A 234,382-nucleotide genomic window follows, 5' to 3' on the forward strand; every position below is an offset into this window, starting at 1 on the left:
GAGTATACTGTTGCTGGGCAGCTACTTTCCCATATATCATAAAGTCTGTATTTCTGAGGGAAAGTGGGAACCATCCTTAAGAATGTGTTTCATTGTTTCCGGGTTTCGTAGGACCAGGAAAACTTGTGGTTGTGTCCTGCAAATGGCTTCCTCTGCATGTGGGAGTCATTCCTGGCTGAACACCAAGTGCTAGAGACCCCCATGGCTCTGATAGTTGGCACATCTCCAGCACTTGCCTCCCGGGATCGTGGTGTGGTTGTTCCCGGTTAATGGCTGTAGCCCATTTCCATGCAGCGTTGCTTACGTGGGTGGAGGATCAGGCCATTCTGGGCCATGGAGGGATTGGTTAAGTTACTTGTCACTGAACACTACAATTGTGCACTAGCAGGCAGTCTAGAGACGGGGACAGTCACAAGAATATCTGTGTTTTAATAAGTGATCCACCCATTATGAAAAAGATTTGAGAGCCATTGCTTTAAAATACACACCTTTGCTAATCAGGCTAGTAGGCACTTCAGGCTGTAGTTCATGGGGCAACATGATTTACCCACGTTCTATACATTTCCTGACTAGCTGTGGGGGTTACAGGTTGTTCTCAGTAGAGGTAAAAGGTAGGAGGTCAACATGTGCAGCTCTCCTTGTGCTCTTCTTTAAAGAGCAACAGACACCAAGTCCGGTGTCTGAGCCTGATCCTCAAAGTGAATGCAAGAGTTGTGATCTCTATGCCCATTTGAGACAAGGTGATGTCCCACAAGCCCAAACTGGTGCACTCCCCTTGAGTGGCCGGCAAACTACATCAAGGGCCAAACCCAGAAACTCGTGTAAGTGGGTGCAAAGACATACAAATGGTTTTGATGCGCTGTACATAAGGATATCAGGCCTGATTCTCCTCTGATACAGGTGTAAATCAGAAGTAGTGCCAATGAAGTCAACAGCGTTACACTAGAGTAAAACTGGAGTCAGATCAGAATCAAGCCCATTGAGCTGAAAGTATGATAATGATATTTCCACCCTCTTACGTGTTTCTGAGGAAAGTTCCAGTGCAAGTTAAAATAGTACCAGGGGAGAAAGAGCTTATGATGAATAGTCTGGAGGGTCCTGACGACTCCTGTCATGTTTCTTTTGAGTAGGTTTCCACTCTTTTTGTTAGACAGAATGGAAAGTGATTTGCAACATTCCTCTTTTCCCCCCTTGCATATTATTTTGTGGACTGTTACTTTACCGTCACATTTTTCCTTTCCAATACATTCAACGGGGTATTAATCAGGCTCTCCTTTTATGTTCTCTGATTTTATTAACTGCCAACTGCACAAAGCCAGTTTGGCATCTTCTCTTACAAATCCAGCTTTAAATGGCTTTCCCATTTGTATTTAGGACTTCATTATTGCATGTCGCTTTGGTAGAATTAAACTGGAGGAAAACAAAAAAAAATTTTGTATTTATATTGCACAGCAAATACCTCTATGCTGAGAGTAATTTCTTCAAGCAGACAGATGTCTGTAACAAAAATGTATAGCCCGGAATAATACTTCTGTGGCGCAAGAGATAAAATAATATTCAATAACACAGTGTACATTTTTCCTACAATGGAAACAGTTCCTAGGGGAAAGATTCTGTTTTTATGGGTGTAGTGTTTAATTTCTTTTTTGTAAATTAAAAGTGTATGATCCGTTCAATGGGGTGTAATGATTTCCATTGTCAGTACTTCCAGGTAACTGTAATATCTTTACGTTTCTGGCATAACTGTACCTTCAGCGGAAGGAGAAATCTGGTTTTCATGTGCTTGCGTTTCTGGTTCTCCTGTGTTCCTCTACAGTTACTTGCTCTCAGAACAGCAGGGTTTGAAGTTCGAAAACGTTGTGGTGAGTCTGGTAAAGTTTTGGAAAAGAGGAAGTTTTGGAGGCGTGGAAACCAAACTTGCAAGGTGCTTCAGTGCCTCTTGAGGGAAGCTGTCCTTGAATTCAGCAGCCTCAGTACCTGGCAGGATCAGATGCTAAAGCACAAGAGTAGGAGACAGAAGATCCGGGTGCTAGATTAACTGCTGGCTGACCGTGGGCAGGTCATATGCAGAGTTCTTTTCAAAGGGCCTTTTCTGGGTGCTCAGCAGAGGATCTGGCTGCTCAGTTTGGGGTGCTCAGTATACGGGATCAAAGTGCAATGCAGAAAATGGGTACTGCACGTTCTGTGAACAAGCTGCTTTTAAATTACTTTCCCAAAGTTCCACACCACATCTGTGGCAGAGATGGGAATGGAATTTGGATCTTCTGACTTCTCGGTTAGTGCTTTATTGGCTAGATATGGTTCCTAGCTGATTCTAAACTCTTGACCTGCTATTGAAATGACTCCTGCAGGCCAAGAAATGGAATTCATATTTCAGTAACCCAGAACTAGCACTTTCCCAAGGGAATTGTTAATAACCTGTTTATTAGCAAGGCAGCGCAGATGACTGTTGACTCAAAGGAAAAAATAAATGAAAAGAGAGACTAAATAAATAAGAAAAAATGTTGGTTAAGTAAACAAGGAGAAATTCCTCAGTAGCAAACACTTATTTTAAGGTTAACTGTGTAAACATGGCGTTTGGAAAGATGCTTTCATAGTGAGGCAACTTCTTGTCTAACATCAAAGGAAGTGCATAAATGATCTTGCTTTAATAGCGGATTAGCAGCTGTTTTGCGCATTGGACAAAACAGCTGTGCATGAGCAGTAAATGTCACTTCCTACCAGTGCTCACAGCAGAGGTTGGGACCACCTGCAAAGCTGCGATTTGGAGCTGAATCTGAATTCAAACAGCCACAAAGCTCCAGGAGGTTTGGATCCAGGATTGCTCTAGTTAATAGCTGGCCTTGAAGTTTTGAGTCTTAAAGCATGTCTACACTGCAATTAAAAATCCACAGCTGGCCCGTGTTAGCTGACCCAGGCTAGCTGGGCTTGCGCTAAGGGTTGTTTAATTGCAGTGTAGATGTTCAGGTCCAGGCTGGAGCCTGCATTCTGGGGCCCTGTGACCGAGGAAGGTCCCAGCTGCTTAGCCTGCGCCCCATGAGCCCAAGTCATCTGATACAGGCCAGCGGGGGGTGCAATTGCAGCGTAGACATACTCTTAGTGAAAACATCAGGAGGGGGCGTCCAATCCCTTTCTAATGTCTCTCTATCCTTTTACACGCCTTCAAATCCACTGCAGTCCCACACAGTCCTGAGGTCATTACTGCTTTCCGATCACCTGAACCAATTACTCTTTTGGGAGGCAGCATTGCAAAATGCTTCCATGTCAGACAGTCAGAGCTGAGGAAATGAGGTACAGTGGTCACATTTCCAAAGCTGCTTCCATTTGGAAAGAACCTGCCACTTTAATAGCTCCACCCCCTAATTAAAATGCAGAATACCCGTACAACTTGTAATCTCTCAAACAGGTAGAAACTTTGTCAGTGCATCCACTATACAGTGCGGTAAAGTAGGAATTATTACATAAACTGTCAGAATTAGGCAGAAAATGGTTTTCCCATTCTATGAATATTTCTGAGCATTCCAAAATGTTTATTGTCACAAGCCAATATGTTATTTCCCTCCCCTTCCCCCTCCTCCCCCCGTTTTGGTCAATCAAAATGTTTCATTTGAATAATTATGAAATGTTTCAATTGGATTTTGACCTTTTTTCTTACCTCTGTTTCAGTCTGCTTAGCTTAAATGTCTAAACAAAAGGTCATTTTGAACTGGAAGTCTGGAATTCTTTTGTTTCAAAGATGTCATACACACAACTTTTTGACAGTTTTGAAACTTTTCAATACATTTTTTGAGGCCGATTTGTCGAAACCAGTTCTGTTTCCCAAACACTTTCAGTTTCAATGAATTGGCATTTTTTCAACAACAACAATTTTTTGTTGAAAAACTCCTGACCAGCTCTCATTAGTGTAGGAGGGAGTGTCCTTCACCGACTACAGCAAGAGACAGCGACTTGGATTCTATTCCCACCTCTTTCATAGGCTTAGGCAAATTTCTTAACTTCTCTGTGCCTCACTTTATCCACCTGTAAAATGGGTATGATGATAATACCTTAGTCGTTGAAATGAAAATGGAAAAGACTTATCAGGTGGTCTAATCAATTTTCTTGTCAGGGCGGGCTTATTCTAGACTATGCAGTCCCTTATGGCTGGCTGTGTCAGAGCTTTATTAATTCATGGTGTGAGAAACTTTTAAGTTCCTTAAAGAAAAGTTGCTTTTCTGAGTGCAAAGTCGCTTTATCAGCAATGGATGTTTGTGTCTGGAGATTATGGCTGCCTTTATTGCCAAGGCAACTTAAATTTGCTAGAGCACATTTCTCAGAGCTGTTGGAACTTTGTTCTTCCGTAAGAATTAAGACTTTCTTTCAGTTATCAGCAGGGACTTCCTAGCTTTGGCCCCATGCGTATTTCAGCAGGAGGCCTTCTGAAATAGGGACGTCACATGCCTGTTGATGAATAGTGGTGATGCTTTCCTACCTGTTATAAAAAGCGGGACTGTTCCAATTGATGCAAAAAGCAGAGAGCTTCCTGTTAGGAAAGAAGTGTTTTGACTAAGAGGCTAATAAACAAAGCTGCCGCTAATTGAGTGCTGGGAGGCCGGTGCCAGAGGAGTTCCGAAGAGAGCAGGTTTCAAATCTCCGTTTTCTGGAGGTTAAGTTGCTTTCCTCTTTTTTAAAGAAATATTGAAAAAGCCAATGAGCCTGAACAGCAGTGCTACACGGGTGCAGCAGTGTTCTCCGTGTTCCTTCCCGCGTTAAAATTAGGGTAGGGATAGGATACAGAGTGACCTAAACAAACTGGAAGATTGGGCCAAAAGAAATCTAATGAGGTTCAACAAGGACAAGTGCAGAGTCCTGCACTTAGGAAGGAAGAATCCCATGCACAGCTACAGACTGGGGACCGACGAGCTGGGCAGCAGCTCTGCAGAAAAGGACCTGGGGGTAACGGTGGATAAAAAGCTGGATATGAGTCAGCAGTGTGCCCTGGTTGTCAAGAAGGCTAATGGCATATTGGGCTGCATTAGGAGGGGCATTGCCAGCAGGTCACGGGAAGTGATTATTCCCCTCTATTCGACATTGGTGAGGCCGCATTTGGAGTATTGTGTCCAGATTTGGGCCCCCCACTACAAAAAGGATGTGGACAAGTTAGAGAGAGTGCAGCGGAGGGCAACCAAAATGATTAGGGGGCTGGAGCACAGGACTTATGAGGAGAGGCTGAGGGAACTGGGCTTGTTTAGTCTGCAAAAGAGAAGAGTGAGGGGGGATTTGATAGCGGCCTTTAACTACCTGAAAGGGGGTTCCAGGGAGGATGGGGCTAGGCTGTTCTCAGTGGTGGCAGATGACAGAACAAGGAGCAACGGTCTCATGTTGCAGGGGGGGAGGTCTAGGTTGGACATTAGGAAAAAGTTTTTCCCTAGGAGGGTGGTGAAGCACTGGAATGGGTTACCTAGGGAGGTGGTGGAATCTCCATCCTTAGAGGTTTTTAAGCTGAGGCTTGACAAAGCCTGGCTGGGATGATATAGCTGAGGTTAGTCCTGCTTTGAGCAGGGGGTTGGACTAGATACCTCCTGAGGTCCCTTCCAACTCTAATATTCTATGATTCTATGATTCTACACACGTAGAGTAGATTTTCTGTCCTCCAAGCCTCCCTCGGGAACTGGGCGCTGGCAGAGAGTGTGTCTAGGAGACTTACAGGCCCGAGACTCCTATCCTAATGGTCAGCTTGTTTGCAGGTAGGCCATAACTTTTACTCCGGTGGCACCGTGATACCATTGCTCAGAGAGGGATTCGGGGCCTCAGCCAGCCACAAAAGCAGCACTTGAGGGATGCTCTTATACAAGATCGCCATGCTAATCTGTCCTCTGAGGCACACCAGCTCCAGTGCTAGGATCACAGCCTTTGCCTTGCTCTCCATGGTGGTTCTGCTGGAGGATCACGGCCCTCTGTGTTGCTATTTTCTATTCAACACCATAGTTTTGCAGACAAATTTCCTGCCTCTACAATCTGAGCGTCTACATTAGACTTGACATGGGCAGAGACACCAATAAACAGAGAGAGGGAGGGGATAAGGGAGCAAGGACTACAGCAGCTGAAGGTCAGGTGCTTAATATTCTGCATGCATCAGGCTTAGACCCTCTTTGGAGGTTTAAAATGAATGAATGTAACGAATTGGGATTTGGGACCCAGAATGGTCATGGTGGGAGTGGGGAGCAAGGGGCAAAGCAGCGGCTCTTTATTTGCAGGTGGAGACATAGGTCCTCAGTTCTGGAGCCGCTTTATTTGCTTTGAAATTGGACAACAGAGTTTCCACTGAGACTGTGCACGTAGAAGTAAAGGGGGCCCGGTTCTGAGGAGAGAGAGTGGAGGTCGGTGTCCTCTTGAACAGAAGCAGTGGATGGGAGTGTGAGTGTGGTCTCCCACAAGAGCAGAGGCTGTGTTAGGGAATACCCACGCCCCTGCACCATTAGCGTGAGCAAAGTCACAGGGAGAGGCCATGGATCTAGCACTAAGGTGATGGGAAAGACCCACACAAAATCATAAATCATAGAATCATAGAAGATTAGGGTTGGAAGGGACCTCAGGAGGTATCTAGTCCAACCCCTGCACAAAGCAGGACTAGCCTCAGCTAAATCATCCCAGCCAGGGCTTTGTCAAGCCACACCTTAAAAACCTCTAAGGATGGAGATTCCTAATATCCAGCCTAGACCTCCCTCACTGCAACTTGAGACCATTGGTCCTAGTTCTGTCATCTGCCACCACTGAGAACAGCCTAGCTCTATCCTCCCTGGAACCCCCCATCGAGTACTTAAAGACTGCTATCAAATCCCCCCTCATTCTTCTCTTCTGCAGACTGAACAAGCCTACTTCTCTCAGCCTCTCCTCATAAGTCTTGTGCTCCAGCCCTCTCATCATTTTTGTTGCCCTCCGCTGGACTTTCTCCAATTTGTCCACACCCTTTCTGTAGTGGGGGCCCCAAAACTGGACACAATACTCCAAATGCGGCGTCACCAATGCCGAATGGAGGGGAATAATCACTGCCCTCGATCTGCTGGCAATGCTCCTACTAATGCAGCCCAAGATGCCATTAGCCTTTTTGGCAATGAGGGCACGCTGTTGAGTCATACCCAGTTTCTTATCCACTGTAACCCCCAGGTCCTTTTCTGCAGAACTGCTGCCTAGCTCATCGGTCCCCAGTCTGTAGCAGTGCATGGGACTCTTCCCTCCTATCCCTACCCTCCAACGTATCTACCAGCCCCCCAGCTTAGTGTCATCTGCAAACTTGCTGAGGGTGCATCCACCCCATCCTCCAGATCATTAATGAAGATGTTGAACAAAACCGGCCCCAGCACCGACCCCTGGGGCACTCCACTTGTGACTGGCTGCCAGCTAGACATGGAGCCATTGATCACTACTCATTGAGCCCTATGCTCTAGCCAGTTCTCTATCCATTTTATAGTCCATTCATCCAACCCATACTTCTTTAACTTGCTGATAAGAATATTGTGAGAGACCATATCCAAAGCTTTGCTAAGTCAAGGTCCACCGCTTTCCCCACATTCACAGAGCCAGTCACCTCATCATAAAAGATAATCAGGTTGGCCAGGCATGACTTGCCCTTGGTGAATCCATGCTGACTGTTCCTGATCACCTTCCTCTCTTCTGAGTGCCTCAAAATGTACTCCTTGAGGACCTGCTCCATGATTTTTCTGGGGATAGAGGTGAGGCTGACCGGTCTGTAGTTCCTCGGATCCTCTTTCTTCCCTTTCTTGAAGAGGGGCACTACGTGCCTTTTCCCAATTATCCAGGACCTCCCCCAGTCACCACGGTTTTTCAAAGATAATGGCCAATGGCTCTGCAATCACATCAGCCAACTCCCTCGGCACCCTAGGATGCATTGCATCTGGCTCCATGGACTTGTGCATGTCCAGCCTTTCTAAATAGTCCTGAACCTGTTCTTTCAGCACTGAGAGCTGCTCACCTCCTCCCCATTCTTCGCTGCCCAGTGCAGTAATCTGGGAGCCCTCTCTGTGAAGACAGAGGCAAAAAAAGCATTGGATACTTCAGCTTTTTCCACATCATCTGTCACATGCACCCAAAGGCTACAGGAATATGCTGCCTGACCTGGCAATACCAGCGTTCATTGGTGCTGTGACAGCTGACTGAGAAGCATGGGAGTTTAGCACGGAGTTCCAGCATCGTGGTGATACTGTGGAAATAAACACAACTTTTTACCCACTTCAATAAAATACAGAATTCCTTAAGGATGAGCATATGTTGACTGTACGCATGGGATTTGTTTTCAGTTTGAATCCCTGTAATGTTCCTGCTGTGGAAGTTTGGTTCCCTGTTTTAATACTAGACTTGCACTGCTAAAAATCCAACCATTCCTGGCTTTGTATTGTCTTTCTCCAAACACAGGGTGGCTTTTTAAAGAGTAATTCAATTGTGTTTCATTTTAATTAGCGTGGAGCTGCATCCAAACTGTCACAAAGTTCAGGGGGTGAATTCAATGGCAGTTCTTCATGACTGACTCCAGCAAGATTTGGGCTGGAAAGTGATATTTTGTTGGCTGGTGAGCGGTAGGAACTCCCTTTTGTTAGAATTGCTAGCGTGCAGTATAAATTAGTCAGCAGAGCTGACAGCTACTCTACTGTTGCAGCTTTCTTCTTTGATTACTATGGAGATACAGTGCTCCTAATACCTGGCCATGAACTAACGCTGTCTGTGGCAAATGACTTTGACAAATAAGTTGATGTGAACAGAATTTATCCCGTGCACTCTTCAGAGTGAGAATGTATTCAGTTATTCAGTATCCACAATTTGCAATCCAGGCTGTGAGATACTGCAGCTGGGTCGCATGGTATTCTTTTTGCTCCCTGATTGGATGATCCGATCTATATAAATGGCTATCCTAAAGGACTTTCATTTAGCCACACCACCTATTTTATTTCTTGATTTTAAACAAATTCATTCTCTTTCCATTCATCTCAGTGAAGCTGCTTGCATATGGATGTTCATGAAGAATGAGCAAAAAAGCATGGCGTGGATGTCACCAAATCAAAATAATATTCAGAATTCGCAAACCTGCTTGGGAATGCTTTCCCCCGCTGTTCACCCAGATTTTCATGGAGTGGGTAATTGGTTTGCATTTTTCCATTGAAGGGCCGGTTTTGGCTTCAAAACTTCATCCCAAGTGTGGCTGGCATCTGCCAGGCTCCACTTTACCTGGGTCACCAGATGTTTTAGGGTAACGTAACCCTTCTGCCAGGTGTAGCCAGCGACAAGAAGCGCCCCTAGATATGAAACCCGGTTCTTAACAATACAAAGCAGAACCAACTTGAACCACTGCCCAGCAATCTTGGAAAACTAGCCCCTCCATCCCCCCCCGGGCACCTCTAAAAGGCAATGCTTCCCTACTCGCAAGCACGGAGACTGTGTACGACAAAAGAAAACTTGTATTAAAAGGGAAAGGGAATCCTGCATTGATTTGGGCAAACACCACAACCCCAATCTGAAAGCTTGTCCCCATAAACAAACACCCCCCCCCCGTATGTTGGGCAGCGTCCTGTGCCTCAGTTTCCCGCTTTGCGGTGGGAAAGTCTGCCAAGAGAATGTCCCTTTCATACACATCATTCCCCTCTCCCTCCGCTGCGCCCCATGTGCAGTTGGCCACCCCGGGTCAGCAAAGACGCGAGTTCAGCGGTGCATTCAGGTGGGTTCACTCCCACCTCCGAAAGGAGGGCCTGGGGCACGCATTTAGCAATGCCTCTGCTGCTGCTGCCGCCGGCTCGCTGCTCTGTTCTTGCTGCTGCTGCAGCCGCTGTCCTCTGCCACTGCAGCTACCGTGCTTACCTCTACCGCCGCTGTGCACATTGAGTTCTGCCGCTGTTACCGCTGCTCCTGCTGGCCGCTCGCTCGCTGCCACTTCTGCCGGGCAGCACTCTGAGGGGCTGCCATTTTGCCCAGCTCTCAGTGATTTCTCTGGGGACTGAGGTACCCTCTCATTTTCACTGTGCTTAGCAAGTGAGATTCAGCTTGGGGTGACCCCTTCAGTCAGGACAAGCTAAGTACAGTTCGGCTGCCCTTTCCTCATACAATAAGAATAACAACATTTCATTCCCCTGGCCTTCGATGCTAACATGAATTGTAACCCAGACCCAGCCAGAATGGGTCACTTGGGCAAAGCAGCTGTGTCTGCCGAACACCGAGGTAGAGTAGGTGTGTTTATGCAAATGTGGGGTGGTGAACCAGCACAGTCACAGGATCAGTGTCTGCCATCTCAATACACACGACAACATGCAGAGGCAAACAGCAGGAGACCATTGTCCCGGGATGTACCAAATCTAGTCCATTGCAGGTGTATTTTGGGTGATGTTTCTGTTTTTCCTCTCCTGGTTCCAGGGGTTGCTTTCCTGACCGTCGGGCTTACCCTATACCTAATAGCTGAATTGCATTCAGCACTAGTAACCTACACGGATTGCATGTTCTGAACATGATGCTTTGTGTAGCCTCTTCTAAAATTGTCATTAAATCACTGTTGATGCTAAGTCCATAAGAAACATCTATGCGGTAACCTGCATCACTGATTTCCCATTGTCTCCTGATTACTATGTGATCTGTTTGTTATTTTAGAAAGCGGTCCTTATAGTTAAGGATGATGGTATGTTTCTGATGCAGCTGATGGTTAAAATACCTCATAGAATATCCCCACAATAAATCCCAGTTCTCCTGCCATCTATATTAATTTCTTAGATTTATATTTTAGAAAGGGCCAGTGTGACTTCCCCAACCAGAAGGAAGGGTGGAATAAACTTGTTTGTTGGGCTAAACTCATTTTTCTGCTGCCTCCATGCTTTTTGGCCACTTGCTGTGGATTTTTTAAGGCTCTGGTATTTCCTAACAGAAATGTAGTGGATTCAGTGTTTGAACACTGGGAAGTTTGGGGTTTTTTTTTAGCCTGTTAAAGGGCAAAAGGTCAGTTGAATTTAGGGTTCAAACTCTAAACCCCTCCAAAGCTCAGGGAAAAGGCTGGCTGAAAACTTTTCATCAAACCTTTTTCCAACGGAAAATTGGGTTTCTGACCAAACCAAATTGTTCTCAAAAACTTTCGGCTTTCTGCAGAAAATTTTGAGTTTTTTGACAAATTTTGTCAAGACCAAAAAAGTTTCAGGGTTTGGCTGAAAATTTTGGGTCTTGTTGCAAAAACAAGAAAACAACAAAAACAACCCAAAAAAATCCCCCCAAAAACACAAGTTAAATTTTCCACAGGAGGAAAAAAACCCATTTTCCCATTCAGAGGCGGTTTAGAGCCAGGGTTTTATTTCTGGCACGTCTCTGGAAGAGCCTCCAAAAGAGTGTCCAAGGGCACTAGGCTCATGATTAACTTGGGGGAGAGACTCCAAAAAGCACCTGTAATATGCACAGAGACTCGTTCTTGTCATCTGGGAGCCTGCTGAGCGCCAGGAGTGGGCACCCTCCCCCCCCCGCCCCCCCGTGGGGCTGGTAAAAACAAAGGGCATGAGAGTAACAATTGCAGGAGGACAGGAAGTCATCAGCTATACAGGGAAGGAGGGAAAAAGGAGCATTGGCAGCAGCTCAGACGCTATGGTCAAGAGGCTGGCATTGGATGCTAGTACCACAGAACTAGTGTGCAGGTATTACTGATTGTATTGTCGTAGCGCATAGTAGCCCTACCCAACGACCAGGACCTCCTTGTGCTAGGTCCTGTACAAACACAGAACAAAAAAGAAAGTCCCTGCCCCTTACAGTCTGTAAGACAAGAGTCAACAGATGGATATAGACAGTTGCACTCTGAATGAAATCAGCGTAATAGATGAGTTTGGAAATGTAGCAGCAGCATAAATCAGAAGCACAATCTCTGTTTTTCAAAGCTGAAAACCTCTACCAGCTGCAACAGTCCAGTATGGAACGGAGGAAAGGTACCCAAGCCTCACAGGAAGTATAGGATAGTGCATTTGTATTCTGACACCAATAACACTGGCTTTTGTTGCTGGCAAACCTTCCCCCGTCTTTTTCTATCGCTTGTTTAAAAAACAAAATGTTGTACTCTCACTGTAATGGCTTTTACAAAGCCAAATAAAATAAAATAAAATAAAACATGACAAACGTTTCCCTATTCTAGTTCCAAACAGCTGACATTTTTTGCGTTGGGATCAATTGTTTCTTTCTACAATCAGTTGTTTCTGTTGAAGACACACAGAGTCTAAAAATCTCCATTTCCCACAAGGAAATATTGCTATCAGCTCACAGATTTTTCTCCAAAATGTATAAAAGCTTTGAGACGCTCCAGCGTTGGCTCTGCTGTTTTCACTAAGAATCATAATCAACTGCTGCGATTTAAAAAGAAAAGTCAGCTCTTTGTGCTTAAAGAATAAACTGTTTGGCAGAGAGAGTGTCTCCCTTTGATGGCTGCACCCTCTTTTCCTTGCTCTAATACAAACATTTCTAAGTCTAACCCCAGTCACTGGGGAGATGCAGTCCACTCAAATTTGGCTCCATTGTAGTGAAATTTTTTTGGAAATTACTTTCTGGCCTGGATTAACTAGAGCACAGGACAACGGTCCAAATATAAAATGGGAAATGGTTCTTAATTTGCACCACTCTTTTCTCCTACAGGATTAATCACATATGATAAATAGCAATGAAAACCTTCTTTTACAGATTTTTTGTCCCATGATAACCTATGCTGTTCAATTTTCCAGAAACTACAGTGAAATGTCCCCATAACAACTCAGCTTTTCTGAAGTGATTTTGTTTCCAAGTCTCTCCTTTTGCCATTATTTCTTTCCTTCATTTCCCAATAAATCATTTCAGTTGACAGCTGTTTACATTTTGAAAGTATTACATCAATATTATCACATTGAAACTTTATTTTCCTTTGAGCTTCTGGCGTTTTGAGCTCATACAAAGAAGATCAGCTATATTAAGTTGTCTGAGCATGATCTCTAATAACACAGCAAAAAAGAATCCTCATAACGATATAGCCATATGAATCACTGTACAGTGCAGGCTGTGCAAACACTGGCTTTCTAGAAGATCTATCAAGTAAAACCACATCCTGCATTAACTGCTGAATCATTCTGAATTGTGGTACATCTCGCAGGTTTACCAAACTCCTTACAGCCAATTCACAAGCAGAAAAAGAGGCAATGTTTATCTAAGTAAATTATTCACCGCAAATTCTTCACCCAGCTCTACCTAAACAATTTGAGAAAAAAGATTCTCTTTGTCTTCAGAGTTGATTTTAAACTCAAAACCTATGAGGATCAACAGAATCATCTCCCATCCTTTCCCTGTCGTTGGGGTAAACATGAGGTAATGTGGTGTCCTTAGATGTTGAAACAGTCTCTGTGATAAGAGAGAAGGCTTACAGAATTGCTCATCTGCAATAACTTTTGCTGATGGATTAGAGAATGGCATGATCAGGCCTGATTGTATGGTACTTAAATTCCCATTCAAGTCAAGGGGAGTTTGGCCCCCATGAGAGCTGCAAAACTGGGGGCGGAGAGGAATTATGAAAAATGTCAATTCATTTGTTTCATAGCATTCATCATGGAATAATTATTTTCTTTTAAAAAAGGTGAACTGTCTTTTTAAAATGTTCCCCCCTTTTCTCCTATTTCCCTTTTTGCTCTGGGGTCCAATACAATAAAGAGTGTCTGATGACCAGGGGCTTCTTTACTTTTTCCTTTTTTCCACTCTGTAACTTTTCAAACCTTCCTCAGCTTGTGAAAAGTTCACGTGTGGTCGAGTGACAGAATTCCAGTGTTCCCTTTGTCACTGTGTCACTTTTCCAAGGAGGGAGACATTTTAAAAAGTTACAGAACATACTGCTGAGAGGGAGGAGCTGGTGCCTTTATGAGAAGACTGGGGGTGTAGCAAGGACATTCCTACCAGATGGGACTCCAGAACATCTGCGGATCTAGACCCCAGTTAGTACTGCTTGTGAAACACTGACTCGTGTGAGTTAGGAATTGTCGCACCAAGAACAGAATGATCTGCAGCAACCTTTGAGCCATTTATACTGAGCCGAAGCGAAACCCTTTTTTCAGTGCCTTTGCTCAGCTCTTCTGTATTGGGAATTCCCTGCAACTGCACCACTTTAAACAATAGGAGACGCTGGACGTTTTTGCTTCCACTGATCACTTTCTGGATGCAATTATCCTAAAGCTTAGCTATTACCTGAGTTTTCCATTAAGAGTGTTAACATCATTAATGAGTATGATGTGAACTCTGGGACAGTGCTGGATTTTTCCTCTGTCCTGGAAGCAATGAATGTTGCACCCTTGGCACCAATGGATAGTTAAGCAAACTCTAGGAACTGCAATACGGTCCATTCTGTCAATAGGCATGTCATATGGGATGCCAGGTGCAGAATTACTGATGTAGTTGCCAAATTTTCAGGGTTATGTCATGATTTACTGCATTTATTGAACTCCTAGGCATTGTCGACTTTGTTTGAGAGGTTCCAGAAATACAGAGGATGGTTGTTTAATAATCTTGGCACCTTCCATATGCTAATACACATGGAAAATATTATATTGATTATTCCTCTCTTTTTTTTCCACTGGAAACGATTCACTGTGAACAAGTGGCTAGAAAAGTCAGTGCCTGCTGCAGAAGTTCATTATGAAAAAACAAATAAAATCGTTAATGGAGTCCTACCCAGATTGCTTAGCAAACAGCAAATAGGATTCCTGTTTCTCAGTAGAGTCTGGTAACGTATTTGTAATGGAACCATAGAAATGGAGGGCTGGAAAAGACTTTGGGAGATCATCAAATCCAGGCCCTTGTACTGAGGCAGGGCCAAGTCATCTTTGAAAGTTTCCCTTTGAAAGCTTTCAAGACCGTGCTTCCATGTTGCATATTGGACAGAGTTGTTATGCTGGTTTTGCTGGCCAGAGAGCTCACATTAATAAGCTCGCTGTTTGACGCCATTAAACAGACAGTGAGCATTGGCAGTCTGCCGTCCCAAGCCAGGAAGCCTGACTTTCCCCACACAAAAATGTCTGTAGTAGAACGTACCACCTCAGCTTCTTTCTGTGTGTGTCCCCTTGATCCCCCAGTGAGTACCGGAGAGCGACTGTGAAGACATTTTTATAGTACAGCTAGTTTTTCCACAAGAAAATCAGAATTTGGCTGGAAAATTTTTATGAGATTTGGAAGAAGCTGGTTGACAAGGAGGATTGACTAGTGATTCACGTAGGGGACTGAGAGGTGTTGGTTTTCTTCCCGGCTCAGCTTTAGACTAGCTTTGGGACCATGGGCAAGTCATTTTGGCCTAGATTGTATATTTTAGCAACACATGAATGAGGGGCTCTTTACTTAGACCTCCCCCAGATGGGACAGTCACAAGAGCTGGGCAGTGCTAGGATAGCTTAGGATTGCTTTCAGGAGACTTTAGTTAGACGTCATAGCTTCTCCTTTTGAACTGATAATATTCACCACTCTCCGTGGCAGAAACTCTCTTGGCACCGGAGGCAGGAGCAGCATCTTACAATGAAAACCCTTCCCGATAACCTCTGAACTGTCAATCGCGGACTTGGCCCTCAGTTCATAACAACATTCACTGAAAACACACTTTGTATAAGCACTAACAGCAAACCACATCTGCTCGGGTCGAGGCAGGTCACATTTGTGAACAAAGCACTCAAAGAAACGTCTCCATACTTGTCATGGTTGGCTCTCATGTAGCGCGCAGACGCTCACCGTACAAGACGCTGGCAGGGTGGAGCCACCTTTTCTGGAGAATTGAGATGACGACAGCAATTACTTCTCAACTCAAAGGCATAGTTTACAGCAAGTACATTACAGCCCCATTTATCCGGTAGTCTCAAGCAAATTCCAGATCTCTCAAACAGCTGTTTAGTTTTGAAAAGACCTAATCCCCCATAGGAGCTGGAGAAATGCTGGCTGGCCATACTGCCGAATGGCTGGCTAGCTTAGTACCCTGGAGGGGATCAGAACTGAGCTTCATGTAGCTGGAAGGGTAAGTTAAAACAGGTTCAGTTAAGGGGTGGTGCGGGGAAGTCCTAGGAGGAGGGTAGGGTTCATTGAGATGAGTGCCCACTCATTGGGGTTCTGCCGCCCTTGCAGTGAGGAATACACTACTCTGCAAGGAACCCTACTGATTTCAGCGGGGCTGTTCCTGGAGCAAAGTGTTACTCAGTGGGAGTAAGGGCTTTGCAACCTGGCCCATTCTCATCAGACTGCATTTACATTAGTTGAACATTTGCTGCGCCACTCCGAGGTTTAAGGCGACAAACACAAAAATGACTAGGGGTATGGAACAGGAGAGAGAAATAAGACTGGGACTTTGCAGCTTGGAAAAGAGATGACTAAGGGGGGGATATGACAGAGGTCTGTAAAATCATGACTGGTGTGGAGAAACTAAATAAGATGGTGTCATTCTCAAAACCCAAGAACTAGGGGGTCACCCAATGAAATTAATAGGTAGCAGGTTTAAAACAAACAAAAGGAAGTACTGCTTCATCCAGCTCACGGTCAACCTGTGGAACTCTTTGCCAGAGGATGTTGTGAAGGCCAAGACTATAACTGGGTTCAGAAAAGAACTAGATAAGTCCCTGAAGGATAGGTCCATCAACGGTTATTAGCTGGGATTGGCAGGGATGTAAAACTATGCTCTGAACCATCCCTAGTCTCCGCTTGCCTGAAGCTGGGAGTGGGCGACAGGATGGGTCACTTGATGATTGTCTGTTCTATTCATTCCCTCTGAAGCACCTGGCATTGGCCAGAAGACAGGGCACTGGGCTAGATGGACCATTGGTCCGACCGTTCGTATGTTCACACATAGCATTTCTCAAATGTGGCCACCAGCAGATCTTTTTGCGGCAAAGCATGGGCGGAGATTGGGGGGGTGCAAAGAAGTGGCCCCTCCGTGCACTGCTCAATGGTTGCTCCTGAATAGCTGTTGCCAAGGTCAGTGAGATACACTGCCTTAGTCTTTGCGCTGGCGCCGCTGGCAGGGATCGGTGGCCTGCACCACGCAGCCTGCTCGGGGCCTGCGGGTGTGTGACACCAGAGGCGGCTCTTGTCAATGAAGGCGGTGGTGGTGTTCGGTTGTCTCCTGGGCAGCTCCCCGACTCCCGGCCGGCCAGGGCATGGGGAGCCTGGGACGTCACAGGCAGCTAGTGAGTTCCCGACCCACCTTCCCCAGGGTGGGCTCTCGCTGAAGGGCTGCAGGAGGCAGGGACAGAGAGACAGACGGGTTTGTCAGAGCGGCCACCAGCAAGAGTCGGTGGCCGCATTCTGAGGCCACCAAAACATATGTTGTGAGAACCCCTGTGGCACTGAAACTGAAGCATGACCGTTGCCTCTTGGACACCTTGTAAACAGGTCGATATCCGTATGCTGACGAGCCCAATTGCTCTGTGACAAGGAAGTTCCTCTCAATGAATTGTGCTATTCTAGTCACTAACGCACAGTCCAGGGGCATAGTTGTGGGATTTCTTTAAATCCTTCGTGTTTATCCAACCATTTTGGGAAATGGTCAGGATACAAAGCAGAGAGACAAGGTGGGTGAGGCGATATCTTCTATTGGACCAGCTCCTGTGGATGAGAGAGAGAAGAACTGTCAAGCTCACACAACATTCTTCTTCAGGCCATGTGTGGCTTGAAAGCTTCTCTCTCTCACCAGCAGGAGTTGACCCAATAAAAGGTATTACCTCACCCCCCTTGTCCCTCTGATATTCTGGGACCGACATGGCTACAACAATGCTGCCGGACGTAGAGCAGTGAGAGAAGGTTTGTGGGTTTTCCTTACAACTGGCTACGTCCATAGGTTGGCAACGGTGAAGCTCCCAACGGGCTTTTTGTTGCTGCTGAATGGTAACTCGTCTTCCTTCTCTGAGCACTGTGTTCAGTAAAGTATGGGACTCAGTGCTGCAAAGACTTATGCACATACTTGACTTTGCTAGCGGTGTGTAATCCTGCCGAATTCACAGTGCATGAAGTTAAGCATGTGTATGTCTTTGCAAAACGGGGGTTTGCTCTGCAGCATTTTACTATCCTGAGTCAAACAGACATGCCTCTAAACCACAAAGTCTGCTGTTCTTAGACCCTGACTGGTTGTAATGTTACATGTTTTTGTTTAAATTGAATAGTTCTTATCTTCCATTGTCTTTTGTATTTCAGTTATTCTGTGATTCAATTTCCTATGCTTGGGTATAATTGTGTATTTTAATACTCTCCTCTTTTTACTATCTCCCAAAAATAATAATTAAAACAGCATATACCATAGAAAGAAAAACATGGTCCCCCCTCAGCTGTTGATCTCCCTTGAAATTCTGGTTTTTGATCTAGAAATGAGATGGGGAGTGACAGGTGGGAAACTCAGGAAGAAAACTGAAAATGTTTAATTTTATCAAAAAGCATTTAGCTCCTGGAAAGAATCGTACGCAAACAAATTGGAAGCGCATGCATACATTGGAAATGTTTTGGATTCTTCTGCTGTTTTGATCTCTGTTCAAGACATTCATTCTCCCCAATCTGGAGTCCCAAAACATACATTTTCTGTGGAAAAAGTGGAAAGAAATCAACTTTCCCGAATGTTCTGCTTCATCCAAGAGTGTCTGGAGCAGAGCTTAGCTTCTTTCTTCAGTCCTGAACCCAGTTTGACAAATATCCAACAGACAGAGATAAGATTCTGGAATTTGGACTAATTTCAAAAGGTTATTAGTAGTAAATTGTGGGGCGGGGGGGATGGAGGAGAGGGAAGGAGGGAATTATTTAGGCCCTGTCCTCTCCATCTTGTGCTTCTAAGGGCTAACTTGATATGGGTGGAACGTCCCTTTCACAATCTCATTTATCAGCAGCAAGCCCCGTTTTTCTGGCTGCCCTTGTGTTTTAACAGAGATCCGACAATGCAGATGTAATGCTGGTAGCTAGATTCTGCAGGGCTCCCTTTTGCAGACTGAGTGTTGGGTTCCAAAGAGATTTGAGGAGAAGGGCTCTGGGATCAAATCTATCTTAAAATATATCCTTTGATTTTATTTATGTGGGGTTTTTTGTTTGTTCATTTATGCGGAAAGGGGAAAAGTGCACTGCAGCCACAACCGCTGGCATGATCTTATCGCGCTGGTGCTGTATTCATTTCTAATCTGAATGCAAGGCCAGATCCAAAGCTGCTCTAAATCAGAGCTACACTGATTTACACTGGCTGAGGATCTGGCACTCAAAATCTGGGTCTTAATAGAAAGCCCCTTATTGAGTTGGGACTTGGCTCCCTGTGACTGTTACCTGGAGTGGTTCTCAAACAGAGGCATGGGAAATCTTGGGGGGGTACTTCTAGGGGGTACTCAGCTCATCCAGATCAATGTTTCTCAAGCTGGGGGTTGCAACTCCCGGGTGGGGGGGGTCACAGGATGGGTTGGGGGGGGGGCCACAAGTGTGGAGGTGGCAAGCAGAGAAATTGCCTGGGGCTTCATGCCCCAGGGGACCCCATGAAGTTAAGTTACATGCTTCAGCCCCGAGCGGCAGGAATCGGGCTTCAGACAAGGCTCAGGAGTGACAGACGGGCTCAAGTAGCACAGTGAAATGGAAGTACAACATCTATATTCCAGTCGATTTGTTTTATAATTCTGGGGTAAAAACGAGAGTGCCAGCCATTTTCCAGTCAGAGTGTGCTGTGACACTTCTGTACTTTTCTGTCTGGTTTTGTAAGCAGGTGGCTTTAAACTTGGGGTACGCAGGACAAATCAGACTCCTGAAAGGGGTGAAGTAGTCTGGAAGGGTTGAGAATCGCTTCTTTATAGGGACAATGTCATTAAAGAGAGCCAAGATAATACTCTCCGGTGGTGGGACCCAACGAGGGAACTCCATGTCAAGGGAGCTTAGCGTTTAGCTGTGTTCAGATTAAATAGTGAGGTCGATTGTCTCAATAAAGCCTCCTCCAGTCGTCACGACTCTTTCCATCCCAAAACAACTGGCTGAGGGGACAATCAAGTCTTGAGGGATTCATCTTGGAGAGGAGGGGGACTATAATTGCCGCTGGATAACTGGGAAGCCTTTCTCTCTCCTTGGTCTCCTCTTAGCTTCCTGGCTATGTTTTTCTAGGTGCTTGGCTGGGCGGTGAGCACCTACTTCATGCTGTAGCGGAAGTGCTACATAACCATGAGACAACTTAGCCTGATCGCTCCCCAGGCAGCCATCTTCAGTAGAGACCTGCACTAATCCAGGTACATCCAGGTGAGCTCCCTCCGGAAGAATTCCTTGCTCAGGCCTGGCACCAAGCGGACTGTTCTTCCCTCCTTGGAAGCAGAATTAGAGAAGGTCTTAACAGAAGCTAAATGCAACGGCTCAGACCACACCCTGGTGTGGCTCTCCAGGGGCCAGCACTGATCTCGGCTTCGACGATATTATTTTGTGGTCAGGAATGATTCCTCCGCATAGGAACAGCTCATCTTTCTTTTCCATGGAATGCGTAAGTGCCCTCCCACTGACAACATCTTGACTGGGGCATCTGCGCTGGAAGGGCAGGCAGGCAGGGTGGACTCTCTGCAAACCCGTGGCCTCTCTTCAGTCCTCTCACGCTGTACCTCCTACAAGTTTAGCTTGTCCCTCCCACTCCTTCCCAATGAACAGCTTCTGGCAGGGAGCTGGGAAAGGCAGAGGATATGTGTGAGCTTTTTCCAGAGTAAGGCTACCACTCTGGCTCAGTGCCTCAAGCGGATGGTAGGGGTAGGGTACCAGGAGCCTTTAGCACTCACATGGACTTCTACAGAGGGCTCTTTGTCGCCTGGGCTCTCAGCTTCTTACCAGGTAAGCTCCCTCTCCTCTCTACCATCTGCTGAACTCTGGAAAGCTTCTCTGAGGGCTGAAGGCACCGAAGGCAGCAGGCAGCTTTAAAAAGCGTGGGGGGGGGGGGGGGGGATTAGCTTTTGCTTATGTTGGCAACCAAAGGAAAAATAGCCTGAGAAAGCCACAGTTTAATAAGGCCATTGGTCAATTAGTAAAAAGTTCTACAGTCAATGCAGAGGGGTAAAGCTGGGGATTTTTCTCAGAAAAGTTGAAAGGGATAAAATCTTTTGCTTGGTTCCTGAGGGATGACTGGGAATGAAGGAGAGAGAATGCTGTCCTCTGTAAAGCATTCACAGCTCCTCATCTGGTTTACAGTTGTGTGTGGGATTAGTTTGTATCTTTTTTTTTAAAAAAGGAGAAAATGGAAAAAATACGTTAAGACAAAAGTGAAATACCTGAGACAGTGGTATATTTGGGGTGCTAGTGGCAGCTTGTTCTTCATCAGCACAAACGGGTCTGAGCATGGAGAAGGTGTCGGGGGCTAATTAACCTCAGGGTGTCGAGATTTTAGGTGCTCAGCTCATTTTAAGATGTGAGTGTGCAGCCTTCCCTCACATATGGTTCAGTGCGTGGCTGCATAAGCCGTGTTGGGTTACAAGAGGGGGGAAGTTGTGCTTATTGTTGGCCACTTGCCTGTGAGTTTAAGTTCAGTTGTTACGGAAAGCGAGAGCCCGCGGTAGTCATTTTTGCTGAAATGATACTTTCCAGCTTTCCATGCACAGTCCTACCTCAGAAGCAAAGGAGACTGTGACTCTGCTTTGAGCTTTAGAACAAAAGGAAATTGTTTGACCAGCTAATAAAACGTTGCTGCTGTTGCTAACTAAATTACACAGACCAATATGATGCTAAGAACCAGATTGGGATCTCTTGTGCCACTGTAAATACTTCTAAACATCCTGAGGGAAAGTATATCTATTTTTTCTAATTGCACGATTACTTGGATAATCTAAGCAAAGCCCCTATGAAGCTGCCTTTCTTCGCCTAATAGAGACCATGTGTATATGGACACATGGACAAAATGCTTTGCACAGAACTCTAAGTGAGATCTGAGAGGTTTTCACTTCGGACATTATTCTGTGGTTACTTGGTGCATTTTGGAGAGATTATTTCTTACTGGTTTTTTTTCAGACTATGGCAGACTAGCCTTTGAAAATAGGTGTATCAAGTTGCTCTGGCATTTGGACAATAGGCACTATACTTAAAACTATGCTTACGTGTGCTTTAAAGTCTGCAGCTTAACCTCTTTCAGGACATCAAGTTGTAGACTTGGTTTTATTTTATGTTTTTAGATTTTACGTATGGAATACTAAATTTTTGGGTCTTTGCCTGCATGCCAAACAAATAAACTTGAACCTGACTATTCAGTTATTCATGGACTCCCGAAACCATAGTGACATCTGCTGGTGATGACAGAACTCCTTAAGCACAGACATCTGTGATGAACAGTTTGATGTTTGTGCAGCCAAGCGTCGAGAAGAAGAATTGAAATGGCAGGGGTCAATATTTAACTCTGTCTATAAAGCATCTACCGCTATTCTAGGTCTGGCATTCCTGTACGTCTTGTCTTGCAGTCACCTGCGGGACAGGGAACTAATTATATTTTGTAATGGCATTTTGATATTTTGTATGAAAGCACATTTGCTTTTGTATGTTTGAGGCACAAAGGCATGACCAACCTTAAATCAGAGCTGTGGAGTAGGGTCCAATAGGCAGCTGTGGGACAGAGCCAAATCTAAGTATGCATATGTGGAAATAACCCTTTTATCCTCACAGGAAGCCATCACACGTTCACAACTGGATATTTGTGTCAGGATTTATGGCCTAGCATGTAAATTGCTGTCATGTGGTGCCTTCGTAGAGCAGAAAGAAAGCTGGGACCTAAAAAATAAAGCTGCCGCATAAGACCTACTTTGTCTCTTTCCCCTATTACATTAACAGTTTTCAGACGTAACTGGTTTGTGTAAACTCAAGATATCTACACTCCAGTTATAAAGACATCATAAAATGCAACGGCAGCCAATTCATCCCTGGAGTATCGCCACTGACTTCAGTGAAGTTACCCCTGGGATGAATTTGGCCTAGTGCGTCTCTGTTTAACAGACCTTATAACAACTTAAAAATATAACAACTTATTGTCCATATCAGTGTGTGTTCCTTTAAGTCAGTTCAGAGTTTTTCAGTGGAGGCATGTGTCATGTTATAAAGGAGTTGCTATGGTGATTAGCTAACATTAATAAATAGCATTGATCCAACTATTACATACATGACCCGAAGAGGCAAGCAACTTTCTCTTTTCAGCTGACAGCCACTCTTCCTGAAAATATACCTTCCAGGGAACTCCATGCAGCATAATATCTTGGGCACAGCCAAACAGAGTTTTTGGTGAACAGTGATGATCCATCGGGGACCATTACTTCATATCTAGATCTATGGAGAGCTAGTCTGAGGCCATACAAACAGTGACACCCCCGTCTCAGATGTTTAGAAGCAACAAACAGGGCTGGATCCTGTTTCTAATGAATTCAATGGGACAGGGATTGGGCCCTTATCGCTTACTAGCATTATGGGTTAATTGCTGCAGATAGGCTTAATAGACATGGCTTCTTCAATGAGAGGACCTGTCAATATCGGTTGGCTCTGGGGGTGCAGAGTCAATAGATCATATTGTTGTGCACTGATGATGCCACTCGCTCTGACAGGGAGAAGTTGTGTGACTTGGCAGCACTTCCAATTCCAGAAATCGAAGACCCGTTTGACAAAAACACAGAAGGCTTTCCCTTGTTAAAGAATTTAGAAAATACCCAAAGCGTTGCCACAGCTCCATCTAGCATGATTGCATCTGGTTGGTTTTATCTGTGTGAAATGTTCTGATGCAGTGAGTCACTGGAACTTTAATAAGTGGGAAAGAAGTCAATACACCTCCATTCTCATCTGCAAAACCCCTGTTGTTCCAGTCCAGGGAGTCTCTAGCAAATATGCCTTGCCAGCTTCAGCAAATTAAGCACTGATTTTGTAATGCAGACAGACGCCCATGTGATGATAGGATGAAGCTCCCAAACTCATTTTGCCTTGTGTCCTAAGCTGAGTTTGAACCTAAGACATTAGAAGCGATAGACTGGTGTATCTGGCACATGTCCTACCATATTGCATCACCCAGCCTCCAAACTGATTTATTTCACTATGAAAGATTTAGTCAAACTTTCTTTTTTGTTTTCCACTTCTCCCTCTACCCCAGCTTTCTATTAATCTGTGTGGCTAGGATGTCCACCTCTAGCTGGCCCGCACTTTGGTCAGGAAGGCCCTGACCACACTGGGATAGGAACTGGCCTCTCTATATCATTTTAAAGCATCGTTGCCTTAGCGAGGTTCCAGTGTGCACAGGGATTATTATTAATCTGAGAAATGTGCAGGGGCTTTTACAAAAGTTTGCTGTGGAGTAGCTAGGGTGTTGTCTCCATTAGGTAACCTAAATGGGTTTGAATAAGGTTGTGAGGAGTTCTGTTAGCTGATACAAGGCTGACTACAGGTTTGTAGTTAGGACAGATCACATGCAGTCTCATTCCATGGTGTTTCCAGCAGATTTTAACCTGCCATGGTGGGTAACACAATTTTCTTTGGTCTATCGTGCCCACAAGGTCATGGTCAGAATCATGTCATTTAACTCGAATGCTCCCAGCTGTGATCAAACACTCCAAGGTTATTGATGTTGATAAGACTTTGGGAGTTAGTCTATTATTTGGCTTATGTGGTTACAGGAAAATTATCTTCGAACCCTGAACGGCACGGATATGCAGTTGGGATGGTCTTGGATCCCAAATGCAATATTTAGATTATCAATAAGGTTGTAAGAATGGGGTATCTTGCGTGTTCTTCCTCTGTCTCGGCTAGTGTAGCAGCAGTTAACCGGAGAGCTAGAATTATTATTTTTTAATGAATATGTAGTCCCTGAGTTATAAAGATTGGTATTTTTAAATAAAACTACTTCTCCTCTGCTGCTTTTTGAAGACCAATAAGCTGTAACTGGAAGGTGCTTTCACGGTTAATGACCTGTGCCTGGTTCCTAATGATCTTGTGGCTTACCATGAACATTACAGAACATGAATTTGTAATTAGAGATTTTACATCGGTCCTTCTTATTACCCTGTTTTCGATCTACAGTCTTATCCGCATCCACAAAGAAAACTTGTTTTGGTCCCTAATCCCACATAATGGACAAAGGCTTTTAAAGAGCTGGATTTTTCTGAGTTTTAGCCTCTCTTGCCTGTAGTATTGTAAGTAATTTAGGGGCTTGTTTCGCTCTCAGCTGGCAAGATCTAGGATGTTTTCCTACTTTCAGCGTTTTTTTTCACTTGTCGCATGTAATGGCTGGGTGTACTGCAAGGTGATAAACGGTAGTCATGTAAGTTTCTATATGTCATTTTAGCTGTCGTGGTGGTATTCACTGTCACAGCTTTCTAAGCTTTCTCCCGAGTTTAGGATTTCGTGGCAGCATCTGCACGTGTACTTTGTTACAAGGGACGCTGCATCTCAGATGTGGGCGTTAGTGACTGGGAAGGACCCAGAAGTGAAAATAGTCAGCCGAGTTTAGAGTCCCAGATCAGGAGGTTTGACCTTGGAATTCACCAGGTTTTGTGGCACCAACTCCCCGCCTGCCACATGCACAATCCCAGTCTCCACGTCTCAGGAAAGGGTCGACCCTTGACTCGCTGAAGCCACGTTGGGATCTAGCCCAGCTCGTGTTGTTCCCATTCTCATCTTCATAACAGTTTCCTTAATTCCTTTTAATTTGTCACTATCCAGAATCCTCCTGCCTCTGAATCATGCATCTGCTTCCACAGCAAACCTGTGGGATCCCTCTCCCAGTCAAAAATCCACAGCAAAAAATCCAGGAGGGGGGGGAGAAAATACCAGCAGGTTCCCCTCTACAAATTACTGTCAGAGGGTGGCTCCCTCCTTCCCGCATGGAGTGGGCAATGGTTCAGCCCCCAAACTGATGTGCCTGCTAGACGCACCAGTCCTTGCTTCACTTTCCCCCCGGTACAGGGTATGTTTTCAGGGGTAGGAGGGCTTCCCTCCCCATTGGCTAACCCCTGTCTGCTGCAAGCCTTCTAGGTGTCATGGCAACCAGAGCATGAGCTAAGGTAGCCTGGGGGGCTGAAAGCAGCCTGGGGCTAGAGCAGACCCAAACTCCTCGCCATGCCTGAGCTAGGCTCTGCACTGGCTTCCAGGCCCCTGCTCTTCCCCTTCTGTCTTGTTGGCTGTCTCCTTGGAGCCACACAGCTCCTTCCTGCACCACTGCTACCCGGCTGTGCCCTACCCGGCTCCGGCCTTGCTCCCAGCCCCGGCTCCTGGAGGTGTGTGGATCTCCTGGAGGTGTGTGGATCTCCTGGAGGTGTGTGGATAGATGCGGGTGGGGGGGGCATGACAGAAAAAGTTTGGGGACCACTGCTGTAATGGAATCTGTCCGCACCCTCCCGGGAGCTGTGGTGTGGGGCCGGAGCGCAGCCAGGGCCGAACTTGCAGCTGGAGCTGGGACCAGGAGTGGGGCCAGAGCAGAGCTGGGGGCAGAGCCGGGCTGGGTGGCGCTCCTTCCCCGCCCCTGGTGAAGGTTGGCCCGAGCCCTTCTCACACTTCCCTGAACGTTCCTCCATGCCTCCCTGGGGCGCACGCTGACAGTTTGGAGACCACTGGCTTAAGTTAATCACATAGAACTATTCTCACCGACGCAGTAACCTCAAGCCATTGCCACACGCAACGTTTTCAATAACATCCAACACATTCTATTCTACAGCACTGTCTAGAGACTGCAAGATCTATGTTCGAACCAGCCTGGCAGCCTGTGACAACTGCTGTGGTGTAAAGACCAGCTACTCGCACTAACGGGACACAATTTGAGAGTCAAAGGCTCAAAAGCTGACCTTCGTTAAGAAAAATATAGTTTGAATATTATCCTGATTCTAGAAAACGCAGCCCCTAAAACTGGCCAAATCTGACCTTCATGGTGTGTGAATCACTGAAACCAAGACTCTGGTTTCTTTCCATTCATAGGTACAGGTAGGACGGTCCAGTGACTAGGGTGATTGACGGGGACTTGGAAGATGTGGATTCAGTTCCCTGCTCTGCCTCAGGCTTCCTGTGTGACCTTGGACAAGTCACTTAGTCTCTCTGTGCCTCAGTTCCCCTCTGCAGAATGGAGATAGCAGCACTTCTCCTCCACCTTCAAGGGGTTTTGTGAGGATTAAATGCATAGTAAACGGCGCCGCAAAAGCACTTTAGATACATATGCACATTGCATTTCTCCTCTCCTGTCTGTTGTGTTCGTATGAATTCTGCTGCGTGAAGCACTCAGAGACATGGGGGGAATAGAGCTAGAGAGGACAGACATTTCAGTATTGTGTCTTCCTTTAGAAGGAAGTCCCTTTACCTAACCTGACAGACTGAAGGCTGATGAGGCAAAGCTCCAGTTAGAGGTCAATGGAAATGGAGACTGGGAGAGAGATTTGTGCAGGAGAACTTTTCCTTCCAGAGAAAATGGTTGCTTTTCTTCCCAGCGTTGTATCCCAAATGTATTTTTCTTTTTGCATGCCTGAGCTAACGAGCATCAAGAGTTTGTACTGAGCAAAAACTCCAGTACAGACAGGCGATATTTGAGGCTTCCTGTTTTGGCAGCATTGCAAGCTAAACATGTGGGATTTGGTCACTTATTTATGCCTGTGATGTCACTTCTGACAAGAAAATAAGACCTGGTTCTTCAGATTGTTGTCTCCTTGACAACCTTTCACAAAACTTGTTTTAGTAATTTAATCCAGTTTGAATAGTCTTGGATTTTTCACTTGGCCTTAAATGCTCTGCTCAACCTCTGCCTACATTTTTGAACTGCTTTTTTTCCAATATATGATGAATTACACCGACTTTGCCATCTTTTTGTAAATCTTTCCTCCAAATCATTTTCTGGTTTTCGCCCCAGATTGTCTCTCCAGAATCTCACTAAAACTACACATTTATATGGGGTCTATGAACCTGAAAGAGCCCCAAACTATATTCATGGAGTGTACCACCGTTGAAATGCAGCTCCCCCAGGTTTGCAGGGAAGAGCCAAATGACCTGACAGTGCGGGGAGGGGAGGTTTGTTGGCCTAGGGTACTAGATCATGCCTCTGCTCCTACAGAAGTGTCATTTGCAGTGCCCATCTCACACCATTGAAGTCAATGGGATTTTTGCCCTTGACATCAGAATCCCAAAAGCCACTCAGGGCCTCTGTACGAAAGACTCCCTCACACAGAGAAAAACCCCTGGTGCTCGCTTTGTCTGCCAGGGGAGGATGAAGAGCTGAGCTGACCCACTCAGCCAGTGTTTGAACCTGAGACTCCAATGTACCCTGTTGTTCCCAACGTGCTGGTCCTGCTGCTAAAGATCTCCTCTGGCATTCGCTCTTGTCCTGCCATTTTTAATGCCTGACGCGTTTCCAGCTGTTATTTGCACCAGTTTTTGAAGCTGGCTTTTGTTGAGCAGCCTGAGAGCAATGGAGTCCTTTATGAATCTAATTTCTAACAGGCCAGGATGAGTTTACATCGAAAAACCCTCCACTCCTGAATGTGGAAAACTTGAAAACATTCCAAAATCCATCTACCACCCTTCCTCCTTAATACCGCCCCCCCCCCCCCCCCCCCCCCATTGATTGTGTTAACTGACTAACATGCCTTGGCAGTGAAACAGGCGCACAATGAAATATAAATGACTCATCTCCAAAACTGAAGAGACTTTCCACCTGCTGCCAAAGAGTCAGCAGTGCTATAGCTATGTTGTCAGCAACGGTGGGTGTGGCTGAAATAAGCAGCAGTTGGGACAGGAAACTTGGTGAGATTTAGGGAGGCAAGCAATACAAATTCTGAACTCATCGGCTGGGTGTAGTTCTTGGAGATCAGAGCTAAAATCCTATCTGATATTATGGGGTTGATTCTGCACCACTCAAATCCTATGAGAGTTTTGCAATGACTCATATGGGAACAGAATCAAGTCCCTCAGGGCACGCCTGTACTGCAGAGTTAGCCTGCACTCTTCCTCGAGTGTTGCCCTTAACCGCCCTCCTGTCCACACGCAAACCCTCTCACCTGAGTGCAGGGGTGCTTTCAATCCAGGTGAGCTAGCCCAGTGGGGGGTATAGGCTAGAGCTTGGGTTCTGGTTCTGCTTTCCCTGGGACCAATAACCAGTGAGGACACAGGTGAAATCTCTTGAATGCCAATAGTCCTCCAAAGCCTTCCCACAATTCCCCTTGTGGGCCCAGAAGGACAGACAAGTTTTCCAACAACTCACCAGGAAGGATTCATTGAATGGCTCTTCGTATCACAGCGCAAAGAACCAGATGGTGTACCCCAGGAGTCCCAGCAACGTGAACAGGGGACCCAGTAACATGCCTCTGACTTTGCAGTCCGGCTGCTCACACCTGAGTGAGGCTAACCCAGGTGCTGATCAGCCAAGTTAACGCTTGTTGATAAATTGTATAGTCAGCTGGTTGACCACACTTTGGCTCATTATGGAATATATTAACAGAGAGCGAATATCTAATGTCAGTCAGGTTTTTTGCTCTAAGCCAATAATGCTATAGTACAGGAGAAAGGGTCTAAACTAGACCAGTCTCTGGGGAGCCGACTCATGCAGCGATGTTACATCCATCTTAGGCAGAAGGTGTGCTCCCAAAGTTACACCCCTAAAGCCATCTTTTTATATCCTGCCTGTCTGCAAGTAAAAGGTATTGTGTATATCATCCGAAACTAGATTGACTCCGTCAGCTTTTTACTTTGTTTTTCTGGTGCCATTGTGTACCCATTATCTCTCTGTTCTGAACACGTGCATTTCAAGCACCAGAGGGCATGACGGCACCTCCTAGATTTGTACTACTAGGATTAACAGTGAGGGGGCATGTAGTAAGGCGCAGTGGCCTTCCTCCGAGACTGGGCCTGAGGAAGGGCTGCAAGGACCAGATCAGGCCCTGAATAGGCTGGAAGCTCAGTCTGCCCGGCAACCAGGGAGCCGGCCACCGATAGGTTCCGCCGGCCGGCCAACCCGGCAGCAGGGGGGCGGAGCCTCAGTAAGGGCTGTAACTACAAAAAGCAGGCCCTGTTGCTCAGTAGGAAGAGAGCTGCCACCAGAGGCAGATGTGCTGTCCTGTCCTGTCCTGTCCTGTCCTGTCCTGTCAGCTGCAGCGAAGGGCTGAACTGGGCCAGGCCTCTGCCCCAGGTGAATGCCTCCCAGCACAGAGGCCCCAGGAGCGACCCCAGCGGCCCGCCTCTAAGGGCTGGATAGGGCCTCCAGGCCCTCTAGACTGGCCTAGGCCTAGGCCTAGGCCTACAGGCCCGAAGGACTGGGCCAGGCCTCGGGGCCCAAGCAATTGGACCAAGCCCCCTGAGACTGAGGGCTGGGAGTTCCCCCCTAAAGCCGGCCCCAACTTGGAAGAGCTGCCGGACGCCGAGCCCCCAGAGGCGGGACCAGACGTGGAGGAGCTGCCTGAGGCTGAGCACAACCCCGATCCCTGGGACCTGGAGGAGCTGCCCCTCGCCAAGGAGCTCCCCGCCTTGCCGCCCGTGGATGAGGAGGGGCTGGCTGATCTGCCCCGGGCGGTGTACCCCAGCGACCCTGAGGAACCAGAGGACGCAGGTACCAGGGGATACGGGGAGGAAGTGGCCCAGGGACAGCCATAGGCGTGGCTGTACAAGGGGCAAGCCCATTGGCGTGTTGCGGTGGAGCCCCGCCGACTGAATGGCAACGCCTTTGCCAATGCTAGGGCCCTGGGCTGGGACGCAGTGAAGTTGGGTGGACCTGCTTCCCCCTCCCCACCCCTCCTGTCTTCGCTGCTCAGAGAGTGAACACTGGCCCCTGCTCTCCTGACTAGAGGACACTGCTGCTCGCCCGCCCTGCCGAGGGCCAGGGCGATAGACTGCTTTCTTGCCCACCCAGCCAAGGGCCGGGGAGGTAGATGGCTTGCTCACCTGCCCTGCCTGAGGGCTGGGGCGATAGCCTATTGGGCTGCCCGGGGGCCTGGACTACGGCCCCTACGGACGCTAATATCCCCTTTTTGTTGGAAGGTGCACTGGCCTTCCTCTGAGCCTGGGCCTGAGGAAGGGCCGCAAGGACCAGACCAGGCAGGAGCCCGTCCCACATGGCAAAATTTGCAGATGATACAAAACTACTCAGGATAGTTAAGTCCAAAGCAGACCGCGAAGAGTTACAAAGGGATCTCACAAACCTGGGTGTCAGGGCAACAAAATGGCAGATGAAATTCAGTGTTGATAAATGCAAAGTAATGCACCTTGGAAAACATAATGCCCACTATACATATGAAATGATGGGGTCTAAATTAGCTGTTACCACTCAAGAAAGAGCTCTTGGAGTCATTGTGGATAGTTCTCTGAGAACATTGACTCAATGTGCAGGTGCAGTCAAAGAAGTTACCAGAATGCTGGGAATCATTAGGAAGGGAATAGATAATAAGAAAGAAAATATTGTATTGCCTCTTTATCAATTCATGGTATGCCCATGTCTTGAATGCTGCGTGCAGATCTGGTCACCCCATCTCAAAAAAGATATATTGGATTTGGAAAAGATAAAGAAAAGGGCAACAAAAATGAGTAGGAGTATGGAACAGCTTTCATATGAGGCGAGATTAATAAGACTGGGACTTTTCAGCTTGGAAAAGAGATGACTAAGGGTGGATATGATAGAGATCTATAAAATCATGACTGGTGTGGTGAAAGTAAGTGTTGTTTACTCCTTCTCAAAACGCAAGAACTAGGGGGTCACCCAATGAAATTAATAGGCAGCAGGTTTAAAATGAACGAAAGGAAGTACTACTTCACGCAACGCACAGCCAACCTGTGGAACTCCTTGCCAGAGGATGTTGTGAAGGCCAAGACTATAACAGGATTCAGAAAAGAACTAGATAAGTTCTTGAAGGATAGGTCCATCAATGGCTATTAGCTAGGATGGGCAGGGATCCAAACCATGCTCTGAAGTGTCCCTAGCTTCTGTTTGCCAGAAGCTGGGAATAGGCAACAGAGGATGGATCACCTGTTCTTTTCATTCCTTCTGAAGCACCTTGCATTGGCCACTGTTGGAAGACAGGATACTGGGCTACAGGACCCCTCGATCTGACCCAGTATAGCTGTTCTTATGCAGTAGGGTAGAGCAATCATGTAACTTGTCCTCTTCCTTTGGGGCATTTCAGTAGAGGCCTGTGAATGTAGTTCCCTTTCTGTTGCTATGATAAAACACTCACCTGTCCTGATCTTAACAGCTTCCCTATTTGCTCAAGCCAAAACTTACTTCAGTGAATGCAAGGGGTCATGGGATACTTAGCATAAGTGAGCAGGGTTATTTAAAATTCATAGGCCAACTTAAGCTTTGTAGCTGCTATACTATTATTGGTGCTTAATTCTATTTGTGCTTACTGCATACTAATATCTACGTGGTGTGGATAATCCATATCATTAATAATATGGATATCTGCTACTCGCATACAGTCGTCAACATTCTGCAGTGAAGATGCACCCTCAATGTCTCCCTAGCACTTTTCACAAGAGCAAGGAGTTGAACCCAGAGACCCTGATTCAATATTTCCTCTGCTGGGCAGCATGCTGTCTGTGGCTTGGACACTGCCATTCACCCCAGAAGTGGGTGCAGTTCAGTGGTGTGGGACTTGAAGCCCCCTGGGGTTGAAAGGAGCTGTATAAAGACCAAGTAGTGTTTTTTCCTGTGACCGTGAAACAAGGAGACGGCATACAATCCTCTAGGAAATATGGCTGTGATTGTTTGTTTGTTTTTGAACAGTGTTGATATTTGGGAACAGAATGTAGATAAGGCTTTCCAAGACCTAATGAAAAAGAATTAACTCCTCATTGTGTTTAATTTTGCACTGAATATTGGCTCCAACCTAGCACCACTTTACAGTAAAACAGATTTTATACAATCTCTTTTTCTTTGAGATCCTGCCAAGACTGTCTTGCTCTGACAAAGACCAGACACCATCTTGGTCTTTTTCTTTCTTTCTTTTTTTTTTTTTGGATAAGGATGTTCTATAGGGTACCAATTACATATGGCACAGGTAACAACTAATCACAACGTTCGTTGTCATTTCTTCCTCCCCCATTCACCCACTGCTGCAAAGGCAATTAACAATCACAGGGACTTTTTCTGGTTTCCTAACTTCAGTGCCCTACTTTTTCACAGTCTTGTTCTAAAGACGTATCCTCAAGAACATGTGTTGGCTACCACAGTGCGAGGTGGTGACTGTGTAATGGCGTGTTTTCCCCCACACAGGTTGTGAAAGAGTTATTAGCGGCCTGAGAGTCCAGTTACCCACTGGCTTACACGTGGAGGTTGGGCCAGCCCTAATTAGAGAGAAAGTGCAGCTGGGGGAGAGCTGGTGCATTTCTTTCTTTCTCGTGCCCCAAAGAAAGAACTCTGTGAGCCTAGTTAAAGAGAGGGGACCCCAGAGGAGAGGCGGCAAGGAGTTTATACTCTCTGGGAAACAGCTTGAAAGCAGGCTGAGATGGAGGAAGCGGAGCAGGCTGGTGGGTTGGCTGGCCGGCCTTCTCCAGGGGAGAGCTGACTGGAGATGGGCTCTACGCTGTAGCAAGGGGATCAATGTGCCAGTCCCTGAGCTTGGGGTGACTGAGGCACCGAAGCCTGTGGTTAGACAGGATGACAGCCTAGAGCAGCAGGGGCTGAAGGTTCAGTTGTTTTTATGCTTCTGCTGGGTTTTGGTAAAGGATCGTGTGGCCAGGGGGAGCAATGGTCTGGTTGGAGGGCCAGGACTCTCCTGCAGCGAGAGTAGGCCAAAGGATGGTGGGCGGACACGAAGGCAAAGGTATTGCCATGCCACATCTAGCCAGGAGGAGACGGGGGTGTTGTGGTGGCTACGTTTTCTCAGCAGACTATCATTGACGACTGTTGAGAAAATGATTATGCCTCCCGGTGGAGAAAGGGCAAAAAAAAAAAAAAAGGTTTTTCTCAGAGCATGGGACAGGCAGATAGAGCCACTGTTCACGCAAAGCCCTCTGCCCTGAAAAACAGCCCTGCTAGTCTACAGATGTTCTCACACACCTTGTGAAATAGTTATCACTTGTTCTCGCAGACCCTAAGGAGCGCAGAGGCCCCGATCCTGGGCTCTGGCTGAGCAGTGTGTGGTGCAGGGCCAGAGAGGGGAGGTGTCTCATGCTCTCTTTGGGCTCCCCTATCTCCCGGAGCCAGCTTTCCCCCTGGAGTAAGTTAGTGGCCTCAGGCTGCTCTAAACTTACAGACACTTGCACGTGCTTCCAAGGAAGCATTACAGCAGCCTGGGACTCCCAAAGTACGACATGCTCTGACCTCATGCTGGATCCACCCTGAACTTTTAGCTGGGGTGGAAAAAAAGTTCCACTCCGATGTCTTAGGGGTGAGGTGAGAATGCAGCAGCCCACATCACCTCTTCTGGCCTCCTGTCAGCATGGCCCTGAATCGAGTTTGATTTTTAAGACTAATTGCAGAAGCGGAAGCTCATGCTTCATGGGATGAGCGTGGCTTAGTGTTCATTTCACACAGAGAGGGCCTTTTGCAGGTTTCATCTGACCAGTGTTGCCAAGTCTCATGGATTATTATCAGGAGCTTTCTGATATTTTAGGCTTTTTTTAAGCTCCTGATTTTGGAGTGTAGGGATTATATAAGAATCTCAGCTTTCCTGTTTTAAAAAAAAAAAAGGAGAAAAAGGTCATTTTTGAGCCCTTATGATTGTGGAGAAAAGCTTGAAAACGTGACCCTGAGAAGCTCAAGCATCAGAACACCAATACAAAGAATCCCATATTGATTATTTTTAATGTTATGATTTTGGGGACCCTGACTCATGATTTGTGAACACTGGGGGCTGGCACTGTTACGTCCTATGCAGAGGTTTTTCCAAGAGATCATTTGCAATGTGAGGGGTTTTTTTTCCAACGCTACCAGTAAAATGCAACCAAATGGCATCAGTTTCCAAGTTGGTCTCATTGAATATAATTTGTGCCAGTCTTTTGGGGGGCTGGCTGGCTGGATCCTGCCCATTTATTTGACTGGGGAGACAGCCAAGCCAAAGTGTGTTTTTTACAGTTTGCACGTGTGCTAAATTGTCCATTTTACACTTCTCCTTAACAGCTTTGATTTATGCACCTTACTGCTTAATGAAGCATTAATGCTATTTAGAAAAATAAATTGCCTTTTATGAATAGTCACCATGGATTACCTTTTTAGTGCCACGTTTCTTGGAGAGGCTACACAAGTGGTGATTGGGACCAGATGTAGAATATTTAGGTTGGTAGGGGGTATGTCTCCACTGGAATAAAAGACCTGCATGTGGGCTGGGTCAGCTGGCTTGGGTTCGCGGCACTAAAAACTGCTCTGTAGCCATTTGGGCTTAGGCTGAAGACTGGGCTTTGTGACTCTACTCCCTCACGGGGTCCCAGAGCCTGGTCTCCAGCCTGAGCGCACATGTCTACACAATAGTTAAACTGCCCCATAGCCCAAGCCCTGTGAGCCTGAGTCAATTGACACGGGCCAGCCGTGGGTATTTAATTACAGTGTTGGCGTATCTTACGCACAAAGAGTATTGTCTTCTAGTTGTTCTTTGGAATAACATAAAGCAGCAGTGTAAGAGCATTTTCCTACAGGTGGATACCTAGGGACTGATTTTGTGCCCAATGATCTACAAGGTTAAAGGCCCTACATGCAATGCAATTGTATCATAAAGTCCTAAAGCAAGGAAGGATGGTGCTGCAGTTGTCTTATGTTGTAAGAAAAAATAAAATTGGAAAAAATAGAAAATGAAGGACCCAGCATTGCAGTTTTCAAAGGACAAAACTCCTCTCTCTCTACAATGAGACTTTTATTTGTGTAAGAGTTTCTCTGGTGTAAAACTAGAGAAACTCTGTTGAAATTCAGGCATCCAACCTGTGCAAAGACAGAAGGGAGCTCAGCTGTGTGTTACATCCCATCTAGCACTTACTTGGTTTACTGCAAACATACGATAACCTGGGTAACTAACCTCCTTGAGAATGCAGGTTAGTTACTGACACACGTTTTACGTGGAGGTAGATCTAGCTATTTTGCAGGTTTGAAACTAGGGATGGCTGAACATTTTCCATCTCAACTGTTTATCAGCTGAAAATTTTGAGTTTTCATCAAAAAAAATTCTGAAACGTTTTTGGCTGAAAAACTGAAAGCTTTGGGATTTCGGCTGAAAATTTTTGAGTTTTGGTGTTTAGAAGAAAAGCTGAAATTGTCCTCTGGCAAACAGCCCCATTTTCCAACCAGCTCTAATTTAAACCTCATCAATTAATATTGTACCTGATTCTCCACAATCTTACACAGGTAGTGATCAGCAGAAACTCGAGTGAAGCCAGCAGACTTGCACCGATGTAAGCCAGTGAGAGGAAAATGAGCCATTAACTGAGACTTAAAATAGCCAAGGAGATTTGGTTGCCTCATTGAATACCCCAGGCAGCTTTGAAAATCCCAATAATTTTTTCTGTTACTTTTTGACAGAATTCTCAATTAAACATACAGGAGCCGATTCTTCTCTTGCTTATGTCTCTGTAAATCAGGAGTAACTGCACTATGCACTGAAAACAGTGAAGTTACACCATGTAAATGGATCAGAGTCAGGCCCACTGTGCTAGATCTTCTCTCTCGTTTTTTTTTCTTCATGATATCTTTTGATTATATTGCTGTTGGTAATGTTGCCCTAATTGCACCTATCAGGTATTGGATAAGTTGCAGCAGTTTTTAATTAAACTGGATAATTGTTTTTAGCCTTTAAAAAAAGATCAGTCTAGCCACATGATGTTGGATACGATCTCCACGTCTCATCTTCTCTGCTTTCTGGAATTTTTTCTTACAGGTTTTTAAAGGTTCTTGCCTCAGTTTTCTTTGGCTAGACTCTCTGGAGTGTCTCTGCTTATGAAGCTAGTGTTGCACATCAGTTACTATGGTTACAAAGAAAGCAGATTTTCGCCTAACATTCTTACCTGTACAAATGCTTTCCATCCTGCATTTTCATCCAAGAGACTCTAGTCTCAACCTCTTGAAAAGCCCTTTTTTTCCCTAAAAAAGATTGGTCCCACGGAACCTCCTGTTTCCAAGTGGTCGCCTTTAAAATAGTCCTTTACCAGCCATTACCAATTGCAGAATGTGAGAACTTGCAGTTATTTCCTGCTCTAAGGGGGACAGAAACACTATGGCATCCTGGACACCTCACTGTAGTAATGGTCACTTCTTTTAATTGTGCCCACTGCGCCTGCTTTTCCGATTCAGCTCTCAGGTCATATGCATCTAATGTAAAGAGAGGTGGGGTCTCTTTGCAGGTGTGTGGGGGCCTGCAATGCCTACAGATGTTTGACATGAGAGGTCTTTCAGCAATAAAAGGAGTCCCACAATGGAACAGATCTCAAAATGACAGTATTAGGGTGGAAGTCAAAGTGTGTGATGTGGCTGACAAAATGCAGGAACCGTGACTTTGCTGGTTTGAGGATGAATGAAAGGAACCTGGTAAAGATAGCACGGCAGGAGAGGGTGGTAGGAAAACAGAGGAAGCAGTGGATGGACTGCATCAAAGAAGGTTGTAACAGGTGGACCTTGGTGCTACCTGGGACAGATAAAGATGGCAGACGCTTGGGATAGGGGGAAGAAGAAGTAGAGATCCATGGTGAGGGTTACATTTTAAACAAAATCTCCTCTAGCGGGTGAGCAGTCTGTGTACATGTGGCAGGCTGACACTGTGTTCATACCCAACTCAGGGTGTATCTGTATTTGAACACAGATGTGCAGCATAATACTCTTAGCAATGGATAAACAGGTTCTGGGCAAGAAACATTAAGCTGAGTGTCATCCATAACTGGAAGGGGCCCCAGCCCCATACCTCCAGACAAATGCTCCTAACAGCCTCAGATAGGTGTTGAATGAGAAAGGTCAAGATGAAAGTTCCCACCAGGAAGAAGAACAATTGCTAAGCACAACACTTTGGATCTTGGCAAGAGACAGAAATGAGTCCATTTGCAAGCAACTCCGCCCAATCCCCCCATGGTCCACAGACAGGTCAGCAGCATCTCACGATCACCGTTATCAGAGGCAACTAATAGCTCTGTTAATATTAGCATGGATGCTTGATTTTTTTCATCCATTGCTAGAAGGTCATCAGCCCTCACCGCTCAGGCCATCTGTTTACCCAGCTCCATGCCCAGACTGGCGAAAGGCCAAGAAGATCTGAGAGAATACTGTGAGAATTGTCTTGGCATCGGTAATCTTTGCCTTACAAGGGAGATAAGAAACAGGAATGGTTAGATTGTCAGTCAAGTTTCATGAGCATACGTAGAGCCAGGGCTGCTTTAAGAGAGGCCAGCAGCTTGCCTTCCTAATGGGTGGTGGTGCCAAACTGCATTAACTCTGGGCCAGCACTTCCTTCCTGGCCGTCGCCAGACAGAACGTAAATCTGGAGCACAGGTTATGGCCCAAAGTTCCCCCAGCACCTCCAGTAACCCAGAGAATACTCCTGGCCAAAGCTCAAATAGAGGTGATGTCACGCTCATCCCTCCAAAGCATTGTTCTGCCCCCTAGAACATAGACAGAGGGATCTGAATCTCCTCAATGAGAGGAACCCAGATTAGCTAATAGGGACATGACATCGCTACTAACCAAGCTGTCTATCATTTGAAACAGATCTACTGATTGGGATTTGTTGGAGGCAAGAAAACTGCTCTTGCACTATTATCCAACCAAGTTTCAGTGGCACAGCCATAGGTGGGGCCTCAGCTTTAAGTCATAAACAATGGCACGCGTGAGGACCAGTGACGTTGGTATATTCAGCATAAGTCATTGATCCTTGGTATTCCAGCCTCCGGGGAGAGAGGTGCAGGCAAAACCTATAGAACTGACTTCAAACGTTTCAAACTTGGCTCATATTTCTTTTATTCTTTTGGCAAGCATCATTGTCCTCCTGGTCTGCCCACCTCAGAACAAAAAGACAAGTACATGTGAAGGGGGAGAGGAAAGACTTGATATGATTCTGTCACATTTTATGCACTATTGTTAATGTTTTCCCTGTACCACCCCCTCTGCTTTTGTGTCCCTGTTAAACGCACGCTGGGTTAGAGTTGTTAGGGAAGCTGTATGGGAAGGGCTGAATCTGATCTGAAAGTCTTTCTGCCAGTTAAGCATTTATCTTATTAAAAAAAAAAACCCATTCTTCATTGTAGTTAAGCATTGCTGATGATATGTCTTTACAAATGATAAAACCAAGATTTTTTTTTTTTTTTAAACAGACTTTAATTTCCCAGAGGAAAATAATAATGGATGCACTCAGCTAAGAGAGATTCAGGAGAAGTCAGGAATCCGATTTATCTTCAATTTTTATAGACTCCGCTATGGATTTACACAGAAAAGAAATAGCCATTTACATTTATATCTGTGCCTGGCCCCAATGCCCGTTAGCTTAGCAGTGCTATCCAGAAATATAATCACATTTTCTGTACAGAGGGAAACTCTGTGGATACCATAATACAGCACAAGTAGAAACCAGATTCATTCATTTCATTTAGAGCAATTAAAATTCTTGAACTCACTCAAGATGCAGCTCCATCATTCCTTTTCGCAGTCTGGACACTGTAAGAGAGGGAGAAATCTTCACATCCCATTGGCAGTCAGTTTTCTTTCTGTTTACATTCAAGCTCTCTTTTGAGCTCGTATGCAGTAACAAAATATATCCCTAAAGAAAACCCCATAGCACACACAGAATTCAGTGTTTTGGTTTATTTTAGTGACCACAAAATACCACCCATACAAAAATGTGTGTGCCTCCATCTTTTGACCTTGCCTTTCTTAGACCGTCAAAGTTCTGATGGGGAATTCATAGAATCATAGAATATTAGAGTTGGAAGGGACCTCAGGAGGTATCTAGTCCAACCCCCTGCTCAAAGCAGGACTAATTCCAGCTATATCATCCCAGCCAGGGCTTTGTCAAGCCTCAGCTTAAAAACCTCTAAAGATGGAGATTCCACCACCTCCCTAGGTAACCCATTCCAGTGCTTCACCACCCTCCTAGTGAAAAACTTTTTCCTAATGTCCAACCTAGACCTCCCCCCCTGCAACTTGAGACAGTTGTTCTGTCATCTGCCACCACCTTGTTCTGTCATCTGCCACCACCGAGAATAGCCTAGCCCCATTCTCCCTGGAACTCCCTTTCAGGTAGTTAAAGGCCGCTATCAAATCCCCCCTCATTCTTCTCTTCTGCAGACTAAACAAGCCCAGTTCCCTCAGCCTCTCCTCATAAGTCCTGTGCTCGGTTATCATTACAAACTAACTATTTTTCTTCTCTTTGGTTGAGTTAGTTACACACTTTGTGGGACAGCTGCAGTGTATTATAGTAGTTCTTTGCAATGTTAACAGTGGGTTAGATGGGCACTTGGATCAAATGCCTATATAGGGGAATAAAGGGGAGGAGGAAATTATCTTACACCTTGGCTACCTGGTTCTTGGGTCTGGGTGCAAAGGAGGAAAAGGGCATCATGCATCTACTTATCATGTCCCCCAGAGCAGGTGACTCGGATGGGGGCAAGGAAGGGTTGGAGCCTTCGGTTGCGCCCAGTGTGCTAGCCTGGGGAGCTGAGCCACTGCAAGGGCTAGTACAGGGCAGCAACAAGTTACTGATTCTTCCCCAGAGCCTGGGGAGACAGGGGAGGGAATTGAGCCTCCGAGGGCGTCTCTGAAGCACGATGTCTTCTGGGGTGACGCAGTTTTCCCATCATCCCTTGCTCGGGCCTGTACCTAAAGGCACAGCTAACTCGATAAGCAAAAATGCAGGTGAAGGTGAGGGTCTGGTCTGAGGCGCAGAGCAGGGCTGGGCATGGAGATCAGATCTCGTCGCGAACATCTCCAGACTCTGCTGATGGTCACCGCAGGGGGGATGTGATTCAGGGCCAGCTCCGTGGCAGAAGGGTGCCTCTCAGTGAAGACCGCCCCGAATGCAGGCTGAGGTGTATATTTAATAGACATACTTTTAAAACAAAGGTTGGAGCCGCGTAGATCACACGTATTCAGTGCCTTCAGTCTCCCTGTCAGAGCATCCGTCCGCCTGGGAGAGATCTCAAGTTAGAGTCCTTCCAGATGGCTTCCCGCTCAGCTGGAGAGCTCCCTAGACATTGGCTTTCTTTCCCCCTGGAGTTGCAACAGCCTCCACTCTCAGAGTAAGAGTGAATTCGCCCCACCGATCTGCCTCTCCCGGCAAAAGCAGCCCACCCCTACTAAACCTTCTGGGAGGTGTAGGAAGGGTTGTCTAGGGGAGAGCTTTGATTTGGGATTCAGGCACCTGGCTTAGCAACCAACTATATATAAGGCCTTGGGCAGCTCAAATCCATCCCATCTCTGTTCCCCGTCTGTAAAATGGGGCTAATATTTCTACTTGACAGGGGTGTTGTGAGGATAAAACCCATTAATGACTTTGTGGAATTCAGAGGTTATTGTAAGGAGGGCCGTATCAACACCCGGACAGATAGGAATCCCGTCTGTCGGAATAGTGACACTGTGTTTGCAGGGAAGTGTTTTGAGAGGTGCGGGTGTTCAAGGAGGAGGTTTGGAAGATCTTTCTTTTGTTGCTCCTGATCCCTGTCCTGTCAGCTGTGGTTTTCCAGGGTGACTTGCTCTTGCCTGGCCTAGGGTAAAAAAGGGGTTGTCTCCTCCATGCCTTTGCTTAGTGACGACAGAGAGCGGCTGACTCTGCAGCTAAGTAATTCCTTAAAATGATTTTGGCACCCGAATGGGTTAAACCTCTTTGCTGGCCGTGGACAGGCTGCAGAGCCGAAACAGGCGTCTTCCGCCAGACTGCTGCAGCTGTGACCTCTAAACCCTCAACAACCGTTTTTAAAAATAGTTCCGATCCAGGTCGGCCAGCAGTCTACCGACATGCCCCCCTGCTGGGGAACCGGGGGTCAAGGCTTGAACCTGGGCCCTTGCGCCTGACAAAGGCTCAGCCCATGTGTCAGAGGATAGTTTGCCCTTCTGCATCAAGGGAGTTTACAGGTAACAGGGGGAGCTGGGCTGTAAAAAGCTCTGGAAATGTGAAGCGTCCTCCTCTTTCGCTGACTTCAAAGGGAGTTGGCATGCTCAGAATCTCCCAGGATCAGACTCGGCGAGCTGGGCTCTGTGTCCTTCCCTGATGTGTGATTTGGGAGATGCTGATGGTCCCGGTAAGCAGTAGGAGAATGGAAGGAGCAGATCCCCTACAAACAGTGCGGGGGAGGGCAGGGGAATTCCGTATAACTATGGGGGTACACAGCATTCCCGCTGGGAGGCCAGAAAAGGGCTGTGTTAGGCAGAAATAAGGCTCAGCAGATGGATGAATGAAAACCTGTGCCTTCCCCCTATCACCTCCTTCCCAATATCTGATGTTCTCCTGCGGGTTAGCAGCCTGGCACACCCAAGCAGAGAGCTGGGAGTCTGGGGAATCCCTAAAATGGAGGTGGGGTGGACAGCAAGAAAAATGAGTTCTTAGCAGTGTGCTGCACAGGGGGTATCGTCAGACTAAAAACACCTTGAAGCTGTTTTCCTGGCCCGTTTCTTCACTCGTAAGAAGAAACAACAGGTACAGTCTCACAATAGAGACACTTGAGAATGAGATTTCTCCTTTCAAACCTTGCAAGGAGTAGTATGCCTTAACGGTATCTATTATTAACTACATGTGCTGGCTAATAATTAGATTTCGCAGCGCTGTACACAGCAGGTCAGTGTCATGAAGATAAAGGTGTCCTCCCCCCCACCCTTGACCTGAACTGATTAGATCTGTTTTTTGTCTACACCAGGGTTCTGTGACACCTTCAATATCGACACCAAAAGGCCCAAAATCATACCAGGCTCGAAAGCGGCCTACTTCGGCTACACAGTGCAGCAGCATGAGGTTGCTGGGAAGAAATGGTAAGTGAGCACCTTTGATCACTGTGGTCTATCAAGAGGAAGGGGCTCCGTTCCCTTAAACCAGTCTATGCAAAACACTTACGTTCACTCCATCTCACTAAAGTCCTGGCCTCAGGGAAGACAACTGTGAAGCATTCTGTTCCCAGGGGAACTAGGAGGCAAATTCTGCTCTCCTTTATCTCAAAAAGATGTATAGGAATTGGAAAAGGTAGGGAAAAGGGCAACTAAAATGATTAGGGGTATGGAAAAGCTTCCATAGGAAGAGAGATGAATAAAACTGGGACTTTTCAGCTTGGAAAAGAGACAACTCGGGGGGTGGTGGGGGGGTGGGGATGGGATATGACAGTTCTATAAAATCATGACTGGTGTGGAGAAAGTGAATAAGGAGGTATTGTTTACTCCTTCTCATAACACAAGAACTAGGGGGTCACCCAATGAATTGAATAGGCAACGGGTTTAAATGAACAAAAGGACGTATTACTTCACACAACGCACAGTCAACCTGTGGAACTCCTTGCCAGAGGCTATAAGGAGGTTCAAAAAAGAACTAGATAAGTTCATGGAGGATCGGTCATAGGTGCAGCAATGGCTATTAGCCAGATGGGCAGGGATTGCTGTGTGCCAGCAGTGGGGAATGGGCGATGGGACGGATCACTGGATGATGCCCTGTTCTAGTCATTCCCTCTGAAGCACCTGGCACTGGCCACTGTCGGAAGACAGGACACTGGGCTAGATGGACCATTGGTCTGACGCAGGGTGGCTGTTCTTATACTGATGTAAATCCGTAGGAAGTCCATTTAAATCAGCGGAGCGCCTCCAGATTTACGCTGCCGCAGCGGAAAACAAAAACTGTCCCTAAATCTGTGGCTTTTCAATCGAAGGCATTCACTCAGGTTAATGGTATGTTTCGTCTCCGTGTGTTACAAAGGTGCGTATGGGGGAGCAGGCTGGGCTCAAACACGGGGCCAGGAGCTGACGGAGCTATTCCCAGCTCTGTACAGTCGCACTCTGTGCCCTCGTTGAGTTCTTCTAAGCGACAGTTTCCACCTCTGCGAAATGGGGTTGATGATAAGACCACGCACCCAGGACAGAAAGCCGGTGGGAGACTTCGTTCTGTAATGCTTGGGAAGAGCTTTGACTCTCCAGTGCGCCTTCCATCTGTGGAGCTCAAAGTGTGGTTGCCAGGAGAGCTTCTGTCAGAGAGAGATCCTGTTTCCCGTCCATAGAAGCTGCTCTGCTGGGTGTAGCGTTTCCAGGTCCTGTGGTGGTTGCCTGTCAGTTGTGCCTGGCTGGCACTGATGGCTGCGCACTGCCCGGCTGCGCCCGTTCCCAGGAACATTCCCTTCGATCTCACTTCACGCCTCCTGGGGTTCACTTTGCATTTTGGAGCAAAACTCAGTTGAAAACTGCCTGGCGTTTGGGTCAGCACCATTACGTGTTAGCTGGTTTGCACTCCAGGGCGCAACGTAGGCCAGGTTACTTTGCGTTGGTTATGAAAGACGATGCGTGGGTGAATTTTTATCTGGATGAAAGTTTCACTCCTAGCCAGTAAGTTACCTGAGGCTGGAAAACATGAGCACTGCCTAGGATAATGTGATTGATTGTTCACCAGAGCTTAGAGACATCACTTACTGCACTGTTGGAAGGCAGTCAGAGGGTGGTATGAGAACCTACGAAATGCCCCACAACTTCATTAACATGGAGTTAAATCTGCCCAGAGGTGCCTCGTGCTCTCCCAGAGTGGCGGACCTTAAATCTCTGAAAACCAGGAAATGAAGCGTTTATGGTACAGGCCTCCTCCGTTTTCCCTACCCCTAACCCCCAACTCCCTCTGCCATGTCCCCCCTGCTCCGCCCTAACATTTCCCTTAACCCCCTTTCCTACCCATCTTTATTTATCCCTCTCCCCTCGCCATGGCCCCAAACCATTCTTTCCCTTTCCCTCCCTGCAATCTTCCAAACGTCACACCCCTGTATTGCCCCAACACGTCCCCGTCAGTGCTCTGACACCTCCACCCCACCGATTCCCTTGGTTTGCCCCAAAACTGATAAGACTCTGGCCATGTTAAGAGTAGCTCATGTTGGCGGGGAAGGGAGGACTTGCTTTCCTTTGGTCGCACTGTCCCATTGCCCAGGAAACATGCTTACATTGTCCTAAGTGCTTACTGGAGTTTTTCTGCTTATCTATGCTGCATTTAATGTTAATTTCCTTGACACTGTTTCTAAAGTAAAATCCGGGTCTGCGCGTGGATTTTACAATATTGCTCTTACCATACGTCACCTTGAGCAGCTGGATACAGTGACAACAGGCTGCCTCGAAACGCTTGCTTCAACAGAGCCCTAGTCGCTTTTTCAACAAACTGGAGAGGGGCTGTGCCCTAGCTGAGATAAGACCCGAGCAACTGAAATCGGTTGAGGGAGGATCCGAGCCATCGTTTGTGCAAGAGAACCCCCCAACATTAATAAAAGGAAGAGATGATGATTTTGTAGAAGGCTGGCTCTTGGGAGGCGGGGACTGTATCTTAAGAGCCCCTTGTTCAAATGACACCGGATTCGGATCACTATCCGTCACTACCGTGAGACACACACATTTCAAGACAGCCCAGGTCGGCAGGTGAATTTTAGAACATTTATAATAGGCCACATCCAAACAGAATATGACTCTCAACCTTCACCAAAGCAGAGCTAGTGTTTTGCTGTTCTATAGAAAGCCTATCATCCTCCTGCTGCTGTCTGGGTCTTGTCATCCAGCTATGCTCTGTGCGCCTGTCCCAGACACTGCGCTCTCTTCCGCATTTTGAAGACGCTCACGCCCAAGAAGATAACAGGCGATGTGCACGTATGAGCTGGGGCAGCCAGCGGTTTGTGCGGGAAGTTTGCAGTGGGGAGGTGTCTAATGACTTGATAAAGATCCAAGACTTTGGATCTAAGTGCTCGGTCATTTCATTGTGTGGCTTTGAGCACACTTTTGCCATGGCAATGTTGGTTTTTGCTGCCTTTGTCTTGGGGGATTGGTCTGATTATTCAGGATGAAATCTACCAGAAGAAAAAAGTCCTTCCAGTGGCCCCCAGATCTTCGGATAATCTGGGGGAATTATCTGCCTAATATCTTTAAAGGCACCCACACGTTCTCCCCTACAGTGTGGCCTCACATGACGTAGAATTGGTGTAGTGGCTTTTATGCCTCCCCCCACTGCCATTCCCTCGCTCTGCTGCAATCTGGCTTGGTGGCTTCTTTTACTTGTGAGTTAATGAGAGGTTCTGATTTAACCTTGGATTCCCCAACTTTTGTCATCACAGCCTGAACATATTTAGATGCCGTTTCTTTTCTGTTTAATTTAAGGTTAGTGATCTGCCCAGACATGCTGTACTGTGGTGAATGACGGGTTTACGGCTGGATCTGTGCCCTGATTGCCCTCAGGCCAAAGGGATGGCGTGTTTTTCCCAAATTGTCTCATATACTGCTTTAGTGACAGACTTGACTGCTGGGGGATGGGAACTTGTTAGAAACAGCAAAGGGAGTAACCACATGGTCATGAAAGACCAGCCATAGGAACACAGTGCTAGAGCAGAGCTCAGGGAAGCCGTTCATGACTCCAGAACACCTAGCTTGATTCTTCGGAGGGGTGTGCAGTAAAATAAAGCATTGGTGTTTCCACACTCTGGCCCATGGTCTCCCTCGCCCTACCGGAGAGGATTGAATTAAGAGATCCATAAAATGTAGATTAACAGAATAACGTTCAACGTTACGGCGAGAGCCTGCCTTTAGAGACAGGTTTGAAAGGAGAATGGTAGTACTATTATACGTTCACTGTCACCGATTGAAAAGGAAAGTTCAGGTATTTAAAGGTGCCCTGTCAACTTAAAACTCTTGGCTGAGACTTTCAAAACCGAACACCTGTATTTAAGACCATGGGGTTTTCCCACTGCTTACAGGTGACCTTCAGTATTCCCCAAATCACAATTGGCCCTAGGCCTACATTTTCAAAAATGACTAGTGATTTTTTTGTGTGCGCCCTACGGGAGACGCCTGATGGGGATGTGGTTTTCAGAGAGTGGGTGCTCAGCATTCTCTGAAAACCAGACCCTTTTACAGTATCTCAAGGCGGGCATCCAAAATCACTTTTGAAGGTGTAAGCACCAAGTCCTAATTGAGGCCTGACTTTTCAGCAGGTCCTTGTACCCCCCAGCTCCCATTGATTTTAATGTGGATTTGTGAGCACCTCTGTCGATGAGAGCCTACATCCTTCCCAGGAGGCCTGTCTTCCTCCTTCTTTCGACCACTTTATCTATTTTGAAAAGAAGAAGGAAATCCTCTTGCATAGTGGAGTCGATGTTGGGAGACTTGTGGTTTTCCATCGGAGGTGGGCAGGTATTTCTATTACAAACATTCCAAGTGCCACGTCTAGCCAGCCCATCCACAACATCTATCTGCCAGCGAAAGCCCAGGCAAACAAACGAACAAAGAAATGAGAATTGCCATCTATTTCTGCGTACTAAGAATTGATGAGTGAAATGTTAAACTCCTTGTGGCTTGGGAAACAACAGTTTATAGGAAGAACCGGCTAAATCAACCCCAACTGTTTTTCGGCACGACTATTAATCATTAAAATCATTTTAAAATTAAACACATGGGAAAAGAATAAACTGCATTCCCCAAATTGCATTCTGTTGGGCATTTCACTGACATTTGCAATTGTTTGGATGATTTCTTCCTCCTTAGGAGCAACCAGCAATATTTCTCACAGTTACCAGCCCTTTTCTGAAGCTGGCATTGTACTTAGAGCTATCATAATTTCAACCTGTGGATTATCTGTGAATTGATTTCTATGCTTATTCATTAGTTGCTGTGTGATTGGATGTTGAAGTCACATGATATTGTTTCTCATTCCTGACTGGATGGCAGAAATGTTATAAACAGGCAGCTAGCAACTTCCAGGGCAAAGAGTGGATACTTATATCCAGACACAGATCTTCTCATTTGGATGTCTGCATTGGTATTTGCCCCCAAGATAGGCTTTCTCTTCTTCTTTGAGAAGAAAAGGTCCTCTGCATGAATGCTCACAGGAAAGCCGATAAAATGAGGAGCAAGCATGACTCAGTCAAATAATTATTAATAATTTCCTGACTATTCGTCTTGCTCAGATAGAGGGACAGGCAGGAATTGGCCATGTTATAGTAACATTTTCTTTGCACAGCACCTTCCTGTAGAAGAGCTTCTTTTCTGTCTTGATTCAAAATGCCACCAGCATGTGGCTGTGCGTTAGATCATACAGTTAAGCTTGGATCACAGTTTCCTGATGATTGGAGTGTCCCAAATCCAAATCTTTCTCCTTCTGCCAATCTCTAATCTAGCTGAAATTGAGTATGAATCTCAGTGCATGGTATGTATATCCCATCTCATCTCCTATAGGTGGGCCTGAAATTCTAATAAAACTTACAACCCTAATCAATCTCTGGCAGGCTAAAGCAGTAATTTCTGCCTGCTAATACAGTCTATCTCTGGCAATGCTGATCTTTAATCATGATTAAAGTCTTCAATCCGATTTACATCCACATGATGCACTGCTAGCAATTTCAGCTCTTGACTGGTCATGATTACAGTACTCAGTCACCGTTGAGTATACCACTAATACCTTTGCAACAGATAGAGCAGGCGCTCTTGTATATAAAACAGATAGAAATCTGATTTATAATGGCCTGAAGAAAGATATTTTATGTATTGGAGTTTCTCTGCCATTTGCTGGTAAACTAGCCTAAGTCATGCCAGCCGCTTTGTGGGGTACGTGGCGGGCGAGAGCGAGAATGAAGTATCTGTTTTCTGTATCACGATCATCCTCAGTGGAGATAGTCACAGATTCCTAGATTTTTTTTTTTTTTTTTTAAGCCAGAAGGACCCATTGCGATCATGTAGTCCCACCTCCGGCAAAACACAGCCCACAAAACTTCACTCCCTAACGTCTGTTGAAGCCAGCCAAAGTGTATCAATTTAGAAGAACGACCGGTCTCTATTTAAAGATTTCAAGGGATGGAGAATTGGCTGTATCCCTCGGTCCGTCCCTGGACCATTTGCCTAGCCAACTCACTTCTCATCCCCAAAGGGTTGTAGCCAGCTGAATGGCAGGTGGTGCCAGGGCCCTGTCACTTCCTGAGCACCTGCCTGCACACCTAGCAGGGGCCCAGAGCTGAGTATATGCCATGCTTATCTGTTCCAGGCATAAGTGTTGCTTCTCAGCATATTCTCTGCAGTGCCCCACGGTCTGCACCTGCCCTGAACAGATGGAATGCATCAGCAGGTGCTACATCTGTTTTCCTGCTCTCCAACCCCTCCCCTGTCAGCTCACCAAAGGGCAGGATTGGTGTTTAGCTGAAGGTGTTAGCCGCTATTTGGTGGGAACAGTTCAATGTACAGTATAGATGCTGCTCTCCCTGGAAGAAAGTGCATTATTTCGCTTTGCTTCTAAAACAAATGGCAGTGATTAGATGATCGCAATGTGCTTTACATTGGTATGTACCGTTACACCATTGGGAGACTGCACCTGGGGTAGAACACAACAAGTCTTGGGATTAGATAAGGAAGAGGAAATAAGATGTTTTTCCTTTAACTTTCTTCCCTTTTTGCTTTGGAAGCTAGCCTTTTTTTTTTTTTAAATCTTCAATTTTGATCTTAAAAATACCTGCCACAAATGTCCCCCTAGACTAGTGTATTGTGCTGCAACAGACTGCACAAGGCAGGCAAGTGTGTGGAAATCCAGATGTTAGTTAGATACACGGCATATTGCTCCAAGCCGCTGTGCCGCACTGCTCCTCAAACAATGTTCTCCTCAGACTGTAGACGGGAAAGACCACAAAGACTACTGGAAAAACCCACCATTGGTGGCAACAGCATGCTTCTACAGTGAAAATTATTTAACTTTAAAATCTCTTCTGCAAGGGAGATCCTGGTGTGGTGTTCCCCCCTGCAATCTGGACTGGTGTGTAGCTGTGTCACCCCCATCCCTCACTCCTGGGCCCCGACTTACTCTGCTTTGCTGTATGAACCACCCACTCCTAGGTTGGCGCAGGCCGAGCCTTCTGCGAGTAACCGGTCCCTGACCCTAGTGAAGGAGCACCTCTGGCCAGCCACTCGGGATAGACACCCAGCAAACACCCTCAGTCCCAGATGCAACCCTGGGAACTGCACACTGCGCCCTGCAAGCTCATGTCATTAGTCCGTCAATTTGTCAAAGATATTGATGTGCACCAGCTCTGTCACTCTAAGTGAAGTCTCTCTACACACACACACACACACACACACACACACACACACTCAACCCACACGCACTGCTTTAGATAAGCCAAACACACAATTACAGCAAGATTTAAAATGATTATAAGCCAGAAAAATAGGACTCAAGGTTTGTTCACAATGAATTAAAAGACCAATCGCATTCTGAACTAAACTCAACACTTTAGTAGCCTTATAGGCCCAGATAATGGTCACCACAGGCTGGTTGACACCCCCTGCGGGCAGTCTGTCAGTTGCTTGATGTTGCTTTGTAGGTGGATTCCAAGGGCGAGCGCCAGAGACAAAGACGCCTCTGCCTTATAACATGTTTCCTCATCACCCCCTGGGGTCAGGTGAGCGGCCACGTCCCGGCACGATTTCCTCCTCTTGAGCCAAACGAGCGTCGCCTTATCAGGTGCTCAGGCCAGTCCGTTGTTCCTCTATGCCTGCCTCTGCAAAGGCAAGGGGCAAGCTGGAGGTCAGGAACTGGAGCGTGTCGCAAAGCAGGCAAGGAGCGGTCCGAGGCAGGGGCAGCAGGAACGAGGTAACGCAGGAGCAGGCGCAGTGATGGGCTGCTGCCGCTGGCCTCTGCAGCTGATCAGGAGTGGGGTGGCCAACTTTCTAATTTGTGAAAATCAGACGCTGGAATCCCTGCTCTGCTTCGTCCCCCTCGAGGCCCCACCCCCTGCCCCGCCTCTTCTCCCTCAGGCCCCACCCCTTGCTCCGCCTCTTCCCTCCCCCCCACCATCGCTCTATGCTCTCTCCACTTCCCTCCCCCTGCCTGCTGAGCAGAGTTCTAGAGGACGGGGTGACTGAGGCAGGGTGGGGGAGGGAGAGCTGTGCTCCGGGGATGGGGGAGTGACTGGGGCAGGATGGGGGAACCACCGGTACCTCTCTCTGCTAGACCCGTTCCCAAGGCCCTTCTAGGCTCTAATAGCAGCTGCTCTTCTTCCCGCACCCCTCGCCCCCAGTGGTGGAGGCCAGTTACTGCAAGTAACTGCAACCAGGCACTGCCAGGTCCCCTTTTCGACCGGACTTTCCAGTTGAAAACCAGATACGTGGCAATCCTAAGAGGCATGGTCTCTGCAGGCACCTGTACGGGTGAGGATCCCTGGAGATTAGCTCTGCTGTAGGCCCTGAGTCCTGACCACCGACTCCTGAGAAAATTTAGTTGCTGGTTCAGTCTGGGCCTACAACATTTGTACCTGTTCTTGATGAATGAACTGTTGGTTATGTACTTATGTGGTTCTTAATTAATTAATAAACTGTCGATGGGCTATGAATACCCACCTGTCTCGATGTGAGGAATACTGTCCGAAGCAAAAGTAGACCTGGAAAGAAATGAGCACTAAAATTAGTAAGGTAGGGCGCTCTGGACTCAATACGTCCTGTCCAGTATTGGCAACCACACTTACCAAACTGTTAAATGTAGTTGGTTCAATTTCAGCTTTAAAATCTAACTGAGGCAGTGGCAAAGTCATTAAATTGGTCCCCATTCATGCTTATATAATGGTTGCATGATTTCTCCATACTTACCTACCTCTCAGGAGCGATAGTTACCAGCCTCACACCTCATTTAGCTACTTCCCAGCGTGTGGTGGTGACTGCGGCATTCTGGAGATATAAAGTGCCATATACCGCCAATTGAAATGTATTTTTACTTATGCTTCCAGGCCCTCACCTATAGTGTTGTGATGGAATTTTCAGCCCATGTCTGCTATGGTTCAGTAAGGCTACTCCATGTTTCTCAAGCCAACATCCAGTTTGTGCTTCTTTCTATGTCTTTGCATGAATACAAATGGATATTCTGAGGCAAGATAAATATGCTAAGGTATTTATACTAAAAAAAACCCAAAACCCACCATGAGTCACTCTGGTTAAAATATAAATCCTGACAAAACAAAATGGCTGTAGTATAAAACTGACAGACGTACACTGCAGAGGAACTCTGTTATGTGATTGATAATAATGGTGTAGAACCTCAGCCGGTTCCACTGAATCAGAAACTGGTAGGAGGCAGATGAAATGGAAATGATCAAATGAAACCACAGCTTGCTGGTGAGGCTGAAACCAGACAGTCATTCCTGAAAGACGACCTCCAAAAAGTTCCATGAGAACTGTTGAAAGGCAAAGGAGTGCCAGGAAACAAAATGACAACCTCAGAATTGCAAGACTATCTAGGAGCAATTGTTCTAACAACACTCAAAAAACGTTGCTGCCAAATACCAAATGTGGAATCCGAGGACTTTGGCACCTCTGCTGGTTTCGAAATATTTTAATGCTGCTTTTGGCTAGTTAGATGACTTTTTGGAGAATTTCAAACCTTATTATATCCATTGATATGTATGAATAGTTATATATGCACATCTATGTGTGTGTTTGTGTAAATATATAAAATACACTATGTATATTTTTGGTCAGGACTATTTTCTTGAGGCAGGGAGCCAGATATTACACACTTTTTGGGTTATAACCATAACCCCCCATCGTGGAAAGTTGGAGAGGAAAGGCTCCAGAATACTAAACGTGTGGGGGGGAAATAGTCTGATTTGTAATACTTGAAAAGATGGCCAGTTTGTGGGATCATTTGTTCATTGTCCATTGTCCACCCATATCAGTGAATTAACATCAAGTGTTTCTCCTTCTAAGCTTGGCTCCTTTTTAAGAAATTCAATATATTTTCATTGACCATGTGAATGGAATTAATAGCAGTCCACTATCAAAACCAATAGAATCATGTCATATAATTTTGCACAGTAGCAATGGCTGAACTACTGCCACACTGTGGAAAGGCCCAGCACGCAAGCGGTGCTCATAGTTGGTTGTGCTGGCTCAACAGAAACAACACACCCTCACTTGCACCTAGGAAGTCATTGCGGGGGGGCACGGGTGTAGCGGAAGGCACAGCACAGCTCCGTATGTTCTTTGCACTTGTGGTAAAGTCGCTTTAGCTAGGTTTCAGTTGAATGAAGCAGAATTTCATTAACAAGGTATTGTGAAGGACATGTCTAACGATGAGGTCCTCAAGTTGCATGTAGGCTTGGTGGTGGCCTCGTGCCTGGAGGTGAATTGCACCTCGTGGGACAGGTCCTTCGCTAGTGTGCGTCGCTGTAGCATCACATGGCGGATCTGACCACTGCGACTGGGTGCATAAAAGTCCCATCACTTGGCATGGATGCATCTAGTTGGGTAAAGGAAGAATGCTCAGATGTGCACAGCTCCCCTGCCACCAACACACACACACATGGAGATTCACACACCTCACCTTGCCCCCAGCACACACGCAGATGAACCTCTCCCCGCCAGAGATTCACACATCCCCTCCTGCCCCTAATACACACAGAGACACACACGTCCCCGCCACCAACACACAGAGAGACACATCTCTGTACCTCCCTCCCCCCAGGCGCACACACAGTTTTGAGTCAAATGCAAACTCAGCCTTTTTGAGTTTCAGAAAAAAAGTTCCTAAAAGTCCACCTGGAAGGGAAAGAAAACGGGGGAATTCTTGTTAAGCCACAGCTCTGGCCTGAAGCCAAGGGGCGCACTGCGAAGTGTGAGTGCAGAATCTCTTGTTGAACTGCATTGTCTTCAGTGTAGTTACACCTGATTTACATAAGCAGGAATCTCATCCAGCAGGTGAAATTTACTACTGGGGGGAGCCCCCATGTGAGCTAGCCCCTATTTCAAACCCCTCCCCCCACACTACATCTGGTTCTGAAGGCTTAAGCGGGGAATCTTCGTTGTGGGTAGAACCAAATCCTAATGTTTTTTGAAATTTTCAGTGACTCAGAAAGTAAAATATAAAATTATTGCGGGCTGAAGGAAATGTTTCGTGGATGCCAATAGGAAACACTTGTTTTGATTTCAAGCATTTGTTTACATTTAATTTTTTTATACAAAATTAAAGGGAAGGTTTGAAATGAAAATCAGTTTCAAAATGAAAAGATTACATTCAAAATGTCACAAGGAAAGGCTTTGATTTTTGTAGGGTTTTTTTTCCCCCGACCCAAACAATCTGGCAAAATCAACACAAATTAGCAAAATGTTTTGGTGTTGCTGAATCTGCATTTTTTCATTTAAAAAAGAAAATCAGCTTTCAGAATTTCACCCACTTTTAACGTAGAGGCCCCACCATGATCCAAACTCTATTGTGCCAGGTGCTGTACAAATGCATTTTCCCTGCCCCAGAGCGCTTGCAACCTAAACAGACAAGGGTGAGGAAAGGAAACAGGCACAGGAAAGCAAAGTGGCATTCCCACATCACAAAGTAGGGTAGGACTGGGACTTGAACACCAGTTTTCAGGGCCCAGATCTGCCTTCTTCACTACACCATGCTTCTTATACTGCCCCATTGCCTGATGCTCAATGTCACCTGGAGTAAGCATTGCATAGCAGGTCTGCGACAGCCTATGAATTAACTGTTTTATTTCTTTCCTGTCTGTCTTCTCTTCCTCTCCCCCCATTCCTTCAGGTTTTTTCTCCTTTCATCCTCTGTCAATCTTCACCTTCTTTGGTTTCCGTGCAAAGGAGGCACAGGAGACGTGCTGCTTCTTATGCCTGGGCTTATTGGCGTCATCTTTCCTGCGAGCGCCTCCCAACCCCTTCTTCAATGCAGGTGTGTTGTCAATGCTGAGCCAAGGATTCAAAAGTTCTCCCCAGATTGTAAAAACAACCAAAAAAGGGCCCCCAAACCTAGAGACTTTGCTGTCAGATGTTTCAAATAAACCCATTTGTCTTTCATATCTCATCTCAAAAAATGACACCTCTTCGCAATGGCAAGGCAGATGCTAAAAAGAAAAGCAGCCTTTCAGCCAGACAGGTTATACGGTGAAGGGATCGCTCGTCAAATGTGTTTCTTTAATTTAAGGCAAGCCAGGGCTGATTAGATTACCATGGCTTCATAGAGCTGCTGCATGTCTCAGTCCAAGGGAATTCCAGACAGAACTTTCCGCTTCGACACCCCAAACATATTTCTAGTCAAAATTGAAAGACAGGTGTTTTTTTCCACAACTTCCCTTACACAAACACACACACACACACACACACTTGTGTTTAAACCAAAAGTGTGCATGCTGATGAGATATTTTAGGTACTCCACACAGCAGGTCAATTAACTGGTGTTAAGGGTTTGCTTTATCCAGCTTTACACCATCTATCCTTCCCCCCACAATTGCAGGAAGATGCTTCTGCACGTGTCAGGCTGATGAACAAAGTGTGCTGCCTTCCAGCCATCCCAGCAATGCAGTCCCCGGGGGGCTTTTCTAACTGGCGAAACTGAGTGCAGCCCGTAAAGAAGCTGAAGTTAGGGGTTGGTTCAGGCCTATGTCAGCTCCAGGGTCAGGGGTGGGGGAAGTGTCTGAAGTCTGCCTTAGATGGCTCCAGCTTTTCAGTTGCACGTCAGAGCAGCTAGGTCCCTTTGACAGTGAATTGCAACAACGCTGCACATCACCCACTCTTGCTCCGGTGCTGTTTTGGTGCGCTGTAGAGGGCGGCATTGTGATGGCAGGTTTCTATTCCCATGGATAAATGTCAGTAACTCTTGATTTTTCCCTTTACCCAAAAATCAACAATTTCCCCCCGCTTCTTTTCAATCAAAATGGACAGCAACGGGAAGTTTAAAACGTCTACATTGCACTTGTGACAAACTGGTGCCGTGTTTTGCTGTCCTTTCAGTCTGGCACTCGCTAAGAAATGAGTATGCAATAGTCTGTTTGTGAAATAAGGGGGGGGGGGCTTCCGACTCTGAAATTAGTCTTGACTTGTCGAGTCATGTAACTTTTGAAAGCATAGCGAGTAGTGTCGGGTTATTTAATGTTTTTCACGAGTGTAAAAACAAAATTTGATAACGTCTTGTGGGTGGGAGAGTGGGTTAAAGCCCCTTTGGAAGTGAGCCTCAATCAATATCCATAAAGAACACAAAATCAAACCCTTCTAACCAGCCCATAAGAGCGAGTTGTACTGATAATGTGTTTCTGGCACGGTGGCAATGTTCCTGATAAAACATGGAGCATTAGCAGCCTCAATCAATTACAGCAGAGGAGAGCCAGCGGCCCAGCTTTCCCGTGCCAGCTAGGAATTAGCTAATTGAATTGCTTTAGCAGCAGTGTTGCTTGCCCCAGGCCCCAGCCCTCTTTCCTTGTTATGTATTTCACTGCTTATGGACCAGATTTCACTTAGCCTTTGCGCCCGTCTCCCTTGTTCCAAGTGAAGGGGAGCAAGGAATCTCCTCCCTTGTGCAGGGGCTAGGTACAGTTAAAACCCTGCTGTCTCCTGCCTGCTGCTTGCTTGTGCCCATCTCCCGTCCCTCTTTGCGCCAGCCAGTAGCACTGGGGAACACATGAAGGGGTGGGGCAGTGGGGCCATTACCCTAGAGTGCCAGGGAGCTGTGGTTGTGCCTCCCCAGAAAGAGGTGAAGCCAGCGGCCCCGGCGACCGCTCCAGGAGCAGACATGAAGTTTTCAGTCTGACTGTAGCCGAAAAGCAGGGGGGAGAAGAGAGAAAATCTGCTCTGAAGATTTAGAGCCCTAATTGTGCTGATCTGGAAAAACAGCTAGAAGGCTCGCTCTTTCCCTGCTGCTGCGTGAGGCTGCCTTGGCGGCCGGCCTCTTGTGGTCTGGTTAGTCCATGAGCGCTCTGATTAGGTTGGCGAAAGGGTACATAACTGCACAGCATTCTTGAAATGGGGGCAAAACGTCTGCCCTCATCTCTACCCATCCCAGGCTCCGAGCCCTGGCTGGAATTGCAGGGCAGAAGCTGGCCAATGCTGTTCTGCCCTGTTTCCCGTCTGTCCATATATATTTTTCCCTCTCCTCTTTAGCATTTCAGAATTGGCTCTGTCCCGAGGGGTGTATCATTTTATCGTTTTCAGCAGCAGAGGGGACATCAATCTCAGCTGCCTTTCGGAGAGTTCCTGATAAGTGTTTCTTCCATTTACCACACCGATTGCTTCTAGCAGCGCTTCTTTACACTTGGACTGCCAACTGTTGGAAACGTACTCGGTGGCTATTCTCATCCAGGAAAACACAGCCCTTGTCTTAGTTCAGATCGATTGATGAGCATTGTTCCTTCTCAGCTGAGCATTCAACGCACAGTTGATTAACAGAGGAAAGCCAGCATCCTTCTGGATCCGATCACCTGCTGTTACTCTGCAAAGGGTGTAGGTCAGCACCTCCTGGAGGTCCGCCTATAACATGCGGAGTTTGAAATTCATGCGCCACATCCTCAACTGGGGTAAATCAATGTGTCTCCCTTGCAGACAGTGAAGCATTGAAAACGATGAGATCCGACCCTCGTTTTTGCGAATGATTTAAGTTTTTCCAAAGCTCTCATCTGAAGGATGGGTGTGGTCCCATGATACTCAGCGTCGTAAGAGACCGATTTGTCACAGCACCTAGTTACTTGGGGTCTGATTCTCCTCTCACTAAGATACCGGTTTTATACCAGTAGAACCCCATTGAGTCCTGGGCCGTCACTCCTGATTCACAGCCACCGCAGTGAGCAGAAAAGCAGGTCCTTGGTGGAGCTACTGACTACAGCAGACTGGCATGGGGGTGGAAGGAGAGCAGCCGGGCCTATGTCCCATAGCACAGAAAGCAAAAAGTAAATGCCTTTTGTGTGGCATTGTGTCACTGCAAAGGAAGAGTGCCCTAGATCGCCTCTCTAAAGAGAGATCGTATTGTGGGTAATGAGACGGCCGGCTACTCAGGGAGTGGATGAGCAAACTACATCTCTGCCTGCATCCCACAGCTGTATCGTGTTAGTTCATGCAGAAGCCCAAAGAATCCATGGATCAGGGGATATTGTCACTGATCCCTGTTACTGACCAGGGAACTTGGACAAGGCAACCCCTCCGTCTCTGCCCAGGCCTCCCCAAATTTGCTGTGGGCTTAAGGAGCAGTTGACTGCGAGAGAAAAAGGCTATAGCAAATTGTAAGCATCCAGCAAAAGGAAACGCGGGTTCTGGATTTTTCCCCAGTGAAACCAGCGGAGGCTCACGTGCAAATGGATGTTCAGAATATACAAAGACCCCTGGCTCCCTGCCTTCCATTTGTCTTCTGCTTTTTGCTGCTGGATCTACAGTGTTTGCTGGGCAAGCCTGACTCCTCATTTGTATCACGCCTGCAGTCAGTTACAGGCCCTGTAATCTCCGGTGTCCTGGAAAGGCTTTGCATGTTCCAGTTCAAGCGAGAAGCTGATTTAACATTAGCAGCCCGATGCAGCTGAATCCGAGTGTCGCAGGCCTGCTGTCCCTCCTCCTGCATGATACCAGGCTGCCCAAAGCCCTTCATTCTTCCTTAGACTCCTGACACAAAACCAAGTCAGCTTTTCCCAAGGAAGGTGGTAAATGAGCACTTACTGACTTTAAGGTTATAAACTCCCCTGCTGACATATGGATACTCCAGGAAAGATTTGTCCTGGTGCCTCGAATTCCATTCGACTTGGCTGACATGACCCCCAGCGGGAATGTAATCTCATCTTTACTGCGGCTGTGGGTTTGAGACCCGGCCCCTGCATACACGAATATCCTGGTGTTTCTTTTCAACTCCAGTTCTGAGGTCCCAGCCCCACCAGCAGAACATCAATGAGGGAGTGTGATATTCTGTCAGGCGGTGCGCGAAAGACACCCCCTAGTCCGATGGCTGTGAGGTTGTTAATTTACAGGCCCGACATGGTGACTATTCCAGACCTGTGCATGTAAACTAGGGGAGTAGGACAATATCTGAGGGTCTGTTTTTGTGCCCAGCAGTGGTGGATTAATGCATGGGCCCATGTCCAGGGGCCCCAGCCAATTTGTAGAAGTTGGGGAGGCCACCAGTGCTGAAAAGGTGTCCCTGCCCCCTGCTCCTCCTCTTCCCCTGAGGCCCCGTCCCCTGCTCAGGCCGGAGGCTGGAACCCAGAGCTGGGCCATGGGAAGAGCTACCCAGGGAGCCTGGGCTGCTGGGGGGATCCCTGGACCTGGCAGGGGGCTCGGGTACCCGAGAGCAGCCCCTGGCCTCTGTTCCCACCCCCTGGGGCGCGACACCCAGAGCAGGTGGAGAGTGAAGGCAGGGCCACTGAGAGGGACTGGACCCCATGGTGGGGGGCTAAGGCCCCCCCAAGCCCCACCACTGGGAAGAGGCAGGCACTGCCAGCAGGGGCTGCACTTTACCCAGGGGGGGGGAGAGAGGAACCTGATTGCTTTCTATGATGAGGTGACTGGCTCTGTGGATGTAGGGAAGGCGGTGGACGTGATATACCTTGACTTTAGCAAAGCTTTGGATACAGTCTCTCACAGTATTCTTATCAGCAAGTTAAAGAAGTATGGGTTGGATGAATGGTCTGTAAAATGGATAGACAGCTGGCTAGATCATCGGGCTCAATGAGTAGTGATCAATGGCTCCATGTCTAGCTGGCAGCTGGTCACAAGCGGAGTTCCCCAGGGGTCGGTGCTGGGGCCAGTTTTGTTCAACATCTTCATTAATGATCTGGAGGATGGGGTAGATTGCACCCTCAGCAAGTTTGCGGATGACACTAAGCTGGGGAGAGTGGTAGATACCCTGGAAGGTAGGGATAGGATACAGAAGGACCTAAACAAATGGGAGATTGGGCCAAAAGAAATCTGATGAGGTTCAACAAGGACAAGTGCAGAGTCCTGCACTTAGGATGGAAGAATCCCATGCACAGCTACAGACTGGGGACCGACGAGCTAGGCAGCAGTTCTGCAGAAAAGGACCTGGGGGTTACAGTGGATAAGAAGCTGGATATGAGTCAGCAGTGTGCCCTGGTTGCCAAGAAGGCTAATAGCATATTGGGCTGCATTAGGAGGAGCATTGCCAGCAGGTCGCGGGAAGTGATTATTCCCCTCTATTCGGCATTGGTGAGGCCACATTTGGAGTATTGTGTCCAGTTTTGGGGCCCCCACTACAAAAAGGGTGTGGACAAGTTGGAGAGAGTCCAGCGGAGGGCAACAAAAATGATGAGAGGGCTGGAGCACAAGACTTATGAGGAGAGGCTGAGGGAACTAGGCTTGTTTAGTCTGCAGAAGAGAAGAATGAGGGGGGATTTGATAGCAGCCTTTAACTACTCAACGGGGGGTTCCAGGGAGGATGGAGCTAGGCTGTTCTTGGTGGTGGCAGATGACAGAACAAGGAGCAACGGTCTCAAGTTGCAGTGGGGGAGGTCTAGGTTGGACATTAGGAAAAAGTTTTTCACTAGGAGGGTGGTGAAGCACTGGAATGGGTTACCTAGGGAGGTGGTGGAATCTCCATCTTTAGAGGTTTTTAAGCTGCGGCTTGACAAAGCCCTGGCTGGGATGATTTAGCTGAGGTTAGTCCTGCTCTGAGCAGGGGGTTGGACTAGATACCTCCTGAGGTCCCTTCCAACTCTGTGATTCTATGATTCTGTGATTCTACCTCATCAGCTCCTCCGCCACGTAATACAGCCCCTGCCCCAGGCTCCTAGGCCCGTGTTGAAAAGTGGGTGGGCACAGCTCTCCTGACCCCCTGGGTTCTTGTGCTGCTGGGCCCCTAGAGCGTGGGGGGTGCAAATGTCCTTTGTGCCCAGGGTCCCACTAAATCTTACTCCACCTCCGGTGCCCGGACCTAGAATCTTGAGTGTGCACCCGGAGCGCGTTCCTTTGAAAAGTGCACGTTTGCCACGTGAAGGGACGGTCCGTTCTCAGCCTTTTCCCAACGCTGCCCCGTGAGGTCGCGATGGCCCTAAACCTCTTCCGTGACCCTGCTGCCATGGCAACCTGGTGGGCCGGGCAGCAAGGATGTGCTGCTGCAGTAACACCGCATCCTGCCACCACCCTTCACTCTGCAGCGTCTGCCAAGCAACTAAACCCACAGGGTCCCGAAGCATCACCATGGAAGGAAAGGAGGCCCCAGCCCCTTCCAGCACTCACACAGCGTAGCGGAGGGAAGCCCATGATGTGTTCATAAGGTTCCTATCTGGATCACTTAGTGCTTGGGGCACAATGCCGAGAATACAGTGCCAGGGGCTTGGAACATTCAGAGGTCGCTGGGTGAAATTCTGTATCTTGCTTATACAGGAGGGGAAACTCGATGACTGGATAGTCCCTTCTGGCCTGTAAAATGTATGAATCTGCGAACCCGGCAGAATATTAGCCACTGATAACAAGTCATGTGGAAAACCAGGTGGCAGGCCTCGCCAAAGAGGAGCTGGAGTCCGAGATTAAGGTGTTGTTTCAAATCCCAGAAAGCAGGTGTATTTAGTTTCCGGTCAGAAATCTCAGGAGCCTTCCTGTACATGCTGTGCAATGCCGTATAATAACTACAAAACTGTGGCAACCAGCAGGCCCTTCGGCTATAAACTCTCCAACAGAACACCGATGGTCCAGCCAAGAACCTTTGAACTTGCTCGACTGTAAACACCTCTTTATTAGAATCTATTTAAGCAAAAGAGGAAAAATGACACCCACAAGTTTGGAAAGTGTCATTACTGATGGCCATAATGTTCAGAGAACTCCTGAGACACGTTTTGCCACCTGCTCGTCGTGCTACTTTAGGAAGCGCTACAGTTGTTGTGTGAACTGCAATAGCTGTTTAATCACCACAGTAGAACATGTGGCTTGTTGGAAAGGGGGTGCAGAAATGTAGCAAGTCCCTTCTCGCAGGTTACCTGCCTAATCTCCAGGCCAAAGCGGCTCAGATAAGCTTTGCAGTAGCATCCAAACCAAACTCTGAACTTTTATGGCTCTGCCCATCATTAATTTGCAAAGGCTGTGACATATAGTGTTCAGATTGTACAGTGCAACACTACACCTTGTGACTGTAATAGACAGGGATTTCCCTCAACATGCTTATCAGCACTTTGTCTTCTTATAGAGTGTCACCCTCCCGTGTGACCTTTGTGTGCTTAGAGCAGAGAATATGAATCAGAATTGCTGGGTTCTGTTGCCAGATTTTCCACTGAGATAGTGTGTCACTTAAGCTTCCTGAGCCTCATCTGTAAAATGGGTATAATAATTCTTTTCTACTTTCCAGACACATTCTGTGCCTTAATTCCATGTGTGAAATCCTTTCAAGTAAGAGTAAAACACTGTCAAATCAGATTTGCACAGGTGCAAATGACTACACCAGGCACAAGGCCTAATCGCCGTTGTAGCAAAGATGCCAGAAGCTACCAGAGCCTTGTCAGTACCAGGAAACCCACAAGTGTTTGCACTAGAGCCATTTAGCCAGTGAAACAAGCAGGGGAATTAATTTTCTTTTAATTCCTTAATATAGACATGGCCCTCAATTCAGTGGGCCTCATTCTGATGTCACTGCCAGCATTTTAAGTCAGGACTAACTCTGTAGTAGTTAAGAGAGTTAAACTAGTGTAAAGGAACTGGTATAACCATTCACTGCCATTTTCAGAACTCCCATCACCTGAATACTCTGTTCGTATCTTACCCCATTATGGATGGCTCCCTTTTGTAATAGCTAACATTTCCAATTGTGTACATGCGTGTGTCCGTGTATGTGTGTGTCCATTTAAAAAGGAAAGGGTGGAGGGACTGCTAAAACAAGTCTGAATTAGGAGATGCACTGCAGGAATGTACTATATAATTAGAACTAAACATTCTAGTCTCAAACCCACGGTCACTAAGAACATCTGTTTAAATTTCAATCGTGTTTCTGTTTCATTTTTGGATGAGAGGGTTTATTATAAAACAGGAGAAACCCTGATCGTTACTTAGAAAAACAAACTTAGGTCGCCTGGTGGTTGTAAAAGATTAAAGGAAATATTCCTGTGCGTGTCTTCCATTAAAATGACAATCTTCTCACACCATTGGTAATGGGCTTCTCCAAAGAACAAGAATTGTTCATCGGGAAGGTAATGCGAGACTGTGACAGAATGCAGTGAGTATGTCAGAGATGGTCCTGATCCAAAACCCAGGGCCTGAGCTCTCCTGAATTGTGGTCACGTTCAGACAGGCTGCCCACGGAGCTCAGTACATGTCTCTAATTGTTACAGCACGTATGTTGCTTAGGATCCGATGGACGAGAATTAAGCTCAGCCTATCACAGTATGACTTTCCTTCATTCTTTCATTCTCAGGCCAGAAGAGCTCAGCCCCAATGACCGCATTTTCAGCTGCCCTACAACCAACTTCCAGTTTCATGCACCTGCTTTTGCACGTGCACCTTCTGCAGAGTCACCATAAGTAGGCATGCCACCATCGGACAGTTAGGTGCCCAGCTGCCCAATCAGCACGTCTGTAAGAAACGTGTCTCCATTTTTGTGGGCACGATCAGCTGAAATGGAGGCTCGAGCAGAACAGAGTCCCTTGCTACTCCCGTCTGCGTACCGAATTCCCCCTACCTCGCTGCCACACGGAGATGGCAATGGGAAAGCAGCACAGCAAAATGTAGAGGTACAGAAGGATACAGCGCTGACATTTGTAAAAAAAACTCGGATGGCTCTTTTCTCCCACTGACACGTGTGTAACTGCCACTGGCTTTGCTGAGAGTTATAGGGGCGCGTTAAGGGGAATCTATGGACCCAGGTTTTTGATGTTCTGGGCTAGATTAATCCTCCACCCCCTAAAATATAGAGGAACAAAGGTTTGCTATGCTATGCTCTGCTTTTGGCTGTGCTGTGCTGTGCTTTTCTGAAACGACTACCTAGATATAGCCAATTAACATGATTTAAGACATGGGCAATACACACAAGAGTGTTCAGTACAGTCCTACATGTTTGCCAGACCTAGATTATGGGATAGCCACAAATAGTGATGGTGGAAATGCCAAGGCACTCTAAATTGTGATCTTCAGTCTGCACAAGCTGGATTTCTGCTTTCTAACTGTCCGAGTCCCGCTCTCGACAGATTATTCAATGCCAAAGGGTTTCCCTGTTGTTCTGTGTTTCTGACACAATGTCTGTGTTTAGGTTTCACATGGACACGTTCCCTTGGGCATTTGTTTTTTCAGATTGTGAGATCATGTCCCTGCTAGGCTTCCTGGTGAAGTGTTGAACCAGGATTACTTAGCAAAGGCTTTTCTGCAATACTTCTGCGGTCACAAGCACTCCACGGCCCTGCGTTGGTGCTCATGACCTCCCATACTCTCTCCGGGAGCCAGTTTGTGCTGGCAAGAAGTAACCCCTTGAGTGCCTGAATATAGGGTGTATGGTGTGAAATTCAGCACTTACAGCAAGGGGCATTCCAAAACTGCACCAGCCAAGTGAATGCTTGGGGCTCCCTCTCCTTGGGCAGGGCAGAAGAGGAGTACCCCAAACACCAGCAGGCACACACAGGGAAGAACCCCACCCCACCCCACCGGAGGCTGATTCGTGTCACCGTGCATTTAGCCAGCGCTACGTCCTAGTGCTGTGGGGAGTGCTAGGGCTTGCTTCTGCTTGGCTTCTGCAAGGTGTGACGGGGGCCAGGAGGGAAAAAAAGGCTCCTTCCGCCCTCTTTCCTCCCAGCACCGGGCACAGGAGCATCCAGACAGAAGCCTATAGTACGCAGGGTCGCTGTAGTGTCCCAGGACTCACTCAGCTATTGGCCGGTACCAACTGAAAATGCGTTCAGGTAAAGTGCTAGCCAAGCACAGGGGAGGAGGTGCTACACAATGAACTGTAAGCGTCAGTGTTTTGCCACAAAAGGATCTCTAGGGGCCTGAGCCTGAGCTGGAGACATGGTAGTTCAAAAAGGAGGGCTTTTCCAGCTGCCTTTGAGGCCCCTGAGCTGATGCCATCCAATCTGTAGGCGACCCCAGCGAATGCCAGCTGCCTGTGGTGCTGGGGGCTGTTCCTCCAGCCTGAGCCTGCTGGGCCACAGGGATTCCCCAGCTCTGCAGGAGACGTAGGGTTTTAATGGCAGCCATTGTCTCTAACAAACCAATCCCCCTGTCTCTGTGTTCTAAAAGAAACAGACAAGACCTGCTGAATTTACGGTGACATGGGGTGGAGAAGCTCAAACTGCCCATTACCTGGTCTGCTTGCCCTGGACAGGTTTTTTTGCAAGCCCTTTTGCCCTGTGCCACATACACCCCTTTCTCCCAGTGGCAAAGCGAGCTGGCCAGGAGCAAAGATATGGAACATTTGTGAACGTGTGGGACCTTATCATAGTTCATTGTAGCACTGCTCACAGGAACTGATCCTCACTATGCACAGTTAGGCACAGGATACTACTGAGGCCAACAACTTAGCAGTCCTGACAGGAACTTTTTATACAGACAAGAAGTCCATCCAGAGTTACAGTAGTAAGGATTTTAAAATATAAGCATTTAAGGGATCGAAATGCTCCTGGCTTCAGTGCATCAGCCAATCTCTAGCTATGGGGGTGAGGAAGATTCTTTCCCTGGGGGTGGGTTATCTGCATCCTGCACTGCAGGGTATCTTGCACTTTCCTTGGAAGCAGCTAGTGAAACTAAGGCACAGGACTAAATGGACCATTGGTCTGATCTAATCTGCCAGTTCGTCTGGTCCTGCGAGGCCAAGGCCAGTAGATTACATGACTGGCCTGGGACCACACAGAGAACTGCTGTCAGATCTAGGATTAGATTTTCTGATCCCCTAGACCTGTGCTCTGCCCTTGTTCCCATATAAAGTGATGGACACCTTTGTTAAAGTTCTGACCTGTTTCTCTCCGATTGAATTTCCTGTAGCTTCTGGAGTTTGTTTGTTTTTTTACCACTGCTAGTGTACAGCCGGCATTTCAAGTCCATTCCCTCCCCACTTTCTAACCAGAGAGCCTCAAGCCAATTTAAAGTTTTCCGTCGCTACGCTACGCTCTCCCTCTCCTGACTCCGGCTCCATCTTGAATAAATTAGCTGCAACTGAATTTGTACTGCAAGAGATTAAGTGTTCCACTGATTGAAAACCCCCGTGAAAAGAATAGTTGCTTCTTTGTTCATTCTTAATTCTTGCCTTCCAAAATCACCAGCTAGACATACCTTCTGTTCCTGATTTTTTTCAGTTTAATCAAAAAATTTTAGAAAATCAAAATATATGGAGTTTGGTAATTTCGTCACTACTTACCAAAGGACTTTGTTATTCCAACACACTGTTCCCATAGGAGGTGGCCAGCTGATTGGATGCAGAATTCAAAACCAATAAACTTAGTTACACAGCAACGTGGGGCCGGATTTTAGAGGATTCTAAAACGTTGTTAGCTTTAGCGTTGGTTTCATGATACTAAAGCAGCCGGACTGTACAGATGGAGGGATATAAAAAGTGTCCCAATAAAAACTGTAAAACTCTCTCGTACATTGCAGAAAATCTCTTTGAGACGATGTATGAGGCAGATACATAATACATGACAAGGCGCGGGGCGGCTTCAGATTTGATTAGCACTCTTTTAAGGTCACCAGCATAACCGATGTGCCCATCTGAAGCTCAAGTCAATAAAACCTTTGGATCACAACGTTGTCATGTATAATCTATGGAAGCCAATATTTCAGATGAGCCTTAATACAGCCTCCATTTTTGCATCTGCAGTTTAGGTCACCTAGACAGCTAAAACCTGTAGTTATCTGGCCATTACCATCAGGGCGTTAGATATCTGACGGCCCAGTCCCATACTGTTAAAGTGAATGGACAAGCTCTTGCTGACTTCAACAGCAGTTGGTTCAAACCCTTAGTCCATTATATTGTAGGGGGTCAAATTGCCCCCATAATAATTTGTATTCACAGTTTGTAGGAGCAGAACTGGAGAGCAACCTTTCACAATTAGATCTGTACACACACCATATGTATAATTAATTCCCACACAAAGCCTTATGTTCAGGGTTTGGGGGTTAGGGATAAAAATATAGGCTGAGGCAGAAGGTTGCCAGCAGTACTGTCAGTCAGGAGAGTGACTTTTTTTTCTTTGCGCAACTGAAAAACAAACCCTCAAATGAGCACTTCTGAGTTTATCTTCTAAAGCCACCTCTACTGGCCAAACAATGACGCAAGGCCCAATCCCGCAGCCTTCACTGGTAGCTTCGCCCATCTAGCATCAGTCCCGAAGTAGGGATGTGATCAATATCCGCAAGGAGCAAGAGGAATTATTGAGGGTGATCCCAGGGTGCATAACTAGGATTAAAGAATGAGATGAAGCCAAGGGGAATGTAGCTGGAACAGCAGGAGCTGGCTGCAGAATACTCTGAGGGAAGTGGTGAAGGGTCTGCTGGGAAAAACGTTGATGACTGGACTGCAGGGACCCGTTCTGCACTGACAGACGATAGCCTAGTTAATCAAGGTTTGAACATGTCCCACATCTCAAAGGAAAGCTGAGGTGGAACCTACCCCTTTGGGCTGGTTTCCCACTGAAATCATCTGCCATTTACATTTCCTGGTGGTTGAGACACAACTGGCAAAACTGTAACTCAGCCCAGCTTCAGAAACCTGCCCAGAGTTTCAAACTCAGACCGTGGAAACAGGTGAGTGTCTGTGGTACTGAGTACGTGGGTGAGGGCCATCACCATCAGAGCTGGGCCACCAGGGATCAGGCATGGGCCATGTGGGCTATTGGATCCCTCCCCAGAAGAACATCAGAATGGCCATACTGGGACAGACCAATGGTCCACCTAGCCCAGTATCCTGTCTTCTGACACTGGCCGGTGCCAGGTGCATCAGGGAATGAACAGAACATGCAATCATTGAGTGATCCACCCCTGTCATCCACTCCCAGCTTCTGGCAAACAGACTAGGGACACTCAGAGCATGGGGTTGCATCGCTGCCCATCCTGGCCAATAAGCACTGGTGGACCTATCCTCCAGGAACCTATCTAGGTTTTTTTCTTAACCCTGTTATAGTTTTGGCCTTCACAACATTCCCCTGGCAAGGAGTTCCACAGGTTGACTGTGCGTTGTGTGAAGTAGTACTTCCTTTTGTTTTTGTTTTTGAAACCTGCTGCCTATTAATTTCATTGGGTGACCCCTGGTTCTTGTGTGATGTGAAGGAGTAAATAACACTTCCTTATTCACTTTCTCCACACCAGTCAAGATTGTATAGATCTCTGTCCTCATCCCCGCTCCCTCCCCCCCAGTCGTCTCTTTTCCAGTTTTTTTAATCTCTCCTCATATGGAATCTGTTCCATACCCCTAATCATTTTGTTGCCTTTCTCTGTACCTTTTCCAGTTCCAATATATCTTTTTTGAGACGAGGCGACCAGATCTGCATGCAGTATTCCAGATGTGGGCGTACCATGGATTTATACAGTGGAATAATGATATTTTCTGTTTCATTATCTAGTCCTTTCCTAATGGTTTCTAATATTCTGTTAGCTTGTTTGATTGCGGCTGCACACTGAATGGATATTTTCCTCTGCTTATCCAGAGGACTCTCCTCCTTCCCCCCACTCCAGATCACATGGGTGGGATTTTTCAATTAGGAGCCCAGATCCTACTGAAAGCCAATGGGGCTTGTGCTGCTCAGTGACTTAGGGGCTTTAAAAAATCCCAGCCAATGAAACCATCCAGGTCTGTTGTGTCAGCTCCCAGACAGCAATTTACTCAGTTTCCTGGAGCTTCACCTCCTCCAGAGCTCCCCCTCCCTAACCCGCTTGTGTCTCTTTCTGCCTCTTCAGTGGCCCCCTCTCCCTTCCACCATGATCATTATTCTGCATAGATTTGAATGTTGGCAAAGGCTGCCCTTCCATCTCTGCCCATTGTGTGTAGCTGCTGGGAATCAGGGCCTGCAGTCAAGCTGGTCTGGAAGCAGCACCTCCAGCAGAGCCTAACCTAACGAGCAATCTAACGAGCGCAGCTGGCTTGTGGTTAGGCTGCCTGATTGGTTGGAAGAATCAGCAGACGGGTCTGAAGCCCAGCTGTAGGTCAGCGGCTGCTCCAAGCATTCGCGGCACAGCTGTGATAGCTGCTTGTTCCTAGCCCTTCTCCCACCTTGTTCCAGCCCGGATCCTGCCTTGGTCCCAGCCTTGCTCCTGCTTTGCCTTACTCCAGGTAACCCGGTTCTGACCCTCTGCTCCCATTCCCGCTCTCAGGCTTTGGCTTTGACCTTTGACTCTGGTGTCTGGCCTCTGACTCTGGTTCTGACCCCGAGCTCTCATTCCTGGTGACTGACTCCTGTTCTGACCACTAGGCATGACCACCCATGCCCCAGTCACATGACAGTAACGTTGTTCATAGGGACCGAGGTAGCCCCTTCTTACCAGCTGAAGACTCGGACAGGCCCGTTCTGATCACTGCTCTAGTCTCCCCAATGCATTTGACCGTTTGCAGCTGGCGAGAAGTGCCATACGCCAGCCGACTGTTCAGGACACTGCACTCGGCACAGGAGGGGCAGGTGTCTTTTCAGGACTTGTGCCATGTGCCTGCCGCCTGAAGCGGTGCGTTGATACGGGGCTGCCATCACACAACTGCTGATCACTTCTCCTTCCCAAGCCACTAAAACATGATCTGAAGGCTCTTGGAATCAGGATTTGAACAAGAGCTGACATGTGGCATTACTTTGTACGCCGGAGCTGGTCTCCAGAAACACGAAATACCGTCTTTCTCTAAAAGAGAGTCTAGTAGCTTTAACTGGAAACGAACAGAAAGAATTTCATGCATGGAGTTTTGCCTCCATGGAACAATTTACAGGGATGACAAATACATTTGCTGACTTCTGTTGAGGGAAGTACCCTCTCATTAGCCCATTTGTTGTTATTTATTGGTTTCCTTTCACAGATGTTTTTTCATGCTGATTTGGAACTGGATCTTATTTTTAGAAAAGCATCTAGAGCATGACTTCATACACCACAATAATATAAGCAGGCTTCTAACCGACCTGAGAATGAAGGACTACATGATTACCACATCCTAATAACTGCTCTTGTGAACATTAGCCTATATTCATATGTCTCCTGTAACTAAAACTCCGTCCACCTTTTAAATAGCTGGGAAAGCATTTCTTTAGCTGCCAAGTTTCCATGTATGTCTGATGACAATTTAAAATTAATCCAAAGTGAAAAACATCATTGTATTTCAGAGACAAAAAATGCTATTTTCATTAGCTTCAGATTTTCTTTACCTTTCTTGCTGTGTCTGTAAATATTTTTGGTTTCCTCTAGCGTCAAGCTGTGAAATCGATTGGGGGGGGCCGGGGAGGGGGCGTGGAATGTATTGCTTTAGAACTATGACATTTTTGTGCTTGTGTGAGAGACATTTAGGCCTGATAGATAGTAATGTCAAAGTGTTGGACTGTGATCTGTTGATATGTATTAGTTTCGTTGAGCCTTGAAGTGGAAGATCCTTCCAGTAGGAAAGCATTTGAAGACGTAATGAGCGGGCACTTCAGGAACTGGTTTTATTTGGTGTGACTATAGCTTTAGGAGAATGAAGTTGTGTAAATGATGGACTCTGGGAGGTGCTAATATAGCTTGTCATGAACTCTGTAACTACTAAAAGAAGAATGCCTTATATTTATATGTGGAAGTAGAATAATCTTTAAAGTCTCCAAGCTCTGAGGCACTCTAGGGAACCTTTCATAAAGTTCTGTTTCCTCTTGGGAAGCAAAACGATCTAAAATGAAAATATCTGCTCTAGTTCATGGGGAATTGATTGGAGTATGATTAAAAGTAGAAATGGGCCCAACGCAGTTTTTGAACCTCTTCCTTTTTGCATGCGAGGCCTTGCCCAGCTTTCCCGTCTTTTGAGGTTCATCTCTTTGCTACCAAGACCCCTGCTCTTTCACCCCCAAGAACATGGCTCCTCTGTCCCCCTCTCTAGCTAGATAGAAGTTTAGCGATGCCTGGAAGTTCCCAGTCCTGGTGGTGTGTGGAGAGTCATCCAGATTTTATTTAACTTCTGAAAAGCATGCTTTGGGTTGAATGGGAGGCCAGGTCTACACTACAAAATTTTGCCAGCATAGCTGTGTTGGTCAGGCATGTGAAAAAACCCCACCTACTAGACAACATAGCTATACCAGCAAAAATCGAGAATAGAGGCAGCTAATGTCATTCAGTGAGGTGGTGCCGACAAAAAAACTCCCTCTGTTGATGTAAGTTGTGTCCACACCTGGGGGCTCTGTCAGTTCAGCTGTACTGTTAAAGCAGTTATAGCGTAGATGATGCCTGAGTTATTGATGGTGGTTTTACATGGTTATTATTTTCTCCTAATTAATCGCCTTGTTAGCAAAGTGGCATAACAAGGAACGTGTCAGTTAAAAACCTAAAATGCTAATTAGACCTTTGGAATGTCTGATTTGCTGAGCAACCCTGTTTTACTGTCAGGGAACTCAAGAATTAGTTCTTAATGCCTTTTTGGAACCAACGTTGTTAAAAAAAGATAATCATTCCTAGCCTAACACAAAACAGCTGTGCTGAGACGAGTTGTTTTTCCAGCTGTTGTATAGCACCATGCAGAACAAAAGAATTTCTGTTCATTTGGCTCTGGACATGGAGACAAGCATGTACATATTTAAGCAAGTTACAGATGCTCGCTGAAACCACCTAAAGAGTTTCTAACCCAAAGCTCTCCATATTTCCATAGCCAATACTCAATGCTGAATATTTATTTAGGGTTTACAGATTGGGATTGAAAAGTGCCACTTACCCAAGGTTGAGTGTATTTTTGAACCAGCATGGGAGGAATGGCCAAGTTTCATACCTCTCAGTGTTATCGTCCATGTGTTTGCAATTTTTGTACCATTCTCGTCCATTTCACACCAAAAAGTGATCACCTGGGATATAGGAACGTACCTCCTGCAACAGCAGGAGACAGGACTCCGAGACTTAGGATGTCCCTGGGGACATCCTAGGAAGTGACATCCTAGGTCTTGGAGTTCTGTCTCCTGCTGTCGCAGGTAACCCCATTGGCAATCCCATTCACAAATTCACCAGTCTCCATCTTACCACTAGTTAGGTTGTTAGCTCCCACATCTCCTACTGGGCGGTTGTTTCAGAACTTCAGTCCTCTTATGTCTAAACCTTCTTCTGATTTCCAGCCTAAATTTATTCATGGGCAATTATACCCATTTATTCTTATTCCAGCAAAAACCAGCCTGAAAATGGTCTGAAAAAGTCTGATTAATTTCATGAATATTTATTTTTCAGCAAAGCAACCTCTGTCTGACTCAAGAGATGGGTGGATGCCAAATGTCTTCAACTTCCTCTCATGTTTATCTTCCCATGGTACCATTCTGTATCTTTGATGAATGATCAAGTCGAGCATATAGAGTCATTGTGACTCCTGAGTAAAGTTGTGTGAAATTCACCTTTAGCTTTTTCATGGAAAACCCCCACAGATCTTTGTATACATTATTTTTAATCATTTCATATTTGTTTTGCGATAGCATCTAGTTAGGGACTGGATCCTCCTTATGCTAGGCGCTGTGCAGATATGTAACTTAAAAACTATCCCTGCAGCAAAGAGTTTATAATCTAATTAACTAAAAATAGTGACATTTTTCTTTTTGATCCCTCCCTCCTGAAAATCTGGTATCAGTCCTGGGCTTAGTAGCCATGAGCTCAAAGAAAATCATGTTTAAAAATTCCCTTTGGGTCTTGTGAACTGTGATGGGTCTCCATGCTGCTAAGGGCTTTTAGCCATTTTGAAAGCATTGTGCATTAACTAGAGATGGTTGGAATAGTTTTCCATTGGAAAATGCTGTTTCATCCAAACCGAAACTTTCAACAGGAAGTGTCGGTGTTGATAAAGTTTTGTTTTGGAAAAAACAAAATGGGGGGAAAAAGCTTTGATGGGGTCCAAGCATTCTGCTGTGACATTTTCAGAATGGAACATTTTGATGTTTGGTTTTGAAATTACTTAGAGAGAGAAAGTGGGCGAGGTGACATCTTTTAATGGACCAACTTCTGTTGGTGAGAGAGACAAACCTGCGAGCCACACAGAGCTCTTCGACCCATCTGGGAAAGATACTCCGAGTGTCACAGTTGAATACAAGTTCAAACAGTTTAGCATAAGGAGTTAGCATATATTCATGGGGACAATGCAAGGGGAACGGGCCGCTTCACTTTGAGGAAGAGCTCTGTGTAGCTCGAAACTTGTCTCTGTCACCAACAGAAGTGAATCCAATAAAAGATATTCCCTCCCCCGCCTCATAGCTTTGTTTTTTTTAAATGTATTTAAATTTAAAAGTGAAAATGAAAAATATCGAAATTGAAACTAAGCATTTCAATTGACTCAAATATATATATATATATATTTTAAATTTCATTTCATGGGACATTTTTGAAATGTTTTGGTTTTGTTCCAAATGTCGACACATTGGAATTTCCTGCGGAATGGAAATTCTGAGTTTCAACCGCCTCTGACATGACGGCTGCAGATTGCACTGCTGTCTACTAGGCTGCGGACAGTCCAGTCAGGCCACTAGCTGGGAGGATGCCCCAGGACTTCCCGGTATCTCAGCATACATCATCTGGCAGGACTGGCTGCATAAGTCCCATGGATCTTTCCGCTGAGGACCTCAGCCCTACCCATCTCCTGTGTCTGACGGTGTGACTGGAGAATGGAACTACTGCTTCATGCTGGCACTATTCAAAGAGAGGGAGAAGGGAAGTGGTGAGGGCAGCTGTGGTCCCATCTGACTACTGTGTGCTAGCCAATGGAAATGGCTGGGAACAGGGGGAGGGTATGCTTCACCATAAAAGGGTGACAGTGCTGCTATTGCTGCAGCCTGTGCCAAGGTGGTGCCTGCCAATTACATAAGGTAATGCAAAGTGAACATAGGAACAGCCACACTAGGTCAGACCAATGGTCCATCTAGCCGGGTGTCCTGTCTTCCGACAGTGGCCAATGCCAGGTGCTTCAGAGGGAATGAATAGAACGGGTCATCATCAAGTGACCCATCCCCTGTCACCCATTCCCAGCTTCTAGCAAACAGCAATCTCTGCTTATCCTATCCCTGTAATCCCAGTGGCTAATCGCCATTGATGGACCTATCTTCCATGAGCTTATCTAGTTCTTTTTTGAACCCTCTTATAGTCTTGGCCTTCACAACATCCTCTGCAAGGAGTTCCACAGGTTGACTGTGTGTTGTGTGAAGAAATACGTCCTTTTGTTCGTTTTAAACCTGCTGCCTATTAATTTCATTGGGTGACCCCTATTGTTTGTGTTATGAGAAGGAGTAAATAACACTTCCTTATTCACTTTCTCCACGCCAGTCATGATGTAGAGACCTCTATCAAATCCCTCTCCTCCTTTCATCTCTTTTCCAAGCTGAAAGTCCCAGTCATATTAATCTCTCCGCCTATGGAAGCTTTTCCATACCCCTGATGATTTTAGTTGTCCTTCACTTATGTTTGCGCTGGTGCAATCTGCTGATCAGGGTGGTATAACCAACTCAGGCAGAGTCGCCCCAGGGTAAGGGTAATCCTCCAGTCGCCTAGAGGAACCTGGGGGCTCCCACACCATTCCCCACCCTGCTGCTGGTGTAGTAAATTATGGGGGCATGGCTGAAGAAAAATAGATGTGGCCATGACTGCCCAGTGCCATACAAACCCTTGGTAGTGGTTTTGGCCTCTTGTAACCATATGCGGCTGTGATAAGTTGGAGCAGTCTCAGGGAAGCTCTAACTTAGGGCAGACAGACCCGACCAGCACTGGGCTGCACCAGGACCAGGGGAGTGCAAAGGGAAGCATTACACCACATTTGCACACTGCTACCCGATTCTTCAGTGGTTATTGATTATTGACTTCCAGTGAAGTACTAATACAAGCGCTGAGGGATTGTAGGGTTCTAGTCCCAGAATCAGGCACAACAAAATCAAGGTTATTAAGTTCAGTAGCTGGTGGGGAGCCCTGGTGTGCACAGCGATGACACTCACACTGAGGGCAAACGAGGCTTTAGTCACTTCTATTAGCACAATGAGCAAAGATTCAAAAGCTCAAATCACAGAGAGGTTCAGCCGTAGTGCAAAGATAATGTTCTCTCGTGTGCTGTTCCTCGCATCTATACTCACACTCTTTCTTGGGGGTCTGGTGGTAAGAGACAAAGGTCCTGTGCTGTCCCTGGCGTGCCAAACAAGTCCGGTGGTCCAGATCCTGATACAGATCCCTCTTACGTGGTTGTCTGGCCTATTACAGGGCCTCGGGGCTGTCATGAACCTTCATACAGATGCCCAGCCTCTCTTGTCTATATCTAACTTCTTCACCCTAATAATGTTGGGGTGTCCTGATCCTATAGGTCAGTATATTAATGAATTTAACATATTTCCATATATGTTAATTTGTTGCCAAGGCAAGTTCATGGTTAAGCATTTGCCAAATATTTGTGAACTATCTGAACCTAGTATCAGTTCCGTGTCCCTGCGGTTCCTTGGTATCATTTTGTGCGGACTCTTTCCTTAAGCACACTATTCCCAGTTCCCCAAAACGCAGGGTCACTGCTGGCTACTGATCTGTGCCAAAGTTCATAAAACTCAAAGCCTTACGCTGACAGCTTAAGCTACTGCCATACAGGATACAGGCCGGAAGGTTCCTTGTGTTACTGCTAGGGAAAGTGAAATGCTAAAGTGACTCTACCGCACATACCTCTGACCAGAGCCTTGAGCAGATCAGAGGCACGCCCCGAATCTGGCCCACCCAGTTTCAGCTCATTAGTGCACTTTAAAATGGGCTGCGATATTTAGACCCAAACTTTTATTTGACTCCTTCTGGCATTTTCTTCTGCTTAGTTGCAAAGATCTTAGTTCTTTTTCTTCGAGTCTTAGACCCTGTTCTTCTTCCCCATTCCGATCTGTCTTGAAGCAGTTCCTCAGAAACTATGCAGCTAATCATATCCTTTGGTATGATATCCACCCATCTAGTTTTGGGTCTTTCAACCCTTCTCTTCCCCTCTACTTCTTTGTTTAACACCCTTTTTCCTAGATATACTTCCAGTTTTCTTTTCACGTGGCCCAACCATCTAAGCCGGATTTCCTCGCCTTTTCTAATTCATTCGTTCTGAACATGGTCCAGCCTTGTCTCTACAAGCATCCCTCTCAGCATTTTCATTTCCACTGTATGGAAGATCTGCTCTTGTCTATTCCTCAGTATCTAGCATTTGGAACCATACAAAAGTGCAGGATCTTGTAGATGCAGATCTTGTAGATCTTGCTTTTCAACTCGATAGGCATTCTCCCATCGCAGATCATTCCGCTCACCTCTCTCCATTTCACTCATGTCTTTCCTGTTCTGCTTAGAAGTTTGTCGTTGAGTTCACCATTATCCTGTACTATTAAACCTAGGTACCTGAACTTCTGTATCTTTGGTGTGGCTGGCCCCCCAAACTTACAGTCCTCTTGTCTTGCTGCAAGGTATCATCCAATCTACAGACCATATCCTCTATTTTATTTCTTCTGATTTTCATGCCATTTCTTTTAAGTACACAAGTACACACCTCCATCTCTCTTAGATCTTATTTCCAAACCAAAATTATTCATATTTATAATATTTTATTGTTCCCTGCTGTTGTAGAGAAATTAGGTCAAATTACTTGTTTTGCTATTTGGTTGGAATCAGAGAATGACCACATCTCCTCTCTGGCTATTCAGAGGTGGAGAAAGCTTCCCCTGACATGCCATGACAATGTTGGAAATTACATAGTTTAAGTGGTATGAGTGTTCTTTTCCCCAAAGGTTATTAGCCTGCCAGGTTTTCTGGGTGTTTGAACTACAAACTTCAGGCTGAAATGGACTGCGAATAATTTCACAGATGGTAGTGAAAAATGGCGAGTTATGAAGTCATTTATTGTGTCAATAACACAAGTATGTTAGGAAAGAGCCTTTGAAATGTCAATATTTGCCAGCTTTTGATGCAGCTTGCTCGCTCTGAAAATCTCACCCTGTATATAAAAGCTACCTAGGGGATTAGGGATCCAACTTCCATCACAAGTGATGGGAACTGGGCATCCATATCCCTTAGGCAGCTTTGAAAATTGAAGCTTCAATGCATATACACCACTGGGTCAAATTCTACCCTCCTTTATATCCATCGGCTTCATTTCACAGAGGAGGAAAATGTGTTCCTGAATACACCGTGTCCATTGAAATGGTTTTTTTTCACATAACAAAAAGTATTTCATTTAAATCCAGCTTTAATCATATAAATCTTAGCAATATTTCCTTCAAACAAATGCCATGCGTGTTTCTTTTCCTTCTGCGTTAATTCACTAGCGCTGTATGTCGTTTCTTTCTGACTCTCAAGAAATGATAATTTAAACCATTCCTGGGCATCTCTTTGATGTGGCGGCTCTCGGTTTGGTGCTGAAATGTGTGTTGTTCGCAAGTTGCCCTCTCATGTCCTGACAGAACATTCTTTTGTCCAGGCTGGTGGTGGGAGCCCCCTATGAAACCAATGGACAGCTGAAGACTGGAGATGTCTACAAGTGTCCGGTGAACGGCGAGACCGACAGCAACTGCACCAAACTCAACCTAGGTACTACATGCCCGGCCACTTACAATGTACAGCTAACCCCAGTGCTAGGAAATTATCAGTTAGGCGCACACAAATCATGAGATAATATATCTAAAATCTTGTGATGTTAAAGCTATACATAGAATTGTGTATGTGTGTTTCTTTTTATGTTTCTCCCGTCTTTTGCGCCTTTAAAGGTGCACTCTGGTCATGTTTTCAAGCTTTTCTCCACAAGCGTGAGGGCTAGTAACTTTTTGTTTTGTTTTGGTAATGGCGGCTGAGATAATCACATAGTCACGTGATGGCTGGAGCTGGGGCTTTACGAAACACTAAATATCATTGGACTAACATGCTTGTGGGGTCTCTAGTAGCAGCAGACTCACAAGCCGCCAGACTGGTTATAGAAGTGGCGTCTGTTCATAGTTGACGTGAAATTTTGCTTTTTTACTCAAGAGCAAAGGTCCAGTGCTTAATTTGTAATGCAAGAAGAGCTGGGCCTCAAGCAAACTTTTTACTTTCACAGCTGACGCGTCAAGCTCAGAGGTGCTGGGGCTATGAACTGCCTGGGACGCAACTGCCTGCACAAATGAAGCACCGCAAAGGTCCTCAGCTGCTGTAAATCACTGTCACTCCCTGACGGCACTGATTTGTGCCAGCTGAAGACCCAACCCCATAAAAGGAAAGGGAAAGTTTCCATCTTTGTGAAAGCATAGGGACAGCTTCCCATCTGGTGTGAATTGTCCTGGATCTAGATGGAACTCCTACAGTTTACACCAGCTCTGGATCTTCCCCAGGGATTTTGGTTTGGATTTAAAACCTCCTCTGCCCTGTGTGCAGCCGAAACGGTATGTTCTTGGGACAGACCGTCAGAGATGTTACCTATAACACAGTCAGGGGCATTTGTTTATAAAATATAAGGAGCCTGGTCATACCCCTAAGCTTACACACACAGAGGGGACCCTCCATGTTCAGAGATTCCCCACATCTCCGGGGAAGTCACCTCACCTTATTTATCATAGAATCATAGGTCATAGAATCATAGAAGATTAGGATTGGAAGGGACCTCAGGAGGTCATCTAATCCAACCCCCTGCTCAAAGCAGGACTAGCCTCAGCTATATCATCCCAGCCAGGGCTTTGTCAAGCCGCAGCTTAAAAACCTCAAAGGATGGAGATTCCGCCACCTCCCTAGGTAACCCATTCCAGTTCTTCACCACCCTCCTAGTAGAAAAGTTTTTCCTAATGTCCAACCTAGACCTCCCCCTCTTGAGACCGTTGCTCCTTGTTCTGTCATTTACTACCACTGAGAACAGCCTAGCTCCATCCTCCCAGGAACCCCCTTTCAGGTAGTTAAAGGCTGCTATCAAATCCCCCCTCATTCTTCTCTTCTGCAGACTAAACAACCCAGTTGCCTCAGCCTCTCCTCATAAGTCATGTGCTCCAGCCCCCTAATCATTTTTATTGCCCTCTGCTTGATTCTCTCCAACTTGTCCACATCCTTTCTGAAGTGGGGGCCCCAAAACTGGACACAGTACTCCAAATGTGGCCGCACCAGTTCTGAATAGAGGGGAATAATCACTTCCCTCAATCTGCTGGCAATGCTCCTACTGATGCAGCCCAACATGCTATTAGCTTCTTGGAAACAAGGGCACACTGCTGACTCATATCCAGCTTCTTATCCACTGTTATCCCCAGGTCCTTTTCTGCAGAACTGCTGCCTAGCCAGTCAGTTCCCAGTCTGTAGATGTGCATGGGATTCTTGTATCCTAAGTGCAGGACTCTTCCTGTGACCTTGTTGAACCTCATCAGATTATTTTTGGCCCTATCCTCCCATTTGTCTTAGGTCCAGTAGAACCTCAGCATTACGAACACCTCGGGAATGGAGGCAGTTTATAACTCTGAAATGTTCGTCACTTTGAACAAACCATCATGGTTGTTCTTTCAAAAGTTTACATCTGAACAGTGACTTAGCACAGCCTTGAAACACTTCTATGCAGAAGAAAAATTATGCTTTCCCTTTACTTTTTACGTAGTTTCCATTTAACACAATACTGTACTGCATTTGCTTCCATTTTTTTCCCCTCGGTGGCTGCCTGATTGTGTCCTTCTGGTTCCAAACGAGGTGTATGGTTGACCAGTCAGTTCGTAACTATGAGGTTCTACTGTACTTAAATGGCCCCCATCGCCAGAGTGTCTGAGCACTTCAGTCTTCAGTGTATTTATCCTCACAAAGCCCCTGTTATCCCCATTGATAGAGGGGGAACTGAAGCATAGAGAGACTGAGTGACTTGCCCAAGGTCCCACAGGAGGCCTGTGGTGGAGCAGGGAATTGAATCCGGCTCTCCCAAGTGGCTAGTGTCCTGACCTGAGCTTTCTGTCTAGAGCTGGTTGGAAAATGGGGGGATGGGTCTGCCGAAAATTCCCAATTTTTGTCAAAAACCAATCCCTCCCCCGCTTCCCTTCCCCCGCCCCCCAACCAAAATATGTTAAAAGTTTGGTTTTCGGCTGACAAGATTTAGTGTGGGATTTTTCTGACCAAAATCGAAAGTTTTTGTGACAATCGTTTTCCCTAGCCGGTTATGGCCCCACGAGGAGCCGGGGGCGTGACTCCCAGCTCGGGCAGACATCCTCGTGCCAGCTCTCATCAAGCCAGTGGACTGAAAATAGAAGTGTAGCCGGGGTAGCCTGGGTGGCAGCGAGCCACCACACGGGTGAGCCACCCCAAGTGTGTACCCCTGGGTTCAGGCGGCTTTGCACTCAGCCTGGGGAGCTAGCCCGTGTGCTAGCCCACTAGTTTTAGCCTACGTGAGCTGGAATCACATCCCTCGCTCCTAGCACAGACACACCCACACAGCGGATCTTTAACTGACGATCAGAGCCGGGCTGGGGACTTTGGGTCTGCTTTAAAGCACGTCGCTAATGCTCTGAACCCCCAGGATGAGAGTAAATCAGACTCCGAGTAGAGAGAGGGGAGACCCAGGTGCATTTTGTCTTTCTTTCATGGCCTGGGCATAGTGGGGGCTGCAGGCAGGTTTGGAGGCTCTGGGGAGGAGGTAACACCAAGCATAAGCTTTATGATATTGCCAGCATGTTCTCTGCTGGCGTCTTGGGGATTGAAGTGCATACCTCACCCCTCCCCCTGCCTTGCCTTATCTGGCCCCAGCTAGCCTGCACTGCTCCCCACGTGTGGATCCCAGAGCCCAGGATAACGTCCACAGGGACTGGAGACAATGGGAGTGGTGACTAAGGGAGACACCTGCATGGAGGGTTTCCTTCCTGCACGGATCCACACAGGGTGATCGGGGCTTTTACTTTCAACAGCTCCCCCCACTTCCCCACACATACACTTCATTCCCCCTTCAGGACTGATCCTGCAGAAAAGTTCAGCCCCATAATGTTCATATCCATTCTCCCGCCCTCCAGAGGTCTAATGTGACTGAGATTCGCTGTCGGGGATGTTCTTGGCATGAGGAATTCCCAGGTGGTATAGGACCAGGATGGCACCTCCTACACCTTGCACTCCTGTCTCTACCCCGAGCACCTGAGGTGTGGCCAGGGAAAGTAGGTTATGATGCGGAGCCACTATGTCCAGTTGCTCCCCAGAGGCTGAAACAATCTTTTGGAGGCTGTCACCAGTCAGCTCAAGGTAGAGCAACTCTGAGGCTGCTCTAAGTTGCACCTCGATACTGTCCCAGTGACCACAGGTTAGGAAGGCATCAAAGTAGTTGTAAGCCCCACCCCAATCTGTGCCAAGTGCAGGAGGGCCAGTCCCAAAGGTCCAGCCTACTATGTTTCCAAATTGTAATTGATTATGAACAAATACAATTCCAATTAAAATGGAAAATATCCTTTACATTGGAGGTGGGCCCAGGGGTTCAGAAATCAGGTTTCTTATATCGGCCTAGTATCCAACCTAGGAAGTTCACCTCTGGATCCATACTCCCCTAGACTCTGGACTTGTGGTTCAGGCTCCTTCCCATTTTAAATCCCACAAAAGCCCTCCCAGCAAGAGACCGTTACAAGGCCCCAGATGAAAGAATATGCCTCTTGCTCTTCCCATGAATTGCTCACTTTCTTCCTCGGTTCCCACCTTCAGGCATTACGGCAAAGGCGGTGAGAACCCTACCGTATATCACACTATGTTCCAACTTCTCTGACTCTCTTGTCGAGCTGGCATAGCTCAAACGGGCACTCCAGCTAAGCACTGGCCATGTGCTCGAGAGATGTAAAATCGATTTCATGTGTGAAATTAAAATTGCCAGACCGCCACTGGTTTTGCACCCCCCCCCCCCCCCACTAACCACAGGCTGGAGGCTTGAAGAGATGAAGCTGTTTATTTTGCTGAAGCTAAACGATATTAATATTAACATAATTAAAGTACTGCATTGTAGGGCACTCTCAACGTTAAGAACGTTAGAAGAAATGGAATACATTTGCAAATATATGTGAGCAAGTGCGTGTGTTTCATACCTGCAATAGGAAATGAGTTGCTAGACCAGTTTGAAGGTTTTTCTCAGACTTATCTGGTAGGAAGTCCAGGTTTTTAGCTCATTATTTAATTCCCTAGAAGACTTTTTTTCTGTTCGTCAGCTCAGCTCATCCAGGGATGATCTCAGATCTTGACTCCATGGCTGTTGAATGTATTGAGTTAAAACACAGGCTCTTCAACATAAACAAGATCGCGCTGTCTTGCAATCCTTCAACTTGATCTGTTCTTACCACTTACTGGGATACTTACCGGGGAATAACAGAAATGTGGAATTTTCCCGTTTGTGTTACGATTCTTCTGCCCTCCTGTGGTCTGCAGAGCGTCTTCCTTCACAATGGTAAAGCCTCTGTCAGCCGTCCGGGCGCGACATGTAAAAAACATTTCGGGAGCCTCTGTGCTAGGTGATACTGAAGGATACAGCGCATCTAACTTTGGTATTCTTTCTCAAGGAAGAGTAACACTGTCCAATGTGTCGGAGCGCAAAGATAACATGCGCCTGGGCCTCAGCCTGACCACAAACCCCAGGGACAAGAGCTTTCTGGTAAGAAAAAAATATTGTCTATAAATCATCGGCTCTTAATATGCAAGCTGCATGGTGCATTTTGTGTAGCCTGAGTCTCTCTCCAGGAGCTCCAGGATAGCAACATTCCTCTCGCTATGTGTCTGTCATCTGTTTAATTAACTTAAACCCACCAGGATTGTTTTATCTAGTTAGGAATATAAATGCGAGTCTCACAAGATTTGAGACTCCGCCTTCCAAGATGGCAGCAGCTTCCCCGACTGCTACAGTAAAATGCATTTTCCAAACACATATAGCTAAGCTTTCAAGTCAATGTTCTGCTGACCTCATGGATCAACTTTCAGCCACTGAGGGGCTCAGAGGGTCGCAATGTCTACACCACACAAGAAGCACAGGTTCTTAATCAGGTTTGAGTGCATGCTCCCCTTCCATCCACACACAGATCAGTTTGACTTGCTTCAGCAAGCATGCAAGACCCAGGTCCTAGAGCCTGAGTCCCACTGTGACTTGCATCCGCCCTGTCATTTTGCAGTGTGGACACAGCTCAAACCACAGACCTGAGTCAGAAGGTCTGTATAGTGCAGCATGGACATGTTAGCACGGCCGGGAAACCCAAATCCAGCAATTGTAAACCCAGGTTTGCAATGCAACATGGATGGTCAAGCCTGGGCTTGGGAACATCGAGTCCACAAGCCCAGGTACCAAAGAGCTGGGTTTATAATGTGGTGTAGACATACTTAGGTTCTGGAGAAATGGACAGTGTAAATCTACACATTCTTGCCAATCTGATACTGCCACTTCTGACTCCTGGCAAGCTGCTATCTCCACGCTGTCTGCGGCTGCACCAATGTATACAGATCTACCTCCTTATATGACATGATGAGAACTTCTCTAAATCCAGCCCAAAGCCTCGAAGGGAACTCCTCCTAAACATCAGATATTGGTACAGGATAAGATGCTAGAACACCCGTGCCAAGAGCCAAGATTATGCAAGTTAAATGTGCCTTAGCATAACCCACAAACACCCAATCATCCCAAGAGTTCGCATATTTTAGAAAGGAAAATACGTGTCACTTCCTCACTCAGACTGTTTTCTCCCTCTGTTTCTGCTCTCTACCCCACCTTCGGGATCTGTGTCATGCCTGGCAGTCTGCTCCACAGACACACCAGGTTCTTAATGGCTAAAGTCTCATCGTAATTTGCCCTAGAGGAATCACGTAGCATGCTTCTTCATGCAGGCTGAGCTGATGTTGGAGGTGTTTGGCTAGAATAGTCCCCGAGTGGTACATATGTGCAGATTTCTGATTCTTCTCTGTTGATCTTTATAGCCTGTAAAAAAAGGCTAAATAAGTGGCAGTTTTTAAACCCCTCACTGATGTTTTATTTTTCCCAATTTTCTTTATAGGCTTGCAGCCCTCTCTGGTCTCATGAGTGCGGAAGCTCTTACTATACCACAGGAATGTGCTCCAGGGTCAACTCCAACTTCAGATTCTCTAAGACCATAGCTCCTGCTCTCCAGAGTATGAGAAGCAATCTGTTATGTAGCCTCTAACTTAAACTCTGCTTTTGAAGTTAAATAGAATTTTTGTTCTCTAATCACTTCAGGAGCGTTGAGAAAACAAAGTGAAGTCAGTGTTTAAAAGGAGGCAAGATAGCAAAGGAAATGATTCGAGAAAGGCGACTCAAAGGGGGTTACACACACTGACATCTGGTAAACATTTTCCTTTTGAGTGACACTTCAGGAAGACAAAACACCTTATCCTTCCAAACCCCGAAATAAGTATCCAGCATATTTTATCAGCACCCTTCAATGGGAAGGGAAAGAATTCAGGCATTGGCAGCACAAGACAAAGCTCATTTGCTGCACAGCTAAAAATGTTGGCCAATATTTTCAAACCCGGGTGCCTAAAGTTAGGCACCTGGATCTGTATTTAGGCACCAAAGAAGTGACCTGACTTTCATGGGCACTGAGAATCCACAACTGCTGTTGAGTTCAGTGAAAATGCTGGGTTCTCAGCCCCTCTGAAAAATGAAGCCATTTATTTAGCAGCTAATGTTTACGCCCTCTCTTTTGATAATTTTGGATTTCATCCTGTAGAACAAGCCATTGAAGAGCTGGAGTTTCTTTGGGTGGTTGGGGGGAGTGATTCAAGGCCTATTAACATTTTTACGGTATTTTTCTTTAAATTTGCCCTCCTGTAATGTTGTAGGATGAATTTCTCCCAATGGTGCCCATTTAGGCAAGTTGATAATGTCATTTCAGACCTTCTTATCAATCAGAGATGCTGTTATGATCACAATGAGAAGTGTACTTGGGAAGAAAGATTACCGAGCCGAACATTGTATTAAAATAATAATTGAACAAGCATGAAATATAAGGTCATCCTGCCATTTGGAGCATCTGATGGGAGACCACTCTAACTCCCTTCCCGTGGTTTCTGAGTTCACTAGACCCTTTTGATAAGAATCATGTAACCAACGACTCATGACATGCCCTGTGGTGGCACAAGTCCATCCGTCAGCTCCCCCGACAGTTCTCTGTGAGTTCTCATCTTATAAAATACAAGGGCGTAAAAGAAAGACATAAGGATAACACTGGACAATGGCATGCTTCAGAAACGTCACTGACCAATCCACTTTCTCCTTTTAAACAACTCATGTTATCAGTCCTTCGTAATGTATTACTATTGGACAAAATCCAGAAGTCCTCACTTGATTTTTTTTTTTTCTGGCTTAATTTTGACTGAGGCAAAATCTCCCACTCCCTTTAGATGGAGCTCGTCAGATTAAATACTGACCATGCTATTTAGTGAGCACTGTCAGTGTGTTTAGTGCTGTGCCACCATACAGGAAGGCAGGGTCCCTGCCCCAGGAATTTACAATCCCAGGATGAGAGTCGGCCACACTCCACCCAGTGTATCACCTCCCACTGGCACTGACTCAGCAAGGCATGTAGGCATGTGCTGACGTCACACTGAAGTGAAGTGAATACTTAAGCACTTCACTGAGCGAGGGCTTCTTTGAGTCACCCCATTGAAATCAAGGGGACGACTCGCAGAGTAAAGTACTACTCAGCATGAGGAACAGCGGGAGAATCGGGTTCTAAACATTTGAAGTAATCTAATACACTGGCTGGAGGTTCAAATTTTAATTGGAGCAGGTAATCTGAGGTTGCTTATGAACAATATTACTCTGAGAACATCCTCCAGTTCTGTCCTGCCAGAGTTAACCATGGGCGTGGGCTCTCTCTATCTCATTTAAGCAAATGTGATCTGAAGGTCTTTACGAATGATTGAAATAAGATTTTTCACACAAATCACAAGAGCGAGTACCTGGCAGCAGGGAATAAAGCCATAAATTTCAACTGTGCAGTTGTTGCCAAGGTCTTTCAATAAAGTGCTGCCTATTTTTCACAGGATGCCAAACGTACATGGATATCATCATAGTTCTGGATGGCTCAAACAGCATATATCCCTGGGTTGAAGTGCAACATTTCCTGATAAACATCCTGAAAAAGTTTTACATTGGGCCAGGTCAGATACAGGTAAGTCCGTCCCTGGTAATTCTGTGCAGTTTTGTATACGTTCGTCCTTGCACTACAGATTTTCCTGGCCTTTTTAGTAGGAGAAAGAGCCGTTCGGTGCCAATACACTGCAGCTTGACAAGATGCTTGCCCAGAATACACCTGCAGAGTATGTATTGTAAAGCTGAGCCAGTGGCAATACCTGCTCACGTGAATGTTCTGAACTGAAATATGCAGAAAGGACCAACCCACAGAATGAAATGGGAAGAAAGGAGGAGGACGGTTAAGTCGCGTGAAACTGAATCAGCATTGCTCTGTGTTGATGCAGTTTGTTGCAGCTGTGGAGAATACGCCATCATTTTCTTGTTAACTACCCTAGGCCTTCTGGGTCTGTCTACACAGCAAAGAAAAACCCGTGGCTGGCCCGTGCCAGCTGACTCGGGCTCGCAGGGCCTGGGCCGAGGGGCTGTTTCATTGCTGTGTAGACTCCTGGGCCTGAGCTGGAGCCTGAGCTCTGGGACCCTCTCACCTCAGCTCCAGCCCAAGTCCAGACGTCAATGAAACAGCCGCAGATGTCTAGTTGCTGTGTGGACAGATCCACTGTGGCTGGTGTTTGAACCTAGGTTTGTGACTGAGAAGCCAGTAAGAGAAAGGGGGAATAAGACTGAAGGATTTCAGCCAATTCTGAGTCCCCAAAATTGCTCAAAGAGCCCCCCTGTACATCCTCAACAAGAGAAGGCCCGGGTCAGGATTATAGCATCAGGGGACCTGGTCTGCACAACTTAACAGCTAGGTTCCCAACCACCCTTCTGCCCTTTGCAGTTTTCTCTTGCCGCTGAGGCAGGAGGGCTCAGCATGGGCGATAGCTGGCCAGAATGTGGACCTACAATTAATGCTGGCTTTGGATTGTCAACTGTCATATGGGGGGAAAATAGAGACTGCCGGAATTTGACTGACTTTAACTATAACTGTGGGCAGAGATGACTGTGGTGAAAACATGCAGCAAGAGAGTCTCCTCTGCCAGTTACACGTGAAACGACGTCCAGAATTTCCCCTTAGAAAGGGTGGATTCTAGCATCTAAGTCCCGGCAGAAATATGGCTGAGAACAGTTTGTTTGCCAGATCTTGTTCAGAGCAGAACTTGTTTAGTGACTGATCAATCTTCATGAACTTTTAATGGACTACAATTAATTTCCACACTAATATTGGCAGAGATGCTACTGTAAACCCCTTTTTGGATTCACTTATTTATGTTGTCAGTGCCAAATTTCCGGCACTGTTAAAAGACCAACAGCTTTCTGCCTTCCGTTTTCCGTCTGTATTTCATTGCTCCCTGGGCTCAGAAAGTGCTGGGCTGCTGGTTTTTCCTACGCAGAATTAGGAGACATTTGCAGCTAGTTCTGGGGCTATGCAACAAGTGTGCCTGTAAAAAGCTTCTGTTTGTGCATGTGTGTACACTCACACATGAACAGCTCTATGACTTTCCTCTTCTTAAATGTCTTTGAACTGTAAGGTTTCCTGGTGTACTTTTTTGCGTGCAGGTCACTGAATAAACCTATATTATTATCACAGCAGGAGCCATACCTGCTAGCCCAGTGACTTGTAACACAGAAGCAGTGTAAGTATGGAAAAACTTGGTTTTATTGCTGATTGCCCCATTACTACGCACCTGGACTCCTAATTCTAGTAAAACATACTGCAGTTATACACATCTGTATGCTATATAGTAAGTGACATTGCACTTGATCACTAAAATAGTGTTTCTCGGGTGACTGCTATGCTGTGTGGTATTTGTGTCCTTTGTAATGCTCCCTTAATTCCTAGGTTGGAGTTGTTCAGTACGGAGAAGACGTCGTGCATGAATTTCATTTAAATGACTACAGGTCTGTAAAAGACGTGGTGGAAGCTGCTAGTCACATAGAGCAGCGAGGAGGTACAGAAACCAGGACAGCGTATGGGATAGAATTTGCTCGGTAAATCACAAATTCGGACTCACATTTATTCCAATTACAAGTTTCAAGGTCCATCTTTCTTTCTTTCTTTCTAGGTGTTTTGAAAAGTAAGCAATAGCCCCTGTAGTGGGGGATATTTCCAGACAAAGCCATAGTGATACTTTGTAACAGAACATATCCAGCTCAGTCCTTCACTGCAATCGAATTTGGGAGTCATGGGTTGCTGTATGTCAGCTTGACATCCCCCCAATCCTGAAGCTGGCTGGAATCATTTCAGCCCCTGCACAGTGGTCCCCAAGGACCTAATCCACCCGCCAAGCATTACCTTTGTCCCCAACATACCTCTATCCTGGGCTGAGTTAAGGGGACATCGACCTGACTATGGTGGTTCTACCCTAGACCAGGGAAATCCCCAGCCAGCCGATTAAGCTGGTTTTCTGCATGCTTTGCACTGAGCAGGTGGAAAGGAATCAAGCCCGTTTATTTCAGGGATACCTCTGCCTGAACCTACCCGGGGTTGCATTGTTCAGATCCAGAGTCAAACTGGAAATATGAACTAAGCCAGTGGCTGGAGGAGTTCTGATCTGAGAGCGCAAACCCAACACTCTGCAGCAAAGCCATATAAAGATCAGAACCAGCCTACACTTCAGATCTTGTTTTTTCATCACCCCTTCTCTCCCTCTTTTGTTGCATAATTGTAAGTGGTGAGAGATGAGTAGGAATGTTGAATGCTAAACCACGGCACTATCACCCTTAATTTATCATCTAATTTATGGGCACTTTTTAATACAACAACTGAGCCAGATTCTCATCTGTTACACTGGTGTGAACCTGGAGCAAGTCCTCTGATTGAATGAAGATACTCCAGAGGGAGATTACAAGTGGTGTACTATGAGGGAATATTGGTCATTAACACCAAAAAGCTTTCCGAGAATCCCGTATCGGAGTTCCTTTTTAATTTAAGAACTTGCAGCCCATTAAAATAACAGGTTGTGGTTTGTGAGTCAACCAGGGGTGGATTCCTGTTGGTGTGAATGGAATGAGAATCTTGGAATTTATTCAGGCTAAACTGGAGTTCAGAGAAAGAGAAGGAGTTTTTCATGTAAGTGGGACATGCCAGTGGACATGTGTGAAACACACCCAGCACTGCAACGTGTATTGAGGTGTGTTCTGATAAGAGGAAGCCCTGTTGAATTTTTAGCATTGAACTAAATGTGTCATTCACCTTTGAGGAAACTAACACTAGCCCCTTGCAGCCAGCCTGCTGCTCTGCACAGCTCAATGTTTCCTTTTAATTTCAGCTCAGAAGCATTTCAGAAAGGTGGGCGAAAGGGAGCAAAGAAAGTGATGATTGTAATAACCGATGGGGAGTCACATGACAGCCCGGACCTGGAGAAGGTGATTGGCGACAGTGAGAAGGACAACGTCACCAGATATGCTGTGGCAGTAAGTCACTCTCCCATTTAACAACAAATTGTAGCTTCCTCCATAGTGACCCACTAAGTTTGGGGCCTGCCTGAGCTTCCCCATCTGTGAATTGGGCACAGACAGGTAATAATACAAGGGCATTCTTCTTTGCCTTGTCCCATCAGTCTGGGTTGGCCACTCTTCTTCTTCATCTCCAAGCATTGTAGTCAAGAGCGTCTTCCAAGCTGACATGTCTTCATGTCCTCCTTCAGTATCTCCAACCACCTTTTTCTAGGTCTCTTCATGGTCTTTTTCCGAGACGACTAGCTCTTGTACTCTCTGGCCAACATATCCCACGTCTCACATGACCCAACCACTTCAGCTGATATTCCTTCAGCTGTCCCGTGATGGGGCTACCTGCATCATGGCTCATACCATTTCATTGCTATAGCTTATCAGCGCTTGTCTTACCCAGCATCCACATGAGCATTTTGTTAGGTAGCTGTTCTCTCTTCCTCATTGACTGATATTCTCATCCCGGTGTCATGGCAGGCCTAATCATGATCTTATACCCTTAGCTCTTTAGTTTATTTGGCATATTCATATCTCAAAGAATTCCCGTTAACTTCCTCCATTTATACCCAGCGCTTTTCATGTGACTTCTAACAGCCACATCTCCAACACGACTCAGCATTGAACTACAGTATTTAAACTGTTACACAGACATTCCTCTTAATGAAACATCACATGGATTTTGTCTTTTGTCAGCTGATTCAGAAACCATGTTTTTCTAATGCAGCCCTTCATCGCTCTAGGTCCCTTTCCAGTTCATATTTATATTCATGGCACAATATAATATCTTTGGCAAAACGAATGCTCCATGGAGTTTCTCTTGCATCAAGGTGTCTTTACAGTCACAAATAGGAATTACAGGGACATTATTAATATTGGCAAATCCTTTGAGATCATTGAATGAAAGCCGCCTAATGTGGAAGTGCAAGGCATTATTGTTACGTTGCCTGCGCACCTTTCTGTTTTTGAAGGACTAAGCAAGAGGAACACCAATAGGACAATAAACTATTCAGCTCCACAGACTTCACTAGAAAAGTTATTAGGAATGTTTGCTCTCCTCCCGAAGCTAGTAGAAAGGATGACCTTTCCAGTGCTTGTGATAAAAGCACCGAGGTCCAGAAGATGTAAATCTGCCATCAGTCTGTGAGCAACTAGTTTTAGTGGGAAGGCAAGAATCCATTCAAATCAAAATATGGGTGAGCAGAGGACCACCAGCTTGATAGACTGCGAGGTGGTATAGGTAAGGCCCTTCGTTATCAGGATTTACCAATTTTCCCTGACACATCACCCAGCTTTTTGTAAAGTCCAAATATTGGCTTCTTCAACGTTCACTTTGGCTTTTTCAGGACCTGGGAATTTTTCCCAGAGGAAGCAGATGGGGCCGTGCTTAAAGGCTGGTTGGAAGAGCAGGCGGTTCTGTCTGGCAAGGGAACTGGTACCCACAGGATGTAGCTTTCCACTTCCCTCCTGACCCCAGCCCTTCAGCATAGCCCTGTTCACTTCTCCTGAGCAGAAAGGGGAGCAAAGGGGGCAGGGAGCTAGATCCTAGCTGCCAAAACCACTTGATTGCTTCAGGGACTGAAAGTGTTCCTCAACTGCCATATGGTGAGTAACTGCCCCCACCTGAAGGTACCAGGAACCCCTCCTCCCAACCACCAGCCCACAGGAGGTACCAGAGATCCCTCCTCCCCCACCTGCTGCTCTTTGTTTTCGTTTTTTATCAATTTTTCTCCTATTTCTTAACTTTTTAAATAAAACCTGATAAAATTCCTGGGAAATTAAAAACAAAAACAAAAAAGCATGAAAACAAAGGGCCTTGAGTATAAGACAGGCCTCTACAATATAACAAAAGATCCTGATTCACCTTGTCCAACCGTTTACCCCTGTGTCCAGTGGGTATTGCTACCCTTCTGTGTTCTATGCCCAATTCGCCCTGGGGCAAATGACGATGCAAAGTGGTGGTGAACAAGGCCCATTGTCTTATAAGAACACGCAGGTGTGTTTTCTTTTTACCTCAGCAGCATATCAAACCGGTAAAAAGGACTAGGGCCCAGACCCTCAAAGGTATTAACGGACATAGCTCCCACAGCAATACCTTTGAGGATCTGGGTCTATTGGCTGAAGAGCACATGATAGTCTGTTCACTTTTTTGATTAGCTGGATGGAGAACCCAATTAATTCTTGTGTTGACAGAGTCGGGGATGAATTTTCAAATGGCTGAGGCCCAGCCTTCCTTTTTGCTGATGCATTTCGCATCAGCAAAAGTTGCCTCTGCTTTGCACACCTCAAGTAGATCTCTGGCTTTGATCTTCCGCAAAGCTTACGGGCAACCCTAAAACGCATCCACAAAAACCACGGCAGATGTGGATATTGGTGCACAAACAGAAAATTAAAAACTCTCCCGTGTGTGACTGTGGTCACCCAGAACAGACCATGGAACATCGAACGACTCAGTGCCCGATTCACAAACGCGATACTTGCTCCGCTACTCCTGACGCAATTATCTGGCTTAACCACCTAACTATGATGCTCTACGTCTAGATCAGCCATATGAAGCAGACCCCTAAAGTGAATTCCTTGTACAGATCTGCATATAGAGAACTCCTGTTTTACAGACTAACCAGGGACCGAGAAGTTCATAAAGTTGAAAAGCTCATAAAATTGAACATCTCAAAATGACAGTAAGTGCCGTGCATAAGCTGCCGTTGGGTGCATTGCACTGCTTTCTTCTTGTCCTTCAAATCGCTGCAAAGAGATTTCCAAAGCCCTGCAGGCATCGGAGTGTGAAGGGATGCTGACTTGCTCTTCATCAACATTGCCTGCGCTTTGTGATTTTTCCTTTTTTTCTGTCTGGAGAAACGGTTTGTGGAACTGGTCACTCATAAGACCGGCGTTCATAATGTTGCGGTTCTACTGTATGTGCATGTGAGGGGGAGTACAAACCCCACCCTGCCCCTGAAGGCGTTACAAGGCCATACAGGGTCCCGGGAGCCCTGCTGAGGATGGGCTGACTGGAGGAGCACGGTATAAGGAGCTCAGAGGCCCAGGCACAGGGTGGTGGACAGGCTGCAGGGGAGATTAGTCCTTCTCCGGGGAGCCAGACAGACGGTTGAGCCTGAGAGAGAACCACAGGGTGGGCAAGGCCCCCTCTGTCACTTTCTCCAACCAACACCTCCTTTGGGAACCAGCAAGTTTTCAGGGCCCTGCTCCTTTGGACTCTCTTTTTAAGTGATTGACTGTTGGGACTATAAGGGCCATGCCCCAAGATGAAGGGGCACATAGGTAGGAAGTAGCCCAGGGCACCTGACTTAGATTGTTTGCAGGGAGCAGCCTGCCGGGGGTGTTTCACACCGGGAACTGGGGCTGGGACCGGGGGCAGAGGGAGGGCCTGGATTCCCCTACTACACACTCTTAAGGGCTGTCACCCAGACCCCATTGGAGGCCAGAAGATCCTCGCTTAGGGTCAGGAACCCAGCACCTCTACTGCCCTGACAGAGAAGCAAGTAAGGTGCACTAACCACTAGGCCACCCAGCCCACCGGGCCTCCTATCCCAGTGTGCCACTTCCTGAGTTCAGCCTGTAACTGAATTGCAAGTACAAAATGCAGGGGCCGATTTTATGGCTGTCACTTGCACCTTTGCAAAGGGAGGCCTCCTTTTGGAAAACCTGCCCCTTGGCACCTTGGGAAAGCTCTGCCTGTTCTGTGGAACGGTTGGAGGACTTACTTTTGTGTTTCACGTTCAGGTTCTGGGGTACTACAACAGAAGAGGAATCAATCCAGAAGCATTCTTGAATGAAATAAAATTCATAGCAAGTGACCCAGATGACAAGCATTTCTTTAACGTCACGGACGAAGCGGCGCTTAAGGACATCGTGGACGCGTTGGGAGAGAGGATATTTAGCTTGGAAGGTGAGCAAGGTACACTTCCTGCATCCCAACAGGTATAAGAGTGTTTCTAACTTCCGCATATTCCTACAGACCATTTTACCTCCCAGACCACACGGGGCACAGACAAACCTGCCTATTTCGAAGTTAGACACTCCAAACATTTGTCCTTCTAACAGAATGGAGTCTGGGCATTCTCCCAGCATTAATAACATCAGACTTTGTAAATTAAAATAACTGCCTTTGTCTAATTATGTGTTGAAAGATATTCCTTACACGGACCATCTCATGCGCCTCCCACACAAGTGGAGCAGCAGCAGCCCCTAAATTAAGGTTCCCTCACATTTTTCATTATTTAAAAAAAAAAAAATCTTTGCAACCTTTATTCCAAGATCTTTAATGCTTCTATGATTTCCAGAAGGCCTTTGAAATTTAGCCTGGGGATAGTCTGGGAGTCAGTCTGGTGCCTTTGAGTGACCCCATGAAAATTCATTCAGATTTGGTCATGTTATAATCCGTCAAAAGTCACCATATTCTGAATTTGTATAGACTCTATTTTAATGTACGGTGCAATCATCTAAGCCTGTATTCTTTTGTAACTGCATGGACACCTGTGAGAAAATGAGGCATTTCTACACAGGCAGAACTTGCAATATTTATTCACAGGGCTAGGTCCTTACCTGGTGTGAATTGGTGTAATTCTCTTGACTTCGGTGACATTACGCCACTTTACACCAGCTGAGGAGTTGGCCTTTCCTGTTCTGAAGTGAATGGGGAGGTAATAGTTCATTCCATTTAGTAACTGGCCACCTGCTCTAAGGAAAGTCTTTAATGTAAACGTCTCTTTGTTTTAGGTACCAACAAAAATGAAATCTCCTTTGGACTAGAAATGTCCCAGACTGGATTTTCATCACACATTGTGGAAGTAAGAGAGTAGATTTGTTTGTTTCTCTCCCATTCAAGTATTTTTTGGCTGGTAACTGTCCTCAGGAAAGCAAATGTAGTAGCTTTTGGTATTATGCTGTATGAGTCCCTTTTGCAAATCCATGACCCGGAAGGCTCTGGTGAGCATTAGGATGTGGAGATAGCTTGAGGTCTCGATCCCTGAGGACGTCTGTTTTTCCTGTTGTAGATTGACCCTCAGGCCCAGAGTGTATGTCCAGGATTTTTGCTGTGTGCTTCCATTTCACTCTTTCTGGAAAGTGATGCCGTTAAATAGCTGGCCCGTTGATTTTTAGGAATGTGTTGGATGAACATTGAAATGAAGATCATTTTTCTCTGGAGTCAATGGGCCAAATTCAACCCTGGCACAACTCCAGCAAACTCCAGTTGTGTTCACTCACACCGCGGCTGCACTTTCCTTTTAAACGGCCCCTAACCAGCCCAGTGCATGCCAGAGACGTCCGTTGAATTTGTTTTAGTGGCACCACTTACTCAATACAAATAAGCCCAAGGGAGCAGTGATAAGGTTCCTTGATAACAGGAATCAGCGCTGTGAAATGATCTGATTTCTCTCTGGCACTTGGATGGAAGTCCAGACTTTCCAGAATGTTTAGCTGATGTTTGCAAACACAAGAAAACATCTGTATTGGTCTCATACATCTCCAATTAGAAGGGCAGATGAATTAGTAGTCTCAGCGTTTATTCTGATTATTTGCTATAGCTGGAGATGGGCAAGCAAACATTTTATACCAGCTAGTGTTTGCAGGCTAAATAGACAAGACAAAGGGTGGGAGAAAGAACGTGCTGTTATCCTCATCAGTGAAGCACAGAGAGATTTGTCCAAGGTCACAGAGGGAGTCTCTGGCACGGCCCAGAATTTGAACCCAGACCTTGTGAGTCCCAGTCTAGCCATTAACAACAAGTCCATCCCTCTCCAAGGGAAAGTTAAACACGTGGGGAGCCATGGGACTGAAACAGTGTGACGGGAGGAAATGGAGGAAGAGCGAAGAGGTTCGGGGGGCCGGATGAGCAGTCACTGCGAGGGCCAGTCACACGACAACATTCCTGGTGCATTTTTGCATCTGACTGCTGCTCTGCTTTTCACCCTATGAGCAGAGCCCTGCAAATCCGCAGATATCCACTTTCTATCCACACCCACAGAGGTCGGGTTCACCATGTTTGCGGCTCGCCGATCAGATGCAGATCCAAATTTTGTATCCGCACAGAGCTCTACCAAGGAGAGCCTCTGGCATTCCCAGCCCTCCCCAGCTGGGACCTGCACCACTACAGGGTCCTGCTGGCTAAGGAGAGGGGCCCTCCCTCTGCTTTGGGGAGGCAGGGGCAGGGGAAGCTTCCCACTGCTGACCTGTGTCATGCCAGCCACAGTCTGGCCGCTTGCAATTGTTCCTTCTCTGGATGGCTCCAGTCCCTTTCACATGACACATCCGGAAGCAGAGGAGGAGGAAAGTGGTTCCTGGGACTTGGCTCTTTGACACAAAAGGAGAGTAAAGGCCGTGCATTGTGTTCAAGGTTTATCCAAGACCCCATGTAAGTCAATGGGAGCCTTTTCCTTTAACTTCGGTGGACTTTGGATCAGCCTAAAATGAGGGCGGTTCTGGCTTTAAAAACTCACCGCAGCTTGAACCATTTACAGCCATCCAAAGGCGAGCGCAGGCTGAGCAGTCGGACCAGGCAGTGTATTATCTGGGCCATTAGTTATATACAAACTTGGCACTGGCAACCTGGCTGCAGATGCTATCTCAGATGTTACCCAGAAAAAGACTTTCTACGGCTCGGTTTCCTCTCTTTGTTTTCCATCCTGCCTGTCTCCGCACCTGCTAACAGCTGCTCTCCAGCACCTGTTGTGCTGCCAGGAGGATAGCGGAGCTCTGCCGCTGCAGTCAGTGCTACTTCTTGGCCAGAAGAATCAACTGCTTTTAACCAGTCTCCAGCCTTGCTTTGTTCTCCGCTCGAGGACAAACTCTTTTAGAAGTCTTGCCAGAGCTGAGCAGATTGGAAGAGTTGGCACGTCTGAGAACATTTCAATCGCTAGCCTGGCACTGGGATTCAATGCGTGTGGCTGAACTGCTTTTAAATGCTAGCTGCTCTTCTAAACATGTCTAGAACACGACTGAAATGCAGTGTGTCAAAGCAGAAAGGACAATGCTGCTAGGATCAATTGGACTCTTGGAAATGAAAAGGTCGTTGATAAGACAGGCCTTGATTGGAAATATTATTACAGTCGTTTTAAAAATATACCTTTCTCTGGATGCTTTGGGGACTTGCTTCCTTGACGCTTTACTGGCTAAGTTCATCCGTCTTTCTGCAAATGACAAGTGTGATTTGTGGGAATAACGTTTTCTTGTTTTTCCTCTAATCTATAGAGAGTCATCAAGCCAAATAAATATATTGCCTTGGAATTAAAATTTCAGGAAAACTTGCACACACACAAAAAAGAGCTGATACATTTCCTACAGGTGAAAACAACTAATTAGATTTTGCTCATTATTCTCATTGATTTCAAACATCTGGCTTTAATCAGGATTTTCCCATACATGCCAGGAGGGGAATGATTGTCTTTATATGGCAACAAATATTTTAAACAGAAAGAGGTCCAAAAACTGACCTTGAATCCACCCCACCTCTTCCTTCTGAATGTGTGTGGCAGAGCTGAGGGAGTCCATTCTGAATCCCCCGATCTGAATCTGATGATATGATTTTGGTTGGAGGTCTGATCCAAAACCGAGCCTGCTTTCCTGTGCTGGTAAGATTAGCTAGCCTCAGGAGACGCTCAGCGCTTGGGCCCAAAACCTCAAGCTTGACACAACGGCCAATCTTGCACCTGGCCTGAACCTCATTCACGTCCAGACACTGATCCCTGGGCCCATCGTCAACAGCTACTGATGGAGCAATTTTGAAACCGGATGTGAAACTGAAGTAGTAAAGGCTCCCATGTAAAACACTGATTTCAATGGGAGCAGGATTAGGGTGGGACTGTGGTGTGGTTTAGTGACCCAATCCCATTGTCTTTGAAAGGGGTGCGCTGCTAAGTCATGGAGACACTTTTGAAAATTCCACCTTAAATCTCTAAAAGGACACAGCCTGGGTTGTAACAAAACCTTGTAGAATTACCGGTAAAGTGCTGTACTCAGCCTGTGTATCACCCCACTCACTGCTTGGTCTCCTCGTTATGGGAAGGAACCTGCACGTTTTTTAGGGCTGTGTGCACGAGTCTGTGCCATCTACTCCTGGATATTTTGAATGGGTGCAGTGATACTATTTCAGGACAGTTTGAATCCTCATTTGCAATCTGCTGTGAAATGAAAGGCAACTGAAATTGCACTGAAGTGCTGCTTGATCAGAATACGCTCCTAATCAGATGCTGGTTTTAGCCATACTCACAATTAAACGTCTGCAGAGTGGAGGACAGGCTGGCAGCTGCAACATGTTATTAAATAACAGCACGGAGGGCCACTATCGGGCAATCAACACTGGTCCCAGACCAGACTGTTTGGGTTCTGTTAATAATGGGTCAGATCCCTGGTTCCAGCTGAGCTGTGTTCGGTGCAGGGCCCAAAGGGGATGGGAAAGGTTGCTATAAGTCATCTTTGTGCTTCCCCAATCCTGGAGCTGGCTGGGGGCCCAGCTGAGACCTGGTGTAACCTACAGCAGCCCCCAGCACAACCCCAATATGCCCCCCTAACGCTGAGGGATGCTGAGCCATTGACATCAGGGCAGGTCTCTGACGGCTGGAGCAGCACATCGTCCTTCCTTGCTCTCTGCATTCTCAGCAAGGGAATGAGAACACTTGATGATGGAGGTTTAACAAAGGTGACAGGCTATGATCCTTGTCCCAGGTGCGGAGTGGTGTGTAAGGCTGCTGCACTCCAGCGTGCGGGTGGGCAGCGAAAACACACAGGCACTAGGAACGTTAAGCACTGGGTGTCCTTCTCCCTGGGCAGACGTAAGGCTGAAGTCCATGGTGCCCCCTTTGCCTTATTCTCAGGCGCACTGGCTATAAAAGGGAGTGAGTCCGTGTGGAGAGTGGGTGTGTCCGAGGAGACCTGGCCTTCAGGGCAAGAAATAGGGCAAGCGGTGACCGCTGTGGCCAATGGCTGCTACTAGGAAGGAATAACCTGGCCACCGCACAAATGCTCTCATTGATTCAGGGTAGAACTCCCTTGTGTTCCCAGACAGGGGCCTCACCTAGCGCCTGCTGTACAGAGTCAGGCTTTAAATGCATCTTAAAAGCAAGCCCAAGTTTGGCCCCCTGTTGGCACTTATTCACTGGTGCTGGGTGATCCCACATCTTCGCTGGTTTTCGTCTATTATTTGCTCAGCGTGACTTGACTGACGAGGTGTTTGGTATTTGCATTGAAACCACCTTCAGCAGAGAGAGTTCCAAATGACAAGCCTTTGTGTTCACCGCAGGATGGGATTTTGCTTGGGGCAGTGGGAGCGTATGACTGGAATGGAGCGGTGCTAAAAGAAACCAGCAGTGGAAAAGTCATTCCTCACAGGGAATCATATCTCCAGGAATTCCCGGAAGAGCTGAAGAACCACGGAGCATATCTAGGTAAGGAGATGACACAGAGAGACTCTGTTTCCTGATCTAAATTCTTGACTTTACCATTTTTAGACCATGTCTGCCAGGCAAGGTGGTGCCCACTGGTGGAAAGTGCAGACTCTTTCCCAATTTGCCAATGCTCACAGAAATACCTGTCCAGGCAAAAATAAATTGGTATGTACCCAGCTGTGTGGGCAGGCAGGCCTGTGATTGTGTGAGAGATATACTACCCCTAGTTCACTGATAAAGCCAACTAAGTATCAGACTAGTGGAGGATCCTGAGGAAAGCCAAAGCCTACCGGAATATACAATATACAGAAGCAATACAAACTCAAGAATTCTGCTCAACCCAGGTCACCTATGATTCTTACCGGGGTGTTTTAAAAAATACTGATGATGTGGCTAACGAGGAAATATCTGCGGTGCTAATCAGCTCCACGTGCAGCGAGCGGAGTCCATGAGTAATAACGAAAGCCTGGTTTTCAAAATGAAGTCTACTGACTTGAACTGTGAGCGACATTCAGCATGGAAACGGCCTTCTCTGCTGGGCAGGAAGGAGGATCAGAGATTACACAGTAATAGATCAAAGATGGCAAAGCTCTTCTCTCTGAGATCTGGCAGAATAACAACCCCTAGGCGCAACATTCTCCTCCAAGAAATGGGAGGCCATAACAAAGGCAAATTGTTACAAACTGTGTCTCATGTTGGTCTGGCTATTGCTGTGTTCACAGACCTGGAACAGAGATAGGCTTGCAAATAGTACAAAGCCTGCTCCGGTTACACAAAGAACACCAGGCTGTGGTGACCGTGGATGCGAGCATTGTATGGCCCTTTTCCTTAATAGCCCCAAATCGATCAGATAAAAATAGCAGAACTACCTGAGAAAAGCAACCCTTGTATGTCATGCCATAAAGCAACAAACTTGTACTGGTCCAAGGCCCAGGCTGGGCAATATTGTGTGGTGGACCAGTGGCAGCAAAGTAGCCGTAAGCCGCACAAAGAATCCTCTGGTGTAGACAGGCATCCTGGAGCACAAGAGAGGGTCATTAAACACCAGCAGTCCCTGGCTGATGGCACAGACCCCTCCGGGCTGTCACCGTAATGCAGAATAGTGGGATGGACTGGGTGACCAGCGTCTGAGTGAGCAGCAGAGAGCAAAGGTTCGGTAAAGCTACCTTTGCACCCATCCTTCTGACCTTTGTTGGGTGCAAACCAGTGAGCTCCGGGAACCTGCCCTTTGAAGCTGTATAGACAAAGTTGTTTTGTACACACAAAACAGGTGTGGGGTGGTGACAGCCATCTGATAAATTGATAGGCTGAAACAGAACCTCTTGTTCCAGCCCCTCTAAGTGCGATTCCTGACTTCCCAGATTGGAACCCACCACAGTAAATTGGTTCTGAGAGAGATTCCAAAGTAGAAGGGGCCTATTTTGCTGTTCTAGTTCAGATGCTGCTGAACATTCAGTCTAATGGGATGTCAGTTTAGGAGGGTGGAAATCTGGGAAGAACAGCTGATTGTGCAAGATTTCAGACCCTGATCCCGAGACCCACCCTGAAACTACATCTTATTTCAACCTCTAACCCAAACCGCAGCACCAAAACCTGATCCAGACCCAGACACCATCCTGACCATCTCAAGTTGTCAGCTGCACAAAGACTTCATGGCGCTCCTTTGGACTAGCAGATCCAGAAAAATGTCTGGGACAATTAGAAGTGCATTTCTTCTCCAAAATCAGAGTGAGCTCGTGCTCCTCTTTCATTTGTTTTGGAATCGGGGATTGTAGGAAAAAATCCAAGTCACTTCTCTTTGCTTAAAAATATCTTTTTTCAAATGCCTTCCCTGGTTTTCAGTTTAAACCATTCAATGCCAAAAAAGACAGAACCAGAGCCTGGAAACTAAATGTCTTACCCTTATCTACCTACTGACCTCCCTGGTTTCTATAGCACCCCCAAGACTACCTAAACCTCTTCCTTGCTAAGTGTGCTCTGAAATTCCAATCAGTGGTAGGTAGTCAAGAGCTCTCATCCCCACACTCTACATTAAGCTTCATGTAATCCCATAAATACCCCGAGCTGTATAACTTGTAATTCCATCCTGAACTAAACTCTTCCTTAACAGGGGAGGCAAAAATATTGCCCTGGCTCCCAGCACATCTGTTGGGCAGACCTTCTGCATGTAAGTGTCCAGGTGAAAACTTCAACAAAGTCCCTCCGGGCCAGATTAGGCAGGTGCCCAAGACAGAGAAAGGGATGCTCAACCCTTTTGAGTCCCCTCCTGGGGCAGCCAAACCCTTTCATGAGTGCAAGGTATGAGAGATGCCTTCACCAACCAGAGGGAGAGTCACCGGTTGGACTCACTGGCCGATGGTTGCCCTAGGTCAGCTCTGCAGAGTCCATGCTGTATCCCCTAATCAACATGAGTGAGGCGTCTCTGTGCAGTTTCCTCCATCCTCACCGGCCCGCTGCAAACCCCATGTGACCTGGCTACCATATAACTTGTAAATCCCATTTCTATCTGACTGTCCCGGATATTTCTCCCTCTTCTATAATAATAAGGGATATTCATCAGTATTCATCAGTAATTCTCTCCAGAATTTTATCACAGATAAATCTGTACCTGTCTCTCTCAGAGATTTCTGCAATCCCCTCACATATATATATAGTGATCAATAGGCTAGTGAGTACCTGTTCATTTGTCTGTCTGATGTCACTTTTAGCTATTCTGAGTGAAGGATTTTGGAAGTAGTTTCTCTCTTTTCTAGATAACATTTAACACACCTACCTACTCCAAGAACAATGTAATCATTTAAATAGGGTTTTACCGGACATCGGATATACACGTGTAATTATTTTGATTCCCATCCAACCCTGCTCTCTGGGTTTCATGACCACATTTTATATCAAGGTTACATTTCTGATGCATGTGTAAAGGGGTTAATAAATGATTAATAGATGCCTTGCCTGAGTATATGTGTTACAGATCATTCTAAGAACATCTTCTACCGATGGACTAGATCCGTGGTTTTCAACCAATGGTCCGCAGACCCCTGAGGGTCCGCAGGCTATGTCTAAGATTTCCAAAGGAGTCTGCACCTCCATTCAAAATTTTTAAGGGGTCCACAAATGAAAAAAAGTTGAAAACCCCTGGACTAAATGGTTATAAACACCTTAGTGATCCACTGGACTCTGTAATAATCTATAACAGTTGATTAAACATTTATTAAAACATATATTAATCATCTATAAACCCTTTATAAACCATCTATAAATGCACCCTTAATATGAAGTGTGACCAATTTCATTAGTGAAATCTTACGCTGCCTTCCTGGCTCACGCAGCAGATTAGCTTAGAAGAAGGGTTATAGATTCTGTGACTACACTAAAACCAATCACTGGGATTCAGATGGATCATTCAGGAGGGTATAATTCAACTCCTTTGCTTGGTCCCATGTTCTCCATCTGTTTACAGGAGACATCCACATTTAGCAGTAAGCACTGACCTCCTGGAGTTTTCAGCTTATAGATACAGGCTTAATTACTAAAGTGTTCATGAATCTAGGTTCTCCATGGAGTCACAACTTTTTATAACACCAATAATTTTGGCATCAAATATCAGTTAACTCTTTTCACTTGTGGAGTCTTCTCAGACCTGGTTTGTGCTCTGATAGGATGGTGCCACGGAGAGCCCCATACTCAGATGTGTGGAGTCATGTATCATTGTTTTGCATCCACATACAGCGTTATTGTTTGTGTGATTTTACACAAACAGTGAAGTAAGATGGCTCTCAGGAAATGTAATGGACTTACCTGCTACTGCAGCATTATTCCGCATTAGATTTGCTAGCAGCACCAAACCTTGCGAATTCCTAGTAGTAATCTGAATGATCAAGGAGCTGGAATTCAGGGCCTGAGCAATAAATTCAGGACACTTCAAAACATAAGGTGAGAGTTGTCAGGTTTATCTGAATGACTTTATCTTTTGAGAAATCTTGGTCTCCAGTTTGCTGCTCTGGGAGGCAGCTGGAGTTGGGTTAGCAGCCTGAAACTAATCAAAACCAGATTGTCAGCCAACAACATTGCAATAAAGGAAGAGACTCGAAGAGTGGAGTGAGCAATGAAATAATAAGCATTAATGTAGACAAATTCAAACTGGAAGTAAGGCATAACTTTTTAACAGTGAGAATAATTAACCATTGGAACAATTTTACCCAGCTTGTGGTGGATTCTCCATCACTGACCTTTATTAAAACAAGATTGCATGTTTTTTGGCAAGCTCTGCTCTAGGAATTATTTGGGGAAGTCCTATGACCTGTGCTGTACAGGATGTCAGACTACATGATCACAGAGGTCTCTTCTGGCCTTAGAATCCATGATTCCATCTATTTTCAGAGCCAAAGGGAAAAACCAAATCCGGACACTTATTTTCTGGCTAGAAAACACAATTTGTGCAATTGATTTAGCAGTTGTCTGGCGTCCAGATTTGTCTGTGTCATTTGTCAGATGTATTCGGGGCAGCATGCCAGTCAATGCCACGCTCCACCCTCGTTCCCGTGGTGGTGCTCCTTGGAGGTTCGCTTTGTGTTTGTGCTCACCATCCATTTCCGTGTGTTGCAGGTTACACTGTTACCTCAGTGATGTCACCAAAGCATGGAAGGATTTATGTAGCGGGAGCTCCCAGGTTCAACCACACGGGGAAAGCAATTATTTTTACAATGCACAGCAACAGAAATCTAACCATTCACCAGTCTTTGAAAGGAGAGCAGGTAAAAGATAAGGAGATACATGGCACAGATCTGCAGGGCAGATTTCTGACACTGGGCTGATTGAATGCACTACCGTATGTGGCTCTTCTCATTTCTCCTCGGGCCCTATTTATATTTCTCATCTATCTGACCTGAAGAACAAAAAGTCAGCTCTTCAACTGATATAAATGGGCTCCATTGATCTCAGTAGAGTTACACCCATTTACATCAACTGCTGATCGGGCCCACAGGCTTTGTAACACATTTTCTGGTTAAAAAAACCCTGTAACGGCTACCTTTTATTCTGTATTCCTTACGTTTCAGATCAGCAGTGCTGCTCTTTTAGCCCACCTCACTCAATAGAAAGCTCTCAATATTTAGTTAAAGAATATTGGTAGCTTCAGGTTCCCGCCTTGAATTTTGGAGAGACAGATCTGGGCACTCTCTTTTTGTGTCTTCCTAGTCCTTGTCTCTCACGTGGTAGTTTACTTTGTAGATTACTTTTCTGTCATGTTTGAATGAAAGCTAGATATGTTAACAAATCCATTGCCAGCTAGGGCTCTTGTGGTTGTCACTCTGTTGGCAACGTCACAGCTGCAGCAGGGGCAGAGCTCAGCTCTTCCTATTTCAGACCGGTGTGAGCAAAAGGAGGGGTTTATTTAGCTGTTTCTAACCCAGGACCTTTGATATACTATTGTGCCGGTCAAACAGCAGAGTGCAGTGGTACACATACACACCAGCATTGGGAAAGGATCCTATTCTGGGCATAAAACTTACTAGCAGGTTGCACCCTGTGTTGCGTCTGTAGGTCAAACTCACTGCAGGCACCAGGGGCTGTGTGTCACCCTCCCATCCCCCTCTACTTCAAGGAATCCCTAGAAACTCACCCAGTCCCTCATGCTAGTGGCTCTGTTTGCCCCACATTTCCTCTTCCCCCCATGTCAGGGTACCCTGGTGCTCCCACTACCCTATGTGCATCTCCGCGCCCTCTCCCTTCCGCTCACCAGTCTTTCTGCCTGGGTGCTAAGTCAGGCAGGGGCCCGACATGGTAAAGCGTCGTGGGAGGATTGGCAGAGCTGAGAAGGGGGCCGCTGTTGTGCTGGAAGGTGTTAATAGCCACCATCAGCTGCTCAGGCTGGTTCTGCTCATGTAGATTCATTACACGTAAGCTGCTGTTAATGGTCTCCAAAAAATATATATATATAAAAATTCAGTCCAATCTCTGGCAACTGGGCAGAAAGCAAGAGTGTTATCAGTGGTCCTGCTGCACCAACCCGGGATTCCCAGAAAATTGCCCATAGAAATTCTCCCTGTGGGTGTTCCATATCGAGACGTGCCTGAACTGGAACAGTCCCGTCTGGATCCAAGCGTTCCTAAAGTTTAGTGGGTGAATGGGGCCCAGAGTTTTGCTCCATCTCTAGTTATGTGTTGTAGCGGAACAGTCTGATGACCAGCTGGCCTAGTGGTCCGGCACTGGCGTTCCCATTTCTGCCAGCCGAGGCATCCTGGGGGACCCCCAGCCAGTTTGTGTCCAGCAGGCCTTGATCCCAGCAGAGTGGTCCTAGCCATCCTCTTGGGATTCCACTGCTATCGAGGAGCAGGGGGACAAGGCGGGGGACCCAGGCCCACCCACTCCACCAGGGCCCTACAGGTAAAGATCAGCTATCGATCTATCCCAAGTGACGCTTTCTCCTGGGTCACTTCCTACCAGAGTGGTGCTCTTCTGTCTGAGGCATGGTCGCTGGCTTAGCAGACTCCACTGGGTCTGCTAATGTCCTGTTGAAAGGGATCTCGTTTCAGGCTTTCGGCTCCCAAAGAGTGGGGGGAAATGATCCTACAGTTAAAGCAGCCTTCACAAAGCTGGAGCCACTCATATCCCAGCATCAGCCTTGTTTCCTGATGCACCCTGCAGCAACTTCTCCCCCCCCCCCAACCCCGTGTCCTCTTAAACTATTCCTCCGCCTGGTGCGTGCCCTGCATTGGCTGATGAGTGTTTCTCTCTAGCCCAGTATTGCTTACTCCGTGCCCTGGTTCAGTGCGGGGTCTCCCTTTAACAGTAAAGAATCGATCCATTCAAGGTAGTTGGAGGAAGAAATGGTGAAGGAGTGTCTAATAGAACTGGGGAGATTGTGCGACCTAGACAGTCCCCACAGGGAGGGAATTCTGCACGGCAGGAGAACCAAGAAGCCACTTAGATATACACATGTGCACTGATATTTACATAGTCTTGCCTTCAAAGCCTAGTTTAACAGGAAAATGTGATAGTAAGAGAACGCAACAATGCCGGAGAAAGGAAGAGAGTCTGCTCATTAATCTTTTAGCATTAAAATTCTTTTCCTGGAGATCTGTCTAGACCATAAGTTAGAATGTTTCCGTTCAGAAGACTGGAAATTCCACTCACTCCAAGGGTGTCATCCCTGAGGTAGTCAGTTCCTTAGAAGTGCAGGGAAGTGTTGGAATAAATGGCATTCTAGTTTACATTCCAACCATTTTCTCCTTTCCGGATCTTTCAGATTGGCTCCTACTATGGAAGTGAAATAAATTCCATAGACATTAACGGTGATGGGACCACAGATATTTTGTTGGTCGGCGCCCCCATGTACTTCAGCGAAGGCAGAGAGCGGGGGAAGGTGTACGTCTACGTTTTAAAAGAGGTAATTAAGCTGTGATTGTTCCATCTTTGCTCTTGCCGCAGAAGAGGCTTTGGCATAGCCTGTTTCAGTTCCATTTCCTCAACCTTGGCTATCCTCTGACATGATCCTCACCCGGCATTGGGCACTCTGCTGGGCTCTGAGTGCAGGCAATGTCAGGCCTCTTCCTGAGGGCCAGACAGCAGCACGTGTGGGTGAATAAAAGCACCCTGGGAAGGGGAACACTCCCATCACGACGTAGAGGGAGGAAGGCATGTGAGATCAGGCAGAAGACCACAGACGGAGCCAGCTGCTCTGCTTCTGTGGAGGGACAGATGTCGTGGACAGAGGCCCTAGCTCTTCTCAGACAGACGGCTCTGCTCAGACAGGCAGCGGCCAATCTGCCTGGATGGCCCGGCTGATGGACGGGGGTGCCTGCTTTACTTGGTACATCTACGCTGAAGCTGGAGGTGTGATTTCCAGTTCAGGCCGATGTACCTGCACTATCTCTGATGGAGCCAGCCTGCTAAAACTAGCCATGTAACCGTGGCAACCAGGTGGGTGGCTCAGGCTAGCTGGGTGTAACCATGGCAACCAGGTGGGTGGCTCAGGCTAGGTGGCGACCGGGTGGGAGGCTCAGGCTAGCCACCCCAGGACCTGCCTAGGAGCTTGGACAGGATTGTAGTCGGGTGGTTAGCCCTTCCCGCTAGGCTACCCTGCTGGTTTTAGTGCACCAGTTCAGTCAGCGCTAGAGTGGGGAAGTCCACCTGAGCCGTTTACCCAAGGACTGTGGAGATATACCCTGTACCTCAAGACAGGCAACGGTGTTCTCTCCGTGCAGAGGGACTTTTCCCGTTCCGAGAGACGGGCGGGGCACCTGCCCAGATGGATGAATGGACGGGGGTGTGCATTCGGCTGGGCAGCATATTCTCCCACTGCTGTGCTGGCTCAGCAGCAGAGATGACCCGTGCCTGCTGAAAGTTGGGGGAGAGGGCAGAGTGAGGGCAGACGGCATCAACAGTGTGACTGAGCATGCTCAGTACAAGCAAAGCAGCAAATCGGGCAGGAGGCAGGGGCGGAGAGGGGCATGTGACCCCGCAGCCCCCCACCCCATTCGTCGCCTCTGCTCGGCAGTGCTGACAGGAGCGAAAGCATTTTGCAGTCTTGCCGAACATACCGAGTGGGTATCCCAGGCTGGCTGCTGGGCCCTGGCGCACACACGTCTGACCGGTGCAGAAGTGCAGCTACGTTTCCTTCCAACATCACCTGGTATCACTTGTCACAATCCAAAGGAAACACAGAACTTGGGAGCCCTACTCAGCTGTGGCTGCTACTAGACTGGGAGCCAGTTTGCCTGTTTTTCTTGTTTATAAACCAGCCTGGTTTTCTGATGCCAACAAAGGGAATCTGGACCATACTAAAATGAAGCTGCATTGTCCCATTGTCCCATTGTCAATCAGTCTCCTCCCAAACATATTCACAGACCTGGGTGAAGGCTGTTGTCAGTTGTTGGTTGCGTGTGCGTTCTCCCAGTGTGTATGCTGTCCCTGCTCTGCGCAGATAGCTGATACAGCCGGCCACAATTGGATTACTCAATAAGGCCAGAGATCCGTTTCAGTAACGAAGGCAGGTTTATTGCTGACGAGGTATGGTAAAAAGCTCCCTATACTTGATACAAGTACACTTAATACATGTATCCCCGTGGCAATGGACCAGCCCTGTAAATGGCAGGACTTTCCGTTCCTCACTCAGCCAGACAAAGACGTTCCCTTTGAGACCCTCTTTTATACACTGATACAACACAAGTTTCATTTTGCCTCGATGATGTGTGTAGTTGCCACCCTCAGACATGGCAAGATACCACCCCTTGCTTTGTACAGAATGGTTCTATAAAAACATCTCTATCCTATTGTTATCTTGACCTTGGAGGAGGCAACATGTCCTTGTTATTTTTGAGGCATGAGCTTGTACCATTCCTGGTATCAGGATGTCCTGGAATGTGCTTGCGTGGTCAGTGCCTCGTATTTACTTAGGAATGTGTGTTTCTGCAATACCAGCTCTGGTCTTGCCAGTTCCTGTGATTTCTGATTTCTGATAACTTGGCTTCACAATAACAGGGTTTAACTGCTACCTTAACTCAGGCTCAGGCCCTGGCCAGTCACACTAGGCCTTGTGTCTTACGTTCTCACTTTCTACTACAAAGGCACTACAAGAAAATGGATCACCTTTGCCAAGTGGAAGAACGTGTCTCTGGCTAATGGCTCCTTCCTCAAGCTCACGCTCTGGGGATGGGCTCCTGGGGCCTGATCAAAATCCCATTTTTGTCAGGGGAAAGAGTCCCATTTTTTCAATGGGTTTTGTACCAGGCCCCTGGGGTAACAGGGTCTTCTGACAGACCATCTCCTGCTCCCAGTGCCTCAAGGATGGTTCCCTGGAACATGAACGGCGTTTTTTTCTGCCTTTTCAGCATTTCCCTCTTCCCAGAGTCCTGGTGCTTCTCAAAGGTTGCTGCCCTGCCCTTGTGGAAAAGCTCTATAGAACACAAGAAAGAATGCAAAGTTTTCTTTTCTTTTTTAAAATCATGCTGTAGATTTTAACAGAAAATGGCAGGCCTGCAATGGAATCCATTGGATGGTTCAGATGGTAACAAGGGTTCCAAAGAGCCGGAGAAAGGATCGCATTCTGTACAGATTCCGTGCTGCTAGACTTAAATCCTATTTCGTTTCTATAGAACCTGTTAAATGTTATGGGACTTTCCATCAGAGCTTGTTCAGTCTTACCCTGAGTCTGTCAAGTGCGGAGCATGCTCAAAGATTGCAATGGGGGAGAGAGGGAAGGACTGAGCCTTCTCATCATTAATGAGGAAGTGCTTGGTGCTGGGTCAGGCCATTAGGACTCTCAGATCACCTGGTACTGGGTGCCTGACATGAAAAAACAAATGACCCCCTGTTGGCAGCTGCAGGCACTCAACACCTCTCTGGGGATGCTTAGCATCTCAGAGGGCGTGTGCTCCTTTTGCACGTGTGCAGAACTTTGCCCATAGCAATGGGTGTTTCACAACCTTTTATCCAATTATTCAGGCATATAATTAAACAAGAAAGGGAAAAAACCATCAGTATGAGCCTTCATGGTGGCATTTGCTGGTTCCTTGTTGATTCATTGCGGGACAGGCTCCCCTAATAACATTTAAGAATTATGTTGTCTTCCTTGTTTGCGAAATTGTTTGCAGATTGCACTACCTCTGTTATGATTCCCTCTAGGATTCCAAACTCTCTGAGGTAATGACTAAAAATAGCCTCCATAGAAAGGAAGAGCCATTCCTCCTCCTCCTTCTTGGACATCCTTGTAGCTTTCACAAGATTTAAAATCTTGGCAGCACTGGGAAAAAAAGCTGTAAACTCAGTCTGGTTTTTATTGATAATGCAATGGTAAAATTAGATCTCCCACATTGGCATTGAGTAATGTCTTGGGTACAGTAAACAGGGAAGCACTGCTAAGGATGAGATGTGTACCTTTTAGCATGAAAGCTGATGATTTCTCTTCAGTGACACACAATAGCAACTGTTGCATTATTTCCATAAACCCAAACTAGGATTAGCAATAAGTGCCGGGTGTAAGAGGCAACGTTCTGTAACTTCCAAGATGAATGGTACATTTGAAAACAATGCTTGAAAAACTCCTTTTGGTCTCCGAGTGCTTTTGCTTTGTGACACAGAGACGCCGGTAAATAGTTGGTTAGGATTTTGTAACAAATGCCCTCGCCTCCCAAAAAAGCATATTGTGCAGTACTGACTGAGTGAAGACTAGAAACAGAGGCCCTGGTCCCTGGATTTTAACTCTTGAGAACTGGAGATTGGACGTGAATGATGGGTGGGTTGCTGGCAACGCCAGTAGCTCCCTCTCACTCTCCATCAAATGCCTGAACTTGCTGGCTTTCAAGACACCAGTCAAGGCTCAACTGTTGTGCCCATGTTTCCTTGGCTCTGAGTTGAGACGTAGCAGGCTGGGTTGGTTGATAAAGGTTTGCGCAATGTGGCCAGTTGATTTCCTTTTTTAATGCAAAAAGTGTCCCTAGCAGCCACAGCAATGGGGGCATAAAACTTAATCAATTGTAGTAATGCCGAGAAAATAAACAATTCATCTGACGAGTGAGGCTCTGTGAAAGTCCAGGGGACATTTCAGCCAAAATAGTCACACGATTTCCTTGACTTCCTTTTGTGCCTCTGATTTTTTTTATTTTTTGTGAACATGAATGAAATCGGCAACGGGGCAACATTGCTTGTCATCACAGTGCAAACCAGTCTGCTTGACATGGGCTCGTTCTCACTCAGAAACTTGATGTGCGTAGCACCTGTTTTGAATTTGCAATGAAATGCAAAAAACATGCAGCGCTGGAGCCAGCTTGTGCTTACACATTACGCCCCAGCCTCGCAGGCTGCAGTATTCAATGATCTGCCCAGCTGTGGAATCCCCAGCCCCACCCTGTCCCCAAAAACAGGGCTGAAATGAGCCCCCATCATACTGGGCCGTGCTGCACACAGTGGGTTAGGTTAGCACACGCCCATGTTTCTTAAATCCTGCTTCCCTCCCACAGCCGAGCAGGGGGCAAAGTTCGCCCCAGGTTGAACAGATCACACAGCCAGAAAGGTACAGAATAATAGTTTGTATGTACAGAGCCCCTTCCATCTAAAGATCTCAAAGCACCTGACAAACGTTAATCAATTAAGCTTGACAATACCCCTGTGAGGAAGGTAAGTGATCTTGCCCCCATTTTACAGATCAGTAGGCTGAGGTACAAAGAATTTAAGTAGTTTACCAGAGATGATAGAGTCAATGTTTGGCTGGGCCAAAACAAGAGTCCAGGATTCCCTGTTCTGGCCAGGAGTCCATAGTGATTTTCTTAGGCCTGATCTACAATGGCAGCGGATTTCGGCAGCAGTCGACGGGACAGACGCAAGCCACGTTCAGTAACTCGAGTATCTCGCGTTGACTTCCTAACGTCTACTTACCGCGGCGTCTCCACAGCACTGCGCCGACAGGAAATGCCCTCCCGTCAACACAACGCTACGCTACTTGCTGGGGTGGATTTACGGAGTCGACTTCCGGATTCGATTGAGTGAGTCTTTACCGCTGCTCAATCGAATCTGCAAAATCGATCCTGCACTGCCGGTTGTGACATAGTTACAGTAGCCAGCAATCTCTGTGGAACTATTTCTTTCTTTCTTTCTCTCTCTAGCTTAGGTATGTACATGGCCCCCATCACCATATTATCTGAGCACCTCACGATCTTTGATGTCTTTTCACCTCACAATGCCCCTGCAAGGTAGTGCACGGCTATTCTCCCTATTTAACAGATGGGGAACTGAAGAACAGGGCGGCAAAGTGACTGGTCCAAGGTCACATAGAAAGTCTGTGGTAGAGCAGAAAATTGAACACGCATCTGCCACGTCTTGGGCTAGTGCTCTCACCACCAAACTATTGTTTCTATCTATCTAAGGCTTATTTACATACTGCTGCCCATCATTCCACATTAAGTCAATAGCAGTAGCAAAGTCCCTAGTCAACTTCATGGATTTTCTGGCTCTCCTCCCTTTTTGGGGTACAATCGCTATAAGTGGGAGGCTTTTGTTTGGTTTGTGGGATTTTAGGGAGTTGGTTGATTAGTTGTCTCATGATTTGGGATTTTTTATTTCTCCGCCTTCATTGCTGCTTCTGCTTCTCCTTTGAAGGACTGGTTTGTTTTCAACGGGTCTCTGAAAGATTTGCAGAGCTACCAGAATTCTAGGTTCGGCTCTTGCATTGCTTCTGTGCCTGATCTGAATCAAGACTCCTACAATGATGTCGTCATTGGTGCGCCGTTGGAAGATGACCACCAAGGAGCGATATATATCTTCCATGGCTTCCAAGAAAACATCCTGAAGAAGTATAAGCAGGTATGGTTTCCCTTGTCCCATGGCTTCCTCACCACTGCATTAGAAGAATTGTGATTTACTCCCACTTTAGGGCCCCTTTGTGCTTCCAGAGATAAAGAGGTATTAGTATAAATGAGACTCAAGCCCTGAAAAGGGGGGAAATATGGCTTGGAATAGTTTGTGAAATTTGATACTATTTCTGAGGTAATAGTGCCTCAGATGTTCACAAGCCAGGAGTGATATCAATTCATCTCCTACCTCCCATTTTTTGCCATATCCATTTATTTTACCCTTGAGTCTCCCACGAAGACTTTAGTGACAGGAGAGGGCTAACATTTTTCATGTTCTGAAAGTGAGACATGGCAAGAGATGGGGGCGTCACATCCGACCTTGGTCAACCTTTCCTGGGCAAGATCTGTTCCTGATGCCATCTCACTGTGTTACCAGAAATCAGTGAGATCATTAAAATGGGTTCAGTTCTCCCCAGTACATTTAAGGCACATCTACAATGCAAGCTTCTTTCAGTGGCATGTAGCCTACATACGTGCATAGCCCCCCAGCACGGGTATAAATATTAGTGTAGCTGGTCAGGCATGGTTTAGGCAAGTAGAACAAAGACATGCATGAAGGGGGTGGGTATATACCCAAGTACATACCTCCACAGCTCTCTGTTCACACAAGCTGCACCAACCTGACTGCACTGCTATTTTTACCAATGCAGTGTCCTACTGCCTCACTCCTCCTGGGGTCTTTCCCCACCAAAGGAAAAGACTTCGGCAGTGGGGAAAGGCTCTGGCATGGGAGTTTCTCCCACTAGCTACCCCCTGCCACAGCTTTTCCTCACCACAGTGAAAGGTTCTGGCAATGGAGAGCTGCTGAAGTCTTTCTGCACGGCTTCCCCACTGCCGGAGTCTTTCACCGACGTGTGAGGCTACACATCACAGTGTGGACTCAGCTCACTGTTCACTGTGACGTGTGGCTACGGGTACCACACATGATGCTGACATTGGTGTATAGTGTAGACACAACCTTTGAATTGTTCGGCAAGATAAAGTACGTCAGAGGTCATTGGCAAAGGTACTTTTCAGAGAGAAGCTGTTGTATACAAGAACACGAACGAGCACACCTCCAAACGTCTGCTCTCTCTATTAACATACGTAATGCTTTTGCCTAGCGATGCAGCATTTTCTGGAAGTTAGCTTGCTGTTCTTTCTGTGAGGCACTAATTAATCAGAGAATCGTCATTTGTCCAGATTGTTCTTCTTAATATTGCTTAGCAGGATCCAGTATAAAATGTGTCTCCAATGACAAAATCTGGAGGTGAAATCCTGACCCCATTGAAGTCCAAGGGAGTTTTGGCTTTGACTTCAGTGGGCCAGGATGTAACACTCAGTGTTTAATTGTTCCAAAATGTGACTGTAAAATTGGTTCCAAGATATTCCCTTCAGCTTTCCATGCTGAAACAAACGAGATATGAAAGATGTATCTAAAATGAACAGAGAGTTTTAGAGCTTCATACAGTGGGACTGACTTTGTAAATGAAACAGACTCATAGAAATGAAGGGGGAAAGGTGGGAGGGACCTCAAGAGGTCATCTAGTCCATCCCCCTGCACTGCGATAGGATTAAGTATACCTAGACCATCCCTGACAGGTGTTTAACTTGTTCATGGAAACTTTCAACCTGTTCTTAAAACCCTCAGTAGAACCATCCTCAAGAGGTAGGAAAAATGGCCCAGCCACCTGCTTAATCTATTTTCTAAGTTCTGAGCATGGCACCTCTCAGAAGCGAATGTGCTTTTTTCCCAGCAAATTATGTACATTTATTTTCCTTCAACCATTTGAGAGTAACTTTCTACTCACATAGCTCTGAATGCTTTAAAGTTCAGGGATCTCGACTGAACATAACACGTAACTGTGATTGTTCCACAAGATCCCATTTGAATCTGTAGATCCGCTGGCTTGCTCAGAAATAAAGCAGGGAGCGTGTTTTGTAGGGCTTTGATCTTATCTGTGTGTTAGAGACTAAGACCTGACTGACATAGGCACAGGCACATTCTCTTGCACTGAGAAGTGAACTTATCTGCAATCACAGCTACGTGTGCTCATGTTCATGCACACATACTCACACTCATGCACACACATACATGCTCAGGCATGTTCCCATGTACAAATGCATACATGTGCTCACACTTATGTTTGCGCACGCACACACGGGCTCATGCTCACAAACATACTTTCACCTTTACACTCTGCTCTTCATGCTAGATTCCCAGCTAGTGAGTCTGAATGGAGGTCAGAAGGTGGTGCACCAAACCCAAGATCATTGGCTGAAACAAGAGATCCTAACAGCTAAAACCCAAACTAGAATAGGGTACTGGAATGCAAGAACCACATGGAAACTGTGTCAAGAAGTCGGAAAATGACTCATTCAATATTAGCATGCTTGGAGTGGGCAAAATGAGATAGAGAGCATGCAGCAGACTCCACTCAGATGGTATCACAGAACTCAGAACACATTCCATCAGAGATACCTGTGAAGAATACTTAATATCTGCTGGTGGGACAAAGTAACCCCTGCTGATGTGTTATAAAGGACTGTAGAGACAGTGTAGAGACAGTGATTTGAGAAAGAAGGCTGGTTTGGGTATGTTGAATGGATCTCAAGAAACGTGGCATTAGACAGACGGAGATGGAAACACTTAGTTGCATCATTGTCACAAGGCACGCGAGCATATAATATTACCAGTAATGGAATACTCATGCTAGAAACGAGACTGGGTTTCTTTTTGTGCTTCTTAGAGAATAGCCGCCGCAGACCTTCTTCCGGGCCTGATGTATTTTGGATGCAGCATCCACGGACAACTAGATCTAAATGAAGATGGCCTCATAGACCTAGCAGTTGGTTCATTTGGGAGCGCTGTGCTCTTGTGGTAGGTTATACCTCCTGGTTTTGTTACTGGTCTCTCATTAAAGTTCATTGTAATATGTAGTCATTTAGGGGAACAATTGAGCCTCCAGAACGCTGACCAACTTTATACCCTTAAAAAACCCTATAGTATTCGACAATAATGATCCAGTATACTTAGGCTTGGAGAATTTGATTTTTATTTGGTGATTTTTGACAGATATTATCAATATTTATTTTTAAGGGTTTCTTTTTATTGTTATCAATTTAAAGTTTCAAAGTTGTGGGAAATTATAGGGGAGGGTCAGACAATAACGATTTAATGACAATAGTAATTAAGATTTAAAAAATTAAAACTTTATCATCATTAAAAGACAAATTGTCAGCATCACATGTCAACATATACAAAGTAAATAGCCTTAAATCAAATTCTAATAAGTTTTCAAGCAGCATTTTTCTTACTTTGCCTATTTGTAAATTTCAGTTATCATTGATGGAAAGATTGTTTTTGTTGGTTTGTTTGTGTATGGTGAAATCTTCCAAGCCTAAATATACTGAGGAAGCAGTAGGGTTCTGGACCATTACTGTAGAATGGTATTGGAAACATAGCTATGCATGAAAAGACATCAAAACATCACTGAATTTCATAATTAATTCCCTAGGAGTTGCAAACAAAAACCAAACTTAATTCCCCAAGTTCTCTTGGTTTTTATTTAGTTAATAAATTAATACATCAAAGCATTAATTAATGCTTGGAAAGCACCTTGAAGGCAGGAGGAGAGACTCTCGGCTGGTGTAAATTAGCACAGCTCAGTGGAGCTACACCAATTTTATATCACCTGAGGATCTGTCCTGAAAAGTGCTATTGACTTGCAAAAGACCAAATTCTCCTCTCAGTTATGAGCATGCAACTCCATTGGAATTGCAGAGGAGAATCTGGCTGCAGTTCAGTCGTGTTATTCTTCACTTACCCATCTGCAGTTGTTTCCTCTCCCGAGTCCCAGCTGAAGACAGATCACTGGGCACTAGTGACCTTCGGTCTGTGGCATCTATGTCGCCACATTGGGCCATGCTTATTCAGGTGTCCTGCAAGCGCCCCTGACCCATGTGACACAGCCCCGCGTGCCGCTCTCCGTCCTCGCTGTTCTCTTCATCAGTTTTCCTCCAATCCCGGTTCTAGTCCATCCCTTGATCCTCTTCAAGTTCCTGAATTTATTCCCCTGCCGATGCCTTCTTCCTCAGTGTCCTCCTTGGAGTGTCTGTGTTAAAAAGGGGGTCACTATGAAAGGGAGATGCTGCAGCTATGTGGGGATGTCGTGTAGGCAAAAGGAAGCTGGTGTGGTTTGGGCTATGGAGAGGTGTGGAAGGAGTTGAGTGGGGTGTCACATCTTACTCCAAAGAGGGCCCTGCAAAACCTATGTGTGGACACCTGTTTAGGCATCCAGTGACGAGCCACAGCGCTGCAGTGTAACTTGTGTGCCTTGTGCCCACCCTAGGTCCCGCAGTGTCGTCCAGATCAATGCTAGCATTAGGTTTGAGCCGTCCAAAATCAACATCTTCAACAAGGACTGCAAGCGGAATGGGAAGGATGCCACCTGCATGTCTGCGTTCGTCTGCTTCACCCCGTCCTTTCTCTCGGTGCATTTTCAGACAGCAAGTGTGGGTAAGTGAAGGCTCCTGCTCTGATTTTGCCAGTGCTTTGGGGGGAATAAACCTTTTCATTTGTCTTTACCTGGCCTGCATTGGTCAGAGCACTGCCAAGCTGTTCCCATCTATTAGCAGCAGCAGAGGCAGAGATGAAAACGAGCTAAGAGCCTGTTAGAGGTTGAGAATAGCATCATGTGGTTAGACTCATCTGACATGCCCATTCGTGCCCGTGACTCACCCCTTTTTGACCTGCACACTTGTAAGTAATGCAGTGGGTGCGCCGGGCCCTTTAGATCTACCACTGCTCAGTGCAGGGGGCTGCACCTAGTACATGACCCTATTAGCATCTAGGTGTAACCTCTGCTCGCCCTTCCACTGGAGAGCAAAGTCTTGCAGTTCCTCCTGCGCGCACTGTGCAGGGACTTGCAAAATCAAAGCTTCACCACCGGAAAACAGCGGCAATCAGAACATCAGGTGACCAAAGGGGCTCTTCTCACCAAGAGTCCACACAAACCCCTGTAAGTCCCTGTGTTCATAAAAATTATTCCAGCCCTCGGGGAGATTAGCACGGTCAGCTCTCGCTATCAAGCAGAAAATGCAAGGTGGAGCAACAATTAATCGTTGTGCAAGTTTTATTAAAGAAAATAACCCGAGACTGGAAAACGTGCTGAGGTTCTAGGGGTTTAGTAATGGGACCCCGGCCGCCCCTAAAGGAGACCGGCCAACCGACCGGGGGACAGCACATCTACCCAGCCCCTCTACTGAGCTTAGATGATTTCCTTCAGACTTTACCTCTCCTCCAAGACATTTGTAAAGATCAAGAAGCAAAGCCAACAAGGTTGTAGCGTTAGGTCTCTCATCCTGGTTACTGCTCTGTTCTGGGACATCCTGGTCTGCAAAGGGAGTCCTCCCAAAAATGTGCTGGGGGAATTGTCATGGTTCTTGTACAGTCTCTGTGTGACAGTTTGCTGCCTTAGGTCGTGCATCCACACAGTACATCTGTGGACCATATGCATGCACACTTGGCTAATACCACAAAGAGCTTTTATGAGCCGGTTGATCCAGTTTGGTTTTAATACACTGCACGTTGCTACGACCTGGAGTCTACACTCAGGATGCCCAGGACTCAACTAGAACAAAGAGGAAATAAAAGCAGTGTGGCCTATAATAACCCGCCAACAATGTACAATAAAGTACTGTTACGGGGCTTATGTTATGAGTGAAATCATGTTCCCAGTGAAGTCAATGGCAAAATTCCCACTGATTTCACTGGGCCAAGATATCACCCTGTAATGGTCAAGGCTCATATTCTGTTTGTAACTCACCCTGTAATTTTAGAGCTTGCAGAGCAGGATATCACAGAAATATTTTAGAAGAAAGAGGAGAATGCACAGGGCTATCTCGGAAGTACAGTGCTGCTGAGGGACAAAGGAAACAAGAGAAGAAAGAAGCTGAATTCTGAATGTCTTAGACTTTACATGTTTCAATCTATTGTTAGCGTTGCGCTAACATGGCATTTGGTCCCAGCACAGGCCATTTGGGGTTTTGTTATAGTATGGGGAGGTATGTGCAACAGTATTTAAGAAGAAAAATGATCTCCCATTAAGTATGTAAGGGATGACATGCAAAATAGAAAGGGTACTGTCAGCACCAGTACAGTGCATCATGTGAATAGCTATATGACAAACGTTTAAACAGCCTGTACATTATTGCTCAGTGTCCTGAGATGACCCATTTATATGGCGTATTGTTGAAACAGGAATGTAAATACTTTTAAAGTATTTGTTATCTAATCAAAAAGCCTAAAGTGGCTCCAGAATCCCGATTCCCTGATTCCCAGATTCTCAGGTATTGCTGGAGTCCACAAGTTCCTTTGCTTTCTGCATTTGGTCAGAAAGTCACGACCTTTCCCGTCTGACCTCATCACAGTTATCCATAACTTTGTAGCCTACAGATAGGATGACTGAAGGAGGCTACTCTTAGACACCTGAGAGCATCATCTGGTGCAGAATACAGCTGCTTCTATAGACATTTGTCATGTGGAGCATATTAGACATGTACCCGGTAGCCTGCAGTGGTTTCCAGTGCTATTCATGGGATAGCTTTGATTTGTTAAGCCCTTCATACTTTAGCCTGGGTCTAGGCTGCCTTCTGTTTCTGACAGTTGAGGTCATCATCTACTAACAGCCCCTAGATTTTAATTCTGGGAGACCGGTGGCTCAGTGGATTCTTCATGCCTCACCCCTCTGGAATTTACTTCCTTTGCTAGGCAGCCCTGACTGACGTGTCAATCTCATCTTATCCTCTGATCTTTGGCTGGATTCGCATGACTGATGGGGCTGCCTTTGTACTTTCAAATTTCCTTCGGACCCTATCGAGGTGTTAATTGTACAGATTTTGTGGTGATTCGGTTGTATGCGAGCGCCGAGGCTTGTGAAGGGGGCAGAGTATAGAGTAAATCAGAAACATACATAAACAAATAGTTCTGGGCACCAGCTGGCCCTGACAATGCACAGACTCCCATAGATGCAGACACAGCACCAGGTGCGGGCTGTCTGTTTGTACCTGACTTAATTGTTTGAAATGACCTGTGATTTGGCCAGCTGCTTAAAAGAGCAAAGTGGCAACAATCAAAAGTTGCTTTCAGTCCTCTGAGTGGGAATCTGATTTTTAAAAAAGGGACTTTGATAAACTCTGCTGGTGACCTTTTGACTCCATGCATTGACAAAATCAAAGATGTTAATTTTATTTTTCTTCCTGCTCTGGTGGGAGACTATTGATTTGTGCTATGGGAAAGGAGGGTGCGTAGCGGTGGCTTTGCCACATAAAAATGGTAACAGTAGAAAGAAACCTGAATCAAACATTTCCCTTCCCAGGATTAAAATATAATGCCACCATTGACGAGCGAAGGTACACGCCACGGGCGTATCTCGATGAAAATAGCGACAGGCACACTCATAGGATGGTCACAATGTCTGCAGGACAAGAACACTGTGAGAAGCTAAACTTTCACGTCTTGGTAAGTATAAATGGCACCAAACTTGGGGACTCCTCCAACCACAGGTGATGTGTGGGAGGAGGGGGGGGCATGCTGCCTGGCTTGTACTGAGCATGCTCACACGGACTGAGCATGCTCAGTAACACTGCTGAAGCCGGCTGCCCTCACTCTGCCCCCCACTAACAGCAGGTACGGGTCGTCTCTGCCTCCAACTCCCATTGGAGTCAGTGGAGAGATTCCCTTTGACTTCAGCGGGACTTAGATCAGGGCAGGTAAAACAGCTCTGCTTGGCAAGGATCTTCATGCAAAACAGAAAGACGTCGGGAAGCAGGCGTACCGGCCAAGAGGAAGTGCCTCAAGTGAATCACATGGCTGGAAACCAGGCTCAGCTTTATCTCCAAGTCCGGATCTATTATTGCTGGGTTTGATGTGGTTAAGGATGAAATCTGCTCCGAGTGAGCTGCTGAAGTTTTATAGCCGCTCAGTCAGCTACATGAGCCAGCAGGGGACCTGAACTCCGCACAACCCCTCGTTATTTTTTTCCAAAAGCCTTTTATCATTTCAGGGCTGGAGTCTATGGAATTCATACCTGGCTGCACCGATTGCTTTTGAGGAGCAGTCCTGATGGTTCTGAACTCAGTAAAAAGAAATGCTTCCCAGACTCTTTCACTTTGTGCTTTTCTTCTACCGGTAGGCTCCCCTTGTTCTTGGGGTAGAAGCCAATTCAAGATTCTGCACAGCAGAGCCTGGCCAGAAAGGAAGAGATGCACAAAATTCACCAAACTAAATGATGGGAAATTACTCACAAGTCCTGAACAAAAGCCTGGATTCAAACACTCAGCCTCTGGGAACGTTTGGCTACTGGTCTAGAGCTGAACTTTGCAGCCAGCCCAGCCAAATCCCCAGACTCAAACTTCTGTGAAATTTGGGAATGTTTGCATCTGAAGTTTGAATCTGAGTTAGTGATTTGGATTTATTTCTGCTCATAAGTTTCTCTCTGGCATTTTTTCTAGAGCTAGATGTTCAAAAGACACACACACAACCATATTAAACATCAGCACTTTTGTTTCTGGTCCATTAAGACCCAGTCAAGGGCAGCCAGTATGTCTCTCTCTATGCAGTTGTTACAATTTGGGAAATCTGGCATGGTATAAACAATCACTCTTTGTGATGATCAGCTGTTTCAAAGCAGATGTCCTGCACTCCTAAGTACCCCTTGCACTCCTATACACACACACGCATACGCAATACACCTCACGTTTTATTTGTATGGGTCAGAAGGCATGCATGCAATTTCAGAGCAGTAGATGCTGTGCTTGTTGTCTCAGTCACCTATGTAATGTCCTTTAGTTGTAAGATGAAAGAAAACAAATGCAAAACGTGTTAAACTGTGATCCATTTATTTTGTAAAATTGGTTCCACCATGGTTCAGTTTGGGTTTTCATTGCACCGGGCCCCCGCTATTCTTGGCAGGGGGAGGAGGTTGTTTCAGGAGGAGCTGGCGAGGCGGGCGTGATGCAAGAGAAGGAGGCTCCAGGTGCCCCTAAACCTCTGACTGCCAGAAATTGGAACTGAACAACAGGAAATGGATCACTTAGTAATGGCCCGGTTTTGTTCATTCCCTCTGAAACATCTGGCACTGGCCAGTGTCAGAAAACAGGGTCCTGGGCTAGATGGCCCATTGGGCTGACTCACTATGGCCGTTCTTATGTTCTTATTTCCTCTGCCTCTAGGACACAGCAGACTACGTGAAGCCTGTGACATTTTCAATCGAATATGGGCTGGAGAATCCCGACCAGGGTCCTATGATGGATGATGGCTGGCCAACTACGCTTAAAGTCTCTGTACGTAATGGTCACTGCGCCTGGGAGGAAGTATTCTGCATGGGGCCACCCACTGCAAAATCAGTCAGCGTAACAGTCCGCACTCCTTGTCCCCAGCACTTCACCCAAGGTTCACACAGTGTTTCATGGCAGTGGCTAAAGGTTATCATCACCAGGGGCATATTGACAGGGAGGGACCAGGCCCTCAGGCGCCAGCCCGGGGGGAGGGCACTGGCCGGGCCCTCCACGATGTGCAGGGAAAGGGGCCACAGGAGGCTCTGAGGAGAGATGCTGGCGCCGCACGGTGGGTAAATGAGGGAGGAGGGGGCAGCAGGGGATCCCGGCTCTGGCCGGGCTCAGCTGCTGCCATGAGCACCCAAAAGTCCCTGGGGCATAGGAGGAACATGGTGTGTCCCCTCCCCCCCCCCCCCGCAGGTATAGAACCCCCTCTCTGGGGCAGCTGGGGGGTGGCCCTATCTGGTGGGAGTCGGGGACCTCTTCTGCCCTGCGTGGGAGGCCTGGGGGGGAGGTGGAAATGTAAGTATTGGCCTCCAGGTGCCGGAGACTCATAGTATGCCAGTGATTAACACCATTATAGATGAAGAAACTGAGGCAGAGAGAGGCTGAGTGGGTGGCCCAAGGCACATTGGCTTTGTCTGTACTTTGAGCTGGGGGTGTGATTCCTCGCTCGTGGAGACATGCTCTAACTCTCCTCCTGATAATGCTGGAAAACTAGAGCATAGCCTCGGCCGCACAGGCTGCGGGAGGAGCTAGCAGCCCTGAAGACGTGCCTAGGGTCTCGGATGGGTACACGCTTGGGACGGCGGTCCCGTCCTGCTGCTCACGCTGGCTGCGCTCTATTTTTAGCATGCTGGCTAGGTGAGAGCTAGCCCGGGGGACGTCCCCTCCCGCTGCGAATCAACCCCCGACTCAAAGTGGCGACATGCACAGAGTCAGCCAGCGTCAGAAGGAGAAGCCAGTTGTCCACTCCGATAAATCTCAGTGTTCTCTTGCCTACCCCATGCATATTCGTTCTTTCTTTCTCTGTGAACCACGGCACCTAGAAGAACCCATCTTGTTGGTCTCAGTTAAGGTGCCATAGCCTTTCCCTCACTTCAGTGTCGTTGCGATTAAAACCTTGTCAGTGGTGAACCGCAAAGGGCTGGATTCCATGGTCCGCCAAGTTCACTTTGTGCCACTTACATCTGCCTGGTGCAAAATGAACCGAAGCCCCCAGGGACTGTCCCTGGGAAATTCCCCTCGTGCCGGGGGGATTAGTGGAACGCTGGCAGGAACAGCTCCATCACCTCTCGTGCCAGAAACCAGCCCCTGGCATAAAGCAGAGAAGGAGGGTTGGCAGTGACAGTCTCCGCTGCGCTCTGTTCTCCAGTTCCCCAAGGGATTTTATATCAGTGGCATAAGTTAAAATCACCCCCTGGGGCCGGGCAGCTCTGCAGAGAATAGAAAATCAACTCAGAAGGATGTAATACCTTGTACCACCTTTATGCTCTCCTGTTCCACAGCCAGCTGGGAATCAGTCTGATTAGAGCATCCCTAGGGCTCTTATGTTCACATATTACCCTACAGAGATATAATTCGAGCTCTTTGGCACGCAGCAAAGACTTATGGGTCAGGTGGTTTCCCATGCGTGTGCCTTGCATTTCACTGAAGAAGAACCCCTCACTGTCTTTGCAAGAGGCGGGGTGCTAACCCCAGATTTTAACTGGAGTGATTACATTCTGCCTAGCCAAGATCCTCCTGTAGTTCCTGTTCGGTACAGTATTCTTCACTTCCTGTCCCAAACTGTTGTGTAACATTGCTGCACTCAGCTAAACCGTTGACTTGCTATGCCATGAAGGCTGCCTCTGTGGGAGACAAAGTGACCTCTGGTGTATAGTTTGTACGGTAATGTTAGTTTGTAAAGCATTTCATGATCCCTCACAGCAAACGGTGCTGTATAAATGTTACACTAGCATTATCCTTAAACTTGCTGGGCTAGAGCCTCCTCTGATATAAATTAACATAGTTTAGTTGAAGTCCATGATGAAGCTACACTGATTTCCACCAAGAGTCTGACTCTGTCCCTGTAGGGTTTTAAAAGCCATAGTAGCAATAGCTTAATTCATGTAAACAAAAGAGACAGAGCGCGAGAAGGTCGCTGATAATCAAGTGTGTGTGCCAGGTATGAGTAGGCATGAGACCTTTGAAAGTTGGCTGTAGGATTTGTACTGATATTTGAGATATTTGTGCTCTAGATTGGAATTAAAAAAGTAAAACCGGAGCAATCTGAATGATAAACTTGGTCATAAACTTAATTTATCCCACAACTCAGTATTTTTGCACCTTTTCCTTTTAAATGGGCAGATGATCAGGAATCTCTCTTGTATTGTTTATTTGCAGTGTGGATTTTTTGTGTGTGTTATTTTAAAGCATTTCGTTTGTGGGTTTGGGTGACTGAAAATCGCAATTGTAGATGCACAGTACGTGAAAATTCCTTTCAGTGCAAACCAAAAACTCCATTTGGCTTTCTCCTGTCATTCTCCTTCAAGGTGCCTTTCTGGAATGGATGTAATGAGGATGAACACTGTGTCCCTGATCTGGTCCTTGATGCTAAAAATGTTATTCCTACTGCCACGTGAGTAGATAATCCAGACTAAATTGTGCTGCTAACCGGGAAATAATGTCACGAAATAGAGAGGATTTCTGAAATCAGATCACAGGGTTAGCTCTCCTCTTTGCAGAGGGTTTTGTCCTGAATATTTGGTCTCTCTCTCTTTTTGTCTTTGCTTTTGTACTGACATTAACCCTCGATGATTCATGTCCCGTATGCATGCTGTGCGCATCCAGTGTTAACAAATGATGAAATCATCATAATTAAGCGCATGCATGCAGAAGAAGATAAATCATGCAGCTCTGATTATCTTCTCTGTGTGGGGTTTGCTTGTTTGTTTGGAGGTTTTTTTGGTTGTTTCCGAAGGGCTTCTCAAAATATAATGAGCTTTTGATTCTCCTGGCTGGACTGGTTTGCCCTCGGCAATGGATTTCAGAGGCATTTTCATTACGAGTTTCAATGTCTATTCTGAGGATGATGCTGTTGTTTGGACTCCCACTGTATACGCTAGCCACAGTGCCATGGGCTTGCCTGTGTCCGAATGCAGACTAGCTAGCTGCCCAACGAGGGTTGGTGTCTTGTTGTCAGCATTAGCATAAGGAGGTAAGAAACCCAGGAAATCTGCCTGGTTCTCAAAGTAAAATGCGGTAATTTATTCACAGAGAAGCTGAACAGTGGGTGAAAGTCTCCTAACCTCTGCCTCAACAGCCCACACAATTCCTGTCTGATCCTAACTCTCGCCCCATTGATTTACGATTTATGTTCCATCGGAACAAAGCAATTGCCACGACAGAGTAGACCTGTGATCCAGCTAGTCCAGTGCCATGTCTCTGGCAGTGGCCAGTACCAGAGTCTTCAGAGGAAGGTGTAAGGACCCTGCAGTAGCAGATGTGGAATCATCACATATTAGGTCTCATCCTGCTCTCTAAGAGTGAGCAATTGGCTTAGGCCCTGGAGCATGAGGTTAAATATCACTGCCAAAATTATTGTTATTGTCACAGTGTCTAGGAGGGCTTAGGAGCGTGGGTACCTTATTCAGGGCAGACTGCCATAAATAGGGTCTGAAACCCCAAACTGGTTTTGAATTGTATACTTAGTTTTCACCAACCCAGCAACAAACATAAATCCCTGAGGCACTGTACGTCAGATCAAGGGATCACAGGCCATCCTCCCAGGCGCTCCGGTCCACTAGCCGCCCAGGCACACAAGATTCTGTGGTAGGTGGATGCTTTACTCCAAAAATCACATATATTCCAGGTTACCTCCAGTCCCATGAGTCACCCAGGTCTAGCTGCATCCTAGATCTCACCCCAAAGACAATGCTGCTAGCCAGTTCTATAATAAACTATCCAAGCTTTATTAGCTAGGAGAAAGAAATGAGGGTTATTGAGAAATTAAAGCAGGTGAAATATATGTACAGATCATAATCTCAAAAGGTGGCAGAGATGTAATAAATTGTCAGTTTCCCAACAGTCTTTTCAGAGTTTCCTGATTGTCTCTGGGGATCTCCTCTTTGCACCCGGTACCCTTCCCTGTAAAAGTCCAAACAATTCAGAGATGAAGGATTTTCCTTTGTATCCATATTTACATTTGTTCTCTTGGAACAATCTGGCAGAGTCACCACCCACGTGAGCTCTTTCTTTGACTGGCAGAGAGAGGAGTGCATTGAGACTCTTTGGTCTCGGATCATCACGCAATGACCGCTTGCCTTCAAATGCGCAAGAATGAGCGCTTGCCTGTTAAAGTTCTTCCTTTGCATGACACCAGGCTTCTTTCTCCTTTGATGGGTTATTTAGTTACAGGGGTCTATACAATGGAACCATTTGCTATCACATTATATCAGGTATAGATAAGTGAAAACAATGCATGTAACGTCCCATTAGTTTTCATGAAGTTTAAACACCAAATACACTCTTGCACATTTCACATCACTTTGCTCTGTATTAATGCACAAATGAATTGCCCTGGGACTTTAGCACGAGCTGGCACCTGGTCTGCCAGTGTCAGAGTTATCACTAACTGTAAAACTCTGGATAGCCTTGATATCCATAGAAATATCAACCCCTATTGGAATCTTGCTAAAATCTTGGGGTCAAACTTTGAAAGGTATTTAGGGGTCTAACTCACATGGAAATCATGTCCCGGTAGTCCCTTTAAAAAGCTGGGCCTTGTCCTTCACCTCTTCCTGTTGCTATTCCATTTTACATATTTGTATATTTCATTGATTTTCACTTTTTCTGGTTGATTTTATTTTTATTTTACAGCCCTTAGCAAAGTCCACTAAATTACCATCTTTTCCCCCCTCTATTCCCCAGCCCTCTTGCCTCCTCTACCCCCAATCTGCCAGTGCACCCCGCCCCAGAAGATGACCTCTTCCTGGGCACACACGTACAGTTTGTTGGTGATGGACAACACAACTCATGTTTGATACTACGGTGACGTGCCCCAAGGAAACCTGTCAGTAAATACAAGGAAAAATGCTGCTGTCACCCACTTAGTGATTATGGGTTTGATACACGCAGCAGAAACAAGTTTACATCTGGTGTCCTGTGCTCAGTTACAAATATTTCCTAGTGAAGGTATCTAGGAGGAGAATAAGAGCCCGGTCCAATATCCGTTAAAATCAATGGGATGACTCTCATTGAAGTAGTGGGCTTTGAAGCCGGCCCTAAATCTGTAGCTGCTCTCTTTGCAGTTTGATTTTGGTTTCTGTCATATAATAATTAATGGTCTGTGATTCCCAGGCATGTTTGGGCCTAAAAACACCCTTGAGCTTGGAATGGTTTTAAACACAAATACCGGCAAAATGGGGTTGTAGAGAATATTTGTGTCCATACCGAACATAGCTATTGTGTTCAGAACCTACGCTCTGTACTTGCTAGTTTTTTGTTAGCAAGAATGTCTATAAATGGCCCAATGCTACTAGAAAGAATTTTCAAATTGCAACAACAAAAGCAAGAAATCTCCTTCACTTTCCTTTCTGTTGAGGCTATGTGAATTCTTTTCCATCCGTGCAGCTTGTGATGTGGCCGCAATAAAATCAAAGCCATGCCCATTGTGTCTCAACATATCTTCCAGAACAACTGCAACAAAAAAGGTCTTTTCATCAGTTTGTTCATATTTGCTGCAAGTTAATAAGATATGCAACGGAGCTGTCAGTGCCTCTTGTGATGTGGTCATGAAATGCCATCACGGGGCTTAGGAAACTATGCAGTGCAATATTAAACATGTGCACTGACTTTCTAGGGATGTGCTTGCCAGTTCTGATCATCAGACTCTCAGACAGTTAAGCACCTCAGACCAGATTCTGGCCTGATTGCACAAACTGTAAATCAATGCAGGATATTTCCCCTGAAGTTAACCAGTATAATGACCTGAAACCTTCCTTCCCCTCTCTCATTTTTTATACAAATTGCTCTGAACGAAAACCCTGAATCCAAGTACCCCTGAATCTATGGAATCAAGATCTCAACCCTAATTTTGTGGCCCTTGCCCATTTAATCATTTTTTTCTGTACTCAATTCAGCAACATACTGAAGCACGTGCCTAACATTATACATATAAATCATCCCCTCGACTGCCATGGGGCTAGTCTGATGCTTTAAGTTTGCTGAATAGGGGACTTAATGTTTCATTTCAAATCAGACGTTTGAAGATATTTATAAATATGGTCTACAGCTCCCTCGATGGATAGCAAATGAGTGGGGCTCGGTGCAATGTCTTATGATTTGCTGTTGTGCATCAAGTTTTCAATCCAACTTCCACTGAAATCACTGGGAGTTTTCCCATTGGCTTTGATGGATGTTAGATCAGGCCCTAAAAGAGAAACAAATATAGGGACAATTTTTGCTGAGAAAACCATTGTTAAGTTTTGGTTTGAAGTAAACCTGTTTATCGCTGCAATGATGTAGTGACAGTTTCACCATTACGTGAAACACATTGCTCCTCTCTGCTACATTTTTCCTTTCCTTTTTTTTTTTTTAATATAAAAAAACCGACACATCCATCAAGAAATCTGCAAAGTCTGCTGCAGTCCAAATTCTGCTCTGGTGTAACTCCATTTTTATCGGTGCACTTATGCCAGGGCAGAAATTTCAGACAACAAAACTGAAGCTATAGATCATCTTGACTGTCTGGTATTGATACTGAATCTTTTTTGTCTTACTTTCCAGCATGCAACATTTTATTTAGGTGACAACAACCATGCCCAGGGGTGAACCATACACCCCTGTATTCACACCTACATGCTATTGTAACAATCTTTGTACAAAGTATGCCTTGTGTGGTATCATTTGAAAACACATAACTTGCTAATCAGTAATATCATGGTAAAATGTGTAAAACAGCAGTATGTGAGAAAGTATAAACTTCCCTGCATGTGACGTGAAAAGTGCATGTTCAAAACTCACATAGCATCAAACTGGTCAAACAGGCCTGCCTTGAACAAAGGAGTGTGTGCATGCCTTGATTTGCATTTAAGCAGGAAACAAAGTCATCAAGCAGGAAGTGGGAAGGGAGGAATCAAAAGGAAACCTGCATGTGAGCATACACAGGTGAAAAAAACCCAGCAGGGAACATCCTTCCACACAGACTCTTTGTCTCCTGGTTCCCAGCTGGAAATGTTTCTCAACAGGGGGATGGAAACTATAAAAAGGAGGGGCAAACACATCAGGACAACTCTTTCTCTCTCGCTCTGTCCACCTCACTCTTTGTACCTGAGAAGACAAAAGAAACAGCCAATGGCCTCTGGGGGAAGGTTGCTGACCTGAAGAGCTTGGTCAGTAATGCTGTTGGAAGCATGTGGTGAGAAACTTTGCTTTAAATCTAATATAGTTTATTAAGTTAGGCACTAGAAAGCTTCTCATCTTTATTTCTCTTGTAACCATTTCTGACTCTTATGCTCCACTGCTTGTACTCACTTATAATTGCTCTCTTTATAGTCAATAAACTTGGTTTATTGTTTTCTCCTGTGTGTTTAAGTTAAAGTGTCTGGGTAGCTCTATTTAAGGCGATGAGGTGGGGTATATTATTCCCTTAAAAAAATAACAGACTGAATATATTTGGACTGTCTAGGAGAGGGCTGGGCAGCATAAGACGTACATTTGGGGGGGCAGGATGAGAATCCAGGACTGGGAGTGTGTTGGGGGAACCCAGGCTGGTAAAAGCCAGAGTGTAACCCACATGTGGCTGGCAGGCTGCAATCACACACAGGCACCCAGGATGTGGTTTGCATGCTGGAAGGTGGCTTATAAGCGCCCCAAATGGGAGCTACTGCAGCAAGGCATCGTAAGGCTCCCAAGGCTGTAGGGCAGGAGTGACAGCCCCTCACTGGTCTGGATTGCACCCCAGTTTGTCACAGCAGGGCAGTTAGTCAGTGTTATTCAACAGCCACAGCAAAAGAGAGTTCACATCTACTCAATATTAGAACCATGTGATGCCTTTCCTTCCAGAGCAGCCTGTGGCGTGACAGGCACACTGGGCAAAGATTTACTTGCACTAGCATTGCCAGCCACAAATGAGTATTTCTTTTTCTTCTTACCTGGGTGATAAGGAGAGAGACTGAATTTATGGCAGCACTTTAGGCAGTTGGGAAGGATTTATGAAATGGAAAGGCACTGTCCAGTTCACAGGGAGACTAATAAACAGAGCTGGAATGCATTATTTGCTGGTATTCAGCTCAGCTCTGGCAGGATAAAAACACACAAAGCTTAGAGGAAAGAAAAGCATCTCAGTCGTGTTTCTGTTTCATTAGCGTGCAAGTGTGTTTCCTGTACCGTATTTCCTCCCATCAATGGTCCTGAACAGAAGACATCTTGTGAGTCCAAGGAGGTCTGGAGAAGACCCCTTTAAGCCGCCCATTGCTATCCTTTGCTCTGCCACAAGGCACATTGTAGTAGGAACAAGCAAGCTACTTCCCCTCTAGTGGCAGGGAATATTCCCTGTCCCCACTGTCCTGGACTATCTGATTTTGAACTCATCAGAAATACGTACGAAAGCCCCTATTTTGATTGCACAGACATGCATTTGTGTACCCAGGCTGGTCGCTGGGTACCAGTGTTCATGGCCAAATACAAACATGCTTACAGTTCTGCCGATGCTAACGTTTGCACACATTTTTAGGGGCAGGTTTAAAGGCCTCTGAAAATTTAGCCCACATTATTTGTGTGTTATGGATTACACGCATACAGCTCTTGTATAGGGAGTCTCACATCCATTCAAATAGCTGTAGGCCAATACAGCATTTCCAGTGTGCTTATATACAAACTGGTCAATACATTTATTTAACCAGATTAAACGCACTAAAGATAAATCTTCATTTAACTAATTGCAACAGCTCAAAGCTCAACTTACTGTGTGTCGATGCATACTAATCATTAAGCTGCATCCTATGTCAGCGGATAAACTCCTGGGTGTATAAAGAGCCCCAGATTATATAAGATCATATGTGCTATACACTCAAATGTATCCTCCAAAGCTTTTATAGATGTCTTCTAAAACAATGCCAACCTGGCCACTGCTTTAATGCTCTGCTTTTCTTGTAGGGAGTATTGCAGAAGAGTACTGAGAAAGTCACAGTCGGATTGCGCCGCCTACACTCTAGCTTTTGATACATCCATTTTTATCATAGAGAGCACGAGGAGGAGGGTGGCTGTGGAAACCACACTGGAGAACAAAGGCGAAAATGCATATAGCACTGTCCTAAATATTTCCTTCTCGAGAAATCTACAGTTTGCTAGTTTGATCCAGAAGGTAAGAAAACCTTTAGATTTTCTCCATGACTTTGCACTTGTGTTAGGAGCGATTCATTGCCAATAAAAAAAAAAAAGAGGGGGGGAGGAGAGAGCCATCAATAGGCTTGATTCTGCACCAGTGAAGCTAATGAGGGTTTTGCCGTTGACTTCAATGGAAATTAAATTGGGCCAAAAAAAGAGTAGTCATTAGATAGTAAGGGGGGAGGTATTGGCAAATAGCGCGTTTTATTTTCGGAAGTGATTCAACACTACTGCTATTGTGTTGCATTTCCATAGCCCCTTCCATACTCACTGGACAAAGATTAATGTAGCCTAACAACCCCTCTGCTGCAGTGAGGTGGGTATGTAGGAATTGCCAGACTGGATCGGACTCAAACTCCATCTAGCCTAGTAGCCTGTCCCTGTCAGTGGCCAACACCAGATACTTCAGTGGAAGATGCAAAAAATGCCAAAATGGACAATTTATGGGGAAAGATTCCCCGTATTATGCCCTCTAATGAATGTTCCCTTGCATCTGTCGGCACTAAATTTCACCTGCCATTATACTGCCCTTTTGCCTAGTTTTGCTGTATCCCTTTGGCATTTTTTGGAGCCTACTCTAGTCTTGACTAACCAGAAAGATTCCACATCATCGGCAGACATTGCCATCTTGATGTTCACCCACTTTACCAGATCATTAATGAGTACATTACATTGGTCCTTGTGAGGAACCTTGGGCCACCCCTTTGTTGCCAGGGTGAAAATGTATCATTTCTTCCTATTTACTTTCTCCAAGCTGCTGTCTCATCCATCACAGAATGTTACATCTCACTCATGACGACTTAGTTTAACAACCTCTCGTGATGGACTTTGTCAAAAGCTTTTTGGAAAGTTCAAATAAATCACACTAACTATTTCACCTTTATCCACCTTTTTGACACACTCAAAGAATTTTAGGAGATTAGAGATATGATTTTCCGTTACAGAAGCCATGGTGGTTTGTCTCTGTCATGTCGCATTCATCTAGGCATTTTTATCATTCATATTACTCATTGTTTTAGATAATTTAATTATTGTTTCAACCAATTATCCCCATTGTATAGGCAAGGAAATTAAGCACCAGGAATGAAATTCCAACATACACAGAGGCTCAGGACTTAAATCACACTTCATAACAGGCTTTCCAGGGGCCACACGTGTGCTCTTGGCATGGGATAAATTTTATCTAAAGAGATTGAGGACAAACATGGGCCTCAGGGTGACCTCTACTTAGGCAGCATGACCTAGTGGACAGGGCATGGGAGTGGGAGTCCGGAGACTTGGGTTCTATTCTGGGCTCTGAGGTGCCTTTCTGTGCCTCAGTTTCCCCATCTATAAAACTGGATAAAGATACTGACCTCCTGTTGGGACCATGGTTTCAAATCCAGGCCCAGCAGGTTCTCAGCAAGTTGCCTTGGCTGTCGTGCTCCTCCAATACGTCACACTACCAGAGAACTCCCAGACATGGGTGGGCCAGCTACCAGGGCTCCAAGGTTTTCTTCCTGTTTGGCACATGGTCTTGACCCTGATTGGCTGGTGACCTTATATAAACTTCCTGCTTCCTTTCTGGCCTTGTCTGAGCAAAACAAGCCATCACCTGCTGCTTGCTACATGGACCCGCCTGACCCTGCCTTGATGCCCCACCTGCTCCTGACATGCTGCTCACTCTGCCAGCCAGCCCCCTAGATCTTCCTCTTGGATTAGATTTCCTGGCTATCATTCCCTGAATGCTCCCCACTGATCTGAACTGCCCTTTAACCCGCCAGATCCTTAGGCATTACACCTCTTAATTTAAAGCACTTGGGGAATCTCCTGATGAAAAATGCAAGATAAAATTATTAGTATTTGATTTGTACTTGCAAAACTGAAAACTGTTCTAAAAACTCAGGGCTTAAATTAACTGGCCTAAATTTCTTTGTTGTTTGTGGCAGAACCACGAACAGAATTCAGAGTCCCTGGCTCCCAGTTCTGTGCCTTCATCACATGACCATATTTCCTCTTCATCACTCCCCCAAACTTCCTTTCCTCAGTTTCTAACAAGAGAAGGGTCAGGAGAAACAGAGTGGAGAAGTATTCAAACTATCGCCCAAAACCTCCTGGGATGGTGGGATGCTTCACTGTAAATAAGAAAGATGGAATTAATCATTGCATTACTCATCTGCAACACATTTTTTCCTTTTTAATTTCTTGGAAGTGCGACTCTCTGGAGCTCTAACGCTGTAGTGCTCTACGCTTCCGGATGTTCAATCTTTACACAGCAGGATTGCCAACCGTCCGTAAATTTACAGACAGTCAGTAAAAAAAATGTACAATTTTAACACTGTCTGAAAACCCGTAAATAAATGAAAATGTCCGTTAAGTGGGGTAGAAATAAAACATATTGTATTTTGACATTGATTGTCCTCATTCAGAATCACTTCTTGTATCATAAAACTACACTGACCATGACTTTTTCAATTTCCTGTTTTCTCTTATTGCACACACCCAAAGAATCTGATTGATCAATTAACTGCAGCTAAAACAATTGCGTAATTCTGAATTCCTGTGTACAGAATATCGTGAGTGAGTACACACCTTTGTGACATTATTGTATTGTTTGTGGTATTTTTAGTGATGTCAGTAAAAAGTTTACTGGGTCAGTAAAAAAAAGTCAACTTCAGATCTTCATGTCAGTAGAAACTAAAATGCAAGGTTGGCAACCCATGTCATCTTCAGAGTGGGTGCAAGTTAACCTAGTATTCTTTCATCCTGTTCTCACTATAACTCTGGAGATGTAGTTAGTTAAGTATACATTGCACCAGGGAAAATATTGTCTCTCTTTCCTTATCAAGGCTAATCTTACATGGGGAAAAATAGATGCAGATCTTAGTTCTGTAGAGATCTCAGGATTAGAATCTAACATCAGGAAAGCTGTCGAGGGCCATAAAGGAAATAACCAGATCTCAAGCTCAGCACAGAACCAAATAATTTTTTGAGGGCTGATGAAGCTTGGTTAGATTTTAATGAAAACTTTTCCGTTTTCACTGGGTTATGGCTGAGACCAGCAGCAAAAGGAATGGCCGTATATCTTGTTGATAAGAAATTCCACAATTACATGAGAGAAGATGAAAATGCAATATGGGATATAAACCTCCATGCTCTAAGGCAGCACCAGTTACTGACTGCCTGGGATCAGGGCCAGGGATCAGATTAACTCAGGGGTTTTAGGAGCTGCAGCTAAGGGGGGCCCTGCAAAAATAAATCCCCGCCACTTCCTCCTCCCACTCCTCTGCCACGTGACGTGGGCCCAGCTCCCTGGCCAGGAACCGCTCCCAGCCCCACTCCTCGCCGCATGGAAGCCACTCCCCTCTCCTGGCCCTGCCCCTTCTCCCCATCCCTCTCTCAGGTGACGTCGGCCCGGCGTGAGTGTGAGTGCCGCTCAAAATCATCTCGTGTGTCACAGGTTCCTGACCCCTCTTCGACATGTTTTAAGGCTGACGTGTAACCACAGAACGGCTTTGTGTTCATTAAAAGGCAAATTCAGTATAGCGTTAATAGCCTCGATGCCATAATTGTGACCATTTTGTTTTAAATTAGGAAAAAGACTTGTATACAGGGGCCGCACAAAATCTAATAGCCCCCAGTCCACAGGAGAGTTAATCCGGCCCTGCCTGGGATCAGGAGGATGCTCTTACATGCTCTTCTTCCTACACTATTCCCTGAAGCATCTGGTACCGGCCAAGGACCCTATGTCAGATCCAGCCTGGCAATTCTGTCTCCTAAGAAGTTTGTCAATGCTTTCGGTTTTTAAGCTTCTAAGGGATGTTAAATCCTTCACTGTTAAAAGACAAAACTACTTTTTTATTTGTCAACACCTGAGATCAACTCAAACGCTGATGAACTTCTTCCTGCCTTTGCTCCTGCACTCCTATGACTTAAAAAAAAAAATTTGCTTCCAAGCTGAGCGTGCTGGAAGCCAAGTTTCAGTCAGTGATGAATTTTTACTGCTGAGTTATAACTCCCCCGGAAATATGGGCTTATAATGGAAACAGAGCCATAACTTAGAGTTGGGCCAGGCAATGCCACTATACAGCTGCATTGCAAACACTGCTGACTGGAAGATTGAAGGCGCATATGGTTGGAACCTTCGTATGCCATTTGGGACCTACAGCTCAACGAAACAGCCGGAGTCTGGGAGTGCCTTAAAAAAAGGACCTCTGATTTATACACTGCACATGGCAGCAACCGTATCAGCCACTTTGTCAGCCTCCCAGTGTGTGCGTTGAGTGAGGCAGCATTTCCATGCGCACCGTCAGGCCTCATCACGGTGAATGGAAGAGCTTGGCCTTTTATTGCAGAACCGGAATGTCATGCTGCATCTAGCCACTGCCGCGGCTGCTGAGCTAGTTCCAGACGGAAACTCCCAGGGTCTTACAGTTCTGCTACCCTGAGATCCTGAAGCAGGATGTCCCGCCACCGCAGGCCCCGTGCCTCGCGCTGATTCGTTGTATCTTCATAATACAGGTGGTCTGTGAGCAGTCAGGGTCTGACTCGCCCCTTGGCATAGGTTGGCCCTACCGACTCAGGGCTGTGCACACGTGCAATGGCAGGACGTGGCCTGAGGACTGTCAGGGTGCGTTGTGATGTTGCTCAGCACAGCCTCCTGACAGGAAGATGAGGGAAATGGGGGTTCGGCTCGCTCCTGTCCCCCATCTCCCAACTCCAGGCTTTCGGCAGCTGGCACCGTCGTTTGTCAATAGCCCCATTGAGAACCCCGGCTCCAGAGAGCCCCACGGCCAGCTGTGCGGCTCAGCACAGCCCTGCACTCCTCCCTGGAGACATTTCTGGCCTAGCTGCCGCCCCCCAGTGTGTGGATTCATTCTTACAGAGGAGCAAGCCCGTTTTATTTAAGTGCAGAATACTGGATGCTCTGCTTCTTTTTCTATGCCCCTGTTAGACAGATTTTGCTTACGGGAGAGGACTGTATCTTTTTATCACTGGCTCTCAAACAGATTAGCATGCCCTGCCCTTCCCCCACCTCTCCAATCCCTGGCACCCCTAGGGTATCTGAGCCAAGAGATTCTTCAGCACTTAGCTGACTGTTCGGCATTGTGTCTGAGCTGTGGAGAGCTTTGATCCATCATTCTGGCCTGGAGTGTAGTAAATGTCTAAGTGTTGATGGCATTGTGTGTAAGCCCACCAATGTGCGCCTGGAGGGATTCCTGAGAGAGCACTCCAAATCCTGCTTCTTAGTAAAATATGCTGATCTTGCTGAGACTTCATTCATCCACTAAGTGACTTCATAACCGTTCCGGGTATCAAATGTCTCGCATTTGTTGGTTTAAAAGTTGTGCCAGTGGAAAATTGCAGGACACGTTGTCCACAAATCAGAAAACTGTGAGGATCTACTCTGTATTTTCTGATAGATTGCTCCAAATGACCCAAGGACGAATGTTACGAGAAGTAACAAAGTAAGCGCACTGCAGCAGCATTAATAGAAAACACGGCTGCCAGTTATGACAGCTTTGCTTTCCTAAAGTGCTCCTACCTAAAGTGTTCCTTATAAAGACAAATCGACTAGAATAACACGTAGCTCCTCGAGTTCCCAGCTGAACTCATGCATTGCGCTGGGTACTGTACAAACACACAGCAAGAGCCAGTCTTCGCCCCAGGGAGCTGAGCATCCAAATAGACGATGAGAGAGAGTATTATTAGTGCCGCCTGACAGATAGGCAACGGGAACAGAGGTACAGTGAAATGTTCAAGGTCATGTGGGGACTTTGTGGCAGAACCAGGCACTGGACTCAGAGTTGCTGAGTCCTAATCCAGTGCGTTAGCTAGAACGACATCTTTCGTCCCCATGCTAAGGGCCCCACATACTCCAGCGTCACTGTTACGGGCTGTACTGTTTGGAGCCTTACGGTAGCTCACTTTTTTGACGGTGCATTCCCTGGCTGACTGTTATAATTAAATATAGCAAGTTTATGTTATTGTTGCATTATCTCATTATTCCATTGTCTGATTCATTGTTGTGACATGCAATATCCTGGACAAACCATACTGAACTAAGGTAAACTGTCTTCGGAGATCAGCGCATCAAAAATGCAAATGTTTATGTAGGATTGTGAGATGGTATTTAGCTTCTCTTAAGGGGGAGGCAGGATTTAGGTAAACAATGGAAAGTGTTCTATGCTTCATAGGACGCTTTAAAACAGTGGGCCAAACAAGGCTGACCTTTTAGCTGAGTGAGGTTCCTGGGAAATACTTGGGAAGATGGGCGTGCAAATGACTCACTTCCAGAGCCATCCTTTGGGAGGTGCGCCTTGAAGAGAAACTCATTGTCAAAGACCCAGACTGGATAAAGAAGGGATTCACTCACTCCTGGGAGAGCTGCTTCTGAGCGAAAGCTGTGATGAGCTGGTAAGCAAAGGAAGAACTCCTGGATGGGCTTTGAAGAACTCATCACCAGTCAGAGCTCTGATTGGAGTTAGGGGCTGATCTCTGGGAAGATTTTTTAGCAGGAGTGTAGGTTCTTTTGTTGTTTTTAATATGTTTTCTCTGGAATGGTTTTATCTTAAGAATAAAAGTGCTTGCTTAGAAAGAGCTGTCTGATAGCGCAGAACTGGGCCCACTAAACTGTGCACTGTCTCTGAAGACAGGAGTGAAGCAAGCCTGCTTAGCCAGGCTGTCTTTTGCTGGGGAATTCACAGTATAGTCAGAGAACTGTGCAGCCTGGGAATACCCCCGTTACGTGGGAGACGTATCTTCACCCAAGGTGACAGCCTGGAGCGGGTGCCTTGCTGGACAGCAGAAGGGGAATACAGGTGTAATTGCCCTGAACTGTGACTATTGTTATTATTTATAATTTGTAGTAAGATAGCACCTAGCAGCCTCAGTCATTGACCAGGACCCCCCTGGTGCTAGGTGCTGTACAAACAGAACAAAAAGATGTCCCAAAGAGCCTACATTCTAAGTAAGTTAATTATCACTAACATGTGGTCACCATATAATAAAATAAGCAGAGCTATTTCTTGTTATTTCGCTAGTACAATTGATCACAGCAAATCTATTCTTCTTTGTGATGATTGGGCCAAGAATAATCCATTTTATTTGGTCTTTTCCATTCATCTAAAATCCCAGCATAGGATTTTAAACCAAGAAATATGAAATTGGCTTTTTGAACAGCTCGCTCTCTGAATGTGATAATGGTTTAACACAACTGCATGGGAGGAATTTCTGGCCGTCGACAAAGGTCCTTTCCCTCTTTTTAAGCTTTGATTTGGATGCCTTTCGGTCAGTGTGCACAGCCAGAGGGAGCGCGTTTGCTGCGAGAGACGTGCTGTGGGTCTCTCTGGTGTTTCTGGTAGCGTGAACCTGTTGTATTCCATTTCAGGACGATACAGACGTCAATATTGAATGTATGAATGAAGAAAAGAGCCCCAACAAGAAGGTGTGCAATGTTAGCTACCCGTTCTTCCGAGCCAAAGCAAAGGTAAAGATAGTCCCTATTATTCAAACCACTGCGTCCAAATGAAATATCATGCCCACGGGGCGCTCCAGCGCCTCCTCTGTGGCAGCAGAAGGGCCATGGGCTGTAGAACCCGGGCGGTGCCACTGAGCAGACAGGGGACATGGCAGCATTTGAGAATGGCGTTCAGGAGCTGACGCTGTGCTGAGCTCTGCTTCTTGTGCGGGACAGGCTGAGGTGGGAGAAAGAAGGTATTGTCCTCCCTACGTCACGTAGCAACTCTGCAGCACATTCAGGAATCCAGCCCCGATCTCCAGTCCAATCTGCTTTTATCACAAGTTTCATTTTGACAGCTGAGTATCCCTGGACTTTGAGGTTTTCAAAAGACAAACCTAAATCCCCATTTAAATGTTGCAATTCTCAGAATGAGCTGAAGGAAGATCATAGATATGATTTTGCATCTGCAGCCAAATTTCGCATCTCTGGTGTTTGTGGCACATTTTACTAATATGAATATTTTTTCCCTTCATCTAAACAGGGAATAAACTGCCAATTTTATCGTACAAAATAGAGTTAGCATATATATCAACTCCCTGTAGGTTGTGTTAGAGGGAAAATGGGGTAACAGGCTGAAGGGTTGGAATATAAAGAGGCAGGTCATGATAGAAGCCTTCCCTGACTCAAAACCATATATTAGTCTGAAACTTTTGCTTGTTAGAAGCTTGAAAATGATGGATGTGCTTCATTCACCTCTCTAGAATTTAAACCTTGCAATAAAGCAGTCTTGTGTGCTTGTGGCCATAAAATAAAATGGAGCAGCCTGATTCGACATGACCTAAAGGGGCTAAGAAAGCATCTGCGTGGCATCAGGTAGTTCAGGTCCTGCCAAAACAAAGACAAGCTGGAAATGGAAATTTGGCCCTGGGAGCGGGAGTATAATTTTACTATTATAATCAGCTGTGCACAGGCCCAGACAGTTTGAGGTCATTGCCACGGTTTTTTCAGATCTGATATTAATGACATTTTATTGTTGTTGGAACGTCTTTTTGGCACTTTTGTCCCTGTTGGTGGAAACAATTCCTCAGATGTGAGTTAATTGTACGGCACAGGGAACCTGATAGGCCTTTTAAAAAAAAGGATTTTTTGTTCTTTATTCTAAATAATAATATTAATTTTAAACACATACAAACAAACCACCAACTCAGTAGCTGTTTTCTCAGGAAAGCTATGACTGTTTGAAACCTGCCCGCCTCCTGTAACATTTCATCGATGATCTTTCTCCCACGCACTTTGTGACTGGCTGGAAAGTTGTGCTCTGCCCCGATAGAGTTAATGGGAAAGCATTTTGGCAGAGGGGACGCTCAGGTCTTCCACTGCTGGATACATTTTTATATTTCTGAATTTTTTTTTTTTTCAATCTCTTTTTAATCTCTACAGGTGGCTTTTCGCCTGGATTTCGAATTCAGCAAGTCTGTTTTTCTTCAAAGCATGGAGATCTATCTAACTGCCAACAGGTTAATGATTGCATTATTTTTCTGTTCCCTTTGCACATATTTATCGCCGTTATTTTCTAACTAAATGTGATACTGTCTGCGCAGATCTTGTCTTAGAGCACCTGTCATCTTCTCCCTCCTGTTGCAGCTTAACTGTTGATGGTTTTCACCTCTCACTCCCTCACCCCCATGCAACGGCAGCCTGAGATTTTTAATTGGAGTGAGTCTGGAGGGCACAAATACTCCCTTGCTTTGTTAATAGCTGACAAGAGCCTGCATTTCAATCTTCAATATCTATTAGCATACTTGGGCAAAACTGGCAGCCTCTGCTCTAGAGGCACCCACGGCATAGCACATGGAAATTAAATTACTTTTGGCTGTGAGAAAATATGTAGCACTGTACTTGTAAGTCATGGCGCACGCTCTCTCTGTCTCTCTCTGTCTCTGTGATGTGCTTCGGCTGCCAGCAATCTTCCAGGGTCTGTGGGTGAATAGAAAGTGACATGGCCAATGATTCTCGTTCAGCTCCTTTCACAAAAACAAACACTCCCAGGAAAAATACCTTATGCTTGCAAAGTTCTGCTCACCCACTCGCCCGGCACTTCTTCCCGCACCTGTTCATCTACACACACCCCATCCGTGGGCCCACAAAGTCACGGGACCTCCTCGCCAACCTCCTCCTAGCCCTGACCAAAATGGCCATCTACAAGCCCAGGGAGAGGAGGTTGGCTGGGAGGGTGCTCTGCAACTGTGGGGCCTACTTCCTTTCCTCCGTCTGTTCATGCATCCGGGCAGAGTTCCTCTGGGCAGCGTCCACTGGCTCCCTTGACACCTTCCGGGACCAGTGGGCACTGTCCGGGGTTCTCTGCTCGGTGTCCCCTTCCACTTCCCTCCGTTTAAACCTGTGACCCCCGCGCCTGCTCCTTTTTTCATTAGTTGTCTCATGCACTTAGTTGTTTCCTGGGTCCAATGACTCCTCCCCTTCAGGGGGAGGGGCCTTTAGCAGTGGGAGGGCTCACGCAGAAATCTGACAATGAAGCAGAGAGAGAGAGAGAGAACACCATTTTCCTTATTCTAATAAAGTTTCTTGTTCAGTGTTAGAAGAAAGCAACTGTTCCTGGGATTCTTCACCATTTTCACAAAAGAGTGATGGGGAGGTTTTTCTTTTGGATATAGAGCACTGTTTGTTAGAATTTGAACGCTCATTCCTTAAGATGTTTGAGTACCACTTTCACAGCACAACTGATATAATTATGCATGTGCCTGTGATCTCCTGACTGACTTCTATTGTTGTCCTGTGTAAGTGTTAGATTTATGTTAAACAGGTGAGAGGTGAGTATTTCACAAGAGGCTTCTGAGATATCTAATCAAACAAAATCCACATTAGGTGCAGGTAGTTGAGAGTCACCCCTTGCACACAAATCCACAGATGAATCCCAGCAACATGCAGGATCAGAGTGATCCAGGGCACCTTCCGAAAACCACCTGCGTCGAGAAGAATAGCAGATCAGATTTCTCCACATCAGTCAGAAAGATTTCCTTGAGAAGCATCTCACAATGAAACATGCAGAGACGGTGGTGGCTGTAGCTGTTTGCTGCTGCAGAGTGATTCCGGCAGCGCATGTTTGCTCCTATGCTTGTTAGAGCAGCGATACTCAGACTGATGCTCGTGAGCTGCAAGTGGCTCTTAATGCGTCTCCTGCAGCTCTTTGCGGCACATGGTATTAAAACACGGTGTGATTTAACTATTAACCAATTTAAGTTATTAACTAGTCAGGGTGCTTTTACTATGTTATTAACCAACTATAGTTGATAAAATAATAATACTTGGTCAGTCATTTTGCTGTGAGAATTATATATAATATATATATTTTTTATATATCATTTTATGTGTAATTTATATATATATAAATAGTAAAAAGAACAATGAATTCACACTACTGTGGTTCTTTTGATCACTAATTTGGCTCCTAAATCCCTGAGGTCTGAGTATCACTGCTCTAGAGTTTGAGGGGGTGATTAACCTTTGCAGAGTTTGTGAAATCATGCTGTGTCAGCAATAACTGCCTTTTTATAAGTGCCTGCTCCGCCAGCCCCTGCCTGGTGTTAGCGCCGAGGGGAAGTGGCTCTGTGCCCTGCCGAAATAGGCAGGAGTCATTGCAGAGTGGTGTAACACTCAGGCGCCATCCCCCTGCTGTCCTAGAAATTCATTTCACAAAATCAAAGCTGCTCCCTATGGTTTTTTACCAGCTCTGACAGTTCATAATTGAAGGGGACGGGCCCTAAGAAGGCCTGGTCAGCAGCGAGGGGTCAGCGTCCTAGTTCTCCATCAAGACTCAATAGTTACATTTGGGCTCTGTGCTGTGGAGTCAGTAAATTAATCCTCAGACCAGGGTGGGCTCTTTCCCCCGCTGTGCGGAGTGGCCTAATGCTGTTTTGCTTGGCTTGGCTTCCAGTGACAGCGAAGAAGACGACAGTACCAAAGAGGATAACTCTGCTCTCCTGAATTTTCACCTGAAATATGAAGCCGACCTCCTTTTCACCAGGTTCGTGGTCATTGTGGCTGGGGGGGAAGAGGGGGTGGCAGTTGAGGAAGTGGTTGCTGAGTAAAACTGGTCCAAACCCTACAGGCTTTGCTCAGCCGTGGTAGCTACTGCTCCCTGGGCTCCATGTTTTCCTGCAGCTGAAGAGGACACTCAGCTCATGGTTTCCCTGGAATTATCCCATAGAGACTGAAGCTTTAACCCCCCACAGAAAGGGCCAGGGGCTCAGCTCCCTCAACTGGAGCCAAGGGTCTCCATGTGAAGGCTTCTTGCCTCTGCATTTCTGTCCGATTTCCCCAGCGACCCTGCCCCGCCAAGTGCTGCCGGCTGCCCCGAGAGCCCTGGGGGCTGGGTGTGGGGAGTTCCGCAGCGTGGAGGGGCGTCCTGCACAAGTTGGGGAGAGAGAATGTGGCGGGGGACAGCCAGCCTAGGGTGACCCCTATTGTTAGATGGAAATGAGGGGAAGCCACATGAAAAACAAAGGACGCGGCACCGTTTCCCGTGGCATATCATGTATTTTTCTCTGACGTGTACATTTCTACTGCCCGCAAGTCTGCAATGCAGTTATCCTGAGCGTCAATGCAACGTTTAAAGTAGCACTTGTAATCAGTTTTAATACATTTCAATGCATCTGAAAATAAGGGACGGGTGGTCACCCTACAGGACAAACCAATGAAATAAGCCTACAGGATTGTCCCTTAAAATAAGGAATGAGTGATCAACTTAAGTCAACCCCGTGGCCACCAATAATCCTGTCCCTAGCCTGTGGAGCTGGAAGACTGCAGCTGCCACTGATCAGTCTAGGAACAGAGGGGATCATGCCACAGAGGTGTGATGGATCCCCCGGGGTTCAGGCCCCACTCTGCTCCGGGAATGCATTTTTGCCCTGAGTTAGAGCAGTGGGGTTTGTCCCTGCCCTCGGAAAGGAGAGAGAAGAACACAGGTTGGTTTCTAGGAACGACTCCTGGGGTAATCCTGGCCAAGCTCTCTTGCCAGAGGACCCAGCTCTGCAAGTGGAGGTTATAATAACGTGGACGTAGCAGAAGGGCTGACAGCTCCAAACGCTGAGAGAATGAAGATTGCAGCAAGTTACGTCAGACGGTTCGGCTGGTCGCCGCTTTGAGCACCGGCCGCTGTGCGCACCACTGACCTCTCCAGCTAGTCCCAACGTGCAGCTGTGTGTGCAGCCGCAGCCAGCCGCACATGCGGAGTGGGATGTGCAGTAACAGAGGCTGCAGACGCGGCACATGGCATCCAATCCACCAGCGTCCCAGCTCTGTGAATTGAGAGAGAGAAGGGATGCGCGGCACACGTGGACCGGCAGCATCAAACGGAAATGTTCTGGCTCGACTGGATTGTAACAGATACCCCTTAAAAAACAAACCACCCCTTCCAAGTAATGCTGCTGGCCAATCCTGTATCCCATTGCTAGAGAGAAGAGATGCGAATGGAATTTCAGCATGTCACTAGAACTCTCTTTCGCCTGCTGCAAAACTTCCTTGTAAGCGTCCAGGTTGGGGCTGATGAGACATGTCCTTTGCCAGTTCTCTTGTGCACACCGTGAGGTTTGGACTGTGAAGAGACATTACTGCAGCCTGGGGGATGGAACAGCGTGAGACATATGGACCTGATGATTTACAGTCATGCCAATCAGCCTGGGTGGGAACAACGTCCCTTTTAGGCCATTTGTGCTGCCGCTTCAGGGCCCTGAGGGAATTAAGACGATGGTTGGCTGCGTTTGTAAAGTCCTATGAAGGGGCAAGTCCTCTTAAAACAGCGTGCATGGAGCGGAGGGCTGGGAGTCCGAATCCTGGCCACTGAATTAACTGCGTGGCCCTGGGCGAGCCTGTGGGTTGAATAACAATGGTGCAAATGCAACTCTGCTTGGCAGCTACAGTTCAGGGCCACAGGCTTTGGGTTTGCCTCTTACAAAGAGAGAGGGCATGGTAGTGTTACTCCTGGTGGGTGCGTTTTTGCTGCCATTACTTTGTGGATACAACTCCAGTATTGCACAGTTTCTGTCTGAATCAAGATCCATTGCATCAGACTTTCCCTACAGATTCTAGTGCCACCGGTATCTCAGCTGTTCCGCTTGTTTCAAAGGGGAAACCCAGCAATTTCTATATAACCCAGCTTTCCAAGCAGGCCAAAGATTGACAGCGGCAGTTTGCAATGGAGGAATTAATACACTTCGACAGGATTCTTTTTCCCAACAAATAATTTCAGTTAAGGTTTCTGGGGTATTTAGATTCCTACATTCCACCCGTATTTTCACTCCAAAGGTGAAACTCTTTCCACTGATGTCATCCAGTAACATTATCATTTAAAGATTACAGGCCAATTTTCTTCTACCGTGAGGCGGTCTGGAATACATATATAAGTGAGGCCAAAGTGATAACTCAGCGGCATTCCAACACAATTCATTCGTCCATCAAGAGCCCTGCTAAATAGATTTTGTGCAGTATTTCATAGCATACTGACTAGACATATTCCATATGGCATGTGGATTACACATAGGAAGGGAAAGCAACCTATACACAAGTGATTTGTATATTATTTAAAATCTGGATTGTTGGTGTTAATGCTTTTAATTCGTATGTTGTTAAAAAAAAGACTAATTCACACAGTGGCTTAATACAGTTTAAATGGGAGAAGAAAACTAGTGTGCACATTAAAGGTAATGTAACGTGCTTGTTCATTTTTGAACACATGCATTGATTGTATTCCTCATTGGAAATGATGGGTGTGTTGCCCAGGGCCGCTCACAGATTACAGCTATAAACACGCTGCGGGGGACCACGTTTGTGAACTCCTCATGTCACTGCTCAGCTGCCCAGCTTCCGTCCACGAACACTCAGGGCACCTCAGCAGAGGAGAGGCAAAAAGGTGGCTGCCCTGAGTCTGGGCCGGTCTCCCAACATACATCAGAACAGTTTTCAGGGTGTTGTGACTTACACTGGCTGCCCCTGGGCCCCGACGAGCTGTTATGGCAGCCTGGGCCCAGAGAAGGCCTGGAGTGACCCCCAACCCCTGCAGTAAGGACCATGCAGGAGCTGCTGCTCTGGCATGGGGGTGATTTTTCCCTTGGTGAGCCCCACCAGCTACAGGGCAGCTGCGTGCCAGAAGTGCAGTGTAAACAGCCCCGGCAGAGCTCTCCCAAGGTGAACGCCACCTCTTTTTGGCCGGGCTTTTATTAAAGCCTTGGCCACGCTACCAGTTTTTAAAATTCAGTTGCCAGGTTAACTTTCATGTGCCGCGCATTTGGACCCAGGCATCGCCCAACCAGCAGGGATGCCCTAGAGCACTGTTCTCACATGCCCGGTTCGTGAGAGAGCATTCAAATGGTCTTCGGGAGAGAGCATGCGGGGTATGATGGGAAGGACGGTCCAGTGGTTAGGGTGTTAATCTGGGAGTTAGCAGTTCTGGGGTCACCTTCAAGTTCTGCTTAAGCTTCCTGCTGTGATCTCAGACAAGTCATTTAAGGGTCAGCTTTTCTAATATATCTGGGCACCTATTTCCCAGTGAAATCAGTACTGGGTACCAGATAAGTACCTAAGGGCACTTCTACACAGCAATAAAAAACCACAGCAGCATGTCCCAGAGCCCGGCTCAGCTGACTCAGGCGGGGGAGGGAAGGCTTGGGCTGGAGGGCTAAAAATAGCAGTGTAGACATTTGGGCTTGGGCTGGATCCTGGCCTCTGAGACCCTTTCCCACGTGGGGTTTTAAAGCCGGGTTCCAGCCCGAGGGTCTACAGTGCTGTCTGTAGCCCCGCCAGCCTGCATCAGCAGAGCTGGGGTCTGGGACTCGGTGCTGCAGGTCTCTTATTGCAGTGTAGACATCCCCTACAATAAATAGACATGGTAACCCTGTGTTTTGAAAGCAGTTTCACTGACATGACACAAGGGCAATTTGGATGGATTTGCTTTACCACAATAGCCAGAGAAAAGCCAACGCCTTGCAATGGAGAATTTAATCCCCAGAACTGTGGCTACCATAGAAAAGCAATTAGTTTAAGTCATCTCAGTGACAGCTAAACTATTTTCAGAAAGGGCTCCACTTTCCACTGCTGCAGACTAGACTTTAATTTTCAGCTTTTATTTTCATTTGAGAAAAAAAAATCTGAAGGAAACATCAAATCAGAGTCACTTGGCAATAATGCCACTGGGCTGATTAAATAATGGATGCATACAAAAAATCAGCTGTAACAAGCAATGAGGCAATGTGCGTTTCATAATGTTTTAACACACTAATGCAAGTGTTATTAATATTTATTTATTTAATATATTAAATTATTTAAGAGAAAAACTATTTACTAGATGCAATAATGTTCCTAATGTGTGTTACCAACCTCTGATGTGACTTAATGTCTCTATGTCTGGACTCTCAGGCCATGTCTACACTACTGAGTTAAGTTGATTCGAGTTACACCAACGATCAGAAACCGTTGTAATTGCATCGCTTGTGCATGTTCACACAACGCTCCTTGCGTTGGCGGACCACAGCCACAGTTGGTGCTTTTGCATCGAGAGAGAGAGCACAGTGCACTGTGGGTAGCTATCCCACTGTGCAACTCGCCACCTTCTGCTGCTAGGAATTGTGGGAATGGGGAATAGATCGCAGAGCAACATGGGTGTGGGCTCACCGTCCCATGATGCAGTTTTATCTGTCCCATCGTTCCATGGGCTTCCGACTATGTTTCATGCCGTTTTTTCAACAGTCCCTGTAAACAGTGCAGCCTCCATCTCTGCCTGAAAGCATGGACCCAGCACTGCTCTCCGGTCTTGTGATAAGCATTATGAACACAAAGTGGCTGATTGTGCAGTGTTTCATGAGCTGCGAATCTGAATAGGGATCCACGGTGCCTGCCTTGCCGTGTACCATGGACAGAAACCATTCCAGCTTACTTTTGGCATTCATGGAGCAGCTGCACACGGTGCACCGCCGCTGTTGGGATTGGGAAAGAAGCACTGAGTGGTGGGATCGCATCATTATGCAGGTCTAGGATGAGGAGTACTGGCTGCAGAACTTTCAGATGCACAGAGCCATCTTTGCGGAGCTGGCCCCAGCACTGCGGCACAAGGACACTAAAATGAGAGCTGTCCCCCCTCGGTGGAGAAGCGTGTGGCAATTGCTGTGTGGAAGCTGGTGACTCCAGACTGCTACTGATCAGATGGAAATCAGTTTGGAGTGGGGAAGTCCACTGTGGGGGTTGCAGTCATGCAAGTGTGCAGGGCCATGAATCACATCCTGCTACGAAAGACTGTGACTCTGGGCAGTATGCCTGAAATAGTGGATGGCTTCATGGTGATGGGATTCCCTAACTGCGACAGGGCGATAGATGGCACACATATCCCAATTTTGGCCCCAGACCATCTTGCGATGGAGTAAATCAATAAAAAGGGCTACTTCTCTATGGTATTGCAGGCGCTTGTGGATCGTCAGTGTCGTTTCACTGATATCAACGTAAGGTGCTCAGGGAAGATTCATGACGAATGCATCTTCAAGAACACTGGCCTGTACAAAGCAGGGACTTTCTTTCCAGAACAGAAGATTCCAATGCGGGTTGTTGAAATGCCCATAGTGATCCTGGGAGACCCAGCCTTCTGCTTACTCACATGGCTCATGAAGCCTTACACCAGTAACCTTGACAACAGCAAGAAATGCTTCAATAATAGGCTGAGCAGGTACATAATGACTGTTGAATGTATGTTTGGCAGCTTAAAGGCTCACTGACGCTGCCTTTTTGGCAAGTTAGACCTCAATGAGGAAAATATTCCCATGGTCATAGCAGCCTGATATACTCTGCCTAACATTTGTGAAGCTAAGGGGAAAAGTTTCTCCAGGGGTGGAGTGTTGAGGCAGATCAGCTGGTGACTGATTTTGAGAAGCCAGATACCAGGGCTATTAGAGGGGCTCAACAGGGGACTATTTGAATCAGGGAAGATTTGAAGCAGCATTTTGACAATGGGCCCCAGTAATGTGTCTTTCTGTAATGCATTCAGCCAGGCTTTGCTTACTTGCCGCCAGAAATGACCCTTGTAATGATTGCTTCTTGAGCGTGAATTATAGACTGCAAATGTGCTGCTTGCCACTGTGTATGAATTCCAGCACTAACCACCGTGTGTAGGACAAAAATAAAGATTCATTTTCTTTCTATGAGTACATTTTTTATTAAACAGCAATAACCAATACACAGAATTCAATTTCTTAGAAAAGACATGGCACAGGAGCACGCTCTTCATGCAGGCTCGCATAGCTATGGGTAAGTCCAGCTGTCATTGAGGAAACTTTCCAAAGGGGTGGAGTGCAAGGAGTACCGCGACAGGCTGGGAACATGCAAGGAATGTGTGTGGGGAGTTTGGGGAGGGCATGGTATGCAGTTCTTTATGGGCTGCGGTGGAAGGTAAGAACACGTGCTTTGACTGCAGTGAATTCAGGGACTTCAGCATCTCTGTTTGGTACTCCATCAGTTTTATCATCCGCCCCTGGCCCTGCTTCATCGTCTGGCTATCTATTTTTAATTTTTCACTAATTGTCTCCCCCCATGGCCTGTGATCATGTCTTTTGGTGTCAGATTATTGGAGCACCTCCCTAAACATATCCTCCTTACTCCTCCTGGTTCATCTTCTTATCTGACGTTGATGCTCTGCCAGTGTTTGGGGGGTTCCCTCAAGGGCACATCTGCAGAAACACAAGAAACCGAGGCAGTATTGTGAGTGTACTCACAGCATTGTATCATAATAGTTAAACACACCTCTTTCTCACTTTCCCTTGGCAAGCACATGGCTCGATGAGCGCCCTAAACATGGTGAGTTCAGCCAGGGGAGGGCTAAGATGTGACAAAGGGTCAGGGTGATTCCCAAAGGGGATCGTTCCAAGCGCCTCGAGACACTATTGCAAATTCTGGCACCATTTTCCACAGTCGGGGGTGACTAAAGCTGAAATCTCACTCCTGAGAGTAACCCAGAGTGTAAGGTGCATCTCCTGCATGCATGTGGTTTCAGACCAGGTCTCTACGCTGCTCACCTGTGTACCACTTTGGTTCCTGCAGAAGTAATTGCCGATTGGCATGGCAAAGTTTCTACAGTGGGTAAAGAAACATAGCCTCTCTGCCAAGGAACCTTCAGCAGAGGATTGGCATATAACAAAACAAAGGACACCTCTGCCTCATGTAACTGAGCAGCATCAAACAAAATGAGCATTTACTGGAACTCCCTTCTCCTGACTCATGCACACTGGAGCCAGGGTGCTGGGACTGGTTTGAACCCTCCGGAGTCAAGAAGTGGTCCTGGCTCACTGTGCTACTGGACAACTCTGTTGCATCTCCAACCTCATCCTCCAACTCCCCTTCCTCATCCACCACTTTGTCTTCGGGGTTGACTCCACTGTCTCCAGCCCCCCCCCAGAAGTATCCACGGGACTCTTGGAGATGGAGGCAGAGTTGCCACCAAGGATGGCATCCAGGTCCTTATAGAAGCAGCAGGCCTTAAGCACAGCACCTGAGCGACGGTTTGCCTCCCATGCCTTCTCGTATACTTGCCTCAGCTCCTTGATCTTTGCACAGCGCTGATGCATGTCCCGTTCATGGCCCTTCTCCAGTATGCCACGGGCAATCTGCCCAGAGGTATCAAAGTTCCTGCAGCTGGAGTGGAGCTGGGACGGCTCAGCTTCTTCTCCCCATATACTCAGCAGATCCACGCGGGAGCACATTTGCTGTGTGGAGCTGCCATGGTCAGCTGGGAAGATGCAATGTGAGTTCTCCATGCCGAGCAAACAGGAAGTGGAATTTCACAAATTCCCTTTAAAGGGGGAGGGGTGGATGCCTGCGTAGCTGGGTACAGGGCAGCGGAGTTGGAACTGCTGACCAACGCAGTCAGGATGGGCATTGTGGGACACCTCCTGGAAGCCATTTACAGTGACGTAAGCAAGCGCGGTGTCTACACGGACACTGCATCGCTCTAACTTTGTCAGGAAAGCCCTATGCCACTCATCAAGGTGCTTTTATTTTGTCGGTGGAGCAGGAAAGTTAAATCAGTGGGAGGACCACTGTAGTGTGTACACCTGCACTGGTGTTTTTTTTGGACAAAAGCTGACCATTGTCGACAAAACGGTGTCGTGTAGACAAAGCCTTAGTCAGAGCATTTAAAATAATCTCGCCCTCCTCCCTCCCACCAAAAATAAATAAATAAATAGCGGATAGGAATGTGTGGAAGATTTTATGCATCATGTGAAAAAAATGTTGCGCCTGGGTCTAAATGCGTAGTTCAAGGAGAAAAGCGAGCTAAAGTTCAGATGACAAGTTATTTACACGATTATAAAATGCAGCATCTATAAGCACATTCCATGGCAGCCCCCTCTCCAAGCTGTAATTTCTACCAGATTTTGGAATTTTTCTGTGAGTTCTTATCCTCCAGCCAGTGGGGCCTGGAAAACAATGTCACTGTGTTATTTATGATTTTTGGGAGCGTTTCTCTTCGCTTCAACAAAGGCGCGACTGCCAGAGCCATCCCCACGAGCACAGAGAGCTAAAACATTAATGTTTGGTCACGTTAAAAAAGGAGGAATCTTTTCAAATACATTTTCAGTTATTTTTGGCCAAATGCTTTGTGCATGCGTATCAGTGAGTACCGACGTAGGCGAATGTATTCCGCAGTGCAGAGTTACCCACCGTAAAGCAGAGATTCTTTAGCTGTGGTCTGGGTAGTTGGTCGTCTGTGGTAAGCTGGCTGGTCACGTTGTGTGGCTCCTTCCTTGGTGTTCAGCTTTTAAATAGTTATTTGATTGACTGAGTTATATTTATACACCATTGACATCAACATCCAGAATTCTTGCAATATTGGGCCCCATTGGGATGTGTATTAGCTAGAACAATTAACCAGCTTCCTGTATTAAAGTAATACAGATTCTGCATATGGAGCCAGTGAATTTGTTGCTGATGAAAGTAAGGTCTAGCACACCAAAGGAGCTTGTCCTCACAGTCCTGCCTTCACCTTACTCTTATCCGGCATCTGGCCTTCTCCGCCAGCCCTTGGGCGTTTAGCACCATTAAACGTTAGGTTGCTGCAGCTCTTGGCTGATGAATGGCGGGGGCTGGAATGCTCTTGTTTCTCATTGGTTGTTTTCCCCAAATCGGGATTGCTGAAAAGTGCCTTGCTCTCCTTTGCTGTCACAACAGGAGTTCGAGTCTGGACTATTACGAAATCAAGTCAAACAGCTCCTTGGAGAGATACGACAGCATCGGCCCTCCCTTTAATTGCACATTTAAGGTAAGGCAACATTTTCAAGTGATGGGTCAAAACACTGCCCATGGGGAAAGCGCTTTCCTTTTGTATGCCTATAGATCAACATGAGGCTCTCCAGTTAGCCAGGGCATCCTGGCAGGTGTCACCCAACACAAGAGGGTCTGGCCCAGCACACGCAGCATCAGGAACAGGAAAGCTTTGGGCATCTTTCCAGCCCACCTCTCGCTTGGGCTGCATGTTCCCAGGTCAGAGCAGAGGCTGAGACTCACCATTTTCACACAATGCCCTTTTCTGACCTGAATTGCTCCTTAGTGCTTGTGATGTCTGTCATCACCGAAAGAAGTCAGGCGCAAATATGGTAGGGTAACACCTATATCCTGAGGATGCTGTGGCTATTTCTCTCTGGAAATGAGTTCTCCCTAACCTAACTGCCCCCGTTGACACCTGTCCTCCTGGAACTGCACTGCTTACGGGGCAGATTTTCCACTTGCTCTATTAAGAATTTGGGCTCGGTAAAGGCCAGCTGCTAGGAAAGCCTGCCCCAACTCGTCCCAGCACACTTCTGCTCCCTACCCATGCTGGGTGGGCAGAGCCTTTCCAGGTCTCTCATTCTCACACGAGAGCACTGGATGTGTTTACTTTCTCCCACATTCCACTCTACGTCCTCGTTCCTGCTCAGATTCACTCTCATGTCCTCTTGTTTCACACGGCACGCTAGCTCGGGGCGACACATTTCACGTTATGTTCTCAGGGGGTGGTGTGTAGCCACAGGACCCATAAAGTGACCATCTAAGGGTTAGAATCTCAGTGGCCACCAAACAGGCTGTTCATTTTTGGGTAGTGCAGTATCCTAATGCTCTGCAGCTCTCTTGCCACAGCTATCTCTAGTATTCATGGAAGAGCAGTCACCTGCTGCTGATACTAAAGCAGGAGAAGCAGAAAACAGCCTCTCATCTCCCTGGGGTCTGGTCATTTGTACTTGGATTTTCTTCTGTTACCATCACCTGTCATTGTAGAAGGACACTGGTGAAGAGGTGGGTTTTGAACCCACTTCTGAAGGCTGTCTAACTAGAGCACGTTCTGCTCAATAATGGTTGGGTGTTTTCTATCTTATGACCAGCCACCACCAGTAACGACCTACCGGTGGTTCCCAACAGCCTCGCTCATGGCTCTGTTAAACTGTGTGCCCCTCATGAACACAATGGCCTTTACCATGAAAAACAAAGACTCCAAGTGTGATGGGCCCCATGGTGACTTGTGAACTTCAGCTGGTCTCTGCATCTTCTCGGTTCTGCTCTTTCCCCATACACAGAATTACCTCTTGCAAACCATTTCAACCTAAACAGGGAAGCTTCATTCTGCCCAGCAGAAATAAAATTAGTTTCCTGTGAGTGCTGCTTCCCCACAAGTTAGAGGCAAAGCAATTTGGGGTGGGACACAGTCCACGCTAGGAGTCAGGACTATCTATAACTGACATGCTTGTTCCTCCCAGGCTCCCAGCTCTCCCAAGCATTCAGTGAGTGTTCAGGGGCTAAAATAGTCCGGTGGTTTGGGAACTAGCCTAGGGCTTGGGAGATGACCCAGAGTCAATTCCATCTCACAACAAAAAAAACCCCAGTTATCCCAGAACAAAGAGTTTGCAACTGACCACTTGCTCTTCATCATCTAGTACACAAATGTGACTCTCCTTGAATGCTGACGTTGTGTGTTAAAACAACACCTTTTCCATGTTACAGCTACACAATCTGGGGTTTTTTCCTGTCGATGGCGTGACTATCAAAATTACAATCCCAGTAGCCACAAGAGGAGGGAATCGCCTTTTGCTGTTGACTGATTTCATTGTGGATCAGGTAGCAATTTTGTTGACTTCTACTTTTGGAATGGTTCCAGGACCTGTCATTTGAAATATTTCCTTTAACGAAGCTATAATTACCGCTACTCTGCGCTTCCCAAGTGCTTAGCCATTTCAACTCAGTACACAGGGATTTGCAGCAGACAGATGAGAATATAGATCTCCTTCCTAAATATAGCCAGGGGACTTTCCTATGCTCTAGAAAGTTGGTAAATGGTGTTATCTTCATATCCAGGTAGTGGGTATTTTTTTTCCTCCTGTCAATTCACTTTGAGTGTTAATAGTTATCTTCTCGCTTATAGGAACCCAATTATTTAACTCTTTGGCTCGTATGTACACCCATGGATGTCTTCCTTCCACATTCATTGGGTTGGGAAAGTGGAAAGTGGTAACAGCCACAGGTTTAATCCAAACATTTCAAGAACAAACTAGTATTTAATGACTTCTTCCGGGTCTTGAAATAACGATGCTTTGACTGGGATATCTGCTGGAATGTGAATGACCATATAGTGGTGAGAGAGTTTAGGGGCAGACCATGGGGCACCTTGTGTATAATATTCCCTCTGCAATGTCGCATACTTCACATGCTGTCTAATGAAAGACAGTCTTGTGTCAGAGACGGTGTGTCAGCGGGTATTTTAGCTTCAGTACATGTTTTTATCGTCACAGCTCTGGCACATTTACCATGTCACCTGTGGCTAAAACGCTCCAGCACACATGCACAGAGCTCTGACGATGTCTCAGTCTGTTGGTATAGGACACGTGCTGTTGGGAGGACACAAAAACACACAAATTAATCTTCCACTTTGGGATTGTGTGTCGTTTCCCCCCCTCCCCCCAGTGGGATGAATTTCTTTAGTAGAAAAGAAAAAATATCCCATGATCCTCGACAAACCTGTGAAATTAAATTCAAAACCACTTGTAAATTGAGCTCTCCCAAAGGGATAGCTGGCTTATTTTGCTGAGACTGTCTCCAGCAATGGAACAGCTTCTGGAAATAACTCCGCTCTGTGTGAACTAGAGAGAGTTGGGGAGAGCTGTTAACTTTTTAATTAAAACTATATTAAACATTGTAATTAAAAAGGAATTGCTAGCAGTGAAAGCCACATGCTGTCCATGGTCGCCTCGGTTTCAGATGCTCCTTCTTAACTTCTGATTTCGGGGCTAAACTCTCCGTGCCTTAAGGTCTGTAACATCTGGGCACCTATTGTGCTGAGATGTTTGTTCCAGGCCCACCACTGACCACATTTTGTTGTTTTCATGCAGTAGCTGTAATTAGAGATTAAGTTTGCTTCCGTGTTCAGATGTGAACGGATAACAGCAAAATACTGGACTCGGAGAGAGAGTTTTATTGTTTTATATACTTCAGATTAGGATAGACATCCTAGAGGAGAGGTTCTACATAGAGAACCCAGCCTTCTTTGACACTTATCACAGACCCATCCATGGGCTCTGTATAGTGGAAGAGCTGACCTGAATATGGAAAGCCGTGAGGTGCATTTGTTTTGTTCCTTTGGGTCTGTATTAACACGATTGCTCTCTGAACTGACTTTCTTTTGCCCTTTGAAGGAAAACATGACATGTAATATCTGGGGAAACAACACTGATTACAGAAGGACTCCTGCTGAGGAAGACCTTTCCCGTAACCTCCAGCTGGTATGCCATTTGTACCACCTTTTGCCTACCCTCTTGTCTGGACTCTATCTCCAAAGCACTCCAGCTCTGTCTTTGGGATTGAGACATGGCTCCAAAGATAGTGTGACCTTCTGGCTGAATTGAAAAAAAAGCTGAAGGGAGACAGTGCTCCAGTAAGCACGCCAATTGGCTTCCTGGCTGTAAGAATTGTGCACTGTGTCATTGGCAAGAGTCGGCGTCTCCTTTAAGGTCACCCGTTATTCGGATGCCTCATACAAGGAGGTTAATGTCCAGTCCACCCACAGGCCTTTTCTCTCCCTTTCAGAGGCACTGGGCCAAAAGCATCGCACTGCTGACCTCGTGTGTACACCTCACGAAAGCCATTTTGGTGATGACTAAACTATTCTTTCCAGGCGTGTGTTTTGATTCTGGTGAGAGATGGGGTCAAACCGTGAAACCATCCACTGGCTCCATCTTGCCTTCCCCGTCAGACGGGAGATCCTTATTCTCTCTCCTTCCAGACCCTGCATAGCTCTGCTGTAGCCTACATCTCTTCTCTCCTCTTTCTCCTCCCCCCACCCCTCTTGCATCCTTCGTCATGCCAGCACTGCCTACCTACCAGTGCCCTTCGGTATCATCTCTCATCTCCTTGTAAGCGCTGTGGAACTGATCCATCTCCTCATCCCCTCACTTGTTTGTTCCATATTCTGCATCCTGAGGAGCAAGGTGAACCGGATCCAACCCACCTTGAAATTGGCAAAATTCCCATTCATGCCAATGGGAGCAGGCACCAGGCCCTTCCTTGATAACTAATAAATCATTGTTGTGTTTGTGCAGCCCCTGACACAACAGGGCCCCACTGCTGAATGGTGCCTTTGGCACCTATGACAACATGGTGAAGTAAAATAATAATCATGAGACTACAAAATTCAGAGTCTGCTTCAGATTTCACCCTTCCACCTCCCACTGAGATCCAGGATTATGGTGCAAACCAAGGCTCTCAGGTCTGGTCTATACTGCCGGCAGTCATCGACAGGAGATACGCAAGCTATATAGAGTAGCTTGCGTATCTCCCATTGACTCATTCACTTTTAATTACCCCCGCATCTCCGCTGCGCTGCGCTGATGGGAAATGCCCTCCAGTCAACACAGCCTTCTGCTTTTCGTGGGGGTGGATTTACGGCGTTAACCAGAGGGCACTTCCGGGATCAATTGAGTGGGTCTCCACTGCCCACTGAATCGATCCTGCGGCATCAGATCCTGCGCCGCCAGCACAGCTGCCCGTGTTGATTGATTCCAACATTTTTGTTCTTGTTCATGACCAGAAAATATTTCCACCTCCCTTTTTCTCACTGAATGTAAAACGAGCCGATCAGAGCTGGTCTGCAATGTCTTCTCGTCGTTACTGGTATGGCGGGGGGGGCGGCGGGGGGAGTGTTTGTTTAATGATGCGCTGTCCAGAAAGAGAAGAACTGCCTGAGTACAGCTGAAGGTGACATTAGTGACATGGGAACGTCTTCTTTTCCAGAACCACAGTAACTCGGACGTCGTGTCCATTGACTGTGCGGTGAAATTAGCGCCCAATGAAGAAACCCACTTTCACTTACGTGGCAATCTGTGGATGGAGTCACTGAAAGCAGTAAGTCCAGCAACCTGAGATGTGCTGCCTGTTGCCGTCAAACAGGAAAAGCCTTACGGGGAAATGTTAGAGTGCAAATAGATTGTTTTTCGCCTGAGCTTTTCTGTCTGTCCCAAGGAGTACAGACAGGTGTGCCTTGATTCTCGCATTCACAGCCAGTTCATTCAGCAGCGATTAACCCTCCAGCCTAATCGGAAATCTCCCGAGGCACCTCGCCGGGGATAATGGAATACTAAGCCTTACGCTGCCCTTTTCTTCTTCCGAGGGCTTTGCCGATATTAACTAATTAATCCCACGCCCTGGGGAGGTAGGGAGAGGCTGAGATTTAGGGCTAGCCTCATGGCTGCTGTGAGCTGGCACAACTCTGCGTTCAATAGAGACGAGCGGTCACTGAGGTCTGTAAAGCTGGGCTGATCCACACCACCTTTGGGTCTGGCCCAAGACCACACAGGGAAGAGGAGAGCCCAGAGCTCGAGCAGGGATTTGAACCCAGTTCTTCCCCAGGTTGGGCTGTGCCCAGCCCGCCAGATGGCACCCGTCTCTGTCTTTCTGTGACGCCCACTTGGGGAGGAGGGACTTTGTGGAGCACTCACAGACCCCCTAGGGCTGCTGCCTAGCGAATGTTCATTCCCCGTCGCGCAGCAGATAAATGGAGGTGACACCAGGTCCCATTTGCTCCTCCTTCAGCTTAGCAGGCGGTCTCATCAGCAAGGGCAACTCCGACAGCCAGATTGGTACTTAGCCCAAAATGATACCCCCTCCCATTAAGTGGAAGGGTCCGGCCTCGCTGGGATGAGCCAAGGGGCCTGGGAAAGAACGGGGGCGTTTTCTGTAGCTTGGCTTCTAGGCCACGGCTGAGCATTGGGGCTGTGTTTGGTGGACAGTAAAGCTGCCTTCAGTTGGGTGAGCAATGAGCTACAGATCCTTTCTCCTCCGTGTCACCAGCTGGGGTCCATAGTGACCAAAAGCTGTTGCCATCCGATGGCCATTCAGTGGCCTGTGTAACATGTCAGGTGGTTTCAGGCCAGTTCTCCGTGGACGGCCACCATGGCAGGAGCTGCCAATTCCCCGTTAAGACCAACTAGCCTCTTGCCCTTAAAGGTGGTCCTCTAGATTACGACGGAGCACGTTGGCTGGCCAGGGGACGCTTGTCCTACCGCTGCCTGTGCCGTGCAGAGAACCAGGATGTCCTTCTTCCAGGCTCTCAGTCCGGCACCGCACACCAGCCCCAGGCCACCCCTGCAGGTCCCTGGACTGCGTGGAACTCGCGCCACTAGCAAGCGGTCCCGTTCCACTGCAGCTGGCCCCTTGGGAACATCATCTAACCCTGGGCTCAGTGTCACATTCTAGCCGCCCGACATGCCTGGCACCGACTTTCCCCACTGCTCTGTCTGTGCAGCTGAAGTTCAAGTCACTGAAGCTCACGACGAATGCAGCTCTGCAGCGCCAGTTTCGCAGCCCCTTCATCTTTAGAGAAGACGACCCCAGCCGCCAGGTGAGGTTCTTTAGCTCTTGAACATTTCCCCGAATGATGGGAGGACGCCAAGGGGCAGGGGCAAAAAGATGGTCAAAAACAAACTAGAGACCAACTGGATCAAGTGCCCATCCCCGCAGACCCAAGGATCTGGCAGAGGGGAAACGAGGCGAGCAGCAAGCGCAGCGATCAGGTCGCCATGTGGGTATGTCTCCGCTGCCGGGAGAGATGTGATACCCGCGCTCGCTGCAGTCTAGCTAGCACCGCTAAAAAGAGCTGTGAACATTCAGCAGCCCCCGGGCTGCACCAGGCCGCCCAGATGCCTGGGCACCTACCCGCATTGCTCGGCCGCGCTGCCGTGTCTTCACTGCTGTTTTTAGCCAGGCTAGCTGGATTAAAGCTATCGGGGGTAGGCCGACCGCAGCTGCCATCGCCCCTTTATTTGCAGTGTAAACGTACCTGAACAGATGGGGGGAGGTGCAAAAGAGGACCCCACACGGTCCAGGCGAGGCCAGCTGACACCGATGGGACTTGCAGGGTGTCCTCAAAGCAGCCCATCAGGGGCTCCGGCGAGTCTCTTCCAAGAGGGAGCTCCACGGATAAGCACCCTTGGTGGAGGAAGCCCAAGCCCCAGCCTGACGGGCAGGACAGAGGGCCCAGAGTGATGGGTGGAGGAAGCAGGGCGATGAAGTGGCCTCCAGGGAGACTCTTCTGTTACCAAGGGCTTTATCCACTGTTGGGCGGCAGGTTCGTACTGGCTGAACTGCATCCCGGGGGCTGGAAGGAAGTGTGGGAATTCCCCGATCACTAGCCTGAAGGCCTCATCCCACTGCCTTCAGGGGGCTTTGGATCAGCCCCAGCGTTCCAGCAGCAGATGCCAGGCTGTGGTCCCCTCGCCGGGGAAGATCTGCCTGGAGCAGGGACATTGTTGTGCAAGCCGCCCGTGCCCCTTGCTCACACCAGGACCAGAGCCGGGGCAGGGCTGGCTGGGGGGGCTCCGTGCCAGGCTCCCAGGAGATGGAGTTGTTCAGCAGGGACAGCCAGTGGGGCTGGACAATCCTGCTGGAGGGGCCATGCACTCAGGAGCCTTGTCAGCCATTAGAGCTGCCCTGCCCCCAGCAGATAGCGGCAGCAGCCTGGCCGTGTGCGGGCAAACTCCAGTGTGGCCAACTCTCGTGACTTCATTGCAACTCTTGCAACAATTGGTGGCTTTTCTTACACTCCAGCTCCTGGAGTCCTGTGATTCACTCAGCCTCTAACTTAGGTTTAGCACACACACAAAAAAGGACGTTTCGGGCTCTCGTGGTCGCAAAGAAAAGCTTGTAGATGCAGCCTGGAGGGGACCCAAAAGGCAACGGGAAAGAACACTGCCTGTCTGAAAACCAGCATGATTTTCTGTGGCCTGACTCCTGAACCGCGGTCCCTCGGGGGTCGATAAGGCTTTGACTCTGCTCGTCCGTGGGGGCGAGACACTAAACATCGGCCTAGAAAACAGGAAAGAACCGAGCTGGGAAGGGACGTGTTAATTCCGCACTGGAGCATTTTCAAACGTGACCCCTCTCCCCGGGGGCGGCGGGCGGGGGGGGGGGGTCTGCCTGTGTGCAGACGAGTCCGCGGTGGAGCCGTCCCTCCTGCTTCCACCAGGTCACTGCATTCCCGGCTGGGCTCAGAGAGAATGGAGCGCGGCTGCCCTCTTCTGGCTGCAGTCTTGTCTAGCCGGCGAAAAGCCCTGCCAGCCGCGCTGTCCTGCCGCAGGCTCTGCAAGGGGACTAGACTGATGTCTGTCCATCCTGGGGCAGTCTATGGCTAACGAGATCCTCACGGCCTACAGACACCCGCCTTCTAACACCAGCAGTCAAGCGCCAGCAAAAAACATTCAGTCCCTCTGTAACATCCAAGGCCAGTTAAAAAAGCTGTGTTTTATTGCATTCAGCCTCAAGCCTCGTTTGCAGACCCCGGGTCACGCTGAGTTACCATCGGCCCCTTGCAGCAGGTCCCTCGGTCGGGCAGGTAGCACACGTGTTCCCAGGCCTGAGCCACTGTGATCCTCTTACTTCCTAACAACAGCTGCCTTGAAAGTGGGGAGCTTGGTTTGCAGGCGCAGTTGAATTGGAGATGAAGGTTCTTGTCTCCTCCTGGGGTTCCAGCCCTCTGCACCCAGATGCACCAGTGCGAATGCCTGGTGTCCACAGGCACAGCTGCAGTGTGCACCACAGAGAGCTGGACCGGTCCAGGGCAAGCTCTGGCCGGTCAGAGTTCTACACCAGCAGGGGCCGGTACCGGTGCAGCTCCCCTGCCAGGGAAAGCAGGGCACAGGCCCAGCTCAGAGAAGGCCCAAAAGTGACACTCGGGGGGGCAGAATTGCAGTGGGGGGAGAAGCACTCTACAAACCCAAGTCTGTTCGTCTCGCACATCTCCCCACCTGGCAGCCCCCCGGGAGGATTCCTCAGGGCATGCCTGTCAACCGACTGGCCGCAGGCGTGCTCAGCGATCAGGCTGAGGGAGGCGGGGATCCTGATCCTATTTCTCTTGCAGATAACGTTTGAAATCTCCAAGCCAGAGGAGTCCCAGGTCCCGATCTGGATCATCATTGGCAGCACGCTAGGAGGGCTCCTGCTTCTTGCACTCCTTGTCTTGGCTCTGTGGAAGGTAAGGCCGGTCCCCAGGGCAGAGCTCATTTCCCAGCCTAGCACATTCGGGGCAAGCAGACACCCTACACGGCCATAGACTCCAGACGGGACCATTGCGACCCTGTTCTCTGACTGCCTGCATGGCAGGCCGGAGAACCTAACCCAGCATCCGTCTTTCACGTGAGTCCCTTTCCTTCGGTGAAGCTGCTGGGCGCCTTTGTAGCCTCTTCCTTCTCCCCAGAGCCAGAACCCTGCCTCCCCCCTCCCCCCCACACACGCCCCTCCAGGCTCTGTGCATCCCCCAGCACAGCAGGCAAGGTTTTGCTAACTCGGTGCTGTAAATTAAAACGCCGTCCCCTGGAAGTCAAGGGACTCCTCCAGGAGGGACAAGCCTCAGATGCTCCTTGAGTTCCCAAACCTTCAACCACCCAGTAGCCCACCCTGCTCTGATGGCTTGGAAATGGTCATGGTCAGGCTCGATGCCCAGGGGCCTGGAGGGGGATGGGGAAGCCCCCTGTGCCCTCTCCTGATCCCTTTTCTCTCCTGTTTGCGATGGGGGGAAGAGAGTGCCACAGCCGCTCCCCATCCCCGTGTTCGTCTCACCTTGGGGGACCGATGGGCTAACTTGCCTCCCACTTGAGCTTCTGGGGTTTGGAGTCGGGCTAAGCGGCACCTCAGGGGAGCAGCCCTGCTAGAGAGACAGGATCGCGGCAGGGTCACGCAGAAAGCCAGCGCTGTGTAAAGAAAGCCGGAGCAGAAAGGCTCTTTCCAGTCGGCTGCCAGGGGTTTGGTCTGACAAAGATTATCAAACCGGGGGGGCCAAATTGCAAGCGATGCAAGGGGCATCTTCGTGGAGTTGGACTGAAACCCACCGGGAGTGTGTCCCAGCTGCAGGGGGTCTGTGCCGGCTTTGCTCACGGCTGTGCAGACCATGAAATACCCCCAGGCATAGTGAATTTAACAGAGAAACACACGGACATTGACCCTGGGGAAGACGGAGGTCGCCACCCCTGGCATGCCCAGGAAACCGATCATGTGGGATACTCCAGGGAAAGCTGACAAAGGCCTGAGGACCCTGAGGACGTGCCCTGGATATGAAGTCCCTTCCTGAGCCCATATTTAGCCATGGGTTTAAACTTGTCTTCTCAGAGCTTACACAGGACCTTGCAGTTGCTCTTACCAGCAAATCTTTGATAAACCTACACCAAGTTTTGTCCACAACTAGGGCATGACTGAATAGATTGCACTTCCCCAGAGGGCCCCCTTCTCAGGCAGGTAAGCTTGCTGGTTAAACAGACGGGGAGGGGGCAGGCAGATTTTGCTGCTCATCGCGGAGTGGGAGATTGGGGCAGACAGAGAACATCCAGCCGAAGCACAGCCTGCTGCCTTCTCTTTGCTCCAATTTTCTGAATGTGTCAAAAATCCTTAGCCCTGAATCCTGCTCCCGTTAAGGTCTATGGCAAGCCTGCCGTGCCTTTTTAATGGGACCAGGATTTGCCCCTTCCAGAACAGGGGCCACTGACATTTACAGTTTACCTACAAATAGTTCCAAAGAGCAGTGATTTTGCTTTGTGGGTGGAACCGGCTGGCATAAACTGACATCTACGCCCAACACCAGAAGCTGGGCACGATTGCCCTGACAGCACCGACAGAGTGCTTTACGGCTTTGTCTGCAAAACTTTGAACATTTGAGGTGCTTCTTTTCCACCCCGGAGTGAAAACCAGGGTTCACAGCAATAGTGAATTAAAGGAGAGTCTCTTTTTCCTAAGCTTCAGAGAAATCCTATGGGAATTTCTCGCTCTAAAGCAGCGATACCCAGACTGAGGCTCGGGAACCGCAAGTGGCTCTTTAATGCATCTCCTGTGTGATTTAATTATTAAGCCATCAGGATGCTTTTACTATGTTATTAACCGATTGTAGAATACTGGGTCAGTCATTCTGCTGTGAGAACATAATACTTGTTGATTGCTAATTTGGCTCCTGTGCCACTGAGGGCTGAGTATTGCTGCTCCAAAAGCGCAGGCGTACTCACGTTCAACACACTGACTGACCTGCTAACACCTCCAAACCTAACCATGAAAAACTAAAAACGTTCTCTTTGCTATTGATCCTTTCGGCACTTCAGTCACGGACAGACGAGTCAGTTTCACGTCCTGCTTTTCACACACGAGCAGGGTGCTGACACGTTTCAGGAAAGTTTAAATGCAAGTCCTTTGAAAAGTGTTTCACTGGGTTCTTTCTTTCATGTCAGAACCACTTTTCTGTCAAAATTAAAATTTCCAAGCCCTCTTTATTGTCAGCAAATTTAAATATGGGGCCTTAACTGCCTGACAATAGCCCTTTAAAAGACGACACTTCAGCATAAGCATCTGAAGTAACGGTGGGGTTTTCTTTTGTCTTTTCTTTAATTCCTACAGCTTGGATTTTTCAAAAGTGCCAGTCGCAAGAGAGATGCGGAACAGGACCAGAATGCCAAAGTGTTAGAATGAGGCTTCTCCAGCGAGGAAAGCCCGTCTATCTATTATCACGTTCATATTAATTTACAGATTGCGGAGTATATGTTTGTCTTGATGCCGAGAGATTTGGGTGTGAAACTCCATTTGCGTCGAGATGAGAATGCACCCCTTTGTGTGACATTATCTCAGCAAAAACTATTTGGTGGCTTCATGCCGCAGGAGCACAAGCATCAAAAGGTACTTCAAACTGGTTTTAAATAGCTCTGTTCTGCCTAGTCACAGGCAGTTGTGCATATCTGAGAAAGAGAGAGATCTAAGGACAGTAACAGAGAAGGGGTGGTCATTGTGTTTTTGGCTGGGGATTGCAAGTTAAATGACATGCTATACAGCTCTGGGAAACGAGTAAGTGAGACCGATAATTGTCAGAGCTGTGAGATCAGGGTGAAATCTCAGGAGATTTACAGTAGCTAATTTCCATGCCTGAGTTGTGTAAAATCCCACTGATTAATTGCACCTCCGGTTCTTTGAACTTCTTAATCTGCATTATGGATGAGATTTGAGAGAAGTTCTATCTAAAAGACTTAGACATTCTAGTTCCCAACTGTTAAGCTGTAGCAATACTAAATCTGCATTTATTATTTGTTTATTAATTTAAACGGCCTCACATGCTGCAATAGTGTGTGTTCAAAATGTAGTGTTCAAAAATAGTTTGAGGGGCTGGACATGGTGCAGAGGCCCTTGTGCTGCTGCTACTGCTACGAAAAATATTTTTGAGATACCTCATATTAAAGATTAACATTTGGATTATACAAACTAAGTGGATTAGTCAGTAAAATACCACGTGAATTCTCCAGGTGCATGATTTGGCTGAGGAAATAAGATTTCTCAAATGAGGAAGAAAGAGATCAAAACTCCTGTCCAAATAGATAAATGGCCCAATTTACACATTCGTCATGTTCATGTTGTGCACCAAAATTTAATAATGAGGGGTTTGATGGAGCTCCCATCGAAGCACAGGGGAGCTGACTCAGGCCAATATAAAGCTACAGATCCCCAAGTGTTTTACATTTTCTAAGTGGAGCAGTTTAATAGAGAGATTTTAATTTGCTTTCTTTTTAATGCACTGAATACAATTAATAGCAAATTAAAGCACCTTAATGCAAAACTTCAATGTCCAGCTGTATATACGTATTCTGAATATTTACCTGTTTAAACACAAAAAACATCACACACACAAAAACCAGTTTGAAGTGTTTTCTACAAACTGTGCAATTTCAAAGAGCATACGTGCAACAGGAATCAGAAAGTGTATTATAATTGTATATACTGTGTAATGCAGAGAGACGATCAGTGCTGTTTGACGAAAATCTTTTCTTCTGCATAATATAATTATTTATGCTAATATTAACTTTATGATTGAAAAGAAAGAAAGCAGATGTCCACCTGATGTGTAATAAAGTCTGTTAAATACTGTTTTAGTCATTTTTGAAGGATTAAAAATACAGTATTTTTAAAAATTCATAGTTTCAACTACCATTCTGTTCTAAACCATTTTCACCAATTATCCTTATCATCTATAGGTTGAATTGTTCAAACGCCTTTAGAATCGAGTGAAAGAGGAACCATGATTATACTATTTCTGCCCTTATTTATTTTGACAATAAATGTATTTTCCAGAATGATTATAGAGCAGCCTTCTTTTAAAGGGACACTGTCAGGTTAAAAAAACTTAATGCTTATGCTGGCACCATGAATATCCCATTGTGGGCCCATACACCTCGATCCAATGGGCTTTATCTTTGTGTTCACACTTCAGATTACTTCAGCTGAGAAACAAATCTAGTTGACTTTCTCCATTTCTGCTTTTCTTACTTTTTGCTTTTCTCAGCTTGAGCAAGGGAAAGTCTCGTCAGTTTCATTGTTTCTAGTCAGTTTCGCTTTCAAGTTCTCCTGCCCTAGCCCAAGTCTGCAGTGTAGATGCTCCTACTTCAGGGAGTTGTTTATTTGTGGTTTTTAAAAACGGTTTCCATTGCCGATTGGAACCAAAGAATGGGCCTAACTGCATTAGTTACAGGCTTTGTGAATGACTGGCATGGGAATGCCTGTTTTACAAAGTGGAATGGTGATTTTTGACCTGACGGTGTCCCTTTAATTCACTACTACGTTGGGGGTGGCAAATGTGTCCCCTGGTAAGAGTGCATTTTCTTCTTGCGCTGGCTTCACTAAAATATTGGCCATTGTATATAGTTTCTTTTTTCCCCCTTTTATGAATAATCAGTTTTCAGAAATCTTGCGAAATAATCGCGTTGAATGTATTTAAATGGAAGGCTGCATAAAGAACATTGAAGTCATCTATTCATCCTCACAAGACGTCTCTCTTTGCCCAACATTGAAACCAAAACAAAAAACCAAAACCCAACAACAAACATCAACAAAGAAAGAAACAAAACACAACACATGGATCAGTAGCTTGTTCGCGTCACATGTTGGTGTTGAGAAGATCAATAGATGCATTCCTTTTTTAAATCCAATCACTTTAGCATTTCCCCCATATTTTAAATAACAGCAACATACATGATATAGAAAATACCTCAAGGTCAAAATTCATGGGGCCCGGTTTTGCACCATTGAACTCAGCTGGTGCGTTGCCACTTCAGTGGGCACAGGATAAGATCGATAGTGAATTAGGAACAGTGTAAACAGAATACCCAGTATTGCTGTAGGTTAGAAATCTTTCCACTGGCAACCAAATCGATGAAATGCAGCGACTTCGTATTATTGCCGTTCCTTAAAACAAAAGACAAATGATCATGAGATCAGTGCTTGCTTATCCTGTACAAAGACTGGACAAATAAACGCTTTTATCATGTATTCCAGCAGTCTCATAAAGAACAAAAACAGCGCTACCATCTTCATCTGGCCTGCAAGGCAGTTGGCCAGTGCCTCTTTCTAACAAGGGGCAGCTGAAGTCCACCTTGCTTGTGGATTACAGGAGACCTTCAGCTGGAAAGTGCTAGTGAAAGGGTTGGAAAGTTTCCAAAGTGACGTACATGCTTTGACAAAACTTGCAGCTGCTGTATAATGTGCAAGCAATGTGCTTCTACACAGGGTGTGTAAATACGCTTAGAAATGTGCCGGTCTACGTTGTAACACTGAAATGCTGGGAAATACAATCTGAAGATGTGCGTGCATGGTCTTCATTTGCAGCTTTGACTATTCACATCTGAGTGAGTTTTGTAATGTTTTCTTGTAGCCTGACGATGCTAAAATCAACTCAGAAATGACGGGCTTTCCCTGGAATGGCAGCCTTTGGTTTCTTACAGCACCCTTCATTCTCACGGTGCCTCAGAAGCACCGTGTGATGAATTAGTTACTGTTCATGGAGCAGTGGTGGAGACAAGTGTAGAGGCCATGAGGAATGCAGCAGCACCTCAAAACCTTTGCACCCCCAAGGCCGCAATTCTCTGTACGGTTGGAGCAAGAATTCAGAAGGGGAGGCTAAAAGCTGGGTGCGGGGCTATTTGCATTGCCCTCCGGATATGTTAGCGCAGCCTTAATGCTACTCTAACCTATTTTTCACTGCAGCGTATCTAGAGCACAATGCCGGGCCAGCAATGCCCCATGCCACAAAAGCCCCTTTGCTAAAGGAGGAGATCTGCTGCTTTTATGGCATCTTTAAGCCAAGCTCCTCTTTAAGGAGCAGCATAGATGGGCTGTAGGGCAAGAGACTCGCCGCTTGGTGCCTGTTTTACACCGGGTTAGCAATGTTGGCCAAGACTAGAGGGACCCACGGGTAGCCCCAGCTCCCATGGAGTTTGCATTGGGGCCAGCTCTGGCCGTGACACGGAGTTCATCATTTACCTTTCCAAAAAGCGCCATAGGCCGTTTAAAACTACCCCCCGCAGCTGGGAAGACGGAGTTTTGGCTCAGCGACACCCCCTCATCACCAATCGGACTGAACTGAGCGGGCGACAGCAGAAACAAGCATACGGTCTGGCCTGGACTGAGTCAGTCACTTCTTGATCTCTTTGATCTGAATTTATTTAGCCTGATAAGGCATCCTCGCACTGACTCCTTTGACTCCAGATTTACAGCCCCAGATGTCGGAGCAGACGCTGGCCCCAGGGGCAGATTTTAAATGTGTCTGTGTATGATAAGCCTGTGTCCCTCACGCTGTCGCTGGTGAGTGAAGCACCAAAGGTACCAAACCTTTTCAGAGCGCATGGTCCCCTTTCACTTAGGCGCTGATTTTTATAGCACTTTTCTCCAGCCCCTCTTTACGTTGCGAATGGACAGTACCTAACAATGCTGGGAGCATTAGCCACTCTTTAATATACTGATACATCACTCTTCAACACTGACACACAATCAGCTGCTACGTTCCTAGCTGTATGTTAGAGCCAGAGCCGCCAAAAACTCACACACACACACACAGGCCAGACCACCCGCCACTCTGATCTCACGTGAAATACACCAGATTCTGCTGCCTGCTTTAGCGTCAGAGTCCATCAGCTCCTTTGGCTGACTCCCTCTTTTTTGCTTCATTCTCTCGCTCTGTGCCTTTTTGTTTGGTTAGGAACATAAAAACAGCCGTACCGGGTCAGAGCAATGATCCATCCAGCCCAGGAGCCTGGCTGCTGGGCATGGCCAATGCCAGGTGCTTCAGAGGGAATGAGCAGAACAGGCGGCATTGAGTGATTCATCCCCCGTTGTCCAAGCCCAGCTTCTTGCAAAGCGAGGCTAGGGGGACACAGCGCATGGGGTTGCATCCCTGCCCTTTCTCGCTAACAGCCATTCAGGGACCGATCCTCCAGGAACTTAGCTAGTGCTTTTTTGAATGCTGTTATAGTCGTGGCCTTCATAACATCCCCTGGCAAGGAGTTCCACAGGTTGGCTATGCATTGTGTGTAGACATACGTCCTTCTGTTTGTTTAAATCCTGCTGCCCATGAATGGCATTGGGAGACCCCCTGGTGCTTGTGTTATGTGAAGGAGTAAAAAACACTTCTCGATTCACCTCCCCCCTCCCCCCCCGCATCCCCCACGGGATATTTCAATCGGCTGCACACATAGGGCACTGTTAGCTGTCAGACTGTCTGCCTCTTAACAGCCAAGCCAGCAGATGCTAATGCTTAATCCAAATCAAGCGCACAACCACAGGGTGCGCCCATACGGCGGGCAGTGAGCGTCAGCCCATTGAAAAGGTGGTCAGGGTTTTCAAGCACAGCTGCCCCCCCCCGCCCCTCCCCAATGCTCCCTGGTTGTTGTGCCCACTTTACAACAGCCTCATCACAGCCTGGCTGTGAGTGTGCACGGGTGAGCCCAGCCTGCTGCCCTCACAGTCACAGGCAGCCCTAAGGGTCCCTTGCGCCGTCAGCTGCACGGTGCTGGTGTGGCGGGACCCCCGTCAGGCCCTGGCGAGCTGACGTGCAGCGCCATGCGGAGAGGGTGGTAGGCCTACATCCAGTGTGCACTGCTGGCACGCTCCGGAGGCAGGCGCTCACAGTGCCTGAGGACGGGAACAAACGGCTCCCGGCCAGCACCAGCCCCCTAAACGCACCAGCCAGCAAATGACGTGCGAGCCACCGGAGCAGGCCCTGACTGCTGCCTCCAGAGCCGCGCTCATGCGCGCGCTGGCCCAGAGACGATGACATGTTGCATTGCAAGGGGAACCGGCAACAGGAGCGACTGAGAGAGAGCGAGAGAGCGAGCGAGTCTCCCCCCCCCCACCCCGCCCCATGCACACCCCGTCCCCCAAATAGCCTCGCTTAGGGCACTCAGTGGGGTCACAGCAGGCAGTGCAGCTTTGCCCCTGGGTCTGGCACACGCCGGGAGAGCGCGGAACCTCAGGCCAGAGAAGTGGGGTTCAGCAAGCCCTGCTCCCCGCTGTCAGCGATGTTGTTTCATAGTCAGGGTGGGGGCTCACCAGCGTGTCTCCTAGGCAGGCCCTATATAAACACACCCAGCCCCACGCGCACCTGTCTCTGGGGGTCCCGCCGTGCGCTGCCTTGGCAGCCTGCGGTGTATGGACACAGTACTAGCGCTGTGCTACGTGTGTCGCACACGCGCCGGCGCGCCCCTCGGTGGCACGGCTTCAAAGGCAGAGAGTGGGGCTGCCACGCTGGGCTGGCCGGAGCCCGGGAGGTTTCGTCACATGACGGCGTTAATTAAAAAGTAAGCGTTAATGCCGGGAGACACCAGGCCAATCCTGGCGGGGTGGCATGCTGCGCCATGACCCCCCGGGGTGTGGGGGATCTAGATCACAAGGCCATTTAAAAACAAAAATCAGGGCTTGGGGGGGGGGGTTGGAAAACGAGGGTTTAGTGCACCTCGAAAATCAAGGTTTTTTTTTTGTGGCGTCGTTTTGGCTGGCGGGAGGGGTTAGTTGCCATGGGCACCACTGAGCCCTGGGCCGGCTGTATAGGCTTGGCCCAGCCTGCTCACTGTAGCACCGCTCGCCCCGTGCGGGCTGTGCCCAACGCTCGCGCACCGGGCCAGGCTCAGGGCGTGGGCAGGCCTATTTCAAGCCAGGAAGGTGGGCGGGCGTCAGCCCACCGCTCAAGGCCCCTCCCCCAGCCTAAGGGGAGGAGCCACTGGACCTAGGATGCAACTGATTGCTTGGGACAACAAATGTAAAAAACAGGGAGGGGCAGAGGTATAAACGAAGGGGACACCGAGCAGAGAACCCCGGACAGTGCCCACCGCTCCCAGAAGGTGTCCATGGAGCCGGTGGATGCCGCCCAGAAGAACTCTGCCCGGATACGTGAAGGGAGAAGGGAACAGAAGTAGGCCCCACAGTCACAGGCCATCTCCCCAGCCAACCTCCCCTCCCTGGTACTGAAGATGGCGACTTTGGCCAGGGCTAGGAGCAGGTTGACGAGGAGGTCCCGCGACTTCGTGGGGCCACGGATGGGGTATGCATAAATAAACAAGTGTGGGGAAAAGGGCAGCCAGCACCTCAGCAGGAGGTTCTGGAAGAGGGGCTGCAGCCTGGCGCATGCCAGATACGCGTGCGCCGGGGTCTCCCTCATGCCGCAAAAGGGGCAGGTGTCGGGGCGGGGACGGTGAACCGCGCCAAGAACACGCCCGTGCTCACGGCTCCGTGCAGGCGCCGCCAACTGATGTCCCCAGTGGGGTCAAGGTGGCATACAGGCTGGCCCACCGGGGGTTCCCTGCCCTCCAGAGGTGGCAGCAGGTCCCACCACTTGGTGTCGGGGCGGGACGCGAGGGCAGGGAAGTGAAGGGTGTGGAGCACGAGCGTGTAGAGGTGGTCTCTCGGCGCGGGTTCGGAGTGGGACCGGCTGCAAATTGTGCAGCCGGCTTGGTGCGTTTTTTGGGGGGGGGGGCCGAGCGGGCTCGCGGGACTGGGGCCCGATGGAGAGTGCTGGCGGGCTGGGGCTGAGGGGCGGGCGGGGAGCACCCCCTTCCAGGACCCGCTCGAGGTAGGCGTGGGGCAAGGCCGCCCTCACCTCCTGGCGTACGCGCTGGGGGGTGGGGAAGTCGAAGGGTGGAGAGCCCCATGCGCCGAGCCAGCGCGTGGGGCTCCACCCAGTCCCCCCGGGCGTAGGCCAGGAGGTCTCTGATCTTGGTGACTCCGGCCAGGACCAGCCTCCGGCGCACCGAGGGGACCTCCGCACCGAGTTGTGGGCTGTGTAGCAGGGGCTCCGTGAGGAGCTCCTCCCCCTCGGGGACCAAAGGATGGGGCAGGCGTGGACAGGCGCGGCTGGCAACGTGGCGTCTGTCCATTGCAATAACAGGCACAGCGACGCACAGCCCCGCACTTGCTGGCTGGGGCAAAACGCTGCGTCTCCCTGGCACCCAAGCTCAGCTGTAACCACCCACACGCCCGTAGCAGCAATGCCGGCCCCGCCTGCATGGCCCAGCTGTGGCCCAGAGCAGGTGTGGTGCCTGCTGCCCAGACAGACGCTGGCTGCAGCAACCCAGTCATCGGCTCAGCTGCACACCTGATGCCCCCCCCCCCCCCCCCCCCCGCCCGCGCCCCCGGTTCCCGGGGTAACAGCAGGCCACCGCCTGTGCTCTGCTGTCGCTGGGTGACGCGTCGTACGGCCCAGCACCCAGACAGCACGTGCCGAAGGCCGGGCCAGAAAGCTTTATGCGGGACACACGGCTGTGTGCAGCAGCGTCCGGCTTCGGGCCACCCAGCCTCACCGGCCCTGCACCGCGCCGTGCACGGCCCTGTACAGCGCTCGGCCCAGCCGCTGGTGCAGCCACAGCTCGCCCCGGACCAACAGGCGGCAAGACGCAGCCATGGGCGCGAGAGCATTACTCAGCCACTTAGGCCAGGGCTATAGTACGTCCCTCCCCCACCCCAGCCCACGGCGCCCCCCCAAAAAAAAAAAAAAAAAAAATCCCAGGACTACATTTGTATTCGGACTAGAGAAAAAAGGGGCTCATTTTTAAAACCGCCGCCTGGGCTGCACAGCCATGGTGTGGGGGGGGACACGACACGAACAGCGACTGTGTTGTAGTCTCTCACACACACCCCCCCAATTGCCGTACACGCGCGTCTTGGGGCGCAGTGGTGGGCTGGCTGGCGTGTGGCAGGGCCTTGCTGTACTAATTCGCCCCTCACTAGCCCGAGCCGGCCCAGTGGCTCTTTTGTGCCCTGCATCCAGCGCCGTGCTGCGGCGTTTGCAGCCGGCCGCCAGCCCACGCTAGACGGGCGCGGGGCAGGCAGGCTGCGGTCAGTGGTGCTGCCGGCCGTACGAGCGTTACCACCGGGACTCAGCGCACCAGAGGGGACTGAGGGGGGTTGAGGGGCCGGCGAGGCTGGCGCTAGAGTGACGGACACAGCAATGTGAGTTTCCCTTTCCCCGCTGCGCCCTTGGTCAGCCCCACTACCCTCGCCCTTTGCCCCTTGTTCTCATGGGCCCAGCACAAAGTGTCTCCCCCCCCCCCCCCCCCCCTTGCTTCGCTCCTGCTTTAATCATGCCCTCCTCGCACTGGTTCAGCTTGCACACACACACACACACACACCCCCGGCCAATCTTTTCTTCCTGGGCCTCTGCAGCATCGCTGGCTCTCTCTGCCTCGGCCACCCAGGGCACAGTGAGGCCAGCAGCTTTTCCCACTGCCCGTCCCTGCTGCCAGGCGTCCCCGAGGCAGCCGAGCTCAATTCAGCACCCACCGAGTTCAGCTGACAGGCAGCGGCAGCAAACTGGCCAGGAGGAGGGCGTGGGTGAGGCCAAGAGACACAGCACAAGGAGAGCCTGGCCTGGCCCCCCCAGCGGCTCTAGCATTTGCTGGAATCATAGACTCACAGAGTTGGAAGGGACCTCAGGAGGTATCTAGTCCAACCCCCTGCTCAGAGCAGGACTAACCTCAGCTATATCATCCCAGCCAGGGCTTTGTCAAGCCTTAGCTTAAAAACCTCTAAAGATGGAGATTGCACCACCTCCCTAGGTAACCCATTCCAGTGCTTCACCACCCTCCTAGTGAAAACGTTTTCCTAATGTCCAACCTAGACCTCCCCCACTGCAACTTGAGACCATTGCTCCTTGTTCTGTCATCTGCCACCACTGAGAACAGTTTAGCTCCATCCTCCCTGGAACCCCCTTTCAGGTAGTTGCAGGTTGCTATCAAATCCCCCCCTCACTCTTCTCTTTTGCAGACTAAACAAGCCCAGTTCCCTCAGCCTCTCCTCATGAGTCCTGTGCTCCAGCCCCCTCATCATTTTTGTTGCCCTCCACTGGACTCTCTCCAACTTGTCCACATCCTTATTGTAGTTGGGGGCCCAAAACTGGACACGATACTCCAAATGCGGCCTCACCAATGCCGAATAGAGGGGAATAATCACTTCCCGCGAGCTGCTGGCAATGCCCCTCCTAATGCAGCCCAATATGCCATTAGCCTTCTTGGCAACCAGGGCACACTGCTGACTCATATCCAGCTTTTTATCCACTGTTACCCCCCAGGTCCTTTTCTGCAGAGCTGCTGCCCAGCTCGTCGGTCCCCAGTCTATAGCTGTGCATGGGAGTCTTCCTTCCTAAGTGGAGGACTCTGCACTTTTCTTTCTTGAACCTCATTAGCTTTCTTTTGGCCCAATCCTCCAGTTTGTTTAGGTCCTTCTGTATCCTATCCCTACCTTCCAGGGTATCTACCACTCCCCCCTCCCCCCAGCTTAGTGTCATCTGCAAACTTGCTGAGGGTGCAATCCACCCCATCCTCCAGATCATTAATGAAGATGTTGAACAAAACCGGCCCCAGGACCGACCCCTGGGGCACTCTGCTTGTGACCAGCTGCCAGCTAGACATGGAGCCCTATGCTCTAGCCAGTTCTCGATCCATTTTATAGTCCATGCATCCAACCCATACTTCTTTAACTTGTTGGTAAGAATACTGTGAGAGACAGTATCAAAAGCTTTGCTAAAGTCAAGGTAGATCACGTTCACCGCCTTGCCTACATCCACAGAGCCAGTCACCTCTTCATAGAAAGCAATCAGGTTGGTCAGGCATGACTTTCCCTTGGTGAATCCATGTTGACTGTTCCTGATCACCTGCCTGTCTTCCAAGTGCCTTAAAATGGATTTCTTAAGGACCTGCTCCATGATTTTTCCAGGGATTGAGGTGAGGCTGACCAGTCTGTAGTTCCCTGGATCCTCTTTCCTCCCTTTCTTGAAGATGGGCACTATATTTGCTTTTTCCAGTCCTCAGGGACCTCCCCCAATTGCCACGAGCTTTCAAAGATAATAGCCAATGGCTCTGAAATCACCTCAGCCAATTCCCTCAGCACCCTCGGGTGCATTGCATCCGGCCCCATGGACTTGTGTATGTCCAATCCTTCTAAATATTCTTGGACCTGTTCCTTCAGCACTGTGGGATATTCGCCTCCTTCCCATTCTGTGCCGCCCAGTGCAGCAGTCTGGGAGCTGACCTTGTCTGTGAAGACAGAGGCAAAAAAGGCATTGAGTACCTCAGCTTTCTCCACATCCTCTGTCACTAGGTTGCCTCCCTCATTCTCCAAGGGGCCCACACTTTCCCTAATCTTCCTCTTGTTGGTAACATGCCTGTAGAAACCCTTCTTGTTCCCCTTCACGTCCCTTGCTAGCTACAACTCCAGTTGTGCTTTGGCCTTCCTGATTTCATTCCTGCATGTTCGAGCAGTATTTTTATCATCCTCCCTAGTCATCTGACCAAGCTTCCACTTCTTGTAAGCAAAACAAAAGCACTGCCCCGTCTCCAGGCCCGCCCAGTGATCATGGCCCTGACAAAGTAAATGAGCCAGCCATAGCCTGATGTGGTAGAGCTGCTCTCCTGAAAGTGCCGCTGAATGAGTGATTTTCCCCTAAGCCTGGCCGGGAAGGTCGGCGCGTAGCCGTGGAGTAGCTGGGGCAGGGCAGGGCTGTGGGCTGAATACCAGAACGGCTGAGCTGCAGATGGCCAGACTCAGCCACAGCAGGTTGGTAAGACCTTCTCCCTGCCTACTACACGCAGCCCTCTGTAAGGGCAGCCACACACCGGTCACCCACTGCTCATGGAGCTGAATCACAACCCCCGCCCCTGCCATGCGTTAGAGCGCGTGTGGGCAAACACCTGGCAGCTAGAAATGCTCCCAGGAGTCTTTGAACAGTTTAACTTAAGCCGCTAATAAAACAGGCGATTTGGGGTTTGTGGAACCAATGCCCTACTGTGAGGCTGGCAATGCAAAGATTCCAGTACGGGGCCGTGAACACAAAACAGTCCAGCTAGACAAGTGACGCTGGGAGGGGGGCAATGGATTTTCACTGGCCGAGTTGAGCAGGGGGGTGGGAGTCAACAAACAGCGTCAGCAAGGAAGGGTCTCCGGTTTGGAAAAGGGTAATTTCACGCTGAAACTTTTACAAGGCAGTTTGGGGGACTGTTTTCTTTAACTACAACCTTGTCCTGACCTTTACTTCTGCAGCTTAGCAGCAGTTCCCCCTGTGCACATTTGTTAGACGTTGAGTGCCCATCCAGTGTTTCGTACGGTGTAATAGCGGCATTGCTTGGTGACGAGCAGCACAAGGCCCCAGACCCCGGCAGTCTCTCTCAGCTGTGCCTTGGTGTAGCAGACTACAAACCGCCTCCTTTCTTAACGCTTAGTCATGGCTCTGATTTGCAGAATGTCAACATTTTTATCCATCCAAACCCCCACTTACACTTGCTGAAGATATTTAACCCAAGTGATAAGGATTCCCAGCCCTCCTTTGAAAACTGCGGCCTTCTTTATAGACAGAAGTTGCCAGTTTAGCTTACAATAGTTAAACCAGTACAAAACACAATGCAGACACCCTTGCTTTAGTTGAAGAACGGCTTCTCGCAGGTTACCTTACACTTGCTCCTAATGAAGTTAAGTTAAACTTGGTTTACAGCGATGTGGGAAGGTACACACAGCCTTTGAGACTGGTTTAGTAGATTTTAAATCTCACTTTTTGTTAAGCCTCTTCAATTTTGCATATAGATGTGCATTGAAACTAAAAGGTGATATTCCCTATGAAAGAAAAGCCATTACCCTAGGTCACAGGTTTACAAAGAGGCAGCATGTACAATCTGACTGCATGATCAGGGCCTTCCTCACATACTAGCGTCAATGGGATGCATTGCCGGAGGAGGTGCTAGGTGAATAAGTGTAAAGAACGCAGGATCAGACGCAATCGGAACTGTTGAAACAATGAGCAGAAACTGTTGATGCAAAATTTGTTTACTAAAAACATACATGCATTTTATATTCAAAAGCTCCTTTTGCCCCAATATTTTTTTCCCTGGGCTTTCAATATTTAAAAATGAACTTGAAAAAAAGAATGTCCTTATCCACCAACACTAGAAATGTAAATTATAAGCAAGAAATCAAAACGTGATTCAAAAATCATCAATAGGCCTATCACAAGCTGTCCTATTTTACAAGTATTATTAAATTAAGGGAACAGCCCGAACAATAGAATGACCCCACCCTTAGAACACTCAATCCTAGTAAATTGTTGGATTGCCGCAATATGATCTCTCTCTCTCTCTTCTTAGGAGCCCCCTACTGCTCAAAAAAAAGGCAGGCCCACCCAAAAACTGAGCGATTGGTTTAAAAAAAATTGTTTTTTTAAATACTGATTTCCACCACCTTCTATTGTTTGGGCCGTCAGGGTGCACGCAGCTCACATATTCTCCAAAAGCACGAAGGCTAGAAACTTACCTTTATTTTAAAAAATGAAAGCTGAGATTGTCACAATCACATGCCTCCAGGAGCTGAGACTTTTAGCAAGCGTTTAATATCATGACACAATATAAAATGGCAAGAGTTGGCAGCACTGGGTGGGTTCAGTCAACAGAGAGTAGAATCAGCAGCTTAGGACCATAGTCCTAAACTCAGCTGACCCAAAACGAAGAGCAAGGAGGTTGTGAAAGATCAGAGATGTGTCTCCATCCCGGCTCTGTTGCACTCCCATATCATCATGCACAGGTATTTTGGGGAAGCCATTCTTCTCCATTGGTATATGTGAGTTGAGTGACTGGGATCCTCCAAATGACTTCAAGGAGACGTCAGCAAATATGCCCAAGAGTTTGCCTGGCATCGATGCAGGGCGGGGCCATCTCCAGTTCACTGACAGACTGAGCAGCAGCATTTTGCAAACGTGGATCTCTTTCACACACGCTCTCTAAATCCAGAAAATCTGTCATAAACCTAACAAGTCCATTATTCCATCATCACTTTCTGAGAACAAATGTAGAACTCCTTTTCCTGGTGATAGGCTCAGTATGGATTTTTATAAAGACCATACACAGTCTGCATAAAACCCAGGGAGAAAAATCAATGACTCTAAATGTTCCCAAAAATTGCTTTAATAGTAAGTTTCTAGAGTAGAATGCCTCCCGGATGCCTCTGTGTCAGTCGTGCCTGCAGCACCATTTCAACAACATTTCCTATGCTGCCGGTTGGTATCTAAGGAACCATCAATAATTTGGCTAAGTCTTATGGCCAGCTATGGCCAGTATCAATGTGTATCTTATGTCTGGAGTATCTCCCCAACCCAAACAGCTGTTGGTACTTTCGGTGCAACCCCAACAGAAGACGCACAGTGGGTATAGCTAGTAAACCGGCTGGCAATTTAATTGATAACATACATCACTGGGAAACCCAAATCAAATTAAGGGTCGAACTGCTGCACATGAAGCCATTGCTGTCCCCACAAATCTGCGGCAGCATTATATTTAAAAAGATGACTGTCTCCATGACCTCTCACAGGAGAGCTTGGAAGCTTCGTATAAAATGCAGCAGGAACGTCTGTCTCTCTCCCCATTACCCAACCGGCAGGATTGCATAGCTTTAATTTAAGCAACAGCCAAATGAGGCCCTCAGGTTCAGCTATGTAAACCCACTGCCCTGAAGTTTGAGACCCCTCGATGGTTGCTACCTGCTAGAAATGGGGTAATTCAATCTAGCCATCAGTGCAGGGAAGGCGTAGCAACGTTCAGGGTGAAAATGATGCCATGGGGAATTCAGTTAATGCACCTGGTCACGTTTGTCCTTATGGCCACGTCCTGTGGGGTCCTTACAAAGACAAAACTCTGCCCTACTAAAGGATGGCAAGGTGGGGCCTCACCTAAGAAAGTACAAAGAAGAAAGACTCTCAACAAGGTACTAGCTGGACTACTGCCAGCTGATTTTGTGTGTGTGGGGGGGAGAGGGGAGGTTGCTCACAATATCACTACAAGCAGGAGGCTTAATTTTTTTTACCTTCAGACAAATCCAAAACATTAACAAGAGCAAAGCCATGATGGCAAACCAGGTAACTCTCTCCACCAAAGACATCTCCAGCCAAGCCAGCTGCTCTAACGTGAAGCTAAGTGGATCTGATTGTGCAAGGTGGTAAGAGCTTTCAGATCCCTCTGAAGGCAACGTTAGTGGAAATCAGTCAGCTCTTCACATGGCCATGACCAAGACCTGGGGCTGCAACCAAAAGGACTGTCCTGTGAACGGAGTATGGCAACAGGAGTCAAGAACTCTACCACAGACTTGCTGTGTTAGATCTTGGGCATTGTGCCTTACCCAAAGCCCGTTGACGTCAATAGGAATCATTGAATTGATTTCAAAGGATTTAAACGCTGGGCATCAATTCCCAAGTCTATAAAATATGACTAACAACGCTTACTCCTTTTTATACAACGCTTGGAGAGCCACATGAGCTATATAAATGCTAAATAGTATTACTGCTGTTGGATAATGGCATATTTTCTCTGCAGTCAGGGGTCAAGGACCCTAGAATAGGATGCAATGGAACCAAAGGTGGAAATTAGCAGAACACAAATTGGGAATTGAGATACAAGAACACCGCCCTTTCCACCAGAACATTTGGGGTAATTTTTTTTTTCTATTAAACAGGAGAAATGTTTGTGGAGGAGTTTCCTTTAACTTACTTAATATCATCTACAGAAATCTCAGGCATGTATTTGTTCCAAGAATGGTTTTATACAGATATTTCACAAAAATACATCATGTAGATTATTTTACACGTCAGAATCACATCCTGAGGAAAATAGTGCAAGGATGTGCTGTCTTAATTAACAGTACACAAATTGTAACTGCTTACTTTCAAGCAATTCATAATGCATTCAGCTGCTATCTACCGCCTAGCTATTTTGCCAGCAGTATCACACACACAATTAGTATAGAATCACTGTTCAATCTTCTTTCTCCCCAAGTCAACTGGTTTCACAAACTCTTTATTTTTATTATTACATTAATTATACACATTACAAATGTGTAGAGGTGCAGCAAAATGTCCAAATAACTTATCTGATGTATGTGGCACAGTATAGCAAAAGATGAGTTCTTTTTCCCAACATGCACACAGATTCACCTATCTGCTTATTTTAGTTGGTGTTAAAATATATCAGCCACTAGCAACTTTACCACCAAAATATAATGCATCTGGTATTTGTCCTTCATGTTCTCCAGCAAGGAAGGTCTTGAAGCTTTAGCTACAAGGGACGTGATCCCACAAGGTGGTGAGAAACCATTGGCTTCAGGAGGCTTGAGGACATGTGTCACCTTGTGAGATCCGACTCAAACATATTAGCTTTAAAAGCTTTCTGCCCACAGTGAATTAAAACCCTCTGTGGGTGTCTAACAGCCAGGCTAGAAATCTTCATAATAAAATCTTAGCAAAATAGAAATCTAGGATTATTTGAAACTTCAGGTTGTTGGTACATTTCAGATGGGAAGAGGAAGACATGCTAAGTACAAATGTACAGGAACCCTAACGCCTTCCAACTATTTTGTGAAAGGTTCTGAGGTGTTGCACTTGTTTTAAGGCCCTGGGTGATTGAGTTTGGCTTTGTCATCTTTCCTGAAATGTTGAATTGCAATTTTCAGTTTTTCACACGATCATTCAACCTACGAGAGAAACAAATTACAAACAAACACATTTCTCATCTGAGGATTTTGTTTCCACTCTGGCAGATTGAGATACTTGCAAATTAAAGAGGTGATGGTTCTAAAGCTTTTTTCTTTACAAGACACACAAGTCTATATTCACAGCAGCAATCTGAGCAGCTTTGTTCTGTTTAGTACAAGACAAAAATTAGAATTACAAACTATTTCACATTCAGTATTTATTTATTTGTAATACAAATAGAAACATGTGTGCCCAGATCTTGCCTGAAGTTCTACTCAGATTGTTTAAAAAAATACAGAACATTATTTCATCGTCTGACAGTTAAAAAGCCGTATTTAAAATAATAAACAGAATTTTCAGTAGCCTGTGAAAACAAGTGACATTTTACTGCTGTAACTTCTGCCAAGGAGAAGTACCTTCTCAAGTAACAGCTATTATACAGTCAATTATTTCTCATCATAAAAGAACATTTTATTGATATGATGATTTTTTTTTAAATCAGTTTTACTGGAAGTTTTCACAATGAAAGGAATAAAAATTATGAAAAACCTAGACTTCGATTCAGGGAGACAAATTCCATGCTTATTGGAAAATTGGTTCTGATCATCATCACACTTAAAGGAAGACACTTGGGCTAAGGGGACCCTTTGCTGAAAGATTGCTCCATTAGGAAGATACAGTATTTGGAATTCTGGAGTGCAGTTTTAAAATGTTGCATGTTAACCTTTAAAACAACAAAAAATTTAAAAGCTATTTGAAATATTAGGGGACATGAAAACACACACACATACCCTATCCATTTTCTAGGTATCCATGCATATTTATAAATGAGTGACGTGGTTGCATAAAAAGAAAACGGATTGATTTAGATTCATTTGGACAGATGTGCAAGTTATAAAATAGTATAAATGAAGAACATGATTATTCAACTATTACTATCTCAGCACATTCATACAGTTGAATTTAAACCTGTATTTCCTAATAGAGTGTCTCATGCTCCTACAGCTGTCGATAACTGCTGCTTACATTTCAAAAAAAGAATAGGAACAGTTAAAAATTTTACTGGCCACTTCAAGTGTTAACTGAAAGGCATAAAAAGACGGTGAGATATGAGAGGCCTGGATTGCTCTGTATATTAGGACTTATCACCAACTACAAAATATTTTCACATTCTTTTTTTCCCTTCCTAGTCCCAAGATTTTAAATCTGCAAATCTGCTGCAGAGGTAATATGGTGACAAAGGCTTTTAACATAAACATCTTTGTAAATGGCTGTTTAAAGCATTCTCAGCTGTAATTCATGAATGCACATGTATATTTCAAACACTATTTTGTGCTCCTTACATTTGGTGTTTGTTTGCATTTTGTTTTTTAAAAAAAGATAATGAAGCAATTTATTTTTAATCAAAAAAGAGTGACCAACGTTTCAGACACCAGATTGTAGTTACATCCAAGAAATGTGGCTTTTTCCAAGATCTGTTTAAGAACTGAGGCTGAAACTGAATGCAAAGAAGAAAAAAACAAAAGTGGAGAAAACTAATCTATGCACAGGTATTCTATTGTCTGTGACTTAAGTCTTCTCTGAGTAGCACCACCTTGAAAGATTTCATGTAGCCTAGTGAAACTCCACAAATTCTTCCAAAGTTCTGGGGATCTGGTTTTGGTAGCTGATGTTATAGATCCGTACTGCACGGGCAGCCAGGCACTTGAGGCTCAGCTTCATTTGAGTTTTAAGGAGTATTTCAGACACCCCAGTTGTACTTTTATCAAGAGGAGTCTTCTTCTGCTTATTTGTCATGTCTGCATGAGCACCAGCCTCCACCAGACTAATGATAATCGAATGCAACGTCAAAAAATCACTGATGGGTCTGTTGTACTGGACAATGATGTGAAGTGCGCTGTTTCCTTCATTGTCCACAGCATTCACTTCAGCACCGCAGTCTAACAGCAGTTTGGTGACAAGTGCATTTGGAAAGCTGCAGACGTCGTTTGTGTGGAAGTCATCTACAGGCGTACTGGAGTTGACAGCATGATGCAGCAAACTAGACCCATCCCGAGTTCTGGGATCAAGATTAATCAAGTTGTAAATCTGCTTGTTGATTCTAGACTGCTCTTCCTCACTGCACTGAGTCTTGGTTGAGATGCACACCAAATACAAGAAGGTAAAAATATTGCATTCGTAGTTGTCCATGGCTGTGTGGATGTCAGCGTCTTGGTTGTTTTTAATCCTGGACATTCCTTGCTCTATTTCCAAGACACTACATCTCAAAACACTTTCTATGTCCTTGGCTTTGACAGGCTCATTCAAGTGTATCATCTGAGAGAAGACCTGAGCAAATCTCAAGAGATCCTTATGGGTATTCCTATTCCCTTTCTGCCTTAAATGCAATGCATGAAGCCACAGCTTGATGCACTGTTCAAACTCCATGTTATCTGCATAAACAGCGCCCCGGTAAATAATAGGATGCGAAACATCTATATTGTCCAAGCCCAAAATTCGCTCGCGCACTATGAGGCCTTCCATGTGGAGGGCATCTCTGTCTTGCCTAATAGATTCTAATTCCTGAGGCGTTCTGCATTCAGTTCTGTTTCCATAAGCTTCGATGTGTGGAAGAACCTCTTTCTCAATGATGTTCTCACTGTCTCTGTACCTCTCCAGCATGGCTAAATATAAATAGTGATACGTCTTCATTATATCATAATTTTCTCTGTCGTTTGCAAACGAGGCGCCCAGGAGCTCCAAAGCTTCAATTCTACTTTTTCTGTCACAGTCCGCGTGAGCGAGAAGAAGTTCAACAACATCTGCCTTACAGCTCTCCGCAGCTACTTTTAACGGCGTCATTCCGTGCCCATTCACCGTCATTACCGATTTCCACTTGACCAGCTCTCTAACAATCTGCAAATGGCCAGCTTCGGCTGCAAAGTGCAAAGCGGTGGCGCCGCAGTGTGCCTTGGCGTTGGGATCAGCATGTTGTTCTAAGAGGTATCTCACCACGTCTGTGTGCCCCTTGTACGCTGCAATCATAAGGCAAGTGTTGTCATACTTGTTGGCAATACTGATGTTAGCATTATTTTCTACCAGGTATTTCACGATGTCCAGCCTGCCATCAAAGCACGCAGCCCGCAGGGGAGTTGAATTGGTCACTGTAGTGTGGTTCACGTTGGCTCCATGACTCACGAGCAGTTTGACAACTTCAAAGTGTCCGGCTCCTGCTGCACACCAGAGAGCTGTGGCTCCATCAATGACATAACTACAGATGCAAAGACAGAAAACAAACAGTGAAACTGCCGCACTTTTTAAGAGATCTGAGTTGTCTGCAAGAAGCATGTTACCAATATTCCAAGTTTATATTCAATACAGGCAGATATTTTATAGCCATCCTGTTTTCTATTTGAAGATGTTTAGCAGCAGAGCCAAGACAAAATAAGGCAATTAGCAAGTACACAGATGTCCAGAAGAAAAAAAAATTAGGGATTGAAATTTTCAAAGCAGTGCCAGGGATTTAGCTACATGATTTCCATTAATATTAATGGAATCACCTATGTTGCTTTGCAAATTTCACCCTAGTGCTCTAGTCCACTGGCCCACCCAGGTCCCAGGAAGCAGAAGTAGAAACAGGAGAATTATTGTCTTTTTACTTCCTTCTGTGATAAACTGACATTCGGTAACGGAAGAACTTATAGAGTACAGAATTACAAAAGGAGAACAAAATTCAGACAAAAAGATAAAGTCGGATGTTTTCTCCACTTCACTACGCCATTAGACTGGCACTTGAATGTGGAAACAGGAGCTGTTTATATCGCAGCAATATGGATCCAAACAGTATCTCAGATTTCACTGAGAGACCAAACCGTGGTGAAAGGACAAAACCATCTTTTATTTCAAGGTGTAGACGTGCTCAGGCATTTTCTAGAGTTAAAACTGAATAATAAAACACTAACATAATGTAATCATTATGCTGCAAACACATGTAAGTATCTTTGTGAGAATACTCACCTGTGCATTTGCAGGCTCAGGTGTTCAGATGACACCCAACAGGACAAGCTTAAGAGTTTCGGTCTAAAGACAGTTCTTAGGCCGAGATTCTGAGATCCTTACTCAGCATGAGCAGTTCCTACTCCACAAACAGCTACTCTGAAATCACTGGGGCTACTTTTGTAATAAGATGTGAGGAAGGATTTCAGACTCTGGCCCTAAGACCAAACGTTTTTTTCATGAACAGAAGATGCTTTATTGGTGCACCAGGGACACACATACACGAAACAAGAATTTGGAGAGTGGACAAGTGGGTGTTATGAGCCCAGCCTTCTTCCAGGCAGAGACTAGAGGCACATTACAGACTCCCTAGCACAACTGTGGCAATCAGGCTCACAAAAATGATGGGAAATACAATGAGCACGAACGGTGAAAGTACAGCACACTCCCTCGCCCCAGCCTGGATATCCTCAGGGACTAAGGCACGAATTCCTCCTGGGCTAACAGACAGACAGGGAAGGAAGTTTAAACAGGCGGTGCACCAAAATGACGTATCCCTGAACCTGTGCCAGAAAGAAGTGAAAGGGCCTAGCAGGCAGAAGAGTCACCATCCCATAAGCACGCAGTGATGTAGGGAAGAAGAGACTCCTCCCTCCAACAGCAGAGTGGGATAACAGCCCTTCCTAACACTGACTGGGAGCAGGAGCCCCTCTCCCACCTCAAAAAACAGGACAAAAACCACTCCACACACCTCTTCTTTTCTTTTGAAAGAATGATTAAAAACAAACATTCCTGGATCCAGTCTCTCTCCCTCAGCACCATACAGATGAATTACTCTTAGCGCCTCTCCTGGGCTGGGAGATACATAGATATAGTAACTACAGGCCATCAATTGACAGCCAGATGTAAGTCAGCAATGGGTACCCAGTATGTTCTCTCTCTCTCTCTCCTCCTCTCTTTCTGTACCTGAAATAAGCTCTTCCTTTTCACACAGGCAGCATAAAGAAAGCAAACCTGTAAAGCCTGAATTTGCTTTAAGGCAATTTTAGCTTTATGGATGTGGTTGGGCAAGAGATTTCAGCTTAAGAGCTGTTTATGGGTGCAGACGTGTTGGAACACGTTAAAACAGCATTGCAACAAGAGGTTTTAAAAACAAGGACGGTAACAGAGGTGAAGAAAGGACGGTCCACTCACGAGCACAGAAACAACACATTCTGGAGAGGTAACCTTGGCGGATTGCAAGTGCTATTAGTAATCTAGTAACATTTCAGCGTATGGCATTCGCTTTGTGCTAAACCAAAATAGTTATGTCAGTGCTACAGTCCTAAAAAGCTGAGGAACTAACATTCATGTAGAAAGAGGCCTCACACAATAGCTCTGTCCACACTACACAAAGCAAATCCACTTACAAATATGATTGAACACATAGCTATAACTGCATAAACATGTTTAAATAATCCACTTTAACAACGTATCAGAGCAACCATGATACTCCTCTGATGAGCTTTGAAACGCAGAGAATCTAGGGTCAGGTAAGGTAGTTTCTCACAAACCAGGCAGCATAGCAGCTAAGAATTTTAGCTTACTTTTGAAAAAAGTTTCTTTTGCACCTGCAGTCTGTATGCACTTAGCTTGTTGGTGTGCTGCTGTAAAGTCTACAGCTCTACCAGTCTAAGTCATATGGGTACTCTGTATTCCTAACGAGGGAAGAGTACAATGGCTGATAAAAGGCAAGAACTGAGTTTGTGGGAGCTAGAGCTCCTTATACATCCTTGTCCAGAATGCTCCCTAGCTCAAAACGAAACCCTTGTGGCCCCAGCAAGAACTAGAGTAACCTAATTACCATCGTCAAATCAAATCTGACTTTCCTAATTAGAAATAAAACTTCATTAAAATCTAGATATCAAGGAGGCCAAAAAACCCACCTCTCATGCCTTTTATCTTGCCCACTCTAACTGTTAAAAGGGGAATCTGTGCTTTCACTGGAGGCTTTCAAAGCAGTTTTAAAAGATTTCTGCCCCACAGAATCCCTGTATGAGAGGTTCATGAACCAACTAATTACATTTGGGCTGAGAAGGGACCTATAGCATATTACAAATGCAGCTGCACCTCATACTGTGATCCTGTCACAGCTTCCAAGAAGAGAAATATTAACCCCAGTGGCCTAGCTAAATCCTAGCTCATGTGATTACACTCTCTCCCCTTAAACTCCTCATGCAGTTTCAGCTGAATAGTATACTTTTCTTCTTCCCTTCCTGTCCTAAACTGTTGTGTGCTGTTGAGCACCCCCTTCAGAGAAGGCTGCATTTTAGTGCTGGAGGAAGTGATGTCTCCTGTTTGGTTTATATAATAGCTTATAAAGAGCTTTGGGATGAAACGCACTACACAAAACAGTAATACCATTTCGTGCTGTAATTTAGGGAGGCATCCTTATCATGTCTACCTCATCTGGAACCAGAGGGGTTATAAATTATATCTAGAGCATCTGAAAAGGAGGGTGGCTAGACACAAGCATGTGGCTCAAGCTCTGCAGTCCACACCTACCCTCTCTGAGGGCATGTCCGAAAGCTCCATGTGACCCATGGTACAGTGATGTCACAGAATAATACATTTTGGTACATCCTGAAAAAAAGGCCACTTGCCCATGGTGAAGGGGAAGCTTTCTCAGTAAGTTCAAGTGAGGGAGTTGTGGCTAGCCTATTAGATTCTGTACACGTTTTGTTTTCTATTTTTTTAACCAAAGAATTACATGTTTTGCCTTTGTAGTTGGGAAGATAGACTTGCAAACGTGAACTGAGAAAATGATGCTCCCTGAGTCTGCACACAGCTCTTGTACAACTGCTGCAGCTCATGGCTTTCCCAACCGTCGGGGGGGAAGGAGAGAAAGATTCTAGTTAGGTTCCAGCTACTATTCCGAACCTGGTAGGAAGGTGCCGTGTGTCCCCCATGGAGTCATGCTAGGATATGTCCACACTAGAAATGCTACACAACTGTGCCACTGTAACTACACAAAAATGAGTGAGTTACTTAAACAGAAATTAAAAGTTTCAGTGTCAAAAGTGAAATCCCTAAAAGCAGCATGGAAACTTTTTAAAGACACCATAATAGAGGTTCAATTTAAATGTATACCCCAAATCAAAAAACAGAGTAAGAAGACCAAAAAAGTGCCACTGTGGCTAAACAACAAAGTAAAAGAAGCAGATAGAGGCAAAAAGGCATCCTTTAAAAAGTGGAGGTTAAAGCCTATTGGGGAAAATAGAAAGGAGCATAAACTCCAGCAAGTGAAGTGTAAAAATATGATTAGGAAGGCCAAAAAAAGAATCTGAAGAACAGCTAGGCAAAGACTCAAAAAGTAACAGCAAGTACATCAGAAGCAGGAAGCTTGCTAAACAACCAATGGGGCCACTGGACGATCGAGATGCTAAAGGAGCACTCTATAGCGGAGAAACTAAATGAATTCTTTGCATTGGCTGAGGATGTAAGAGAGATTCCCAAAACTGAGCTAATCTTTTCAGGTGACAAATCTGAGGAACTGTCCCAGATTGAGGTGTCCTTAGAGGACGTTTTGGAGCAAACTGATAAAACTAAACAGTAATGTCACCAGGACTAGACGAAGCGGTTGCAACCCACGAAAGCTTATGCCAGCAGAAATTTGTTAGTCTTTAAGGTGCTACAGGACTCTGTTTTTGCTGTATACAGACTAACACGGCTACCCCTCTGGAACAGGACCAGATGGTATCCACCCAAGAGTTCTGAAGGAACTCAAATTGAAATTGCAGAACTATTAACTGTGGTATGTAACCTTTCATTTAAATCAGATTCTGTACCAGATGACTGGAGGACAGCTAATGTGATGACAATTTTTTAAAAAGCTTCCAGAAGTGATCCCGGCAATTACAGGCAAATTGGTTGAAAATATAGTAAAAAACAGAATTTCTAGACACATAGATTAATATTTGTTGGGGAACAGTCGACATGATTTTTGAAAAGGGGGGGACATGATGTCTATAAAATCATGACTGGTGTGGAAAAAGTAAATAAGAAAGTATTATTTACTCCATCTCATAACACAAAAACTAGGGATCACCAAATGAAATTAATAGGCAGCAGGTTTAAAATGAAAAGGAAGTATTCATATAACACACAGTCAACCTGTGGAACTCCTTGCCAGAGGATGCTGTGAAGGCCAAGACTATAATGGGTTCAAAAAAGAACTAGATAAATTCATGGAGAATAGGTCCATCAGTGGCTATTAGCCAGGATAGGCAGGAATTGCTGTTTGCCAGGGGCTGGGATGTCAACGGCATGGAGCACTTGATGATTACCTTTTCTATTCATTCCCTCAGAAGCATCTGGCATTGGCCACTGTTGGAAGACAGGACACTGGGCTAGATGGACCACTGGTCTGACCCAGTCTGGCCGTTCTTATGTAGATACTACAGTGACGGAAAGGGTTCTTCCATTGCTGTAGTAAATCCACCTCTCTGAGAGTTGGTAGCAAGGTTGACAGAAAAATTCTTCCATCGATCAGTGTCTGCAATGGGACTTACATTGACTTAATTACGGTGTACAGGCCTCAATGATGTAGTTAAGATAACCTAACTGGGTAGTGTAGACCAGCCCAGCGTCTGGTGAGCAAGATCTTTCAGCATATGTTTCTGAGATAGCTCGATTTTTGTCCCATCTTTGCAATCAATTCTCCTTGGACAGAGGAAGAGGTACGAGACAGCAGCACTGCGTACATACCCGTCGAAGCGGACCGTGCCAGTCTGATGGGTCTGCACCCGGTAATGTTCGAGCAGCAAGCGCACCACCTTGGCGTGACCGTTACGGGCTGCGATGATAAGGGGCGTGGAGCGCTGACCGCCCTGCTGGCTGACGTAGCTCAGCAAGTACCGGATGTCATTCTCGGAGCGGTTGAGCAGCAGGGCAGCCAGGGTCAGCACTCTGCCTTCGCTGGCCGCCTTGTACACGTAGCCAGCCAGGCCTTCCATGGCCTTCTCCTCCTCCCAGCTTCTCCTCCTGCTGCCACCGCCGCCGCCGCCAGCTCCAGGCCTGCCAGCCGCAGCCGGTGCCAAGGCCTGGGTAGTCTCTTCCTCCTCCTCCGTCTTGGATCGGTCCAGGGCGGGGGGCACATGCGGGCAGGCCCTGACCAGAGCCCGGCTGGCCCTCTCAGGCTCAGCCACCGCGCAGGGTGACCCCCCGAGTCCCCACGGCCGCTCAGCGCCCCAAGGACGCCCTGGCAGGCCCACGTTCCCCAGCCTCTCCCGGCCCCCACTCCTGTGGGGCCCACCGCCCTACCCCAGCCCTGAGTCCCTCCGCCCTGCCTCACTGCCCCCCCAGGGCCCCGCGGGATGGGGGGCAAGGGCCCCCCCAGTGAAGCTCCCCTGGGGGAGGCGGGGGGCGGGAACCCCCCTTGCTACGACTGGCTCCCAGGGAGGCCGGGGGGGGGTGGCACCCCTCTTGCTACGGGTGCCCGGAGGGGCCTTGGTGGAGGGCAGGGAAGCAGGAGAAAGCCGAGAGGCGGGGACGCCCCTACCTCACTACGGGTGCCCCGAGGGGCCTTGCTGGGAGAGGGGCAGGGACTCCGAGAACGCGACAGGGCACCCTCCCAGCTACGGGTCCCCGCAGGAGCCGAGAGCGGCCGTTACTCCCTCGGGATGTCCTGGGCCGCTCGCGCTCCTCTAGGCCGCCGAGATTCCGGCCGGAAGCAAAAAACCGGAAGTCGCCGAGTCCTCCTGGGAATCCGAGCCGGCCGGGAAACCGCGACCCGAGCAGAACCGTTCCGGGGGGGCGGGGCCTGGGCCTGGCGCTGCTTGGAGGGAGCCAGGCTGGCTCCCCCATTCGGATCGGCCCCGTCCCGGAGCCCTGCCCCCTGGCACCCATGATGGCTTCCCCAGCGCTGGTCCATGGCTTTCCAGCAGCCTTACTCCCCGCAGCACTGGACCACCCCGCCCCCTCCTGTGAGGACTTTTCCAGGCCTCACCCTGCTGCAGGCTGCGGAGAGCAACCAGCCTAGACAAAGGGAATAGAAATAAATCCCCTCCCCCCCCACACACCCCCCATCTGAATCAGGAGTCACTTCTCCTGCATCACACACACACCCCATCTGAATCAGGAGTCACTTCTCCTGCATCACACACACACACACACACCCCATCTGAATCAGGAGTCACTTCTCCGGCATCACACACACACACACACCATCTGAATCAGGAGTCACTTCTCCAGCATCACACACACACCCCATCTGAATCAGGAGTCACTTCTCCTGCATCACACACACACACACACCCCATCTGAATCAGGAGTCACTTCTCCTGCATCACACACACACACACACCCCATCTGAATCAGGAGTCACTTCTCCAGCATCACACACACCTTATCTGAATCAGGAGTCACTTCTCCAGCATCACACACACACACACCTTATCTGAATGAGGAGTCACTTCTCCAGCATCACACACACACACACCCCGAATTAGGAGTCACTTCTCCGGCCTTGTAATTTCACCAGCAGTAATTGCCAAGCCCTCAAAAATCCTGAGTCCAGGCTCGGAAAACCAGGAGCTTGGCTTTTAAAAAAGGGATGATTTAAATAACGCGTTTGGGGTTCCTTTTAGTTACCTTCGGTTTTGGTGGCGTTTAGGGTGCAGTTCAGGTCACATTTTCAAGTGTGTCTCTGCAACCATGAAGGGTAGCACGTTTTTTTTTTTGTTTTAAATGAAAACTAAGATTTCCTTGTAATCCCCCGACTCCAGGAGTTGGGGCTTTCAGAGGAACACCAGATATCGCAGAAGTTGGCAACAAGAATGTTTGGTCCTGCCATAAGTTCAAGGGACTGGACTAGATGATCTTGCAAGGTCCCTTCCAATCCTATGATTCTATGAACACTGCTAGCACCCCACTTAACCAGAGAATCTTCCAGCAATAACAGAGTAGATGAGATCTAAATTTTGAATGTAAAAATAAATGGGGGAAAACTTGTTTTTGTTTTGGTGAGGAAAAGTTTTAGGCCTTCTTAATAGATCATAAAAGGACACAAGTTTAATTTTTTTTTTCTTGCACAAGTCCCTTTAATGAGCCATAAGGGATGCAACAATGCCCATTAGCATTATGAGGTCCCTGCTTCTTGGTTACCATCTGTTGTGGGGTTTTTAATTTTGTTCTCTTCTACTTGCCATGTGTCACTGTCTGTACCATGTGCTGCATTAAAGGGTCTCGTCAGGTGAGTGAAATGTCACTTATACTAATTTTACATGTACACAAATGTCACCAATAACAAAAATAAATAATTTTAACCTAATAGCTACACAAAGCAAAAGCCTAGCAACTAAAGGTCTAAAAAGGGAGAACATGAGGGGTGGTCTATAACGGTAGCAAGTACACTATTCCAGCCGGACTAGGGAGATACAGAACCACACTGTCTATGTGTGGTTTATTATTAACTTCTTATATTGCAGTAGCAGCTAGAGGTCCCATCCAAGATGGGGGCCCAGTGCGGTGGTCACTACAGAAACACAAGAGGACCCATCTTGCAAACTTTTCTGTAAGTGCTTAATTTTATTACCATGAGTAGTACCACTGAACTCAATGGGCTACACATAGTAGTAAAGTTAAACACTCGCATGTTTGCAGGATCAAGGCCATAGAGAGAAAAATACTAATCCACAAGTTTACAGTCCAGACAGACGAGACAGACAGACTTGGAGGGCGACTAGAGGCAAAATGATTGGATAAGGACACAAAGCAGATTAGTAACAGAGCTACAACTAGAACCCAGGACTCTTGCTTCCCAGTCCAGCATCCATGCCACTAGAGCAGAATGTCTTGGGTGGGCTGGTTCTGGGTCTGGCTTTTTCTAGGAAAATTATCTCTTCAACAAAAGCTGGAGGTGTCCAAGTACAGCCCCACCCACCCCCAATATAATGATGAACTGGGATTCCTTTTGAAACAGAACCATGCTGAGCAATGTCACTAACAGGGAAACTATGGCCCCCATCCTGTAGCCCATGAGAGCCCCACTGAGTTTAATAGGGATCTGCCCACACGAAGCTCAGTGCGGGGTCTGGGCCATAATGTGTAAGCACATGGGGATCTTAAGTGATGAGAGGCACTATATAGCTTTACGCTATCATCAGCAATAGAGACCTATTGCCTCTTGATTTGGAAACTCCCCCTAAGACTCCTCTCTCATTTCCAGGTGAGGAGGGCCCATTCCTCTGGTGTCAGGCCTTTGCTTTCCCTCTTTGCTCCTAGTTCACTCATTTTCTCCCAGCGTCTCATCATCTACACTCTGGAGTCTTTGACTCTGCATTCCAAATGCACACGCCTCCAGCCATCTTCCACTTCCTCAACCTGCCCACTCTTGTGAACTCTCCTTTAAATAGCTTGATTCTGCCACTAACCCAGGTGATACCACTATTCAGCCACACACTGTCCAGTGCTGAACATGTCACAGCTGCTTATCCTCTGAAAATATAACAATTTGAACGTGTACCAGAATCAGAACATTCTCTCCTTCCCAGTCTTTCACTGATAGGTATGTGGGTACATGGCTCTCCCTTTCTGTGCTATATTTGTTTGTAACTAGACGTTTGTGTTATCCATGTTCTATAAGGCAAGGACTAGGATTCCCTCTTCCTGCTTGTTGTGTAAAAAGCAGAACTTTCCGTTGATCCTTATGAAATGCTGCCCAGACAAACCCCGGATTTCCCCAGTCTCAACTTGAACCCTCTGTTTAATTCAGCTCCCACAATTTTGTCATTGACTTCAGTAGGAGTGGGACTGAGACCTAAGTGTCTATAAGCGTCACTCTGCTCTCCATTACACCTGCGACACTCTTAGCAGCTTCACTAAGCTTATGTCAGTCTAACGGGGAAATATAGCCCCCTCTGTTTAACCTGCCTTTCTCTTTCATCTACCATGCTCCCTTTTCCCAGAAACCTTTAATGGACGTGTCTTGTTGTGACTAGTTATTTGTTATAACTAGCTGACATTGTAAGTAAAGTGATCTACTAATTGTACCGAGCTCTGCTACGTGCCATTGTTCTAAGGTGGATCCAGTAACAGCAAAATTAATAGTTAATTGAAAATCATGCAACTAGAGCTGCTGCTTTCTGTGGAAACTTTGCTACAAGCTCGTCCATCCATTATGTATGGGCGCAATGGCCTAATTCTGCCAAAGGCAATTGCTAAAATAGGTACTGAAGATACAACAGGAAAGTGACACAGTACATAGTGTTAAATTGTTGGGGCACCAAGGATCAGCTTTAACAGGCACAAACACGTAAGCTACAGTACAATAAAACTGGCTCATGTTACAGTTTTAAGTTGAAACCGGTTGTCTCTGCCGTCTGGAGCATTCCCCTTATCTTGGATCTCTGTGTTTTTTTTGGATTTATACCTCCAAGGAGAAGGAAATGCTAAGTCACAAGCATAAACAATTCTAATGATCCCAAGTAAGGGCTGATCCTGAGAGACGCTGGGCCCTTGCAATTCATTGATTTTAATGTGTGCTGTAGGCATTCAGCACTTATATTAGACAGCATACGGGGTGAATCAGGTAATCAAAGGATCTATTTCAGTGCATCAGACCACATGGCTTATTGTACAGGCATGGCCCCTAAGTAACAATACTTCTATAGTCCTCTGAACATCTCAAAGCACTTTACACAAGAGAGCTGGTATCATTACCCACATCTGACAGATTCCGATCTGAGGCAGAAGACCCAATTCACCATTGCCACCAGCGGAGAGTGAGTATAGCACACGGCCATTCTGATCTGGTAGCATTTTGGACGGGTGTAAATGACTCCACAAAGTCCAGGACAACAGTGAATTGGCCCAGAATGAGTCAGGGCTAGATTATTAAAGCTATTTAGGTGCCTAAAGATGCAGAGAGGCCCCTGGTGGGAATTTTGAAAAGCACCTAACTCCTCCAGTAGCCTAGGCCCTTTGAAAAATGCCACTAACTGTCTAGCTGTCTCTTTCATCACCTAGCTAGCTTTAAATATCTGGCCCTAAGTGATTTGACCATGGCTACACCAGGTCAGTAGCAGAGGTAGGAATAGAATCCATCTCTCCTGACTTCTAATCATATGCCTGCTCCATTGCCTTCTATGATTGATGACACAGTCGCCTCCTCCTTACCATAGACTGAATCAGGAACAACGTTTGGGGAAAATACGTGAAATGGAGACAGTGGAAAACACTCAGCATGAGGATTCAAAGGCCCCGTACATGTTCTCAACGTTGTCCTTCTTTAATATCTTGTATTTCCATAGTGCCTTACGCCAGAGTTTCTCACAGGTCTTTACGCTTCACAGCTCTCTTGGGAGACAGTGAAGTATTTCTTGTACATTTTGTTCCACAAATGAAGAAAATGAGACACACAGAAGTTAAATGACTTGCCTATGGCCAAGCAGTAGGTCTGTGTCAGATTGCAGATTTCCTGACTCCCAGTCCGGTGCCTTATTTTAATTAAGGGCCATGTTTAAAATGATAATAAAAAATATGATAAACTAATCATTTATGAAACTCTCTATTTCTCATGCCATGTTCATAGCTGAAAAAATCATTTCCCACCTTTGGATCTGACATAAAAAGAGATGAGGGCATACTGCATGGACAATTAGTGTTTGGTCCAAAAGCCAATTAAAGGGTTAAACGATTGAGCGGGGTGGGGGGTCCTATTTTAAAAATAGCACAGCTTATCTGGCTGTACTTTGAAGAGGGTATGTGAATAAAATAAGCTGCCCAGATTTTCTGCGTGGAATGCGGGGACAGCACACTGTGGGGGCAGGACATGAACTCAGAGGATTTGCAATGATTTACCTTCTGCTCTGATAAGCCGAGATCACAGCTTCTCTCCTAAAACATTATTGCGGATCCTGAGTCTGTTTGTGCCTCTAAGACCCTGGTCTTGCAATGAGCTCAACTACTGCTGCCAGACCAATACGACCAATCTCTCCCTCCTGACCTGGGGCTGGACAGCTGGGTTTCAGACAGCATGTAAAGTAGATATCTTCATGCACCCCAACTGCTGGTAGAGCAATTACAACCACAGAAGTAACACGCTGGTTGTTTTCAGACCGAGTGTTTTTAAGCCCTTTGTACTTGGCTGGTGAATTGCTTTTGGAATAAGCTCCTTTATGCCACAGCATTCATTTACTCTTACAATTCCCAGTGGCCATAATCCTGACTGACTCCCACCACAGCGTGTGCTCGGTTGACTTTGTCCTCTGGCCTTATGTTATTTCTTACCGAAAAATCTCCTCTCTGCAGCTTTGTTGGCATCTGCAAAGGGCTGTGTGGCACAGGCAAGAAAGCAAACCGAGTGAACGCTTCAGTCACACTCTGCTGCAATGGGCCACTTCTCCCCGCCCCATTCTTGCACCGCGTTCGTTAATGGCCGTGCGATACGCACGTCACACACGCCAGCAGTGCAGTGATGTGATGAGGACTGTAGCTGACTCAAGTTTGGTCTGGCTTTAAGGCTGGAGTTGTGTTGGTGATCTTTGCTGCCTTTTATGGGGAGGTTCCCTCCAAGGCACCACTAGATGTACACAGGGACTACCCAGCAGTAGAGTTCATATGAAACAAGCTTGAAAACTTTAGCTCATGTTCAAGCAAACTCCATGGATTGGAGGCCACTTGTCAGTGATTTAGACGCTAATATTAGCTAGTTTCAAAGCACTTTGCAAACGTTAAATAATCCTTATGACTCTCTTCAGGGGTAGTCAGGTATCGTTCCCATTTTACTGACACACAGGCTGGCTCTGCACTAGTTCTTTATCTCTAAAATTACCCCCTGCTGTCAACACTGGTACAGCCACACCCCGGATAACAACAGGGGAGCTCTAACATAGACAGGCGGCTATATGGCTTATGCGCTGCATCGTCTAACTCAGCTCACTACACAACTTGGCCGGAGAAACAGTGGGAAATTGTAGGAATATGTCCTGGTGTAGGCAGAACCATAGAGAGATGACTGAACTCGGGCAAGGCTGCTGCTGGGATCAGAACTCAAGAAGTTCCTTGTTCGCAGCCCACATCACCGACCCTGCCTGGATGTACCTCTCCTTTTGTGTTTCTAATTGTTCACTTTCCCCTGATGCGTTATAACAACAGATCACCGCTGAAGGCAGGTTAGCAGACTAGATGGATCAGTGATGTGCTGTGACATAGGAACACTTCTGTTGATCTACTACATGACAATTTCTTTAGTTCCGTTAAAAAAATAAGCACAAGCATCTTCCTGCTTTTTCAATCTTTGTATTCCTAATCTTGACTCTTTGCATGAACAGAGCGTGATTTATGCAGTGTTGTCGCTGTGTCAGTCACAGGATATTAGAGGCAAGGTGGGTGAGGTAATAACTTGTACTGGACCAACGGCATAGCTTGAAAGCTAGTCTCTCTCGCCAACAGAAGTTGGTCCAATAAGAGTTTGACTTGTACTTTTAATCTGAAACATGATTCAAATGACATCCTGGGTTTTCCTCTTTATTGGCTCTAAGACTCAGAGCTGCTCAAATGACAATTGTAAAAAAATATCCCCAAATTCTCAGCCCTGTAAATTCCCCCTGGGATCTGAACAGCAGTTTGTGCGCTAGGCCATGATGTGAGTCAAACAGACTCCAGCTCATTCTCCCACAGCAGCTCTGTGTAGCTAATATTGCAGAGCTAACAGGGGTAGTAGGTAGCAGGGGAAACAAATGTTAGCTAAGTACAACAAGCAGCTAGAACGGCAATGACACGAAGAGCAAATATATCGAGCAGGAAGCTACGATTTTTACACAGACACTTGTCAATCCATGCCGGGATTCCACGCTGAACGTTTCAGCAGATTTCTGCGCACCATAAAGGTAGAAGGTATCACAACCCGACTCTGCCCTTTTACAAATGTAGATTAATTCACTGATGTGAGCATGGAAAGCACAGCACTGTGTGAGCGGTAAGTGTGCTCATCTCTCTGCACGTCTGGCTGGGGACATGGCTGGCAGCCGACTCCGTACGGATGGGGGGACAGATGATCATTTTAGTTCATTCACGTTTTCCTGACTTGGAACATCAGACTGTAAACTCTGAGAGCCGGGGCTGTATCCTGTCGTGGGTATTTACCCAGTGGCAATGTAAACAGCTCCCTAGCAGTTTTCTTCTTTGGGACTATACCTCTCAGCCCTGCTCGCAGGAGGAGTCACGCTCAATGTAAAGCAGATGTACACCGGGGCTAGCAGACCGAGCTGTGCACAGACCATCGCTCCACGCCAGAGCAAAACAGCCTCACCCGGCCTGGGCCGAAGGCAGCAGAGGTTTCCCACGAGCGGCTCTTCCCCCAGGCGGCTGCACAGAGCCAGGAAGGGCCCGGCGGGCCGCCCCAGGCTGCAGCCGAAGGAGAAGGAGAAGCCGGACCAGGGGCAGGGGCAGAACCCGGGAGTCTCGCTGCTCCCGCCTGCCTTTCCCAGCAGCCGGTCCCCGGGCACGCCGGGCCTGGCCTGGCCGGGCCTGGCCTCCTCCTCCTCCTCCCTTCGTCCGTCCCCGGCTCGACCCCTCCTCCTGCCTCCCCGGGGCGGGGCGCGGGGCGGGGACCGGGACCGGGGAAGGGGGGACCGCTGGGGCGGGCGGAGGGGAGGCCACTGGGCGGCCGGAGCCGGAGCCGGAGCGGCGGGCGAGCGCAGCGAGCGGCTGCCGCCGAGGCCGGTGCGCAGGGGAGCGAGCCGAGCCGGGCCGGGCCGGGCCGGGCCGGGCACATGCAGGGCGCGGCGGCGCGGAGGCGGCAGTTCCCGCCGGCGGCCCCGGGCTCGCAGCAGCCGGGCGGCGCCTTCTACCCGGGCAGGTGAGCGCGTCCCGTGCGCCCCGGGGCGGGCTGGGGAACCCCCCCTCTCCCCGGGGCAGGTCCCGCCCGGCGGGCCCGGAGCTCGGCTGCTTCCCGCGGCCAGGGGAGGCCAGCCCGGTTCCCGGCCCCTGGCCCTGCCCCGCTCTCGGCCGGACCATCGCCCGCACGTGTCTGTCTCTCCGGCGGGGGAGGGCTGGCCGTGCACGGGTCTCCCGGCGCCGGGCGGGTTCACACACGTGTAGACGGCCGTGCTAGTGAACCGCCCGCCCGCTTCCTCCCTTGCTGCATCTGGCCCCGCTCGCCCGAGCCCCCGGGGACACGCCCGCGGACCCAGGAACGCCAGACCCGCTTTCCTCTAAAGAACCCCCGCAATCTTTCGGCTGTTGCCCCGAATTGCAGCCAGACACCAGCCCAGGAGCATCCCCCAGCCTGCCCTGGGGTCAGCCTAGGATTGCCCAAGAAGCCGGACTAACCTGACCCCGCGTTCTGCTCTGCAGCACATCAGAACTACATGTAAACTGTCCCCTCCTCTTGTTTTGTCCCCCTCGGCCTCTGCTTCCTCCTGCCTTTTCTCCCCCGAGACTATTGCCAGCTGTACGGGTGTGTATACCTGAAATCCTAAGCTCCTGGCCCTAGAGGTTTCAGGTAAAAATTTGAAAAGCACCTCTGTGAAGTCAGAGCCTGGCTAGTCACTGCTGAGAATAAGACTGGAGTTGCTAAACCGCTTGCTTGCTTTTGAAAACTTCACTCCTCGTTTCACTTTTTTACCTTTACAGTGCCATAGGTGTCTCTCATACCGTATCAGTAATAGATCTCTTATAGGAATACCTCCAGCCAGGGGAACGCTCTGGGCACATACATTTTGCAGCAAACAAAAGACAACCCCAACCAGGCATGCTCTGGCTGTAGGTCAGATGTCATGGCACAGAGGAAGTGCGTACATTGAGCCCAGCTAAGCATCTCCTGTCCCAGCTGGAGAATGGAGGAAAGGCTCATTTGTTTTATTAACACAGAGCCTGGTCTACCACGGGAAATTAGATCAGTAGAACTAAAAAACCCACACCCCTGCACAACGCAGTCAAAACGACCTGACCCGGGGTGTAGCCAGCGCTAGGTCAACACGAGAATTCTCCTGTCGACCTAGCTCCCCCCTCTCAGGGAGGTGGAGTGTCTATGCCAATGGGATAACCCCTCCCGGCGGCATAGGCAGTATCTTCACCACAGCGCTGCAGCAGCAACGGTGCCGTGTTTAAGTGTAGACAAGCTCAAAGTCTCACAAGACCACTGGCTACCGGAGAGAAGAAAAAGGTTTTTTAACGTTAGATTTCCTTCCTAATACCGTAGCGCTTTCTCTGGACTGTAGCTTGTTTAGAATATGCCCCTTGGTAAGACAACACCCTTCCAGTGTGAGCGGGACGGTTAAGAAATAAGCTTCAACACTAGAGAATATTTTAGCATTTGAGGTCTCCAAACAGCAGCACTTTGCTACGTTTCACAACGGCAGCCTTAACGCCAAGCTAACATTTAGCGCCTAGATACATGAAGGCCTGAGGCAGCTGTCGTCATGTTCCATGGGAAAACTCCCATCACTTCAGTGTGAGTTAGATCAGCCTTTCATACACACGGCACACCAAGGGCAGTATACGCAGGCAGATGGAGAGAACAGTAACCCCTCGATTAGTAAATTAAGGTGAACCCATTGCCAGCATTGTTGCTTTTCTTTTGCTATTCGCATGCCATTGGGCTACACATGTATTTTACCATCCGTGGAGGAAAGAAATTGCTGGGCCACTTAGTTGTGCAAAGTTTAAAACCAGTTGCATTTAGTTCAACACTTCAAATAAACATGTTCCCAAAACGTGCATGCATGCTTGTTAGCCAGCACAATATTTTTACAGGAGTTTGTTGATTTTGTGGATTAGTGCTTTGCCTTTCCATACCGCCGGTCGTCCAAGGATTTTAACCTTTGCTTGCTCGTTACTCCTCCGAGCGCAGTCCAACAAACTGCTTGGAGCTGTCACTCACATCCCCTAAGCCCCGGCAGGATTCTCAAAGCAAGACTTCCCCTGCAGGGAGACCGCTCTCAGAGCGCACCTACCAGAGCCTTGCACAATAAAGACAGCCAGGAGCTAACAGGTCAGGAATTTTTTGGTGGGCCCAGAGTACCCAATAGCCCAATGGTTTGGGCTCCCAGCTGGGATGGAGACCCAGATTCAAATTCCTGTTCTGCCTGCTGTGAAGCAGGTCTCCCACCTCCTAGGAGAAGGCCCTAACTACCAGGTTATGGGACATTCTGGGGGTGGGTTTCTCCATCTCTTAGTTCCCTTTCCCACCCTTTGCCCATCTTGGCTAGTTAGACTGGAAGCTCTTTGAGGCAGGGACTGTGTGCACCACTGTCTCATTTAGAGCCACTCGGTGTGACTGTAACATAAACACCATACAGGACATAGGTACAGCACGGCGAGATGTTTTGCCAGCTCTTCCACAACACATTGTGTGTCTTATTAAAATGGAATCTTCTGGGGAAAAACCTCAAGTGCGGGACTAACAGGTATTTTCCTCTCATCACTGTCAAGAAAGTGACCTTCTGAAAACCCAAAGGACTGAGGTTAGGTCTCTTATCTCGTTCACAGGCATGGGGCAGCCAAGAACGAAGACACGTTCAAGACGTCTCAGTTTCATTTTGACCTGTGGTTCTACTTCACGCTACAGAACTGGGTGTTGGACTTTGGCCGTCCAATAGCTATGGTGAGTAAGACGACTATCGCTGGCAGCCTCGGTCAGCTGAGGGCAACAGTAAGGGTGGGAGGACGTAGAAGGCAGAGCTTTAGAGCAGTACAAGGAACGGTGGGTAAAATGAGGGGAATGATTTTAGCTAATCACAGAGAATTATCCTTGCATGCTGGAAACCTGAGTTCTAAATCCTGCTTGTGGCAGAACCACAACTTAACTTGCACCTTCTCTGTTCTCAAGGGAGGCACAGGATGGTCTCCGATTGTGTAGCACTGCCATCTTGGTGCTATCCATGTTGCAGCAGTTTCAGTGACTGGTGCTAGCTAAACCACTCACTTGGCAGAGCAGAAATCTCAGAGGTTTGGTCTTATCCCCCTGCACGCAAATTAAATGGAGAGGCTGACAGCATCTGTCACTAACACAACGTACATTGTGCACACCTACAGGAACTGCCACGTTTGAGAGCAAGAATCCCAACTGCTTAATCTTATGGCTGAAGTGTTTGCACTTTCAAGCTGTAATTTTTTTGTTGGGCGTCATGACTGAAGATGACAGAAGCATCAGATCCAGGAAGCCTGCAGAGTGTACTGAATAAGCAGCAGATTTCTGAACGGGCTTCTTAGCCAGCCAGCCACACAAATGAACAGCATTAGCTTTTGGCACTGTTGCCAGAGTAAATTGATAAGGAGGCAGCGTGTTCCCGTCTTATTTGAAAGTTCCAATTTTATGGAGGCTTAATGTAAATCAGCAAAGGTCTCTGGAAAAGTGACAGTCATCTGGGTTTATTTTATTAACAACGAGGCAAAGCCAAGGCAGCCAGTTGGCTAACAAATCAAGCATTAACAACTGGGACAGGACTGCAGTCCAAAACTCATTCTCTTTCTTGCAGTCACTAAATATTCAGCCAGTCACCGGGGTGCAGGCGTTTTGATAAGCTATAAATGTCTTGCAATACATGTATTTAAATCTGTTGCCTGCTCTGTTTACAGGCTAGGTATTTGAAGGCCTACTGACATTTGATTTTTTCCTCTCTCCTCAGATTATTCTACCTTTAGAGTGGTTTCCACTAAACAAACCCAGTGCAGGAGATTATTTCCATATGGCTTACAATGTTATCACACCATTTCTTCTTTTAAAGGTAAACCTCAAAGCATGGGTGTACCAGTTTTGAAACGTTATCCATTTAGAACACTGGGCTATGGGCAAAACTTCCAAAGGCAACAGGCTTTGCCGCAGGAATTGTTGTGGGAGAACATGCATTGCAACCCTGGTCAACTTCAGAAATCACTTGCCAGGGGCCAGTTCCACCCAGCTACGGGAGGGTAGTTCTACTCCGGAAATGCTTAGGGGGAAAAACAGCAGCTTTTCAAGGCAAGCCGTTAACCACCCTGACATAATTGTAAAGTTCATTTGTCTTCTGACCTGCTGAGGCTAGAAATGTTCTTAGCAGATAGGTAAAAATGGTTTCATTATCAGTAACTTGTCCAAGCACTGGGCCGTTGATCAGGAGGGCAGATTTGATCCTTTCAACCCTGTGTGGGTGAGGGTAGCACTTCTCATTTGTATTCATTTCCCCTCCTATCTTGAACTAGTATATCCAGGTTGGTTTCTCCTCTGCCGGTTATTCTTAGGGACGTACAGATGGCCACACTGGATCAGATCAGTGGTCCCAGCGAGTTCAGTCTCATGTCTCTGACAGTGACCAAAATCAGAAGCTTCAGTGGAAGGTTTCATAGATTTAAGGTCAGAAGGGACCATTAGGATTAGATCTCGTCTGATTTCCTGCATAACACAAACCAGAGAACTTCAGCCAGTGTTTCTGTATCAGGCCAATAACTTCAGCGTGAACTCTAGGCAACCCATCTTGATTTCAGATTTCAAATGACGGAGAACCCACCACAGTGATAGGTTAATTGTTCCAGTGGTTAATTACCCAAATGGGTAAAAGTTTGCATCTTATTTCTAGCCTGAATGTTTCTACCTTCAGCTTCCAGCCATTGGATCTTATGTCTTTATCTGCGACAGCAAAGAGCCCTCTCCTGTCAGAAATCTTCTCCCAGTACGTAGGTACTTATCAACAATGACCAGACCTGCAAGAAGCCCTGTAGTAGGCAGCTATGGAGGTTCTTGAGAACCCTTTTTAGAAACTGAACTGTGCCCTGGAGTGTGAGGGTTTAGTCCTTCCAAAACAATTTTTGTGTGTGTGTAAATCCTTCCCTTGGATATGTGCGTTATCCACACCAATATCCAGTCTCTGAATCTTGTTAAGCTCTTGGCTGCACTGCCAGTGCCATAGGGTAACAATGTGTCAGGTGAGAAAGTATTTCCTTCCATCAGTTTTACATTTCTGGCCTTTCAGTTTAATTGGATTTATTCCTGCCAGCTTATGAAAGGATGAATAGGAGTGTACTACCCACCTTCTCTAGGCCATTAATTATTTAGTATACCTTTATCATGTCCCCTCTCGTTTGCCTTCTAAATTACAGCCCATATCTTTGCCATCTCTTTTCAGCTGGAAGATTTTGCTTGTCTCTTTTTCTCGTTGCTCTGTACCCCTCTCTTTGATAGTAATAAAGTCGTTATAAAATCAATTGGAAAGCTTTGAAAATAGATCGTAATAATCAAGACAGTGCATTGAAAAACTCCTGCTCAGAAGCTAGTTATTGGCAGCACAGAAAAGAAAAACACAAGATCTTTCTAGCGGATTTTCCAAGGTAGGAAAGAAAACACAGCCAACCTCATCCAGAACTAGTTTGGGTACTGACTTTGGTGGCGGTTAGCTCTTCAGCCAGTGTTAGAGAGAAGCCGAGAATGCTTTCATTCCGGAGGAGAAACCGTTCCAAAAATCAGTTGGATTTGTCGTCACACCAACATTTACCTTTAGGCCCCTGACCACAGTCTCCCAAACCCTGCAGCTCAAATCCATACATGTCTAGAAGTCTCCCTGCTATAGAACCTGCTGTTCATTCAGGGAGTTTGTGCTGCATTGGCATCTGATTGTCCTTTCTGGTGTGACATTCTGCTAGCCACCTCTGAAATTACACACTCAGCTCTCCAAGGACTGGGCCATAAGAGCGTGAATTCACCAAGCAATGTGATATGGTGCTTACATTAGTGCAGGGTAAAGGAAGCTTCACCTTCAGAAACAAGGAATAACCTGAAGTACAGAGAAAAATGCGTCAAACTCCACAGAGCATAGTCCAGCGGCGAATGTAACGCAGCAGACGGCTGCACTAATCTCAGAAGGATTTAGAACATCAGACAGTAACTTGGACCTACTCACCACCGGAGGGCACAAAGAGGCTTTCAGACAGAATCCTTAGCGCCGCTCGGACATAGCGTGAGCCTCTCTTCTTCTAAGGAATCACGCTTTTAATCGTGGCTGATAAATAAATCAATTGCCGTGAGTAATGTATTGGGCCATTGACTTCGTCACGGTCCTGGTGCAGTTCAGGGCCCTGCTGTCAGGTGCGAAGCTAAAAATTCAGTAATTTCGTTCATTTTCATAGGAAAAACAATCAGCACAACCAAGTTGTTTGGTCCCCTGAGCTTTGAGCAGCCCAGATATGGCAATGGGGGGAGTTAGGAAACAGCTTCTCCCTTGGATAGGGGAGATTCTGTAATTGTCCAGCGGAAGACGCAAGGAACACCTCAGAGGAGCATCTGGTGCTAGTCACATTCAGAGACAGGATGCTGGGCTGGATGGACCATGGCTCTGATCCGCTAAGGCGACCTACAGTTTGCAGTGCTGTGTAGAACGCCTTGTTTGTTGGGGATGATTTTTTCTGTGGGGGAGGAGGCGGGACAAAGACTTTTACAGTGCAAATGTTACAGTGGCTCGCACTGATGGTGTTTCATTTCCCCTCCGTTTATACCTTCCGCTTCCTGCTTCCGACACCATTCACCGGCTCCTTGAATTGCAGCTCATTGAAAGATCCCCTAAAACCCTGCCCAGATCAGTGGTCTACGTCAGCATCATCACATTTGTCATGGGAGCAAGCATCCATTTGGTGGGAGACTCTGTGAACCATCGTTTGATTTTTAGCGGGTACCAGCACCACCTGTCCGTGAGAGAGAACCCAATCATCAAAAACCTCAAGCCAGAGACGCTGGTAAGGGTGCTTGGGTTTACAGCCGCGTTGGTTTTAAGCTGCCTGGTTTTGCAGAACACGCTGCCACCCCGGCATGCCCTTCTAACCCTGCTTCGTTCCGTTGCAGATCGACTCTTTTGAGCTGCTGTACTACTACGACGAATACTTAGGCCATTCAATGTGGTAAGCGATGCACCGTGCGTCTGATAGCCTCAGAACGTGGCAGGGAGTAAATGTGTTCTGTTCGCAGCTAGGGCTCCGTGAAGAATAAAGCAGGCTCTGAACCCTGGGTAGGCTCTGAAACCACAGCCGGTGCCATTGGCACCTCGGAAAATTGCCCCGGCCATTGTCACTTTCCTTCCCCTGCCAACAGTACCAGAATACTCGGTGTTTCCGGCAGCAGCCTCGCAGGAGGATTCTGTTCGGAACCACGCTACTCTCCGGAGAGGATGAGGCCTTGGCACCCTTGAAGTGGGCAGCTGTATATGGCACGTAGGGCTCATAGACTCTCAGACTTTCAGGTCAGAAGGGGTCCTTATGATCATCTAGTCTGACCTCCTGCAGGCCACAGACCCTCACCCACCCACTCCTGTAATAGTCCCCTAGCCACGACTGAGTTATTGACGTTCCCAGATCATGGTTCAAAGAGTTCAAGGTATAGAGAATCCACCAGCAAGTGACCCGTGCCCCATGCTGCAGAGGAAGGCGAAAAACCCCCAGGGCCTCTGCCAATCTGCCCTGGGGGAAAATTCCTTCCCGACCCCAACTATGGCGATCAGCTAAACCCTGAGCACGTGGGCAAGACTCAGCGGCCAGACACCCGGAGAGAATTCTCTCTAGTAACTCAGAGCCGGCCCTTCCAACAACCCAGCGAGTACACTTGCAGGCACAGGGCAGGATCCTGCAGGCTCGTTGTCTCTCATCTTTCCCCCTTTTAATGTTCTTTTCCCAAGGGCTGGCCCAGTGGGGTCTGTCTGCACTGCAGTTGGACCCCCACGGCTGGCCCGTGCCAGCTGGCTCGAGCGACGGGGCTCATTGCTGTGTAAACATTCGGGCTGGAGCCCGGCCTCTAGGACCTGCGAGATGGGAGGGTCCCAGAGCGTGGGCAATAGCCTGAGCCTGGAAGTCTCCACTGCAAGGAAACAGCCCCATGGCCTGAGCCCCGTGAGCCTGAGCCAGGGCCTGCCCTCGGTTTTAATTGCAGTGGAGACAGACCCCACGGTGAGGAAGGCTGGACTTGGCTCCTTCAGCCGGCCAGAGGAACAACAAAAGGACTCTGCGTCTGCAATACTCTGGTTGCTCCGGGGCCTGGGAACTGATGCATTTCCCAAGTCAGATTGCCCACGGTGGCAGAGTGATTGCCGCATGGTGCTGAGCCTCCACAGCTGGCACAGACTTCAGTGGGAGCTGGGTGTGCTCAGCATCAATCGTTGTTCTAAACCAGGCAGCTCTAGGACCAAACGGGCTCCGTAAAAGCAGGTGCAACTGCTCAAGGAGCAGCCCGTGGGAAATGGGCCTGCACCCACCGGGTGGTGAATTTGGCCCCTAGAGTTTCAGGTTACCTATGCTTGCACAGTGATGCCACAACAGGGAAAGAACAGGTTAAAAACTGTTTAGATTGGTTCAATGTATTCAAGTTGGCAGGGCCTGATGAAATTCTCCCTGGGGTACTTGAGGCACTAACTGAAACAATCTCGGAACCGATTGCTGTTATCTCTGAGGACTGATGGAGGAAGGGTGAGGTCCCAGGGGACAGGAGAAGGGCAAAGCGAGTACCTATTTTTAAAGAAAGGAACAAAGAAGAGCTGGGGAGTTATAGACCAGTCAGCTTGACTTCCATACCTGGAACGATACTGGAACAAAATTACTAACCAATCAATTTGCAAGCACCTAGAGGATAATAGGATGATAAGGAAAAACCAGCACAGATTTGTCAAGAGCAAGTCATGCCAGACCAACCTCATTTTCTTCTTTGACAGTGTTACTGGCCTAGTGGATATGGGGAAGCTGGAGGCTGGATTTTAGCACAGTCCCTTCTTGTAAACAAACTAGGGAGATGTGGGCTAGGTGCAATTCCTGTAAGGTGTGCGCACAACAGGTTGAAAGGCGGTACTCAAAGAGTAGGTGTCAGTGGTTTGCTGTTAGAGTGGGAGGTCCTATCTAGTGAGATCCTTCGCTATTCAATATTTTCATAATGACTTGGATAATGGAATCGAGAGGATGCTTATAAAATTTGCGGATGACAAGCTGGGAGGGGTTGCAAGCACTTTGGAGGACAGGATTCGAATTCCAAACAACCTCGACAAATTGGAGAATTACGCTGAAGTTGACAAGATGAAATTCAATGAAGACGAGTGCAAAGTGCATCACCTGGGAAGGAAGAATCAAACTCTCCGCTACCAGCTGGGGAAGAACTGGCTAGGCAGCAGCCCTGCTGAGACAGATCTGGCGGCCACAGTGGATCACAAATTGAATGAGTCAACAGTGTGATGCAGTTGTGAAAAAGGCTAATGTCATTCAGGGGTGTGTTAACAGGAGTGTCTTACATATGACGTGGGAGGGAATTATCCCCCTCTTCTTTGCACTGGTGAGGCCTCAGCTGGAGTGCTGTGTCCAGTTCTGGGCCCCATGCATTAGGAAAGATGTGGATAAATTGGGAAGAGTCCAGAGGAGAGCAACAAAAATGATCAGAGGTTTAAAAAACCTGTCCTGTAACGGAAAGGTTATCAAAACTGAGCGTGTTTATTCTTGAGAAAAGATGAGGGAGGACTGAGAGCAGTCTGCAGATATATTAAGGGCTGTTATGAAGAGGATGGTGACCAATTGTTCTCTACATTTGCTGAAGGTAGGACAAGAAGTAATTCATTTAATCTGCAGCAAGGGCAATTTAGGTTAAAGATGAGGAAAAAGCTCTCCAGGTTCCTTCCTGCCCTACATTTCTGTGATGAAACCCTTTGCCTACAGCCCCTGAAGGGATGAAGCGATCGATGTCTTTGCTCCAAGGCGAAACCCCACGGTTGTCAGTTCATTAGTGAAACTCCCGGACCAGTTTTTCCTTAAGCCATTTCCTATCTCTTATGCCATCTGGATTTTGCTGTAATCTTGCAGGCAGCTCCCTGGTTGGGCTTGTATCCCTTCCGATCTCAAATCAATTGTGTTTCAGTTCAGCTGATCACAAACCACCGCTGGCTGTTCTTAGAGAACGGACAGTACTGCTGAGTAAACCCATGACTCACCCTTGCACCTGGTGTGACCGGGTGTCTTCAAAGTAACATAGAAATTCCACAAAGTTCTCCAGGTTGCAACACAGTTTTACCTGGCACTGCAGTAGCAACAACAAATGGTAGCTCGGATTCATCTCGGTCTGCCCGGGTGCTTGAACAAATCGAAAACGGATGCAAAAACTAGCCTGCTCACGGTGCTACAGAAATGGAGGAGGGGTTTGTGCTATAGGGACAGAGGAGCGTAGGGCCAGAAGGGAAGACAGCTCTCTCTCCAGGGATGTTACATTGGTTGTCTTTTTAACTGTGATATCGCATTAGCAGTCTGATTGGACATCAGCAGAGCCCGTTTCCGAGGGAAACAGTCACTGCTCTGTGTGCTGTTCTTCCCAGAAGTGGATTTTGACTTGCACCCCGGAGTTTGTCTACTGCAAACAACACGAGGACGCCTCGGGTGTGCAAATATAAACACTCCCACCCACAAGCCAGTGTCACGTTCCTGCAGTGTTAGTTAGGGCTGGGGCTGGGCAGCGAGCAAACTCAGCTTGTCTTAACAGAGAACACAAGTGGCAGAGCTCATCCAATCTGTTTCAACCCCAACTCGGGCTCTGCCCAGCAGCTCTGCTTTCCAAATGCCGGCTTTCCAAGGGGCTCAAAAAAAAGACCCTAGGTATCCTGTCAAGCCAGAGAGTGCAAAGAATGCAAGTGGGAGATGGGACACGTGGATCCCTCACTAATCGGCCAACTCTTGCTTGTCCGTCCTCCGAGGAAGTGGATTTTTCTTTGAGAGCACTTTGCACACCCCCGTTAAACAATAGCTGTGTGCTAGCCATCTCTTATCTGCCCAGCTGTCATCTTCTGGCTCCAGCTGTGACCATATCATTGGGGGCTGTAGCCTTGCAATCAGCATAGTCTTCGCATGACCCTGAATGTAGACCAGCCCTTCCCATTGTTATAGGGTTTCCCATTGGCCGTTGCAGTGCGGGCCTGACCCACTTCACGTGTTTACCAGAAATGGCCCTGGCTAGACTCATTTCTTCATTTTTTTTGCCAAAAAGATTCCTAGCTGTGGTTGAAGGAACCATCTGAAGATAGTTGGAGCCTTTGAGACAAACCCGTAGCCGCAGAGTACAGGGAGTCAGCCTGGGAAACTAACTTGGCTTGGGAAGGTTGTGAAAAGCCTGGGAACTAGTTCAGACTCTGACATGGAAAACGGTTCCTCAGCGTTGCCTATGAATACGTCTACACTGCTCTTTTTAGCCCCAGGGCGCAGCCCCGCAAGCCCCAGTCTGTAGACCCACGCTCTGAGGGCACTGCCGTGGGGATTTTTGCAGTCTAGACAGACTCAGTGAGCGGAGGAGTCCCGTGTCTGTCTCAGGCTGGTGCGCTAGAATGGGGTTTTCATTACTGATGACTTGACCACAGCTTTCTTCTCCTGTCGCAGGTATATTCCTTTCTTTCTGATACTCTTCATATATTTTACCGGCTGCTTCACGCCCATTAAAGAAGAGAGCAGAATGCCACTAGCCGCCTGGCTCCTTCTGGGTCCAAGCAGCCTTTATTACTGGTAAGTGAGCACAGCTCCACGTACGGGTGCGGAACGTAGAAAACCAGCAGGTGTTTGAAAGACAACGCAAGTGACTAGATGGCTCCAGGAATAGGTGATGGGTACCTAGGTTGCACAGTAACCGGTACTGCACAAATAAGACCTCCTCTCTTTGGGACTGTGGAATTTTTTCCATAAAAACTACTGCCCATCTGCTCCAAAATCTAAACTTTTTTTTTTTTTTTTTTTTAAAGTCGGTAGCCCTTAGGGTTGCGAGGAAACCTCTTAACCCTGATCCAAGTGTGAGCAGATGCAGTTCATTTGCCTGAGTCGTCACATCCGCATGGGTGTGAAGTAGAGCCCTGCATCCCACCCACTCCTGCATTGTTTCTTGCATTTTTATCCTGCTCCGACCCGCAAAAACCTTAGATCCAACAAATCCCGCAAGAGAGAGGCAGCTTCCCCCATGCTACTAAAGTAAAAGTCTGTGAATATATTACATACCTAAATGGAATTCAGACACCATTTTTACCACTAAAAGAACACCACAAATCCTGCTTAAACCCTGTAAAAGAAATACTTTTAACTCTTATTATAATAGACATCAAACCTCTTTCGAGCCCTCACTTAAATGTAAGTATTAAAACATTGCTAAGAGACCTTGCTTTACATTGCTGAAATTCTGTTTATGACAAACTGACGAGAGATTTACTGGTTTCCCACAAATTCCCGCAGTCTGGGGTTTTTTGCCCACCCAGTTCCACCCATCCACTCCCGCTATTGCGACAGCAGGTCCTGCGGGACCTCAGTCCCGCTGCACGGCTCTAGTGTAAACTGCCTTTTTCTTCTCAGTGGCTGTTGTCTCTGAAACCTAAGGATGGCCTTCACTGATCATCTTAGCAAAAGACAGCCAATTCATTTGCTTATTTACAGTTCCAAGCCCTCCAGAGCTGCCCCCTTGCCAGCTGCCAAGATCTCCAGCTCTTCCCCGACACCTTCTACAGTGCAGGTGTGTGTTTTCAGGCCAAATGTCTTTTCCATATTGGAAAGGTAGAGGGGCAGCCTATGTAAATTGAATCAACAGCAGCTGGGGATGGTCTCAGAAACGTTATTCATCTTCATATGCAGTTCAGTCAGAGCCAGCCTTTTCATGCAACTTATCTCCAGCTGCTTCGTCCAGCCAACCACAGGATCCATGAGCCCGCCGGCTATGCAGGGCCGTGCATACGGATAGACGTACACAGAATCTCTTGCCCCTACGCTGCAATCTCGAACCGTGCTCATGAGCAAAAGTCATCACCCTGCATCTCACTCCAGTGTGTGGGGGGAACAGAAAACCACTGTCAACTGGTACCTTCGTTCGTGAGCTCAGCTAGGAGGCCAAGGGATGAATAGACGTGGGGTCTAGACTCTCCACTCAGCCTGAGCCATGCGCCCCGGAGCAGAGCTGGAGGCACGTCGGCTGGTCTGCACATCCCCTATGCTGGTGGGAAAAGCAAATGGGTGGGTGCGATGGGGGAAATTAATATTCCTTTGCCAAAAGATGCCAGGGAGAAGTTGGTGTTCCTGGCAGACACAGCATGCGGGGCCTGCTTTCTGCATCCAAACCTGGGCTTTCCAGCTAGCGGACTGCCCAGCTCTCCTCCTTCCCAAAGGGCAGCTTTCGTTGCCACGTGGGACTCTCGTGCCTCTTTCAGAAATACACCATCTCTAGTCCCCGGAGGGTCAGGCAACCCAGCCGCTGGGAGTGAGCCACGCTGGCCAGCTAGACAGATCATGCCAGCAGCACTCGGACAGTAGCAGGGACAGGCCAGCTCAGGCAGTCAAGCCTCTGGGGTGTCAGGTGGACTCGAGAGCCTGGGCATCGACCCAGGTCGCAGCGTCCACATGACTATTTTTCACACACCAGCTCAAGCCCCTCTGCCCAGGCTGGGTGATCTGCTCCCAGCTGCAACACAATACACAGGTTCCCTTAGGCAGCGCCCGCTTTCTACCCTGGACCGTCGGTTCAGCAGCTGCTTCCACCATCCGTTGTAAACCTGCCTGGTTAGCATGAATGCTGGATGCTACTTAACCATCTCTCCAGCCCCTGAGACCATTCAAATGAGATATTAGGATCCCACAACTTCGGAGGTTCAGGCTTGATTTTGTTTACCACCCGCGTGACCCGGAGAGCCCGGAGTACATCGTGTGCTAGGCAACTTCTAGGGGTTTTCACCTGGGCCGTGCAGTTCAATCACCTTCTTTTAAACTTATGTGGAGCAATGGAAATGCCCCATTCTCAGTCATCAAGGCTTTTTAATATTTAAATAACGTCCATGTCATTTGCATGCGGCTCTCCTGCTCTGCTTCCCACGCTTACCCCGAAGGGCTGGAATAGCCTTGTGAGAGAGAACTTATTTATTTCCCATTTTCATTATCTCATCTTTCCAAATGCTTTCCCTGATGGCAGCCCAACTGCTTGTCATTTGTCTTCAGAGATTATGGTCTCGCTTATCCATATCTTTGCCCCCTGCCAAGATTATATTTTATACACTAAATTAATTTTTGGTAGTCAAATCAGCTTAATGATTTAGCCAACTCAGTTACCTCATTCTAATTCCCTGTAACTACATCGACTTAGAGTTCTTCAATTCATGTTCTCGTATGTATTTAGGAAAGGAATAGATTGAAAAGCCAGAGGAGCTTAATTCCTTCACTTTCTCCCTCCTCCCAGTTTCCTTTTTGGTTCAGATCTCTGTAAGCAGTGACCCATTTTATCATTCTGGTTTGTCTCCGTCCTGCCTGTCCCACTGTGATCTATTAATTAATAGCTATTACGTAAAGCCTCCAGGTAGTTTCCTATTTTCCTGATTCACTTTGCTGGCATTTCGAGGTCTCTCCTGGACCGGATTATGTAGCATCATGTTGATTCACACCAAGAAACGGGGCATGACTAGATACGAGAGATACGGAGTAAAATAAATCTACCTCCACTGGCCCAGCTCTCTACAGTTGCTAATGCCCTATTTATCCTGGAGTCTTTGCACTGACGAGACCACAGCAGTCAAACCCTCAGTGTAAGTGTACTCTGCTGACTCACACTGGTGCAAGACGTGTTTGCACAAGTGCAACACATCGACGTTAAGGGTTTGTTTTGGGGCGACTACCTCCATATGCAAGCACTGGGGCCTGGTGACGTGAGAGTACGACTGGTACTTGGGCGAACTGGGTTCTATTCCTAGCTCTGCTACTGGCTTGCTGGGACCTTGGGCAAGTCACTTCCCAGTTCTGTTCCTCAGTTTCCCCATCTGTAAAATGGGGTGAATGGTATCTCCTTTGTAAAGTACTTAGCTCTACTGATGAAAAATGCTATATCAGAGTGAGGAGATCCTGCTATTATATAGTTACACTGGTGCCAATTTCCTTAGTCTAGACAAGTCCCAAGTGTAAAGTGTCCTGTTGAACCTACCAGCCAATCAGCCTCAGACCTGTGTGCTTCACCCTCTCGGGTACGGCATGTTGCGGCTAGAATTTAGCCAGGTGGGACAGGGGTTGCCCATTTTAAAATCACATTCTGAACAAGGTGGACAAATGCACTGATTTCCTGATGGTCCCAATTACAACCTTAGGTTATTAAACCAGATTGAAAATAGATTGATCGTTTTCAGTATTCAGTGACTAGCAGCATTTCACATTGTGAATTACCCAGACACCCAGCACGTGGGAAGAAGCAGCCCTGCAGCTAAGGTTCTGAACAAAGTCTTCTCGATGCTCACGCTGGAAAGCATTTTATAACTTCCCTTTGAGAATGTATGCAGCTCACACGCGCGCTCACCTGGGACCAGGGGAGTCAGTTACCGTCCAGTTCTCAGCGTTGCAGTGGCTGCATGAAGAAAGTTTATTTGAAAACATCTGTTCGTGTATAGAATATAGATTACAGGCATGAGGCAGTGGCCTGAGAATGAGACTGGGAGCCAGACACACTCAACTCTGATACAGACTTCCTCTGGGGAAATCCCTTAACCCTCCCCCCCGCCTCAGTTTCCCCATCTGTACATTGGCAATAATAATACCAGTTCCTCACAGTGAAGGGGAAGTTTTTCCAACGGTCCCAGAGACAGGCAGTCCCAGATCTCCCCCACCACACTTTACATCCAGCAAGCGCCATCCAAGAGCTGAGTGGTGGTGTAATTATTTCGACGTGGTCACTAATGATGTTTTTGCCTTGTAGGTATCTTGTGACAGAAGGTCAGATTTTCATCCTCTACATTTTTACTTTCTTTGCCATGATGGCTTTAGTCATGCACCAGAAACGGAAAGGACTGGTCTTGGACAGCAATGGACTCTTCCTCTTCTACTCCTTCGTTATAACATTGGTCTTAATTGGCGCCTGGGTGGTTTGGCTGTGGAATGACAAAATCCTCAGGAAGAAGTATCCCGGCGTCATTTACATTCCAGAGCCGTGGGCCTTTTATACCTTGCACCTGAGCAACCTCCAGTCGGCAAAGGAAGCTTTTTAAGTGTCGATGTCTGTGGAGTGATTTGAAAAGAGATCGCTAGTTTTCCCTAATGTGGTTGTGTTTGAAATAAGTTGTTGCCCCTCAGAGCTGGAACGCGCGTGGTCCACTCACCCGACCTGGGTGCGGGGGTTTGTTTGAATAGCAGGGGAGACGTTAAGTCTGCTGTGAAACACTTACAAGACACTAGAACGTTGTAAGTTACTTTCCAAAGCTGCAGTCCTAAGTTCTGGTTACAATGCGGTTACATACCTGACCTTCCAGGGGGCTGAGGAATCACCGACAAATTCCAGTTAGTACCCACGTGTAAAGCAGTATTTACTGCCGTTCTGTGGTACAGTAAAGCTTCATCTACCATAGCGCACGATGGAGCATTTCCCCAGTGTCTTTGGTAGATGGCCCAATGGTAGATCCTTTCCTTTCTGAGTTGAGAAACCCTCTCATTCCTATTGCTTTGGAAGGTGGTTTGCAATGAGTTTGGAGTGCACGTCTCCTCTGGGCCTTGCACAGTAGAGCGAGCCAACGTCTTGGCACGGATCATTGTGTGCAAAATTCACCCCCCTCCGCCTGTACTATGCAAAGGCATCGCGTAACTTACAGCCTACACTTGGCGGAGGCTATTCCAGCCTCCAGCCTGAAACGGGCTGCAGCTCAGTGCGCCATTTATACCGGGGCTCCTGGGTCCTGAAGGAAGAGTTGCATGAGTCCGGTATTGTGCACAGGTCATGTAACAGAGAGCACATGAAACTAACAATCTTTGCACCCGTAAGTTACACATTCACCAGCTGCTTTAAAGCAGAGAACACCCACCGAGATGAACTGGGAACCCGTGAGCAAATACATTTGGGGACTAACTCTCTGTATTACCAATCACAGATGCCCAGGAGAAGGCTAGGATTTACGGGACAGCATCCCTTTGCCCCCTGGAGCCCGTGGCTATGCACGGGGACGCTCCTAGGATGGCCCGGTCCCTCCGGGCCATGGTCTGTGTTTCGCCTGGGTTTGAGCTTGCGGCTCGGTGTCACTGACTTTGTGTCTGTGCTAACCACCCTCAGGGAACGAGACCTGCTAACACCACAGCAGCGGGGGGCAGGAAAGATGGATCAGAGCATCCCCGGCCAGGCAGGACTGGAGGATTAGAGGGGCTGGGCAAAGGGTTAATCTCCTGCCTCCGCTAGCCATCTGGCTCACAAACACGTCCCTTGCCCAGCTATTTCCACCCCACTCACCCTCAGTCTTCTTGCCCTAGCTCAGCTTCTCCCCATGCCCTTTTCTTTCCTTCCCTCCTCCCTCCCGGACCCTGGCATCCCCCACAGGGGAGGAGAGGGGCCTGGGGAGGGTGCCAGGGGGCTGGTGCCAGGATTCTGGCCCCCCCACGCCCCAATTGCTGCCTGCTTACTTGGCAGGTGTTGATTTGCAGGTGCCCCTCAGCTGTTCCCCACAATACGTCACTAGGCTTAAAAACCGGAGCGGGGTTGAGGAGCCGCGTGCGCCGTAGTCCCCTATAATCTGTCGAGATCGCCACAACCACATTAGCGGGCAGAGCGCGTGGCTTCATCTCAGTGAGAAGTTAGCAAATGGGTTTTCTGAGAGCTGCGTTTCAGAGGACAGGGCCGGAGCAGCGAGGCCAGGGATCCCTTTAATCGCCCCTCCCGCCCAAACGCCTACCTTCATTCCCTCACTCTCAGATTTGGCAGTGTTAAGGCAGACTTTGATTTCCCTTCCTGGAAGCTTTTAACTAAATCAAACCAGAATGACCCAGCCCTGCTCTGGGTTTAACCTACCTGCAGCTGAGAGCGACGCGAATGCAAAGCCACCCATTCTTCAGCATCTCCTCCCTGCGTGGCAGCATTGCACTGGGCTTGCCGGGTCCTGAGCGCCATCTGCGTCCACTGGCAGCCGGGAGACTTGGCGGCGTTCAGCGCTGCGCGGGATCAAGCCCAGAGGGTCTCTCTCTGCAGCTTCCTTGCTCTGCAGAGCTGACGGGACGACTCATTTTGCTGGGTGGCAGCTTACAGGTGACTCTGTGTGTTCTCCAGCAGGCATATCTGCAAGAATAAGAGATGCAGAAGGCAGCTCTTGTATCTGGCTGCTCCTGGGTGCTGCATTATTTTTGCAGACGACCCAAAAGGAGGCCTGGTCAGTTGAATCTGGCAGTTTGTCAAGCACAATCTAATGACCCCTTGCATGGAAAGTGTCTGTGTAAGTGTGTAATGTACCTGACTTTGGTAAATCACCCATGTTCCTCCATTGTTTTTGCATGCTGCATCCAGTCTGGTGTCTCTAGCTCCTTGTGTCCTGTGCAACGCATCTCACTAATTCTCCTCTAATACTCAGGTAGTGAACACAATGCGAAATGTGTGCAGAATCTTTTTAAACTAACGCTGGTTTTTTTTACCTCCTGGAATTCTCTGGCTAAATCACTGTTATCATTTGTATCCGTCACATCGTGTTATACCCTAGTGTGGTACAAGCCAAGCCTAAATGAAGCATTGTCTGCAAAACAAACCCAAAATAAAAGCATTTGTGTATGGCTGGAAGTAGTTCTGGAACCAGTACTGTTCTTGATGGGAGGTCCGTAAGGTGGAGGCACACCTGGTTGAAAAAAGCACACTCACAAATTATCAATGGTTCAGAGTCAAGCTGGAAGGGCATATCGCGTGGGGTCCTACCGATATCTGTCCTATGTCTGGTTCTATCCAATATCTTCATAGATGATTTGGATAGTGGCATAAAGAGTACGCTTATAAAGTGCCGACAGTACCAAGTTGGGAAGCCTCACAAGCACGTTGGAGGACAGGGTTAGAATTCAAAATTAGCTTGACAAACTGGAGAAATGGCGTGAAATAAATCGGATGAAATTCAGTGAGGGCAAAGGCAAAGTGCTCCGCTTCGGGAGGAATAATCAGCTGCACAGATATAAAATGGAAACGGCTGCCTAGGAAGGAGCACTGCAGAAAAGGATCCAGGGATTAGAGTGGATCACAAACGAAGTAACAACAGAGTCAACAATGTTAACGTTGCAAAAAAAGCAAATCTCATTTTGATTCCGCGAGGAGGAATCCTTTCACTGGACCTCGTGCTGATATGGTCTCCCCTGGGATATTGTGCCAGGTCTGGACACCGCACTTTGGGAAAGATGTGGACAGGTCGGAGAAAGTCCAGAGCAGAGCAGCACAAATGATTCAAGGTCTAGAAAACATGACGCGGGGGGAAAGATTGAAGAATTTGGGTGCGTTTAGTCTGGAGAAGAACAGAGTGAGGGGGACGTGTTAACAGTCTTCAAGTACATAAAAGGTTGTTATAAAGAGGAGGGTGATAAATTGTTCTCCTAACCCACTGGGCCAGGACAATTAGCCATGGGCTTAAATTGCATTAAGGGAGATTTAGGTTAGACACGATGAAAAACTTCCTGCCTGTCAGGATAGTTATGCACTGGAACAGATTTTCTAGGGGGCCTGTGGAATCTCCACTGCTGGAGGTTTTTAAGGCCAGGTTAGACAAAGACCTGTCAGTGACGGTCTAGAAGATACTTAGTCCTGCCTTACTGCAAGGGTCCCTTCCAGTCTGACATTTTTGTGCTTCTAAGATCTTTGGCCTAAAAAACGTCAGGGCCCATCTGCTGTACATTGTAAGTGCAACCAAGCCAGGGGACTAATATGCTTCAACTGGGCTAAAGCCTAACCAGATCCCACCTTCACCACAGATTGGAAACGAGCCGTATTGTTACTAGGTCACTGCCTCGCAATTGTAGCCCGGATGAGGTCTCGGGTGGTTTGACCGCATCGCCACTCATTCACTGTGAGTTTTCTGTATAAAGCATCTGCATCATCCCAGGACCTGTACAGACAGGCAAGACGACACCATTCCTGCCCTGAGAGTCCTGCCCTGTAAGCGGGTGATGACTAGGCCAAGGGAGAGGCAGACACTCAGATTCACTCTTTGCACCAAACCATTTAGCATCCTCAGGCTCGGCCCCTAATATTATATGTAGCCTGACGTGCTCACACCCCAAGCCTCCGAAGCTGCCTTTAGACTGGTTTGAAAATCTTAGCTGGACGGATAAAGACCATCTACATTAGCAGTGCTAAATTCCTCATCATTTCAGTGTAGGGTGGGTAGGAGTAGAGAAGGGCCAGTTGAAAATCAACCAGAAAATGGCTTTTTGAACAGTACAAAACATCTTCTCAAATGATTTCTCTGTCCTTTAGAAACTCTGGTTTTTCCAGATTAATTAAAAACTAATCGTTTATTAAATTTTGGTTTTTGCCCTTCCCTTTTCCAGAGGGAAAAAACCAAAACGCTGAAAAACTTGCATTTTGATTCCATCCACTTTGAATAGAAATACATGTCTGGTTTCAAATTTCCCATCAAAAAGTTGGGAAAAAACAAAAACATGAACATTTTTTATCCAAAGTAATTCCTGTTTTTCAGCCAACCTAATTGAGACTGTAGCCTTGTTTGTATGTTTCAAATATCAGCAGAGAGCGGGGAGGGGGACTTTCAATCCTGAAGGAGGTTTGCTGCAAGTGGTTTAATGAAATAAGCATTAAAACAGATAAAAGAGTTTTAAACAGTCTCAAAATCACTTCCCGTCTCTGATGTCAAATCCACTAACTCTCCAGTCTTCCAGAGAGCATTCGGGGGCAGACAAGACCTGCCTTTGCAATGGTTAAAAAACAAAACCAAGAATCTTTTTTCAGTCCTCCTTTACACACCATGAAAGCAGACAAGACCGATTTTAGCCACCTTTAGAACACTGGCCGGTCGGGACATAAACGTCAACCTCTTTTACACAGCAAAACCCATTGCAATTTGCTCAGAGAGTGCACAATTAAAAAATTAACTTCCTCTCTTACCCAACAGCAAAACCCTAGCGAGAGTGAATGCTATATAAATAAATAACCCCGACTGTCCCTTCTCCACCACCTCATTAGATGTCAGGGATTCTGCGGGCTTGTCTCTAAGTGGCGGCATTGAGGCACAGCATGAGCTGCGTTATTTGGGATTATCCAGCCTTTCATACTCAACCTGCAGTTGTTTCATTATTTAGCTTGACCTGAGGTCAAAGGCGACCTCAAATTAGACAGAGAAACAAGCTTCCCCTCCGCTTTCCTGCTCCTTTATAAACCCTCCTTGTGCAAAGACGCCAGCGTCAGGAGTTCTGACACTGTAAACATGTTGCAGGAGAACTCTTTTTACTCGAACTAATGTGCGTGCCTGTCTGATTAACAGCTGCTGCCGGTCGCTGGAATCCAACCGCGCAGGGATCAGGTCTGGTATCCATGGCAGCAGGGTATTTATTACACTTCCGATCACTCTCCACCCAGGATTGGCGGACTTTAGCCCTTAATCAAAGGGAAAAGTAAGCAGGAGAACACAGAGACTGACTCCTCTGACGAGCAGACATAAAACAAAAGGGGGGGGAAAAACCTCCTGAGCAAATGGTGAGTGACGACCGGTTTTGATCTATTTGAAATGGTGCCTTATTGTGCTATGCTCAGAAACTTTAAACATTTTCCCTCCCCTTTTTCTGCTACAGGCAAAATTTCTGTCCCAGGATCAAATTAATGGTATGTACAGTTGCTTTTTAATTAGCAAGCTCAGTTTAACAAGTTTACCGCTAACGGCGTTTCTCATTAAAGGGTCTCATTCTGAGAAGTTCGCTTCGTTGTTTAACATTCTCATAATTCTTGAGGTGAACTGTCTCTGCGAGCTAAAGTTTTTTACAAGAGCGCATTAGGTGCAGTCAGCCGTAGCCGGCCTCTCTGCAGTAGGCTGCTGAGACGGGGGGGACTGTTTGGATTAGCAAAGGAAAAGGAGCAAGAAACTAGAGTCTCTTACAAAACATTTGGCCGTATGGTTCTTAAAGGCTAAGAATTCTGGCTTTCGCAAGAGGTTTAAGTCCCTTCCCGCAGCCCTTTAAAAGGACAGCTCTGGACAAAGAACTTTAAAGCAATAATTGGAGACGCTGAAGAAGTACTGTAGAGCTTTGTACGTTGAGCGAATCCATAGAAAGGCAGGGAAAGGCTGGTCCTGTGAGGAAAACACATGGCCACATCAGGTCTGAATTCTAATTCCCAGCTCTGCCCGTGTGACGCTCACCACCTCCCTGGGTTCCTCTCTCTAAAAATGGGGAGCGCAGCCGCCTGCCTTATTAATGGCTTGGAAAGGGCGGTGAGATCCTTGGAGGGGAGGCAACGTAGAAGTGTTGTTTGGATTATATTAACCCAGGGCGCCAGCAGGCCCAGGATTTTGAGGGGGCTCTTTTGGAGAGGTCAGCAGACAGCTGAGAAGACGGGATATCTGGGGAAGTGAATGGCATGCAATGGCTGGGCCTACACAATTGCTGCAAGCGAGGGGAATGGGAGAGGGATCCCGGAGGGTGGGAAGAAGTCAGGTCATGGAGGAGCTGCACAGGCGGCTCTGAGAAGTGCTGGAAATCTGGTTTGATCTCTGAGCAAGTCCCCCTACGCTGCTTACCTCTTGGGCTTGCCACACCGGTAAATGTACTAGGGGAGGCACACACAAAACTTTGGCCTTTGAGCACAGTCAGTTGATCCAGACCGATTTACTGGAAATGACTTTTGAAAGGAGAATCAGGTACAACTAGGACAGGCCTCGTTACGCGCCATGTCCAATTTCCTGGCCTTTGTCGCTCTGTCTCTTAGGGCTAGTCTACACTGAGAAGTTAACAGCGCACAGCTGGATCGGTCCAGCTGTGCCGCTGTGAGAGCACGTGTGTAGCCACCTGATGCTCTTCCGCCGACATAGGAAAACCACCTGAGCGAGCCGCGGTAGCGGTGTCAGCAGGCGCGCGTCTCCCGCCCACACCGCGCTGGCCACACAAGCGCCTAGGATGGCAAAATTGATGTAGCTCGGCAGGGGCTGTTTTTTTCACACACCCCCGAGCAACAAACATTTTGCGGGCATAAAGTGCCAGTGTAGACAAGGTCTGAGTTGGAGCTGGTAGGCACGTGTCTCAGTGGAGGTCCCTCCACGGCATCGTCCCTCACCCAGCTCGGTCCCAAAACTCAGCACGAGCTCATCTCAGCACAATCCCCATCACGAGCGGTTGCAGGATAGAGAGAGGTCGGCTTCCATGCAGCCCCTTTTACCCTCCAGGCACTGTAGAAATCCATAAGTCCAATGTCACGACTGAGTAGCAGAGCAAACAGGGCAGCACTTCGTCCTTACAAGCTACCACTGCCCTGGCCAGGGGGATCTGCTGCTGAGGTTATTTTTATTAAAATAGAGCTACTTCCAAATGCAATTCACATGCCATGCAAGGCAGCAGAAATAACACACACAAGCGACCGCAGGACGCTCAGTGGTGTCCGCTAAGGCCAGCAGCATGCGCTAGTTCTGTCTGCAGCCTGCCCTCAGTCAGTAGGTCTCCTAGTTTCTTCTCTCTCAGCGTCAGGGTGAGGCCTCCAAATCCTTGCGAGTGCAGTAAGAAGAACCAAAGAGGACGAGTTTCCACCAGGCCCCCCGTGTGTAACATGCCTGGCATTTCTCAAAGCAACCACCCAGTTACTAAGGGCAGCCACTTCCTTCCTGAAGGACTCGCTTCCATGGTGCCCACAAGAAGCAAAACCCTCCTAGTTATGCCCTCTTCTGGCCCGCCCGCCCCGAGGGCAGCCTGTCTGAAGCCCGCTGGGGCAGGACTGGGGTGTTTGTGTCTTGTGCAGCACCAAGCACATTGTTGGCGTTGGCGCTCGGGGTGAAATCCTGGCCCCGTTCAGTCAAGGGCAGTTTAGCCGTTCACTCTAACAGGGCCAGGATTTCTCCCTCGAGACCAGGCTCGTCTTAGACTTGGGATTGCGTGGGCTAAACCCCCTACCTGGGATGGGCCAGATGGGCGGCTGGGGGCCTGAAGAGGTTGGACAAACACCGGTTAGGGATGTCTAGGGTTCCGTGGTCCTGCCTCTGCACAGGAGGCAGGACTTTATGACTTCTCAAAGTTCCTTCCAGCCCAACATTTCTGTGATGGGAGCGAGCTGCATGATGAGGCTCCACAGATGCCAGAAGGAAGAGGCCATCCACCCTTTGACCACAAGTCCTTAAATCCAGCTCTTGAACAAGCCCCAACTGCTCATTTTCTCTATTCCCTTCTTCCCTTTGGAGAGGTCTAGTACGTACGTGTGTACTAGTAGATTGTGGGGACATTTCACTTTCAGACTAAGGCAATCTTGGATGGCAAGACACAGCATTTTTTGTTTTTTTAACTAGAGTTCAAGGAATGTTTTTCTCTATACGATAAGAAACAAAAAGGCAAGATAAATGCCTGTGACCTGATCATAGTGATGCGGTGCCTGGGAACGAGCCCAACTCCGGGAGAGGTAGAGAGACATCTTCAAGGGCATAAAATCGGTAAGTAAAATAGAGCTGAACCACAGGGATTATTAAAGGAGGCAGATGACGTGGAGAGCTCTCGATCTGACAATAACCAATTGGAAAGCAGGTCTACAATGTTCGACAAGGAGTACCCAATCCAAACTAGCAGAAGAGGAAGGAGTTGGACGTGATGGGTTTTGTTAAGATTCACCTTGTCTGAGATTGAGAGACCATTGTAATAAATATGAGCCTGGTAGGAGTCTAAGTAGATTTGGGTCTAAGATGAGACAGCCCAGATGATCCTAGAATCATAGAATATTAGAGTTGGAAGGGACCTCAGGAGGTATCTAGTCCAACCCCCTGCACAAAGCAGGACTAACCTCAGCTATATCATCCCAGCCAGGGCTTTGTCAAGCCTCAGCTTAAAAACCTCTAAAGATGGATACAGGATAACCAGAAACTGTCAGAAGAGTGGTCAGATGTGCTGTGTGATGGATAGGAAGAGAACATGTAGAAGGCTTCACAGACAAGCACGCATATCCAAAGAGCGCCATGAGGACATCAAGAAGAGTGGGGAAAGGAGACACATGCTTAAGAAAATAGCGTGGTCACAGTTTGTTGCCCTGCAGCCCTCCTGAGATCAGAGTCCTGCTGAACCAGGCTAGGGGGAAAGTAACAAAAAAGGTCATGTGCATGTTCATAGAATGTTTTCGGCTCCAGATGTTCTACACGATTGGCTCCAAAAAGCACGGGGGGGGGGGGGGTGGAAGAAGAGTCATGAACTGAGGTGCTGTGCCCTGAAACCACTGAGGCAAGGGGCTTTCAGAGTGCCTGATAAGGCTACAGAATTGTGATAGCTACAGACGGGGTTCCTCTAATGACCAGGGGAGTGTCCATACATGGATGAACTGAAATTTGGCTCCGGCCCTTTTCATGGGACAAGGTTACCCCCCAGAGGTGCCCCGAAGAGGTGGCACTTGGCAGTTTACTCAGGCTGAGGTGGCAGAGTCACCGGTTTGAATTATTCTTTCCATTTGTACTGTGCTCAAGGAGGGCACAGCCTGGACTCTGGGTGCCCTTAATACTCCTCGTTTTAAACACCCAACTGAACAACTTTCAATGAACCCACCACGGCCCGGGTCATCACCACCACATGCTAGTCCCCTCAGACGTCGCCTATGTCAATGGGATGGAGGCAAGCCTTTGTGAATGGCCTGAAGGTTGACATCTCACCTCACGGCCTAGGCAGAGGCCTAGCACAGTGGGAGACGCTCGGAAGGGACTTGGGGCAATTCCTAGTTAGTAAGATTAGCAAGATAGCATCAGTCTGGGAAACAGCCCTGCGAGGTAAGGCCTCAGCGAGCTAGTGCATACAAACAAGGAGAGACAGCAAATCTAGTTCAGGTAAGTAGGCCACGTTCTCAGAGGCAAGGGGAAAAGCGAAGGCTGGAGGAGGCTGGGCCAATGGGGTACGTGTGGGCCAGTAGCTAAGCAATGATATTTGTTGAGTTATTTAAAAAAAAACTACTCGTTTTTTGGGTTTTTTTGTCGTATTTCCAGATAGAAACGCAGACCTGGATTTTTCCACTTTTCTGACAATAATGTACAGGCAAATGCAGCAGGAAGCCCCTGAGAAGGAAATCCTGGCAGCCATCGCAATGACAGACAAACAGAAGAAGGGCGTCATCACCGCTTCCGAGCTGAGAGCCAAACTCACCACGCTGGGAGAAAAGCTCTCGGAGGAGGAAGGTACAGCGCCAAGTGGCGGAACAAGTTTAACACATTTCTAACCACCTCCACCCAACCCCCGCTGGAGTCAGAGAGGAAATCATAAAAACCTGCGGCTGGGTAGCACATGAACTGCCTACGCCATGACTTGCAACCTTGGAGAGCTGGGGGACTCACTTCATTGTAGAGCAAAGTCACAGGGGGTCACAATCCAATCCCAGCACAGCATCCTGCCATTGCGTCACCAGGCTTGCATTATGACATTCTGTGGTCATCACAGTATTGCCAGACTTTACTGCAACACCAGGGGAGCACTGAGTTGCTCTTCGCATCGTCACACAATACTCTTTTGCTTCTCTTCTTACTGTCTTCTGATCCAACTGGTCATTGGTACCTTTCCTGCATTAGGCAGGACAAGAGGACAGCCAGCCCAAATCAAAAGGGCCACAACCCACTCTATAGCCAAACCCGTCGCTGCCTTGTTTTCCATAAGTATTTGGTTCATCTCAAATAGTTCCAAAGTTGGCGGGAGGCTAGGAAGACAGAGAGGAGTTATGCATCTGGCAGGAGAGAGTCAGAACAGAGCCGCACTCTTGGGATACCCCCACAGAAAAGATCAACCCATGAATTAGACCAATTCCTGCTCTTTGAGATAAAAGGAAGGCTATTTTATGCCATTGCCTGGTCTTCGTTACACTGGTGCAAATCTGCAGTAACTCTAGGGGAGTTATTCTCCATTCAGCCCAGCACAGCTGGGAGTCAAAATGGGCAGTTTGGAATTCTGGAATGGGAAGGTGTGGGTTAAGAAATCAGACATCATTTGCTGTTCTTTCCCTTCAGAAGGCCAATCATCTCCTGAAAGTAACAACTATTCTTTGTAAGAGAAAATGTCCTTGTCCCCGCCAGGGTCCTGGAAAGCTTCACGGTGCTAATCCAGAGATCCTCCACACGGCACGCAAGAGCTCTGCCTGCTCCCAGGGAATTCTGCCGTTTACTCTGTGGAAGGGTCAGGCCTGTTTGGAAAGAGGCAAAGAAGGGGTCTTTTTGACTTAACTACTCTCCAAAAGATTGTTTTTTAAACCTTCCTTAGTAAAAAATCTGCCTCCAGCAATTACACGAGCTCTCAGGGAGCATCAAAAATGATCTGAAAATGTTTTTATGTGGCTGATTTTGCCTCAGCCTTTTACAGTCCTCAGAAAAGCTTTGTCTGCTTCAATTTTCACATGTATTGTCTGCAGACAGCCGCTTTTTTGGGGTGGGGGCGTGGAGGAGTCTAAATTTGAGATAAATCAGATGAACCATTTTGGAGACAGCATTTGGCAAATTTCTCTATCACCAGCAAATATTTGAAATGTTCAGGACACGTCATGACTCAAACATGGATCAGGCACACACTCCACATTTGGCTTAAGCGCTCTCAAAGCTCTGGTGCATTTTGCCAGATTCCAGAGAAGAGGCTGCGTAGCTTTGCAGTGATTCAATCCCTCTTATATTAGACACATTAGAAAGACCCACTTAGAATCAGACGGATTTGGTAACATTTGCTTAAAGCCCAAATCAATAGACTTTGTATGCACTTCCCCCGTCTTTTCACTGGTACAAGAACTGCCTTAATGCTAAAGTAGAATTTAAATTTAATTGGTACATTTTTAGCAACACTCCTCTTTACCATCACCCGCTCAATCAGTTTTCAGGGAGATGCCTCCAACAAGGCAGCACCTCTTTAACATATCCCCGTTAGAGAGAGTATTCTGGAACAGCAGCTCATGTACGTTTCGCATCTAGAAGCACTTTCAAAGTTATTGCTAAAGCTAAATAAATAATGAAAAAAAATTCTGGAGGCACTAGACATAATTAAAGACACCCTGGGGGGGACGTCACATTAATTTGAGCGGAAATGCACAGTTTGCCAGATAAATTACACTGCACTGTCGATTTTAATGAAGCACACAACAGCGTAAGAAATCCACCCAAGACCTTGGCTTGACACAATGAACTCCAGCTTGTTAAGCCGCAATAAATATTTGATGCTGGAGCAGACGCAATTTCATTGGCAGCCGCTATGTTCAGTAGCTACTGGCATGTGGCTTCACGCAGTGTTGCTAAAAGTTTGCTTTTAAAAGCCTCCATCTCTCCAGTACAAGATAATTTTCCAGACAGGAACAAGCAAAAATTACCCGGGTGCAGGATTTAAAATGCCGCTCTGCTTTGGCTGCTCGCGGGTTGAAGTTTCTCTCTTTGTAGAAGGCTTTGGTTACCATCAGGATAGTCTCTTGTTTGAAAACAGACGTATTAGATCTCTTGATCACACAAAGAACAGTTACTTACCTTACAGTAACTATGGTTCTGCACGGTGTGTTGTCCAGATGGATTCCGTTGTTGCTGCCCTGGGCAGTAGGAAGGAACTGAAGGACGGTTGGACCCGCTGTGGTCTTTGTGCTCTTGGGTTGGGGGCGCAGGTCACCCTGGCCAAAAGAATCTGATCTTAGTGCCAGCCAACACGGGCTCGTGGACTTAAGGTGCAGAGCTGTTTCATTGCGGGATCCTGGGCTCTAGGACCCTGCGGGGTGGGAAAATCCCAGAGCTCAGGCTCCCGTCTGAGCCCGCAAGTCTACACTGCAATGAAATAGCCCCACAGCCCAAGCCCATCACTTCAGAGTTGGCTGGCAGGGGCCAGACATGGGATTGTCTTTGCTATGTAGACGTACCCCAAGAGTGGAATCCAGGTGGACAATCCCTCTGTCACAGGGCATGGCTCCTCTCCTGCCTTCTTCCCCAACTCCAGTGGTGGTGCCTTCACCATGCCCTTGTGTTTAAAGTTCCCTCCACCGTTTCCACAACAGGCCCTGTCCGGCAGTCTATTTCCAGCACCCAGAGTGCTTTCGGGGCTCTCTTCCCAGGGCTTGAGGGGAACAGAGATCTCCTTCCTTTGGCGCCTCTCTGTAACGGGGTTCACCTCCCTCTCCTCTTTATCAGCCTTGGGCTGATAGACTAATTGACTTCTTAGGCTGGCCGCCCGATTGTCTAATTACCCCGTCAGCTTTCTCCAGGAGAACTAATTAACATCTGAGTGATCAGAGTGCAGGGTAACCTGTTCACCCCCTGCACTCCGTCACACCCACGAAGAACTAGTCGTCTATGGCCTGCGTTATCCAGGTCAGACTAGATGATATCACGGTCCCATCTGACCTTAAATCTATGAAACTGTTGCCCTAAACAGCATCTGCCACAAACTCACTAGATAGCCAAGGTGGGGGAGAGAATATCTTTGATTGGACCAACTTCTGTTGACGCGAGGCAAGCTTTCAAGCCACAGCGCTACAGAGCATGCAAAAAAACAACTAGATTTTCTTATATTTTCATTTTAACACCTACTGAAAAAATACGTTTTGAAGGCTCCGAAGCAGTGCATAGTGGCCTAGCAACTAGATTCCTCTTCCCTCCTGCCATCTGAGAAGAGAAAGATGTCAACGTCTCCGGTAGTGATTTGGTACAATAGACTGTGTTGATCCCAGGATATTGGAGAGACAAGGTGGGTGAGGCAATGTCTTTTATTGGCCCAACTTCTGTTGGTGAGACACACAAGCTTCCAAGCTTACACAGAGCTCTCCTTTCGGTCACAAGGAGGGCTTTGGGTAGCTCAAAAACTTCTCTCTCGCACCAACAGAAGTTGGTCCAATAAAAGATATTACCTCACCCCCCATTCTTGGTAAATCTGACATTGCCAGTGCATTTTCACATACTGTGTCTTCTGTGAACATGTTTGATGGGCACTTTATTATTTGAGTGTGATATTTGAAAATAGATCATTTATAACGGATATATCATCTGTCCATTTTAATTGCTTAGTGGGGGGGGCGTGTCTAATACTGAATGTCAGCCATTAGAAGTGGTGCCACGACTTTTGCACAGCCATGATACCAGCATTGTGTCACTGTCCCCCAAAGAGGTTAGCTTGGCGACATATCCCTAGCACTCAGTTAGTTCATTATTGCATTTCTAGAGCTCTGTTAGAACGAGAATTCTGAAACCAGAACGAAAGGTCGTGTGGTTTCAAACACGAAGGGCCTGTTTATGGGACAAAGTGGCACTGGCGTTTCTAAGGTGTCAATTTAAACCAATTTAGCTCAACCCGTGCAATCCTCGGCCTGGACACTTATTTTGATTTAAGTCAATGGGGAATGAGTTTAAATTAAACCCAGATAAGCCACTCACACTGAAATAAGAGTGCGTCCACACAGGGGTTTGCACCGATTTAAAAATTGGTTTAAGTTAAACTGGTGAAACGTTCCTGTGTAGGTAAGGCCTGTGAGCAGATCCTCAGTTGGTGCAAGCCCGCTGAATCCACAGACTGTAAGAGAACTACAATTTTACGTCAGCTGAGGAATGACCCTCTGTGCTTGTATTTCCCAGTCAGCGTCCACCTCTCCATTCCCAACTCCGACTCAGGGCTGTAAAAATAGATCAGCCACTATCTGAAGTAACTAATTCAAAGTTTGGCATATTTAACAAAAGCCAGATTTTTAACATTCACATTTAAATAAAGAAAATGGAAGAAAGACGACAATATCGAAGATAAATTGAACTGAGAGATTGCTACATTTTGTTATTTGCAGTGGATGACCTTCTAAAAGAAGCTAACGTTGCACCAAACGGGATGGTGAAATATGAAGAATTCATCCGCACCCTGACTCTCCCTCTCGCTGACTCGTGAATTTCAGAAGGCCGAGACTGCATCAGTAGGGAAGCAGGCACGCTTTCCCAGCTTGTTTTCCCACGTCACTTTGGGGCTCATTGGAACCATCACAGCTTGCCTTTTAGGATAAACGTTTTGCCGTATTAGATTTAAGTATTTATGTTTGAACAGGTTTTTCCCAGTGCCGGGCCCGGCCATGCCTTCCTTGTCAGTTGATATAGAGTATTCCATGTCAAACACTGGATGCGTTATTTTAAATAAATTGAATGCCGTGTTGCATTGTTTACAGCTTATCATGCTTACAAACCCATTGATTAGTAATGAACATTTTCAAACCAGGTTATACTTTAAAGGGGGCGGTTTTTGCAGGGCAAAATCACCTCCCTACCTTAATGTCATGGGGAGATGGTTCTTCTGGAGAGTAAAAGGAAGTAAGAGAAAATAGCTCTTTGGTATCGCTTTGTGTGCCTGTGGTATCCCGCTGCTCCCCGTCTATAAGATGTCCTTGACTATGCTACCCATAAAACTTGGCGTGTTTGGATTGACCATGCATCTTGCTCACCCCACTGCCTGGATACACACAACCCACTGATCAATTGTCTTGTTTCTTATGGAGAAGACGAAACGCCCGTGGGAAGGGGAGCTCAGCACCCTGTTGGCTGTGTGGGGTGAAGACAGGTGTCGGGCAGATTTGAGTTCTTCCAAACAGAATCACGGGAACAGTAGTTACCGGGCGTACCGTGAACTGGGAGAAAGGGCAATATAAGCCCTGCTATTATTCTGCGAGTGTGCTAAGGGGTGCCCTGTGCAGTGTAATTTTACTCATCCAGACGCTCGGGGAGTAGAGAACAAAGAGGTGCAAGCTCCCCATGTTACCAAGCTTCTGACCTTTCATTCTCAGGATGCGCTGTCAACACGCAGTGCCATAAGAAAGTCTCCATGAAGTTGAAAGCTTGTCTCTCTCCATGAAGTTGGTCCAATAAAAGACATTACCTCACCCATCTTGTTTGCCCATGATGTTCGACGCCCATCAACTCTGGAGGCAGGAGAGTATGGGCTTTGCATAAGAAATCTTAATCCCATGCAGAAAAGATAGTCATAGTCCTTGGCAGAGGCACTGCTGCTGAGCTGTGGGAAAGCTGCACAGAACATGCAAATGTGGACACAACAACACAGTAGCGACGGCAGAAAACTGCAGCCTGGTCAGGGTTGTAAACTACAGTAATCAGACCTTTCCGAAGAGTGGGCTGAATTTCAGCCTTAAGTATGGTTCCTTGACCAGGGTATAAATTTAGGACTACATACACCCCTCGGTCCACAGCAGATCTGCTGTCAATGGGAGGTTTGCACAGCTTATAATTGTTACCTCTTCAGTACATTAGCAAGATGACATACTCCCTGCTACGATCATTGCTATTTCTGTCCATTGGTGCTCTTCCATCCACCTCGTCACTCCATTTAGCAAACGATCTGCAATAAAGTACTTAACATAGATATCAACATTAGGCATTAGAGTTAACTCACTAATGTAGGTAAGATGGGGTGGGGGAGATGTCACACCTCAGTCATTGCTTCAGGCTGTCTGCAGACTCAGGAAAACTCTGTGGATTGGTTTATACTGTTCACATTTGAGAAGTTCTTTCTTCAGGTATTAAAGCTAGAAACTTTCATTTTAAAAAAGCAAGCCCAGATTCTGCAGAATGTGGCTATTCCATGCAGGCCATGTAACCACATCAAGTGGGCTGGATCCAGGTTTGCTTTGGCTAGAACATTTCAGGTCATGAAAAATTAAACAAACAGAGCCCACAAAATTTAGGCCCACTCTACACACAACTTTTAGCCAGGGTTACGTTAGTCAGTCACAGAAACTGGGTTTGTGCTGCCACACCACATCTGTATCAATGCATTCTAGTAGTTCTCTCATACAGACTTGCCATGGCATAGAACAGCCAGAGGACATGCACAGAGGGGCATCAGGGGCCATGCGCGCTGGATTATATTGCTGCAGAGCTGGGATGAAGGACAGGCCAAACCAATTACGTGAACATGGTGATTGTGTCCTCCTCACACTGCAAAACAATACGCTGCCGTGGATTACAGGGTGACAACCATGGGAAAGTCTAGTTCTCAAGCACGGGCAAGACACTGACCATGACCGCAAGGCAGGAACTGCTGCAAACAGGCACCCCTGTGTCTGCACAGAGCCCCACTGCAGGCAGGCGGGATCCACTCGCAGAGTCAGCTGTGGAATCAGGACTCTAATTTTAGTTGTATTGCGTGTGTGGCCAGCGTGTTTAGAACCAACCGGGTCCCCGTAACTGACCACAAAAACTCGGTTAAAAGTTGTAGTGCGGACAGGCCTGTTGGGTCTTTCAAACACTATGCTGGACCCCAACACTCTTGGAGGTGGGCCTTTCCCCCATTTTAGATATGAAAAACCGAGGCACAGAAGGGTTAAGTGACTTGCCCCAAGTCATGCAAGAAAGGAGAGTGGACCCAAAAATCTGCCATTCATCCCAGTGCCCACCCCCTGCCTTTATGCATTTCCTGCTTTCACTTACCCATAAAGACTTGCGTTGCAGAGTTTGCAGTTCCCATGCAACCATCAGCCAGCACGAGGTAACCGCGATGAACTCAAATTCTTGCATACAAAATGCTTTTATTTTAAGAGTTTTTTAAACAGCAAAGGGCTGTGTATGAGGGGACACTTTCCCTCGATAAGCATAAATCTGACCCTATCTACCCCCTCACGTCTACAGTGTCCACTCAATTTATCTTTGAGCTTTCCAACCTCCAAGAAAAATACTCCATGTACTGGTCTAAAAATCAGACAAAAAACAACCAGCTGCTTAACACTCAAGCAACCCTCCAATGATGAAGAGGGAGGTGCTGAAGATGGGGTGAGTTGGGAAGAACTCCAGTAAGGAAACAGTTCTTGCTTTCAAGTGTCCAAATTATGCCATTTCTCCCCAACCAGTGAGTTCTAAGAATAACTTGACATTATAAGTGAGGACAATGTAGTTCTATTCACTGGTCCCTCTTGAGGAGTGTGCCAGTAGCTTGTTCAGGAAAGCAGTGAAATAGGTTTACTGATTTGTATTAACTACCAGCTATCAATGACCCCAGAGAGCCACTTGACAACCCCTGCCACTGTTCAGAGCAGTTGACTACGGGAAACCAATGCTTTTGGCCAGAACTGATATAAAGGTGTTGTTGTGGCATGCTCAGACCCAACACACTTTGTATTAATTCAGACCATGCTGCTGTGTTGTAACAGCTGCTATTTTTACTCGCCAGGTATGGACACTTTCCAAGTGAAAACTAGACAGAATGGGGACTGTGCATTTCATACATACTCACGCAAACAAGGCGCCACAGATAGAACTGGAGGAGACTGGTGCACTGAATGTTCTACTTAAATTCAGATATAAAATGACTTACCCCATGCTAGGAAACATCATTTATCAACAAAGCATGCCTGTGAAAATTACATTCCTGTGAGTTTTCCCCTCCCCAGAGAGCATCCGGCATTACTTGGTTTAGAAAAGACAACTTAACTGAATTTTTGTTTTATTACATCTAAAGATTTCTACATAAACAGGTAACATTCAATAGGTAAACAATTTTTTTCCAATGCATGTAATAAATATTTTCACTTGGTACTTTTATACAAACTGACATTGGTCTACTATACATTTTTAAAAGCCATTTTACTGGTTTGGCATGCCGTATGGAAACTAAGAGAAAGTTTTAAGGCAATGAATCACAGATTTAAATTCATGGAATTAATGGTAACTTGTTAATATTCTGCTTATATACATTTTTCCCTTTGTTAATTAAAACAATTAACAGCAGCACTTCCTGGGACCATCAGCTATTCTCCCTTGTTAGAAATCTAAGCTCTGTTTAAAAAGAAAAAAGGAACACTTACATTGATAAAACAAAATCCTTTCTGAATACATATTAAAATGTGCTTTAAAACCCTGAAAAGTCAATGCAGTGAAGGATTCACTTTCAAAATGTTCTCCCCGCGGTTCTTAGCTTTAAATTAGAAGACAGCTCCACACCAGCTCGATGAAAATCTCCAAGCCATCCCAACCTGAGAGGCTTCGCGAATCCTTGCCCTGAAGGGTAATGTATAGGCCTAGAATTGCTACGATGCCTATGTTAATGAAAGCACTATGGAATAGCGTAATGCTCAGTATGTTAGATTGTAGCATAGTTTGGATTGTTTTGTTTTTAAAAAGAATGCATCCAATAATGCCCACACAAGTGATTCAAAGCCACTTCAACCCTGCTATTTAGTAACAGCTATTTACCCACATCTGTGTGTATAGATGCACACACACATGCAGCACTATACAGGACAGATGCGCGCACGCACGCATGCACGCACGCACACACACACACGCACACACACACGCCCCCTTCTAATGGAAGAATTTGAGGACAAAGGAAAAAATTGGTACCCCACAGCCTAAGAGTTACACAGACTCAGTAATCTGCAGTCAGGTTAGCAGTACTGAAAACCAGCCAAAAGCAGGAGTTACTTTGCTGCATCATTAATAAATATGCAATGCGTGATTTAAAAAAAAAAACAAAAAAACCCCTAAATTTAAGGAACTTCTGGAGAATTCAGACTGATTTCTGCCAAGTAATGTTAACTGTGGTCAAATGCAAAGTTCCAGCAAGTTATCAATCTTACAAAGCCTCCTAGAATGAAACCAATATCCACGAAACACAGAATGAATACCGCATAGGAGAATCAAACGGCGTTTGCTGTCCTATGTGGAATAATAAGATTAAAACATGAAACCAAACTGAAAAGCCTTCCTGTTCTTAGTTAGCTGTTTGGGGGGTGGGGGAATCATCAGCTGACCTTGGCTTTTGGAAGGTAAGCTAAGGATGAAAGATTCCCAACTCTTTTGCACATTGGCCACATTAAGTTCTCTAGGGTTGCTGAGATTTTTAATTTTCTTTATAAATGCAGTTTTTCAGCTCACTTTTACCATAGCAGAATCAGTGGGAATACTACCACAATCCAAATGTAAAAATAGCCATAAACTCCCCAGAATTTCATTCCTTAATTTTCATTTTATTTCCAGTTCTAGAAGGCAGGGCCACATCTGCTCTCAGTTACACTGATGAGAGTCTCGAGGAGTCAGTCACTTCAGATTTACGCTAGGTATTACAGTGACGCATCTGCTCTCTATTTACTACCAGTTTAATAACCCAATGTATTTGCTAGACTAAAATTTATAAACAAGTTATAGTCCTAATGAAGGTTTAATACCTCAGTATCAGACTGAATTTAAAAATGAAGTATTTTCCTGTTTTCTCCTTTTATTGATTCTTTTTTTAACTGACATTTAATAAATTATAAAACTGGTGTATGGTGAAATATATATATCTATATCAGCCAGGTATGTATGGAATACACATGCATGGGAAAAACTATTTGACTCACTTAACTCACACACACAGATCTATAAATACATATATACACACACATTTACATATAAACACAAACATTTTGTTTTCAAAATTCAAGTCAACTATTCAGTGGCAGAGGGATGCTGTAAAAACTCTAAAAACAATTTTGATGCCACATATTCATGTGAACCTTTCAATTTACCATTCAACTGATCCTACAGCACTACCTAATTCTACTTGGATTAAAGTAAGTCAATTTGTTTTGATCAATGCAAGGTTTTAAGAGACAACTTTATATGCAAAAGGTGGCCCTTATCAATGCTCAAACTAAGTTGATGTCAATCGTTTTGGATACAAAAATTCAGACAGGAATCTGCTAATTGTAGTTTCCTTCCTATCCTTCCTGATAAGCTTGTTACCTGCACTTTAAACTAGCTACAAAAATATTTTTCACACCAGAGGACATATTCATTCTCTCTGGTGAGGACTTTGGGACACAATAGAATCACCTACCGCCCACCCCACCCCCAACTCTTATTTTAAAGAATCTCCTGAAAAACTGCTTTCCATCTATTTACATGTTTCGCTATTTAGCAAGAACGGATCAGTCCAAATGATCCATCAGTTCTAAAAAAGACTTCCTATGTCATGCATGTCTTTTAAAAAAAAAAAGAAAATGAACAGGAATTGTAGAGCACATACGGCTCACACGGTTCAATAGAAGTATACTGAAAAACAGGGAAACTCTCAAAATAATTAGGAGGTCAAAAAGAGAAAAA

At 47.0% G+C, this 234,382-nt stretch overlaps 4 protein-coding genes across 6 annotated transcripts; 3 read left to right on the plus strand and 1 right to left on the minus strand.

The window, feature by feature from the left end:
• The first annotated feature begins 20,741 nt into the window (after positions 1 to 20,741).
• Positions 20,742 to 164,628, plus strand: ITGA11 (integrin subunit alpha 11). Its single transcript, XM_067556056.1, has 31 exons — positions 20,742 to 20,793; positions 30,269 to 30,487; positions 42,682 to 42,793; positions 77,244 to 77,353; positions 82,270 to 82,361; positions 83,746 to 83,860; positions 85,757 to 85,884; positions 87,688 to 87,836; positions 89,117 to 89,261; positions 93,039 to 93,204; positions 94,035 to 94,105; positions 98,554 to 98,698; positions 103,304 to 103,452; positions 105,945 to 106,085; positions 111,791 to 111,994; positions 114,774 to 114,904; positions 116,376 to 116,542; positions 119,403 to 119,545; positions 121,258 to 121,368; positions 123,897 to 123,982; positions 130,501 to 130,708; positions 138,101 to 138,199; positions 139,613 to 139,689; positions 142,125 to 142,214; positions 151,388 to 151,478; positions 153,191 to 153,304; positions 154,876 to 154,962; positions 156,470 to 156,580; positions 157,980 to 158,075; positions 160,590 to 160,703; positions 163,103 to 164,628. The coding sequence occupies exons 1-31, from the start codon at positions 20,742 to 20,744 to the stop codon at positions 163,172 to 163,174; spliced, it is 3,795 nt and encodes a 1,264-aa protein (XP_067412157.1). The 3' UTR covers positions 163,175 to 164,628.
• A 15,076-nt stretch (positions 164,629 to 179,704) lies between these two features.
• FEM1B (fem-1 homolog B) lies at positions 179,705 to 188,710 on the minus strand. Its single transcript, XM_067555506.1, has 2 exons — positions 188,226 to 188,710; positions 179,705 to 182,754 (listed from the first exon to the last, which is right to left on the minus strand). The coding sequence occupies exons 1-2, from the start codon at positions 188,471 to 188,473 to the stop codon at positions 181,119 to 181,121; spliced, it is 1,884 nt and encodes a 627-aa protein (XP_067411607.1). The 5' UTR covers positions 188,474 to 188,710; the 3' UTR covers positions 179,705 to 181,118.
• Positions 188,711 to 197,132: 8,422 nt separating this feature from the next.
• On the plus strand, positions 197,133 to 214,663 carry CLN6 (CLN6 transmembrane ER protein). 2 transcript variants are annotated; one of them, XM_067555507.1, is made up of 7 exons: positions 197,133 to 197,319; positions 199,953 to 200,067; positions 201,092 to 201,190; positions 203,976 to 204,164; positions 204,271 to 204,326; positions 208,809 to 208,931; positions 213,124 to 214,663. In XM_067555507.1, the coding sequence occupies exons 1-7, from the start codon at positions 197,234 to 197,236 to the stop codon at positions 213,410 to 213,412; spliced, it is 957 nt and encodes a 318-aa protein (XP_067411608.1). In that variant the 5' UTR covers positions 197,133 to 197,233; the 3' UTR covers positions 213,413 to 214,663. The 2 variants fall into 2 exon arrangements, with proteins under 2 accessions (XP_067411608.1, XP_067411609.1); XM_067555508.1 differs by having other exon boundaries at positions 213,192 to 214,663.
• Positions 214,664 to 218,718: 4,055 nt separating this feature from the next.
• Positions 218,719 to 228,457, plus strand: CALML4 (calmodulin like 4). Of its 2 annotated transcripts, XM_067556086.1 has the most exons (5): positions 218,719 to 218,856; positions 218,952 to 218,982; positions 221,642 to 221,782; positions 223,307 to 223,495; positions 228,091 to 228,457. In XM_067556086.1, the coding sequence occupies exons 1-5, from the start codon at positions 218,854 to 218,856 to the stop codon at positions 228,186 to 228,188; spliced, it is 462 nt and encodes a 153-aa protein (XP_067412187.1). In that variant the 5' UTR covers positions 218,719 to 218,853; the 3' UTR covers positions 228,189 to 228,457. The 2 variants fall into 2 exon arrangements, with proteins under 2 accessions (XP_067412187.1, XP_067412188.1); XM_067556087.1 differs by lacking the exon at positions 218,952 to 218,982 and having other exon boundaries at positions 218,754 to 218,856.
• The last annotated feature ends 5,925 nt before the right edge of the window (positions 228,458 to 234,382 follow it).

The sequence above is a fragment of the Emydura macquarii genome, unplaced genomic scaffold (genome assembly GCF_026122565.2).
Source record: "Emydura macquarii macquarii isolate MOO-44397 ecotype Brisbane River unplaced genomic scaffold, CSIRO-AGI_Emac_v2 contig_1644, whole genome shotgun sequence".
NCBI lineage: Eukaryota > Metazoa > Chordata > Testudines > Chelidae > Emydura > Emydura macquarii.

Excerpts from the sequence above, each read along its gene's own strand:
- ITGA11 (XM_067556056.1), top strand. The coding sequence starts at position 20,742 with ATGGACTTCTACAGAGGGCTCTTTGTCGCCTGGGCTCTCAGCTTCTTA. Across the intron at positions 82,362-83,745 it reads CCAGGGACAAGAGCTTTCTG|GCTTGCAGCCCTCTCTGGTC; the intron begins GTAAGAAAAAAA and ends TTTTCTTTATAG. Across the intron at positions 103,453-105,944 it reads AGTCTTTGAAAGGAGAGCAG|ATTGGCTCCTACTATGGAAG; the intron begins GTAAAAGATAAG and ends CGGATCTTTCAG.
- FEM1B (XM_067555506.1), bottom strand. The coding sequence starts at position 188,473 with ATGGAAGGCCTGGCTGGCTACGTGTACAAGGCGGCCAGCGAAGGCAGA. Across the intron at positions 182,755-188,225 it reads GGCACGGTCCGCTTCGACGG|TTATGTCATTGATGGAGCCA; the intron begins GTATGTACGCAG and ends TTGCATCTGTAG.
- CLN6 (XM_067555507.1), top strand. The coding sequence starts at position 197,234 with ATGCAGGGCGCGGCGGCGCGGAGGCGGCAGTTCCCGCCGGCGGCCCCG. Across the intron at positions 197,320-199,952 it reads GGCGCCTTCTACCCGGGCAG|GCATGGGGCAGCCAAGAACG; the intron begins GTGAGCGCGTCC and ends TCTCGTTCACAG. Across the intron at positions 204,165-204,270 it reads ACCTCAAGCCAGAGACGCTG|ATCGACTCTTTTGAGCTGCT; the intron begins GTAAGGGTGCTT and ends GTTCCGTTGCAG.
- CALML4 (XM_067556086.1), top strand. Across the intron at positions 221,783-223,306 it reads TCTTCAAGGGCATAAAATCG|ATAGAAACGCAGACCTGGAT; the intron begins GTAAGTAAAATA and ends TCGTATTTCCAG. Across the intron at positions 223,496-228,090 it reads AAAGCTCTCGGAGGAGGAAG|TGGATGACCTTCTAAAAGAA; the intron begins GTACAGCGCCAA and ends TGTTATTTGCAG.